Source organism: Lissotriton helveticus, chromosome 9, assembly GCF_964261635.1.
Source record: "Lissotriton helveticus chromosome 9, aLisHel1.1, whole genome shotgun sequence".
Classification (NCBI taxonomy): domain Eukaryota; kingdom Metazoa; phylum Chordata; class Amphibia; order Caudata; family Salamandridae; genus Lissotriton; species Lissotriton helveticus.
In genome coordinates, this window is record NC_136070.1 from 976,450,300 (window position 1) to 976,738,657 (window position 288,358).

Sequence of the window (288,358 nt, forward strand, 5' to 3'; positions counted from 1 at the left end):
ATTGGAAAGGGGAAGCCGTAGACAATGCAAATTAGCTATATTAGCCATGTCATTAATCACACTTCAGTCTAAGGCATTGGTGGGATTGTTGGTCCAAATGTTCACACAACCTGAAGAGAAGATGCACCATTCACAACAGATAGCACATGGAGAGCTGGGATAAGGAGGTTATTAACAAATCTGGCAAATAAGTGCGCAATGACTGTTTGGTCGGCCATCTCGGGTCGCTCAAAATAGTCATGCGCGCTTTCCCTGTTCTCCATGCAGGCTGCATTACAGCCTGCATGGAGAACATGCCCACTTCTATAAGCCCATGGCTGAGCGTCGTGTCACAGTGCTCAGATCAATCACAACACTGCATTGCAGCCTTGTGATTGGTCAGGGGAGCCTGGCTGTTTCCTGGAGTCCGAGATGGAGGTGAGCGGAGACACGGAAACCGGCGACAGGGTAAGAGTATTTTCTTTACATTTAACAATGTGGCCCGTGGCCCGTGCCCCGCCTGCTGCCCCCTTCTTCCGCCCGCCACCCTCGAGCTGTGCCAGCTGCCGCTGGGTAAAGGGGGAAGGAAAGTTTGGAAAGGGAGCGAGTAACCCTTCCAAATGATCTGCAAGACCCATTTGCCTGATGTTATGGACCACCATTGGAGGAGAAGTTGTTTAATTCTCCCTCCAACTGGACAACCATGGTCTTGCAGATCCAAACTAGGAGGATTTAGGGCCAGATGTAGGTGAGGGACATTTACCGACTCATAAATACCGAATTTTACCGATTCGGTATTTATGAATCGGTAAATATTAAGGAGGGAGATGTACCTAATTTTTACATTAGAAATACCGAATCGGTAACATTCGGTATAAACCGAATCGGTATTTACTATTGATTCCTATGGGCTGTGAAGCCCATAGGAATCAATGGGAAATACCGATTCGGTATTTACCGAATCGGTAAATACCGAATGTTGCAAGGGGGTGTCACTTTGACACCCTCTAGCACCCGAAGTAAAGGCATGTGTGACATGTGGCACACAGACATGCCCTAAGGGCATGTCTGTGTGTCACATTGCACAGTGTGCATGCACAGATGTGCATGCACACCTGGATTCGGTATTTTACCACCCAATAGGATTGGGTGGTAAAATACCGACTCTTAAGGGCCTGTGACACTCTCAGGAGTGTCACCTACATTTGGATTTACCGAATCTGTAAAATTACCGATTCGGTATTTTATAGAATCGGTAAATTTACTGAATCGGTAATTTTACCGATTCTGTAAAATAATGGCCCCTACATGTGAAAACCCAAATACCGGTCGGTAACGGCCGAATTCGGCCATTACCGACCGGTATTTACTTTCCTACATCTGGCCCTTAGAGCCTGCAGCTCCCGGGGGATTGGTGGGGGATGACTTCTGGCTACCATTGCCACGAGGTTGGAATGCACTGCATCCACATACCTGCACAACTTGGGAAGACTGTGCAGGACAGTGGCTGGGGTATGGCTGACGTGGTTGAAAGCCCCTTCTATTGCCACAAAAATGGCAAAAGGTAGACTGGAGGAGAGGTGTCACTGAGAGGCCCAAGGACCTGCTGTAGCCGGCAAGTCCTTGAAGTGCTCCTGCGCCGAGTCTGCCTTCTCTCCACAGAGACAAGTCCCATCAAAGGGTATGTCCATGAGTTTGACCTGGACATCCCCCAAACACAAGATGTTCTCAGCCAGGTGTGGTGCTGCAAGGCCACCATCGACGAAACTGCTTTGCCCTGCAAGTCAGTCATATCAAGAAGACCACACCTAATAGTGAACTTTGCTGCATCCCCCCGTCTCTCACTGCTTGGTAAAGTACAGCCTGAGCCTTCTCTAGGACTTGTGGCAGCACTTGCCCAACCATTGTCCATAGGGTATGCAAAAAAAAGCCCAAATTTGTGCAGTGTTAACCGACTGCAATGCTAGACTGGCAGAAGAAGACATTTTTCCAAGTGAATTATTTTTCAGAATTTTATTTAATTTGCATAGTTACTAAAAACCATTGCAGTACAGAAGGTTCAATTAAAACCATAAGAACATGATATCAATTGAAGTTGCACATTTGTAGATTCCATAAGCATTAAAAAAAACTTTAAATAAGTTGGATTACTAACAGTTAAATGACACTTTGGTGCTAGCGTAGTTCGTTGCCGGTGTACGCAATGCAGTCAGTGCAGAGTTTATTGCCGAATCAGCCAATGCAATCAGTACAGAAAGATGCTGTACAGAGTTTCTAAGCTGCTAACCACAATGAAAGCTTCCCAGCTCTACCTTAGTTGGAACGGCCTCTGTTCTTTAGTAAGATGTATTTTGCTAGGATCACCAGCATATGAAGCTGACGGCAATTCTTAGTGACTAAACCTGCGTTCTTGATCTTATGATGGCATTTTTTTGCTCGACTAATGCAAGAAATCTTACTAGTCTGCAATTTAGTTGCGGTTCTCCTGGATCAAAGCATGCCAGAACTGCTTTCCTCCTTCAGCGAATTCCCCTATGAGTAAAGGAGATTTTTAGCAGCTGTCTCCTTTCCTGCCACATCTCCTTACAGGTGCAGAGTAGATGGGTGATATCTCCCTGGTCATTTTTGCACAGGCTGCAAGAAGTTGATGCACAGGAGCATCCTGAGGCGAAGCTTTGAGAATTTTATTTTCCGTGATTTTGGATATCCCAAGTTGAATTTGTTTGTGGGGCTAAGATTTTATAGTTATTCAAAGTCATCCATGCATGAGATCTGTCCAAAAAGGCGGCTTTATCCTCCACCAAAGACAGTTGTTTTAGGGATTTCCAGACTAGCTTCTTAAAGGCTAAGTGATGAATCTGTATATTCCAGAGGGCAGAAAGCCAAGTACTCCCCAGAGCCTCCTGAAGGTAGCTTCTTACATGAGAATTCTCCCTCTGTTGGAGGTCTTGCCATGAGAGCTGGTTTAAAGTGTTTGGGGCTGATAATCTGATCTTATTCCAGCAGATGATGTATGCGCCGTACCTGGCACATGATTGCTTCAATAGGCCAAACTCCAACCTTAGTTGCTCCGGGGAGGTGTAGTTTGGGAGGCTGAACATCGTTCTGTATGCTTTGCCTAGAGTTCTATCCAGTAGTTTGGCATCTCTGCCTCGCATTATTTCGCAGCCATAGGTTATTGTGGGCAGAATTTTAGCCTGTGCTACTTTCTGGAGGGGGCTTAGTGTTGGACCAGTTAGTTTTGATGTTAGATTTTTCAAAGTTAATGCTAGCACCAGCCATTTTCTTTTAATCTTTACTTGTTGTCTTGCGAAGGATCCTCTTTATCTATGTAAATGCCTAGGTTACTTGTAATCCGCTACTGGTTCTATTTGTATGCCACCCAGGTGCCAAGATCTCGCTCATTTCCTCTTGTCATTAATGGTCATTGTCCTTATTTTCTTGAGATTAATTGTCAAGTCGTTTTCTCTGGTATAGTCCTGCATTTCGTTGAGAAGGTGTTGCATGCCAACTGCTGTATGGCTAAGCAGAATTACGTCGTTAGCGTACAGGAGATTGGACAAAGTTGTGCCCCCAGCCTGGGCGTGTGGGAGTTGCGGAAGTTGAGTGTCTGTGGTAGATCTGCCATAAATAGATTGAATAAGGTAGGAGCCGGCACACAGCCGTTTCAGTCCTTTGGTTGTTGTTACTCTTCTCGAGAGGTGGGTCTCTGCTCCCAGGTTTCACCTGTACCCAGGTGTCTGTACGGAGGAATGTTAACATTTTTAAGAGGACTAGTGAAATCCTCCAATGGGCTAGCTTCCCCCACAATCTTGTCCCATCAACATTATCGAAGGCAGAGCTGAAGTCAATAAAACAGAGTTGCAGCGGCATTTTCTTGGACATTACTGCATCAGTAAGCAGAGAGATTGTCAGGATGTTGGTTGTTGTACCTGTTTTTTGCGGAAACTGGTTTAGTGGTATTATGTCGTTGGCATCAGCCCTGGCTGTGAGTTCCTCCAACACAGTTGCCGAAAAGTATTTGGCCTCATTGTCAATCAGTGCCACTAGTTGGTAATTACCAGGCAAGGCCTTATCACCACTTTTATGGATCGGAACAATCGTGGAGCCTCACCATGAGTCAAGGATTCTGCCTAGTGATCTCAAATCCAAGAATAGTGGTTGAAATATGCTTGCCCACTCTGCCGCCCTCTGTTTGAACAGGATGCTTGTTTCCGGTCCATGGAAGACATGGCTTGGCAGTTCGGGCTGGACTGTTCCCATGAGGCACAGGGTCAGGCACAGGGTCAGACTGATTTGCATATGGCCAAAAAATGTCTGAAATGAGGTGGCTGAGTGGGCTAAAGAATGGTGATGGATTAAACCCAGATCAGTTGACTGGAGGTGAGTGTTTGATTTGCTCAAACGCTCCGTCCATCATCCCCTTTTGTATCGCTCTGTTTGAACAGGGCCGGCGGGATTCCGTTTGGGCCTGGGGCCTCTTCTTTTTTTCCCTTTGTGATCTGCTGCCTAATTAGAAGCTGCTCTGCAGCATTTGTCTCCTCCTCCAGCACTTGATCTATGTCGGAATATGTTTGTAGGACTCCTTCTTTTGTTAGAGTGCCTTCCGAGCGGTCTCCCAATAAGGGCCCTGTTTTGGGAAATTGATAAGGAACCTGCAATTTGGTGATTGAAGTGATCATTTAAGAAATGGCCCAGGTTTCCTCTAGTATGTGGGAAGAAGTGCATCCATGCTGTGGGTGCATAATTGTATTTACCATTTTCCAAAAGCAGGTGCTATTGTGGTTTATGTTGTGGAGGAGCTTTGCCCAGATCTCCTCTTCATAATTTTTTATTAATGCCCATTTCAGTTTCTTTAGCTTTGTTCTCTGTTGTCACAAAAAATAAAGGAGACTTGTGTTCCATGGGCCATGTTGCAGGGATCTCCTTGAGCCATGTATGGATCTTTTGAGGCCCTTTATTTGGGCCCCTTGTGCTTTATTAGTGTTTTTCCCTGCTTGGGCACCAGAGGACGGTTTGTTTTAATTTGTGAGGCATGAAGGTATGTAAATGTGGCTGTAAAGCGTTCCCAATTTCATATATGACTGTTTGCTATCAGCTGTGAGAGTACGAGATTGATTGCTATTCCTGACAGGGACTCAATATTTCTGCCGTAAATTAAATTCTCTTGCAGTTTGACGTGTAACTGGAGCCCCAGAGTGGTGCTGGCTGAATGCAAGGAGGTACGATTGCAGCTATGGAGATTTCCTGTGGACGATGATCACATCTTTCCAAGTGTGTCCAGCCTCTTGGATTCCCTGTCCGGGGAGAGGAAGGGAATGTTGGGATGTTGAGGCTTGGACTGCCAAGCTCTCAGGGGTAGGATGTTGGCTGAGGAAACTTGGATCACCTGGGGCATGGCCATGGCGGTATGCAATTGATCACTGTCCTGTTCACAGGAGCCCCTGTGCTAGGCTTGGAACAAGTAACAAGAAGGACATCCGTCAGTGCATCATTGAAGGGCAAAAGGGGTTCAATTGAGGAAGCCCCAGACTGAAGCACTTCAGTCAAGATGTTAGTCTTGACCTGCACAGAGGGCAGCTCCGCTGTCTTCTTCACTGCCATAGCATAAGATGCTCCCTCTTCCATAGCCACAGTAGGTGATAAGAGCATACCAGTATCTGGAGCGGTGTCTAGTCCACTGGCTCCTACAAGCTCCTCATACCAGTCCAATTCCTCACCAGGAGTGCCTAACTGGTGTTCTATGAGGTCCAGTGATTCTCTCAATATTCTCCCATGCATGTAACCTCCTCAAAATGTTCAGGCAATGACCTGGAGACCCTGGTCTGCATCGATCTATGCCTTACCGACGCAGAGTTGTTGGGAATCAAAATGGGGCTGGCGCCAGGAGCATCAACTTCGGGACCGGCGCTGGGAAAGGTCGCATTGGCACGACCGGTGCCAATCGGGACCTGGGGTTGGATCCATGAGATGCCACCAGAACCAAGGCCGGAGCCATAGGCGCAGAACCTGATGGGGCTACTTCGTACCCCAGTGGGCCCGGAGGAACACCGGAGGGTTCTGCTTGCTCAAATACTCAGCACATGGCCTCGTAAAACTCTTATTTGAGCTAGGGTCGCTCCAGCTACTCGAAACGGGGAGAGGCGTGGGGTCGGTCCTGGCAACAGCTTTGCAGAACCGTGCCTGGAACGTCAATGCTCCTCACTCGTGAAGTCGAAGTCCAACTAGACCTTTTTTATGCTTCTTCCCTGAGTGTCCCGAGGACCTTGAGTACGATGAATAAAACTTGCGCTCCTGGAGCAGTGCGCGATCAAAGGAGGGGGACAGAGGGCTTCAAAAGTTCCAGCATACGTGTCCTAGTCAAGATACGAAACAAAAAAGTATACAGTTCTTGAGGATAAAGGAGATAAGTGATGGCAAGGTCCTAAGCGAAAAGCGAGGAAGTCTCTAAAGATATGAGGGAAGGGGGATCCTTCCTTTCAGAATGAGGGCCCAAATACACCCAGCCCCCTGGGTGTCATGCTTCATCATCGGGCATGCTCCTCATCGGGTCGGCCCTGCAATACCAGACGGGCCTCCTTTGCAGGGGCTCTTTGGCGGATATCTTTTATTCCTTGCCGTATGGTGAGGTGGGTGTAAGGGGCCCAAGAAGTGTAGAAGTGCAAGTATGTGAGTTAAGGTAGACTTGGTTAGTTAAAACAGGAAGTGGAAGAGTCAGGCAGAACATTTTTTAATGACCCTGCCTTCCACCCTGATTAAAAAAGTGGAGTGGCGACTCATTGCAGTGATGTTGCAATGTGTTGTGCTCAATCTCAAGTGGCTAGTAGTCAGGACTCCACCCAGGGTCTAGACCTTGGGTGGAGTCCAGACTACTAGCCACCTCGGGTACCATACTTTTCACAGCAGACTCTGTGACTTCTACTCTTAACCTCGAGGCCACCGGCCTCTCCCTGATTTTACCTAAACTGTCCACACTGCTTTGGCCCCCTCCCCAGGACACTCGTTACCTCAGCGTGCCCATCACGTGCCGAGATTTGATTGGGCCAGTCGCAAATATTTCATAGGTGAGTTCTTGCATCTCACCACTCTGCTTTAAATTTTAAACATTAGTCCACTTGGCATTATCGCTGCACTAACTGCGTTTGACCATAGTGGCACGAACATGGCTGATTGAGGCCATTTCTGAGCACCCTCCACAAACGTAGGGTTACAGTTAACACTTGTACACATATTGTGGTGTATTGTAAGGGAATATGATGGCATAATCCACTAACAATAATGTCACTCTGTTAGTGAAAATGTTTTCTTAAAAGTAAGCTTCTCATTTGTCTCTGTAGATTGGCCGCTGCATCGACAGACACCACACTTTGTTGGTGCAACGAATGGTAAAATTAGGTTAACATACCACACTGCCATAGTTTTTAGAGTAGATACATCACCGGTTCACTAGGTCCTGAAGAATTGCCGCCAGATCCACCAGACTATTAGGCAAGAAACATGTTGACCGCATGAGATTGAGCACAACACGTTGCAACATCACTGCAGTGAGTCGCCACTCCACTTTTTTAATAAGGGTGGAAGGCAGGGTCATTAAAAAATGTTCTGCCTGACTCTTCCACTTCCTGTTTAACTCACCAAGTCTATCTTGACTCACATACTTGCACATCTACACTTCTTAGGTCACTTACACCCACCTCACCATATGGCAAGGAATAAAAGATCTCCCCCAAAGAGCCCCTGCAAAGGGTGCCCGTAGAGTATTGCAGCGTCGACCCGACGAGGGGCATGCCCGATGATAAAGCATGACACCCAGCGGGTCCCATGACCTCCTCTTCCTCAATCAGGACCGAGACCTCCTTGGAGTAGCGCTAGATGGCGTTGACTGCTGGACCACAAGCAGCTTTAGGGACCGCTCCATCAAAGCCTTCGGCAGTCCAAGCACGACTTCAAGTCGTGGTTGCGCTCAAGTCACCATAAACACACAAAGTACGGGTCGTAACCAGCATGGTGTGGTGACAGCCATAGGGCCACATGTATGTACCTCATTTCAGATCGGGAAAAAAGGCTTTCCAAAAGTACCAAACCCTATTTGCGATTCGCTATTAGGGAATGTGTAGGAATCGCTAATATTTTAGCGAAACCTACATGCGTAAGGAATTGCGATTCCTTAATAGCGATTCCTTAAAAATCGCTATTAAGGAATTGCAATTCCTTAGCTCTGTGGTTCCCAAACTGTGCGCCGCGACTCCCCAGTGCGCCGTAATGAGGTGCCAGGGGCGCCGCGCACAGCTAGGGTGACCAAACGTCCGTAAATTTCAGGGCCATCACAGGGAGCAGCGCTGCTCCCCTGTGAGAGGCCTCACCCCCGCTGCTGGAGCCGCCTCGCACTCCTCCAGGAGCACAGGAGCAGCCCCTCCCGCCCATTTAAATTCTGTATGGGGCTGATTGCCACTTACTGAATGACAATGGGGCAGTCAGGGGTGTTAAAGCATGTGGTGGGCTCCTCCTGCCTCAGTGTACAGAAGGGCATTCTGTTAGATAAAAAAAAAGTAAAACGCCCACGCTGCAATGTTAGAGAACACTTCATTTAAAGAAGCCTGTGAAATAAGCTTAAAAGAAGAGGTTAACGTTCTTTCACTCTCTCATCATTTTTTAACTGAAGTATTTTCAATATTATATTCAACAATGCCATGGTTGCTGCTTTTTTATTTTAAGGAACTAGCAACCATTGACAAAGCCAATAGTCCTGGCTTGTTGTTGGTGCAATGATACTTGCTGTATTATATATCTGGATGCAATGACAGAAACAACATAATACCAGTCGGGCGCAACACTATGCTAAGCGCAGATTTTTAGCCTAGGTGTTTTAAACTGCGCTCTTAATTACATCCAACACCCCCTTTGAAGAGATTCCCCATTTTTTTTACACCGCTTAAAGCCCTGGAAACAACACCATGTTACAGTAACCTCACATCCTGGCACTGTGCATCATGTGTGACTCATGACTTCTAGGTTTTCAGTCTGCCTATGTGCAGGGGCATAGTGAACTCTCCCCCACCTCACCCCACCCCTTGCTGTAGTTCGTTCTTGATAGGCCTCTTCTGCCTGCAACTCTGCAGACAAAGGCTCAGCTCATAATGTGGAAAGGTGGGTGAGTAAATAAGTGAAGGAATGTCTGAATGGCTGGATGGATTACTGAAAGGATGAATGCATGAATGAAAGGGGGAATGGATAGATAATGAAAGAAAGGATGGATGGATGAGTGAATGAATGGAAGTATGGATGAGAGAAAAGGTAAATAGATGGATGTATTGGTGGAAAGGTAGATGGATGGGTAAAAGTGTGGATGGGTGTGTGAAAGGATCGATGGATGAGTGAAAGGGCAGCTGATGGGTGAGTGAATAGGTGGATGGGTGTGTGAAAGGATGGATGGATGGATGAATAAAAAGGGTAGATGATGGGCATGTGAATGGGTGGATGGATGAATTGATAAGTGAAATGGTGAATGGATGGATGAGTGAAAGGGTAAATGTAAGGATTTATGAGTTAGTGAAAGGGATAGATGGACAAAAGGATGGATAGATCAGTGAAGTGAAAGGGTGGATGGATGGGAGATCGGATGGCTGGATGAGTGAACGGATGGTTGGATGAGTGAAAGAATGCATCCCAATTACTTTAAGGAAGATAACAGGAGGTACATACCACCCACCCACCAGTAAAAAAATGGTGGGGAGCCACGGCCAACTGCCGATTAGGTCAAGGGAGCCACAGGTCAAAAAAGTTTGGGAACCACTGCCTTACCTTGATGCATGTGCCCCTTAATTTTTTTTCTAGACACAACCCTTTTTTCTTTAAGGAAAACGGGCTCCGTTTAAAAACAAAAAAAGATTGTTTTATTTAAAAGCAATCACAAACGTGGTGGCCTGCTGACCCCAGGAGGCCACCATCCCCGTGATTTCAGCGATTCATAGGGGGTCACAAATTGCAACCTACCCCATTAATATTAATGAGGTAGGTCGATTTGCGACCCCTACGAATCTCTATATAAAACTCTTGGAGTTTCATACATTTGTATTAGCGATTACCTAATTGTGATTCGCCGAAAAATCGCAATTAGGTAACCGCTGTTATAAATGTTGATACATCTGGCCCATAGTCTCTCCTCATGATGCAATATGCCTACAGGTTCAAGAGTGGCGACAGCCCCACACTGGAAGTGATACATTAGGCAGTGAGCCACTGAGGGTGGCCACAGCCAACGGAGGTTGGGCTTTCATGGATTGGATCCCCAAACCCTGGCAAATCCAGGCGACAACCACCTACATCAGTCTGCATGAGCATTAATGCCCAGCAGCAGCATTTATTCCTGCATTCATGATCGCTGTTCAGTGACTGCAGTATTTTTAACAAACTTGTAATTTCGGGGTTGCAGCAAAAAATGAAATGAAAATAGATACATACTCCAAAACAGTTGTGCTTTATTAAATTATATTGATTCATACATATATTCTTCTGTTGATGTCAAAACAACTTTTAAGTGTTTTGAGAGGCACTTCTTTTCAAGTTGAAATTCAGCAAGGAGTACAATAAAACTTTCCAACAACTCAGCGCAATGAGGGTTACGCGGCCCAATAAATACTGAAACTGTAAAGAAGCATGGCTTTAATTCGGGAGTGACCACTACTCACCAAGTTAAACATATTACACATCTTGGTGATATATTTGTAAGACGTCTCTGTCCCCAGCCCTCCCTCACTCTGGTTTTGCATTACTTAGGAGTAATCTGGGCTGCAACTAGCGCCTGGTGATTTCCCTTCTTCTGAACTCCCCCCACTGCAAACATTGTACCAGAAAAAGAAACCACGCTAAGAAGGTACATGACACCACCAGAACCAGAAGTACTTCAGATAGACAAAACCATCAGAGGACAACTTGGCATGCCTCACTTAAACCTAGAGGAAGGGAATACAAGCCTGAGAATTAGAAAATGCAACAGACGAATACAGTGTCAGAAGCAGTAACTAAAAGGAGAAAAGAGGCCACAATGAAGAGAACATGAAGAAGAGAAGTGGTCGGACATAGGTTGCAGAAGACAACTGGAATATTAGGTAAAAGTGAAAGGAGGGACATGGAGAAAATATCAAAGAAAGAGATCAGAGAGGCCGTCAGAAGAAAAGAGAAAAGTATTCATTTCCAGAATGGCAGTGAGTAGGAAGTGGGATAAAGGGATGAATGAAGAAGATGAAAGAGTGAGAAACAAAAATGCTGCTGTTGTCAATGAGTAAAGCTAAATGAGGTATACGATGGGTGAATTTGATGTGTGAGAAGGGGCGGTTCAATTTCTGCTGGAACGCACTCTGCTGATGAGGGACATAGAACTGTCTATGTCGTGTTCGCAGGAAGACAAGGGTGTTAGACAGAGCATTGGCCCTCCTTCATGTCTGCAAATGGACCTCCTTCAGTGTTTTTATCGCGTCAGCCATCAGATCGCAAGCCTTCTTGTGCTTCTGCCAGTGCTTCACCTGGCACTCTCTGCAGGGAAAAAGTACAAGAGTGGTGTCAACAAAGCATCGAAGAGGGACAGTGGAGTCATCTTTGAGACAAGGAGATCAGTTATCTTAACACCTTCGGTGCTCATGGCGGCTCCCAGCCCTCATGAGTCAGGGTAGGCGTGTGCTCATGACGGCCGGGAGCCGTCAGAACATTGCCGCTCCTCCCACGCGCCTCTAATTCCCCGCCTGTGCGGGCGAATTAATCAGTGGGCGGAGTTCTGACGACTCCCAGCCGTCATGAGCACACGCCTACCGTGATTTATGACGGCCGGGAGCCGTCATGAGCACCGCGGCGCCACGCAAACCCCCTCACACCGCGGTGCAATTCGCGCCGCAGAGTGGGGGTTAAGGCCACTGATAGCTGACTGTTTGCAGCGAAGATGGATAAAGATCTCAGAGCCACACTTAGCAACACAGGCACAAACGCCTTGTTACAAGCACAAGGATGAAACTGAAAAACCATGAAATGCCATCTCAATGCACTAGAACTAGCATACAATTAGTGAATGATTTAAAAAAAAAATGTTTGCATAATATTAATATTATTATTATTTTTTTTTTTATTGAAATAACAACAAGAAACACAACAAACATCACAGGGCAGTATTGACAATTGAGCAGTTGGGCATGGGTCCGTACAGAAGGCGCTCCGGCATACAGTATACAGTCAGTAACCACAAGAAAATGGGGGGGGAGGGAGGGGGGGGCAGCGAGGAGAAAAGCAACAATACCTACAAAGTCAATAAGTGGAACAATGCGACATCAGGGAGTAAAGCATGTGGGGGGGTGCAAACATCTCCACGAAAGGAGTTCCACTGCGACCAAATTCTACTCCATTTCTTGGGTCGACCCCGAGACAAGTAAACAGTTTTCTCCCTAAACATGCACCAGTCCATGTTTCCCTTCCAGGACAATACAGTAGGCGGCCTGTTGGAACCCCACAGTTGTGCAATGTCTCTTTTCGCAATCATATTGCCCAGGGTCGCCCAGGCGGTCTGAGCCGTATTATAGTCAGTGGGCTCCCAGACATTAAGGAGACAACGCCTGGCTTCGGGAGGTAATGCAACACCAGTCACCCTTTCCATTACAGCATGTACGCGGGACCAAAATTCACACACCACCGGACATTCCCACAGAATATGGAGAAAGGTGCCAACCTTGCCGCATCCACGCTTACACAGATCATCTACAGAATAACCCATGCGAACCAGACTCGGACCAGTGACATATACACGTAGGAGGATCTTGAGTTGAACGAATCGAAGGCGGGCTGGTATGGTGACCTCCTTGGGCGAGGACAAGGCGGACTGCCAGTCCTCATCATCCAATTCTAGACCATCTGCGGTCCACGAGGCCCTGAGGCGCACAAGCAGATCAGCCCTATTGTTTATGAGCTTCTTATAGATCAGTGAAATCGTGCTATCGGGTACATGTCCATCAAGGATACGATCCTCGAGGGGAGAGGACTCAGGAAGATCCATACCCATGGTGAAAACTGACAATAGGGCGTGCCGGACCTGGGCATATCGGAAATATTCCCGTTCCCTCAGGTCGTATTCAGCCTGTAGCACCGCAAAGGACTTAACGTCCCCTTTGGACCAGAGATCCCCCACCTTGCTGATACCAATCATGTCCCATTTATCAAAACCTTTCGTTCGCCATAAATTGCCCAAACATTCAGAGTCATACAGGGGGGTCGCACGGGTAAATCTGTCATTCCATCCAAGAGCCGCAGTCGCATCACGCCACACTCGCACCGCAATTTCAGTGGGTCCTGTAAGCGATTTACAGAGCCTCCGGGAATATAACTCCCTGTTGAAGTTTCCCCCCGGCAAAAGGTGCTTATCCATTGCAAAGGCCGGGGCCGGACCGGGGGCATAGGTCGCGTGGTTAACCGCACTCAGCTGGGAAGCCCAATAAAAGCGCCTAATGTCAGGGAGAGCGATACCTCTGTCGTACCACGGCAATGTGAGTTTAGACAGAGCAATGCGTACACGCCCATCCCAGACAAGACGCCTTTGTAGGCCCTCCACCTCACGAAAGTACCGAGAGGGAACAAGATCAAACGAGTTCTGGAGAGCGTACAGAAATCTGGGCAGCGACATCATTTTAAAAAGGGTCGCACGGCCCAGCGGGGACAACGGCAATTGACGCCAACGAGCGACATTTAACTTCAGCCGTTGTAGAGGAGGTAGCAAGTTATGTTCATAACGGACGGCGGCATCCAAGGAGATGTAGATCCCCAGGTATTTAAAGCCGGTCTCAGTCACTTGAATTGGACATCTACGAGGCAATGGGGGGATTCCCCCAGCCAAAACGTAGACACAAGATTTAGTCCAATTAATAACGAGACCCGAGTTCTTCCCGAAGGAGGTCAGAACATCGAAAAGCACATTGAGAGATTTCCGAGGGGAGGTAAGGTACAAGAGGATGTCATCCGCGTAAAGCGAGATACGATCCTCAAAGTCGGGAGTCCACCGAATGCCCCTCATGGAAGGCTCCCAACGGAGCCACTCAGCCAGCGGTTCCAAAGCGAGGGCGAAGAGTAACGGAGACAGCGGGCAGCCCTGCCGGGTACCCCGCCCGAGCGCAAAGGCCCCAGAGACCTTACCATTAACCACCACCTGTGCCAGGGGCTCCTCATAAAGAAGCTTAACCCAAGCGAAAAACCCCGGGCCGAACCCGAACTTCGAGAGGGCAGCCCAAAGGTAGGGCCACTCAATGGTATCGAAAGCCATCGTAGCGTCAAGGGAAACTAAAATGGCCGACTCAGTGAGAGTCGCAGCCCTCGCGAGAACTCCGTGGAGTCTCCACAAATTAAGGGCGGTGTTACGATGAGGAATAAAACCCGACTGCTCCATATGGACCAAGTCCCCGATAACCGTAACCAAGCGGGTAGCCAACAGTTTGGCAAGAATTTTGGGTTCGGCGTTAAGCAATGAAATGGGTCTATACGAGGCACAGCGATTACGAGGTTTACCTTCCTTGTGGAGAACCACAATGTTAGCAAGCCGCTGATCCGCAGGCAAGGAGCCAGAGTCCAAAGCCTCCAGGAACATTCCCCTTAAATAGGGTGCCACAGTGTCGGGTCGCAGCTTATACAATTCGACGTTTAAGCCATTGGGGCCCATTGCTTTACCTGAGCGGAGGGAGCGGATAGCATCCGCGATCTCGTCTACCGTGATGGGCGCGTCCATGAAGTCTCTGTCGTCCTCTGAAACACAGGGCAACGCAATGTCCCGAAGAAGTAACCGGGAATCCTCCTCGTCTCTAACAGAGACCGAGGCATACACAGTTTGAAAGTGGTCAACAAAACAATCACCGATCCCAACAGGATCAGTAACACGCTCACCATCCAGCCTCTCGATCACAGGGACAACACGATTCTCTCTCTCTTTCTTATCCAGCCACGCAATCAATTTACCAGCCTTGTCCCCCACATCATACAACCGGCCCTGTTGCTCACTGTACATCACCTTAGCCGCATCAGTAACGAGGGCTTTGTAATCAGCCTGCTTCAAACGGAGGGAATGCGACACCAAACGTGACACCCCAGAACCGAGGTCATTCTCAGGTGTAGTGATATCTGTTTCAATCCGCACAATTTCCTCATGTCTAGCCTTCTTTGCAGCAGCAATAAGTGACAGTGACTGCCCACGGATAACCGTCTTGAAAGCCTCCCACAGCGAAACAGAAGAAGAAACAGACCCCACATTGTCATTGAAGTAATGGTCAATAGCTTTAACAATTTCAGAACGGGTCTTAGGATTACGAAAATACCAAGGATTGATGGGGGCCATCCTACCCACACTGCCAACCCCAACCCGAAACCGAAGCCACAAAGGAGAATGGTCCGATATGCCCCTGGGAAGATGACGAACCTCATCAATGAGGGAAGATTGGGCTGAGGGCATCAGAAAATAATCTAGCCTGGAGAGACTACCATGCGCCCCAGAGTGAAAGGTGTACTGAAGCTGTGTGGGATGCAGCAGTCTCCAGCTATCAATGAACCCAAAAGTATCCAGCAGATCACTTAGCCACATCTGAGATCTGGCCAACTCCCGGGGCGGAAAACGGTCAGCAGTACCAGAGACAACGGAGTTAAAGTCCCCACCAAGGATAAGAAACCCCTCGGGCGACCCCAGCACAACCGTACCCACATCAGCATAAGTAGGGGCCTGTAGGCCCGGAGGGACATAGATCGAGAGAATGGAGAGAGTCTTCCCCTCCCATCTACCCGTGAGGGCAGCATAGCGCCCCCTATCATCAAGTATCACCTCATCGATCTCGAAAGGGAGAGACGACCGGATGAGAATGCCCACCCCCCGGGAGCCAGAAGTGAAACCAGAGTGAGCGACCAAGCGATAACCACGCCTATTCAAGGCCTGACAGACGTTACCAATCAGGTGTGTCTCCTGTAGGAGAACAACATCGGGAGAATGGCGTCTGAGGAACTGCAAGACCACCCCCTGCTTTATTCTGTCTCCCAACCCATTAACATTCCAGGACAACAGTTTCAACTCACCACCCCCCACCCCCGAGAACAAAGCAGGGCACCCCACACACGAACCCAAATGACACGAGCAGAAAGGTGAATCAATATGAAGCCCTGGGACAAAAAGGAAACACACACAGTCCCCCCCCACCACCCCCAACTGAAACCCGTTACAACGCCCCCCACCCTGCACCCCTGCGTAGGACTCAGAAGCCACCCCAACTTGCAGTGTGCCTGTCGCCCCATAGTGAAACTAATCTACACAAAGAACCCAGGAGGAGAAAGAGTCCCCAGTGACCCCCGCCACCCTCAGGCCCAAGCAATAAAATAAAAGCAAAAGAACCAAAGTCCAGACTCAGCCGAGAAAGTAGAGAAGTTCAGACGCCAGGGCCCACGGCATCATTCTTGCTCCGACAAGCCACCTTCAGCACCACCAGGGTGCTCAGTTCGATCATCACTTTTGGGCAAAGAGTCAAGCCAGTCACGGACACTGTCCGGGCGATCAAAGAAAAACGTTCGTTCACCACGCACCACACGAAGTCTGGCCGGAAACAGCATGGCGTATTTGAGTCCCAGGTCCCGCAACCGTCTCTTAACTCCCTGAAACCCCATCCTCTGCCGCTGTACAAATGGAGTAAAGTCGGGATAGAAGTTCACAGTAGAATTCTCGAACTTCACCGGGCCTTTGTCCCGGGAGGCTTGCAGGATAGCGTCTCTGTCCCTGAAGTGGAACAATCTGGCAACAATGGGTCGCGGGGGAGCCCCGGGCTGCGCCTTCCCTCCCGGAACTCTGTGAGCTCGCTCAACCGCAAAGAATTTGGTGAGCCCGGGGGGGAGCAAGATAATTCGCAACCAGATCCTCCACTAGGAGGTAAGTAGGTCGGGTGTCTCTGGAACGCCAATAATGCGCACGTTATTGCGACGGGACCGATTTTCGTAATCCTCCAGACGACCTGCCATCATGTCACGAGCGGAACGCAGGTTACCGATCTCCGTTTGGATCTCCGTAACATCAGTAGTCAGGCTGGAAGTCTTCAAATTTAACTCCTTAACCCTCTCATTGGTCTTCGCCAAGTCCGCTCTGATTAGCGTGACATCCACGGCCACCGTGTCTATCTTGGAGGCAAGCGCCTCATATTGCTGTCCCATAGAGGTATGAAGGCCGGTGATGGCGCCCATGACATCCTGCAATGATAGTTCCGGTACAGCCTTAGGATCGTCAGGCGAACGGCTAGCACCGCTGGGGGACCCCATTAGTTGAGAATAATGGTCCATAATATTAGTCTGGGATGGGCCTCCACGAAGCGATGCCTTGGTCTTACGTTTCTCCGGCTCTTGTCTAGTGGCCATACTGGAATAGGGACCCCGGAGGGGTCTGCCCGACCTGGTGAAAATGGCAGAATGCGATGAGGCCAAAAAGCCACGAAACTGGACCAAATGGGCAAATGTCAACAACGTTGAGGACACGGTGGTCAAATGGAATGACTGGAAATAGTGCCGCTAGACCAGGCTGGAGCAGGAGGCAATCTGAGCCGTAGTACAGTCAATCCGCGCCGGGAGTAGGAAGTGAAACCGAAAGTTAGACAGAGGCCTTCCAGGGGGGAGAAACCCCTCCGGCCGATGTTGTTCAACTACTCCCCGGCCAGCAAGGCAACTGAGCCCCCGGTGTCGCCTCGGGGCGGGCCGAAAAAGGTCCAGACGATGTAAAAATGGACCCAAGCGTCTGATTTCGATTTTTCGAAGAATGTTGAAGTTAGCCAGAGTCCGCCTTCAAAAGCCCATCGGTAAAATCAGGATTCGGAAAGGATAGATGCGAAGGGCGGCGCGGGTCTCGGGAGCTCCTCACTCACGCGACCATCTTGGATGCCCGCGAAGCTCCTCCTCCATAATATTATTTTTAATTCATTTTCCAAAACATCCAGAATGGATATCCAAAGAAAAGGTCAGGTAATTTAGCGGATTAGATATATAGGACTGCTCTATGGATTTGTTTTGCTTAAAAGACCCAACAGGTATGAAATTGAATTGAATTGAAAACACATTTGTATAACGCATGGCTACTCGGGAGCATCCCAGCGCTGGGCATTACTAGAGGAAACAAAACCTTAAGGGAAGTGCAAGGTCTTTATCTGTTTTCGAAAGGCGAGATGGTTATATTCCCTGCGAAGGTACAGCGGTAGAGTGTTCCACAGCTTGGCGGCGTTATACGAAAAAAGCCGACCTCCACTTCTGGCTTTCTTGATCCTAGGGACCCCTACTGAATGGAGCTCATCCGAGCGCAGCTTCCTATTAGCCCTATAGGGGCGAATCATGGCTGAATTTATCGGTGGCCCGTTCCCATGCAAGGATTTATGGACAACGCAGAGGGCCTTAAAGCTGATTCTTTCCTGCCCCGGAAGCCAATAAAGAGAGTGTAGTGCAGGTTTTGCTGAACAGCGATTGGAAACTCACATCAACAGTCTGGCTGCATAGTTTTGTACAGTCTGAAGTTTTGCGACTACTGAATTTGGGGTGCCTAGATATAAAGCGTTGCTATGGTCTATCCTGGAGAGTATAAGCAATTGGACTAGCACTTTTTTTGCTAGGAAGGGAAGAAGGGGAAGCACTTTGCGGGCCATTCTGAGCAGGCCATAGCATGTAGCCGCAGTCTTCCTGGCTTGCGCCTTGAAGGTCAGGTTCTGATCTAGTCAGATGCCCAGGCACTTTATCTCAGCTTTTGACTTAAAGCTTAAAGGATTGCCGAGGATCATGTGCTCAGTTTTCTCACCGTTGAGTTTTAGATGTGACAAACCCATCCACTTAGAAACTGATCTGCATGGGTCAGCGCTACGACCAGTTGAGTATCGTCGGCGTAAGTTACCATGTGGATCCCGAAGGGGGCTACAATATGCGCTAACAGGGCCATGTAAACATTAAAAAGAGTCGGGCTCAACAATGAGCCCTGAGGGACTCCACACTGGAAGGGAATTGGTTTTGAGGTGATGTCATCCTCAAATACCTGAAAGAATCTTCCCTCCCAAAATGACCGCAGCCATTGAAGCACAGTGCCAGTTACTCCTGCGCTCCTGAGACGGTGAACCAAGATACAATGGTTCACCGTGTCGAAGGCCGCGCTAAGGAGGAGTATTATGGCTGAAGATCCTCCCGAATCTAGAACCTTTCTAGCTTCTTCCACAAAAGGTCAACAGGGCAGTTTCAGTGCTTTCCAGCAGGCGGAATCCCGTTTGGGAGGGATGGAGCAGATCATGGGATTCAAGAAAACTGGAGAGAGTGTGATTTACATATTTCTCCACGATCTTGGTGCTGCCAATTTCAGGATATTGGGTGGTGCCGGATCCCTAGGCGACCTACTTTTGACCGAGGACGAAAGGGTTAAAAGTGATTCCTGGGGTAAAGGTGCAAAGGTCTCCAGCGAATATTCAGTTACATGCGGACCCAGATCTGTGAGCTCGCTTGTAATGTCGCACTCCCAGTCACTCTGGGGTAGGCATTTGAGGATGTTCTGTAATTTGGTGGAGAAGTACTCTGCCTGTTCATTGCAACGCTGACTCAAGGTGTCTGGTGCGGCAGGAGGGGCGGGGGCTTTGAGTTGCTTTTTTATAATAAGAAAGGTTTCTCTGGGGGAATTGACGGCTGAGGAGATCTTATCTTCGTAATAGGAGGCCTGGGCTTTTTTTATTTCTGCCTTATAAATGCCAAAACCCGCCCTATATTCCATCTTCTTGTTGAGTGAGAAATCTTTCTCCCAACTTCTTTCCATGGATAACCATGGGGACTTATTAGGTCCACCTGTCTTTGTAATCAATATTTTTGGAAGTACCACATTCAATGAATCCTCTATCCAGTTACAAAAGTTATCATTGGCTTTGACTGGGCTAGGATCAGGCTTCAGTCTGGTCCTCTCCAGTTCTTGGGCCCACTTGTCCAAGGGAAGCTTGGACAAGGGACGAATTAAGGTGCGCATAGACTGGGTTTGAGGTGTGGTAATAAGAGGGAACCAAAGAAGGGGAATAAGGAAATGATCAGACCACAGGAGGGGGATGGGCTCTTTCCCTTTTAAATCATCTAGATTAGAAAAAACGGGATCAAGGAGGTGCCCTTTGACATGAGTCACTCGCATGATCTTCTGTGGTAATTGGAAGGCAGTAAGGTCCCGCGCTAATTTGAGTGCCGTAAGTGCTAAGGGATCGTCGAAGTGCAGATTCAAATCTCCAAGGAGAGAAAAATTACCGGCAGTGCTGGCCTGATTAACAACTGCTTCTAGCAGAGATTTACACAATGTGCCTGTTACCCCAGGGGGGCGGTAGATTAGAATGCCCGCGAAAGAAAGGGAAGGTGTAAATTCTATAGAGAAGTGGGTATTCTCGCAGTCTGATAGTGGGCTACCAAGCAGGCGACAGGTTAGATGGTCTTTGTAGATAATGGCGATACCGCCACCCTTGCCTGTCGTTCTGTCCACCCTCTGCATCAAGTACCCGTGGGGGAGTGCTTGGACGATGTCTGGCTCCAAACTGGGGTTAAGCCACGTTTCAGTAAGAAACAGGACTTCTGGGTAAGAATCTTTTAGAAGCATCGAGATCTTTGCCGTGTGTTTTGGTAGAGATCTGCAATTCAGCAGGAATAGTTTGTAAAATTTTCTGGACAAGGAAGGGGCAGTGGTGTGAGGGGAAAATTCGATCCTGCAATGAGGGCACCTTTCAAGAAAACCTTCGGGCGAAATAGAGTGTGTACATGCATTACGTTACCTCACTAGATCCTTAGATCAAGGACAAGAAAGCTAAGGGAGAAATAATAAACAATAACCTCCCCAGGAGAACAAAAACACTCCCTCATGAATATTTTAAAATATTGATTGAGTAATGAAAATACCAAAATATTTTTCCAATGAGGTAAGAGAATCAAATTAGCAGATTTTTACAAAAACAAAAGACATATTATGTAATGTAGACATGTAGAGCAGACAATCACCCTGGAGGGTATCCTGGGGCTGAGAACGTTTGAGTTTAGGCAGACCTAGGGCCTAGTGGTACTACTCGAAAAGCCAGGTGCTCAGCTTCTTGTGGAATTCAAGAAATGAGGACGAGGCTCTTATTTGTAGCGGCAGGTGCATTCTACACTTTATGAGCAATGTAGGAAAAGGCTCGACTGCCGGATCTGGTTTTAAGTATGCGTGAGGCATCTCTTGCTCAAGTCTGCAGGGGCGGCCTTAGGCATGTACAAGATGTGCACCTGCACAGGGCCACCAAACCCCAGGGGCCACCACACCAATATATATCCTTAATATAATAATCCTCTGAGGATGGATACATATTTGCATGGCGGCCCCTGGCAGGGATTTGGCGGCCTCCGTCTCTGTTCCACTTCCAAACACCCTGACCCCCCCCTCTTTACTGCCCTCCGTGCTCCGCTCCGCCCCGCCCGGGCCCCCTACCTACGCTCCCTGCCCAGGGCCGCCATGAGCCTAGAGCCGCCCCTGAAGTCTGCACTAGAAAAAGTTACTTATTTGTAATATGAGTTTTTCGTCTAGGGTAACTACACTGAATAACTCTAGTGCACTTAAACTAAACTGAGTTGACAAGGGAATCTCTTTTCTACATGTACCCTACCTAAAGGCATATCTTCTTTTGACATTTTGTTCAATATAGCCAACTAAAAATGTTAAATGATTATTTAGAGGCAAGAACTCCAAACTTTCCTAAAGCATCTTCTTAAATTTAGAAAAAGGAAACTAAGTGGACATGAAGGTAGTACAACTTGAGTGGAAAAATGGTGGTACTTCACAGTGTCACACTGTCTCTGCAATCTCAGAGGTACAGACAGTATAACAGGGCTAACGTTTGAAGCTCTATTACTGCGTTAGGATTATAATAGGAGGCTTGTCCATCTGAGACGACGCGATCAGGTTTCTGAAGAGGCAGGTGGGTTTTCTATCAATAACAGAAAACATCATACTTTGAGAATGAAAGGAGGTGGACAGCCAACAAATACCTGCTATCTAACCACCAGAAGTGTTGCTGAGAAGCTTAGGTCTGATATGAGGTATCATGGTTTAAAAAAATGATGAGCTGGGATGCGGCCCAAGTAATTACCAATGGCTGATATTAATTCAAGCATTCCATCCATCACTTTTTAGGTCGAGGGACCGTCGCACTGCGTAGCAGTGGGCGGAGCCCGAGATTTAATGATTCTTAGAGGTGGCTTGGAACCCGCCCCTCTTCTCCATTGGCTGGCCTAGTAAATGCTGGCCAGCCATTGGAGGAGAGGGGCGTCACTCGGTTCAAGCCCCGTCTTTTTCGGATTCGGGGGCGTGTTTTTTGCGTTCTTTCTACCTGTGACGTCATCCGTCACTTACCAAAAAACATGCCCCCGATTCCGAAAGTTTCGGAGCTTTGCGGCAGCCATTTCTGCCCGACCGCGTCCGGCCCTTGCATCCATCCGCTTGCATCCGGCCCCGCGCAACGGGGACACCTGAGCCGACGCTGTGGACTCTGAGAAGGAGAGGTAAGTTTGTTTAGGTTTTCCTCGAATATCGCTGATTTTGGAGACGCATGTGTGTATTTCGGGAGTTGTGTGGGAGATTAAGGCCGGGCGTCTCTGAACAGGGCCGTTGTTGTCCGCGTGGTGTGGCTGGCTCCCGGGGAGAATCACATGGGGACTAACGCTGATTTTGGAAACGCTGACGTTTTAACCTCAACACCCGTCACGCTTAGAGATTTCGCGAGCTAAAGATTTATTTTTATTGAATGTGAATTTGTTTAAATATAATTTGAGTTTTAAATTTGTTTGTTACATTAATGCTCCTAAGTGAACTGCAGCCATCATGTAGAACCTCATCTGGGACAAGGGCTGTAGCTTTTTTTAGCATCACATGAAATGTTTGTGAGGCAACAGGCATGTTCAGACTGTGATGGAAAAAATCACTGGTTTAAAATAGCTCACAATTTTTAAATCAAATGAACAGGAAACATTGAATACGATGTTTAAATCTCTCCATCTGTGTACTTTTCTTACTGGCTATGGTATTGTGCTCCCTCATGCAGATTTGGGCCTGTAAACTTTCCCCTTTCTCCATATATATAGTAGTCCAAGTGAGTGTAACATTCCCTGGCTGGTAAATAAACTACAGGCAGAGTGACTAGCCCTCTAGCCTTCTGGAATTTCCAGCCAGACAGAACAATCGTGATGCACTTCGCTCCCTTTGCTCGCTATGACATTTCACCGCCATCACACTTCTGGTCATCAGTGTAATGTTTTTTAATTTAAATTAACCATGCCAATGGGAGTGTGGAGCCTAGAGAGGACTCCTCACATTCACCCGTCTTTGATGCTGGATCCACACGCAGCCGACAAAAGCAGGTATTTAATGTGTGCTGGTGCATAGAGAATGAGTAAGTACCCGAAGTCATTGAGAGGATGAGAAACGGGCAAAGGCCCAGTGTTTTTGCTGAAGCTTAAAATTGCCTATATCAGTGCATGCCTTCATTTTGCATGCTTAGGGAAAACTGGACTACAGCTCCCGGCATGCCTTGGGCCACCCAGACCTGGAAATATCTGTCCCTGGCTGGCGTCGCACATTTATGACGTCACGGAGCTCGACGAACTCTGCAGTGAGGTGGCGCTGGCAGAGATCCGGTGTAGTGTGGAGGGAGGTGGGTACACCCTGTCGGTTATTGCAGGTGCGTCTCAGCACAGCTCGATCCGTTTATTCAGGGGGAGGGTGGGACATATGTTTCTGCTTAAGAGAACCCATAAGAGACCTCTCCTGTTTATGTCGGGGGGCTCTTTATGAACCATGAGATGAGGCTCACCTGAAGGCAGTATGTGAAAGACCTTTTAAACTCCGCGGGTGAGCTTGTTGTATGGCAGCATAAGTCCATGTTATGTTAAGGTACTTTATGCCACATATATAGGTCCATGTATCTGTAAGCGTGTGGCCGCATAAAGCCGTAAAACAATCAGCTAGAATGGCAGACTGGCATGTGAAGACTGTGTTGGGTAATGCTTAACACGTAAAGAAAGCTGCAGAATTTCTGACAGTGTTTTACTGTGCATAGCAGTCAAATTCGCATAATCACTGACAGCATATGATAGTACACAGCAGGTAAAGCTGCAGAGGCCCAGGCAGCATGCATGTGGCATTATACGGCAGGTGAAGCAGCAGAATTCCAGACAGCATGTGGTAGCACCCTGTAGGTACATTTGCAGAACCCCTGATAGCATGTGACAGTACACAGCAGGTAAAGCTGCAGAATCCCTGACAGCATGCAGTAGACAGTGTGTGTGTGTGTGTGTGTGTGTGTGTGTGTGTGTGTGTGGCTCTGTGTGTGTGTGTGTGTGTGTGTGTGTGTGTGTGTGGCTCTGTGTGGATAGCTTTTTTTGTAGGTGGCTCTATGTGTGGATAGCTTTTTTTGTAGGTGGCTCTTTGTGTGGATAGCTTTTTTTGTAGGTGGCTCTATGTGTGGGTGGCTCTGTCTGTGTGTAGGTGGCTCTATGTGAATGACTGTGTGGGTGGTTTTGTGTGGGTGGCTCTGTATGTGTGTGTGGGTGGCTTTGTGTGTGTGGCTCTGTGTGGGTGTAAATGCAATAGGTCATGCATTTGCGAGCGATTAAGCTATTGGCATTGTAAATGACAATGCCATTTATTTATGATTTAAAAAAAATGTCATGAGCAATGCCAATAGCTTTACCTTTAATAATGCCGAGACCATTGCATTGTAAATGCTTGTTTGTATGTATCATGATGGACTTAGACATCTACTCTGTAGTTTCATGGCCAGGTGCATAAAGCTCTTTTCTAATTGCAGTCCCTAGCCAGAAGCTAGAAACACATTAACCAAGCTATGAAAGAGGTGGAGAGTCACACAGCTGCTGTTGCCTCATTCTGGTCTTTGCATGTGCTCAAGCTCAGACCTATCCTTCCTTCTCCTTTTCTTGCTGGAATGTGAATTTACCTTGAAAAAACAAAAGGCAAGAGGGGTTTTGCAAAACAGTAACAGTTGGTTTAATTAATTGCGGCTGGGAAACAGTTACAAAAGCAGGTCTGAGGACTGTCTCAACATACATGCATTCTAAGTGCCATTACTATACAGTCTTTGGAGCACCATCAAAAAATGTAAATCTTATTTTAGAAAAAGGAATGTGGGCCTCACCATTGAGCTGTAAATCAGGCCACCTGATAGAGAATGTAGGTGGGTCTCGACCTTGCATGGACTCAATGAGGGAGAGTCTGTGAAGTGTCCAGATGTCCAGCATGAGGAGTGTGTAATGACTGAGTGTACTGTGTGTGCTCTGTTCTGCTTGGTTGAGTGTTCTTAATTTCATGTAACTTTACAGTGTTTTAGGGACGTGCGCGCCCCTCTGACCATATGTGCTTTATTGGAGCCAATCTCCTGGGACCATTGTGATGTTTCTGCCTATCTGTGGGACTAATCTGGGTATTTCCTGTTTGCACGTTTGTCCAGCTGGATCCGTGCCACCCCCTGTGATCTGTCAATCAGTAGCCTCAGGCCTAGATGGCAGGGCCTGCCTGACCATATATTTCTTACTCCGGGTTGATGGAGAGGTCATCTCAGGAGATTTCGAAAACAGTGATTCGATCTCGTTTTTGGAGATACATGTATTGTTTCATATATCGACATCAATATTAACACTATGCTTAAAGAGAAAAGAACTTCTACATCTGCACTAATTGGCTTAATCTTAGACTATTGCAACAGTCTACATCTGGGCATGTCGACTACAATCCCTACAAAATTAGACAGCAAATTAGCAATTTTATCGCCACAGCTTGCAAGACCTAAACCTTTACTGGTACATCTTTACTGGCTACCCATCCGTGCCAGTGTAAGTTTAATATACTTTGTACATGCCTTTATGGATCAGCACCATAGTTTCTTGCCTCCAGGATTTGCAGATAAGTGCTCACTTTTTCACTCTACCCATTTCCATCTTCTTAAGGGTTCCTTATTTGAGCTTAAAATAATTTCTTCTCATTATGATATAAGTTTGTTGTTAAAGACCTTTCCATTTTCTAAATAAATCCATTCTGTAACTGTCTTAGTGCCAAGAGACCTTTGGGTGAAAGAGAGCTCTACAAAACTGAACAACATAATGTGAATGAGATGTGGGAGTCCATCCATCCACTTTGACTCCTAGATTTTTCACTGTGTTATTTGGTACGAGGAAAGGCCCTATTGTACGATAATAAAGACTATTTTAAACAAACCATGGAAGTATATGCCATTGAATGATATTCATGAGAACCTGCTTCAGAGAGTTTTTCACGAGCTGTAATTCTTGATACTTTTATTTGTTGTAATTGGAAACAATACATCTATATCTAGTACTGACTTATCCTTCAAAAATTGCTCTGGGCTCATAACAGGAGCTCCTCTGGATGAATGCATGAGTTACAATCTCACAGAGTTAAGAATTTCAGAAGTCTGAACTTACCTTGTGCAGTACCATTCACCCTGGCACCGGGAGCATCGTTTTGCAGCCTCTGAGCCACATGATCCACATTTGGGTTTCTCTGGTATGAGTGTCTCCATTACATCAAGATTATAGGTCTCTGCCCACCTGTGGAGAAAAGAAAATAGTGTCTTGTAAAGCAATGGCACATGCATTAGAGAAAGGCTTTGTGGCTGCCAAAGATGGGAGAGCCAAGTATACACACATGCGTAGGGCGGTAATAGATGCTAAGTCAGGGAACAGAGACAAAGATACTTTTAAGATACTGTACCCTGGGGTGTGGACTGGATGAGGACCCAATATGGCATGCAGTGCTTGAGCTTTTGAGCCGGGGCTACAGTCAATGCCTCCTACGGCCTCAAAGCTGACTCCGTGAAGGCCCGTGACCGTCCGATTGCTTGGCAGACACTTTTAGGCACCAGAGCGGCTGAGTGGGCAACTGGCGTGACTGCGATCATGCTGGTGAGTTTGTTGGTGCTCCGCAACAAAGATGGTCACCCACATCAGAGGGAGGACCCCCGCCACACGTGGCTAATGCTGAGAGCTCAAACTTGGCCTCTATGTAAAATTACAGCCATGGCTGTGGGGCCTCCCTGCTCTTATCTTGCCATGTGAGGCCCACTGGTAATTTTAGCTCTTAGTGTCCTCTCGCTGCAGTGGCATGAACTGACGGGGGAAAGATGAGCATCACATCTCTATGGGAAGCCTGCATGTAATTTAGGGACCATTTTTGGAGCATTTAGTGTACTTCCTTTGCCTGTCTTGATCTGCCGGTATCAATTGTCAGCAGCGGAGCCCGAGAGAGGGGGGCCTCTGCAACAAAAACAGCTAAGAGCACACGTGGCCCATAGGCCAGAGAGGAGACTCCATGGTGAGACGGTGCATCCCCCTCAGACTTACTCCTACCTGCGACAAAGGGAGACATTCCTGCTGGAAATGAAGAAGGATATTGCAGCAGTGAATGCAAACTTTACCAAAGAGCTCACCAAACTAGATCAATCTGTGAAGGGTGTCGAGTCCTATATAGATCTGGTAGAGGTACAACAAGACCATGCACAGGATGACCTGGCCGAGAGGGTGTCAGCGCAAGAGACCCAAGAATGCCTTCCACGTGAACCGCTACCACCGCAACAACATACAGATAAGAGGCGTGAGAACCACCATTTCAAATGCCGAGCTGGAAAACTTACATACAGGTGCTGTTCAACCACATCCTGAGGGGAGGGATTTCATCCTCAAACGCACCATTTCACTGTCTCTTGATATCAGCAATAGAACCAACTTGCAAACGACATACTCACCAAAGTCAACTTGTATCAGGTCACGGAAGGTATCCTGAGAGCAGCTCGGAAATTGGACTCCACCATCTTCAGATGGGACATCCCATCCTTTTTCAAGACATATCATTCCAGACATTGGCCAACCGCAGTGACATTAGGGAAGTGCTATCCTATCTATGTGAAAAGAAAATCCTATATTGTTGGGGATTCCCACTGTTCATGATCTTCACAGTTGATATCAAGCAGGTTGCCATGGGCACACCAGATGAAGCCTACATTTTTTGCATATGGTTCCTCCTCCTGAAAGAGTTGGTGACAAGTCGGCAGCCCCCAGCTATCCGCAGATAGATGGATGGCGACGATCACTTACGAAGTCAACTTGTAAGGCCTACAAGAACACTGCACGCTGGCAAGACCAGTGGCTGGGCTTGCCTGTACCGTATAATGACTACCGATAAGACATTTTCCATCTTTGAACATTAAGCCTAGCAGGCTGGTCCATGGATTGCCTAACTGTGTAGCTCCCCTGATGAACTGGACAGGCTGCCTTGTTGGCACCTTTGTTTGCAGCCGATCCTGGACTCCCATGGCCTTATTGTTGTACCTCATACTCTTTTGATTTGGTTGGTGGGTGGGAGCCTGGAGCACCCTTGCAAGCTTCCCTTTCCAGTGCGGCTGATGCACACCATTCGGTCGCCATGCTATGATTATTTCATTGAACATGGCTTTATTTTCTTAAATGCTGTTAATTTGTTATTTTTGCCCTTATACACCATTCCAGGGCGGGCACTACTTCTTGGATTATATTTAGCTTGGACACTGGGTGCCCTCAAGGAAAAGGGGGGTTGCACTATAATCTTCAGGGCCGGTCTTACATTTCTGGCCCTTACTAGTAATGCAAAAATGCCCATTGTGTTTAAATGACAGATCCCCTAAGTATAGATTCCCTGAATGTTCAAGGGCTTAACTCTCCCATGAACAGGAAGGCATTCCTGAAGTGGCTCCACACCAATGAGATGGGCATGGCCATGCTTCAGGAGACACATCTCCTTGCACCTGACACTAAGAGGCTCTATTCATACTAGTTTCCACTCTAGTTTCACATGCCTGGCCCCACTAAGACCAAGGGGGGGGCTCTCTTATTTAAACAAGGCTTGTCCATAACTATTGATTCATCACATGCTGATAGGGGGGACAGAGTGGTGGGTTTGGGAGCTGGGCTGGGTGCCATGGCGGTTATGCTCTTCGCCATCTATGGGCCCAATGACAATAAGGACAAATTAGCTCCCTACTCCTATTTGTTGCAACCTTTACCAAGGGTGGTTTAAATATTGTGGCTCCTCTTCAACCATATATCTTAAAAGCCAGTATAGGTACCCTGACCCTGTCGGACCACAAACCAGTGTTTTTTTTGTGTTTGGCTCTGCCATCGTACATTAACAAAATCGCATTTTATGATTCAGTTGTGTGGTTTTCAGTGCAGAAGTCTTCAGAGAATTATTTTAAGGAAAACAACACAGGAGAGTGTCTTATGCTATTGTGTGGGACGCAATCAAGGCAGTACTGCTAGGCAAACTCATAAATCAGACATCCGCTTTTGTCAAATTAGCTAGAGCCAAAAAAGAGGATTTTGAGTCCCACCTTTCCCGGCTTCAAAACCAACACAAAGCTGCAGGCTCAAATCGGTTATACAGGGAGTTGCAACACATTTGGGGCGATCTGGAGCAGCTCTAAATGACTGATGCCATGTGGAAACTCCTATATATCACACAGAAATATTATGAGACGGGGGATAAGGACCAAACACTCCTAGCATACACATTACAGCAGAAATGAAAACTACATCTGGTCCATCAGGGACTATACAGGCACGTGCCATAAAGACACATTCCGACATCCTCAACCTGCACCAAGACTGGGCTACATCTGCTGCTCCTTGGACTAGCAAAGAGAGGAATGTGCCTGTAGTGCCACTCTTGTGGAAAAGTCATACCCGAGCCTCAGACCAAAGAGGTGGCTCCACGAATCAGTTGGCTGACTTCTTTTAAAACTACTGGGCCACAAACACTGAAGAAGCCTGCCTTGACGAGTTGGTTGCCAAGAATGCCTGACTGCTGCTAAAGGCCAATGTGCAGTCTGGAAGACTGAGTCCCAACCCTCAAAAGTTGCACCTGAATCTGCTGGACCCTGGAGAGTTATCGGAGTGCAGTTTGGCTGTCCAGCCAGAAATGTATCACCAATTAAAGGGAACTGCTGGTTTTACTCTAAGCAGAGACCAGTAGACAAATGGTAACTGGGTTTTGGCTGGACTTAACAAGACTTCGAGAGACATCGACCCCTGTGAGCAAAGTTGCCCCACCATGTTTATGGACCAAGGAGTAGCCCCAGGAAGACCCATGTGGCTGGATCAGCATCCTCAGCATTGGTCAGCATCTTGTCACCCTTGAATCAGAACCACTCCATTAAAGTCTATGTTGGTTCATTCATACAGCATGGAATTGGACTGGATATTGCTTTGACTGTGAGGTTAATGTTCAATCAGGCCTCTTTGGCCCTCTGCCAGAGCTGGTCACCCAAAAGTGGGTAAGAGTAACCGTTCACAACTTTATAAAACTTTTCCAAAGTTTGCAAAGTTGACAGTAGGGGCAGTCCAGTACAATTGTTTATTGCACTGAATAAAAATGCAGGGGTTTATTGTTCCTTTAAAAATTATATCTCTGGAACCCTTCAGTTGATTTTTGTTGTTGAGGTGTCTATTTGAAGGTAAAAACACTTTCTTTTTTTATAAATTAGTGTTGGATTTCTATTGAGTCTTGTTTCTTTCTTATTCAGCTGTTTCATTACTTCATGATATGCTTTACACTTGTTGCATTGATAAAGCCTGACTGCTCAGGGCCACAGCTACCCAGGGTTGAGTTAAGGTTTTCAGACAAATCTGACTGGACCCAGTACATGTAGTGAGTTACCATACAGTGAGATTGCACAACCACACCATATAATAAACCACTTTCCTCACAGAAGGCATTTAAATGTCACATATTTTCAAATGTGAATCTGCCCAGATATTACTCGTCCTAAGGTTCACAGCAACATGTAACCATAGAGTTCCTTCTAAATGTTGACATATTGAATTCCATAGGTTGGGTCAATGGATAGCTATAAACAACATTAAAGTATTTCTTAATCTTTGGTATAACTTAGCCTTACTGGATAACTACATGCATAGTTTCACGCAAGAACAAGTTACTTGAGAGTAAACAAACGCAACCGTAGGCCATAACTTTCCATGAAAACTAACAAGTACTAGGCTGAAAATGGTTGCTAAAGCAAGAGGTTCTATAGAAATTGAGGGACCTGTTTAGTGAAATGGTGGTGGTGGTGGTTAGGGTAGGGAGGTTAGGGTGGTGGTGGGGAGGGAGATGATGATGAGGGTAGAGAGGGTGGTGAGACTGGTGAGGGTGGTGGTGAGGTAGTGGAGGTCAGACTGGGGTGGTCGGTTGTGGTGAGGGTGGCGGTGGTGAGGGTGGTGGAGCTAGGGGTGTGGTAAACTGGTTAAGTTGTTGATGGCTAGGTTAGTGGTGCTGATGGTTAGGTTGCTATGATGGTCATGGTAGGGTGATGGTGAGGATGGTGGTAGTGGTTAGGGTGATGGTTTGGATGGTGAAGGTGCTAAGGCTGGTGTATGTGGTAAGGGTAGAGTGGTAGTGGTGAAGGTGGTTGTGGTAAGGATAGAATGGTGGCTAGGGTGGTTGTGGTGATGGTTTGGTGGTGGTTACATATGGTGGCGGTGGTTAGGGGGGTAGAAGGGTGGGTCTGAGTGTAGGATGTTGATGGTGTGTAGGGCCAGGTGGTGGTGGGTAGCGTAGTGGTGATCAGGGTGGTGGTGGTGGTTGTGGTTAGGGTGGTGGTGGTGGGTAGGGTAGTGGTGGTTAGAGTGTTTGTGTTAGGGGTAGGGTGGAGCTGGTGATGGCTAGGGTTGGATGCTGGTGGTAGTTTGTGTAGAGTGGTCATGATAAGGTATTATTGTTACCATTATTATTATTATTGGGTCTTATTAACATCTAGCTACCCAACAAGCGCCTTTCAGTGATTAGACAAAGGTAGGAACTAGCCAGAGATAGAAAACAGATCAGAAGAACCAGGTTTTAAGATTTTTACAGAAAATGGTCAGTAATTGGCGGCTTCTTAGTGAGTTAGGCAATTAATTCCAAAGTGTGGGCCCAAGTATGAGAAGGAACGATCACCAATACGTGCCTTTTTGACTCTGGGGACCTTACAGAGGTAGCGGTTACTCAACTGAAGGGATCGATTTGGGTGGCATGGTTCCACTAGCTGTTGCAAGTAGAGTGGACCAGCATTAGACCTTGATTCATACATGTAGCATAGGGCTATGGTAGGGTGGTGGTGTTGAGGGTAGAGTGGTGTTGGTTATGGTGGTGAGGGTGGTGGTGGTTAGGGTGGTGGTTGTGAGGGTTGTAAGGGTGGTGCTAATTAGTGGTGGTGGTAAAATTGTGGCTAGGGTAGTGGTAGGAGGGTGGTGATAGTGGTAGGGTGAGGGTGTGAAGGGGTGGTGGTCAGGGAGGTGGTGGTTAGGCTGGAGTGTTGGTTAGGGTGGGATAGTGGTGGGGGTAAGGGTGGTGTTTGTGATGGTGGTTAGGAAGAGGGTGGTGATGGCGAAGATGGTGGTAGTTACAGTGCTGGGTGGTGGTTTGGGTTGTGGTAGGAGGGTAGGGTTGGTGGTAGGGTAAGGGTGGTGAAGTGGTGGTTAGAGTGATGGTAGTTAGGATGGTGGAGGTTAAAGGGGTGGTGTTGTCACGTGGCTGGTTTAGGTCCAGGGAGAAACACTGCCATTTTACATGCACACATTTCCACAAATTTGCTTGCATGCATGACTGTGCAGGATATAGTTCTTAGAAACCACGTTTGCTTACATTTCAACTTCATTGGCACATTATCACAATACCTTGAACATCTAGTTCAGGGGATAAAGATCATTGTGCAAATATTGTTTGTTGATCATCTGGTTGGCGACATAGCGATCATAAGAGGATAGACAATGACAGCCTGGCTGCGGTTTCGGCACAGCAGCACGGATCTGTTTATTATACCTATATGAGCACAGATCAGAGGAGCACTCTGCTGTCACTATAAAGTTGTTGCTTGCCGTAATTCCAGCCCAGCTGCTCCTGTTTCCCTTTGCGAGGAGGGATTTCCAACTTGTGAATAAGACGAGCTCCCTGAAGAGACATAGCGTCAGGTAATGGGAAGTCAGATCATCCAGTAGGGGATTTTGGTAGATCACCCGCCCTAGGCAACTAGTTTAGGAAGCTTTAGTAGGAGTACACTATACATAGTATTTATATGCCAGCATGTATACACTACCTTAGCACAGTGGTGGAATTGTTTATCCTTTTCACTGTTATTGTGAGGTTAATAACTTTAATTTGTGTCTATTAGTCATTGCAGCACAAATATTTTATACAAGAATCATAATGCTTCAATAAATATTGAAATGCCTGGTCGTGTATTTCTTGTATATCTCCTTAGTGTATGCACGAGTGACTAGGTGAAAGGGTTCTAGATTTGTTACTACGATTCCTTAATAGTGAGGGTTGTTATTTTCTGAGGTTGCTAAATCCATTTGTTACCTTCCTAGGTTCAGGGGTACTTATGGTTGCACTGTGAGCTAGCAGAACTATAGAACAACATATCTCGAGGGGGTGCATCGAATCAGTCTGGCACCATCCCAATGTTTATGTTGTCCGACAAACGCACAGGTCCTACTAGCGATGAGGGGTAGTAGGTGATGGTGAAAGGAGGGTGGTGGTGTTAGGGTAGTGACAGAGTGGTGATGGTTATGGTGGTGATGGCTAGGGTGGTTGTAGGGTGTGAGGAAAGCAGTTTATCATATGGTGTGGTTGTGAGACCTCACTGTGGTATAAATTACTACTGGAAGAGGTTCAGTCAGATTAATCTGAAAAACCTAAGCCCAACCCTGTGTAGGTGTGACCCTGAGGAATTAGGCTTTATCAAAGGAACAAGTGTAAAGCATCAAAAGGTGCCAAAATAGCAGAATAAGAAAGAAACAAGATTCAATAAAAATCTGATACCAATTTATAAAAATCTCTAGTATTTGTATTTTTAAGATGACACCTCAATGCCAAAAATCCACACAAGGGTTCTGGAGATATGAATTTCTAAAGGAACAATAAATCACTGCTTTTTCATTCAACGTGATAAATCATTGCAATGGACCACGTTCGCGACCAAACTTTGGAAAACCTTTATATAGTTTAATCTGCTACTCTGACCCACTTTGGTTGACCAACTCCAGCAGGGAGCAAGTCACAGGAGTCAAGGAGGCATGGCTGAACAGTTACCTCACAGGCAAAGCAGTCTCCAGTCTAGTTTCAGGCTCTAAGGGCAAAGTGCCATAGACTTTAACAAAGTGGTCCAGATGAAAGGAATGCAGGATAGAGAAGATGGTGAAGGATGCTGAGGGTAATGATCCAGTGATCAGGTCTTCCTGGAGCTACTACTTTGTTCACATTCACTGTGAGGTGAATTTGGCCACAGGTGTCTATTTTCTTCTAAGTCGGGTGAAGTTCAGCCAGAAACCAGTGGCTAATGGTTTACTGGCCTCCAGTTAAAGTGAAACCAGTGGTTCCCTTTAACTGGAAGTAACTTCTGTCTTGGACGACCAAACTGCACTCCGATAACTCTCCCCGTTCCAGCAGTTACTGGTGTAACTTGAAGGTTGGACCTTGATCTCTCAGACTGCACATTGGCAGTGAGGTGTTCTTGGCTACCAACTCGCGGGGGAGGCTTCTTCAGCTTTTGTGGTCCTGTAGCTGTAACAGGAAGTCAGCCAACTGACTCTTAGAGTCACATATTCTGTCTAAAGCTTAGGGGTAACTTTTCCTCAAGCAGGGCACCATAGGCACAGTTTTCTCTTTGCAAGCTCACGGAGCAGCAGGTGCAGTCCAGTCTTGGTGCTGCCTCCCTTTGCTGAGTTGAAAGAACAGCACGGCAGCCCTTTAGTCCACTCTTCAGTACAGACGTGATCTGAGGTCTGGATACCAGGTGTGCCACTTGTATGCCCTTAGAGACTCGGGGAAAGCGTAGACTATGAACCAATGGGCTACCAGTTCCCCTATAAAAGCCTTGTGACGACTTTCTGTGAAGTGTAGCATCTAGAGCCGCCACTCTTGTGTGCGTGTGTCCACTATTCGCCCTTCAAAGCCGGATTCCCCTTTGAAGGTCGCCTTTTGGCTCACACTCTGTTTGGCATTCCTGCCATGGAGAGTTCACACACCTCTTCCATCAGCAAGATGTTTGTGCTCCTTCTGAGAGTCGTTCACACCTCCCCCCAAGAGGGCAGAATGCAGCCAGCAACCTTAAAAGATCACTGGAAAACTTTGGGCAATAAAGTGGTACTTACTAAAATTGAGCATCAAGTTGTGTTTAATGCAATGATTCTTTGATATCTTAAAGTATCATATTTCGTGGTCTCATTCAGAAGTAGGCACTCGTGAGTTGTCAGGATGTAACCCTTTACTTGCCAATGGGACTGCTAGCCTTTCCACAGTAATAAAAACGACAATGCAGGGGTTTTACTGGCAGGCCCTGTAATGTTAAAAGCTACATGTCCAACTTTTTAATATAATGCACTCTGCCTTTCGGGCTTGTTAGGCTTGCCTTAGAGGTAACGTATAAATATTAAAAAGGAAAGTTTGGGCTTTGTCATTACTTCAAATGGCAAGTTTAGTTAGCAGTATGAAACTGCTCTGACAGACAGCAAGCCTGAGAGTCATACTTTGATTTGTCACACTCATGGTGGAACAGTAAGTGCTGCAGTCCATAAGAGACACTTTAACTTACATGTCCTGGGTCCCCACGGTTGTCATATAGTAGGGTCTCATAAGTAAGTTAACTTATGCTAATTGAGGATGAACCAATCAGACATATACCTTTTACGGGTCAGCGCACTGGCACTGAGGTCTGTTTAGCAGACATCAGTGCACCTTCAGAGTCGAAAAAACAGCAGTATCAATCTAAAAAAACTAGGGGTTATCAAGCAAATAGAGGCATTCTCTTACATAGGGTGGTAGTAGTAATTGTGGCAGGGTGGTAGGAGGGGGTTGGTGATTAGGGTGGTGGTCATATGGGTAGAGTGATAGTAGGCTGGTTAAAGTGTCAGTACTTGGGGTAATGGTAGTTAGGGGGGTGGTGGTGGTAATGGTTATGGTTGGAGTTGTGTTTAGGGTAATGGTGGTGAGAGTGGTGGGTAGGGTATGGTGTTGGTTAGGAAAGAGTAGCAGTGGTGGTTGGAATAGGATGGTGGTGCTTAGAGTAGGGTGGTAGTAGTGGCTAAGATACATGGTGGTATCTGTGGTTAGGGTGGTGGTGGTAGTTTTGTGTGGTGGTTAACGCGGAGGTGGCTACAGTCGTGGTGATGGTTAGGGAGGTGTTGAAGGTGCTGGTTGTTAGGGTTTGATGATGGTGGTTGATTATATGGTGTGGTTGTGAAACCTCACCGTGTAATAAACTCACAAACCTGTCCTGGCTGCAGTTCGGCTTGTTTGTAAAAACCTTAGCTAAACCCTGGGTAGCTGTGGCTGCAAGCGGTCAGGCTTTAACACAGGAACAAGTGCAAAGCATTTAGAAGCACCAAAGAAAGTGAACAAAATAAAACACGACACAAAGGAAATCCGACACCAGTTTATAAAAATGGATCTTATGAATAATTAGACACCAAAACAAACAAAATGCATAAATCTCAAACAAGCATTGGTAACTACAACAGTTAGTGGTTACTTTGAAACATTTGATAAACTTTTGTAAAGTTGTGTTCAGTTACTCCGGCATGCTCTGGGCGAGCAATTCTGGCAGGGAGCAAGTCACAGGGACCTTTAAGGCTTAGCAAGAGAGCTACCATGTAGTCACAGTTGTCTCCAGTGCAGTGACACTGGTGGGATCTTGCATATGAAGATGCAAAGATCTTTCAATGTGATGTTAGCAATGAGATAAAATCAAGTAGCCTGTGTGTCAGTGTATCCCACGAAATAAACATAAGTGCTCATAATAATGTTGCTAACTAATACATATACAAGTACAAAAAAGAATATGATGAGACAACATACTCACTTATGATTACCCAATATATTGTTGTAGTCTCTTCATATTGATTTTTGCAGTAGTTAGTATTTTAGTATCTCATTGATAACATCACTTCAAAGATTACCCAGATTTGCTTGGCTATATTGACACACCCTCTATTATTTGGTAATTCTGCTCCGGGTTTTATGGTATTATTTTTTTTTACATTTCCGTCTGTATTTATCCATATATATTTTTGCTAATTGTATCTGTATTTATCCATATTTATTTTGGGTTTTGTGAAAAAATTAAGTTGAAAGTAGTGTATTTCCTCATTTAACCGATAAATGAGCGCTCATTTTAATTCCCAACATGTTTCAATTATTTGAACACACACAGATGATAAATCAATGCGTTAACATCAAAACATGCACATTTTAGTAGCAACATTGTGCACATTACCTGCTGCTTAAGCCTTATTACTAACATTTCTATCTGTTTTAACCCCATTACCTGTTAATCCGCTCCGCTACTGGCCTGGCAATCGTGACTGACAGCATAAAACAATCCAATTTCCGTTTTTATCCATATTTAAAAATAAATGCAGACATAAAATAATGTTTTTCTGTCAGTAAAAATGGAAAACAGGGAGCCTTACTTATGAGATGTGCTTTTGTACTCACGACTAGTGGTGTATCATGGATTACTGGCCCAGTTTAAGATGACCGCCATGTTAGTTTAACGCTCTGCTGGATCAGCATCATTGCTATAATGTTTTAAGAGTATTCCAGCCAGATTGGACGTGTTTTCAAATTGTTCACTCCAGCTGGGGCACACATGTGGGTGGTTAGTGGTGGGGATTATAGTAGAGTGTTTGGGGTTTTGCTAGGATGGTGGTAGTAGGGTGATAGAAGTTGTGGTTAGGTTGGTGGTAGTTAAGGAGCTGGTGATAGGGTGCAAGCAGCAATGGTAGCAGGGTGGTGATAGGTTGGTTAGGGTGGTGGTGGTGGTTAGAATTGTGGTAGTTAGGGTAGTGTGGTTGTGGATAGGATAGGGTGGTGATGGTGGTTAGGATGATGGTAGTGATATGCTGATTGTGTTGAAGGCGGTGGTGGTTCAGGTGGTGTTGGTTAGGGTATGGTATGGTGGTGATAGTGGTTAGGGTGGTGGTTAGGGTGGTGGTTAGGGTAGGGTGGCGGTGTTTATTTTAGGGTAGTGGTGCTAATGGTAGAGTGATTGGGGTTTGAGTAATGGTGGTGCTAGGGTGGTGATGGTTAGCGGGTGGTGATGACAGGTTAGTTACGGTGGCAAAGTGGTGGTGGTGGTGGTGGTGGTGGTGGTGGTGGTAGTAGTAGTTAAGCTGGTGATACTTAGGGTGGTGACAGATGTTCAGATTGGGTTATTTACGGTGGTGGTGTTGGTGGTTAGAGTGGGGGTGATAGTGTGGTGGTTAGGGTGGTGGTGGCAGTGGTGAAGCTGGTGGTAGTGGCTAGGGTCATGGTGACGATGGTGGGTAGGGTGGTGGTGGTTAGGTTGGTGTTAATTAGGGTTGGTTGCTGGTGGCGGTGATTAATGTAGAGTGGTGTTGGTGGTTGTTAGGGAGGTAGTAGTCGGTGGTGGTGGTGGTTAAGGTGCTGGTGAGGTGGTGGTGGCGGTGCTGTGGTATAGGGATGGCGATCGGGTGATGTGGATAGGGTGGTGGTGGTAGGGTGGTGGTTGTAGAGTGGAGGGGTAGATGGTGGTTGGGTGGGGCAGGGTGATGATAGTAGGGTGATGATACACATACTGACACAGGAGGAGACTGTAAAACAAGCAATACAGATGACAGGGAAAGAAGAAGAGAACAAAAAGTACATCAATCCTAAAGGGAGCAGCAGAAAGACACTAATCAAAAAGACAACCAGTACTTGATTCTTGCTCCACGGAAAGGAGAAATGAACAAAGAAAAAGTGAATTCAGACAAGTTGACCATAAAGAAATAGTAGTCAATGGACATGTTTTCTAGCCCTTTTTAGTATGTCTTGAAAGCCCACTATTTCAGGCGAGACCTTAAAAGGGATATTTCTTTTTTGAAAAAGTGAAATATTAAATGTTTCTTAATTCAATAAAAATTCATTAAATAAAGAATTTGCTATGACTACAAATGGCCATATATACAGCATGACTAACTTCTAAAGTTCTCTACCCTATGCTTTACTCAGGCCACTGAAAGGAACAAAGACTCCAGAAACTGATACACGGTAGAGTCTGGATTCCAGACAAAAGATACTTGCATTGTTAGGCTAGTGAATTTGTTTTATCTAATTAGAATTTAGGAATCTTGTACACTATCGACTGAACTTTATACATTATATCACCAAATGCATGAACTTACTTGCGTGCCTGATGCCGCAGGTCCTGTTCTGAAGGATTGAAGGCATGCTTCACCTGGTGTTTAGCAATGGCCTTCCACTTTCCCTTGTTATCTTGAATTATGCGATCCCAAATCTCAGGAATCTTAAGAAGCAGAATGATAAGGGTTTAGAAACTCTTGGTATTCCATTGAATGAACATAGAAAACAGCATAAAAATCAGCTCTAACTTTGACAAAGCAAAGCAAGTGATGCAGCACCATTCTCACTGTTGGAAAACAGCAGCTTTGATATAATACATCTGTCCTTTTAGCATGAGTCAAACAAAACAACTCTGCATATGGATAAATCTCCTTTACATAAAACAACACAAATATACATGCAGATATGTAACAACATTCTGCTTGTAAATAAACTGCAAGACCCTCCAAGCAAATGGCTTACCCACTCGTGAGAGCGTTTGGCAACCAAGTATGCCAACAACTGAAAAAGACATTTATTTTATTTTATACAATTTGTAAAGCGCGAAAAATACCCGTCGTTGTCTCGTCGCTGAGGACAGCGAGCAGGAAACAGAGACTTTAGACTATTGGCTGAATAGCCATGTTTTTGTCATTTTTCTGAAGCGAAGTAGGGTCAGGCTAGCTATGATGTGGATAGGAAGAGAATTCCATAGATTGGCTGTGGCGAAAGTAAATCGCTTGTCACCCCACTAGGCTGTCTTTGTGCGGGGACCCTTAGCAGGATTAGCTGTGGATGACCGTAATGCCCTATTAGGGATGTAGGCACCCAGGGCCTCCTTCAGGAACAAAGGTCCGGAGTTATGCAAGGCTTTGTAAGCAATGCAAAGGGCCTTGAACTTGATGCAGTTTTTTATCGGGAACCAGTGATAATGTCGAAGTATATGAGAGATGGATTTGTATTTAGGGGTTCCTGATAAGATTCTGCCCGCTGAATTCTGGACCAGCTGTAATTTATTGAGTATTTTACTCTGTGCATTTATGAAGAGACCATTACAGTAGTCAATAGTTGACATGACTAAGGTGCTTACTAGGGGTTTTCCAGCATTGAGTGGTAAAAAGGTAAGAACTTCTTTATCATTCTAGGTTTATAGAATGAGGATGAGACCACAGCATTGACATGAGGTGTGAAGATAACTTGTCGTCAAATATGACGCCTACGTTTCTGACCTTAGAAGTGGAGGGGGTCCTAATGAGGACGGCCACCAAGAAGGGGATCAGCATGGCGACAGTTTGCCAAAAATCATTACCTCCGTTTTCTCAGGGTTAAGTTTTTGGCAGTTATTGGCCATCCATGTGCTGATGGCCAACATGCCTTCCTGGAAATTGGCTGCTACTGCCCCTCCATCATTATGTACCGCAAGCACCAATTGTGTGTCATCAGCTTAAGACATAAGAACCATCCAGTGTGCTTTGATGACTCTGGCTAAGTCCGACACGTAGATATTAAATAGTGTCGGACTCAGTGAGGATCCTTGTGGGACGCCACACGCGAGGGCGAATTGTGAAGAGTTGAAAGTGCCGAGACTTACTGATTGGGTACGATTGGTAAGGAAGGAGGACAGGGAGGCTCTGGCTGTATGTCTTATACCAATGTTTGTGACACAGTCGATCAGGATAGCATGGTCGACCGTGTCAAATGCTGGTGAGAGGTCCAACAGAATAAGAACAGCGGCGCCCCCCTGATCCAGTATCATCCTAATCTCCTCTGATGCCTTAATAAGCACTGTCTCGGTTCCATGGCCCTTGCAGAAACCGAATTGCGTGTCATCCAGGAGATTGTGATCTTTGATGTATTTAGATAGCTTGAAATTCATGACCTTCTCGAAGATTTTAGCTGGGAATGGTAGGCTGGCTATCGGTCTATAATTCTTAGTGTCAGCTGGGTCGAGATTGTGTTTTTTTAGCATAGGTTTGACGATGGCTATTTTCCAAATCTGGGGATTGATGCCAGTCTTAAACATCGCATTACAGATGTTAGAGAGGCTGGGAGCTATAAGAACAGCGATGGGTTTTAAAATGGCAGGTGGGCAGGGGTCAGTGGCAGAGCCTGATTTGACGATAGAGACTAGATTTATAATGTGGTCCGGTGAAATGCTATAAAATTCTAGGAGGGAAGGGGAGGGTTCAAGAATGCCATGATTCGAGAGCTGATCATCAATCTTGGATTGAGAGGCGAAGTTAGTATAGATGTCATTGATCTTTTCAAAGAAGTAGCTGGCAAGGGTTTGTGAAGAGGCTGTGGCGAGGTTCGATGAATGCCCTGATAGTTTGTCTACTACCTGATATAATGGTTTGTAGAGTCTTGCGCAGATTCTTTCTGTTCAGTGTAGTATTTATTTTTCTCCTGCACAACTTGTCTGTAGGGTAGATAACCATTGGGGGTGGCAGAGCTAAAGTCAGACCCAGATGAGGGGTCGGTCCAGGTTTCCGTAATGAAGAGTATATCAAGATTGTGGTTTTTTAGGAGATCTGATATCTCATATTTATGCTTAGCTAGAGATTGTGCGTTTATGAGCGCTGCATGAACATTTTCCAGATTGAAGTGCATGGGAAGAGTCTGGAGAGGGGCAGAATTGGAATGGGCATCCAATTTAAATGTAAATGTACAATTGGGACAGATGGGGGGAACACTTTGTTAGTAAATCTATCTCAATGCGAGGGCAAGTGTGTGCATTGCATACCGGGCGGTAGTTTTCAATTGAGTACTTGAGTAGAATATTCTCTGGCTGGTCAGGGCGCGGAAGGATGTAGACGGGCTAGCTTTAGGGGCACCTTCGGCGCGCTGCCAGCTCGCCCACTGCGCGTGCACTTGGGCATCAGTTTAAATAGCGGTATAGCAGGAAAAGCTAGTCCGCTAACTGGTGCCGTAAGTGTCCCTCCCTTGATGTCACCTCCCAGGAATGCCCTCCGCTCAACGGCACTTGCCGAGTCGGACCGGGGCGTGGGTGCGGTGTCACGGTATGGTGAATTATAAACTGTGCAAAGTGCTATTTAAGCATAAAAATGAGCATAAGAATATTTGATTAGTGCAAATTCTGAATAAGAGTTAAAAGCAGGTTTTTAAAATACGCAAAGTAGATTGCGACATACACAGCCAGCAGCGCCACCTACAATCAAGGTTCAGCCGCGTCCGCTGCGCGTGCGCTTGGGCATCAGTTTAAATGGCGGTATAGCAGGAAAAGCTAGTCCGCTAACCGCTGCCGGAAGTGTCCCACCCTTGATGTTACCTCTCAGGAACGCCCTCGGCTCAACGGCACTTGCCGAATCAGACCGGGCGTGAGTGCGGTTTCAAGGTACGGTGAATTATAAACTGTGCAAAGTGCAATTGAAGCATAAAAATTAGCATAAGAATATCTGATCAGTGCAAATTCTGAATAAATGTTAAAAGCAGAAGGTTTTTAAAATGCTCAAAGTAGATTAAGACATGCACATCTAGCAGCGCCACCTACAATCTGGGTTCTGCCGCGTCGACACAGATTGGGTAAAATTCTTGGATACATCAGATCCCTTTTATAACAAAATGATAGCAGTTGCCACATTTCTCTTCTATGGCATACTGTTTAAATTCTAGCTCACAGTTCTCTCATTTGAAATAAATTTGCCTGGAGAAGGTTATTCACTGTAGGATTAAAGATGATGTGATGATCTAAGGCCCAAATCTGTAGGAGCATGCCAGTCTACATGTTAAGAGGGCTAGACCTTGTTGAAATAAAATGTTGCGTTTGCTTTTTTGTATATAACAGAAAAAGCTTGATGTGAATGACAAAGACATGCAAACTGTCCTTAGTTCCAGATCAGTGATATGAAACCTGGAATTCTTTGGTGGCCAGGGTTAGTACGAAGGGTCCCCAAGATTGCCACCACTGCTAGATGGAAAAGTTTGTAAAGTCATGGAAAAAGAATTATACTTTATGTGGACACATCAAATAAACATAGCTAGGCTGTCCTATTTTAGGTTTAAATATAAAATAATTGACAAAACTGCACTGACAGGGAAACAGCCTTTATCAATTTACACATATAAATACTTTTAAACATCTGCACAACCAGAAACTAAAATGCCATTTATAGAGAGGAAAGTGTGAGAGAATTAGTAATTTTTATTTATTCCTGAAGGGGCAAACACAAGGTTACTTTGTTTTACAAGGAGCAGCAAGAAAGACTGGTCTAAGATTATTCTGCTTGAGTTTTGCTGTCTAGGCATATCACTAAAATATTGTTTTATTCTTCCTTTTGTTTCCTCCAGTTTGGTGTGCTTCAACTAAATGTGTGGGGCTTAGAAGCATATATAGGTTTGATCTAATTATTTCATTCATTGTAAATACCGGGGATATTATGATCCTATGATCCGAGTGGCCACTGCGCCTCCTGGCCTGGTCACCCCCACGCTCCTGTGCCTGCCTGCTCAGCCCCAGCCACCGAGGGCCGCCGAGCACTCCAGCCTCCCGCCACCCCAGCCACCCGAGGGCCGCCGAGCCCACCAGCCTCCCGCCACCCGAGGCCCGCCGAGGCCGCGCCAGATTTTCCCGCCACCCCAGCCACCCGAGGCCCGCCGAGGCCGCGCCAGATTTTCCCGCCGCCCTAGCCCGCGGCCCCGCCCCCCCGCCAGCCTATTGGCTCCCGCTCCCGCCCTCCCGCAGATCCTCCCGACCGGCTCCCTTTTTATGACGCCCCCAGAGCGACCGCGCAGCGGACGCGCGCAGCAGGAGCACCGACTGAGCGCCGAAGGTGCGCCAAAGGTAAGCCCGTCTGCGCCCGTCCGCGCCTGGACCGCGCCCAGGGCCAAGACCCCTGGCCCCCGCCAGACGTATGACGCCGCCACCCTCAACGCACTCAACACCGGCCGAATCCCGGGATGCTACCGAGCCACCCCGAGACGAACCCACGGACCCTTCAGCTGCCACGCCTGCAAGTTCACCTGCATCCGGACCTGCCCCGCACCAGCGCCCGCCAAGCCGAACACCAGCAGCAACCACCTCAAGTGCATCCTACTCAACACCCGCTCCGTCCACAGACACGCCATTGAACTCTGGAACCTCCTCGACACCACAGCTCCTGACGTCGCCTTCCTCACGGAAACCTGGATGAACGACTCCTCAGCGCCCGACATCGCCATCGCCATCCCAGAGGGCTACAAGATCACCCGAAGAGACCGCGGCAACCAGACTGGAGGAGGCATCGCCATCATCTACAGAGACACCATCCGCATCGCGACCGACACCCTGACAACCGCCGAACACCTGCACTTCCAGATCCACACGGACCCCAAAACCACCCTCAGAGGCACCCTCATCTACCGACCCCCGGGACCACGCACACAATTCAGCGAAGACATCGCCGACTTCATCAGCCCGCACGCCCTCCCCTCCGCTGACTTCATCCTCCTCAGAGGCACCCTCATCTACCGACCCCCGGGACCACGCACACAATTCAGCGAAGACATCGCCGACTTCATCAGCCCGCACGCCCTCCCCTCCGCTGACTTCATCCTCCTGGATGAACTCTATCCACTCCGGATCTCCGACAGACCCCTGCCCTCACCACGTCTTCAACAAGGCCGACGCTGTCATCGCACCCCACCTGCGGGACATCATCAACACCTCCTTCGACACCGCCACCTTCCCTGAGAGCTGGAAGCACGCCGAAATCAGAGCTCTACTAAAGAAACCAACAGCGGACCCAACCGAACTCAAGAATTACCGCCCCATCTCGCTCCTCCCGTTTCCAGCCAAAGTCATCGAGAAGACCGTCAACAAGCAGCTGGCCGCCTTCCTCGAGACGAATGGATCCCTCGACCCCTCACAGTCTGGCTTCCGAGCCAACCACAGCACCGAGACCGCCCTCATCGCTGCCACCGATGACATCCGAGCCCTGCTGGACAACGGCGAAACAGCAGCCCTCATCCTCCTAGACCTCTCCGCGGCGTTCGACACTGTTTGCCACCGCACCCTAGTGCAGCGCCTCAGCAACATCGGAATCCAGGAAAAGGCTCTGGAGTGGATCATCTCCTTCCTCGCTGGAAGGACACAGAGAGTACGCCTGCCACCGTTCAGATCTGCAGCACCGGAAGTCATCTGCGGCGTTCCTCAGGGCTCCTCGCTCAGCCCCACCCTCTTCAACGTCTACATGAGCCCCCTTGCGGCCATCGCACGCCAACACAACCTCAACATCATCTCCTACGCCGACGACACCCAGCTGATCCTCTCCCTGACCAACGACCCCGCCGCCGCCAGAACCAACCTCCACGAAGGGATGAAAGACGTAGCCGAGTGGATGACGACCAGCCGCCTGAAACTGAACTCAGACAAGACGGAAGTCCTCATCCTAGGCTCCTCGCCCTCCGCCTGGGACGACTCCTGGTGGCCCCCCGCCCTGGGCACCGCACCCAAACCGACAGACCACGCACGCAGCCTGGGCTTTATCCTGGACTCCTCCCTCTCCATGACCAGACAAGTCAACGCCGTCTCCGCGTCCTGTTTCAACATCCTGCGCATGCTACGGAAGATCTTCCGGTGGATCCCCACCGAGACAGGAAGACGGTCACCCAGGCCCTCGTCACCAGTCGACTGGACTACGGCAACGCCCTCTACGCCGGAACCACCGCCAAGCTCCAGAAGAGACTCCAGCGGATCCAGAACGCCTCAGCCAGACTCATCCTCGACATCCCCCGACGCAGCCACATCTCCGGACATCTGAGAGACCTGCACTGGCTCCCCGTCAACAAGAGAATCACCTTCCGTCTCCTCACCCACGCACACAAAGCCCTACACGACCATGGCCCGAGCTACCTCAACAACCGCCTCAACTTCTACGCTCCCAAACGCCCCCTCCGATCGACCAACCACGCCCTCGCCGCCGTCCCCCGCATCCGAAGAGCGACAACAGGAGGAAGGTCCTTCTCCTACCTGGCCGCCAAGACCTGGAACACCCTCCCTCCCGACCTCCGCCTGACCCAAGACCACCTCTCCTTCAGGAAGAAGCTCAAGACCTGGCTGTTCGAGCAGTAGCGGCACCCCCCCCCCCCCCCAAGCGCCTTGAGACCCTCCGGGTGAGTAGTGCGCTCTATAAATGCCTTGATTGATTGATTGATTGATTTTTTTGGCAGTGTTTTATTCTTTTACTGATTGGTGTAACGGTTGGTTCATAAAAATCTTGGGCAATATCTACTATTACATTAACCAGGAGACACAGATTGGGTAAAAATCTTGGATACATCAGCTCCCTTTTATAACAAATCACTAATGATAGCAGTTTGACTGCCTAATGTCCCAGGCTTTAAACATTCAAAACAAGTTATAGTGATGGGTACCACCTTGCACAAGGAATAATGGTGAAAACACAACACAAGGCCTTTCCACATATCAATAAAATTCCCATTGTCATGTGTGATACCTTCAGCTAATCCTGGCTTTTTACGCAACTGAACTTTATTACTTTGGTGTTTTTTAACCCATGGGTACAATGTTAAGAGCAACATTTCAAGTCCCAGAATTCAATATGTTATCAGATAAAAGGTCTGGACTGACTTAAAGAGAGACATTTGCCATGGGCACAATTAGCAGCTATGAAAGGCCACGTAAACAGCAGCACCACCTTAATGTAGTCTGGTAAAAAGTAAAGAAAAGTAGTGGCAAATAGTTTAGGGTGCCTCAGAATGCAGAGCTACAAATGAATGTGTTGTAATTGAAAGTTTCAAAGGTTTCACAAGGTACTTTGCTGTTGGAAGGGTTGACCACTCCTACAATGTCATAACATTCATAATTTGTTGTAATTGAAAATTGTAAAGTTTTCACGAGGTACTTTGCTGTTTGAAGGGATGACCACTTCTACAATGTCATAACATTCAACAAGGAGTGGTTGAATGTCCCCAACTGATTCCAGGATTTTTTAATAAAAAAATGAATACAGCACTTTTCATTTTTCGATCTATTAAAATTTCTGTACACCAGGCAGAGTAGTAAAAGAGTAAGTGTGAGATATAATAAGATATGAGAGAAGGTAATGAAATGTGTGCATGAGTGTGAGTGAGAGCGCAATACACAGACTTCCTATGCTTAAAATAGTCTAACATAAGTTCATTGGACACACTGCCAACGGAAAGACACTAAATACCGTGCATTACTTTTTTTATATTAAATATGCTTTATATCAATTGCTGCAACAAACATGTTTTGGGATGGCTGGAAAAAAACATATTTTTATCTATTTTGGGGCTTAGGCAGCTGAATAACCACTGGTAAGGACTCATTTCAAAGGGAAACACTGTGAAAATACAACTGAAATCCACAAAAAAACAAACACTGAAAAGAGGACAGCCTAAACTTAGCTCAACTTCCTGCATAGAACTTTCAGTAACTTGCACCTATACGTTCCAATTTCATCTAAGTTGTTTTACGCACTTGTGGTGTGGCCATGTTGCTTCAAACTGGAAACTGCTGGTACACGTACAACTGTTTATAGAGGCATATGGGAGGAACAGGACAGGGTTCATGCAGGATTTCTCTGCATAACTGTTTAAAGAATATTCACATGATGAGTAAACCATCCACTATCGGCTAGAGGGTGATGCATCCTGAGGCACTAGAGTAAGGCCACAGTATATGTACATGATGAGGATAAGTGGAGTCATAACTAATAGTGCAATACAAAGCCACTTCATGATAAGGATATAAGCGAAGCAGCTACGGTTAAAAGCACATCCACTATGTGATGAGGGTATTGGCAGAACCTCTACTTGGTAAGGCTGAATAGACAGCCAACACTATATGATAATAATAAAAATAATAATAATGAGGAGAACAACAACAAGTTGTTGCCACATTTATGTCATTGTTGGGGCACTGCAAATAAAAGGTTTTACTATTATCCAATATAGTGGTAATTAATGTATTATCTCTAAAGGGTAAATGAATGGGTGATAGTTGTTGGTTTCAAACTTGTGACATGCAGATCATATCAGAAACCAGCACTTAAGTGAGTCTGTCAACTTACTGGCTATGAAGATGGGACGAACAGGTTGTAAGCAGAAAATAACCTGTGATGATGGCAAATAATAGTTCTTTAAAAAATGGCACAGTTACACTGTGTGCTCAGAAAGAAAATGCAAACTTAACTTGGCTCAAACTCTGGAAGTAAAAGTGGGTGGTGATGATGGTGTTGGCAGGCGCAAAACAAACATATTCAATACCTTTAGTGTCTTTCAAATCACTTACGCCTCAATTGGGTTATTATGCTGCCCATCAGCTTGAATAAATACCAATTTTCTTTTCGTAGGTATCCGTGCAAAACAAAGTCACCCTTAAAAAATATCCTAGAGAAGCTGTAGAAGATCAGCAAACTCAAATTGAGAACAAGGTGTAATTTGAGCTTGAGTACCTGTTCAAGCACCAGATCCTTTTTGGAAGGTGCTGGCTCACTCACAGAGATATGTCCCAGGAATCGCTGAAGCTCCACCAGATTTGGCAACTGGTCAATGAGCACTTCTGTTAGGAAGCCACGTAGCTAAGTAAAGAGAAGAGCAAAATCAGTAAGTGATTTATGGAAACAAAACAGCAGTAGAGAGAACAGTAAGAGGAAGCTAATAAAATGAAGGATGTCCAAAAAGAGTGAGAGCAAATAGTGTAAAAGAAAAGGAAGGGGAGAATAAATGAGACAAAGTAAAAAGATGAGAAAGGGAACCAAGATGAAGAAGAAAGGCAGGGTGAATGAAGAGAAAAGAAAGAAGACAGAAATACAATGAGAAATGAAGATTGATATAAAAAAAATACATGTAGAGAAGGTAAAGTAAGTAGTAAAGAGGTTTAAAAAGAAAATGGCAGGAAAAGAAAGAAAGTGATCTACATGGTGAAGGGAGGAAGACAATGGATGTTTACAAAAAAATAAATGTTAACAGAAAAAGATAGAAGGACAGTAATGTAGTGTTTGGCAGGCAGATGTGGATACAAAAAAGAAAAAGGAAATGGGAGTGAAAAAGTTCATGCGAGTTGGGGGAAAAATAGCGGTGAATCAAATGAAAATAACTGAAGGGGGGGCTAAGAAAAAGGGTAATAGACCCCTTCAGTCATACTTATAGGACCATTCCCAAACATGACGTACCGTGAGAGAGAAAGCACAATACAACCTAGCATATGATAAAAATGCATCTCGCTTTGTCCGATGGTACTGGAGATATGGTGGAAATAGAGAGTCTGAAGACTGAAGTATCTCGGTCAATTAAAATAGATTTGCTAAATTGAAAGACAGAAAAATAAAAAAAATATATGCAGAAAATGGTGCTCAAATCGTACAATGACAAGTGACCCATTTTCCATGTCAAATGCTTGACAATATTCAAACATATTTTGATGCAAAGAAATTTGCCATTTATGATTACAGCCACTCAGTGCAGAATGCAAGCAAGCTACTGCCAAAATGAATGTGAAAATGTTATCAGACCAGAAGGTTTATGCTAGCTTAGTTTAATATAAAGGCTGCCAGAACTACGATTGTGTATTATCATCCAACCACAGGTGAGCTTTCTAAATTTCACAAGATGGTTTTACATCGTTCCCTTATTAAAGAAAGGTAGGTATGGTTGGGGAACGTCTGGCACCAGTGTTAAACAGCCTTGCAACCAGTTTCTAAAGGGTTACTCACAGCAATAGCTGACATCCAGTGGGGATGAACAACCAACTGGGAGAAAACATAATAATTACCAAGTGCAGTGTCTGAGGCTCTGTACTGGCCTGTGACTCTCCTTTCCAGTGATGAATTCCAGTGTCCCTTTAGTGATCAGTGCACCCTTATTCTGCATGCTTCTGTATGGACAGCAACAGAGATAACCTTCAGCTAACCTATTTCGCTGAGCTTAAAGAGGGGTGGAAGGAAAAACAGCAGAAAATAACAAAAGCATCCAAGAGTATTCAAGCCAGGCCACTCCTTCAAAAATAAAATTACAATCCACATCATTCAGCAGAAAATAAGGTAACTGGTGAGAATGCTCTTAAGCGCATGAATAGGATGTGTTGCTTTATTCACCACGGAGGGGAGGATAATTCTTGCAATTTTATTGCAAGTGACCACTATACCTTTAACAGTTGCCCTTTGTTGAAGTTGTTGAAGTTGTATTTCTGCTGGCACTCCGGCCTCAGGAGGAGATTGTAGAGTGCAATCCAAACTTGCCCATCCAGTTTGGTCATTTTAAGGTGGTCCTCTGCAGGAACTGGGTACCACCTGCCACCCTCATACTTCTGGAGTTGACCTGAGAGGACAGGAAAGAAAATAATGATCAATAGAAAAGTCTGAAGAAAACAAAAAGGAATGAGTATAAATCAACAATAGCAAACAAACCATGACTTACAGGTATTCAGAGCCTCGCATATTTAATATATGAGTTTTAAAATATGTCTTTAAATATGCCATCCTTGCCATAAAGAGAAATACTTTTTTCAGTTTTTATTAAAAATATGTTTGCCTCTTGGGCTTCAGAAGGTTCAAGGCATGCCCCTCCTGAGTGCCCTTTTGTTCTGAGAGTTATACAACCATTGATGAAGACAGGGCAACAGCCTTCTTGTGATCCATGCTCTATGTTCTCTGGATGAGCCTTATACACCCAGGATAGGAAGCTCTTTTGAAATCTGGAATGAGTCAAGGTTTATGGCAGATGCAGAAGATTTTGTTTAGATTTTGATATCACGTACACTTTTTTTCTGGAAGATTGCTTATTACTGCTTGGCTTAAAAATCTTTACAACTGTGTTGGAGGGGAGCAGCTGCTTGTAGTAGCCCTATCCTCGTGTTGCTCAAATTGTCAGGCTCAGAGATTTAGCAGTGACAGAAGTAGTCTAGAAAAGAAAGTCTGTCCATCAAAGGTTAAGACATAAAGCTTGTCTTACTGTCAGAAGAAGGGGAAAATATATGCCTCCTGTCATTTCACCACATCAAAACTGGCACATTCCTTGAGCTGTAAGTAATATTAATTAGTTCCTTTTTTTCTTTTGCAACCTCATTCCCTGGTTATGTTATGTTATGTAGATATGTAGAACGCACCCGTGTGGCTATCCAAGCACTTGAGCAGTTGTGTGGGCATGTGGTCCCAGCAGAACCATTCTTAGACCCGAGTATTCAGTCTCTTGTTCAAAATGAGAGGAGGAGGTCGGGATGTGTTAAGGGAGGTTGTTCCATGTTTTGGGTGCGATGTAGGAGAACGTGCTGCCTCATGCTCTACTTTTGTGAATGTGAGGGGTGTGTGAGAGTGAGGCAGAGCATAGGAGTCTGGCAGGCTGGTGAAAGTGTATGTAGCTGTTCAGGTATGCTGGTCCCCTGTTGTGTAAGGCTTTATATGTGTGTGTGAGGAGTTTAAATTGGCTGTGCTTGTGAATGGGGAGTAAGTGGAGCTCCCTGAGGTGCAGTGCGATGTGGGTGCAGAATGGGAGGTCCACTATGCGTCTTGCAGCAGTATTCTGGATAGTCTGAAGTCGTTGTAGGAGTTGCTTGGAGATTCCGGCATAAACTGTGTTGCCGTAGCAAGCCTGCTTGTGATGAGTACTTGCATGGGAGTCTGTCTGGTGTTCTTGTAGTGTAGTTCCTATATTCCCAATCGGCTCTGCGCATTGGAATAATATAAACAGCAGTGTAGACGTAGGACTGAGGTCGACTAGGTCTCTACTGACTATATTAGACTTAATTAGTTTTGCCAGCTAGCTCAGAGGTCACTAGAAACGTTCTCGAATGTTCAGGAAAGAGTTAACTCTCCTGATTTAGACAAGAAGGGATTAGCTTCTGACAACCGCATAAACATGACAACTTTGCTCCCTCAGAATAAAGAGTGTATCTCTAGAGTCGTGTGAAAACAATAGACAACTATTTCACTCAGTCAATCGTGCGTACTTAGTTTCACCAGAGTGCAGAGAAATAGAGAGACGGGCGTTTTCAATAAAAGGTGTTATTTATTGAGCAGTCTTCTTTCTCATGCAAGAGAAATGAATTGCCACAATTGCAATACTTATCATGAAGTAAAGTGCGAACAGTAAAAGGAGTATTATGAAATAATACTGTAAAAGCATTGATATGGTTTCTTAGCCATATGATACTTTAAAATGGATAAAATATATACATACATAAAAACATTGACTAACGTACTCAACTGGTGCTTCTAAGATACGCCTACCCCGGTGTTCCTGACCTAAGCCTAATACGTGGGAAGGAGTAAGTAAGTTGCAGTTTAAGTTAAGTTGGTTTTTGCCAAGAATCTGAATCAAGAAATCTCTTAAGGGTTTAGTCAGCTCCGTACCTTGGTTCTAGAATGTAGGAGGTCTTGTATCTCTCTCTCAGGACTCGATCTCCCAGCAACCCGCAAGGGTGACTGGAAACACTGGAGCTGGATTTCTCAGCAGGAGAAAAGACAGCGTCTCTCTCAGTGCGTCAAGGGAGGGTCGGCTTCCTTCGGCTCTCGCATCAGCTGGGCGTTGGGCAAGTAGATAGCCGCTCTGCTCCAAACCACCGTGTGTTTGCTTAAGACAACGTTGGTATATTTATACCTGAAAGGTGCCGTGTTTGACGTAAGGTTGGACATAAGACGTCACTAAGAACTAACAGTTCTTTCTGGACTCCAGGAGTTCTTGTGCAAATCAAAACAAAAGCAGGGGGAATTCCCGGGCTGCTGGAGGCTTGGTTTGTTTAAAGAACGCGTTGTACTTTCTAGGAGTCTAGGGGAGTAGCCTTGCCGTATTTGGACTGCATGGGCTATTACTAAATATGGATATGATTCTTATGCCTTTATAAGGAAACCATTTATTATAACCACATAAGGGCATAAATCGGGAATATCGAATTAGGGTCCTAGATAGAAACACAACATTCTGTAGCAGCCACTTGAAGATCTTTCATAGCATGCATACAATGTGGATGCAGGAGGTGTTTACTGCATTGAATTGTGCTGTCATGGTGAGCTTGTCATCTGGTATGATCCCCAGATTTCTTGCGTGTTCTGTGGGTGTTGATGTTGGTCCTAGCTCTGATGGTAACCAGTTGGAGTCCCGTGGAGAGGTCTTGTTTCTGAAAACCAGTAGTTCTCTCTTGTCTGAATTTAGCTTCAAGCAGTTTGTTCTCATCCAGTCTGCTATCATGGTCATGAAGTTAGTATAGCTGGTTCTGGTGGTGGTTGTTTGTCCCTCAAGGAGAGGATAAGTTGGGTGCTATTGGCATATGAGATGATGGTGATACCTTGGATTGTTGGATAGTGGAGCCAAACAGGCGTTGAACAGGGTGGAGCTGAGGGATGATCTATGGGAGCCTACGCAGATCAGGTTCTTGGTCTCCAATGTGAACAGTGGTACTCTGACCCTTTGAGTTCTTCGTGTGAGGAAAGAGCAGATCCAGTTGAGTGCAGATCCTTGGATGCCTATGTCTTGGAGCCTTCAGATGAGAGTGTTGTGGAACAGTGTTGAAGGCATCTGACAGGCAAAGAAGGATGAGGGCCGCTGTTTCTCCTTGGTCCAGGATGGTCTTGATGTTGGTGGTGGCTGAAATGAGTGCTGTTGTTTCGGTGCTGTGGTTCTTTCTGAATCCAGATTGGGTGTTGTCCAGCAGGTGGTAGAGCTCAATGTGGGTTGAGAGTGGCTTGTTGATGGCATTCTCAATCACTTTGGCTGGGTAAGGGATCAGGGATCAGGGAGATGGGATGCAAGTTGCACAGTTGGTTTGGGTCGGCTGATGTTGTTTGAGAAGGGTGTTGATGTTGACTTCTGCATGTTTCCAGTCCTCCAGGCATGTGGCAGACGTGAATGGGGATTTGATGATGTGGATGAGGGCAGTGTGAATTGGTGACGTTCCCAGGTTATAGATGTGGTGGGGGCATTGATCCGTAGGTGCCCCTGAGTGGATGGATTGCATGATTATCGCTGTTTTGTCTTTGGTGAGGGGTGTCTATTTGGTCAGGTGGCTGGCTTGGTTGGTGGTAGGTAGGATGCTATGAGATCATTAGGGTCAGGTTGGTGTTCGAAGTTGTTGTTGATGTTTGTGATTTTGCTGTGCAAGAAGTTTGATAGGTAGTCGCAGCGTTCTTGGGACGGGGTGGTGTTGTTGATGGAGGCTGAAGGTGTGGTGAAGTCATTGACGAAAGAAAAGATCTTTCATCTGTTGGAGCTTCCTTTAGTGCGTTCAGCTAGTTCTCTTTTCTTGACGTCTCTTAGTTGCTGGTGGTAGCATCTGAATGCAACCTTGTAGGTGGTTCAATCAGTGGTTTTGTGGCTGTAACTCTATTTTCTTTCTAGCAATTTACAGTGCTGTTTGGCTTCCCCAAGATCCTCTGTGTACCAGCTGGCCTACTTGTTGGATCTTCTTTGCTTTTTGGGTGTGGTGGGTGCAAGGGAGTCCGTGCATATCTTAATCCAGTTGTTAAAATTGGTCATATAATTGTTAAGGTCGTCTGTGGGGTTAGGTTGATCAATGCTGAGAACACGGAGCCAGTTTGCTTCTGAGATTATCTCCCAGTTGCGGCTTGGTAGGCTGATACTAGTGGGTGCATTGAATGTAGTGTGTTGATTTAGAAGTGGATGATGGAGTGGTTGATCCAAGTGAGCGCCACAGTGGACTTATATTTGATGCTGTCACTGGTGGTGAAGATGGGATCCAATGTGTGTCCTGAGGTATGTGTAAGTCCTGGGATGAGCTCGGTGAGATGGATGTTGCCCAGGCTTTTGAGCAGTGTTGTGGAGCAGGGGTTGGGTCTGTCTTCAAACTGGAAGTTGAGGTCACAGAGGAGTATGTAAGCATTGGAGTCAAAGGTGAGCAGGGAGATAAAATTGGTGGTCGGTGGGCAGGTTTTTCTTGGATATTGAATATTTTCAGCTTGAAGTGCAGATGTTCCATGAAATTGGCCAAGTTCTCTGTAAATGTCGAGCATTTGACAGATCCCTTGTAGATGATTGAGAGTCCTACTCCTGGCTGCAATCCTGTTGTTCAATTTTGTAGCCTGCTGGCATTGCTGCGGCAGTGTTGGGTGCTGTTGTGGGTTTGAGCTAGGGTTCCATGACAGAGAGGAGATCCAGTGCCTCGCTGTAGGTCCCATATTTCGTTTGTGTGTTTACTGAGTGATCGTGTGTTGTGTAGCATGCATTGAAGTGAGTGAGTAAGTGTTGCCATATGAGTTTGCTGTGGCATGTGGTGGTGGGGGTGTTGGTGACATTACTGGTGTTTGCATTGGGTGTGTGGATGGGCGGCTGCAGGAGAACCGGTAGTGGGTGCAGGTGAAGGCTCCTACTGTGATGACTGTTGCAGTAGCAGATGAGGGGATCGGCAACCTTGGTCGAGTGACCAAAGGAGGGCTGGGGAGTTTCACTGAATAGCGATTGGACCAGGGTTTCTGGCGATGGGTGAGGTCCTTGGAGCACTACAGCCCCCATTAAATAGATCATTGAGGGAAGTGGGAGCGTGGTGGGCAGGGCTGCTAGGTGCAGGAAGAAGATACAAGGAGGCAATGCAGCAGGAGGAGCAGGTACGGTGCGGGGGAGGCAGGAAAATGTGCTGGATGCGGAGAGCAGCTGCGGGGAGTACGACATAGAACGCCTGAATGGGGGAAAAAGCAGTAAAAGCTAAAAATGGCACAACAACTGGTGAAAGAGTAGATTTTCAGAGTGGTGAAAATAAATGGAAACGAGGGAGCATGACAGGCAAGAGTGAAAACCGGCTCAGAGGGGCTAGAGGCAAGTACTGAAGAATGTAAGAGGCTAGAAATTAAAACAGTCACAGATACGATAGAAGGAGCAGAAGGTTAGAGCATGAGAGCTTGGCAGAAAAAGAGCAAGTGAGAGAGAAAGGAGAAAGGGAGCTGAAGAGAGAAAGGCGATGGAGGAGAGAGCAGAAGGAACAAGGCAGAAGCCTGAAGGCAAAGGAGCGGGATCTGAAAGGACCTAGACATGTCGCAGGACCAAACAGGTAAGTGGGTGGGGGCTGAGCTTAGGCACCTGCTCAATAGGGCTGCACAGCGGCCACTATTATGTAGGTCCGGAGAGGGAGAAGAAGAGTGGGGGCGATGGGTGGAGATGCTATACGCTGGAAGAAGAGGCAGGAAGTTGACAGGAAAGAGGCAGATGTAGCAGGTAAGGAGTGGGAGGTGGCAGGTGGCAGGAAAATACACAGTGGCTGCTGGGAGCTCAACAGAGAAAGACTGAATGGAGAAAGAGGCACAAATGTAAAAAATGCACAAAAGAGGCACACAAACTGGTGAAAGAGCAGAGGCTTAGAAATGTCAAGTGAATGGGAAACAAACGCGGATGAGAGGCAAGAGTGGAAAAAAGAGGCTCAGAGGGATGAAAAAAACAGGAATAAGGGTGGATGAGAGGCAAGAGTGAACAGTGGCTCAGAGGGGCCAGAGGCAACAACTGAAGAGTGAAAGAGGCTAGAAATGAAAACAGTCACAGATACAAAGAAGGAGCAGAAGGCACGAACGAAAGAACCTGGAAGAAAAAGAGCAGGTGAGATAGAAAGGGGAAAAGAAACTGAAGAGAGAAGGATGATGAAGGAGAAAGAACAGATGGAGGGAGGTGGGAGCCTCAAAGCAAAGGAACCGGGTATGAAAGAACCAAGACTTGTCCGGGGGCCAGACACAATAAGTGGGTGGGGGCTGGGCCTAGGCACCTGCTCAATGGGATTACACAGCAGCCACCCTTCAGTAGGCCCTGAGAGGGGGTAGAAGAGCAGGGTATTGATGGGTGGGGATGATATTCGCTGGAAGAAGAGGCATAAGGCAACACAGCAAGAGGCACGAGGGGCAGGTAGCGGGAGCTCGACAGAGAAAGTCTAAATGGGAGAAAAGGCACAAAAAATGAAAAAAGGCATACAAACTGGAGAAAGAGCAGAGAATCAGAAGGGTGAATTGAATAGGAAACAAAAGTGGGTGAGAGGCAAGAATGAAAAGAGGCTCAGAGGGGTGAAAACAAAACAGGAACAAGAGCGGATGAGCGGCAAGAGTGGATAAAGAGGCTCAGAGGGATTAAAAGGAATGGAAATGAGGGTATAATGAGAGGCAACAGTGAAAAGTGCCTCATAGGTGCCTGAAGCAAGAATTGAAGAGTGCAAGAGGTAAGAAATGAAAACAGTCACAGATACAATAGAAGGAGCAGAAGGCACGAGCAAAAGAGCTGGGCAGGAAAAGAGCGAGTGAGAAAGGAAGAAGAAAAGGAGCTGAAGAAAGAAGGCCAATGGAGGAGATAGTGCAGAGGAAGTGAGGCAGAAGCTTCAAGGCAAATGACCCAGGCCTGAAAGGGCCAAGAGTGGTCGGAGGACCAATCACAGTCACGTGGGTGGGGGGTTGGGTCTAGACACCTTGTCACAGACAGAAGAATTGTGCAGGGTGAAACTAAAGCCAGGAATCATACTTTGAGAGGCCCACACATTCACCTTCTTCTCCATGATCACCGAGATATTAGACCTTTCCATTTTCCACAATACCTATCGCTAATCGAGCAGGTAGGTTGTCCAGGCCTACAAAGATTTAATTTTTGAGCGTTTTGCCTTTAGCATCCCAGGGTTCAGATTTACAAACCACTGAATGGCCCCTAATTCATTTAATGATGCACTGCTACATCACAGATAGCTCCATCCAAAGAAAAGTACCTACCAGAGAAGATATGGCAACCTTTTTAAAGAGACCAAAAGAAGCAGACTTGGGCTGAAGAACATTCCCCTGCCTCCATAGCTATAGACATGATTGTATGGAAATGCGAATCAGATTTGAACATTTTCTTGCTCGGTGTCTGACGTATTAGAATCTGAGTCAGTTTTCTGATTGTTTTGGTGGCAAAGGATAAACTCGCTCAAAAGAGGTCTCTGGCATTGGAATTGTGTAGGTGATCTAGCAAGCCAGATAATCAACAAATTGGTACTAATAGAAACTATAGACTGGGTGACTGCTTCTATGATGTCCTTTGCAAAAATAGGCACATAAAGAGGTTGTACTTATTCCAGTTCATTTTTGAAAACCCATACTGCAATTCTATTGTCCCCCTCCCCAGTTCTCTCATCCAGGATGAGAACGTAGCTGTAATAACATCGTGAGCATTGTTGTGCAACCTTAATGAAATATTTCTGGAACTTGTTTTTTTCCAGAGAATCCAGTCCCAAGCCCTGAAGAGAACCCTTAAATGATATAGGGTTTTGAAATGCGTCGGCGCCTACTTTCTACTGGGTTTCTAAAAATGATAATTGTCTATGCTGAGCATTATGTGATAAATGTTGTATGTCCGCTAGACTCCTAAATGAATCCTCAGTAAGTCAACAACCATTGCACTATGGGTTTTCAAAAATGAAGTATTTATGTTATCGCAATTGTTTTTTTTAGGTATGAATAAATACGACTGGAACACAAATTTGATTTAGTACATTATTGTTATTGTTATCATTTGTTTGTTTTGGATTCACAATGTATAACTTATGTTAAACATGGATCACAGTTCTCTTAATGAAGTGTATATTTTGAAATAGACATGGTTTCACAATGTTGTATTGAACAAAAAGTTTGTTTTGCACCTAAACAGTTAAATTACGCAAGACCATTCGAACTAGATAAAGGTTTGAGACTGTTTAATTAAAGAACAGCATCACTAAATAGCGGGTCAGGCTCTTTCTATTAAAGCATGAAATCTGCTGATATCCTCTGGTGGAGACTCTACCATTTGCGGAGAAGGAAACGCCGGTGTTGATATGACGTAGTCATCCCATTCATCTCCTGTTTGTCCTTCTTTTTGAGGTTGATTGTCCTCAATTTCTCCTTCATCGGAAGTATCCTGATGATGTTCCAGCCCACCAGTATCTCCCGCAGGGGGGGACGCAGACAAAGGTACAGAGGTACGAGCTGGAGAAGCAGCAGGTGGTGGTGGCTGCGGAAGCGGAGGAACAGGTGCTGAAGGAAAGTGTGTACGATATTCCTGTAACAAATCCTGAAGGTCTTGTACCAAAGCAACAGGAAGGTAGACCATAGGTTCAGTAATTGGTTCCATATACTGAATTTTTGTATGAGGAGTGTGATATTCTTGTTGCTAGTATCCCTCATATTCGTCGTCATCTTTCTCCTGATATTTGACATGCAATTGAGAAGAACTATTAGCAGGCCCACACATCCCATCATTGTCAGATTCCTCCAAGAATGTTGAAGGCGGTAAAGGTGATACTATTGCTGGATTCTGCAAAAACTGTGTCGTTGACGAGAACGTCGTTGATGGATACACAGGCGTAAGCTGCAATGTAGATGGACGCTTATGACCAGGCGTGGGATATAGCGTCATCAGCTTTGTCGATGGTAGGGTCGTCTGCTTCGTCGCCGAGGACATGATAGGATAGGATTAAGCCGTCGTCGGCATCATCGACGAGGTTGTTGTTGACGCGGTCGTAGACAAGGTCGTCGACTGAACCACCGTCATCGACGAGGAGGCCGACAAAAAAGTTGTAATCGTCAGAGTTGCCGTCGACGATGAAGTTGTCGGCGGTGTAGCAATCGTCGTCAATGGAAGTGTCATCGACGGGACCATCGTCGAGTCCATTGTCGACGATGTAGATTTCTTCGACGATGAGAAAGGAGAAACTTGCTTAGAAGATGGTTTTTGCTTCAACGGCGATCCATAAGTTAACGCCGTCGGTGATACAAGCTTTTTTGAGACAGAGATTTTCATGCATTGGATAGAAGAATATTTTTCTTGCTTATGGCTTTTTTCCTCAGTAGGAAATGGAAGCTTTCCTTTTTGTGAGGTGCCTTCCTCTTCATGAGGAGACCTTTTTGAAGTATTCTTCCTGGAAACTTTAGGAGATTCAAGAGATTGCTCTCTCCTTTTGGGTGTTTCCTTAGAAGTCAGTGAGGTGGAGCTCTCCTCATCCTCAGAGACAACGTCAGATTTTGATTTAAGTTTCTGTAACCAAATCAATAATCTACCCTCTCTATCTTTTTTTTTTTTTTTTTTTTAATTTGTTTTTATTGCAGAATTAGAAACCAGATCTCAGAGCAGGTCAACCAGTACACCGAATGCATCATGCAACATATAACTGACGTGAAAGTTGTACACAGCCATTCAGCCCACATCCCGGAGGCTGGGCGGCGCGCCAGATCCTGTTGTCTTGTCCTCTGCATGAAGATGCTACAGTGTTCACCCCATCCAGGCGGTCGGTTAATATCACCATTCAGTATCTGCTTTTATCCCCCAAACTCCCACCCCCCTTGCACCGTCAAACTGACACATACGTCTTGCGGGGACAACTTCACCAGTAAACACTCGCCCTAATGTAGTCTTTACAATATTGTCCCAGCGACCCTCTCCAGGGTCCTACGATTATCATTATCCGGATATTCTCTGTCATTCCTCGGGGACCTCCCGATCTACCCTCTCTATCCTTAAGGGTTTTTGTCGAAAAGGTTCTACTAATTTTGCAATCTTTTACCTTGTGCTGAGGGTAAAGGCAGTAGATGCAGCTCTTATGTGGATCCTCAGCATGCAGCCTTTTCTTTCCACATGATCCACACAACCTGAAGAGACCTTTCTTTGAAGATTCCGACATATTTGCTAGAAAACTGGATAACAAGAGAAAACTGAGCCAAGCTCAGGAAGACTCCCTTTCACACGTGTGCGGTAGAAAATCTGAGGAACCTAGCCTCTCATGGGATTGTTCTAGAGGGTGCCGTTGCCTGATTGGCTGTTGATTAAGTTTGGTTCTTTTTACAAAAGAAAGTGACTAGGCTATTGCAGTGACTCTTCATTGCATGGTAGCCTATGGTAGTTCTATCTACTGCTTTTAGATGTATACCGTGGGACTCCCACTACGATGACGGGGATGATTCAAGCATGTGAATCTATTAAAGATCCAATACTGGAGAAGAGGTGATCAGAGGAATGGAGCAAGAGAAGGAGGCAGGTGAGTGGCAGAGGAGGAGGAGGCAGGAAAACCTTTGAAAATGAGAGCCAAGACTCTAACACACGGCCTCTACAACTTTCCAGACCCAGTGGCCATCGAGAGTTGGATGTCTTGGCAAATATGTCTAATTGTGGGCCATGTCAAAAAAAAAAAAACAACTATGGTACTTTACAGCGCACCCTGCCAGCCTTCAGATACCAGCAGAAATTTGTTTGGGGTTCAGATGGCTTTCAGGGTGGTGACCCCGACTATAGCGGAGGTCCTCAATGTACAAATACAGGACTTGTGCTTGTAAAGAACATCTCACAATTTTCATCCACCTATGTTTTGTTTGGGCTAATACACTAAAACCATTATCTGATTTCATTTATTTGATTCACTTATGTTGTTTGGATATTATGTGTAAAGCACCTACTATTTTGATGGAGTATTCTGCAATAAAGCACCCTACCTTTCTCCAGGCGACTCCATGGACAATACTCCACCAGCTGCACCAGCAAGCATGGCACATTGTGAGTGTTCAACAGCCGGGTGAGCCCACTGAGAGATAAGCTGAGGATAAAAGGAATAACATAACAATAAGAAGTACAGAGGCAAAACAGAAAATGTCATATTCTTTCAATAGTGGCCCTCTTGTGTGGGTATCTTGAAAAGGTACATACCATTGGGACAGCCAGTGGAGTCTCTGCTTAATTTCTGATTTTTAAGGCAATTATGCCAATGTGTGGTTTCAAGCAAGACCCTGTGCCATCATCCAGAATATAAACATTTAGCTGCAACCTAAGCTTTCTTTCAGTAGAAAGAATACATAGGGATGACTACTCAGAGAGCTGAAGAGGAACACCATACTGGAGAACTACTGATACAGGTAAGCAGTTTTTCTGTTCACCTGCATGCATTCCTCCAAATAGCACAATCAGTTAGAACCAACCACTAGCGAAATATGATAGGAGGGTTGGAAAGAAGATATTTATTTTTATAATTTATTCGAAAAGACTTAGTTTTTTCTCTTGAAATTTTGTAAGATTTTCAAAAATAACTAAGACATTAGATAATCATGGAATACACACACATAAACAGCAATTTGAGTTAGACCATATGGCCCCTCACAGTTACGTTACACATGGGTCATACATTTTATGAAAATTGTCCAAGGTTTGTGCTTAGAGTAGGGATAACTTAGCATGTAAAAGGTAAATGCATAAAGGATAATGAAGGAAAAGAGAGGAAGGAGAAGAGCACACCATTAAGTCAAAAATGTATGGGATTCAGCAATATCATGGATAAAGTCAGTATTTTCTATACGTAGACTGGAAAAGCAGCTTGCAGTGAATGGACCAGGCATAATGAGAACCACATGATTCCTGAGCTCTCTTTTAAGTTTTTGCAGTATCCCCTTCTCTTTCTTCCACCAAGTCCAATAGGTTGCCTCTTCACTGGAGTCTTTGGGAGCCAGCTATTAATGAGTCTTAGACTATAACATAGACAGGGAGGGGGACAAAGTATGAGTGGTGTTGTACAAGTAAGGAAAAGCCACTCTCAGGCCTCCTAGGTAACACTTCCCATATCTCTGTCCTGGATAGAAATCGTAGGTTAACCGTGTAAGTTTCCCTGCAATCTCTCTAATTTTTGAAACTTTAATTCATCACAGTTTTAAAATGTATATTTTCATTGATAGTTGTTTCACTGGTATATAGTACTGCCACCAATACTTACAGTGGCTATTTCTCAGCATCGTTGAGTTTGACTTACATTTGTGATCCAAAAAGGAGTGGGAACAGTGGGGTTACTTAGCATGTTGATCTTGTCGTGGAATTTTTTTCATGTTGGAATATGACCAAAGTATGTGTCAATGAGTGCCTTTGCTATCACATCCATTCTGGAACACCCCCTACCCTCTCAGCCGCTGGGAAAGACTTCAGCCACATTCCACAGTCTATTATCTTTTTGACAACTATTTAACTCCAGGCAGATACCAGCCATATGCAAATGAAACTTGGTCCTGCCCCATTACGAACACTCTAGCCCCAACTAAAAGTCAAGGGCAGCTCTAAATTAGATCACAAGCAGCACAATATGCCTTTCAACCCAAGTTGTCATTGAGAGTTGGGTTTCCTTGGAAGCGTATGGTGAAAGTTACTTAATTGTAACAGCAGGTATTCATGTTGGGCACTTTCCTCACATTCATAATCTGTCAATGCTTCAAAATAGCTGAGGAGGAGCATATATCTTAATAGAAACATGTACAATAATGTTTTTTTGTTTTTTTTAAACAGCTATTCGCTTGAAAAGTGGGAAGCTCCTTGCCTTTGGAAACCCAGAATTCCCTGTCCAAATGGAGCAGGCTCAGTAAACATTTACAGAAAATAAGTGACTCTGCCATGACATGCATTCTTAGGAAACTACTGCTTTCTGGTACTATAACATGGATGGAAACAAGGACTTGAAAGTTTTAAATGATATAGCTCACACAAGAACAGGAGCGTTTTACTGCAACCTCTTTGGCTTAATGGGAAGATGTAATGCCAGGTCCACTGGTATCCATCAGCACCCACTGAAGGTGAGCTGAACTCTGACATTTGAACAGCGTGATGATGGGGCACGTCCAAGATGACCTGTAGCCACAGGGTGTTCAGGATGAAAACCAGTCACTGCGCTAGCCAGAGACAGAGCCAAAGACACTTCTCATTAGATTTCTGCAAAATCTTAGTTGTACATCTACTAGCCTAAGATGTTCTTGAAGGGCATTCCAGACAGTGTAGCTTTGGGAATTAAGTCAAAGACCACATGTCTGACGTGATGTAGTTGATGTTAAGTTAGTACCTCTTCATCCAGATCTTAGGATTCTTCTCCAAATAAGCCATAGAGTTATAACCACAAATCGCTCATTAACTTGGCGAAGAACTAGGTGCCGTCTACTTTAAAAAGGTGATCAATGTTATGGGGAAAAAGGATATTTCCCAGAGGGGTTATGTAGCTATTGAAGAGTTTAAACAACCAAAGGGCAGAAGTTAGAAAGGTCACCAGTCTATGATGGTGATTTTGACAGCGGATAAGCACAGCCCTTCACCACCAAGAAACACTTGGCATAGATGGTGACAAATGCTGTGCAGGCCTGAACCATGGCTTTGTCACCCAGATCTTGTGACTGTTATCTGATATGAAGGAATGCAGTCCATTGTCATATTGTGACAGCAAACGCCTGCCTATAAAAGAAGTTTCTATATTAATTATTCTAAAATATCTGTTTAAAGTGGCCAATTGCTTCATTGCCTCTACTTCACTCATAGGACACTGGGAGTTAACATTAATCACAGAAAAACCTAACCCAGTGGATTTCCTTAGGCGGTTTTATCACCTGTTTCCAAGATCCAGAGGTGAGAACGAGGGATAACACATGCTTTTGGCTTTAAAATAACAGTTGAGCTTATCTTAAGCTATAAAGACTTGGATCGGGCCCTTTCCCTCCACCAATTAAGAATTTTTCTAGTGATTGTGTGCCAGAATTTGTGCAGGGAAAAATCTTGAGCCCAAGTGCTACTTCTGTGGGAGATGTAGAATGTGAAAGCAGGTACAAACGTCAATTTCTGCTCAATTTGACTACTACCAACCACCTCAAACTGAGGTGCTAATTAATCAATGTTGCTTTTATTAGCACACATCAATTGAGTTTCAGTATTGCTAGTACCACTGATCTTGGGAAGTAAAAACACGTATCTGAAAGGAGTTAAGCACTCCCCTCGCCCCTTTGGAAGGAATGCACCTTGATTGCAATAAGCATTCTCTGAATAATAAATGGCTACCTTTTTTTGGGGTGTCTAAAAAGTGGGGATTAGTTAGCAGACGTGCTTTGGACAAATTCTGTGCATAAAGATATACCCACAGGAAATGCCAAAACAGGTAGAGCCCAGCCCTGAGTATTTACTAGTGGCTGAAAATAATTCATTCGCTAGAAGAGGGCAACCCAATAATCCCCAAGGAACTGGGTAACATAAGTTTAATAGAAAAATGCGCCTTGAGGAATTATTTCATATCATTACTCATTTTATATCAAGTCATATATATGTACATTGATTGAAAGGAACATAAGAAACGTGGTATCTTTTGTTAGGCTTTATATCATACCTGGAACAAATATATTTCATCAATTGTTACAAAAATTAATAGAGAGACTAGGCAACAAAAAAACACTACCATATTCAATACATTTTCAAGTAGTGCATTACACCGTTGGTACAATATGTATTAAACATATATATACATAAAGTGCTTCTGAGACATCAGTCAGCTAATCCATAAGTTCCTTTAACAAATCCTGTTGCTGGTGATTGTAAACCAAACGGTATACAGGCGTCTGTATACCGTTTGGTTTACAATCACCAGCAACAGGATTTGTTAAAGGAACTTATGGATTAGCTGACTGATGTCTCAGAAGCACTTTATGTATATATATGTTTAATACATATTGTACCAACGGTGTAATGCACTACTTGAAAATGTATTAAATATGGTAGTGTTTTTTTGTTGCCTAGTCTCTCTATTAATTTTTGTAACAATTGATGAAATATATTTGTTCCAGGTATGATATAAAGCCTAACAAAAGATACCAAATTTCTTATGTTCCTTTCAATCAATGTACATATATATGACTTGATATAAAATGAGTAATGATATGAAATAATTCCTCAAGGCGCATTTTTCTATTAAACTGAAAATAATTCAAGCATTCCATGCCAGTGTTGAGTCCCAGTGAGACTAGTGGATGCTGAACAGGCAGAGGGGCTTGAAAATATCCTTTCATAAACTGTTTTATTTGATTCTTTGAGAGAACAGAGTGGCTGAGCTGTCTCCTGTTCCTCTAAATCTAGATAAGGCCACTAATTAAACTCATATGTGGAAAGGTTATGTCCAGACGTGGGTCCCGTGCCACTGGAGTCAAGCTATTCTGGCTGAAGACAGCTGATAGCCAGAAACCGGTCCTAGGATGCTTGATTCCGGTCCAGGGAAGACATGGTTCGGCAGTTCGGGCTGGACTGTTCCCATGAGGCACAGGGTCAAGACTGATTTGCATATGGCCATGTCTGAACTGGGGTGGCTTGGTGAGCAAAATAACAATGGATTAAACCCAGATCTGTGACTGGGGGTGAATGTTTGCCATTGTGCAACATTCCATCCTTCATCTTGTGTGTTTTAAGGAATTTAAGACCAGAAATATAACCCCAGTGCTTAAGTTGGAGCGATAAGGCGATCACTTTAATTACCTTGCAAGGAAGGTAAAGGTTAGAGTTTTACCCCCGCCACTCCACTTCAGAGGTAATCACCCTAAAACTCTGTTGATTTCTGAGTGAAGTCAAACCAGGGTGCTGACTCCTTGGAAGTACGTAAAATTTCCAAGAATTTGACAAGATCAACTCTGGTGCTGGAACTGTGACTATAGAACTGATACATTCTTCACATAGAGACAGAAACCACAGCTGTTGCAGCACAGAGGGATTTATCATTCAGAAGACACAAATACCTTCTTTCCTGACCAGAGTTGGCAGGGGAATACAGATGAATTTTAGAGTATAAAGTAGGAAATGTTTCCAAGTAAAAGGCAGAGGTGCGAGCTAAGCTTGGAGCCATCTGACAGATAAAGCATAACTTTGACAAAGTTTGAACTGAGTACTGTGTGAAGATTCATCCTGTATTTAGCGGAGGAATATGGGTGTATTCTATTTGTGTTTTTCTCCTATAACCTATCTTCAGTGTCCATGCTCTCTTTGCCCATTCTTTCTTGCTTTCTTAGAGGCGGGTGCGAATATTTGATTTTTGGGAGATGATTTCAAAGTGTACTTGTACAGCAAGTTATACATTTTATGCTCTTATTTTGTGGTATACTGTGATCTTGCGTAATAAAGAGATTTTAAAAACTGGAAACTGAAAAGGGATTTGGCCTCAACAACTGTTGAAAGATAGTTTCAACACAGAAGCATTCTTAACAGGTGGAAAGAACCTTGTGGATGACTTTAAAGAGGCTGGCGTTGAATACGAATGAGAAGAAAATATTAACATACAAAATATATTGAAAATAGCAATAGTAAATATGTCACTGTGGCCAAAGAAGAAGAAAGGAACATATAAGACAACAAGTTTAATTTTATAAAGTACAACTGGTTGAGATCAATAAATTGACGTTCAATAAATTGTAATTCTAAATTTGAAATGGATAATGAACTTAAAAATAAAGAACTGATTTTAAGAGCTAAATTGGTCAACGTATGTTTCACAACTGAGCTAACTGTTTACCATTTGTTGCTTCATCAGGGTCTACTCATAGTTAACATAGTCACTTGACCCTGAGAAAGACCTGAAGACAAGATTTACATGCATTATAGTACGTTCATGGATTCAGAGCTGCAATGGATCATGATAATTCCCACTGGTCCAATGCAATGTTCTTTAAAATATAAACAGCACAATGTCAAAGGTTAAGACACTTTATGGTTGAAGGTCTATCCACAAACAACTTTAGCCCTTTTCCCTCCTTTTTTCTCTGAAGTATGTAAGGGAATGCCTTTCTAGAGAAGTGGGATTAAAGAAACTAAGATTTCGACTACATTGAGTTACAAGGGCCTTCTCAAGGTATATTGTCCAATTACAAATTATTAAACTGTCAGATGGATGGACTAAAACACATTTGTAAAGTGGTGCAAGGTTCCTCCACTGAACGTAAGTATAGTCTAAGGACAGTAATTAAAGTAGGTGTCATGCTTGAGCGGTGGACCCACGTAGGTAGGATAAAGAGCTGCACAGAAATCTAAGTAGAGCAATAATAAATGATTGTTTTTGAAAGCTCATTGCAAATAAATAAGCCCCCTGTATTCATGATACAGCGAATTGGTGTTATCAACCAATAGCAAAAAGCCTCCTACCTTACATCCTGATATCAGACAGGGAGTGCCAAACTAAAGACATACATGGGATTCTGCATCACTCCACTGCAGTATGTGCTGTAGACTAGGATCAGCGGTAGCCATTTCTGACACTGGGGACAATGTGACTACAGTCTCTCTAAGTTGAATACGTTACAATAGTGGGTGAAGAGCATCACATTCCCTTAACACATGAAGGTATAAAGTGCCTCAAATGCCTAAGTCTATATGGTAATTCCAGTTAGAGAGACACCGTTCTTGAATCAGGATGCTGACATTGCCTTGGAGATGCAAATATATTCAGCATTGTATCTTTCTGTGCTATTAATACAAAGCAAGTAGTTTCTGACCCATATAGAAAATATAAACCCAACACCAGACTATGGGTAAGAGAATCAGAAATTTCAAAGATCACCCAAAGTACTGTAGCTCACCTGTCTATGTGATCAGTGATGTATCGGAGAACAGAAAGAGCCTTCAATGAGATATCAAATTCTAGCGCATAGGCCTGCTGCTCCAGCTCCTAAAGGAAAAGTCAAAATATAGAAACTTTGTCAGAAAAACATTCGATTGTTTCCTGCCTACCTATTATGATTTCTTATTTGCTCCTAACCTAGATCAACCTTCGTAAAAAAGATATAAGTATTTTACTCCTATCACAAATAATAAATCCCGAAATATCCTCAAGAATGGGACATTATATCCCTTTTCTGGTAAATCTTTTTAGAGGCACTGTCAATACCTGGAGATGGCCTGAAACTTAGGCGGGTAACTGAGGTGGTTGGAGAATTATAATAGAAAGGTTTGATATTTTAAAGGTTATTGTGGTCAGGCTGGATACTAGAAAAGAAGTTGTAATTCTTCTAATGGAGCTGCCTTTCACATTGTCTGTTGGCAGGAGGCCATCTCGTATGCTACTGCATCTACAACCGGTTCATTGACATATCGCTACATCAAGGCCTTAAATCAAAAATCACCACTTTGTTCTAGTACATTTTTTTGGTTATCCGCTATACCAATCCCACCACATCGACCATAGTACTACCTTAATTTTTTTATTAATGTTTGTAATATTGTTTAAGACATTTTTTAAACTGTAATTGTATCTTTTATTTTATGTTCATTAATGGGTATTTCATTTAATTATCCTTGATTTAGCATATATACCTTCCCTAATATTAAATTTTTTTAATCACATTTATAGAATTACTAGGTCTTCATTCTTGCTGTGATACTAAATTTAAACTAAACATTATTTATGTGTATTACATCAGAGCTTATTATCAGTTTATCAATTACATTAATACTAATTCTAACTTTTAATATTTTCAATTAGTTTAACATTTTTTAAGCCTTAACCTTACCTGTATTCCAACTCCACCCTTAACTCTCCGCATACAGAGCATGATGAGTGACATGTTAATGATGTAGAATGGAGTTTACATGGGTCTACATAGAACGTAGACTTGTGCTAATTATGTCCTTACACAAAACCTATACGGTAGTTCATGAAATATTGAAACATGTTATATTTTATTCCATGCTTAGGCCATTAGCCCCATATTCTTGATTTTGTAACTTTGAAATGATTATTTGACATACCTATCGGCAACCTATCGTCACCATCCCGGGTCACGGTTGGAGTCCCTCAAGGATCAACCCTGTCCCCCACCCTTTTCAACCTTTACCTAGAACCGCTTGCTGAAGTATTACGCGCAGCTAATATCTCTATCATATGTACGCTTATGACACCCAGATCTAAATCAAAACCTCTTCTCTCGAAGAGATTCTCTCCCTGAACGAAGCTCTGAAACTCACCGTCCAATGGCTCGCATCCAATCAACTTAAACTCAATGCAAAGAAAACAGAATTTCTCCTGATCTCCCCTCCCAATACCAACCTCGAGATTCAATCATGGATTAAGGCTATCACAAGCTTAAATTGCCCACCGACCATTGTGAATTCGGCTAAACCCTGGGAATTACCCTTGACAGCAACCTGAACATGCGGGACCACATCAATTTGATGGCCGAAACAGCCAGATTCCACCTGAGTTACCTTAGGAAATTAAAACCCTTCCTCAATGCTCCCGACCTAAAAATGTCAGTCCAAGCACTCGTCATCTCTAGACTGGAATACGGCTGCTCAACCATCTCGGGTTTACCCAAGATCTCCCTGGCATCTCTTAAAGCCTGCTTCAATGCGACCGCCAGACTACTTACCGGCACAAGGAAATATGATCATATTTCCCCACACCTGAAAGCTCTCAACTGACTTCCCCCGGAGGCAAGAATAAAGCTCAAACTAGCATGCATCACGCACAAAGCTTTATACTCTAACTCCCCAGCTTATCTGACATAGAAACTTGTGATCTCCGGAGGAACCAGAAACTCCCGATCTTCCAGAGACCTCTTGCTCCAACCTGCACGCTTTCGAAAAATAAAAACAGACAAATAGAATCAGACCTTCTCAGGGGCTCCTCCAAGAATATGGAACTCTCTCCCACCCGACATCAGAAGAATCCCCTCTCTGACTCGCTTCAAAATGGATGCCAAGACCTTTCTTATGGGCCAATTTCTTGGCTAAATATTACCTCAACCACCACTATGGCCGTCCACTACCTCTTTGGACTACCTTGTCACCCCATCAGAAACTTGGGGCCTGGCTTGAATAATTGTAAACGTAATCTGTAAATATGGTATCTCATCTTGAGTAACTGGTTATGTAGACTGTAAATACGTGCTTTTCTTTCCCTTATGTATCCAACACACCTCCCCCTTACTACTCGAGGTGTTTCTGGTTGATTCTAAGTCTGTCTGTATATTGCTTTGCTCTCGTGCAAAGCGCTCTGATACCCTAACGGGTCAAGTTTGCGCTCTATAAAACACATAAATAAATATATAAAAACCCTAATCAAAAAAGAATTGTTCATAAATCTTTAACATTTGGAGCAGTACCATTTACCCCACATTAGGAAAGGCAACCTCTATCCTACGGTACCTGAAGCAACATTTGCCCAGCTCCCATATGAATGGCGTTCCAAACTTTGACTCACTGAACAAGAGATTTTTCAACTGTGCCTCTGCATGGATGCCACAGTTAAAAAAAAGATTTGTCTTTTCCTCTAAGTATTAGCTGTACATCCATAGTTAGTACAATACTTTTGGCTTCCTGGAAGCAGTATTTGGAGGAAGTAACGCAAATTTAAATTCACACCTCAGGTTTCTCAATTTATCAATACAGCTTTTGCTAATTGTTCCCTTTCCCTTCCCTTTTCTTCTCCCACCCAATTCTCATTCAGTTCCACTCTGTATGTTCACATACCTGCAAGCTTGATTTATTGCTAAGATCTTCTGGTATGAGTCTGCCGTGTTTTGGAGTGTCCCCATTGATGCTACGAGCTGCCAGCATGGCCACTTTCCGATGACTATAATCAATGAGATCTAAAATTGTATCCTCTGCAGCTTCACATACCTCCTGATGGGAAAATAGAAAATCGGAGTCTTACTTTCAAGGAAAGTGCTAAGATATCAGGCCCTTGACTGAAGCAAACAAGTTATCTAAGTGGGTAGGGTAGTTTAACTGAGGCGACAAGGACTGCAATTGAAGAAGTACGACTCAGAAGATGAATACTGCTAAATTTATTAAAGAGTTTAATAAAGCAGAAAGTGCCAGGGAAAGACAAAGGAAGAAAAGTGCAGCATGTAGGAACTTCTAGAAAACAGGAAAAGAGAGAGACAGACCAAGAGAGAGAGAGAGAGAGTAAGTGAGACAGCTGGAAAAGCTGATAGCGAGAATGGCTGAGGAAAGAAGCAAAATCAGAAAAAAGGATTGCTGGACTCTTCTCATTTAACCGAGTTATCCCGACACTTTTTGCCTTCTTCCTCTTATTTACTCCGGTTTTTGTTGTCTTTAGGACTCTGGGCTCTTTACCACTGCTAATCAGTGCTAAAAAGCATATTCTCTGTGTGTAATTTGTGATTATGATTAGTTATCCATGATTGATATATTTGATTTACTGGTAAGTCCCTAGTAAAGTGCACTGTGTGTGCCCGGGGCCTGTAAATCAAAATGCTACTCGTGGGCCTCCAGCACTGATTGTGCCACCCACATGAGTAGCCTTGTAACCATGTCTCAAGCCTGCTACTGCAATGCCTGTCGGTGCAGTTTTAAACTGCCAAGCCGACCTGGCAAGTGCACCCACTTTCCAGGCCCAACAGTTCCCTTTTTCTACGTCTAAGGCTCCCTCAAGGTAGGCCAAAGTTGGCCCCATGGGTAGAGTGCAGTGTATGAGAAAGGTAAGTGCAGTGTATGAGAAAGGTAGGACACATACTGGTGTGATTTACATGTCCTGATAGTGAAATACTGCCAATTTCGTTTTTCAATATTGCATGGATTATCTCTCCCATAGGTTATCATTGGAGATGCCCAGTAACAACTCACAAGTATAACTTTCAATTAGGAAGAGATAGAGATTTTGCTAGTTGTAGGCCAATAGCCACCAGAGGTCTGATGGGTTTTTCAATCCCCAAGTCGTAACCTAATAGTGCCATTTTTGGGTCCAGTTCTATGGTTGTTCCTGTGCTAATACTTAGTTCCTGAAATATTTTAACCCAGTACTCTATTATCCCAGGGCATAAACAGGCTAGATGTAAGAATCCTGCTTTGTCCTCCAGGTACCGCCCGCATCTTGAGTCCTCACGGAGCCCGAATCTGTGCTACTTCTCTGGAGTGTAATAGACTTGGTGCAAATATTTAAAATGTATAAGCCTGTGTCGCCCGTTCAGGGAAATCGGTTTAGTGTTGGCAAAACAGTATTGCCAATCTTTATAATGTATAGGATCCCCTAGATGATGCTGCCAATCTATTCTCACCTTCAGCATTAGTGGCCTGCGTGCCTCCTACGAGCTTGTATAAAATGTTGTGATTAATTCACCTGTGTTTCTGGCTGTGTCATCGTAGAAAGGGTTCCCATTTCTTGCGGCTCCTTTAGCTCTTCCCCCAGTAGTCCCTGTGTCATGTGTGCTTAGCCCTGTGATGGTGGTATTTAGCGAACAGAGTCATGTTGGGGTGCATTTCCTGTACTCCCTCCAGATTGTCTAGCTCCCCTTCTATGAAAAAGTCTCCCATCGTGTTGATCCCAACGGTGCGCAATGCCTTTCTTGCCCCTCCTTACTGTCCCAGGTGGAACCACTTGCATCAATATAGTGGGATGCGTGGAGAGTACAGCAGCACTCCATTCTGTAGTTGTTAGAGAGTCAAAGACTCCCCACTGTCAGGATGGGTTGTGAAACAGTGTCTGCTGAAGCGTCCTTGGGCTTGCTGCCTCTCTCTCCAGGTGTAGGTTGGGTGTATCCTGTGGTCCATGAATCAAGTAATGGGCAAACGGACTCTGGGCTGCCCTATAATACATCTCTAGGTCAGGAGCGTTGAGGCCTCCCAGATCATACGGTTAGGTCATATGGTTAAATCAGTGATTCCCACTTGACTCTTGCTTGCTTTCCAACCCACCCTCACCAGAAGAGCACGTGTTTGTTTGAACACAGTCTGTTTGAGAGATATTGGTATGTTTTGGAAAATAAATAAAAGTCCCTCTAAATTGAACTGCCTCATTGAGTATTGGGGTAAGATGTGTGTTTGGGTTATTTACATATAAAAGGGTATCGTCAGCATAGGCTGATATAATTAGTCTGTAAAGTGGGAAACAAAGTACTCTGTGACTGTGATACTCCCGTAAAGCGCATGCAACAGGTTCCAGTACCACTGTGTACAATAGCAGGGACAGGGGGCAGCCCTGTCTAGTGCCTCTGGAATCTCAAAAGTCACCTGAAACGGTCTGTCCGATACATACTCTAGCAGTCGGCGCTGTGTATAGTGTTGCGATTAGCCTCATAAATATTTCCCCTACTTGTTTTTTGCGGAGTACTGCAAACATACATCTCCACTCCACTGAGTCAAATGCCTTCTCGGCATCTAAGAATACCGCTGCGGCCTTAATCTCTGGGTTCAGCCGCTGCATGAATCAAAATAATGGGCACAAATTAGAGGATAGACTCCGGCTCAGAACAAAGCCAGCCTGCTCTGGGCCTACTATACCTGGCAGCACAGGCGCCAATCCGTTTGCCAGAATTTTTTCATACATTTTGGCATCTACATTAAGTAGGGTTAGTGGTCTGTAGGACGAGTACTGTGTCATCGGTGTCCCTAGTTTTAGCACTGTTATTAACGGGGCATTACCCCATTCTCAGCCATCTTTTCAATAACATTTTAAGGTGCGGAGCTAGCAATTCTTGGTATGACTCATAAAATGTGACTGTTAACCTATCAGAGCCAGGCGCTTTTTCGGCTGGCATACCCTTCAATGCTGTGTAAATTTCGGTCAGTGTTAGGGGCGCCATTTGGTGCTCACTGTGTTCAGGGGTTAGCCATGGCATCTTAAGGTGTGTAAGGTAGTCTGCCACAGTGTCCTCGTCATGTTGTATTTGGGAACTATATAACTTTTTATAGTACTAACAGAACTGTTGTACAATCTGATCAGGGGTATTCAGGGCTTCCCCTTCGTCGTTTATGATCTCTGTTATGAGATCTGCCGTCCTTGAGGGCCTTAGAATGATAGCCAGTGTCGCTCCCGCTCTGTCTCTCTCCCCATAAGCTCTCGCAGTTGCATACATCCCCATATGCTTAATCTCATCGTTGGCCAACTCCTGAAATTCTTCAAGCTTATGTTTAATTTCAGCCCTCTTTTGCGTGCCTCCTACTGCTTGCAGTTCTCCCTCCAACACTGCTATCTCCTTCTCCAATGCTTGTAGCCTTTTCTAATATCACGCAATACTCCTGCATGCTTGGAGATTACTATTCCTGTTACACAGACTTTAAATGTCTCCCACACTCTAATACATTTGTCAACTGAATCTATGTTTTTTTATAAAACCTTCTTACATAGCCTGTTGCAATTCTTCTTTAAAAACTGTGTCTAATAGAGTATGTTGGGAACCTCCATGTAAAAGCTGGTATTCTGGGTGCCGCATATGTAAGTGTAAGTCGTACTGGGGAGTGATCTGAATATGTTCTAGGGACTTTCAGTTCATTTGATATCATCCAATAGTCTTTACAGGTATGCGTGTCATGCACTGCTGAATAATGTGTATACCCTGTCCTACCTGCAGACCTTTGTCGGTCGTCCTTTAGATCGATCCACTGTGGGGTCGAGTTTACGATTAAAATCGCCTCCCCATATCAGTGGCATACTCGCCCATTGATGTACTCTAGTTTCCACATTATGATAGAACTGAGGATCGTCGTAATTCGGGCCATATACTTGATAAGCAGGAACCTCAGATCTTCTTTTCTGCATTGTGCTATTACATATCTACCCCCTGAGTCTTTGCGTAGTCTTGTCAGTGTCACCCCGGATTTGCGTCCCACCCATATCAAAACTCCTCTAGCATGCGAGGTATAGCTGGCAGAAAAGCACTGCCCCTGTATTGTATTGAGTATACAAGCTTTACTCTCTGGGTGCGGGTTCGTTTACTGCAGTATCGCTATATGCACGTTGTGACTCTTAAGGTATGCTATCACCTTCTTCACCTTTCTATCGTTGTTTAACCCTCTAATATTCCATGTGAATAGTCGAAGTTGCCGGTCTACTCTATCGCTCACTGTATTTGTGCATGCGTCAGTGATCTTTCCACCTTTTTAAACTGTGATACAATGCCAACTAGTTCCTGGACTCGTTGCCCTGTTTTCTTTCTTTTTTAACATAACAACAATATCTGCCCCAAAATTCCCACCCACGCTAAGCGAAACCCCAACTGGCATAGCTTTCAGTGTCCCCATACCCCCAGAACCGCAACTTCGCCGGGTATTGCACACTGTACACGATTTTGAGTTCCTGCAGTCTCTTTTTTGCCAGTAGAAACTGGCCCTGCGCCTCTTGGACTTGCTGCGTGAAGTCAGGAAACAGCGAGATCTCCATTCCTTCCATCCAAAGTGTTCCCAGCTCTCTCGATTTCCACAAGGCCGCGTCCCGGTCTCTATAATTTAGGAGCTCGCTATGATTGGTCTCGGGGCTGCTCTGGTGCTGGGCGCAGCGCTAGCGAGTGATGTGCTCGCTCTACCACGATCATGTTAGAGAAAGTGTTCCTATCCAGGAGATCAACCAGTCTACGCTCCACATAAAGCTCCATGTACTAATGCTTATCGACTCTGTTATTCCGAGAATTCTGATATTATTCATGCGTGACCTGGCTTCTAAATCATCTGCCTTGGCTTGGAGTGACTTAAGGAGCTTGTCAGTTGCTTTATGACCCTCCACTTCTGCTTGCATTGTGTCTTCAACATTCAATACTCTTTGTTCTACCGCATCCAATCTAGTGCAATGTTTATCTATACGGTCAGCCATTCTGTTCATCCTGAAGGTAATGGCGTCTATTTTATTATCTGTGCTCGTAAGGCTCTATTGCATTGCACTCAATATTTGCTTGCCATCCAGCTCCACTAGCACGACTGTTTCCTCCGCTTCTGGCGGTCCCGTCGACTCTGGGATGGAAGAGTTCCTCAATCGAGATAGCTTGCGCAGTTTGAATTGCAGCTTGAACGGCAGTTTGTCCGTCTTTTCCATCGTAATGTACTATCAAGCCTCTGTGTGTTGACTTTAGGTCTCTCAGTTACCAGCGCCCTGGTTCCTCCTGCACCGTGTTCCCTAAAAGTCACATAGGTGAAGGCGGTGGAGTTCAGCCGTTATTTCTTGTCTGGTGTGAGGCCGGGCCTTAGAGTAACTCCCCGCTGAGTGTCTTCAGTTCTCTGTAGGCCTGATTGCTAGTCGTTCGCTGCCTGCACCCTTTCAATTGTCCCTCACTCACTCACTCCAGTTGCCTAGCTTGATGTGCCGGTGGGGTGAACGCTGCTCATCTTCTCCTTGTTGTGGGCTGCTGCTGTGTTGCGTCTCGCTGTGGCATACCTGGTGTGTTTCTATAATGTCCGGGCAGCTGCGCACCCCAATATCCGATATCTGTGGAGTGGAGCACCTCTCATGATTCTCTCTCACGCAGAAGCTTGCCTTTGTCTCCACATGCAATATATTGCCCAGCGTGCTTTCGGGAGATCCCCGCCTACCTCGCTCTGGGTGCCAGCGGGCTCCTACGTACTCAGAGCCGTGGCTTCACACATGCATCAGCTAACAGGCCGCTATTCGTTTTCGGCTCCAGCGGCTAGCCTTAAGTCGTTTTTCCGCAGGATTTCTCGCTGCCACTATCAACCTGGGCTCGCGACCTATGCACACTCGGTGCTGGAAGGGTATATGTCACCAGGATAATGTAGGATTTTCTCGTGGGTTACAGGAGCCCTCCTAGCTAGCCGCCATCTTTGAGCTCGGCAAGCTCCGCCCCCGTGTGGTCTCATTCTGTGGTGTTTTCACTGTGTAACTGTATGTGTGCACACATGCTTTACACATTGTCTCTCTAGTTTAGCTGGACAGCTCTGTGCCTAGCTACCAGAGGGTGAGCACAGGTAAACCTAGGTGTGCGCCTTACTCATCGTGACTAGAGTGAGGGTTCTTGCTTGTACAGGGTGCATACTGACTGACAACCAGGAACCACATTTCTAACAAGCATATTGATGAACATGGTGAAAAGGTGAAGGGCAAGCGGAAAAGAATGGTAGCTGAAAATAAAGCATAGATAAAAGAGAAGGGAAATACAAGTGCAGTTGATGGAAGATTGTGGCAAACCTTTAAGAAGCACAGACAGAAAATACTAATAACAAGCATTGGCAAAGCCAATATGTCTTGCCTTTGCAAACCTTTTTTTTCCTTTGCTTTACAGTAGCGTGGGTGAATAGTAAGTGCGGATTCTATGTATTATGGAAATCAAAACGTCATTAATTTAGCATAGAAATTTGATTATTTGATTATCAGTGTCATTAAAAAGTATTTGTGACAAAAAAGTCAGCTCATGGGTCTGTAAAATATCCCTTTCAAAACAAGAAATACACATGCTGTGCACAAAAGAACAAGTTACTTACCTTCGGTAACGCTTTTTCTGGTAGATACAATACCTGCCTGTGGATTCCTCACCTTGTGAATATCCCCTTGCGTCAGCAACATTCGGAAATTCTTTTTGTAGCTTCGCGCCGACGTGGACTTGGACGTCATAGAGGCACGGCATCGCTCGCGACTCCGCTGACGTCACCGACGCCTACAATAGGCCCACGCCGGCGTGATGACATCAGTTCCGCCCTTTTTTCCGTGCCTTCGAGGCACACGGACGGACCAATGACAGTAGACATATACACAGTACAAATATCAAGGTAGCACACACAGTGTGAAGCAAATGCAATAAAACATTTGAAATAAACAACTCCTTGACAATAAAATAAACACATTACAGAAACTCTGGTATAGAAGAGTGGACAACGGGGAGGCGGGTGGGTCAGTGAGGAATCCACAGGCAGATATTGTATCTACCAGAAAAAGCGTTACCGAAGGTAAGTAACTTGTTCTTCTGATAGATACATCTGCCGTGTGGATTCCTCACCTTGTGAATAGAGTCCCACAGCAGTCCCCACTCCCGGAGGAGGGTGTCCACTCTTCTAAACCAGGAAATCCTGGAGGACAGAGCGTGCAAAATGACCGTCCCTCCTCACCTCGGAATCCAAGCAGTAATGCTTCCCGAAAGTGTGGAGGGAAGACCAAGTTGCCGCTCTACGAATATCCTCTACAGGAACACCTCTAGCCAATGCAGAGGTTGACGACTTAGCTCTCGTAGAATGAGCCCTTATACCCTCTGGTGGTTCCTTACCGGCCAAAGAGTAGCAGATCTTTATACAAAGGACGATCCATCTCGACAAGGTTCTTTTATGGACCGCTCTTCCTTTCTTGCAGCCAGCAAACCCAATGAAGAGCTGGTCATCCAAACGAAAGTCTTTAGATCTGTCCAAGTAAAAGGACACCGCCCTTTTGGGGTCCAGACGGTGCAACCTCTCCTCATCCTTAGAAGGGTGTGGGGGAGGATAAAAGGTAGGGAGGGTAATGGATTGACCAAGGTGGAAAGGAGTAACCACCTTTGGAAGAAAAGCAGCCCTGGTCCTAAGAACCATTCGATCAGCATGAATGGTCAAGAAAGGGGGCTTGGAACTAAGAGCTTGAAGCTCACTTACCCTCCTTGCCGAGGTTATTGCAACGAGGAAGACTGTCTTAAGAGTCAAAAGCCTCAAAAGACATCTGTGAAGAGGCTCAAAAGGAGCACCCATCAAAAAAGTCAAGACAAGATTTAAGTCCCACTGAGGCACAATAAAAGGAGTAGGAGGGAACTTATTTGTGAGGCCCTTCAAAAACCTTAAAACTACAGGAGACTTAAAAAGAGATGGCTGATCAGGCAAGCAGAGAAATGCCGACAGCGCTGAAAGATAGCCCTTAACTGTGGCAACAGCAAGTCCTTACTGCGCCAGAGAGAGGGCAAACTGGAGAACTTCAGACAAATGGGCTCTCAAAGGGTCAATAGATTTATCCCCACACCACGTGACAAATTTCGACCATCTATAAGAATAGATGGACTTAGTGGAGTCACGCCTGGCTGACAAGATGACATCCACAACGTCAGGCGGGAGGGAAAAGGAATTCAGGTTGCCCCGTTCAATCTCCAGGCATGAAGGTGTAATGTCTGGAGGTGGGGGTGTAGAACCTGCCCCTCCATCTGAGAGAGGAGGTCTGCCCTGAGAGGGAGACGGAGCGGCGGGTGAGAGGAGAGGTGGAGAAGATCTGTATACCACACCCTTCTTGGCCAGTCCGGGGCGACCAATATGACTAGAGCCTGGTCTTGGCAAATCTTCCTCAGAACCCGAGGAATCAAAGGTATGGGAGGAAACGCGTAAAGGAGTTGATTTCCCCAACTCAACTGAAACGCGTCCCCCAAGGCTCCTTGCATCGGATACTGGAGACTGCAGAAAGACAGGCAGTGAGCATTCTCGCGAGTGGCGAACAGGTCCACCCGAGGAGTCCCCCACATCTGAAAGATGTCGTGAACCACCTCCGGGTGAAGCCTCCACTCGTGGTCGGCAGAGAACTGCCGACTGAGACTGTCTGCACAAACGTTCAGAACTCCGGCCAGATGATTTGCCATCAGACAAATCTGATGGCCCTGAACCCAGGACCAGAGACGCAGAGCCTCTCTGCAGAGACACTGCGACCCCACTCCTCCCTGTTTGTTGATGTACCACATTGCGGTCGTGTTGTCCGTCAGGACCTGGACTGAACGACCGTGAAGGGAAGGGAGGAAGGCCTTGAGTGCCAAACGTATCGCCCGCAATTCTAGAAGGTTGATATGAAGCAACCATTCCTCTGGAGACCAAAGACCCTTGATCTCCAGATCCCCCAGATGAGCACCCCACCCTAGAGTGGGTGCATCCGTTATCACTGTGGCCACCGGAGGAGGCAACTGAAAAGGCTTCCCCTGAGACAGGTTGCCTTCCACGCTCCACCAAGACAGATCCGCCGCAGCTTCTCTGGAGATCCTCACTGACTCCCCGAGATCTCCGTTGTGCTGATACCACTGCCTGCGGAGGCACCACTGGAGCGCCCTCATGTGCCAGCGTGCATGGTTGACCAACAGAATGCATGAAGCCATCAGACCGAGCAGGCGAAGGACCTTCAGGACTGGAACGACCGCTCCATTGTAAAATAACGGAATCATTTCCTGTATGTCGCGAATCCTTTGAGGAGGAGGGAATGCACGACATACAGTTGTGTCCAGTACAGCACCTATGAACAGGTTGCGCTGGGAGGGCACCAGGTGAGATTTGGGCACATTTATCGAAAAACCCAACCTGTACAACAACTGGGTTGTCTCTTGCAGATGACGGAGCACTATCTCTGACGACTCTGCTTTGATCAGCCAGTCGTCCAAATAAGGGAATACAGGAATCCCTGACCTTCTGAGATGTGCAGCCACCACTGCCCTCACCTTGGTGAAGACTCGAGGCGCAGTAGTAAGCCCAAACGGAAGGACCGCAAACTGATAGTGCTGCGATCCCACCGTAAAACGGAGATACTTCCTGTGTGACTTCAGGATGGGGATGTGAAAGTACGCATCCTGCAAGTCGAGTGACACCATCCAGTCTTCTTCCAGCAGTGCCTGAAGAACCTGAGCAAGGGTGAGCATCTTGAATTTCTCTTGTTTAAGATAAAAATTCAAGATCCTGAGATCCAGGATTGGACGTAGTCTGCCATCCTTTTTGGGAATCAGGAAATACCGGGAGTAGCATCCCTGACCCCTTTCCTGCTCTGGGACCACCTCTATCGCACCCTTTCTTAACAGAGTTTGGACTTCCTCCTGTAGGAGTAACAGATGTTCCTCTGAGCAATATCCCTGGCAAGGAGGGTAATTGGGAGGGAATTCCCGAAAGGGAAGGGCATACCCATTTTCTACGAGATTGAGAACCCAAAGATCTGATGTAACCGATTCCCAATCTCGTAGAAAGTAGGTAAGCCGACCCCCCACCGGACCCACATGATCCTGAATGGCGGATCTAGGGCTGCTTTTCTGTGGCTGGGGGGTTGGAGGAGGTGGAGGAGGAAGAGGCTTGACGTCCTCGAGGACGTGACCTTTGCTTTCCCCTGTATGACCTATACAAGGTATTTTGCTGCTGCTGTTGTTGTTGCTGCTGCTGACCTTGTCTATAAGTATGAAAAGAAGAGCGTCCAAAACCTCTAAATTTCCTGGTCGTTGAACCTCTAACTTGAAGACCAAGAGATCTAGCAGTAGCCCTGCTATCCTTAAATCTCTCTAAGGCTGTATCTGCCTTCTTGCCAAAGAGTCCTTCACCATCAAAAGGCAGATCTAATAATGCAGACTGCACATCAGCAGAAAAATCTGAGGATTTTAGCCAAGCTGAACGTCTTGTGGCAACCGCAGTGCCCATGATCCTTGCAACAGAATCTGCAGTATCTAGACCGCTCTGGATAACTTGACGAGCTGCCGCCTGAGTATCCGACAAAACTTCCTCAAAGTCACCTCTGCAGTCTTCTGGAACCTTTGGAATCAATGAACGCATAGAGTCCATAAGTGCGTGCACATATCTTCCCATAAGGCAAGTGGCATTCGTTGATTTTAACGCCATACTTGCGGAGGAGAAAGTTTTCTTGGCCACTTTATCCTGTTTTTTAGCTTCCTTGTCACCAGGCACTTGTGGAAAAGCACCAACTGACTTATTTGAACATGCAGCTTGAATCACCAGACTTTCAGGAGAAGGGTGAGATGACAAAAAGGCAGGGTCTTCAGGAGCTACTCTATATCTCCTAGCCACATCTTTTGAGACAGCAGGAGCAGAAAGAGGCTTTTTCCACACCTCCATAATGGGTTCAGTCAAAGCCTCATTAAATGGGAGTAATGGTTCCACAGCTGAGCTCGGTGAATGAAGAACCTTAGTAAGCAGATTTGATTTAAATTCAACAGTAGGCAATGTTAAACCTAAAAGCCCGCTGCTTTTTTCATTACCACATGATATGGCTGAACATCCTTAGACGGTGCATCAGGACCGGATGGTAATACCCACTCTGGGGAAAATTCAAGACCACTAGCATCCGCTAGCTCCTCGAAATAATTTTCATCCAGCTCACCTTCTTCCAAGTCAGAATAAGACTCATAATACCTCCGTTCTTCCCGGAGACGTTGAGCTTCTCTCCTAGATCTCTGCTTAACACGGATTGCAGCCGGATCCACTGTCGACTCCGACGGCGCCGGAGCCGACGTCGGTACCGAATCCGCAGGTTTAGAAGGATGGTCCAGAGATGAACACCCTCAGGTCGATCTCGAGGCAGATTCGAGTCTGTTTCAACAACAGGAGTCGATTCCTCTTCTTCATTAGGAACTTCACCGACCTCTTCTTGAGCCGGAGACGGTGCCGGAGTCGGATCGGAAACCGGAGTCGGAGAATGAACTGACGTCGAGATTCATGTCTCCTTTTCTTATGCTTCTTATGTGACCTCGAAGCATGGTCCGATGAGGACTTCGAAGCCGACGCCTCCCGAGATCTTGATCTTGACTTCGATCTCGACTTCTTCGAGCGGGACTTCGAAGATTTCTTTCCTTTATCAGCCCTCAGTTTTGCCACAAGAAGCTTGGTCTCCCTTTCTCGCAGGGCCTTAGGATTCATTTTCTGGCACGACAAACATCCATCCACGTCGTGGTCGGAGCTCAAACACCAAATACAGTCCTGGTGTGGGTCCGTAACGGACATCATCTTTCCGCATTCCCTGCAGGGTTTAAATCCTGTCTTCTTTGTCGACATAATAACGAGACAAAGAGGTAAGAGCAACAGAGAAACGAAGAAAAACAGTAACAGAGTTACCAAAAGCTACTGAGTATCCCGAAACCGTTAGCGTCGACGACGCGGAAAAAAGGGAACTGATGTCATCACGCCGGCATGGGCCTATTGTAGGCGTCGGTGACGTCAGCGGAGTCGCGAGCGATGCCGTGCCTCTATGACGTCCAAGTCCACGTCGGCGCGAAGCTACAAAAAGAATTTCCGAATGTTGCTGACGCAAGGGGATATTCACAAGGTGAGGAATCCACACGGCAGATGTATCTATCAGAAAGAATAAAACTATTACTGAATATAAATGCCCTGTGTTTAGAGTGCATCTCACAATTCTGGGATTTTTTTAAAGTGTGTTTTGGGGGGCGGGGATTGCAAAGCAGTTGCATATGAGCTCTGTGCTGAAGTTGATGGCAAAATCTTATAGCAGTCGCTGCAACATTACCTGGCGAGCTTTGCTACCAAATAGGAACAAGCAATGCCCTGCTCAGGCATGTGCCCGAGAAACCTGAGAGCTCTGAGGTAATGGTGGGAGAGTTTGGCCCTTGGGAGGCTAGCACTTTATGTCTGGTAGCCTTCTAGCTGTGTTATGCCCTCAGTATACTAGGAAGATACAGGTTCCTTTAAGAGCAGTGGAGTGCTCGAAGGAAGCGAGGTGGCTCATAAGGCTTTGATTAAAGGTGAGTGCTGCAGGGTTGAGGGAGCACGATTGTGGCTTGATGATAAAGAAACTTGTCTGACAGCGACTGGTAAACGATCTACTCGGTGGCTCATACGGTTTGATTCAAAGTGAATTCTGCGGGAATCAGGGGGGCACGGTAGCGGCTTAATAAGAAAGCATTTGTCCGACGACGACTAACGGCCTACGGAATCAGTGGCTCCATACGACTTTGATTCAAAGTCAGTGCTGTGGGGATGGGGGAGCACGATAGCAGCATAATGGTAACAAGAAAGCAAAAAAATGCAACACTTTACGAAGAAACGTGAACCGTCCAAAAACACGCGATGAGCTTGGGCTGGGCTGAAAGCAACGCAAAAAGAAGTGTGCCTACACAAACAGAAATAGACAAAAACAAAAATGCAAGAATACAAGTAATGGATCACGGCTCTGTGGGAGGGAGCAAAACACCAAAAGGAGGGACAAACAAAACACACATTCCCTATATTCAAGCAAGCTTTTGGAAAGGACAAGCGAACAAACTAATCAAAAGCTATGGGCTGGCTGTAAGCCCAGAGTAGATACAGCATGTCTCGAAGTGACAGCTCATGCGCTATGTAGACAAGACCTAAAAAGGAGAGAAAGAGCATAACTGACAAGAACTGGAAAGCAGGAGCTGCTGGTCTAAGATAGCGCACTTAGAACAATGCATAAAGAAGAGTTCAATGTGGAGAGTAGTAACTGCAGTGTTACAAGTCTGGAAATCACAAGAGAAAAAGGGTAAGAATAAGCTAGGAAAAAAACACTATTCATCTGTAACTTTAGAAGTGCCCCTACACAAACAGAAATAGACAAAAATGCAAGGATACAAGTAATAGGTCACTGCTCCGTGGGAGGGAACAAACCACCAAAATGAGAGACATAAAACACACATCACCCATATGCAAGTAAGCTTGTGGAAAGGACAAGGGAACAAACTAATCAAAAGCGAAGGGTAGGCTGTAAGCCCACAGAGTAGATAGGTGTGGCGCCGCGGCCAGGGCGACTGACGCTGGAATCTGGGGACCACGGTTCGATCCCCGGCTCCGGCGGCAGGTCAGCCCAGCACCATGTGACTCTGGGCAATAGCTCGCTTAATCTTCCCGACGGCCCCCCAGCGCCTAGAGACCCTTACGGGTGATTGTGCGCTTTACAAATGTGGACTTTACTTTACTTTACTAGATACAGCATGTCTCGAAGAGACAGTGCACGTGCTGTCTAGGTGAGACCTAAAAAGGAGAAAAAGGGCAGAACTAGCAAGAACTGGAAAGCAGAAGCTGCTGATCTAAGAGAGTGCACTTGGAACGATACATAAAGACGAGATCAATATGGAGAGTAGTGAATGCTGTGTTACAAGTATGAAAAATACAATAGAAAGAGGGAAAGAATCAGCTAAAAAAGATAAGCTATTTATCTGTAACTTTAGACGTGAACTCTTGGAGTATACATGTTAGCACTTTTTGAGGGATACATGTTAAGCATAAAGCATTATCAACATTTTTGTTACAATCCTTCTATCATACTGCCACTACCACTACATTTCTTATTTTTTTCCAAAACAGTCTTTAGATAGAGACAGGTAAGATAATATTGCACATGCCTCACAAAATGTCAAATATGTATTCACCACAAAAAAATGTAATCTCCCATTCGCCATAAGTAATTTTGATCTAGCACGTATTCCAAAACAGAGAATGAATAGTGAAGCATTCATACAAAGCCAGGTGCATGTGTGTATATATTAGACACATTATTCTGTGACCTTTAATGTCATAATGCACTTTTCTTGTTATGCTGGTGGTCCTTGCACCATTTCAGGGATATTAATTTTGGGGCTGAATATCAAGTTCCCCTCTGCTGCTGACGGTTTTCAAATACCAAAATCTCCAATGGATCTTCAAAAATTACTCCGTAACTTTGAAAACTACACTAGAAAAAGAAAATAACCGGTAAGTTAATAAAAGCTAAGGTAATGACTTACAAAAGATACACAGGATATTAAAATGGAGCTCACAGTTAATAGTGTCACTCTCCATACATTTGATTATTTGAGTATTAGATATTAGCCAAGCAAGCAAGGACAGGCTCAATTAACAAAAGGAGTCATAGGCCTCACACAGAAGGGCTGGAGTATAACGCAGTACTCAGCTTTATGCATGATGTCCAGCTATAACAAAACGGTAAACAGCGTTTACAACGCAACTTTTACCACGCACTACCGTTACCACGCAATTGCGCTGGGGGGCGCTGTAGGATAGGGAATAGTTTACTTTACTATCCAAAACCTTCCCTACTATCCACGGGGACTGGAGTTGGAATAGTAAATTCAACTATTCACTATCCAGCGCCCCCCAACGCAAGTCGTTGTAACGACTTGCGTTGTAAAAGTTGCGTGGTAAAGGCATGCATTGTAAAATCATGCGTAGTAACGACATACATCCAACAAAACTGGAGGTTTGTTGCGTGCAAATACCAAAAGCCATCAAATGTGGAGTAAGAATAAAGGTCTATAAAAACGTCATTTTTCCACCAAATTAGAAAATCTGTTTTCTTTTAAAATTGAAAGTATTTGCAAGGTATATCTAGTATTCCATTAAGCCAATAATTGGAATGGGGTGCTGCCAGCAACCTAGGATGGTGGATGGGATCAATAGTGGCTCCTCACTGTGGCCCAGATTATCGGATGGCATCCGTGAGAGAGACAAACAATGAAGTGTCTCTCCCACCACCAAGTCTGTAGGGACACCAGGAGGCACCCACCAGTGTTCAGGATCTTTGGCACCCAGCGGGAGAGAAGTGGGAGGTGAGCTGCAATGGCGCTGACTTGTCCAAACATGGCGGCTGTGTGCTGACCACGTCCCAAGTCCACGTCCCAAGTTGCGGTCACTGCGCTGTAGCCCCAGGTGGGTCCATACACCATGAGGAAGTGATCAGATGCCTCCTCCACCAAATCCTCACACTGAGCCTTTTGTACCGACTGCCCTGACTAGCTGGCCCACAGTGAGTGTCCTGCCCTAACTTCCCCCTACACTATGGGAGGCGTTGCCATGGGGGCCATGCGGCATGGGTCCCGCGTGCCTTGCGGGCAACTGGGCGCCGCCTGTGGCTGCGCGAACTGGCTCGGAGGTGATGCCAGAATCTCACCCCCTAAACGCCCAGTGGGCTACTACTGCTAGGGACAGCCTGCTCGGTGCCTGAGTCAACCACAAGGGAGAAAGAAGGAGAGAGTCTCCCCAGATTCCCTGAGGGTTGACCTCTATTTAGGGCCGTGACCGCAGTAGAATTAGCCTGGTCAAGCTGCACCTACTGCGTGATAGAGGAGGATTCTATGTCTCAGCACAGCTGCAATGGGCAGTGAACTGGATGGTGGGACAACATCTGTCAGGGACGGCAATCTTTGAGGAATTATTCCATAGTGGCACCCTGCATGGCCTAATCTTTCCAGGAACAAAATTCCACAAAACACTGGCAATCTTGGTGTAGACAGTGGTCATGACGCTGTGCAGAAGCCTCCAGTATAGGTGAGTGACCCCTAAACCCCTGCGCTTCCTCTGAAGAGTTTATCAATCCTCGCTGGCCCTTTCACTGCCAGGTAATTAACCCCAATGGGAGGAGGTGGGCATACAAACAGTGGGTGATTTATACTCAGATGGTATTATCATGACTTTCCCAACACTGGTCGTGGACCCGGACTGGGTGAGGGCCAATGGGCCAATTTTTTTTTTTTCAACTTTATTTAGGTTTTTGTGATAAAGAAATATGACACACATTTCAGAGTCCTCCTACGTATCCGTGAAGACAAGTATTTATAGGAATTTGGCGCACATCCATACCCCTGACAAAAGTGTTGATCAAACAAAGTCCAACATTGTTCCCTGACCCACGATAGCTGCCATGTCCCCCACCCATCCAGATTTAAATATTACATATCATGCAAAAATGTACGACAATAGAAAGCAGGAATGCGTCTTGTTGGTGATAGGCTTTATAATTGTTTGGGTCAAGGTGGATCACCCTCTGTGTCTAATGGGGACATCACCCTCAGTCTTTTGGACATTGTTAGGTATAATCCCCGTTCTATGTTGTTGTTGTATGTAATTGATAAACGGATGCAATGGTGTATCAAATTTGGCCACTCTGTCCCTAATGATGGCTGTGAGTTTTTCCATGGTGTAGAGATTCCACACCTTTTCCCACCATATGTTTAGTGAGGGTGCTTGAGGCTGCTTCCACATCTGTGCTATGCCTTATTATGCAGCTGAGTATTGGGTAAAAAAGTTGTCCATGTGGAGTCAACGTGGGAAAAAGAAAGCCCATTTTCTCCTGGGTCACCCAGGAGGACCAACAGTGGGTCACGGGGGCAGTGAAATGCTAGTGATGGAGTGTACCGTAAATAGGACTTCATCCCAAAATGTTTGCACACTCTGGTATGCCCACCATGTGTTTAAGAAAATGCCCCATGCTCCGTTCCGCGCATTCCTTCCAACATGACTCCTAGCTCCGAAACATTTTATGCAAGCACACTGGTGTCAAATACCAACAGGTGAGGATTTTTTAAGAGTTCTCTTTGTAGCAGAGACAGATAGAGGTCTTAGAATTCCTCTGTCATATTGCTCCCTAAGTTTCATCAGTGATATCTGTGGTCAATTCCCTTTCCCACTGTTGCATTTAGGCATGTTTCTTTGGCGGAGTAAGATTGAGTATGTAACAATATAAAGCAAACACAAGGGGATGATGGACAGAGCACTGAAACTTTTCAGACACTCCCCCTCAGTCACAGATCTGAGTTCAATTCATCATCGTTCTTTAGCTCACTTCGCCACCTCAGTTCAGACCCAGCTATATGCAAATCAGTCTTGACCCTGTGCCTCATGGTAATAGTCCTGCCGGAACTGCCAAGCCAGGTCTTCCCTTAACCGCAAACAAGCATCCTGGAACTGGTTTTGGGGTAACACTCCTCATCAGTCAGGCTAGCTTGAATCCAGTGGCAAAGTGAGCAAGGGGCCATGCCTGGGCATACCTTGCCAACTTAGGGCGAACAAAGCAAATAAGCAAACACAGGGAGAGGATGGACGTAGCTCTAAACCTTTTCAGACACTCACCCCCAGTCACAGATCTGGGTTGAATCCATCGATCTTTAGCTCACTTAATCACCTCAGTTCAGACCCAGCTGTATGCAAATCAGTCTTGACCCTGTGCCTCATGGGAACAGTGCAGATCGAACTGCCAAGCCAGGTCTTCCCTGAACCGGAAACAAGCATCCTGGAACCGGTTTCGGGTTAACACCCCTCCTCAGCCAGGTTAGCTTGAATCCAGTGGCAAAGTGCGTAAGGGTCCCACGTCTGGGCATACCCTGCCAACTTAAGCCGAACAAAGAAAATGCAAGGAGATGATGGACTGAGCCCTGAAACCTTTCAAACACTCCCTCCCAGTCAAAGATCTGGGTTGAATCTATCATCGTTCTTTACCTCACTTCACCACCTTAGTTCAGACCTAGCTGTATGCAAATCAGTCCTGACCCCGTGCCTCATGGGAACAGTCCACCCGAACTGCCCATCCAGGTCTTCCCTTAACTGGAAACAAGCATGCTGGACTGATTTCGGGGTAACACCCCTCATCAGCCTGGCAAGCTTGAATCCAGTGGCAAAGTGAGCATGGGGCCCATGTCTGGACATACCCTGCTAACCTAGGGTGAACAAAGCAAGCTAGCCTGGTTGATGAGGAAACTTCTAGTAAGCTAGATTGAATGGCTACCTACCTGAACTATATTTGTACTCTGGTCTGCCCCAAATGTTTCTTGAAAGGATCTAATGCAGAGCAATATTTATTTTAGTGGTAAACTTGGACTGAGTACTGGTATAAATGCTAGTTAAGGTTCTCAATAATGTTTGTGGTGACTGCACTATGGTGCTCTGATAGTTCCTTTATTTCTTTAAGTTATTTCCAAGAACAGGGTGAAGGTCCAATGATTTAAAGAAGACTTATATGCCTTTTGTTAGAAAAAGCTCTTAAAACATATCATGTATGTATAATTTCTAATGCAGCAGTCTTCTCTGCTTTCGATTCTCTTTACTTCCAATCAAAGCATTAAGGCAATCCTGAAAAAATTCACCCAACTACTGTCAGTGATGCAGGCTTTTAACAAGTCACAATTTGTAATGTACAACGGGTCTTCTCTTTAAAATAGAAATTCCATGATGTTTGCATTCACTATTTACTGAATTACAATTATAGAATCGGTACAAGCTACACATTGCAACTGAAACAGCACTGAGCAGTGATGGTGTCATATAAATCAGGAAGTACACACCATGTAGGATCCTGAATTTCATAAGTGCAGAGGAGACCAGAACAGACTATTTAGAAAGTAGATTTTGATGATGACAAGTCAAGATCCACGTGGATGATAGGATTTCAACAGAAAAAGGGGGCACAGAGCTAGGAATTCTAATTGAAGAATGTGTAAAAGAACATTATAAGCTTTTTGGTAACGCTTCTTTCTCTATGTGTTTCGGAATCACAAACCATAGTACTGAACAAAATAAGAAAAAGATGGTACGATCTGAGATCACAGACCAAGGAGCAACTGGCAACTAGAAAGCCGATGGCAACGGCAACAGGAGGTGAACCAAGCAGAATAACCTCACCTACTTCACTGGAGCAGTGATAGAATCTACTTTTAAGCCCAAATCAGTTTCTGGTGCTCATAATATAGACAGATCAGCACCAGCTATGCAAGGTAAGTTTGCATTTCAAATAGGTTATTATTTTATTCAAAATTAATTAGCATAGTATTTCTTACAGGTAATAATACAAAATAATAACATTCTAAATTAAAACAGAATTAATTCCTCTGTTCAAATATTAAAACATAATGCATTATCATACTTGCAGTATGCAATGTATGCACTTTACTTTTTGAAACATACATTATTGAAAAATATTACACCATAATGACAATGTGAGAATACGTTTGAATGTTATTACATATCAAAATATGAAACTATTTAATTTCATATTCATAGCTGCATATGTGTACTGGATCACATTATACACTATTCAATTTTGGGGGGATTATAGGTAAAATTGATTTTAATTAAAAAAACGAAGTGTATGAATTAACATTTTTTAAATTAATAAAATAGATCCATACATGTTTGTTATTGTAAATGTTATTGTATATTAATTTAATTGTATTCATATTCTAAACATTTTGTTGGACTTGCAACCGAGGACTCTTCTGAAACTGGACATTCAGGAGGAGGAAAAGAATATATGTTCCTAGGTGAAGTCGTAGAGTGTACCTTCAACACAAATGACAACTTCTCCTACAACCACAACTGAATGTCAGACATCAACAACAATAACTCTTTCATCAATAAGCAATGAAACTTCAACCTCTGTGACTCAGTCCTACCAACTTCCTGTTATGTCACATCACCACTAAGTACACTTCCATTAGGAGACACACAGCTCCATTAATGGATCAAGTTTCTCTCACTTTGGATTCAGACGGTCCTGTTCCAAGTGACAGCGAATTTCGTCAAATGGAGAGAATTATCTTTAGAGTCCAACAGAGACATAAGGGGGGGCTACTCAATGTCTAGAAGAATGTTACCACTGGAAAGTACCATCAGTTATGGGTTTGAAACACCACAAGTTCAGTGAATGACATACATAACTAACTCACAAGTACATTGAGTCAAATGTCAGAATCTGTTATACTCTATATGCTGCTGTTAATAAAAATTCCTCAGCACACAGGTGTCATCAATGTCAAGTTGAAGCATGTCTCCAAAGGTTTGGTAGATCAGTTAATAAGCTCGCTAATGCAACTGCAAATTTATGCAGATACACAGTCAACGGTCAATCTGAAATAGCACACTGCATAGGAGATATTTAAAGGACCGTACAACTATTGACATATGCTATAGAAGAACTGCAGACATCTAATGCTACTATTAGGGCGTCTCTTTCTGTTGGGGATACTGAGAAGGGATCCAGCCTAAGAAGCACTTTTGTTGTAGAATGAAGTACATTACATCACACCAGAAGGCAATCAAGAGAAATTAGTACCACTTCCCACATATTAAAGTCTTAATATGTTGTAATAAATTATCAAAAATAAAGAGAAAAAAGGACTTTGAAAATCAGTATAGTTGTTGTAGTGTCCTTATTTACATGGGAGGCACTAATTATATTTTGGAGGACTTCAATGACACTGTTAATTTAAAGAGATATTATACTTCATTGTATGTCATTAAAATATATATTGAATTGTATGCAGATTTCTTAATTTTGCACATAGATGCAACCGCCTTCCATATGACATTCACAGACTAAACGCGACACTCATGAAGGTCCAACAGTGGCTCACAGCCAACCACCTCAAACTGAATGAAGAAAAAACGGAAGTTCTCCTAATTTCGAACAAAGATGAAAACCCACAAATAGTGGAATGGCTCAAAGCCTTAAATGCTCTCAATGTCTCTCTGACACCAACAAACTCCGCTAAATCCCTAGGAATCACCCTCGACTCCAAACTGGAAATGAACAAACACATCTCTAAAACCGCCAAAAGCGCGTTCCTGAACCTGAAACTTCTATACAAAATTAAACCCTTCCTCCCCCCCAAAGACCTGAAACAGGCCACCCAGGCACTTGTGCTTTCCAGAATAGACCATGGCATCGCAGTGCTGACGGGAACTGCCAAAGCGCACCTGGGACCTCTCACCTCCACCCTCAACGCAGCAGCAAGAATGGTCACAGGAACAAAGAAATTTGATCACATCTCCCCAGCACTCAAAGAACTCAAATGGCTCCCGATTGACCAACGAGCCAACTTCCGCACAGCTTGCCTCACTCATAAAGCCCTGCATACAGGCAAACCGGAATACCTGGCTTCCAAACTCAAAAGGGCGGGTCAGTCCAGTAACCTCAGAAACTCCAACACACTTTTACTCATCCCTCTGAAATCACAGAAACGAAAAACCGCAAATAAATCTTTTGCGGGGAATGCCCCCAGGATCTGGAACTCCATCCCCCCCATATCAGAATGACTGCCTCCTTCCCGCAATTCAAATCGCTACTCAAAGCCTTCTTCCTTGAATACTCTGGTGCCTAAGGAGAACCTCATGCGTGACGGTGGAAGTCCGCTTTCTATCTGAACCCAGAGCCGGCTGATTCACTCCAGATCTCCGTCCCTTATTCCGTTCAAGTTACTGTCGCACAGACTCTATTTCCTGCTTGTTGTTTTTTTTTTGCCTCTGCTGCATATCTGTATTTGCTGTGAAGCGCTCTGATACCTCCGGGTCCAGCTAGCGCTATACAAAACTTCAATAAATAAAAATAAATAAATATGATATTATACTGCAAGTGCAAAAGGTCCTTTTATAACTAATAACTATTTGTGAATCTTTAATACATCTTGTTAATGATTCCCTAAATCTCTAATTTAATGTGCGATTCAGTAGAGATCCTAGTATTTCCCACGTCATACATCAGTAAACCCTATTTTAGAGCTCACAAATCAGTTTGAGACTGATTACCAACTCACTAACTGTATGCACATGAAGCCCACAGATCTTTTGCTCTTACTCTTAATGTGCTATGGTGTTAAAGCACAGCATTACCTACTGTTGCATGGAATGGAAACTAAAGCAATGACATAGTGTAATGCAGGTTACTTCTCTGGTTAACTTCGAATTGTATGACAAGATACACAAAATGTTACAATGTTGTTCTGAACTGAGGGGATAAATGTTACTCTTTCTGTGACTACTGTAAACCACCTGATTTACCCATAGCCTTGCTGTTCAAGATCACATAGCTTGGCATGATTATTAGGTTTGCAAGCCAAATTTGTCAGATGAAGTTATACATTATTTTAGGTGGTGTTTAATTGAAATGGTTTTATATAACCAAACAATACAGGAATTTTACATTGTTGTTACTATTTTAAAGGTTTACCCACTGCAACACCCCCTGCAAAATATTTAAAGGCGCCTTTTGTGCAGCTAAAGTTATTGATGTGGCTGTTTGTTGTGGGGAAGCTGCAACCTCTGTAGAATCTGTAGAATTCTTCTGTACCTGCCTGTACAGTCCAGCATACAATCTACTCCATCAGGAGCAACCCTCATATCTTGTTTCTGTGCAGGTGCCCTGCCTCTCCTGCACCATGTCACTGAACTCAATATGCTTAACACAAGCTTCTCCATTCACTTTGTATGCTACTCTATACTACCAAAACATACTCTTCCTGCAAAACAAAATCCCAAAAAGGTACAAAAAAAATCTAAGGCACTAAAACAAACAAGAGTAATCAAGTAAAATAAGCCTAATTTAATATACGAAAAAACAATCACTCCAGTGAAAAGGGAGAAAGGGAGAAAGAGAAAGTCAAGAGAATAATAGTAAGAGGTAGCACACACAAGGAGTGATCTGTGACACATCAAAAACCAAGGGGTAGAAACTATTAAATAATAGAGAAAACACTGTGTCAGTTTAAGGAACTCATTCAAAATGTTTAGTTATGTTTTGTAGGTCTCTCGGGGTTAGAGTTAACACATTTAGGAATAGTTTTAAACCAAGTCAACTCAAGTCACAGTTTATTCAGGTTTCTAAAATAACACTCTTCACTAAATGTCAGTGGATTGTTTACAAACCTTATGGTAGAAGATTGTCTCCAAGAGATTGGTGATAGTAGCCTCATGGTGTATCTGAAACAGAAGGAAATAATACAATATTAGTCAAATTTGCAGTCCTCCAAAATGGTCTTCCAGAAGGGGAGAACAGGAACTCCACCACCCGATTGCTAAATTGCATTCACACTCTATGCCACAATGAAATTGATCTTCTTCTAATATGCCAGTCACATTCCATAAAGGAGAAAGAAAGGCTAGGATACTCTACTCTCAAAGTCACTTCAACAAAAAAACCTTGCAATTCCAAGAGACATTATTAACGGACTCTCGTAAACTGCTCCAATCACACAGCTCCCTGCTAACTGGTTCTCTGAGGAGATTGATCTGCTAAACGTAAGCTAGTTCAGCTGACCACATATAGTTTCAAAATATTCTTTTCTCTAAGGAGCTTCACGGGAACATCCGCCGCCAAAACCCACTCCGTCAGACTTAGGCAAGATCCCATCAGACTCTAAACTGTGTCAGGTAATACTTCTTACATTTAGTGGACAACAACCCATAAATCTGTTTACTGAGCACCCATATTTAAATCCAACCTGACATATTGTGTCTCAATATTACTGGATACTAAATGTAATATCTCCCATCACAGCAGGTGCTCTCTATCAGCCAACAACTATCTGTCCCTAGTAACTCAGCCCATAGGTCAGCAACAAGTTAAGTATGAAGCCAGGAGTCTATTTCAGACCTAGCAGCATCAATCTAATAGACAGAAAAGCCCTGACAGACGAGAAAGTAGCATGGAGTGAAACCAATGATAATTCATTGTACCGTTCCCTGGGAATGCTTTAAACTCTCTTGGCCAAGGCCCTTTAAAAAGGCATTAAAGACAAAACATTTCAAAGAACCTCTGAGCTTTATGCACCACTTCCTGGACCAAACCTACCACCCTCCAAATGTTAGGCCTCACTGTCACAGCACAACAGCAAATAAAAAAAACTATAGTTGAGGAAGAGAAAAAAGGAAATTCAGCACGTTGTTAGACATAGAGCACAACCCATAGCTGAAAAAGTGTATCTTTACACCTGGATATCAAGGAGTCCCTGTGTAGCAATGCCTGCACTGACTCTACATGTCACATGGAGGTGCACTGGAGGAGGGGAAGTGAATAGCTGATGACTCCCCACTCCTCTCTAGTTTTGCTCACACCACCCCAAGAAAGTCACTAAGGCTTGTTGCCCTCTCCCTGTCTGCACTAGTGTTTGAAAGATACCCCTCCCAACTCATATGGGACCACCGTGCCACAAAGGCACTCACAACCACTCTCCCATAATGCCCTCAGGGGCCAGCTGAATGCTCATAGACTACATCAGGCTAAAAGATAGCTACTTGCTCTTTTAACCCATCCCACATTCCCTTTGGTGCAGCACTGCTCATCATCCTCCCAGCCTCACTGGCCCTCCCCCACACCAGGTATGTTGCCCTCTCGTACAGGTTGTCCAAGCAGCAGCAACAGTTGGTAATTCCAGGTAACATGCTGGCCCTAGCACAATGGCGACAATCCCTTGCAACATGTTGGCTGTGGCACAATGGTGGTAATCCCCTGAAACATGCTCACAGTGGCACAATGGTGGTAACATCTAGTAGAATACTTGAACTGGCACAATGGGAGTAAGCCCCTGTAAAACAATGGCCCTTCCACAATGGCGGTAATCCATTGTAAAATGTGGGCCCAGCCATATTTACTAACCCAAAGGCCAATAATCCATCATCACCCCCCACTCAGTAACTGTGTGACGATCTAGCCACATATTTCACTCATAAGATCGATTTAATTTATCGATCTTTTGATTTGGCGGAAGGAGACCGGGTGGAAGGCCATCTGCCCTTAGAAACGCCATATGAAACGGAATCTTACTTTGGGCTTGACTCCTTTTCTCACGTCACAAACGAGCAAGTGGGCTCTTTACTTAGCCTTGTAAAATCAGGCTCTTCATTAGATCACGCACCACCGATGGTTATGTCAACACTCAGTCCGGTCTTAGCTGACGTGCTTGCTGACGTATATAACATCTCGCTAGATACTGCCATATTCCCGAGCAAGTGGAAGAACGCATGGGTCAAACCACTGCTTAAAAGAGCGCTAGCGGACCCAACTGACTTACAAAACTAGGAAGGACAAAAATGCAATATTCACTTTGTTCGCGCTATAAAAAACTTTCTAAATAAATAAACACAGACCGATCTCGCTCCTCCCTTGCTGCTCGAAGGTAATGGAATCACTGGTCAATCAACAGCTATCCCACTATCTGGAGCAAAACAACCTTCTGGACCCTTCCCAGTCCGGTTTCCGTGTTTCACATAGCACGGAGGCTGCACTACTGGAGGTTATGGACACCATAAGGCTGACACTGGATAGAGGGACCCCAGTGATCCTAGTCCTTCTAGATTTGTCGGCAGCCTTTGACACCATCTCTCACAAGATACTGCTTGACATGCTGGGAGAGATTGGTGTCAAGGGCCTGGCTCTCAAATGTATTCAAAGTTATCTATCCGGGCGCAACCAGAGCATCCAATTGGATTCTTTTGAATCACAGATATAGGGGTGGACAGGGGAGTTCCTCAGGGATCGGTCCTGAGTCCAACCCTATTTAATGTGTACGTGACCCCCCTGGCTGATATCATCAGAGGCCATGGGTTTGAAACCATCTTGTATGCTGATGACACGCAGCTAATTGTTCCCATTGAGGAGGACATTATGTGAGCTCAATTAAAATATAAAAACTGCATGTCTAGCATCGCGAGCAGGATGAGGAGGAACTTTTTACAGCTTAACTCCACTAAAACTGAGATATTGCTGTTCGGGAAGGTCGAAGCAATCTGATCTCCCGAATGGTGGCCTGCTGAGCTGGGAGAGGCCCCCTCCCCTAAAAACTGGGCTAAGAACCTCAGCATTAGGATAGATAACAAACTATCAATGGAGGAGCAGGTGAAAACACTGTCAGGCACCTGCTTTGGCACAATGAAGATGCTTAGGAAGATTTTCCTCTGGATTCCTCTCTCAGCCGGAAAAACCCTTATCCAGTCACTCCTGGTGAGTTGACTTGATTACGGCAATTCATTGCTTGTGGGAATAAGGGAAGATCTACTATCCAGACTACAGGTGGTGCAGAACACAGCAGCCTGCCTTGCCCGCAACAAGCCGGTGCGGACCCCTTCTGCCCCCTTTCTGATCCAGCTTCACTGGCTCCCGGTTAGGAAACGAGCATACTTTAAGATGCTCTGTATGGTCTTCAGATCACTACAGGGAAAAGGATCGCCTATCTTAAAAATAAACTCATTTTGTACCAATCAGTTCGACAGCTAAGATCAAGTAACTGCAATCTCCTGTGTATCCAAAGAATACACAGGGCTAAGATAGGGGGAAGAACCTTCTCCCATCTGGCTGCCAGTCACTGGAATAGTCTGCCACAGAACATCAGGGCGTGTGTTGGGCTAACCAGTTTTAAGAAACTACTAAAGACCTGGCTGTTTTAGATGAGCATGGCCCAGGAGTACACATTTCTCGAAGCGCTGAGAGATCCCCCCGGGGACGATTCGCTTGCGCTCTATAAATGAGTAAATAAATAAATAAATCAAATAATGATGATAATCCCCAGCAACATGTTCACCCTGGTAGTCCCTCATAAAATGCTGGATCTAACACAATGGTGGTAATCTCTGACAACATACTGACCCTGGTACAATGGTGTTAATCCCTGGCACCATTCTAGCCCAATGGTGGTACTCCCTAAAAATATGGTGGCCCTGGTGCACTTGTGGTATAGTTCCTGATAACTTGATGGTCCCAGCACAAAGGTGGTAATTCCACTCTTGTTGTGGACAGCAATTGTATGTTGGTTGGTGTCAAGGCAAAAATGTAAGTAAGTGTGAATACACTGAAGTTCAGACAGGCTTAGAGAAGTGAAGAAACAGCATAAGTGAGCACATGTAACGGGTATTTTACAGTATATGCTTAGCAAACCTGTCTGAAAAAGAAGACAAATGTCTTTGCCTTTCCCAGGTTTTGGGTAGAGGGTTGCCAAACCTATCACATTTGTAAATTTGTTATATTTTTGCAGACAGACTCTTTCATTTTATTATATCCCAACAAATACTGGCTTGTTGTTAGTTCCTTAATGTAAATGACTCAACTACGCTTTAAACCAGGGGTCTCCAACCTTTTCTGTAGTGAGAGCTAATTCTGTACAGTAAATATTATCCTGAGCTACTGAAGGCTAAGCAACTCGTGCATTATTACCAGATGCCCCCAGACCCACCTTAATTGGCTTTAAGCCTAATGTCCATAGAGACAGATGCTATGGTTTGAACAAAATAATTTGACTAGAGCACTATGACAGGGCTGCCATGTGTATAAGTGAGAGTATGGTCTTTGGGGATGTATGAACATGTGTGCGTATGAATGGGATATATGTGTACCAGTGACTGAGAGATTGTGTTGTATGTACTTGTGGCACAGGACATACATTTCGCCATATGTGGCACTTTTACATCAATAACACAAACGGGAGAAATTTAAAGTGCAAAAAAATGTTCTGAAAATATGTTCAGAATATGGAACATTTTTCTGCACTTTAAATTTCTCCAATTCAAAATAATGGCTGTATTTTTCACTTTTAACTATGGCACTGTATCAAGAAAATTAATAGTTAACTTTGTTTATATGGTACCATAAAAATTGTCATTTAAATGTTCTCTCATTTCCAAGTGTCACATTTACAAACACCAAGCATCTTGCTCACAGTGACTTGTAGACATGGTGTCATACTTATAACAGAAAAATACATTTGTTTAAATGTGAAGAATTTTAAGTGAATAAACATTCTTCATAACCTATTAAGATGTATTTGGCTTAATTGAAAGTGGAGAAAAACATTAATAGTTTATGTTTTATAGAAACGTTTTCTTCACTTTGGATGTCTCCCATTTGAAAAAAATGACTATTTTTCAGTTATAAACATGGCAGTGTCTACTGCCCACTGGGATCAAAAGGCCTACGGCTTGTCTCAGTGCGGCACTTTGAAATGGGAGAAAATCAAAACGTTAATCATTAAGGTAACTTTTCATTTACATTTTTTCCCATTTAAAAGCATTATGAGAAACATAATTGTGTTCTCACACTCCAATATGAAGTGGACAAGGACTTTTATCTAAGAGTTAAATACTTCAGTGCCTCAGTTCTTCACCTCTGTGACTCAGCTTGGCCTATACATCTGACTGAACACTGCTCATTAGCAGGATCTGCTATCTGCAGCCTGATGATGATAATGTAAAGTAAACACCGCCTTCCTTTAACATTAAAAGAAAATGTGACGCTGTGCTTATTTAAAAAGTAACTCATGGGGGGAGGAGCTATGACACCGACCAAGATGGCCGCATAGTTTCCCGGCTCCGCTGACCTCCGTCCTACGCTCGCTTATCCTGTCGAATATCCTGATCTCCTGCCCCGGATTCGTGTGGGTGAACTAGTCGGCACCCCGATGGTGTGACCACGGAATTTTTCTGATGTTCTGGGGTGAAGTAACATCGAAAATGTTTTGAGGCCTAACCCAGACTGGAAGCCGGGGACTCGATTGCTGGTCTACCCGGGTCCAAAGTGAACAACAACGGACTGAGGAGAGTGGTTGGGTCCGGTCCTTGGAACTTTTGAAAATTTCTCTGGACTACTTTGCAACCATCTGCTGCCTGGTGCTGTACCTGAGGTGAGGTGACGGGTGGCGCGCGGTGCTGCGTCGCGGGGGGCCCCGGCCCGGGGGCCCGGCACTAGCACCGCTGGTGCCCCGGGGTGGGGGTCCCGCCGCGCATTGCTGCGTGCTGCTGGCCCGTCCCTCGCGGCTTGTTTCTGCTCCGGCGTATCCTGCCCCGGAGAAGGCGCCTCTCCGTGGGGATCGTTATGCCTGCAGACGTATGGAACTTGGCGGAATGGACCCAATGTGGCCCTTCCTTGCGGATGGTAATGGCGGAACTTGCGGAGCTTCACGCGACGGTGAGGGCCCAGGTCAATCATTTACTGTCGGCAGCAGATGGGATCATAGGACCGGGAGCAAGCCCTGACTTGATTTTTGAGACCCGGCAGCCGACTTGCCTCCTGTTGGGCGCCCTAGTGGCGCGTTTGGACCCGGTGCTGGAAGCTGTGCCTGCCCCCGAAGAAATGGATCTCATCGTGTGTGCTGAGATTGGTGACTCTCTTACATTCTCGGAAACATCGGCCCTACAGTTATCGGAACATTTCACTGCTTCCCCCATCCTGGACACTGTTGGCCCACACTATAATCTGTATCGGAACGAGTCGCACCCCCTCCCCAATCGGTCTCCCAACATGGCGGATGTAACGATGCTTGGCTTCGGAGACGGGGAGGGACATCGTTTGTGCAAGCCGTGTGCGTTGGGATCTGCTCTTCCTCTCCCATTTACTGGCCCAAGCTCCGGCTGCTTCTGTGTGACTTTTGACTTCCCGGGGATGGGGCTTTACTTATCCGAGGGACTCGGCAACTTTGATAGACGGGGCCAAGGCTGAGATTATGGATTGAATTGTTTACGATGGATCTATTGGTAACGGGACTGCTTCATTAACAGACGGATTCCGGGGCGGGGGGTTTGTGGTTCCCCCCGGGGCATTTTTGTATGGTGGACAACTTTATTCGTGCTGGCTTAGGGGGCCCCCCTTTGTTAGGACGGGGGGGGGAGACCGGGAGCGCATAGACTATTGCCCTCCTCCACTTCCCCGTTGGGTGGGGTTTCCTTTCTTTCTCCTTTTTCTCTGTTTCTTCTATATTTCGGGTTTGGTTCTCGGGCGACAGGCACACTGCTGGGGGGGGGCGTAGTCATCTGCAGGGGTGCAGGGTGGGGGGTTGGGGGAGGGGATTTTTCGTTTTTATTTTGTTTCTATGGCCTTTTTTCTCTTCTCTATCTTTTTCCTTTTTCTGGATCAGTGCAGTGGGTTTCCTTTGGTATCAATCACTGCTTTTTCATCTGTGCCTCAATTTTCGTGGTGTTCTCTGGGTCTTAGGGCGGGTGACTAGCAGGCGCGAATTGACCGTAATATTCCCTCACATCCTGAACCGTCTGTTCCAGCGCCATTGATTTGACCGATTACTGTTTACTGTTGACACGTTTACTATTCTGCCTGCCATTTTTCGTTGCTGGGAAATTGTTCGGCACCTGATCCTTCCATCCTATACTATAAAATGAAAACCTTTTACATCCTGTTTTTTTAATCGTGCTGTTCAGTGACCAAGAGTACGCTAGCATGGTGATTCTGCTCCCCGAGGTGCTGCAAGTGATTAAAAATTGCTCTCTGTTAATCTAACTGCTTAGCGGCCAGCCCCGGGGGTTGTAGGCCCATACCTGTATTTGGTTGAAATGTCAATAAAGGTTTAAAAAAAAAAAAAAAAAAGTAACTCATGGCTGTCAGCTACTTTGAAGGTGCCTGGGAGATACTGGTAGCTCGCAATCAACTGGTTGGAGTCACCTTCTTTAAACAGGCTGTTATTTTCAGATGTACTATGTTGTTATTCATTTCCTTCTTGAAGTGCCATTGGCAACATGTTGGCATTTTATTAACTAAATAAATATGGGATGCTAACCCTTTGCTCACCCCAAATAAGCAGTTTTACAACTTCTACTCTAGACTCCTTGCAAACTCTTTCACATCTTCACACACCTAGTTTTTCGGCATGTTAGATGTTTCCATAGCTCTCATCATGCCTTGGTTAATGTATGCAAAACGCTATATATTTGTGGTTCTGTTCTTACTGCACTGAAGACTGCAAAGAAGGTGAAAAAGTGGTGGTAAGATAACTGCAACACCTCCCTCTACATGTCCACATCTAACAAGTCTTCCAAGCACACAACTGCTATACAGGATGGAATTATCTGCTTTGATAATAGTGTACTCTCATAAAGAGCCCAATCTTCATCCAATTAAAACTGCAAAGATATTTATAGATCAGAACCCTCCACTCAATATTGGCACCGCTGGTGACCGTCCATAACTTAAAGTAGAAATGTATTGGTTGAACCCTGGTCTCTGCACAAGCAAACCGGGCGGTCGCCATCAATCTAAAGTGGAGGGGCGGCCAGGGGAGACAGAGGTGGGTTAGGGGAATACAAATAAATAATTAAAAAAAGACTTAGCTGCTCTAACGCTGCCTCGTTGCTCCTCTCCAACTCTCCTCCGACCTCCCGGCAGTCAATGGCCCTTAGCAGAGGCTCCCCACCCAATCCAGATGCTGCTCTCCTGCTAGCATAAGAGAAATGCCTGGATTGGCCTCAGGGCTATGCTGACGTTCGCTGAGGGACAGGGAGCCTGTTGCTTTTCTCCAACCCGGCTGTGCAACACAGCTGGGTTGGAGAAATAAAAGTGTGCATGTTTATTTGGCCGACCTAAAATGGCCGGCCAAACTGACATGCGCATTTTGGAGCTCCAGTCTTCTGCTACCAATCAGGAGCAGAGGATATACCCCCTTTTTTCATAGCTCAGGCAGGCCGGCAGCTATGGCGCTCCATAGTGAAAGATAAAATGGCAAGGAAATAATTTCATTTCCATTTTATTTTTCATGATTATCGCAGCACAGTGGGTGGGGGCCAACACCCCCCACACAAATTAAGAAACCACTGCTGCAAGCAACAAAATATAACTTTGTCCTGGCAAAAAGGCAAAAAACATTCATGATCACCAGGAAGTCAAGAAGGCTGTAAAGATCTCAGGGGCACATAAATCTTGCATTTTTGTCTTCGCAAACAGCCGTTTGCGACTGCAAAAAATCCTTTTCAGATGCAGCAAACCCTATTTTGCGATTCGGTAACCTGTGACCGAATCGCAAAATAGGTTGCGATTCGCTGTTTGGAAGGGGCGTGTTTAGGGCGTCCCTTCCTAATACCGAATCGCATCGGTCTGCAGAAATGTTTTGTGACCGAAATGCGGACGCAAAAAATTTGCATTTTACCACCTACTACAAGTAGGTGGTAAACCATTCGCAAATGGGAAGGGTTCCACAAGGGACCCCTACCCCTTTTTAAATGTTTGTTACAGCGTTTTTTTAAGAGCAGGCAGTGGTCCCACGGACCACTGCCTACTCTTAAAAAATGAAAAGAAAACTTTTCATTTTTGTTTTAGAAACACATCCCGTTTTCCTTTAAAGGGAACGGGCTGCATTTCCCAAAAAATATTGCTTTATTTAAAAGCAATTACAGACATGGTGGTCTGTTGACCCCAGCAGGCCACTATCGCTGTGATTTTTGCGAATCCTAGGGGGACAAAAATTGCGACCTACCTTATAAATATGAATCGCAAAAAGTGTTCAACACACTTTCATGCATGCGTTTTGCGATTTCCTAATTGAGAATCGCAAGGATTTGCAATTCGGAAATCGCAAAACGGTTTCTTTATGCATCTGGCCCTTAGTCTTTGGCCACATAATGAAAAGTGACACACCCATGGTCAAGACAATGCTGAGACGCTGCAGAACTCAGGAATATGACCACTGAAGGACTGTAAACAAATTTGCCTCCAGAATGGTCAGCACAAACACCTGCAAAATTTCCACACACTTTCCTTCTCTACATAGAGCTATATTTGCAGCGAAATAACAAAAGTAGACTCTCACAAGCATGCACAATACAAAGACACCATTTACAATACATTGTTCCTTACAAAGACCATAAGGCTTTTTTGTACTCACCACCATGTAGATGGGGAAGGTGCTTTGTGGATGAAAGTCCTCCAATTTGCAGAGCACAGGGAACACCTTCTGTTTCCAGACTTCCACACTTATCAGTTCATGGATTAAAATGGGAATCTAAATACAAAATATTTATTGTGCTGCATTATTAACATTTATTAACAATAATAAAAAATGTGGATTGAAATACTTTTATTCATCAAAACACCACAACTATGTAGGTTATAGATCAGGACCGGAAAGGATTGTGCACAGACCAATTCAATCCACCAATTTCTGAACCTATGACATTAATTTTATTATGTCTACATAACAAATACCAATACGGAATTAAACCCTCCATCCACAAATCCAGAAAGAAAACAAAGGAGAGGCTGTGGCTTAACGGCTAGAGCGAGAAAGCAAAAGACACACAATTGATGGACGGAATGCAGAACAAATCAAAACATTAACCCCCAGTCAAGAGATCTGGGTTAAATCCATCATTCTTTTGCTCACCATGCTACCCGAGTTTAGACCTGGCCATATGCAAATCAGTCTTGACCCTGTGCCTCATGGGAACAGCCCAGCCAGTACTGCCAAGTCAGGTTCTCCCTGGACTGGAAACAAGCATCCTAGGACCGGTTTGGAGGCACTCCTATGACTTACATGAAGATGTGAGAAAGATACAGCATTCATCATATTAGGGACATGAACACATCTTTGGTAAAGTGTGGACGCTGTTAGGCAAATCACACATCTTTGGTGTGTATTGCCATTGCATTGCATAGATAGTAGTGTATGCCTGGTTAATTGCGACTTTGGCACTGATAATTGGAGTGATCAGTGTGGCAGAGGGAAAGGGAGGTTGTTAAGGGCACTCTTATAGTTAACACAAGTTATGCACTGTTTTTCATGACAAATTAAGTTTACAACAATTTAGCGCGATGAAGTAGTGATGTCACATTTATATTTCGAGACACATTACCTTATCAGAAGCATGATAACTCTAATATCGTGGAACATCAGAGGCCTGAATAATCCTCGAAGGCCAGGAAAGTCTTAACTTATTTAGACAGACAAAAGCTATACCTAGCCATATTCCAGGTAACACACTTAGACCTCTGTAACCAGGATAACTTTGCTAGATGCTGGGGACAACACAGATTCTTCCTTTGATAAAGTACATTTGCCAGAGAAATATGCATATATTGATACAAAGCTCCCTTGATATTACACTGCTGCAAAAAACAGAGGACTTGGATGATTGATACTTAATGTTAATGAGCCTTCTTAACAACAGGAAAATAGTGCTATTTAGTACATAACCCCCTAAATGTAGACAAGCCTGAGAACTTCATTACAATCTTCAACATACTCTGATGAACTGAAATTGATTTAATAGTTTGGGGCAGGTGACCTAAACCTAGTTTTGAATCGTGAACTTGACAGCTCCTGTGGCCGGGGTGCGTGCAATCCACGAGTGGGGGAAATTCTCCATGAAGCAACAGATATGCTAGATCTGGTAAATGTATGGAGACATCACCGTGGAGAGGAAAGGAAGTACTCCTTTTACTCTACACCACAACACAATGTTGTGCATATATTATTGGCTAGTTACACACGCCGAGACTCCCTGGGTATCAGATATTGTTATTTACCCCAAACATTATCACACCACTCACCCTGTGATGTCCTGCTCTGAGATGAGGCAATTCAGCTGGAGATTTCCTACAGACTCCCTCTTAGACCCTGTTTTTCATGATAAACTGCACTCCTCAATACTAGAATTCTTAAAGCGTAACCTGGGGTCTGTAGCTATATATGCCACATTATGGAAAGCATTTAAGGGTCTACATGAGAGGAGTGGTAAACTACACACATAATTTGGGACACATTTAAAGCGACGGGCAGTGGTATAATGAGGATCAACAAGATTGATAAAGGCAGGAAGGTGTTCGAGAATAAGCTCTTGTCAGAGATTGGATGCCTTGAAGGATTACACAAGCAAAACTTAACTCAGTCAAGAAAACCCAAAGACAGTTAGGTATTCTTAGGGGCAGATTGAAACAGATCATAGACTAAATCGGGCTAAAAGATCACTACTAAAACTGGGTCAACCCTTCTACCATAAAGGATATTAGGTGGAAACTCTATCAGCAAGAAAAATCTGCCTAATGATCGGATAAATGTTCTGGCAAGTGTGTGATTTTAAGCGTATCCCTGCTGGTAGTGCGCTCCACTAGGAAGAAGTCAATCCTTGAACGGTGGCCATATTTCTTGTTATAATAGGTAAACTTACCCCCTGCAGACCCTGAAGTTTGCCTTTTCCCCCCCCATATATCCAGGAGACCACCCTCTGCATTAGTCGTTTCAGAATTTTTCGAGTTTTCTTTGTGGCCCTGGTAGCTCTATTTGACGTAGAGTCAAGAATGGGGTTTAGCACTACATTAAAATCACCTCCCATTATGATTCGATCATTTACATCTCCCATATTGAGGAACAAAGACTGGAGATGGGTCGGGTCATCGGTATTAGGACCATAGTAGCTAACAAACGTGGCCAAGGTTACGTTGATTTTTGCCCTGACAATTACTCATCTACTATGAGTGTCTGCCACTACATTCCCGATAACTATTTGGCTATTTTTCTTGAAAATGATAGCTACGCCTTTTATCGGAGCCGTCTGTGTTGAAAAGAAGCAGTGCTCTATCCATTTATGGTTTTTGAGTAGTACTGCCCACTCTTCTTTTGTAAGGTGTGACTCCTGAATAAGCATAATATCATAGTTTGTAAGGTGCAAATATTCCAGAATTTTCTCTCTTCTGGCAGGGAACCTGAGGCCATTCACATTCCAGGATAAGATCTTTAATGTTTGTGGTCCATCCATAATTGTCAAAACAGCAAAAACTAATAAGGGTGCCTTTCTGCCGCAGCATCTTATCTTCTAGAGCTATTTTTTGTAAGTGAGGACAATTTTTTTGTTTTTTTCCCCAAATGCTCCCCCACCCTGTGATTAAAACAAATTTTTTTTGGTGCTTTCCCTTAATCCCCCCCCCCTCCATCCCTGAGGAACCCTCCCTCATCTCTAGAGGCATTGTAAGTGCCTCTTTTCTTTGACCTCTCACCCTCTCAAGATGGATAGGGTAGTAATTGAGCTTTAATCCTTAATTGGATGAGCTTTTGATCTGCTAAATCCAGGCACTAACCTCCTCAGCATCTCTAAAATTAAACATTTTGTCTTCCACGTTACCTTCAGGGAGGCAGGGAATTGGAGTTTTGCGGTGGCCCCTAAGCTCTTCAGCTCCTGTATCTGTTTTCCCAATTCCCACTGCCTGTCCTGTGTGGTGCGTGAAATGTCTGATCTGATACGGAATGACCAGTCTCCCTTGTTATACACTCCCCTTTTTAGCCCCTCTGATAGGACAGCTTCTTTTATGGAATATGAATTAAAATTTACTAATATTTTCCTTGGGTTTTTCCTTCCAGGCCGTTTAGTAAAGGGGTCTCGATGTACTCTCTGGATATCATTTTCAAGGGTCGACTTCTCAATCTCAGGGTGGGAGTCATTTAAAAGATCAATTATAAAAGGTATTAATATCCCCCCCCCCTTAATGATCTTCTGGGCGAGAGAGCACTCCAGTCCAGGTTTTGCGGTCTTGCGGAGAGAGCGGAGCAGCAGTTGCAGCCGCGGACCCAGCAGAAGCGGCGGCAGCAGCGTTGAGGAAACCGAGAGCAGCGCCACGCCACGCCGGGAGCCGTCATAACTAAAGTCAAGGCGGTGGCGGTGGTGGTGAGGAGCGGAAATCACGAGCCGCACCGCACTGCGAGCAACAGCGCCTCCGCGCCATAGCGCCTCAGCACCACTACGATAATCAAGGCGGGGGCAGGCAGCAGCGGTGAAGAGCGGTCAAGAGCGGGATCGCGAGCCGGGCTGCACTGGGAGCCTCATCTGCGCATTGGAGAAGAAAGCAACGGAATGTCGAGGCGGCAGTGTCGGTGGTGGTGCAGCAGAAGCGGTAGCTGTAGTGGCAGTGGGAATCCAGGTGGGAATCCAGGTGAGCCACAACCCGCGAACCGCGAGCCACAGTGGAAACCTTATAGGAGGCGCACACCCACACCCTGAAAACCCAGTCCAGGGTAGCAGCAGCAGTAGAGGGAGAAGGAGAGCTGCGGAGCCGAGTAAACCACGAGACCCACCAGGTCCCGTTACACTATAGCGCCACAGTAAGGAACTGTAGCAGGAGTGGCGGGGGTGCTGGCCTGCAGTAGTGCTTCGGTAAGCGGCCAGAGTCTATATTCATTTTGTCTTTGACACCTAAAGGAGGAGGAGGAGTCACGACACGAGATGCGGAGGTGTGGAGTAACGGTCGCAGGAGCAGCGGCAGCGTGTTTGAAGGACGCCGCTGGAGAAAAGCCTGGAGACCTAGCCCGGACCCTCAGCCTCCCCCCAGGTCCAGGTCCAAAAGGGGGTCGAGTGGCCACGGTTTCGGCTGAACTGCTGAATTGCCGTCGGAGGCCCGGGGCAGACGAGGTTGAGTCGGGCGCGGGGGTGGAGGCCCGAGGCAGCCGAGGCAGTCGGCGGTCCGGATTGGATTTGGGCGGGGAGTCGGAGCCCAATGCCCTGAACCTTGAGCCTGTGCATTCCTGAGCATTCCCCCTGCTCTGGGGGAGAAGTGAAGTTATCGGGCAGCTGTGAGGCAAGCTCTGAACCTTGAGCCTGTGCATTCCTGTGTATTCCCCCTGTTCTGGGGGAGAAGTGAAGTTATTGGGCAGCTGTGAGGCAAGTTGTGGCCAGAGTAAAGCCAGGGGGCTGCTGGACTTGCCGGAGGTGTTGTAGTGGCCGTGGCCGTGGCTGTGGTTCAGAACAAGTGCCCGTTGTAGTTTCAGAGTGTCTCAACCGTGGTAGCGTAGTACGAACCAATAAGATCAAAAACACAGCAGGAATGGTAGGATTTTGAAGGATTTTGAAGGCGGTAGGAGTTGCTGAAGGCCAGTTGTTATACTACTACCCGACTATCTTCAATCCTCCATTTCCCAGACCTTAATATGCGAAAAGCATTAAAGTATAAGTGATCCTGACGTATCCTATGCAATGGTAATGCCAGACAGGGTTCTACGCTCACAATTAAAAGGGAATTCAGCGGTGAACCAGGAAGGCAGTAAGTTGAGAGATAAAAACTTGAAGCCGCAGAAAACTATGCGCGTCGGAGAAACGGTGAGCATCTCACACTTATTAAATCCTATCCATCGGTGTTGACTATGTTCTCAAAAGGGATAAGAAGTTCTAAGCGCGGTAAAGGCTCAATGGATGAGGAGAATAGGGAGAAGATAGGTGAAGAATTAATGGACACAAATGTAGTACCCGGGTCTAGTGTTGAATGCCAATCTATAAAATCAGAGGCGCTTTACCCTGCCGTAATGATATGTCAGAACAATGGAGGTGAATCTGGAGCAGTATTTCCTCCAGGAGAAGTAGATTTATGTCAAGCAGAAAGAGAGGGTAATACCACGGAAATGGAAACTGAAGGAGCTTTATTGTGGGTGGAAGGAGGCGGTCACTTCCGGGAGACGATCACTGAAAAAAAGGAAGTTCCATTATTATCTCCACTAGCTGATTTGGTAACCCTTATGGACAATACAAAAACGACTCAGAGATCGGCATTGTTTTGTCAACCCAGGTTACAGGTTACGTTCCTTTGCCTAGGACAGAGTGTCGGTTCGAATCTAGCCTTAACCCCGGTCAGTTGAAATTGGAGGATCTTACATTACCGGATATTGCTGTTCAAATAGAAAAGAACGTAGAACGATTAAAGCAGTTGAAAAAGCCGGGAATTTCAGAGACGGATTTAGTATTGTCCCCGGATACTCAAGTGAGCCCGCCTCCCACAGGAGCGCAAACACATATGCCAGCCATGTACAGTAGTACACCGACTAACTTATCTTTGGCTGGGGATTTGTTAGATCTTTCAGTGAAAAAGATATTGGGAGTTTCAGCGGCTGAGGACAAATGTGTAGTGAACTCCTTGAACTCTCTGAATATGAGTGAAAATGTTTGGTCTGGGGGGATCTTGGAGTTCTTTTTGAGATTGGAGAAGATCATGTCCGCAATTATGTCCCTGTTGGAGAAAAGTACTTTAAATTCTGATCATATTCTGGAAGTTCTTTCACCTATATTGATAGGGGTTCAAGATCTTACGCAGTATAAACAAGCCCCACTAATCCCGGAAAAGGCCCCTCCAGTATCCAGTCAAGTTGATCAATTATATAGTGGGATACATAACATGGGTACAAACTCAGTGGTGGGGGGTCTAAAAGAGCCTATCGATTGTTCTGAAAGAGGTTCCCTTGAAAGGAACCTAAGTTCCGATTTACCTAATTCTAATCTTAAGGAATGTGACAAGGTTCCTAGTTCGGTGGAAAAGATAAAGATAGAGGTTTCCTCAGCTTTAAAACCAGTACGTCTTTTCCCAATCTTTAATAAAATAATTTCAAAAGATCTAAGTCCACAGCCATCTGACGATTTATGCAATTCCCTAGCGGGTCCACCTGTGGGGGAGGCCTCTCTCCCAATGAAAGGAAATACTAAAAATGGCCGTAGGGGAAAGAAAAGGAAGATGAAGAACCGTCGGTTACCGAAACGGAAACAGAAAAAACTGCAGTTCCATCCCGAAAATGAAATTGGAACTAGTGACATATCCCTCTCCCTTGGAACAAAAATAAAAAGGTCCGTGGCGCAACCTATATTGGAAGAGAGTCAAAGATATGGGCAGGAAAATGAACCTCAATGTAATAGTTCAACCATAGAACCAAACGCCCATTTGTCTCAAGAGGATAAGGAAGTTAGTCCTCAAACTATTGGCTTATTGAGTGACCTTGGTTCAGGGAGAAAGTTGGGTAATTCAAACAGCCCCGTAATAGACCCTATTGGAGCCTCAGGAGGGGTATTCCAACACCCCAGTGAGCACGTTTTACCCTTATCGAGTGCAGTATCTGGTCAGGATTTGGATGTGGGCCTAAGAATAATGTTGGTTGATAACAATAGGGGGGGTAAGCCAAAATGTAATTCACTTACGGACCAATTAGGCATGAACATAACCAGGAACATTGATATAAGTGCCAGGCAAGCGAACAAGGTTTTAATTTTTAGTTCTCTTTTTGATGACGAACCAATGTTACTGAACAGAAGTGCCCTCCTTAGACTTCTCTCTGAGATAGAGGATCTGGGGTTAATCACCACTAAAGATATCGAACTGGTATACTTAGATTGGAGGACACCCCCCCCCAGCACTATAGCCACTTTTTCCTCAGGTATAGTGTCAGCTCTTGTTCTAACAAATATTGATAGTTTTAGGAAAAGAGGAATAGACATCTTACCAAGTGTTGTCCCGGATAGAACTCTGATCAAAAATTCTGGAGTATGTCAGCGGGAGCAAGGGAGGAGTTGTACTGAGTATAAGGATGAAAATGCACACGTAAAGTTTGATGCCATGGAAATAACGGTAGGAAGTAAAACAGGAGTAAGAGAAATTAAGCTTCCAACATTCAAGGTACAGGAGGAAGCCAAAGCTGAGGGGGATGATGAGGTGACAAAATGGAGTTGGGTTGCTGGTACCTTGAATGGGGTAAAAACATCGAGTATAAATTCCATAGAACGAGGGTAGCCATGTGGGGAAATTTATTTCATGGAACGTGGCGGGGCTAGGAAAATCTTGTCATAAACTCAAATCATTGGTGGAGATAAACCCCATGATCATCTGTCTCCAAGAGACATGGGCCATGGAAGAGTTCCAGCTAAAGAATTATTATGTGTTTTGCAGTTTAGCAAAAAAATGCACAAAAGGGCATGCAAGCGGAGGCCTAGCTATTTTACTCAGTAGCGATATAGCTTGGGACCCCGTGATATACAAACACCCCTCAAATTGTTGCATTTGTGCAAAACTGAAATTAGGAATTGATAATTTAGGGTATGTAAAGTTTCTGATTCTGGTAAATGTGTACATCCCCCCGGGGAGGGCATCCAATTCATTGGTTGACTCTATTTGCAGTTTCGCGCATAATTTGTGTAATATGGAAGAAAATGCGCGTATATTGATGGTAGGGGATTTTAATGCTAAAATAAATAATAGTGCTGCTATAGTCTACTCTAATACGGATTTGGAGGAGGTGTGAGATATTCCAGAGCCTGTATTTCCGGCTCAGTTAAAATCTGATAAACAAGGCCTTTCCCTTTTACAACACTTTAGGAATCTTGATTTAATATTTTTAAATGGTAGATTTCCAGAGGACTCACCTGCATCTTATACTTTCAATGGTACCTATAGTCAGACCCTTATTGATTACATGGCAGTTTCCATTCAACTGTTTAGTGCGTGTACACAGTTTAAGGTGCTCCCCTCTATGATGAGTGACCATAACATTTTATTAGTACAGATGGTTATAAATACCGAGAAGCCCGAACTCTGGAATCAGAGGAAGGAAAATGTCACCTATTCCCGAAACAATGGCCGTACCTATTGGTCATATAAGGCACTGCCGAACTTCCAGAGGGTTTTTAAGAATATTGCATTTAGGCCTAGTCTGGAGACTCCGATTGTGAGGTATGAGAGAGTTTTGGCAGCAATCAGAAAATTGGGAAGAAACAAAAAAGAGATGAGAACCTCCCCTACAGTATTAGTCTCATGGGAAATTAAAAAACTGAATAAGGAGATTAACAAGTTGATCAGACTCCAATTCAAAGCCCCTAGCTTAAAAAATCAGAGAGAGATTCATAGACTTAAACAGGTACGGAATAGAAAAAAAGTATCAGATCAGAGGAAAGTAGAAGATGAAAAATGGGTAACTCTTCGTGAAGTGTCCTTATCCGGGGACACCAGAAAGTACTGGGCATTGATAGCGAAGTTTTGTGATGGTAGAGAAAAATCCCAACCCATTTTAATCTCTGAATCTGAATGGTCTATGTATATTTCCCAACTGTATGCCCCTAATCAATTAGCAGACCTGTGTGAAGGAGTTCTTAAGAACTCAGAATTGGGGGTTGACGTAGGGGAACCAACAGAATTGGAAATTGTAGAGTATATTAAGGGAACAAGATACTCTGGGGCAATGGGACCAGATGATGTTCCAGTAGCCATAATAAAACAGGATTGTGAAGATTGGGCAAAATTTTTATATCCGTTGTTTGCTTATTGATATGACGCTGGAAACATCCCGTATTCCTGGAAAGGATGTATATTGGTTCCTTTGTATAAGAAGGGTCCAAGAAATTCCCCGTCTAGTTTCAGACAAATTTCCCTCTTAGACACAACGGGGAAACAGTTTGCGAAGAGTATTCTTGGCCACTTGCAAGAGTGGGCTTTTGGAAACAACCATATACCTCTGGAACAAACAGGATTTCGCAAGAATAGTGGCACTCTGGACAACATTTCTGTTTTACAAACTTTAATTGAAAAATATCCTATGGGCCGAGGGGTCCCGTTGTACACCGCTTTTATAGACTTCTCCACAGCGTTCGATAGGGTTGATAGGGGGACGCTGTGGAGGAAATTGGTGACAATGGGGATCCCAGGGAACCTTTTAAGATTAATAATTGCACTTCATTTCTCGACGTGGACACAAGTATTATTGGGGGGATCCCAAAGCCTGAGTTGGTTTTTTGAAAGGGAAAAACTTGAAGTTGTGAAATTTTATCCATATTTAGGAAAAATATTCTCAAACAGGTCCTCTGCTAGCAGACATATGGACCATTGTAAAGGGACAGCTATTTCACAAGCATCTGCAATTAATCGCCTGTACTTGCAATGTGGGAAAAGATATTTTTCCCACATCATTGCGGTGTACAAAATAAAAATACCGCCGACATTGAATTATGCAAGTGAAACAGTAGATGACTGTGAATGGGCCAAATTTGAGAAAGTGGAAGGAAAGATTTGGCGCCAAATATGTAATCTGAATTATGCTGCGCCAATAGCGGCACTTAGGCTCGAATTTGGTCTACTGTCAACATATGTGTTATCAATGGCTGCCTGTTTAAGATGGTGCAATGCTTTGAATAATAGCCCCGATAATCTATTGAGGGCAGCATTGCACAGAGAAATATTCATAAATATGAAGTGGAAAAGCGTAATTTTTAGAAACTACATAAAGGCTTTAAGTATGTTCGGTATAGATAAGGAAGGGGCAGCAGTTTTGTGTAAAACCGTGTTAAAGCAGATAATTAAGAAGTCAATTTATGTGGTCTCTCGTGAAAGAGATCTGATACTATGTTCATTGAATGGGAGGATGGACTGTATTGCGGGGAGTTCTATTGTCAAAAATCCCCAGCCATATGTTCTGTGGAACCTGGATCATGGTGTTCGTAGAGTTATTCTGTTGCTAAGATTGAATGTATTACCCCTGAGAGTTGTAACAGGTGCCTGGGAGGGTATTCCTAAAAATGAAAGATTTTGTCATCTGTGTAATTGTGGAATACAATATTTGAATCATGTTTTGATTGTGTGTCCCGCACTCCACGCAATACGACGAAGATACTTAAGGATTGCTTTTTTTAAGTATAATATTTATACAGCTGAACAGGCCCGTAATTGTCTTATGTCCCCTCCGCCTAAACTGATGTGTTTTAAAAAAATTCGGTTTTTTAAAGAATTTATAAATGTCTATTAGGATTGTAGGATTGTAATACTTTTAAGCGAATTGAAAGTTTGAAATACCTCCTAGGTAATTTATCTTCATTTGCTGCTATATCTGTTAAATGAAATTGCACTAAGCATTTGCACTTTTTTTGTATGACATGTAAAAAGTCGTTTAATATTTTGGGGTTGAAATGTTTGTATAGCTGCTAGGGGAGCGTTGGTAATATCTCTGCCAAATTTCGCACAGAGCATTTGCACTTTTCTATGTCAATGGATTGTTTTTCCCCTTTCACTAAACTTGGATTACATCTGGTATTGTTTTGTGTATGCATTTTTAAATGTAGGTACTCCTTATTAACTCCTCTGTGTACTTCTTTTTTAGGTGCTCCGTATTTCCCATATTGTGTTTCTAAGTGAAAAAAAAAAAAGATCTTTTTTATTGATATAACGTAGCCCAGTGTATAGTTTAGTCCACTGTAGGAAAGGTCTTCTCCTTTAAGTATTGGGATTGTAGTATAAAATTGTACTTTTACTTCGCATTTTTGTATGTAATGAATGATGTTTTATATATGTACTTTATGTGGAATTCTTCGGAATTCTAAATCATAATAAATACTTGCATAGATCTTCTGGAATGTTTAGGATCCAGATGTTATGTCTTCTGGCATTGTTTTCTAAACTCTCCAGTTTCTTTGCTAGTACTTTGTCCTTCAGTTTTAGACTCTTGATCTCTATTGTGTTCTCCTTGACCTGTTTTGAGAGGACTTCTACTGTGGCTTCTACTGCTTCAACTCTGCCCATTATGTCGTTTATTTTTAGCTCCAGCGTCTCGCAAGCCCCCTGAATCCTTTGTTGGTAACTTTCTGATATAGTGAATTTTTCTCTCATCTCAGAGATCAGATTTAAAAGTAAATTAACTGTGGTGGAGTTGGGCCCCGTCGTATGCTCTCCACCACCCCCTTCCTGGTCAGCTAGTTGATTGGCTGGTTTAGAGGAATTATCTAAGGTGAAATTAGTACTCGGGGAGGGGTTTGAGCAAAGCATAGGGGCGTTAGTGCTGGCAGCGCAACTGGCATTAGTGGTATTGGAAATTTGCTGCACTAAAATTTGTTGGGTGGAGTCAGTTTGTAGTGCAGCTTCGGTGTCCGCTGTTCCTGCCATTCCTGCTAGACAAGAAAAGCTATTCTCCAGAAGAATCGTATAATTTCTCTGCTCCATAACCCTTGAGCTTCCTCTGTCACTAATATTTTCAAGAACCCATGAATCTAATTTCTCAAGTTTCTCAAGGTTTTGGTTACTCGGAGTACTTAAAGCTCTAGTCTGAGCTTTTACTTTAAAATATGTACGAAGGGCTGGAGTGACGCGGGAACTTACTGGGTTAGTTTGCTTGGCTTGTTTATTTTTCGGTTTTATTACTTTTTCCCCCTCTTTATGGGGTTGAATAGTCACCTTCTCCACTTGTGTAATATTTGATGGGGTACACCCTAAGAGATTCTCAGTAGGCGACAGGTCAGACCCCCATATACCTTTGCTTCGCAGAGTATATCTGGTAAAGCAATAACTAGCTTGAGGAATGTTGTTACTCTCCCCCGTGCCCTGAGCAGGCTTTTGGCTCCGCACTACTTGTTGTGATCCAACAGTTCCCAACTTAACACTGCCAGATTTAGGCTTAGTACTGCCTCCTTCTAGAGAGAGCCCACGCACCGCCTTCTTTTTCCTCCTACAGGGGTCATCAGCGGGGTGTTCTCATCTCCCGCTCTGTCTTCCCAACTGCTTTCCTGCTGGCAGCCGTCGTCGTTGCCACCGAGACCGTGAGGGGGCTTCTGCCTTTGGAAAACCCGATTCTTGCCGCTACGCACCGACCTCTGGCGACCGGTAGCACTGCCTCCGCCCAGACCCAACCTCGCGGCAGCCAGGGCCGGACTGGCCGTTGCGGGCACCGGGCAATCCCCCGGTGCGCCGCAAGGGTGGGGGCCGGTTTTGGGCCCCTGGGGGCTGTTTTGTTACAGGGCTGTTTATGCAGCATAGCTGCAAAATCGACCCTGTAACAGAATCGGCCGAAAACCGGCCCCGGCAAAGAGCTCGGTCGCACCCCTAACCTCCCCCCTGGGGGGCCGGCCTAGCACTTTGCCAGGGCCGGTTTTGGTTCCCAGTCCGGCCCTGGCGGCAGCAGACTAGCGTATCCAGCAGCCGCAGTCACAGTGACGGTGAAAATCCTCGCTGGGAGACCGGGCCGGGACACAAGAACGGGCATGGGTTGAAAAACCACTAAAACACCGAAGAAAGTAGAAGAGAAGTTACTCCTAGGTTAGTTTTCTGAATTTCATGCTATGCTTATCCCTTATTTAAACGAGCTACATCCTCTATGCGGCATTCTTCCCCTTCCGTCGGGAGGTTAGAGGACGCGACCGCTCAGCTCTGACTGACGGCCGCCATGTTCCCCCCCAATCCAGAACATTTATCCGATCATTCGGCTGTTCTCTTGGAAATTGCCTTAATACAGCGCCCCTCTCCACGAAGATGGACTTTAAGTCATGTAATACTCTTGGAGCCTCCAATTATTGAGAGGTTAAAGGAAGCCACAAAAAAATTCCTTCTATGCAACATAAACTCAGCTGCCCATCATATAGTTTGGGACTCATATAAAGCCTTCCTAAGAGGCCTATTAACTTTTCTCTCTATTGCACATAATAAAAAAGCAAAGGAAGACATTAAAATATTGGAAGCAAAAATTGCTCAAAAATCTTTAGAACTTGAACAAACACCAACTGATCCAACCAGCATACAACAGCTGGCTTTAGCCAAAAATGAGTTAATAGACCACCTAGAGGCTAGAAACAAAAAGAAATGGGTACGGAGAGGGGTGCGGAAAATTCCTGGCGTGGAAAACTAAATCGGACAATACTAGAAATATTGTCAAGAGCCTTAAATGTTCAACCACTGGGAGGATAATTGAAGAGGACTCAGAGATCGAGGAAGCTTTCGCTCATTTTTTTCTAAATCTATATTCTGAAGATTAAATTTGTCTGAAGAACAGCTGGAAGTTTTAGATCTCCAACTTCCTACCCTCTCAGTTGCTAATAGAGACAACTTCAGTGATCAAATCACCCTAGAAGTGCTGCAAGTCATTAGAACGTTAAAAAAAGGGAAAGCACCAGGTCCCGATGCCATCCCAAATGAAGTATACATCACCCTGAAAGATGAACTAGCACCATTCTTAATTCAACTTTTTAACTCTGCATATACTGAGGCTCAGGAGCTACAGGCTTCTTGGAACAAGGCCACAATCACAATAATCCCGAAACCTAATAAAAATCTACAATTTTGCGAATCATATAGACCTATTTCGCTTTTAAACAGTGATCATAAACTCTATACTCAAATCCTCACTAAAAGGTTAGATAAAGTCGCAGGCTCCATAATACATTCCGATCAGAGGGGCTTTATGAAGGGGAGGCAAATAAATGAACTAACTCAAGATCTTATTGGAGCATTAGATTTGACAAATCTATACGAGATGCCATTGGCAGTTTTAACATTCGACGCTGCCAAAGCCTTTGATAGGGTCAGTTGTCTCTTCTTAATAGAGGTAATTCAACGCTTCAACTTGGGAGAATTTTTTTTAGCAGCAGTAAAGGCTGTCTATAAAACCCCCTTTGCTAGAGTTCTCGTTAATGGAAACTTAACAAATCAATTCCAAATCTCCCGAGGGACTCGACAGGGTTGCCCCCTCTCGCCCCTTCTTTTTAATTTGTACATCGAGCCCCTGGCATGTAAACTAATATCGTGCCATATTATCTCCCCTTTTAGTTGTATGGGTTGGGAAAAGAAAATAGGTTTATATGCTGATGACCTTATGATCCTGACAGGGGACCTAGAACAGGCACTTCTCAAGATTTAGTCCCAGCTGGAGAATTTTGGGAAAACATCCGGATACTCCATAAACCAGGAGAAAACAGAGCTGATGATTTGGAACTCCCCTTATAAAAGTGATCTTGAAAAACAGCAAATAAGGTACCTTGGGGTGCAAATTACAAAGAACATAGACAAGATAGCCCAATTAAATTTTGATAAAACTTTGGCCAGTGTGCGACAGCAGCTGCAGGCATGGGAGCTTCTTCCACTTTCTATTGTAGGCAGATCTAATCTGCTGAAAATGTCAAGCTGCTACTAGAGTATGGGTTCAAGTGAGGGCACTACTAGGCATACCCTACTATAATGAAGAAATGCCGATTTGGGACTCCGCAGGCACCCCGGCATGCTTACAAGATGCTTTGGCCCTCCCCCTACGCAGGGCCGGGATAGTAAGATGGGGAGAGCTAATAGTAGAAAAGGAGTTAATTCCATGGCAGTGTTTCTCCGCTTTAACCAATGACCCTGTATCACAATTTAAGTATCTGCAAATTCTCAGTTGGACTAAATCAATAAGTAACGAAATAGCTGTGAATGGGGACTTGGTAAAATCGATACGTACAAGACCGATTCGAAAGGAAGTAGCAGCACGGTACTGGCAAATGATGGAGACTGGAGATAAAAATTTGCCCCAATTTACAGAGAGCTGGAAGAAGGACATGCCGGGCGAGGACCTCGAAACACTCGGGCAAGTATCTATGTCTACCCTTTGGTCGTATGTGAAACCTTTTGTGCTTATTTAATGTGTATTAATCTATTTATTTTATTCTGGGACCAACACACTTGGAGTTATTTCTTATTGTTATGTGTTTTTTCCTTTTTGACTTGTATCTCAGGTTTTCTCACTTTTTCTTTTTATGGATACACATAGGGGTCGATTAGGATCGCGGACGGACTTGAGTCCGTCCGCGACCCCTAAGGAGGAGGGAACGTCCGCATGGGCTGCGGCGTTCCCTCCGATCAAATTAGGATGTGACCGCCAGTGTGGCGGTCACATCCTCCATCTCTAACATTGCGGCGGGTGCAGCTTCAAGCTGCATCCGCCGCAATGTAAAAAATCCATGCACAGCATTTGCGTGCACAAAGCGGCAGGCACCGCGCGGTGCCTGCTGCATTGTGCACGCAAATGCAGGGGGGTACCATAGGTACCCCCCATGTGCACCCCCCACCCCACCTTCACCCAGGGGGCCCGCAACGGGCCCCCGAAGTGAAGGTCCGTATGCTTTTCCACGGCGGTAAAGTCGCCGCGGAAAAGCATATATTTTCAGACATCCTAATATGCCTGGCGGTGTCTGATAGACACCGCCAGACATGTTAGTGCTTTTCCGCCGAGGTCGCCTTCCGACCGCGGCGGAAAAGCGGCGGACAGATTATCAGACCCACCAGCCATCCTAATTTGGCGGTGGGTCTTTGGAGTCTCCGCCGCGGTTTTTCCGCATCCTCCAGGCCGGCGGACACTTCCGCCGGCCCGGAGGATGCGGAAAAAACGCCATCCTAATCGACCCCTTAGTTTCAAGAAATACAACCACTATATTTATTGGTCCAATGATTACGAATTTGCTTGCTTGGCCGAAACGATGGGAAACTAGCTAAGGCTAGGTGTGAAAGGCCTATAAAATAGGGGGAGCCCTGGTTATCCCCGATAAGCCTTGCAGAAAGTAGTGTCCGGGGGTCTAATCCACCCATCCTTCAGTGAGAAGAGACCGGGTTTCTTTTTTTCTTTTCTCATTGGGCTGCAGCAATCGGTTAGACCAGCGTTACATTCTTGAACTAAGAGCATGTTTTTGTAAAATGAGGACCCAAAAAAAAAAAAAAAAAAATCTGCCTACAAGTCAGAGCATGTGTGTTCTGGCTTGTAGGTAGACTTTTCCTGATGATAGAGTTTCCACCTATATCCTTGAACAATCCTAGGTGTTGGCTCATTGAACTTTATTTAAAACCTCTCCAAAATATCTAAGCAATAGGTTCAGTCATTTTCATCCAGCGAGAGCACTAAGATCTTCAGATGCCTTGCTGGTGAAGATACCAAAGTTCAGGCTTACGATTGGCTGAGGCCATTCTTTTACCTTTCTGGTCTCTAAAGCCTGGAATGACTTTCCACTCTCTCTGTGCTGACTTACTGAGGAAAGATGGTTTAAACATCAACTTAAAACATGGATCTTTTAACTTAGCCTTCACACAATTTATGAGCCTTCAGCCTACTTCGAACACCAGGACGCCTAGTTGAGCAGCTGTGCACTTTATACATTTGATTTGAAGGAAGTAATAACACACACGATAGCCAACTCTGAAAAGAAACACACGGGCAAGTGGAAGCCACTGATTGACTACCTTTATCGACTAGAATGTGCATACTTCATTTCCCCCAGGTTGCAGGCGCTGCAGTATTTCGGCTAACTGCTCTACAGTAAATTTTTTGGTCTTTGCAAAACTCCCCAACATGAGACCCAGCGACTTACCACAACGGCCCAAAGTTCTGCAATCTGGGCCTAGTGAAATTGAGAAATCAGGCTAAATGGGAGTTCAACATATAGAACACTGAAGTGGTAGAGCCAAGAATAAATCATGGCTCTAAACACTAAGGGCCAGATGTAGGTAAATAGTATTTATAGATTCGAAAATACCGAATTTTACAGATTCTGTATTTTCGAATTGGTAAATGCTATGTAGCAAATTAATCGGTAAAAATTACCGAACCGTTAATTCGGTATTTAGGCACGAACAATGGGAGTGGGGGGGAATGAGAAGGCACCGACTGTGGGAGAGGGAGCGGTAAGAAAATAGGGCTCAAAATATAAATAAAACATATTGTGCAACACTCGAAGTAAAGGGGCCAGTAGCCATGGAAGGATACAAATGACGTCATGGCCGTCATAAGGAGGGACTAACAAGCCTAAAACCAATCGGAAGTCAGCATTTAAGAACTAAGCCAATGAAAAAGATGGGGAGAGAGTGGGCAGGGCTTCCACTTCATGCTGAATACTGCATGCCTCGCAAAGCGAGCAGCGCATATGCGCTGCCGCTATAGGCTCGACCTAAAAATGAGGTGTGGGAAATTGTCTAGGCAGAGTGGTGCAGCTGGGGCAACTGGGTAGGGCGTTCATGAAGGTGTTGGTCCAACCAGGTGTCTCTGGGAAATTCCCAAATATAATCAGAATCCCTCAAAATCACGGAGACCAAAAACATCCACTATTTGAGGTTGACTTGGCCATTGATTTGTTTATTTTTATTTCTTATACTTATAAGTGATGTGTCAAGTGTTTCTTCGTTGTGCTGTTTACACAGCTAAACTAAGCCATTTCCCCACTGTGTGGGTATAGCCAAATCACATTTTCTCTCTGTGCCCACAAGCTCCCCATGATAGAAAACAGTACAAAAATGTAGGTTACTTTACTGTCCCTGTCTTTTTTTCGCTCACTCTGATATACAACCGGTATTCCTTAAATGTGAGCACCTTCGTAGTTCAAGAAATAAAAAGGTAAATCCAGTCAACAGGAGAATCTGTACATTGTATGCAAAAATAAATACTCAGACATGTGTCTCATTTCTGAATTTAAAAAAAGGGAATTATTTACTCAAAAATAAAAAGTTACAGATACCTAATCCTAGATCGTCATCAAATCAGTAACCTCTGGGAGACCGGGGCTATGCCTTGGATGGATGGCTGCTGCCAGGCGGGACTTACAACAGGGCCCTCTGTGCTAATCCCAGGAAGCGTCTGTAGACTGGGCCCACCTCCCATTCGGTCCAAGTATGGCATGCAGTCAACAAAAGCTTGGGATGGGATCGGAGGCTCACTCTTGCGATGTCCCTGTGGGATTCGGAGCAACTTGGTAGTCTACACGGCTCCAAGGGGTTAGATAAATGGGACCTTATTGGTATTTCTTGGGTGGGCGACCTCTGGGTGAAAGGTAGCATGCTCAACTTTAGTCAGCTGAAACAACAATACGAACTCGCAGACTCTGAATTTTTTCTCTACCTACAAATTCGGCATGCACTGACAACCGCCATTGATAGGGACTCCCCCCTCCCTGATTCCTCCCCTTTGGAGGATAGACTATTGGACGTGCTGCTTCCACAGAAAGTTTTTATCACCGTACAATCCAAAATAGAGTGCACTTCACCTTTAATCCTCAAATATGTCTCCATGTTTCCTCCCAACTTAACCCCTGGATCCCCCCCATGCTCCACAGAAAGCTATCTCATTAACCTACAGAAAACATGTTAATAATGCACCAGATCCCTTGGTCAAGCTGCGGGAGTCGTGGGAGGCGGATGGTCTCTTGTTAGATGACGAGGAGTGGGGAGGGGAAGTGGCCTCCCCCAGGGAGGTGGGAATCTCTGCACGTCTCCGTTTGATACAATTGAAAATTCTCCACAGGGTCTACATCACTAGACCACAGATGATCCGCATGGGGCAGGGTGACAACCCGGAATGCAGGCGTGGATTTGGATAGGTTGCCACCTTTATGCACATTCTTTGGGAGTGTGAACAAGTTCAAAGATATTGGAGGGGGATACATATGATCATGAGTGAGGTCCTGCACAACATGTGATTTGCCGATTGTTTGTTTGTTTGTTTACTGTTTATTATGATTAATAAAAAGATATTTTTTTTAAAATCAGTAACCTCTGAACATGTCCACGTAGGTGTCCTGGGAACGCTTGCTAGACAGAGAAAACTATATTTTCCGAAATCACCATTATAAAGTTACTGATGAAAATACTGAAAATGTTAAATAAGGAACGTTTACTGAACTGTAATCCTAGCTCTCCAACAGGGTCACCAAATTAAAAGGAATAGCATGAAAAGGAGGATGTAAAATTACATTGAAACAGATTTCTTCGCTATCTTGCCTGTCAAAATTAACTGTCAGTACACTGCCTTGTGGAATGGAAATTCAGAGCTTTGCCTTAAAGTGAATTCCTATTTAATGAGGCCACTGTTAATCAGATTTTATTATCTGTAATTTTCCTTTTTAAAAGAAGAAATAAAAGAAATGTTTAACTAAGGTAAAGGCCTATTGCAGTCTTTAATTATGTTTGCTGATATACGAAAAAAACACAAACTAACTTAGGCATTTTCATCTTGTTTATTTTTCAACAACAGTTTTCTCTTTGAAGTAACCAACAAGGATCTACAAATAAATAAAGTTACTCATGATTTATAAATATTAATGAAGGCCCCAAGATGAATAAGGTTGATTACTGGTAAGCTTCATAGTTTAGGTTTGCTTATTTTTTCAGGAAATTGTGGTTTTGTGTTTGCCATGTATGCAATGGGGAAAAGAGAAAGAAAGCCACACAGGTCAGCCGGCAGGAATATGGTAAACAGCTGTCATTTCATTCTTCATGACAAAACATGAAATTGATGAGCAGCCTTGATTAGCAATTGACAGTACTATATTTATTATTTTTACTTGGGAGTACAGCAATCATGATTTTGGAGGTATTTACATGGCTCCACCACAGGGGAGAGTAAGCTTTATTTGATCGCCAGGATCTTAAGAGCAGCATAGAACACATAACAAAACAAAAATAAATAGTTATACTTAAAATTATACATGGCTGCATGGTTAAAACATTATTTAAAATTTGAATTACTAGTCGTGTTAGCCATAATTGTCTGAGAGCAATCAACCTAAAAGGATGATCCTTGTACAAATACTCTTACTCAATACAGGGGCTCTCTCTTATATGGGTTATCTAGACTAACCTTAGAAGTATAAAATATGAAGAAAACAAGAACTGCGACCGGCATCTTACAACATTTTAAAAGGATAACTATCACCGTGCAAGTGCATATTGAAATTAAAAAGTAATAAGAACCATGTGAAAATAAGCAGAACATGATCTTCAACACCTAGAATATGGTAGAAGTTTAAAAAAGACATACTATTCAGAGGGCTGTTGTAATTAAGATGGAGCTCAGTGAAGGTAACCACTGATGGCCTTTTGTTTGATATGTAAGGTCATTATAGTAATCAAGAAACAGCAGTTGAACAATTTACGCTTTGTTGTTCCTATCCGAGGCAAAAGGAATAACATTTATATTTTAAAATATACACTTGGAGAAAAGTTCCTTCTAAAGTGAGGTAGCCATATTATGAGAACTGGAGCAAAGTTATTCTAAAGAACGTAAATGTTCACAGTCCGTCAAGACCAGAAAGTTGGATAACTGCGAAGTGGTAAGAAAACCTCTAAGCAAATAAAAAATGTCCAGCATGTTGCCACCGCAGATGGCACTCTGCAGAACGAATCATTGACGCATGTAGAATGGTGCTAATTAATAGCAGAGATCAGTCTAGGATTAACTATTGGGTCTTTTTGGCCTGGTTCCTTGTAATGAACTTTAATTGGAGGGTGCTAGCTTTACGAATTGATGCAGCGGCTACTTTTTTATTGAGAACCGATTGTTGTGACCACCTGTGGCGGTTACCTTATTTTCCAGTGATTTTATTGATACTAATGGATTGCTTAAACTTGCGATATGCCTGATGGATAAAGATTGTAAACCTGATGTTTAGAGTTGTGTTCTCTGGATTCAAGGCCGCAAAGATACACATCCGTTCCGAGACATATGAATCTCCAATGGGCCTCATTGGAGATTCATATGTCTAGAAACGTATGTGTATTGATGTCAACATTTTATATACTGTTTTGTAAAGCACTGTATATATTACCTTTACCTATAACACCTTGCCACCTTTATATCACTTATTCACAACAATTCACTTGTCTTTTTTATCAACAATGATCATTGCTCTTGACAGCCTTTCAATTTTGTAAATTGAAGAAGAAATATAGATCACTCAGGAGCTTACAATGTATCTTTGTTGATTGACTTCACATATGTGTGTTTCCATGTCTTTCTGCATAATTAATGTTGTAATTATAAAAGAAATTGAGTTCACCCAACAGAACCCTTTGTATTATAAGCGTTTGACGCCCAGGTTCTGAGTGATACTGGGTTACCCCATTATATTTTATGGGTGGAATTTAAGGGGGAAAAGTTGTTAAGCACCTTAAATATCAAGACGGTTACTTGAGCACTTGGAAGAGTTGTGTTCAAAGCCCCTAAGGGAATTAACATGGGAAATTGACTTTTTTTTTTTAACCCTCACCCCTTTTCCTCAACTATGACACTTTTTTCTAGAAAGTTTTGAGAAGAATCGTCAAGCGGCGCCAAAGATACAGGCAAGTCAAATAAAGCTTTTCCTATGGAAACATGGTCCTAACTAAAAAGACAACAACAACAACAACAATAACAAAAAAAAAAATATATATATATATATATATATATATATATATATATATATATACACATACATACACAAATACATATACAACTGCACCATATATTTATATATATGTTTGATGAAACGTGTCTGCTTATAAAAAGGTGTTTCTAGCAACCCCCGTGAGTGCCTACGTGTGCTGATTTATTGCATGCGCTGGAGCTGGAATTTACACGTGAGTCCCATCCTCACAATAAGAATGGCACCCACCTTAAGAGTTCAGCATATCTGTTTCTGGTGAGTCTAGAGCTATGATTTATAACAGAAAGCCAGAACCGTCTCTGCAAGCTGTCTCCATCGACCTGTGGCCGTGAATTATTCAAATTCAAGGTTCGCTGTAATTTTACTGCTGCCCACGGATTCACCTTGATTGTAACAGATGCTTGGCGAGGGGATTGTGCTGCACAGCGTGTGGTGGCGCCAATCAGGAGAGACAATTTCTTGTTCAAAATGGCACACCGTGCAATTGATAGACACTTTTTAGCACTGAAGAAATCTGTTTGCTGAAACGCGTCTGCTTATAAAAAGGTGTTTCTAGCAACCCCTGTGAGTCCCTATGTGTGCTGATTTATTGTATGCGCTGGAATGTGTGTGTGTGTATATATATATATATATATATATATATGTATATATATATATATATATATATATATCCACAGAGAAAAACAGCGCTTCTTCCGGAGTGCTGGGACCCAAGAAAGTTGGCGCAAATACCGGCGAAGCAATCCGGTAAACTAATCCATCACAAAGAAAGCAAAGTTCATCATGCGCTCTCGGGCATTAAGACAAGGGAACCCAAATGTAGAAGATGCAGTTTATTACACAACGCGTTTCAGCTCAACAGCCTTGTTCACGTGTAACCCAACACAAACTAATCCGGCATTAAGTAAGGTAAAAGTAAAGTGCATGGTCACAGTATATTCATCGACATAGACATGGGACAAAGAAAGGTAAAGTATAAGTGGCAGACATGTTGGAATGGTAAATATCGTCAGCATGGTTATGCGTGTTTGTATCTTGATTAAACCTTGAATTCACAACGAGATACATGCAAAATAATACATACTTAAAAAATAATGACTGGATGAACTAAGAAAAAATCTAAGAAAAAATCTAGGTCCCAATCGCAAGAGTCACGTCTGGTATACAATAACTCAACTGCACGTAATGTGGCCCCTTATCAATCATGCCAACGGGGTCGTTGTGTACCGTTAACAACAGCTGTTGTTAACAAATGCAAGGCCGACCACAACAAGTGAATTTACGATCACCAACCATTAATCATTGGATAATGTCAGAGAATCAAAGACAAGTGTCATTTATCAAATGAAATGATACCAAAATTATAATGATTTCAGTCATCGCCAAATCACAAGAATAAAGTTCACGGTCATCAACCGCTAAATAAAGAGAATCATTGACAAGTGTCAAATGTCCCAGAAATGTAGTGATTTCAGTCATCAAACCTTACACGCCGGTATATCAAATGTGACTTGATGGAGAACAGTGATTCCCAGAGTGCAAAGGGTAGGTGCGCCCGTGAAAGTGAATCCAGGTGATGGGCCCCTTCCTTTCCTCCTATGGAATAAAAAGACACAACAAATACATATTAAAATAAGTTGATACAAAAGTTTCAATATGCTACAGAAGAAGAGTGCAAGAATACCTATAGGTATATATGAGTACCTGAAATACAGAAATACAGAAATGCATATTGGAAAACTGATAAGCGGTACATACATAGTAAAGACTACTCTCTCAAATGACTGGCAAGCTCCTCATCCATGTTGAGACCCCCAGGGAATCTCGTTTGGAACTCAATTATGAGCCTCGATTCACGTTGCCTCAGACTAAGCACCCTGTCACCGCCTCTGGGATGCCTTGGAACATGTTCCAATATGAAATAGTTTAAATCAGCAGTGTTAGAAAAATGATGTTGTTCAAAGTGGCGTGCGACCGGGTACTTCGGGTCATGATTGGTAATGGCCCTCATGTGTTCCAAAATTCTTTTTTTGGCAGCACAACTAGTGCTGCCAATGTACCACAGTTTGCAAGTACACTCAATGGCATAGATCACAAAAGTTGTACTACAAGTGAGAAATTGTGTCAATTTCTTGGTGATGCCACTGTACTCAACAGACCCCCTGTATTTGCTATCTTTACAAGCCTTACAGTGGCCACAGGGGTAAAAACCCACTAGGCCATGCTGGGAGTTCTTAGAATGTTGGGTAATGTCATTCCTGATCACCAAGTCTCGAATGTTCCTATTTCTCCTATAAGTGATAGTGGGTCTATCTGGTATGATACTGCCCAGAATAGAGTCTGTTTTCAGAATCTCCCAATTCTTGGTAAGGATTTTTCTGACTTTATCTGTCTCAGAAATAAAGGTCAATATCAGTCTTGTGGGCTCATCATTTTCATTGATATCAGTGACAGGATGTTCTACTAATGTCTGAGATCTCTCGATCCCATTCACTCTCTTCACGGCCTTCTTAAGAACCCAACTGGGATATCCCCTGCTCTCAAATCTAGTCACAATGATATTCTGCTCCTTGAAATAGGAGTCAGTGGTATTGCAGTTTCTTTTGGCCCTCAGCAGCTCACCATAAGGGATACTCCATTTGAGTGCCTCAGGATGGCTGCTGAGGGCATGTAGGACGCTGTTACCTGCCGTAGCCTTGCGAAATAGAGAAGTACAGATCTTGAGATCCTTTATCGCCAGTTTCACATCCAAAAATTCTGTATGAGTATCACTGATATTGCCAGACAGGAGAATGTTATACTTATTACAGTTCAACTTAGTGATGAAGTTCTCAGCATCGATTTTGGTGCCTCTCCATACAATGAAAAGGTCATCAATGTAGCGAAGCCACACGATGACGTTCTCAAAATCCCCTGCTAGGGTGGTGCTGGTGAAAATTTCTTGCTCCCAGTACCCCATAAAAAGATTCGCAAAGCTACGGGCAAAACAAGACCCCATAGCAGTACCGTTGATCTGCCTGTAGAGGGCGCCATTGAAAGAGAAAATGTTATTGGTTAAACCAAATTGCATCATTTCCATTAACATTTTGGAATGTTCACGGTAACACATTGGTCTGTTACTCAAAAAATTATCACAAGCTTGTAAACCATGTTGGTGATCGATTATAGCGTACAATGAATGTACATCCAAAACAATGAACAAGAATTCAGGATCCCATGTGATTTTATCAATCTGACAAAGAAAATCTTTGGTGTCTCTGATGTAACCTGGTAGTATCATAACAAAGTCTCGAAGGAAGTGGTCCACATATTTGGAAATGTTTTCACTGACACTACCAATTGAAGAGACAATGGGGCGTCCAGGGGGATTCGTAGCATGGTTGTGGAGTTTGGGTAATAAATGTAAGATGGGAAGTTTGGGAAAATCTTTTTTGAGATACCGATATTCCTCCCAAGCAAGGAGCCCCTTGTCTTTCCATATCTGCAATTTATCCCAAATTTCCGTGACGCTCTGATTGTACACATCAATGTTGACGGGTATATAGAATTGAGTCTTATTGAGTTGTTGTTGTGCCTCATTGATGTAGTCATCTCGGTCAAGTATAACAATGTTACCGCCCTTATCGGCAGTACGTATCACTATATTAGTGTCTTCATATAGTGTCTTCAATGCTTTCCTTTGAGTAAATGAGAGATTGTGTTTAAACCCTCTGTACCCTCGCTTGTTTTTCTTTTTTCTCAGATCGACCAGCCCCTTAATCATACAATCATGAAATGTGTCTATACAATCATGTGGAAGTGTTGGCATGAAAGTGGATTTACCCCTGAAATTGGTTTTAGCAGGTGCATCCCGTGTCAAGTTCATATCATCAAGACATTGGGTGGCAGAGATGGACTGTTCGTCCATTATGTTATTACTGATGTCACTGTTGAGTTCCGACATAGCTAAAAGTGTATCTACATCCCCAATTATCAAGTTGGAGGAGCTGGATCCGAAGTTGTTTGAGTTACTGGTATTTTGGCCCAGTCTTTTCAATTTGTGCCACTTCTTTAGTTTTAATTTGCGCACAAATTTAAAAACATCTATTCTAGTATCAGTGAAGTTAAAGCCAGTGGTGGGGCAAAAGGAAAGACCTAGAGATAATGTTCTTTTATCAAAATCAGAAATCGTTCTCTTGGATAAATTAACAACCGTTTTATTTACCGTTTGTGTATCCATTAGTAGTTCTTGTTTGAGCGTGTCTTTCGGGTTCCCACTGTGCCCTTTGGTTTGTCGGTATTCCCAACGTTGTCTGAGTCTTTTTTTGCAGTTTCTCCCCTTCCTCGTCCTCTCGGTTTCGGTGAGGCATAATCCCTTTGGTTCTGTCTGTCTTTTTGTCGATCTTTCTGCATCACACGAAATTCTTCTAAAAAATTCTTTCTGCGAACGACTTCATCACTGGACACACTCCCTCCTGTGATATCTGATTCAGTATCACTAATGGTTTGGTTATCATTCAAGGTCCCACTGCTGTTGACAGGACCAGTTGGAGCACTGTCATTTTTATATAGGTGGTCATATTTGCGGCTAAAAGTTAGTATTCTTCGCTACATTGATGACCTTTTCATTATATGGAGAGGCACCAAAATCGATGCTGAGAACTTCATCACTAAGTTGAACTGTAATAAGTATAACATTCTCCTGTCTGGCAATATCAGTGATACTCATACAGAATTTTGGGATGTGAAACTGGAGATAAAGGATCTCAAGATCTGTACTTCTCTATTTCGCAAGGCTACGGCAGGTAACAGCGTCCTACATGCCCTCAGCAGCCATCCTGAGGCACTCAAATGGAGTATCCCTTATGGTGAGCTGCTGAGGGCCAAAAGAAACTGCAATACCACTGACTCCTATTTCAAGGAGCAGAATATCATTGTGACTAGATTTGAGAGCAGGGGATATCCCAGTTGGGTTCTTAAGAAGGCCGTGAAGAGAGTGAATGGGATCGAGAGATCTCAGACATTAGTAGAACATCCGGTCACTGATATCAATGAAAATGATGAGCCCACAAGACTGATATTGACCTTTAATTCTGAGACAGATAAAGTCAGAAAAATCCTTACCAAGAATTGGGAGATTCTGAAAACAGACTCTATTCTGGGCAGTATCATACCAGATAGACCCACTATCACTTATAGGAGAAATAGGAACATTCGAGACTTGGTGATCAGGAATGACATTACCCAACATTTTAAGAACTCCCAGCATGGCCTAGTGGGTTTTTACCCCTGTGGCCACTGTAAGGCTTGTAAAGATAGCAAATACAGGGGGTCTGTTGAGTACAGTGGCATCACCAAGAAATTGACACAATTTCTCACTTGTAGTACAACTTTTGTGATCTATGCCATTGAGTGTACTTGCAAACTGTGGTACATTGGCAGCACTAGCTGTGCTGCCAAAAAAAGAATTTTGGAACACATGAGGGCCATTACCAATCATGACCCGAAGTACCCGGTCTCACGCCACTTTGAACAACATAATTTTTCTAACACTGCTAATTTAAACTATTTCATATTGGAACATGTTCCAAGGCATCCCAGAGGCGGTGACAGGGTGCTTAGTCTGAGGCAACGTGAATCGAGGCTCATAATTGAGTTCCAAACGAGATTCCCTGGGGGTCTCAACATGGATGAGGAGCATGCCAGTCATTTGAGAGAGTAGTCTTTATTATGTATGTACCGCTTATCAGTTTTCCAATATGCATTTCTGTATTTCTGTATTTCAGGTACTCATATATACCTATAGGTATTCTTGCACTCTTCTTCTGTAGCATATTGAAACTTTTGTAATAACTTATTTTAATATGTATTTGTTGTGTCTTTTTATTCCATAGGAGGAAAGGAAGGGGCCCATCACCTGGATTCACTTTCACGGGCGCTCCTACCCTTTGCACTCTGGGAATCACTGTTCTCCATCAAGTCACATTTGATATACCGGCGTGTAAGGTTTGATGACTGAAATCACTACATTTCTGGGACATTTGACACTTGTCAATGATTCTCTTTATTTAGCGGTTGATGACCGTGAACTTTATTCTTGTGATTTGGCGATGACTGAAATCATTATAATTTTGGTATCATTTCATTTGATAAATGACACTTGTCTTTGATTCTCTGACATTATCCAGTGATTAATGGTTGGTGATCGTAAATTCACTTGTTGTGGTCGGCCTTGCATTTGTTAACAACAGCTGTTGTTAACGGTACACAACGACCCCGTTGGCATGATTGATAAGGGGCCACATTACGTGCAGTTGAGTTATTGTATACCAGACGTGACTCTTGCGATTGGGACCTAGATTTTTTCTTAGATTTTTTCTTAGTTCATCCAGTCATTATTTTTTAAGTATGTATTATTTTGCATGTATCTCGTTGTGAATTCAAGGTTTAATCAAGATACAAACACGCATTACCATGATGACGATATTTACCATTCCAACATGTCTGCCACTTATACTTTACCTTTCTTTGTCCCATGTCTATGTCGATGAATATACTGTGACCATGCACTTTACTTTTACCTTACTTAATGCCGGATTAGTTTGTGTTGGGTTACACGTGAACAAGGCTGTTGAGCTGAAACGCGTTGTGTAATAAACTGCATCTTCTACATTTAAGTTCCTTTGTCTTAATGCCCGAGAGCGCATGATGAACTTTGCTTTCTTTGTGATGGATTAGTTTACCGGATTGCTTAGCCGGTATTTGCGCCAACTTTCTTGGGTCCCAGCACTCCGGAAGAAGCGCTGTTTTTCTCTGTGTATATATATATATATATATATATATATATATATATATATATATATATATATACACACACACACACATTCCAGCGCATACAATAAATCAGCACACATAGGGACTCACAGGGGTTGCTAGAAACACCTTTTTATAAGCAGACGCGTTTCAGCAAACAGATTTCTTCAGTGCTAAAAAGTTGCTGTGTCCTGCTTGTTTTCAGTGGAGAGAAGCAGTGGTATGGATCTATAATGCCGGTTTGCTGATACCGGCTTAAGGACACACCCTCTCGTTCTGGTGCTCCGCATTCACTCAGCAAATCTTTCGGTGTGAGTACTAACAGTGCTACAATGCGGCGCCCCCCCAAACAACTAGTCATTGCCAATTGGCGGTTATTTGAGTGCGGGGAGAGAGTAGGCAGTATGCATGCTGCCTGATAAGGATACCAGCAGAGGTAGAGCGGGACGATTCTATCAGGACATTGTCTGCGAGTGCTGTGCCCAGCGCCCTGAACTTGGGGCATCACTTGGTGTTTTGGGTCTGCTTCACTGTATGCTGGACCCAGTTGGACCACAGCACCCAGCATGCACTTTGCCCTGATCCACAACCACACCGGCGCAAAGGAGGAGGAGCCGGGAGACTGCCTTAAGGGAGGGGTCTCTGAGTCCAGGGATGTGACCACCAGCCTGTGAGACCGGCACTGATGACGGCCGAATCCGGCTAGAAACGCGTCTGCCACAAAGCGTTTCACGGACTGCGAGGACTGGTTTGTGCTGTGCTCAACAAATCCCCTGTTGCCACAAAGCGTTTCACGAACTGCGAGGACTGGTTTGTGCTGTGCTCAATAAATCCCCTGTTGGTATCCGGAGCTGTGTCCTGCTTGTTTTCAGTGGAGAGAAGCAGTGGTATGGATATATATATATATATATATATATACATATATATATATATATATATATATATATATATATACACACACACACATTCCAGCGCATACAATAAATCAGCACACATGGGGACTCACGGGGGTTGCTAGAAACACCTTTTTATAAGCAGACGCGTTTCAGCAAACAGATTTCTTCAGTGCTAAAAAGTGTCTATCAATTGCACGGCGTGCCATTTTGAACAAGAAATAGTCTCTCCTGATTGGCGCCACCACAGGCTGTGCAGCACAATCCCCTCGCCAAGCATCTGTTACAATCAAGGTGAATCCGTGGGCAGCAGTAAAATTACAGCAAACCTTGAATTTGAATAATTCACGGCCACAGGTCGATGGAGACAGCTTGCAGAGACGGTTCTGGCTTTCTGTTATAAATCATAGCTCTAGACTCACCAGAAACAGATATCCTGAACCCATTCAGGTACTCATGCACCCACTTACAGATTCACTCGGAGAGTGATGAACCCATGTACAGATCCACTCAGAGACTCATGCACCTACTTAGAGACCCACTCATAGACGCATGCGTACAGTGTCATATCCACTTAGAGACTCTGACACCAACTCACAAAAACACCTGGGCACTCATGCACCCCCTCACAGACCCACCTGGACACCCATGCACCCACTCACAGACCCACTCAGATACTCATGCACCCACTTACAGATTCACTCTGAGAGTCACGCACCCATGTACAGACCCGCTCAGAGACTCACACACCTACTTACAGACCCACTCATACACAAATGTATGTCCTCACAGACCCACTGAAACACTCATGCTCCCATTCACAGATACACTCAGACACATACACCCATTCACATACTCATACAGACACTCGCACACTCAGTCTCAGACACCCTCAGAAACCTATGGACTCAGTCACTCACTCACTCATACAGTCAGAAGCTCACACACTAACTCACAAACTGACTCAGATATATACACCCACTCGCTCACCCAGTCATAGCGTATGCATTCCCTCATGGAGCCACCCAGACACACACCCTCTCACTCACAGACCCATTGAGACACTCATACACCCACTCACAGATCCACTCATGGACCCACTCAGACACTCACACACCCATACAGTTACTCACACAACCACTCATAGACTTACTCAGAGACGTATGCACCCAGTCAGTTATACACTCAGAGATTCATAAACACACTCACAGTTGCACTTTGAGACCCATGCCCCACTGACAGAACCACTCAGACACTCTGGCTGCCAGTCATAGACCCACTGAGAGACTCATGCACTCACTCACAGACCCACTTAGACACTCACAGATCCAGTCAGACATTCAAATACTTACTTACAAATGCACAAAGGTACTCATGCATTTACTCACAGATTGAGTAAGAGACTTACATAACCAGTCACAGACCCATTGTGACACTGATGCACCCACTCATAGATTTACTGAGGCAGTCACGCATTTCGTTACTGACGTATTGAAAGACTGATGCACTGTCTCACAGATCCCCTCAAATACTTATACAGTGAATGAGACACTTAGTGATACAGCGAAGCATGCAATCATAGAATGTGTTTATATATATATGTTTTAAACTTTGTACAAACCACATGCTCTTCTCAACTATCGACGGTACCGGATGACTTCGGTAGTCACGAATATAATATTTTTTTGTAAAGGTGATTATCTCCTAAATTGATCACAGAAAGAAAAGTTAAAACAATATCTTACTAACTATTTAGACTTAAACTTTATTTAAAAAATATCTTTAAGTGTATTTTTCAGTATGCAAAATACATTTACTGATCACAGATTCTCCACAGTAAATGGGACAATGTTCGCCGTACCCAAAAAATTCTTGAAAATAAAACCAGTTTTAATGTACTTTCTGATAAACACATACCAAATCAAAAAATGAGTAGTATATAATAATAATATAACATACAATATCCAATTATAGAAAGAAAATACAAAAATCTTATTGGGATCCCTTAAAAAAAAATGGATGTTACAATTAAGAAATAGAATTATAAAACACCTTAAAAATTCACTGAAAAAACCCAAAAGTTACAGGGATGTTATAGTTAGGAATTAGCATTTAAAAAACCTTAGAAATGTACTGAGAAAAACAAAAGGTTACAGGGGTGTTATAGTTAGGATGACATTTCACTCGTACAAAACCAGAGAAATTTAGCAGTTATAACTCGCACCCATGCAATGCTTATCATCACACATAATACATCATGCATGACCTTGCTGTTCAGGAGGCTAACCCCGAAACTGCACAGTGTCCAGTACAGCTCAGATGAAAGGGAGAGTCTGAGGAGTCAGGTGTGACTTTTGCACGTTTATAGAAAACCCCAGTGAATACAGGATGTGTGTCGTAGTCTGGAGGTGGGAGACAACAGCCTGGGGTGAGGACGCCTTCAACAACCCGTCGTCGAGGTAGGGTACCGATAACCTTAACCTGCGCAGATAAGCTACAACCACCACCATCACCTTGGTGAACACCCAATGGGTGCTGGTGAGGCCGAAGGGTATCACCGTCAACTGAAAGTGATTGTGGCCTACTTTGAACCGCAGTTAACGCCTGTGGGCCAGCAGGATGGGGATGTGAAAATCTGCATCCTGCAAGTCCAGCGCTACCAAGCGAGTCTCCTTGGTCTAGGGCAGACAAGACCTGAGCCAACGTGAGCATCTTGAATTTCTCCTTTTTGAGGAAGAGATTGACAGTCCAGAGGTCCAGAATAGAATGTAGACATTTGTTCTTCTTTGGTATCAGAAAGTAGTGGGGGTAACAACCACGGTCTACTTCTGAAACCAGAACCTTCTCTACAGCTCCCTTGGCCAGGAGAGCTGTAACATCCTCTCGGAGTAGTAATAGCTGATCCTCTGCCAGCTGTTCTTGAGTTGGTGGTAAAGGGAGAGGAAAAGACAGAAAAGGAAGAGAATAGCCACCCCAAATGCAAGACCCATTTGTCCGAAATTATGGAGCGCCGGCTGAGGACATGATGTTGAATGCTCCCTTTAACTGGGCTGACATGCTCTTGCAGAACCAAACTAAGAATGCTTGGTGCCTGCAGCTGCCGGGGCTGGGTGTCAGATGACTTCTGACTACCATTCCCACAAGTTTGGAATATACTGCATCCATGTCCTCACACAACTTGGGGAATCTGTGCAGAACGGTGGCTTGGGTATGGCTGACATGACTGAAAATCCCTCCATTGCCACAAAAAGGGCGAAAGGAAGACTGTGCGTGCAGTGTTACCCAGAAGACCAAGGATCTGGCTGAGATGCCTTGAAGTGCTCCAATGTCGAGTATGCCTTCTCTCCCAAGAGACAAGTCCTTCAAAGGGCATATCCAAGAGGCAGCCTGGACATCACCCGAGAAGCCAGATGTTCTCAGCTAGGCGTGGCACCATAATGCCACCGTCACCAAAACCGCTCTACCCATCAGGTCAGTTGTATCTAAGCCACACCAGATGATGAACTTTGCTGCATCCCTCCCATCCCTCACTGTCTGGTAGAGCATGGCCCAGGCCTCCTCCGGGACCTGTGACAGCCGTTGCAAATCCGTTTCCCAAAGGGCATGTGAGAAAAGCCCCAATAAGCAGGCAGTGTTCACTGACCGCAACGTCAGGCTGCTGGAAGAAAACATCTTCTTCCCAAGAGCATCCTGCCTCTTGGATTCCTTGTCCGGCGAGTGGAAGGGAAAGCGCTATATGACGTGGGAGCATGTACTACCAAGCTCTCTGGAGTGGGGTGTTGGCTGAGGAAACTTGGAACACCCGGAGCCGAGCGATGGCGATGTGCTATTGTCCTGTTCACAGGAGCCCCTGTGCTAGGCTTGGACCACGTGCCTAGAAGGACATCTGCCAGTGCTTCATTAAAGAGCAAAAGGGTTCCAGATGAGGAAGCCCCAGGTGAAGCACTTAGGTCAAGATATTTGACTTGACCTGTACCGAGGGAAACTCCAGGTCTAGGACCTCCGCTGCCCCCCTCACCACCATAGCATAAAATGCTCCCTCCTCTGTAGCCACATTAGGCGGAGAGAGCATACCAGTATCTGGAGATGTCCACAGGCATCTCCAAGCTCCTCATACAAGTCTAATTGCTCACAAGGAGCATCAACTGGTGTTCCACGGAATCCAGAAACCCCTCTCATTCTTCTCCCATGCCTGAAACCTCTTCATATTGAACTGGCAACAACGTTGATCCGACTCCGAGTCGTTGGGTATCAGAATGGGACTGGCACCGCCGATGGGCTCCTGTCGGTGCTGGGGGCATAAACTTTGGGGCTGGCACAGGGGAAGGTTGTGTTGTCCCAGCTGGCACCGACCCGTATCCTTGAGACCCCACCGGAGCCAAGGCCAGAGCCGTCGGCATGGAGCCTGGTGGTGCCTCCTCCGACCCCGCAAGGCCTGAAGGTGGACCAGAGGGGTCAGCCCGCTAAATTATATGACAAATGGCCTTGCAAAACTCTTTAATCTGAGCAGGGGTCGCTCCAGCTCCCGGAAATGGGGGGAGGTGTGTAGTGGGACTCTGCAACGATTCTGCGGAACCATGCCTGAAACGTCGATGCTTTCCACCGGTCTCGTCGACGGATGACAGACGAGGTGAAGCTGAAGTCCTTTTGGACTTCATTTTCTTATGCCTCTTCTTTAAATGGCCCGAGTACCTTGAATGCAAAGAAGAGGACTTGGGGCCCCTGGAGCAGTCCCACAACCTTCTGTTCCTTAATCAGGACCAGGATCTCCGAGAGTCGCGCTCAACGGCGTCGACTGCTGGGCTGCAAAGAACCTCATTGACCGCTCCTGCAAGGCCTTCGGCGCAATGGCTTGGCAGTCATAGCACGACTTTGAGTCATGGTAGCGCTCGAGACACCACAAGCAAACAGGATGGGGGCTGGTTACCATCATGGTGTGGTCACAGGTGCCACATGGCTTGAAACCTACCCGTCTAAAGGTCATCCCTCAACAGACAAGAAAAATCCCTTGACAAAATGTCAAAAAAAGTCTGTCAAAAAGAGACAGAGGGGTAGCTCTCCTCCACATCCGTGCTAACTGGTGCCGAAAGAAAAGACACTGTGCGCCTAGGTGGTGCCTATATAGGTGTATGCGACATTACAACCAATGCCAACGATATTGGCGATGTCACGCGGAGCTGGACGTAGACACCCAACGGCGCGCAGGGATACTACTCACGCAAAAGTTTCTCAATCCAGTCTGACGCCTGGGAAATTCAAAGGTAAGGAATCTGCAGCTAGAAGGCTCCATCAGATATATCTGCAATGGGCAGCTTGTTTGAAAATACTTGTCTGCCATCATACGTGAAGGACTTTACAGATTTTCTAAGGCATAGTTTTGAAATTGAGTGGGATGACAATATGCTCTTGGTAACTTTAGATGTTGTCTCATTATAAACCAGCATAATACACACAGATGATTTGAGAGTCTAAAGCACTTCTTGAGAGTGAGCTCTATCAGGCTTTGCAGCCACAATGAGATGTTATTGAAAACGACTGTATTTTGTTTGACAAAAAAAGGGTTTCTTATAATTGAAGAGATCTTTGTGCAACAACAAAGGACAGCTTAGGGCACCTGCTTCTCACCCAGCTATTCAAATTTGCATTTGGGATGGTGGGAGGAGCAGGTAGTGAATGAGAAACTTGTGAAATGGCACCACAATTATTACTATGGGTCAGATTTATAGATGACATATTCGTAATCTGAAAAGGGGATCTAGCAAGTATACATGAGTTTGTGGAAGAGATCAACAAGAATGAACGTAATCTGTCGTCCATGAGCAAAATCAGTGACACAGAGAGTGAATTTCTGGAAATAAGACATGTTGTGGACAATGGTAAATTAACATCCACCATATATACAAAACCAACCGCAGGCAATAGTTAGTTGCATGCGTAGAGCTGTCATCCCAAAAATGTTAAACAAAGCATACCATATGGCGTATATCTCAGAGCCAGGAGGATATGCAATACTGAAAAAGCAAATGTAGAAACAATAGAAAGTTTATCAATAAGATTTAGAAAGAGGGGGTATAATAAAGAGTTGCTAGCAACAACAAAAAATAGAGTCCAGAAAAATTACACATGTAGAGGTTCTATTTAGAAAACAGACAAGAGAGCAATCAAGGGAAGAGGGGCACAGGGTAAGATTCATAACCACGTGTCATACAGAGCACCCAGTGGTTAGACAAATCATGAACAGACACTGGTATTTACCTAGGAGTGAACTCCTAATAAGCAAGGAAATATCCAGAAAACCACTAGTCACATACACAAGAGCAAATCATTTAGGGACAGATTAGTGAAAAGTAACATCAGAAGTGCCCCTGATTCTTGGCTCAAACCGAGAAATGGTTTCACGAAATGTGTTTCCTCTTGAGGGTCTTCTCTTGCTTCAGTGTGCTCCCCTGCTTTCTCTGGGCCTGCCCCTACTCTCCTGCATATGGTGAGTTCCTTGCTGGTCCCAAAGTTTGCTCCTTTTTGTCTTCCATTGCCAGTTTCGGCTACCAAGGCTTGTTGGTGCTCCTGCCAGACATCGATCACCTAAATACCAACATCTGACATGGGACAACTAGTGAATGGCTCCTGGTCTTCCTCTGTGTCGCCGGGTCCTCGCATCTACAGCAACATGGTCATTGTTGTCTCTTCAGAACCTCTCGACATTGGTGGGCATTGTGTTTCCGTACCTCCTGGTCACCCCTGAGTGGCATAAAGTCTGTCCCCTCTGCTTGCAGCTTCTTCATTTCCAGAATACACTCTTGAATTTGTACCTGACACCTTCACAATCTTCTCCAGAGGCATCTTCTTCTAAGTCTTCCACTGCTGTCTACGGCAGACCTTCAAATCTAAGTTCCGTTCTCCTTAGCAGTTCGCATTCCACTTTATTAGTATATGGTTTGGTCTCCCCCTAGAGACCACTGTATTTTCTGCTACTTACCTGATTGCTTTCTAAGTATTCTTGTGTATGGTGTTGATATCCCCGCGTAGGAGATATACCAATGTGTTAGTGATAGTGTGCATAATAAATTAGACCTATTTTTATAACCTCTGTGTGGTTTCTTTCCATCTAACCTACACTACAGATTGAAGCTGGTAAGACAAACTGCTTTTCACTCCTTCAAGATAAGCCTGAAGGCTGCTCTCCACAGCTACTACTTTGTGAGTTTTCAAAGCTTATCAAAGAACACTAAAATCACCATAAGGGTTGTCTGTGCCTCAAGCGTACACCATATCCTAAGCCAGCCTCCTACACATGTTTAGGTCTAACTGTCATCCCATGAGTTGGTTCGAAGGGTTTGTCAAAATTGAAATGTGTTATTATAAATAACAGTGCTATTTAGCCATTTGTTACCTTATTTTTGTTTTATTTTATTTGTATTTTCAGGGCACCATCAAGATTGATGCACAACTGGCAGTTGAGGAAAGTAAGAATGTTTGCTCACTTGGGTTAAAGCATGCAGTGTGGCATATTAACACAGCAGAATTATTGTATATGATATTGCAATAATAAGTTAGATTGTTTACAAAAACAGGCTACTACACACACTTCTTGTATAGGATGTATTGTTAGAAAAATGTTTTTTTTACTTCAATTCAATGTTCAATATTTATTGAGTTTGCCCACTTTGGTAGAATTGTTGAACTGGGTATACTGCATTAATTAACAGGATGTGCCGAAATGAATAGAGATGTATATTGTTAAAACATGTTTGCACATAAATATGTGCATGTGCTGTATTGTATACACAGGAGTATTGTTTTGTATGTAACAAAATGGCTGCTGTATATACTACAGAAAGGGATTTACTTTTGTAGCCCTTTGTTAATTTTGGTTACTTTATTGTGGATAAAGTGCAACTAAACATGACACTCAAGCACTCAGCATCGTGATCAAGGCCATTGATGGCCAAAACGCGTTGATGTGTTGAGCCAATCTGAAGAATCAAATGCTTATGGTGCATAAGACCCTGCCTGGAGTGCCGTTCCTTTTGGGATTTTGAAAGAATTGAACTTAAACTACACAAACATTGGACATTCTCAAGTTACAGCTATAACTTAAAGGCAAACATGCCCTTAGGGTAACTAGCACATCAAAAACAATGACACTATTGCAGGGTTGGTTGTTCTGTAAGAAGGCATTGGAATACAATATTACATGTACTACAATTGATTTCACCCTAGGAAATAGCAACAAATTAATTTGAGGGCCCTTTTTAAAATATTTATTAGAAGGCCAATTCCCTTGTGAAGTCATATTGTATAAATATTTTGGAAAGATAACTTTTAAAAAGCCATGTTTGCATTGCCTGAAGTCCCTGGAAGATAAATCTTCATTTTGCCCTCTCCCTTCTGTCAGTCAGTAATTAGCATTTCAATGGGTGTGAATGAGGTGTAACCTTGCTCCAGGACACAGGAAAAATGCCTTGGGTGTGAGAAGGTACTGTTGTGCCTCGGAAAGCTGGCCTGTGTGCTGGGCCCAAGGATTTGATTAACTTCAAAGAGGCCTACTCTGTCACTAGCAGATGTAGTTAACCCCCAAGTCTGCACCATTCCATTGTCCCCCAACCAGACCGGCCTCCATTACAGTGTTGACCTAATAGTGTCAGATCCTGCTGGGGTATCAAGACCTGCTTGAAATGTCTTTGGAGTTTTTCATATGACATTTGGGGCACATTTCAATAGAGGGAAACAGAATGGCAAAACAATTTGTGTGTATCCAGTCTGGTTGCTGAAAGCTCAGCTTGTCATAGCAGACTTCTATCTCTGAGTTTTTTGGGGTACAGGGACTGAATAAAAGAGGATTGTAATGTTAGGCATGGGATGGCACTAGGAATACCATATTTAACTCAACGCATATTCCCCTAGCTCACACAGCCAAAGCTTACTGTGGCAGAAGACTTTGACCATCTTGAAAACAACCAAATTGGGTAGGGTTGTCTCCAGGAACTCTTACACCATTGATTAGGGTGTTACTAGAGGTCATTCCCATCTACTAACTTGTGCCAAGCATAAATGTGGCATCTCCAGGCATCCACCTCAGAAGACTCCTGGGCTTGTGGAAGACCTGAAGAGAATTAAACCTGCTGTCTGAGACCTGAGAAGAGCTTAGAAGACGAGACCTGCTCTATTTTTTGGACACAGGGAAAAGAAAGAATCCAAGGGTCACAGGTCTGACCTCCTCTTACAGTCGCAATGATACAACAAGCTACAAGAAGCCTTTACCTGCAACTGCCCAGCTGACAGGAGGCAACTTGAGCTGGACTGGACCCTGCTGTGTCCTCTGCTGGACACCCTCGGAGTCTCTAAGTGCCTCACCTAAGGCCCTGATAGGCTTTAGAAGTGTACTCCGGTGGTGGATTTGGACATAAAGGACTGAAGTCAAAAGGTCAGTGTATCTGACCAGCGCTCCATCGCGGTCAGCATAAAATTGTGCCTAGGTCCGGTTTTACAGCGACCTTTGACTATCATTGGCACGTTGTGCTTCATGGTGCAATTTTTACCTAAAACTTTGAAAACCCATATCTATAGACCCTCTTAATGGATATTTGTCATTTTGATGTTATTTTGTTTATTAAATGTTACTCTATTTTTCTAATTCAATATGGGATTTGTATTGTTTTGCATTCCGACTTTATTACTGTTTTAGTACTCCATAAACACTTAACAAATTTCCTCTAAGTTTAGCTTCTTGGCTCTGTGCTATAGCTACCATAGGGTTGAGCTCAGATTTATTTAGGGACTTTAGTGGTTCACCATGACAAGGATTGTGATTATTACTTGAGGTCAACTAATAACCCAATTTCTTACTGTTAGATTTGGGGGTCTCTAGTTGGCAGAGGTAGGTACCTTTGACAAATAGGGACCCTTGCGTCTAGTCAGGGCAAGGGGGTACACTCCTAAAATAACCCCTGCTCACCCCTTTGGTAGCTTGGCACGAGCAGACAGGCTTATCTCAGAGGCAGTGTGTAAAGCAGTTGTGAACACATACAGTAACCCAGTGAGAACACTACAGATGGACACCACACAAGTTATAGTATAAAAATAAGTATTTTTATATAGACTTAACACAAGACCACAAACAACAAAAATCCACAATACTGTACTTTAAAAATGGTAGAATTAGCTTAGTTCTCTTAAGATGCAAAATGCGACACTGGGAGTTCAATGTACCTTAGGATGAGTAACGCTAGACAACGAAAGTGTTGCAGGAAAGGTGATGCGTTGGTTCCTTACACACAAGAATGGTGATGCCTCGGGTCCCTACTGATGCGTAGGGGATGCGTCGGTTCTTCTCTGCGAGGGGAGGTGATGCGTTGGTTTCTTACTGCGCTTCTGTGGGGATGCGACCAGCAGCGCCGTGATGCGATGAAGATCCGGTGCAATGAACAAAGATGGCGTCTTCTTCTAGATGCGACACAATGCGTGCATGCCCGACGGCCGTGCGGCGACTCAACGATTCTTCTGAGCCGCGACAGGCCCTGCGACATGCTTCTCAGTGATGCGGCACCATCTAATGCAACGTCGATCCTCTTCTCCGGCGATGCAAGGCACTTCGGCGACGTGATGCGACAGCTGCAGCGGCGGCGACACACTTCTCCATTGATGCAGTGGTATCTGATGCAACATCGATCCTCTTCTCCGGTGATGCGGCGACAGCAGCTGCGGCGGCGACCCACTTCTTCTTCGTGAGTCGCGCTTCCAGCTTCTTGCGACACGCAGTCCCTCACAAATCCCAACACAACAGCAGGCAATTTCAAAGAACTCTTGGGGAGCTGATTGGTGAAGTCTGTTGTCCCTGAGACTTCAGCAGGAGGCAAGCTCTATCTCAAGCCCTTAGAGATCCTTCACAAGTTGAATGAAAGTAGCACAAAAGTCCTCTCTCCTTTCTTTGGCAGTCAGGCAACCACTGCAGACCAATCCCAAGCAGCACTTCAGCTAAGGGATAGTCTCTCCTCAGTCTCTCTGGTTCCTCTCCTCAGCAAAGGTTTCTTCTTGTTTCCCAAAAGTGATCTAAAGTTCTGGGGTCTGGGTCTGCCTTTTTATACACAGTTTCTCTTTGTTCTCTGGAGGCAGAGAGGCCTTTGCCTAGTCCAAACCAGTTCTTGTCAGTCCTGGGGCACTCTGTTTACATGACTCGTTCTTTCCTTTCACAGTGCAGGGCAGGGACATCAGACGCACCACAGGAGGTGGAGCCAGCATTGTGGAGGGAAGGGTCAGCCCTTTTAAAGTCCCAGGTGCAACTCCTTCCTCCCATCTGCATGCAGAACGATCTATTCAGCCCTGTGCTGACTCACCCTGTCTCCTGGTATCCCCCAGCCCCTGTCACTCAAGCTCCAGACAAGCAATACACAACCTAGCAGAGGCAGGCTTGGACAAGAAAATACCTACTTTCTAAAAGTGGTATTTTCAACCACAGAATGTTAAAACCAACTTCACTAAAATATGTATTTTATCATTCTGAGTGCGGATGTAATCGGGACCTTATCTGAAGAATTAAATAAGACTAAAAAGAAGGTCCCTGTTCGGAGGTGAACAGACACTATTAAGTCAGCCCAAGTGGGGGAAATTGCTTCGACAGTGACACTTTCGAACTATACTTCAATGGTCAAATCTGTACAAGTTTTATCTAATCTTGTTAATACTACTTTTTGTTCTATTGCGGATAGACTTAAGGCCATCGAGTCTGCCGTGCAAACTGTGTAGAACGTTCAGTTAATTTGGGTGATTCATTTAAACACACTATTAATGGTCAAATCTCTAGTGGTTTGGTAACAAACAATAGTACTTCACGACATCCTCCTTCAGAGGTTTTGAATGCAACTGCTTGTATAGTATCAAATCCAGAGGCCCTGCCCCAAAAAGTAACAGTAATAGAAAATAGGCTGTTCAAGAATAGGGGTGTTCATATGACCTCGCTTAATAATCATAGTACAAGAGCTGGCTCTGCTCCTATTAGGACTAATGATAACAGACTTGATCTCCCGCTGCAACTCCCTATGTGGTAATTTTAGCAAATGTCCCGACCATAGGTCCATTGACTAAAGAATCTTGGGACTCGTTAAGAAACAAACTACTTAACTGGCTAAATACTAAAGTTGGGATAGGCGGGGCACTTTTTGCAGATCTCAAAATGGCCAGAAGAATTGGGTGGGTTGGTAAAGGCCTTAAAATACTGAAGGGTGATTATGTGGTACTCTCCTATAACACCCAATCACTGGTAAAAGATTTAGGGCCCGATGTAGGTAATAGGGAAATACTGATTCCTAAATACCGAATTTTACCGATTCGGTATTTAGAAATCGGTATTTCAGATGTAGGTAAAAATTCGGTAAAAAATACTGAATTCTTAATATTGGTTATTACCGAATCGTTAATTGAGATTCGGTAATAACGAATACCTACCCATTCATTCCTATGGGCTTGGAGGCCTATAGGAAGGAATGTGAAGACATTCAGTATTACCGATTCGGTATTACCGAATTGGTAATACTGGGAGGTATGTCAAGGGTGCCAGGACACCCTGTTGCAGCCCTGAAATGTGCATGTGTGCACATGTGGCACACATGCATGCCCTAAGGGCATGGATGTGTGCCACCTGGCACATTTCAAAAAGCAAAAAAGTGCTTTTTGAAAGAAAATCGCTACTTACTACCAACTTGAAGTTGGTGGTAAATAGCGATTCCTTAAGGCTGAGGTGCACTGTTTTAAGTGCTACCTACATTGCATTTAAGGAATCGGTATTACCGATTCCTTAAATGCAAGGCCAATAAGGAATCAGTATTGAGGAATCGGTATTTACCGATTCCTTATCACCGATTCATTCCCTACATCCCACATGGCTAAATACCAGTCGGTAACTGTGAAATTTAACGAATTTCACCGTTACCAACCAGTATTTTGCCCACCTACATCTGGCCCCTTATTAGTAAGCTTAGTCCAGCGTGTTTGAACCCAAATCAAATTTCAGTATTACCATTGGAATTCTTTTACCAACAACCTTTAGGATCTCAGAACCACCCAACTGAATCCATACAACCCTTTTCTCTTTTATAATCTTTACCTCAACCGCCAACTTGTAATGCAGAATATGCTTGCCCTTTTGTGCATCCTATCGCCCTGTCTAATAGATTTGACTGTCTTTCTGATCTCACTGTGATAGATTGCCTGGCGGCAGATGTGTTAAATTGGGTTAATTACAATAAATCTGACACCGTAATTACATCTTCGACACCTGGCAATTGTCAAGAAGAAGTAGCAGAATTTGTGAACTCTTCTCAAGATGCGAGGCACATTCCACTAGGACCCAGGGCAAGGAAGGATATTACAATATCAATTGTATGTGACAGAGATCATCAGATGGATAAGGACCCATGAAATCAGAAATTATCTGTGGTGCAGACTCCCTTGAGAATTGAGAGTAGTATGGACTCTATTATGACCCCTGGGAACTATATTACAGTTCTATGCTAGAACGTAGCGGGACTCAGGAGTAAGCAAAAGTCTAACCAGAACGGTTAGACTTTACGACAGGCTTTAGCATTATGTTGTTACAAGAAACATGGGCCAATGAGCCCATCCATTTTAACGGCTTTAAGAGTTTTCACTTTCCAGCCATTCCATCTAGACACGGAAGATCGAAGGGTGGCTTTGTATATATATGTCTAACAAATTAGCCTCCATTAACATAACCGTTAATTTGTTTAATCCTTTTAATCAAATTGTTCAGGTTGATTTCTCAGCTTCCCTTTCCATAGTCTTAGTCAATTTTTATAATAATGCATGCAAATCAGATATATTGGGTATCTTATGTCACTTAGACGAGGAGCTGGAAGCAATAATAGGATAAGGGAGTAAATTATAAAATGTTGACATGGGGGTGACTTTAACATTCAACCCTGTCAACTGTTAGCTAATAAAGTCTGTGACATGATTTCCCCTACTGGGGATGGTGTCACTCACTTCTTCCACTCAGGGTACGGATAGAAACTTAATGACTTATTGTTTAAAAATAATTTAGGTTTTGGTAACAAATTTGGAGAAAATCCAGGGGAAGTTTCCTGTACATTTGACGGTAGTATTGGTGAGAGTGTTATCGACTTCCTACTCCTTCCTAAACGTTATTCAGCCTTAGTCAATACGTTTTCACTACATAATTCTGCAATGAGCGACCATTTCCCCCTGAGTCTAATGCTGGATACTAGTTCCCTAATTAAGCAACGGGTAGGGAATTTTACCTTGGCTGCAGAGAATATAGAACTCTCCTGTTTGAATGGCTTTACCCTGCGATGGTCCAGGGTTGATCTGTCTAGTTTTGAATAACAATTAGTTAGTCAGCAGAGAAGGGCTTTCGAGGTTTGTCTGGATGGGTCAGCAGAAGCTGATATGGTCATTGAGGCTTTTAAACAAATTAGCAAGGAAATTAAGGTAGGGCTGACCACTAACCAGAAGAGAGGGGTTAGGAAAACCCAAGGTTGGTTGGATCACACCTGTACTCAGCCCCATAAAAAAACTAAAGGGGGCATTGAAAGAGATACCTAGGAACACCATAGAAATACAGAACTCCAGGCGGGCCTATAGTCAAGCATTAAAAAAAAAGAAAATCGCAAAAAAGCCCTAAAGAGGAGGCGTGGGATAACCTGTATGAGGCAAGCCTTAACAAAGACACTACAGCATTCTGGCGTGTCATAAACTCTCCGTTTTTTAGAGATGATGATAAGTCCAGACTTGAAATCCCAATAACCATAGATGACTGGGTAGCTCATTTTACTAAATTGTATACAGGCTCAACCGAAAACTGCCAAAATAGTTCAGGGTCTGGGTCGGGTGGGTCCACATTCCTGTCGAAATATTTTGAGTTTAATTTTACATTGGAGGAGGTGAACCGGGCTCTGGGTTCAAGTAAGGGAGGTAAAGCACCAGGTCCAGACGGGATTCTGATCGATCTGATCTGATGGACAAGGGTGCGTACTCGCTCCATTTTATTACATTTATATATTAATAGTCTGGGTAGCACCCTTGCAGATAAATGTATCGATCTGCCCCAAATCGGTCAACGTCCAATACAAGTTCTGCTATATGCGGACAATGCAGTGCTTATAGCCCGCACTCCCATGGCCCTGCAGCACCTTTTAGATAATATTGTTCATTTTATGGAGAATTTGGGGTGATTAATCAATATAAGCAAAACTTACGTCATGAAAGCAGGTCGAAAATTGTATAAGGGGCGTAATATGTTATTAGGAGATGCGATTTTTCTCAAACAGACACCTCGTACTTGGGAATTTTATTTGACTGGATAGGTGTGACGGGGCACGGGGGTCGGAACCTCAGACTACTACTGCCGAATGGTGGACAGCCACACCTCTTTTACCGGGCACCTTGTCCCCACAGCCTACACCGGCAACATGGAACGAAGAGGACGACTCAGTCTGGATCCCGAGTAATACTTCAACAGGTCCCTTTAAGACGGCCGAGCCAGGTAACGAGACTCCTCCCCCTGAAGGCGTAGTGACGTCAAAAGCCGGAAAAACAGAGACTGGGGCGGACGGCGTTTCCGAAGGAGCGGAGGCACACGAGGAAGACGACGGGAGTTTCCAGGACGCTGAGAAGACGGAGAACGACAAGCCAGGAGGCCAACGGTTTCACGCTGCGCCCCGCCACGTTCCCACGGGAGGAGCGTGGCTCCAAGAGGTACGGGGACGGGTAGCGGGTTGGGTCGGGCGAAAGAAACCACAGTGAACGTTTCTTTAGACAAGCCTCACCCCAACCCATCCCTGCACGAGCACTTCCTTTTCCCCACTGGTTAGTGGTAGCTTAAGTTGTGCACGGACGGTTAATCCCTCACTCCCGGTCCCTTGAGAGTGTCACCGCCTTATTTTGTCCTGACCCTCGTTTCCTTTCCTTTGCCGATACCGGAGCGGAACCAGAAGACGACTCTCGGAGCAGACCCCGGCCACCTGAAGTCTCAAAACCCAGAAGACAAACCAAGAGGACTACTTTCTTTATCCCGTTTTGGAAAACCGTTTTTCATGAAAAAAACTTACATCCCAATAAAGCCTTCGTTAAAACCGTTACTGAAGGCGCCTGTATTCCTGTTTTCAACAACCTCCCCTGTAGAGCCCACAGTACCCGGTGCAAACCCCCACGTCCCAACCACCTCGGGACAATAGGTAATTGGAGAAGCGCTGTAAAATCGAGAAGGATGCAGTTTCATAGACCAATTACGGGTCTGTGTAACTACTCATGGAAACTTGGCCGTAAACATCCTAAAGAAATGTTGAACATTTATAACGCTAAATGTAAGTCAAATGCGATGTATGCTTCTGAGCTGTGGGGGCATGTAAATGTGGACTCATTACAGTTGTTAGAAAATGGGTTTCTTAAAAATCTTCTTGGGCTCCCAAGCAGCAGTTCTAATTTAGTGTGTCATGCAGATTTGGGAGTAACCTATTTAGCAGATCTGATAAGGGTACAGCCAGTTCTCCTCTGGCACAAGTTATGGACATCGGACTGTATGGATTTTAATTGCGCAATTGCACAGGACTGTTGTGGCTCTGAGCACGCTCTGAAAATATTGTGGCAAAAATATATTAACAATTTTATGATTAACATTAACCACCCTGAATATTATGACAATCCTGAAACCCTGAAGTATATTACGAGGAATGTTTTAAAAAGAGAATGTCTAAACAAAGTAGAGAAAGCAAGATTGTCGGTGGAAATTGTCAAGCAAACTGTACAGCACAATCAAATGGTTTTGACCAGTTTTTCAATGCAACCATATTTATTTAATGTTTTAAATGCCCAACACAAGTTTGTTTTGACGCGTTTCAGGCTAGATATCTTTCATCGTTTGACGAGCTTTCCTACCATTAATAATTGGTCATGACAATTACTAAGTTGTCCCTGTGATAAGACGTCTAGCCAATAGACCATTAACGTATTGTTTTTCTGTAAATTTTACACTGATCAGAAGATCACCTATGGACTTGGGCGAAGATACTGTTAATGGACTGTACATGCTGGGGTATTAATTTCTCATCAATGTTTTGCACTCACAAATGTACGAAGAGCTGGTATTGTTTTTTTTTGCTGTCTTATAAAATCAATAAAATTGATTATCAAAAAAGATTTTTACCCTGATTTAAGAACCACTTTTATTAAGCCCGTTTTGAAATCCTTAAATTTTAGACAGTGCAGACCGGCGTACTTATTTCTACAACTTCTCCCAAATCTGTTTAAATGTGTGGTATCAGCAAGATATCCGAGGGCTGTGATTACTAGAAGAAAGACATTAACTGAAATATGTTGAACTCGGTTTGTTTTTATGGTATCTGTTTTTAAATTGTGATTCAATTTTTTAAATTACTGCAATGTATGCTTTAATGATTCTTTATCCTGAATCGAACAAAGATGATTTGACTTGACTATTTTCTGTCACAATTTTTTTTAAAGTCTACGGTTGTAGAACACTCAAATGTGACGTGGTGTACATAGAGATCAGCACACAGACACACACACACACACGTATATATATATATATATATATATATATATATATATATATATTAAAAGGAAGAGTATTTGCCTAATGCTATGTTTAGTAATGCTTAAAGCAATTAAATGCTTAAAGTTTTAATAATTGCTTAAAGTTTTAATAATTGCTTAAAGACAATGTAAAGAACATTTTGATATAATGAATTTTAAAAGGGAAAAGACGTTGGGGGGTGTCTGGAGTTGGGGGGGTGGAGTTGTGGGTTAGGGTGGGTCACTGGGGAGCTTCTATACTGAGCCTATTTTTTTGAGTCTGCTCCATCATTTACTGCCTATGTAATTGCTGTTTTGATATTGTCGTGGTGTTCTTCGGTTGTGGAGATGCCACATTCTCAATGCTCATTTGCTCAATAAAATTGGTTGTGAAAAAAAAAAGGGAAAAGAGAACAAACCTTAACCAAGGGATAAATAAATATTTTTAAATAAGGAACTAATATTGAACTGTCCCAACAATGTCATTAAATAAAAAAGTATATTGGTTATAACACTGGCAGACGTGTAGGCAGCCACCAAAGAGGAGACCTTGATCAATTAACATGTTGTTGCCATTCCCAATCCAAGTTTCGAAATTGGGTGGTTAAATATAGCAACTTGATACAGAACTGAAAGAAGATCTGCCAAACAAATTAGGCAGCAATGGCTGTTTTTTTGTTTCCAAAAGGCAGTTATTTTTAACCCAAGTGAGATAAATTATTCTGAAAATCTGTGGCAACCTTAACTATGTTTCAGTCTCTCGAATAGCTGAAAAAAATAACATTGATTGATATAACATCTTAATGCCTGTCTACAACAAAACTGCTTGTCGCAAATGCAGAATCCTCAACAACTCATCTATGGCAGTGAAGCACAATACAACGCTCTGTGAATGTCCATAATACAAGTAATATCAAGAAACTATACCATTACAGCAAAGCTAACAATAAAGCAGAACAACACATGGTGTATTTGTGCACAATCGGAAACTAAGCAATTCTAAATCAACTTTCACAATCAAAACCATTGGCTGTTTCAGGAGAGAGGCCATGATCAATGTCAATGTGTCTCTGGGCTCTGCCACAAGCGTGGATATGGTCAGCGTTACCTTTTCATAAGTCACCAACAGCTCCTTAACATACTCATCCTGGGTTGCTGATGCATTCAAGATCGCCTGCATGTTCAGCTTCTCAATATATTCATGTTGCTTGAACCACCTGAAAAATTAGACGAAAAAAGTAACATTTTTGTTCATATGCAGTGGAAATGACTAACCTGGAGTTCAAGAGACACCCAGATAATGACCAAGGGAAGCATTGCCCTTGTTTCTTCTACCACACTTAAGCAACCAGTGGATAAGGATTATGAAATGCTGCTATAAGCAATAATTACTGACCAACAAAAAAAGTTTGAAAAAAGATCAAGAAAGTGGATTAATTGGAAACAGAGGTCACACCATAGATTGTTACACAGATCACTTACATAATTTTTGTAGGGGGCAGTTCCGACTTTGAGTAAAAATGCCCCATAGCACATACAATGGTTGCGAAGTCCTTTTTAAGGGTCTTAACATGATTGAAAAGATGCTTTCCTACAGGGAGACAGGACAATTGTGCTAACAGATTCACATATGCTAACATCAGTCACACTATCAAACCCATTTCCCCGAAGATAAAGCAGTCACTATCTGTTCCGCGAAGCCACAACGAGTCAATACGGTGAGGGCAATCAGGCAGGTAAGACACTGGCTAATATGCTTTGTATACCCAGGACCCATGATTACGTAGTGGAGCTTGTAGATGAACGTTTGGAAAGTCACACATCTCAATCTTCTATACTCACCATGATGACTTCCTTTTATTCTCAACTATACTAGACTAACTACCCACTGCTTAACATAGGAACTAGATACATACCTTGATACTGTACAACTTTTGTGGCTTGACCACGCTCATCGGTTATCTTAGACTCACCTTTCACTGAAGAGGAGGTGCTACAAGTAATACGCAGCCTTCCAAATAATAAAGCGCCTGTTTTAGAAGGGCTCACGACCCCCTTTTACAAAGAATAAGCCACTCTACTGATCCCCCACCTTTTATCTATGTTCCAAGCTTCCCTGGAAGCTCAGGATGTGCCCGCATTGCTTCGTGAAGTGGTAATCATCACAATGCTTAAACCTGGTAAACCCACAAACCAATGTGACTCTTACAAGCCACTTTCCATGATAAACGTGGACAACAAAATGTTGGCCAAACTCATCGCCAACCAACTCCTCCCTCTCTTGCCAGACATAGTCCGTCCAGACCAGTCGGGCTTCGTGCCCAATCGTTCCAGGGCACACAATCTCCGTACACTGTTTGCAGTCATGCATAGCGTGCAGCCTGGGGGCAATCGCCGCCCTACTAGACGCCACTAAGGCATTCTGTTCTTAAGAATGCCCCTTTTTATTCACCCTCCTTTGGCGCCTGGGATTGAGCCCTTGATTTGTGAGCCTTATCCATCTGTACCATCGTAACTGCTAGGCTGCGCTTAAATGGGATGATATTAGATCTGTTGCCTCCACACTCAGTTATCTGTCTATTGTGAACTGGTTGAGTGTGTCGCCCCATACTGCATTGATACACTAAATGCCAATAAAATGTAAAAAAAAAAAAAAACAGTCAAATACACAGGATTTCACTGTCCAATTACTGCTTAATCCAAAAACAAGTACAGCAGGAGACTGAATATTTTTTGTGAAATATAATAATTTCAAGAAACATTATACAACTTTGTATTAAACAAGTCCATGGAGACAATGTAACGCTTTGAGCATCAAACTGGCTGCCTTTTAAGGGAAACCTTGTGGTGACTAACAGTGTAATATAATATTAGCTAAATACATATTTTCTAGAAGTTATTGCAGCTATCTATATACCCTTTTGTTATTTGAAGACATTCTCCTTTAGCATCAGACCAGTGCTTTAAATGGGCCGGTACTGTCCGGTACAGAGTACCGGCACTTTTTTGTTTTGAGCAGGAGAGTAAAAGTAAGAGAAATGCAATACCTTTAATTGGAGTGTACTGGCACTTCTCAGAAACAAGCGGGTACTCTGCTACAGAGTACCTGCACTTTTATTTTTCCATTTCAACCACTGCATCAGACAGGTGATCCAAGAAGAATGTTGAAGGAAGCAGCAAAATAGTTCTCTTTTTTCTGCATGATACGCTATTTCTGCATGATACGCTATTGAAAGCGAAAGTATGATCTGTTGTTAGATGACAAAATGAAATGTATTAACTATGATGGCGACACTCAACTGGTGTCTGTTATCAAGAGATGTTGCAGCTCACAGAAAAAGATGTCAATTAATTACTTATTAGGGCACAGATCCCTTAAGCATTTACGGTCAAAACTGTGGAACAGCCTCCACCTTAAGCCAAGACGGGTCCTCACTATGCTGCTTTTAGGAAAACGCTGAAGTCGTTTTTAGTCTGTTACCCTGCTGGAGCCAAGGAGTCCGCTAGGTAAAATGCTGCATTCAATAAACAAAATCTTAAAATCAAATCAGGCTGGATGTACATTAACCATCTGAGGCTGAAGGTAAACAAATCTAAATTTCTCATGGTGAGTGTCACTATGCTTTAAGAACATTTTTTACTAAATAGTCACAGCTTTAATGTAGATGTTTGGAAAATTCTCATTAAGGATGAAGTTGAGACACACCGATCATCTTTCACAAGACAATCTCACTTACTGGAAATAAAGATTTGTCTGTGACATCCACCAGTTACCATATTGGCCTTTTATGTAAGATTTGACCATTGGTAGAAGAAAAGCCTAGAGAAGAAAGGCTCATAGGGGATCTAAGTTAGATTATTGTAATGCGCTACATGCAAGTGTGTCTACATGTGACATGAATATATTAAAGGTGTGCAAAACATCACAGCCGAGGATAATCACAGACCTTTGCAAGAGAGATTACATCTCCCCCTCTACTTCATGAAATTCACTGGCTATTTGTCCAAGACAAATTCATTTTAAGGCCTAGACCTGGCTACATAAAGTACAGAATCTACATGTGGAATCCCACTAGTAATTTGCACATAATGGGTAAAATGATACTGAGCCCATAAAAATATTGAGATCATACACATTCCAAAAGGTCAGAGGTAGGAGATTTCGTGCCAGAGGAAGAAATTAAAACCCTTATTGATGAATGTTCACTTGCTGTTAAACATTGCTATTTTCATCCTATCCTCCCTCCCCTCACCCCGTTTTGTTGCATGCCTTCATGGTCTGTGTGCCCATTACAAATTATGATAATATGTTTACAACAAAAAGAAAATAGAGCAAAAAACTTTCTGGTGCAATGATATTAAGTGTGTGTTCTGGAACAGAGCTTTTTAAAGAGTGCAAGAAAAGAAAAAAGAAAATTAAGGGAAAAGTTGAAATGCTGAATGAAATGTAAGTGGCAGACAAAAAAGGTGTCAACAAGCTTCCACACTCCTCTGCACAGATAACGATTTGCAGTATAATAGCACATAAAGCACGTAAAGACATGTTTGCAAAGTTATCACTGGTGGACTGAGCTATAACAGTTAGTTAGAAAGGTCTGCAGATGCTGCTTGTTCCCTTGTTACAACTAACCATAAGTGAAAAGTAGATCTATTAATAATAATAATAATAATATTAAAAATAATAATTAAAAATAATGTGATTTCTAATCTAATTTGAGGTGCCCCAGCGATAGGTACAGGCGACCACCAGCCTCAAGACTTATCAAACCCCCCTGCGTCCATTGCTAAAGAACCAGGTTTTACGTTTTTTCCTGAAAAGGTCTTCCATCTGGGCATGGCAAACTGCTAAATAGAAAGCATTGTACAATATAGGAGCCCGGTAGGCAAAAAAAGCACCTGCCCATGCGTACTTTCTTAAATATAGGGACCATTGCCCGCATCTCCCCTGCTGATCTAAGGTTCCTCAGTACATAAGGTCTGGTATAATCTACTGTTAGGAACAACTGTATCCACAGTGACACGAGAGGGAATAGTGTCTCGGTTTATAAAAGACTAGGAGGGCTTAGAGTGACTATTCAAGCCTTGTTGTAACTGCTTTGCCTACTTTCATCACAGGCCTATGCTAGAAGCACCATAGAAGTGCTATAAACAAAATAACCCTGCACAAAGCATTAGGATTAGACATAATTCCAGGGGATCTTTTCCTGTTGGAACCAACAATCTCGGGGCCATACCTGTGGGCAATATTTAACGCAGTATTGGGGGGGGATGTCGGTCCCTTAAACCCGGGCTAGAGCAGAAATTGTTCCAGTCTACAAGAAGGGTTGCCCACTTTTACCAGTTAACTACAGACCCATCAGTTTAATTGATGTGACGCAGAAAGTCTTTGCCCGGCGCCTTCAGGACTGGATGGAGAATCACAACATCCGGAGTCCTTTCCAAGCAGGATTTAGGAAAAATTCCTCCACTGTAGATCAAGTCTCCAGGCTCCAGCTTTTATTCTGGAAAACAGTGATCTTAGAGGGTGGTAGCCTTTATTTAATAGTTGTCGATTTAAAAACTGCATTCGGCCTAGTACCCAGAGACAAGTTGTGGTCTGTATTAAATGATATCGGGGTCCCCCCCATATCTTCGCCATATGATCAGAAGATTACATAAAGAAACATTTGTTCCAAATTAGACATAGGAAACAAGGGGAGCTCTGTACGCGACTCGTTGCCAACATCATATGTGTTAGGCAGGGATATGTGTTGGCCCCCAATCTATTCTGATTATACATTAATGCCCGGGTAGACATGTTGAACAAGGAGAAGGATAATAATGCCCCGAAGATTGCTCAGAGTAAAGTACCGATATTGATGTTTGCTGACGACACCCTCCTGCTCTCTAAGTCACCAATGGGCACCCAAAATATTCTTGATAGCTTTGGCACTTTCTGCAGCAACAGACGGCTAGAATGTAAGATTCAGAAGACCAAATACATGGTATCAATGCCCTAAACTCTACAAGCACCAATCCCTGCCTGAACGCAACCCACTTGCGAGGGTACCCGTCTTCGAATATTTAGAAGTTAGCATAACTGAAAACATGGATTGGTCAGCACACATCTTAAAAATGAGCCTTAAGTTAGTACAGACATCCGTGGGGTTGCTACAGTGCATAGAAACGTCTTCTGCAAACCCATCAACCCTACTTTTGATATTTATAAAGTGCAAGCTAGGGGTGCCACCATGTATGGTGCGGACCTTTGGGGGCACTGATCAATGAAAAACATAACCAAAATTGAAAATAATGTTATTAGGCAGTTACTTGGACTCCCCCCTAGTATCCCACTTGTTCCACTCTGACTGGACTTGGGCATCAGGCCAGTTGCAGAATAAATAGGACTTAGACTACTAAGCTTTTGTCGACACATTTGGGCTACTCCACAATTGATTGCATACAGGTCTGAGTTAAAAGAGGTATTGGGTCTCCCCAGGGCAGGGAAATTACCCTGGCTTACATACATTATGGAAACACTCCAGAGCATTGGAAATACGAGCATGTGAGTGACCCCACAGTGTCACGCCCTGTAACATCTAGGAATCATGTTGTCAGGACCCATAGGGGAGAAAAACTTGGTCTCCTCCAAGGGAGCTCAGCACTAGGCTCTCTAACAGTAATCTTTATAGGAATCAAAGACTATTATAATTCTGAGCCTTTCCTAGATGAAGTCCAGCCAGCTCTAGCCAGGAAACTGTATGTCAAATTTAGGTATGGGCCGCTCCCCCTGCGATCTTTTTCCAAAAAATGGGTAGGCACAGTTTCTTTAGGGTGCCCAGCGTGTGGGTATGCTGAGGAAACAGAGCTTCATGCATTCCTTTCTGTCCTGGTTACACAAATGTTTTATCTAGTTGGTTGATACAGTTGTGCAGAAATCTGGGGACCGCCCATTGTGCAGAAGCATTTAGGCTTCTGAAATACGATACCCAACAACCGATTGCATTTGCTGTTTCAAGATTCCTGTTCTCTATGTGGTGCACGTGCAAGTTATTCTTGGGCTTTAGTACTCACATTTAAGCAAAACTACTGTACTTTCTGGGGAAGGCCCAGGTTAGTCGTGGTGGGCGCTTGCTTGTTCTAGCAGCAAAGACTAAGTGAACCTTCTATAATCAATTGTACTGTAGGGAATTCTCCTACAAATGACGAAAAGATCCAGTCTGCCTGGTTTAATAGGGGAAAGGAACTCAAATGGGCAGGAATTCTATGTAGAGGAGGGAGTAGAACAATTGGACCTTTTACTATAAAAATATAATTGCACCTTAGTATAATTGCTGCAAAGGTTCCAAAGATACCGTCCCTTTTTTTTTGCTGAGCATTTTAATAAACAGGATTTTATTTATTTAATTAAGGGAATATTGAATACCTGGTTTTATATTTTTTTATCTGAATGTATATTATGTTTTTATGGGCAGTGCCGAGACGAAGAAGCATCTACTGAGGTGTACATTCATGTCTCAGAAAATCAGGCTTTAGAAATACTGCTGCTTGACTATGGGCTGTGAAGAGCACTGCCCAATAATGGGATTCAACCATAGACTACTTCCTTTCCTTTCTAATTTCGAAGCACATAATGAGTCCCACATCCTCAGACATTCTCCATCTGTGCAAAAAACTGCTTTGAACCATCGGATAGTAGACTGTGTATACATTAAACAAGTACCAGTCTTAGGATTTAGTTATTCCCAGATAACCATGGAGTAGGCACCCAACATGGCGGACCCCCTTTAGCCCAGTTTTTAGGATTTTGGAGGATATGTTGTTTTAAGTTCATTTCTCCCCTAGAGGATATCATAAAATGCACGAATGGACATTCATTGGTCATGTGAACGTGCATTTATAATGATGGCTATTTCTATCTACTCTGTGTGTTTATTGCATTCGCATTTTTACAGTCATTTTAATGGAATAACGTATTTCGATGATGATGACAATTTTTCTGAGTGTTTTCAATATGTGTTAATGACAGAAAATACATTTTTTCTATGTCTTTTAACATGCGTTTATGAGGCCCTGAATATTAAGTGTGATGTAAAAATTGGGTTACAACAAGATCTTTTAATGAAATAATAAGTGATGTGGATTGTGTATTGAATGTGAATTTGTGTTACTATATACAATAATAATCTTTACATAAAAAAGGATATGTTTTATTTGATCATAAATAAGCATTTGCAATGCAATAAGTCTCGCATTTGCGAGAGTTTGAGCTATTGGCATTGTAAATGACAATGCCTTTTATTTATGTGATTTGAAAACCTGCAAGCGGTGAATAAACACGCACTTTGTACTTATAGTTGTTGCTTAAGAGAACAAGGCTGGCAGTAACTGCGCCTCTTTTACTGCCAGCATTGCTTCTCGTAAGCCAATAGCTCACCCTCTCGCAAGTGCGAGACCTATTGCATTGCAAATGCTTGTTGAGCTCTAAGACGGAGGCAGCAGCAGCCATTGGAAGACAGAGACAGTGATGCTAGGCCATACGTTTCAAAAGCAGGAAGGAGGAGGAGGCAGCTGCAGCCAAACAGACGTCGGTCTTTGAATGCACAGCACATGAGGCAATCAAAGAGCTAGATTTACAGCCCTGTTTACAACAGACTAATAGAGTCAATGGGGTTACCCTGTGTTCCTCAGAACAATAGAGCTCTGTAAACCACGAGAACTGGTCTCAACTGCTCCAGCTTAAATAAAGAATTAGTGCTCACAAGCTCGGAGTAACAACACATGTAACCAGGGCAGTCCTTGAAAATGGATGGAGCTTTTAAAGCCCATATTCTGAATACCATATATAACAAAAGGAGGAGTGGAGAGGAAACGTGTCCGCAAAGACACAAGGGGCGGATTCAATCTCTCCGACTATAGTTAATAAACAAATGGAATCCACCCTAACAGGATAGAAGGAAAAAAGGGGAACAAGGTCTAAGATTGGATGTGTTTCCTACAATGGTGGGAAGCACATAGTGTTCTTTAAATACCCCTCACACACCAAAAGGGCTCTTGGTGTCATGCTTCATCATAGGGTTCTTCGCGTCCCTCTACGGAACAAGGCGTGCTGCTAACCAACGTTTACGCAGGAGCACTGATGTAATCACTATGTGTGGTGTGCGAGGGTAGTGAGTGGTAGGGTCAGATGTGAATGAATATGTGAGTATTAAAAAATACCTGGCATGTGAGGGCTACAAATAGTTTTAATACACCTCCGTGCTGGTATTGTTAAAAATGGTGTGGTGGAGGTTTTTGTATTCAATGTACATAACCTCCTGTGTGCGTCGACATGTTTCGAAGCATAAATGTGGATCGGAAAAAGAACACAGAAATATATACATGGGATATTAAATGGTGACACTCTTCATGTGAGGGTCGTGACCTGTAAAAGTGAATTTACACAGTGTCTAGACTTAATAGTCAGCCTAACATTTCCAGTGCAGTGCCCTGAAAAAAAGTGTGGGGGACAAATACTAGACAAACCAACATTTAACATAAAACACACACTCTATAATGTATCCAGTGGTCGCTGTAATAATGTATACAGGTAAGTGGAAAAAAGACGTAGATGAAATGCATACTTGCTAGAATGAAGCCAGTGGCATCATGAGCCTATGAAAATGGAGGGTGCCCAGTGCTTGATAGCACTCTGAGAGAGTAAATGTAAACATATAATTAGCGCCATGAGAGGTACTCACTCAGTGGAGGGAATGATAATCCTGTTGGCAGAAAACGGCTGTGCCGTACTTACATCGGTAGTGGTACTACCTGCTATATCCGTCCCTTCCGCAGCTCCATGGTGAATCAGGAGCCAGGAGGGATCGGTATATATACCTTCGCTAATTGCTAAATTGTTTTCCCGCCACTTCCTGGGCCTACGTGTCTAACAGAACGTGCCCGTAAAAGTGCCCAAGTCCCGGTGCGGGATCCGGAGCAGTGAGCGTCAGCTGCTAAACGACACACACTGCGGCTGTGCTAAGCGTAGACAGCTGCCGGTGGGCGCATGTGCGCTCGGGTTTAGCTTCAGGCGGTCTTTCAAAAAACTGAACCGCTACCTCCCTGTAAGTACTGCGGCTGCGTAATGGACTGTATTACTGCATCGGTGCCGCGGAGGCATTCATGCGGCACTGGTGGTGGCAAAAAAGTCAAACTGGACCCCTTCCATAGGTGAATGGCACTGTGTCCATTGCTCGGAGGTATAAATGCACGCTTAATGTACATGTGTAAACATTATGGTATTGTTAGTTAAACGGCACTAGGTGGTGACAGAAAGTTCGAACTCGACCCCTTTCAGTAGTGAAAATCTCAGTGGCCATTGTTCTTAGGTACAAGTACAGGTTCAATATATGTAAGTGTGATTCTTACAGCTGCTATGTGGCAATCTCAGTTAAGGGCGATGGGCCTGCTCGGTGAGAGCTGCATGACCTGTTGCCAGGCAGAGAATAGTGTGACACTTAATGAAACTCAATAAAATTGTCACTGGGTATTACTCATAGAGGTCATACCCCATTCGTAATGGATCCTCATTGTAGGGGGCCCACAGTTGTGGGTGTTGCCGTGTCATGTCATGGTGCCTCTAAACGTCTAGGTGAATTGGTTCAACAGGATACTGTCATTTAATACACTGACACTGGTACCCAGGCGAAACACCCAACATTGTTCCTTCTCAAATAAACCGTTCTCTGATGGTAACTGTTCAATGTTCGTCCACTGCAGGTCATTCACTGTGTGGCTCTCGGACAGGTAGTGGGACGCCATGTTTGTCGTGCTCTTCTTGCAACGAACATTGCTTTTAGGTTTGCTGATTCGAATCTTGGCTGGTCTTGATGTCATGCCAATGTACTCCAGGCCACAGGGGCACGTGATCATGTACACTACATTGTTGCAGTTGGTAAATTTCCTTTGCTCCCATTCACTGCCATTCCTGAATTTCACCCATACTTTTTTTGGTCAGATGGCAAGTGCTGCAGTTACCGCAGGGATGGTGACCCTGGACCCATTGTAGAGTCGGGTTGTTGGAGGGTGCGGTTGCGCCTGTGCGGGGTCGTGTATGGACCAGCATGTCCTTAAGGTTCATGCCCCTTTTGTGAGCGAACAGAGGTTTTTCTAAATGTAGGTCGCCACAGACAAGTGTTCTCCAATGTTTATTCACAATTTTTGAAATCAGATTCGAATGAGTGTTGTAGGTAGTTACGCAGATGGGTCTTGCGTTTGGGTCTTTGGGAACCATGTCTTCCAATAGTGCCTCCCTATTGTTATTGCGTGTCCTTTTCATAGCTCTGTCTATGATGGGTGTCGGGTACTTTCGATGAGAGAGTTTAGTTTTCAGATCCGTGGCTTGTTCCTTATAATTGCTAAGGTTGGTGCAGTTACGCTTGAGGCGAAGGAACTGACCTATATGGAAGATTGTCGCGTAGGTGGCGCGGATGGAAGCTGTCATACATTAACCCGTTTGCTGCTTCGAACGTTCAGCGCCAGTGCTGAACGTTCGAAGAAACGGGTGAGGCCGCTTCGGCCGTTGGACGTACGCAGCCTGAGGGAGGTAGCTTGCGCGACGTCCAACGGCCGACGGCAGTAGCGAACGGGTTAACAAACAATTCTTTGATGTCGGTTTGAAATGTGTGGTTGTCTTTAGTCTTCCCCCTTCCGTGTAGATATTGAGGTCTAGAAAAACCAATTGATCACGGGGTGAAGTGCTGGTGAATTGGGTTAATGAAACCGGTGGTTCACCCCGATTTATATGTATAGATTGTCATTAATATTGTTTATCTTGGTTTGAAAAACTAAATACAGTGTATGGGATATTTTTTTTTCTATGCTTCAAATATTATTAGTATATTTGATATACTTAATGAATTGAAAAACAAAGGTCTATGGGATCTGTTATGTGAATGAAAAAACATAACGCCACAGAATGAAAAAAAGAGCTGTGTTGAGGTTCTTAAGAGACTGATTGCACATTCAAATTATTGATCAGACATAGTGTTCTTATTTTGTACCAGGCAGGCACTGACTTTCTTTTTTGTGGATCATCTTCTCTACTTCCCTGCTGGTCATTGGTATTACAAGGCCCCTCTTTCCTTTTGCTACTCATTCTTTGATTATTAGCAGTCTTATGCTCCGGTAAAGTCACAGCACAAAAGGAAGAACATGTTGTTTCTAGTAGTATACTTACCCTGTCCCTTTTGGCACAGAAGGGTATCTCTCCTCGTTTTTTTTTTGTGGAGCTCTTACCGAAGCCGTCGATGTTTGTGACAAATTCTGGAGCTGGACAGAGCAGGATTTTGTACCTACAGAGGTCGCTTTGGCACTAAAATAGATTTACTACTTTGACCGGGTACAAGCTTTTATCTTTGAGCTTAGGACCTGATTTAGAGTTTGTTGGGTGGGTTATTCTATCACAAGAGTGACAGATATCCCGTACGTCCTGTGAACAATAAGGCAGATGGTATATTCGTCACATTTTGTGAAGGAGTACCTGTCCGCCAAATTTTAATTCAGGCTATTAGCCCCTTTTTTAGTTGCAAAATACATGAGCAGGACAAAGCTGGAAGCTGTAGCCAGGCAGGGCTCTGTGTGGCTGGATGCCTTTACCTGAAGGTCCCACGAAACCAATTTTCAGCATAGAAGAAAGCTTAGAGGGTGACAACTCTGGTTTCCTTGATCTCTACAGACAACTACTTAACCACTTAACAATGGGAGAACAGCTGCTGTCCCGGAGTGTCAGAAGGACTCAGTTGTCTTTTACTCTTCTTCCTCCAGAAATCAGGCAGAGGCTTCTTCTTTAACTGCTCTGAGGAGGTGGTAGTGAGCTGCCAGTCTTGTTTTATAGTGCTCTCTCTTTTGGTTTATTGCATTCCCATGAGCCTTAAGACAAAAAGGCTCCGGCCAGCCTCCATATTGCCCTTCCCTTAGCCATTCTCTTATGAGAGGTGTCCTCTCCTCTGACTGAATAAGAAATTGTACCCAGCAGGCATTTTAAGAAGTTATTCTCAACCACCTGCAATGCGTCTGTGGTGGAGTATCCCCAAATCTTTCTGCCATAGCAGGCAGTTGCTACTCCTTTGGCCTGATACATTTTCAGCATAGCTGCAATTGGGCGCCTGCCCATCTTGGCAGCCAAGTTGAAAATAGCGGCGGTTATTCGTGTAAACTCCCCTTTTTTCTTCTGTATGAGGGGTCCCCACTTTAATTGGTCGTCCAATAGAACACCCAGGTTTTGAAACACTGTCGTCAGGGGCACCCTCTCGGGCCCACCACGAAAGAACACTTTTGCGGGCCGAGCCCCTACCTGCATTATAAAAGATTTGGCGTCGTTGATAGCCAGGTCTCGGGTCCCCATAAAGGTCACAAAAGAATCCAATAAGGATTGCAGTCCCCTGGCTGTTCTGGCTATGAAGACCGCGTCATCTGCATATAGTAGGACCGGGAGACCCCGTCACTCTACATGCAGATAATCAGCCCCCGTTGCAACCAAGGCTCCTTCTAGGTCATTTATATAAAGATTGAACAGGAAGGGGGTCAGAATGCAGCCCTGGCGCACCCCCTTCTGATTTTAAAATCCCTGGAAACCCGTAGATCCTGGGCAAATCTAACATTTGCCTTTAGTTCTCTATGCAGATCCATTAGGAAGTACACAAAGTTGGCCTCCACCCCCATGGCCCTCATGGACTGCCACAGTTTGGCCCGGTTAACACAGTCAAACAAGGACGTAAGGTCCATAAGACCATGTAGATAGTGCCTGGGTGGGCCAGCGTGTACTTGCCAAGTATCGGTAGAGGTTTAAACATTGGGCCACCGTCGACTGCCCCAGGCAAAACCCAAATTGGATGTCGGAGATGATGTTATGCTCCTCAGCCCAAGAGGATAATCTTTGCAAAAGCACACCTCCCACCACCTTTACTATTGAGTCGATGAGGGAGATTGGTCGATAACAAAACATGCTGTTGTGATCCTCCTTTTTAAATACTGGCACGATGGTGGAAACAGCACAAGATTCAGGGCAGCCTTCCTTGGCTGGCGCATTAAGCACGACCACAAGGATTGGTGCCCAAAATAGAGGGTCTGAATTATAGAGGTCCGGCGGGATTCCATCCAGGCCCGGAGTCTTGTTACACGAGAGACCAGCGATCCCCGCCTCCACCTCTGTCTGCTCAAAGACCAAACTATCGGTTTTGGTTTCCCAATGTGGCTGCCCAGAGGGGGCCATACACCCCATAAACATTAACTGGAAATGGGCCACCCATTCTTCCTCCGTAATAAGGGAGGGCATGACACTGCCTGTATCTGTAGCAAACAAAGGTCTGCTAACAATGCCCCAGAATTTTTAACTGTTCCTTAAGGTACTAGACTCTAGCAGCTCCTTCCATGCCTCCTCCTCCTTAAGAACTCCCTTGCGAATAGCTAAAACCTGTTTGTATGCTAGGCGACAGGAGCGTATATGTTATGTTATGTTATCCGGGGTTTTATAAAGCGCACAGCTACTCTACTGAGTGTCCCGGCGCTGGGTGCGTATGACTGAACTAGACAGGAAGAAAAACCAAGTGTACCGTGGGCAAAGTATTGCGTTATTGCCGAAACAGACATGTTTTCAGGGCTTTTCTGAAAGGAAGCAGATCGTGGAGGAGTCTCACAGCAAGCGGCAGATCATTCCATAGCTTAGCTGCTTTCAGCCGAAAAGAGCGACCTCCAATACGAGAGTATTTCACCACCGCAGTGCATGCTAAAGCCAATGCGGAAGAGCGAAGAGAGCGCTGAGGATGATAAAATTGCACCCTCTTCCTCAAGTAAGGGGCACTGTACCCATGTAAAGCCTTGAAAGCCAGCACCAAGGCCTTGAACTGAATCCGCTTCCGAACCGGAAGCCAGTGGCTGACATTTGGGTCATGGGGCCAAGAGAAAGGATAGCTCTGGCCGCCGCATTTTGCACTACTTGGAGGCGGGTGAGTAAATACTCTGGAACCCCCAGATAAAGAATGTTAACGTAGTCCAGCCTGGATCCAATCAAGGCCTGGAACACAATTTTCCTGCAGGGGATCGAGAGCAAAGGAAGAAACTGTTTCATCATTTTCAAAAACCCAAAGCACTGGCCAGCCACTGTCTGGACCTGTAGCTTCATACTCAGAGAGTCATCGGTTTTTATGCCAAGGTTTTTTACAGACGATACTGGATTAGCTGGAGGGTGCATGTCCTGCGACCACCAGTTTCGCCATAAGTTGGCAGAAGGGCAACCAAAGAACATGATCTCTGACTTGTCGGAATTATATTTCAGTTCATTCAACTGGAGCCAGGAGAACACCGCCAAGAGGCAGGCCATAAAAGCTTCCCCCTTAAACTCCGAAACTTTGTCGCATGTAAATAGAAGTTGGGTGTCGTCAGCATACAACACTATTTTCGCTCCATGCGACTCAACAAGACTGGCCAATGGGGCCAGGTACAAATGGAAAAGAGTTGGGCTAAGCACCGAGCCCTGGGGTACGCCAACCTCCAGAGGAGGAATTAGGGCAGAGAAAGGAGGAGCCCACACAGTTTGTTGGCGCCCAGACAAAAAAGAAGCAAACCATTTGAGAACAGTCCCTCTAAAGCCGGCCTCCTAGAGTATCTTCAGGAGTCGACTATGAGGGACGGTGTCAAAGGCTGCTGAAAGATCTAACAATATCAGCATAGCCTTGCCACCTTTATCCAGGACGTCCTTAATGGATTCTGAAATTTCCAGAAGCGCTGTTTCTGTGCTGAAATTAGGGCGGAAACCAGATTGGCTCTGATGCAGGATGTTATTCGTCTCCAAAAAGGCAGAAGTAACTGAGTGAACATATTTTTCCAGTAAAGGCAGAAGAGAAATTGGCCTATAATTTTTTAGAAGGGGAAGGATAAGAGCTTCCTTCCACTTGTCAGGAACCAGCCCTGCTGCAGGGATGTATTCAAAATAGAGTTCACATAAGAATTAATAGAAGGAGCTATTAATGCCAAAGTAGACTCAGGGCAAGGGTCAGAAGGGGCCCCTGGTTTTAGGCTCTTCAAAATGCCCAATGAAGTAGCCAATGTCAAAGGAGGAAACTCGAAGATACAAGATCCACTCTCCGGAGGGTCAGAGTGAGAGGGCACGCTTCGGGTGCAATGCGGTGGTAAGGTCTAAAACTGCCCATACGAGGCTTACTTTGAGTATGAGAGGGTGCGGTCTCACAATGCACTCTGAACTCTAAAAGAAAGTGGTCAGACCACACCAGAGGCTGGTGAGGAGAGACATCTAAATCCCATGTGGAAAAGACCTGGTCAAGAGTATGGCCCTTTTCGTGAGTTGGAGTCAAGAAGCAAGGATTCAAGTTAAAGATATTCAGCGCCTCCGTTAAACTAGTAGCCTCAGGGTCATTGATAATATCCATATGGACATTAAAGTCCCCTAATATAATACAATGCTTATACTTAAGCACAGTGGGGGCAACAATATTTCTGGTAGCCTCACTGAACACCTTAGCGGGACTCGGTGGTCTATAAACAAGTAAACCGGCCATAGATTGGTGAGGAGATATTACCAGGTGGAAACCTAGGGTTTCAGCCCCTACAACATTTCTGAGTGAAGAAGCACGCAGGAGTAGGTGTACTTAAAAATAATGGCTATACCTCCACCTCTGCCGTTAGGGGAGTCTTTCCGGACCATTGGTAACCCTTGGGAATAGCTGAGGCAATTGCAGGATTGGATGCGTCACATAGCCAGGTCTCCGTTAAAAATAGAAAATCCGGGCTAACCTCTTCCAATAATTCAAATACATTGAGAGCGTGCTTATGCATAGATCTGGTGTTGAGGAGCAGGCAAAGCAGTTTGCCTTCCGTCCTGGCTTTGTTCAAGCTAGAGGACACAGGGGAAGCTTGGGTCAAGGGCATTCTGGTAGGTTCAAAGGATAGGATGGGCGCCCAACCACAGTGGGAGCACAATGTGCTCTTAGATATACTGCCAGGGGACAGTGGGGTGCAGCAGCTTACACCTTTACACATTTCCCTTAGGCTATCTATAGAAAAAGTCTGACGGGCAATAGTACTTGCGGAGCCTCCAGCAGCGTTTCCAGCACCGGGCGCTTCTGGGACGCGGACGGACGCGGACGGGCGCAGACGGGCTTGCCTTTGGCGCGGCACGCCATTGGCTGCGCGTTCCCCCCAGAGTGCTTTTTAAAGCCCACACTCAATTAGCGCTAGAACGCTAACCCCGGAAACACGGTGGGCCCGCTCGCACGAACAGGCTCAACCGGAAGAGAGCAGAGGGAGTCGGGCTGATCAACAGCCAAACTGCGGCAGAGAACAAACAAAAACAACAAGAAACAGCAACTTAAAAGAGTTGACAGAAAGAGAGATTAAAATATGTCCTGTGTACAGGTAGGCTGAGCAGCGAGTGTAATGTGTGCAAATAGGCAAGCCAGAATTCTCAGGATAGCCTTCAGGGCCTCTTTAAGTCTACGTGCCGCCTGGGTACAGGAAGAATCTAACCATCTTGGGTTTGTATGGGGTACTGTACGTACCGGTGCACTTAAGAGATCCTCTGCCTTAAGCGTGATGACGTTAAAGGCACTAAGAACATCTCTTGGCAAGGTATCCGGCAGGACACAGAGAGCAATTTCAGCGGCACAATCTCTCACTTCTCTATAAAAAACATTTGGGTCAATCTGAGACCATTTACGGCGGCACCCGCCGTCCATAGGTCTTAATATTCCTGGTGCCCTCCCCTTATCTTTTTGAGATAAAAATGAACCACTCAGGTGGACACATAAGGGGTTGTGGTCGCTACAGGTGCTTTCCCTAATAGTAAACCCTTGAAATGCGGACTGAATGGTGGAAGAAATTCAAATATAATCAATAAAAGACCCACTGCCACTCCCTTTATAAGTGGGAGCCAGTGGTTTGCTATTAGGAGCCGCGAGGGACATTAATGTCAATAATTCATATTCATCAGTTAGTTTATTCAATTCATCCCCCTGTATAGAATGCTCGAAGTGGAACCCCCCCCCATTCTAAGGCATCCCAGGTCAGACATTATTGTGAGCTTTGGGTCACCACATGGATGGATATTAAAATCTCCTAACACCATTATTGAATGCAATGTGTGACCACAGATCTTACTTAATGACCCAGCTGGGGGATATTACCTTCCCCCTGCTTACTATTCGGTGAATTATAAAAAAATTAAACGAGCCCAATAGATCATTCCCCTTCTTGAGGGTAATAGCTTGAAATGCCTGACTGAAAGAGAAGTTGGTCCGTGCCTGGAAATCAACCGACAGGGAAATGTAGGTAACCAAACTACCCTTTGCTCTGCCACTAGGTGATGGAGAAGCAGGGACAAAAAAAGCTTTAAATCCCTCCAAAAACAGGATTACATTCCACCAACCATGTTTCCTGTAGGCAGATGACAGAAAATTGCCTAACAAACTGCTGCCGTAAGAGGTCCTGAAACTCGTCGGCCAAGCCTGATATGTTCCATGATATGACATTGCTATCCGGTATATAGGGTAACACCTCTTTCTGTATAGGTTGGAGTTGGGCCATCTGCAGTATCTCTGTTTCAGCTACTATTGGGGAGTAAGCCCTCTACTGACACTTGGACTCTACTACAGGGGCAGTAGGGGTATGCAGTCAATCGCATTCCTCCATCCCAGATAGCATAGAAAATCTATTTGTTAGGGCTAAGGGGGGCAAGGTAGGGGCATTGTAAGGCGCTCTTGAATGTGTGCTATAGGGTGCTTGTAAATACCACTGATCGCTGGTCACAAAGGTTTTGGGATACAGCCTATCTCGGGGCATTTCCATAGCACTATACCCTGTATTGTCCCTTCGGAAAGCTACTTTGTAGAAAAAACCCAAAAGTAGTACTTGTATTGTGGAACCAGGAGTAAATGAACCAACATGAGAGGTCCTAGACAGAATTATTTCTGCTGGGAAGCTTCTGTTAAAATTAACAATTACACAATCACCTCCTTCTGGTTTCTGCATGCTACCTATCCATTCCACCCGGCGTACCATGATAATGTTGCGTTCCACACGAGGTCCCACAGGGGTATTGTTTGATAGCCAGTGGAGTACCTTATTTTTAAGCTGGCTAAAATCATCTTTTATGCCAGGGAGAAGAGGTGGCACATTCCCCAGAATCACTGCATAAGGAGTTGATTCTGGAGGAAGATGGATAGTGGGCAAACGCTGGCTTGTGTCCCCTTGATACATCACAGGGTCATCCAACCGGCCTGATGGGAGTTGTGTATCTCGCCTAGAGGGTGGAGCAGCCGCTGGCCTGCTAGAAGGCTGCCCTTCCAGTGGAACGCCTCCCCCCTTGGGCTAAGTGCGACATATGGCTTTGTGTGCATCGATGGTCCCTAAATGTGTTACTAGAAATGGTGGCTATCCTGGGTCAATTGCAAAATTTGCATTTACAGGATCGCTCGTGACCCTGTTGGTTACAGGTGCGTTTGACTGTGCCCTCCCCTGCTAAACCCATCTCGATCGCTGACAGTCTATCAAAGATCAGGCTCAATTTAGCTTCCAAAAGAGTGGATATTATATCCTTAAAGTCCTCAATGATCGATGGGTCTATATTTGTAACTACCGGTCTGGATACCAATATCTTGGTGGCTGGTTTAGGGGCCAGGGTGGGTTTAGATTTTTTTGCTTTGCCCCCTATAGTATGAAGTTTACGTTTAGAGCTTCCCCCAGGGTTAAGACCCCCACATCAGGGTGTTGGATCGGCTCCCTATGAAAGAGAGGATGCATGCCTGAATGGCTTTGTGGACTGGTGCTATCCTTTCCTTGCAGCCGAACAATGCTTTGTCTTCTTTCAATTATAACTGTTAGAGAAAGGGATCTGAGCAGGGCCAGGGAAGGAGCCGGAGAAGGGGCTTTGTGCCCAGATGGTGACCCTTCAATAATAAGAGATCCCACTGGTGACCCCTGACGAGAGCCTAAACGGACAGGAGGAGTAGAGGATAGGGACTCAGCTAAAGCTTCAGCCAGCGGCACACTTAGGCCAACTGGGGGTGGGTGCAAGCTGTTGGTGGGTGATCTGGAGAGACGTCTGTTCACTAGGTCGATCTCCATATCAATAACGGCGGCTGCCCTCTGTAAAAAGGAGTCCATTGTCACAACTGTGGTAGTGGAACTTGGCGCTGCCTTAACCCCAGCTAACCCTGTCTGAATCTTGCACCTCCCCATGACTTAAAAAAGGTCTTTGGGAAAATATAGAGCGGAATACAGCTGGTATAATAGGTAAGCATAAACAATGGCAGTGAACACAGACACAATAAAAAAATCGAAAAGAAACACCTTGTGGGCAAATGTCCGTAATATTTGTTCAGTACTGGACCAAAAAGATCACCCTTGAGTGTTTTTAGGCGCCTCCGGGCGCCTCCCCTTCCTGCTTGCTGCTGGCGCCTCCTGGCGCAGAGCTATGTGGGGAATGTAGTCCCCTGGAACAAAGTGCAGCGTGCCTGGTTGGGGGTCCGAGCCCCAGGCCAGAGTGCAGCGTACCTGGTTGGGGTCAGAGACCCAGGGACAAAGTGCGATGTACGGTGGCGTCAAGTCAGAGCTGCTTGCACTATGCTCACCACGACTCCCCGCAACGTCCGCCTGGTTCCAATGCCTTTCAGCACTCCAGCACTCCTGCGGGGGCTCGATCAGCAGAATCCCAGCAGCACTCCAGATGCTCTGGTTCCCGTTCCACCGCAGGGGGCGCCACACAGAGGCTACGGGGCACTGGGAGAACTAGGAGCACAGGGGCTGCTAGAGCCTGCTGGAGCCTATTGGCTCCTCTGCGCTATATCCTGCGCTATACCTTGGGAGTCCACCAACCGTCCTCTACCTCTACCTCTACCTCTGTGCCTCTGCGACCTTTTGTAGCAGAAAGTTCAGGCAGGCAGTGCCGTCCTTAGCGGCGTCAGGGCAGCCCGTGCCTAGGCTGTGCCCGTGCACAGGTCCAGTGCTCATGGGGAGCAGGGAAGCGGTGTTGGGAGCCCCGGGGAAATTGACGGGCTATGGGCTGTGGGGCATGCTGTAGGACCTGCAGGGAACTGCGGAAGGGATACTGGATACACCATGTCCGGCTGTCGGTCCTCGGTTCATCTAGTTCATCAAGCGCCGCGGGTTCCCCAAGTACCGCGGTCACAGATTGCCGGATTATCGGCCTTGGGGGCCGCGGCTGCAGCAGCCTCTCCTCTCTCCTCTCTTCCAAAACTCGCGCCTTGGCATGTATCAAGTATTTGCTGGATAGCCATATCACGTCTTCCTGTAGCATGTTTGTGTGCAACAACTCAATGTCTAATTTGACCAGGAGTTTATTGTTGTGGTCAAATAGGAGTTCCTCAATTAAGTTAAGGAGATGTGTGGTATCCCTTCCAAGAAGTGTTGGTCTGGGTAACCAATTATTTAATGAAAAAAATTTAATTTGCTTGAAATAAGGTCTCCCAAATTGAGTCACAACAGGAGACATTTGCCACTCGGGTGGGTGGGCGTTCCACTAAACTCTTGTGAATCTTTGGCTGTGTGTAAAACATTGATGTCCTGGGATTTTTCGTATTAAGAAATTGAAACTCATTTTTGGCTGATAAACCCTTCTTCTTAGCTGTGTGTGTGGCTTCATAATTGGCCGTCTGGGGCTCTAAAACAAGAGTGATGCATGGTTAATCAGGATACTATTGCCTATAAAAAAGAAATATACAACTTTCAAAAGACAATCATTATAAGAGATTGGACATGAACCCACTCCTAGAACACCAAAAAGCTATTTGTTTTATATCTATTTTGGATCCATTACAAATACAAAGAACCCCACCATTCGTGTTGAAAGCATTCGACAATAAACAAAGCATGCAATCCCTCTTCTAGCTCTAGTGCTGCACTGTCAAGCCCCTTCAATCAACATAGCGTCGCGTCTGAGCTCAGGGCTCTAAGTCCTTAATCACTGCCCTATGTGTGGCCCCCCTCAATATCTATTCACTCCCAATCCCCCCACCCACCCCTGCCGCTGGCACTGTTATCTAGATAAGAAATGGTATCAAAGTACTACTCTCGTGTGTGACATGCTTACAGGCCATCTCATCCATTATACTCAGGGTCATCGCTACCTCCCGTGATTCGGGGACCACCCACTGCGCTAATCTCCCCCAGTCCAGAGGAAGCCGCCTGTGCCTGCTCCTCCCCCACCGATGATCCAGCGTCCGAGTCAACATCCACATCCAGCATCCGGAGCTCCGCCACCAAGGCATCCCGGGCCCTCGCCGCCTCCAGCGCCTTATCACTATGGGATCTATAGGCTTGTCGCAGTCTAACGGAGCTCTCGCTGCTCGCCCACATAAGTAGCGCTGCTTTCCACCTAACATAGCTAGGGCCAGCTGCTGCCTTCCAATGGGATGTAATTTCTCGTTTAGCCAGAAGGAGACCTAAGTCAATAAACTTGCTAGTTATCTTGTTTTTACTAGTGTGCGGGAACCAGTGTAAGTGTAAGACGCACACCCCTTTATCCATAGCAACCTGCCGCTCCGTCACCCCACAGAGCGACCCGGTGACCTCCTCCCAGTACGTTCCCAGCTGAGGACACTCCCATAATATATGGCTCAGGTCCGCACCCTGAACCCGGCATAGGGGGCATATCGCAGTTTCGATTAGAAAATACTGATTAATTTTAGCTGGCGTGAGATACGTCCTATGCAGCACAAAGAATTGAATCAACTGGAACCTGGTGTTCCTGGTACTCCTCCATGCCCTTTCAAGTATCTGTGTCCAGGCCGCGTCCGGGATGGCCTTGTTTAAGTCCGTTGCCCATTGCTCCCGCAATTTTTGTAACGGGTTAAGCCCTTCCCCTAACATTCTTTTAAACAGACAGGTAACCGCCTTATACGTTCCCGCTGCCATCACCACGTATTGACACGCGCCACTTGTCGGTGGTTCCGAGAGGCCAGCACCCCAATATTTTTGCAGGGCTGCAATCAATGCCGCATGCATCAGGAAATGACCACGCGGAAGACCAAAGGTTTCCTGTAACACATTATAGGGCACCAGTACACCGTCAGCATATAGGTCGCCCACCATCTGCAGGCCCAACTCCTCCCATTCCGCCAGGCCAGACCAATCGCCACCATGTGGTAGCGCCGTGCACATGCCCAACGGTATCTCGGGTGCGTAAGGGGGTTGCACCCCAATTTTGCTGTGGAACCGTTTCCAACACTGTCTTAGGGTGTCCTCCACCATCGATAATTCGGCAGTCCTTAGTCGCTGCTGCAGGATCACAAAGGATAGAACATGCCTCGGAACTTCCGGCACAGTCCCCCCTCTGGCCCTCTGAACTCCAGTGCTACCGCCTGAGTGAGAACCTGGAATTGCGCTGCCAGATAGTATAATTCTAAATCTGGAGCAGCAAGGCCTCCCTCAGCACGCGGCCGTATCAGTGTGTCCAGCGCTACTCTGCGCCATCCCACACCCCAAATAAAGCTACCTACTGCTGAGCGGAGTTGTCGAAAGAAAGCAGCCGGTATCCGTATCGGTAAGGTCCGGAAGAAATATAAAAGACGAGGAAGCGCCACCATCTTCAGGAGCGCAACAATGGCAAGGTCCACCAAAACCGCCTACTACTCCTCAAGCCCCTCATCGCTCTCCCAATGTTGCCCTCGAGAAGATCCTCCTGTGTGTGATACACCTGTGTTCCTAAATAAGGAAGGCATCTCGGCTCCCACGCCAGGTCAGGCGGTAACACCGGCGGGTCGGATGTGCTAGACACCGGGAAAACACAAGTCTTTGTCCAATTAACCCGCAGGCCCGAGATATCCCCGAAACGGTCAAGGAGAGTGCGCGCCCCCTCCAGGGCGTCCCCCGCATCTGCCAGAAACATTAGGAGGTCGTCCGCATAGAGCGAGATATAGTGCTCACAACCTTTGAGCCGAAGGTCCCGGTACGTCCCTCCCATTCTAGCGCGTGCTGCCAAGGGCTCTATCGCAAGAGCAAATAGCAGCGGGGAAAGTGGGCAGCCCTGCCTAGTGCCCCACCCCACTGGGTAGGAAGAGGAAACAGCCCTCCCCACGCGGACTCTAGCCATTGCCAACGAATACAAGATTTCAGTCCAACGGACATATCCGGCGCCGAGCCCAAATGCCGCCATAACTGAGAACAGATAAGGCCATTCCAGGCTGTCAAATGCCTTAGCAATGTCAACCGAAAGCACCATTGCTTGCCTTCCCCCTCCACAACCTCAATCTAAGATTCCTATCGGTCTACGCATGCTACTGGCAGTATTGCGCGTCAGGATAAAGCCAGCCTGGTCTGAATGCACAAGCCGCGTCATTAAGGGGAGGAGCCAGTGGCAAGCACACGGCTCAGTATTTTATAATCAGTAGTGAGCATGGAGAGAGGCCTGTACGCAGCTAGGTCAGTCGGCGGCTTGCCTGGCTTGAGGAGCGGTACAATGATGGCCTCCCTTGTAGAGGCCGGTAGTATCCCCGTCTCCTTAGCCTCCTGGTACATCACCAATAATCTGGGGGTCAGGAGGTCAATATATGTCAGATAGAATTCGATAGGCAAACCATCGCTGCCAGGCGTTTTGTTACGCCCTAATTGCTTAATGGTGCAACGAATCTCAGCCAATGTAATATCTTGTCCAAGAGCCTCTGCCTCTTCCTCCTCGAGTACTGGTAACTCCAATCCCTCCAGAAACGCCTGAGTTTCCGCCTCGCCAGTCTGCAGCTGGCTGGTATATAGAGTCGCATAAAAGGAGCGAAAGTGGTCATTGATACGATGTTGACCATATTCCAGCCGTCCCGAGGGGCACCAACGCCAGAATGGGCACGCACCTAGGGGTAGGGTCCACAAGCCAGGCCAATAACGTGCCCACCTTGTTCCGCTCCGCATGCGCGCGAGCCGTGAAAGCCTTGTAGTCAAAGCACCGTAGCCGCTCCACCCCCACCGCTACCGCCTCCTTCCGGGACAAAACCTCGTCATGCGTCCCAGAGCCATCCGAATGAGCCCTCTCAGCGTCGCATAGGGCCAGCTCAGCTGTCTCAATTTCCTGCAGAAGCAGCTTCCTAACCCCTACCCACTTGGCGATACAGATCCCGCGGACCACCACTTTGAAGGCGTCCCACTCCAGGGCCACCGTCGTGGCAGTGCCCGCATTCTCCACAAAGTAGAGTTCCACACCATCGCTCAGCTCCACACGGAAGACCTGATCCTCCAGCATCTCAGGGCGCAACCGCCAGTGAGGGATCCTGGGGCGCTCCGCCATCCAACAGAAGTTCACCAATAGCGGATTGTGGTCCAATATGGTGTGTGTTAAATACTCACTGTTGGCCACCAGCGATGCCAGACCGGAGCTACACAAAATGACGTCCAATCGAACATGGAGGTCGTGCAAGGCCGAATAGTAGGAATAATCCCTATCAGTCGGATGCTGCGCTCACCAAAGGTCAAGAAGTCCCCAATATTCCTACCAAAGGGCTTGAACTCCAGCCAGCTTATTAATCGGGCCGTGGGGAGTGGAGGGTGGGATCTGTACATGGCTACATCAACAACTGAGTTAAAGTCTCCCCCCATCAATACCGGTATCATGAAGTAATCGGCGAGGGCAGAAGACAAAGTCTCCAAGAAGGATGCCTGTTCTACATTAGGAGCATAGATACTGCAGAGGGTCACCTCACGTCCATGAAGACGGCCCCTGACCGCGACATAGCGGCCGTCAGTATCTATCAGTTGGACTAATATTTGAAAAGAGACCCCCGCCCTAATCCAGATCAGTGCCCCTCGTGCAAAGGCCGAGTAAGTGGTGTAGTAAAGCTGTCCGCACCACCTACGCTGCAGCGCGAGCCCCTCAGATTTAGTCAGATGTGTCTCTTGCAAGAAAGCCACCTGCGCACCCCTACGGACAAGATAGGAATGTACCTTATATCTTCGCTGCATGGAGTGCAATCCCCGAACATTCCAGGATATACATTTCACATCAGGAGACGGGCCCGTAACAGTAAATCGCAAAAAAACGCTCAAGGCAGCCCCCCCCCTCCAGCCGCCAGGCAGTGTCACTATTATGCATATACACAACACTCAATAGTACCGGTTCCTCAGTTAAGCTCATCAGCAGGCAATTTCCCCTTAACAAACCAGAACCAACCCCAAACTTTCCCACCCCTCCCAATACGTCTCCCACCCCCCCAAGAACAGGCATCAACATAGGGAATCCCATCCAAACTACCTCAACTGCACACCCCATGCAAAATTAAGGCAAACTAAATAGTACCATCCGGTGGGGGTTGGATAGAGCCTAGAGTATGACCTGCAGTAGTTCCAATAACACAAGTGATGGCCGCCCCCCAGTTCCCTCAAGATGCAATGTTCCCCTGGTCCCCCAGATCCCCCCGCAAACCCCGCCGCCACCCCAACCCCAGTCACTCTCAATGCAGGCTCCTGGCACCCCTCGTGTCCAATTCACCACTACAGCCCCCAATCAAAACAAAGCCATCGCTTCAGCACAGCACTCCAAGGCAGAACCCCCATCCCCACAGACAGCCCAATATCTACTCATCCAGTAGTTCATCTGCCGTTCCAGGGGTGACCCTTGGCAGTCTCTGATCATCCGACACCGAGGATTCCCCCCCCCGACTGGCCCTTATCACTGTCAAGTTCAGATGCTTCTAGTGTGGCCTTCAGCAGCTCCCCGGAGATCGCCGACACCGCTTCCAGGGCTCCCTTACGCTCCATGGCCGTCTGCGAGGTCGATGGCTTCTTCAGGCCCCGCCTGCGGCATCGCAAACGTTGCGATCTGTGAGGCTGAGTCACCAGCCTCCCGTGCCTCCTCTTCCTGGCCATCCTTTCCCGCTCTGTAAGATTCCAGCCAATCCCAGGCCTCCTCCGGCGTGTCATGAAAATGGGTCTTTCCGTCCAGTACTATGCGCAACTTGGCTGGGAAGAATAGGGAATATTGGATCCCTTCAGCGCGCAATTTCTTCTTCACATTTTGGAAGGACAGGTGACGCCGCTGTGTATCGAACGAGTAGTCCGGAAAGAGAGTGACAGTACTGTTATCCACCTGGAAAGGGCCATCGACCCGGGCCTTCCGTAGAAGCAAGTCGCGGTCTCGAAAGTGTAGTAACCGCGCCACCACCGGTCACGGAGGGCGCCCCTGCAACGGTGGCCGAGCCGGGACTCGATGCGCCCGCTCCAGGGTATAGAAGTTTGACAGCCCTTCAGGGGCCACAACAGTTCGAAGCCAAGTCTCTAAGTAGGCCACCATGTCCGATCCCTCAATTTTCTCTGGCAGACCCACCACGCGGATGTTATTGCGTCTGTTCCTGCCTTCCGCATCCTCAGCCCTCCGCTCTAGAACTGTGAGACAATCCAGGACGCCCACCATTGACGCAGTCAGTGCGGTCTGCACAGGGCCAACCTCTTGAAGTGTAGTTTCAGTCTGCTTCACTCTGTCAGCAAGCTTCGAGTGATCTGCGCGCAGCAGACCCAGCCCCGTTGCGACCTGTGAAATGTCCTGCTGGAGGGCCGTTTGAGTGTCTGCTATGGCCGTCAGTATTCTCTCTAGTTGTAGTTGAATTCCTGAGGCCTGTGGCAGTTCCTGCACAACCTGATTCTCCTGCGGTGGGGATTCGGCATCCGATGGCAGCGGGTCTCCTTCCTTCCGTCCCCGAGGCTTGCCCATGTCCGCGGCCGGTGATGCACTCCAATCCTGCTTTGCGGTGCTCCCACGCCTTCCGATCAGTTCCGTCGGGCCACTCCTCCTGCACCCCTCACAGTCCCCGAGGGCTACCCCTCTCCGGAATCACGCCGCTCAGGAAGCAGCCCAGCCCCAGCGATCCGTGCGGTTCGGGCTATACGTGGTCCCGTAGAGTTCGCCATCTGGAGTGCTAGTCCTCCCAGCTCGCCAGCTCCCTCGCAAGGCACCTCTCTCAGTACCCCAGGTCAGGGTGGTACCAAGTCGCTACAATCCTACAGCAAGTAAGGGGGCCCTCCCAGAGGTCCAGAGTTCCTTCAGAGGCCCCGCAGTAGTCACCCCGCGGCCCCTCCTCCGGGCGTTACGCTTCCCACCACGTGCTGCCATGCCTCCACCAGCGTCTTCGCCCCCTTCACTCCTTATGGGGGGGCTCCTTTAGCCCAATCGGTACAGCTCAGTCAGCCCGGGCCCGGGGTTCCCCCACAGCCAACCCACGCAGCTCCTCCGCCAGCTTCCAGGGCCCTCCGGGGTGATCACTCTCCCCCCCCCTCGCCCGCGGCAACCTCTCACAGCCCCCTGTGCCGCGCGGTATGAGGGCGGATCTCCAACCCCGCGGGGGCTCTTTACCGGCCGTGCCGCCCAGCTCTCCTGTCCGGCAGATGCGGGGTGGGCTCCCGCTGGGGCCACTTGCAGACGGGCACTCAACGCTTCCCAGCGAGGATCACCCTCCCCGCCGCCACAGCAGCCGCAGGCACACGCTGCACGGCGGAGGCAGGGGTCGCCGGGCGTAGTCCGCGGGTGGGCTCCGCTGGCCCTAGGTCACGCCGGGGGTGCAATAGCCGGCTCCAGTAGTGGAAATGCGCCGTTGGGGCAAAGTGTTCAATGGACAGCGGGTGGGCTCCGCTTTGCTTACGTTCACTTCGCTGCCCGGCGAGGAGGCTCACTGTCGGCCAACGGGCCATTGGTGCCCCTCGGACGGGCCCCACAAATGCTGCACCCCGATGGGGGCCCAGCCACGGCCGCTGTGGGTGGGCTCCACCCGGCCTGCCAGTTCACCCCCAAGCCTCTTCACGCAAGGGCAGACCAGTGCGGGTGCGGGGAGCACGGGGCAGGCTCCCGGTCGCCCAGCTCCGGCATCCCCCAGGTCCCTCCGCGATCCGAAGAAGCCGGGCCTCCAATTCCAATCGTCCCACGGTCTCAGGGCTCGAAGCGCCCCCTCTCCTCCATCCAGGGCGCCGCACTGCCCCGCAGCCCCACCACAGCCGCAGCAATCGTCCTCGGGGCCCCAGCGCTTCACCGCTCAGCTCGTTCCCGGCCGCCGATCTTCACCCCCAATCAAGGTGCCCAGTGCCAGCTCCGGTCAGAGGGGACACCAGGGATCGGCCCCATCTTGGATTGTCTGGCGGTCGGCACCCCTTCTCAATCTGGCAACCAGCACGACCCTCTCTCGTTCGTTTTCGGGCAAATCACAGTATCCACCTCCCCCCACCCATCCCGCTCCAGGCCGCCTCTCGCTCCAGTGGCTCCGTTTGGGGGACCCAGAGGCGTCGATATCAGGAGAAATTCGGGGGATCGTGCGCGGAACTCAATGCTCACGCAGCCTGTCCCATCAGCTCCTAAGCCACGCCCCCCTTGTCTGTCCTGATGATGACCTGCCTTTAACTATAAGCTCAAAACACCAACGACTGTCATATTTAAACTAGGGATATAGTCCTTTTTTTACAAAAACTTATAACCATTGAGTTTTCCAATTATTATTACGAACTATTCCAATCCAAGTGGTATTCTATCATTGCATATATGCATCATAAACAAATGGAGGAACGGGGGCTTTTAAGAGATAGGTCCAGAATACATGCCAAATAACATATTGATCAAAAAGAGTTATGCAGTTCCTATGGGCGGGGGGATGAGAGAGATGGGATGGAAAGAGGGGGAGGAGAAGGGATGGGGATCCAGGCGGGAGAAGGATCAGCGGGGGAGAGCTCCAATAAGGAGCAAGGACCCTCACAGACCCCGAGAGGTGTCATGCTTCATCATAGGGCAGTTCCTCGTTGGGTTGGCGCTGCAATGCTCAACGTGCCCCACAGGGGAGCTCTTTGCCGGAAATCTTTAGAATTGAAAGCCAGGAGGCCCTATGTATAGAGGTGGAGGGGCGATAGGTGTCGAGTAGAGTGGGTGCAGTAAGTGTATTAAAAATAGCTCACAGTGTTCCAGGGAACCTTTATTGACTGGACACTTTGCTATGGTTAACAGACTAGACTACAAGAGTCTTGGCTGGCAGGGGAAATTCGACCTGCTGCAGTTCAGTGTGTGTAGTGACAAGTGTGAGTGATTAAAAGGTCAACATGTTTCTCGCCTACAAACTCCTTGTGGCTGTGTGGCGCTTCTTCAGGACCGGTTGAGAAATCCTTATCTACTCTTTGATGTAGGTGATGGTCAAAGGGGTTTCCTAAATTTCACCGTCCCTATTGAAAGGATTCAAGGTAATCGGGGGGGGGGCAAGCATAGAATGCAGGATGGTCCATCCTTCTAGCAACCCTTTGGGGAGTGGACTGAGACTTCAGCCAGGGTATCCACGGTCATCCAGAACACTAGCGGATGCGAGTAACCACCTGATGGGTGCGCGCCTACGTGGGACCTACCCACGACCAATTTCCTGGGAAGATGTCTGGCTCTTCTCTGAGCCGCAATTATAAGCGCTGTTGATCTCGTGTGTATCTCCTTTAAAGATACACACGAGACTGAAAACGCTTATAGTTGCGGCTCACCCCCCCCCCACCCTTAGGACCTACATACTTCTTTTTGTTCAATATAGTATATATGCACACCTTTCTACTTTATGTCAAGTATTGTGTGATCCATTATGATGCACCAAGCTCCCTCTAACTATTTGTACTAACTGCGATAACAAACTAGGAATAAATTAATTGGTCCCAACACTGTTCACCATAGCAAGTTGCATTGGTTCCAATAATATAAGAAAGTTAATTATTTATGTTATTGTTAGACCAACTTCTAATCATATTGCTCATATAAGAAATTAATAAGGTAACATGTATATAAATATACGCACTCAAATTACATAAGGGAACTGCTGTTTTTATTACAGTTCTTACCCAGATTTCTCTTGGTATATCATATTGCCCTCGTTATTTTTACACATATTATCATAACAGGTCTCCTCTAGAAGCATAGGAGAGGCATCTCTTATATTGCCACAGAAAATGTTCTATTATGCCACAATGGAAATCACGGGTCACTGGAAAAATTAAAATACCCCCTACCATATGGCTCTACTTGAAAGAAGCAGTGGAGAGGTGTGTAGCAGCGGCCAGGGCGGCTAACTCAGGAGCGCCTCAGGGCTCATGGTTCGATCACTGGCGGCAGCTCAGCTCAGCACCATGTGACTCTGGGCACTAGCTCACTTAATCCAACCCGATGGCCCAAGCACCTTGAGACCCTTAGGGCCTAAGGGTCTCAAGGTGCAGAGGTGAGTAGTTTGCGTTTTACAAATACTGAATTTGGATTTAGAATTTAAGCGTGCAATCCCAACCTGTTCTAAGAAGATACAATAGAATGTTTCGTCCGAGCAATGTTTTTTTTATTCCTTTCTTGTTTTTCCTCCTTTCCTCCTTTCCAACTGTGTTCACTTCTTTTCTGTCTTCTATTGTTTCTTCCATCCTTCTTTAACTATGATTTCTTTTTCTTCGTATTTTCTTTCACCTTCTTTATCACTCTCATTCCGTTAGCCTTCCAATTATTTTCGTTGCAATTGTGTACCATTTCTCTATTGCTGACTATGTTTCGTCCCGTTGCCACATCTTGCCCCCTACCTACTGCTGTGCTAGGTATCTTTTTTTCTTGCAGTGTTGTTTATTAGCTATTGCTTTTGTCTTGTGATCACAGATAATAGTTAAGAATGGCCACGAAGAACCATTGCTTGTAACTAGGAGCACCCCTGCTAAAGCTTGTATAGCGGGTGCTTCACTACACCCTTGACTTGAGTCTAAAGTGACCCCTTAAGGGTGATCTTAATTTTGCAAACATTAAGGCGTAGGACCTCTACTGAAATACTTTTGGAATACTAAGGTGCAGGGCCTTTTCCGAAATAACGTTTTACATTAAACTTAGAACTAGCCAGAAACATTCTGATCGCTTAACAATCATTTTTGCAGATGGTTGTTTTTGGGTTTCTACCGCATTTTTTCTAATTGAATTAAATGTGCTTATCCATTTTACTCTAGAAAGATTTTGTATACATGGGTTCAGGAAAGTTTATCAAGTGATATGCGGTGCACTAATCTAGCGCTAAAAGGCAACTCCTGACAGACTGCTGCGTGTTCCTGCAAAACTGTGGGCAGGAAAAGAAATCAACTGTAGTCGAATTGCGGGCTCAAATGCTAGCTTCTCAGATGGGCCAAAATATGCGAGCAGGTGCAAGCTATTTTATCGCAGCCTGTCAATGTGTTCCTTAACATTAAGATGTTTAAACACCCAGAAGTAAATCAGACCATGAAGCCAAAAAAGTAATTTACATATGATTTCATAAAGTATAATGCTGCGCAATACATATATAATAATAAACGTTGTGTGGCCATACTGTCCTAAAATATTTGTGACTGTATATAGAAAATTGCATTTTCAGGAAGGGTTGGCTGCTTTATGCCCCTTCCTTTATATGTCGTCGCCGTCAACCTCGCCTCCCCATCTCCTTACCCGGGGCTTCCGACGTCCCGCAGCGTGCTGTTTTCCAGACTCTGCACCATCCCTTCTGCTTCTCCTAGGAGCAGCACGGTTCCTTGGGTCTCATGCTCCATCGGCGAAAGTTGAAGCAGGTTTCTTCAACAACTGTCCCAGGGAGACGCTGTCACCATGGAAACAAAAAAAATTACGACGTTAACGTGTTTACGTAACACACTTTGTGAACCTGCGCGCTGTTTTTTCTAAGGATGACAAGACGGCCATTTTAGGGCCAGGCAGCCGATGCTTTTCTACCAATTACCTCTCTTCTCACTCTCCGTACAACTTCTTTGTCGGAAACAAAAAAGATGTCAATTCTGTGCCTGATCTCATAATGGCGCCACTACACAATCTTTTTCAATTCCATGCATATCTAAAATTTAACTGCTCACTTTTCCGTTCGCACAACGGTGAAGGAGCAAGCAGGCATGCATCAGTGAACGCTACTGTTTTTTAAACAAAAGCTGCATGAGTTCCAACGGCGCCTATATTGCAAGAGTGTACCCAGGGCTTTAAGAGGGCCGGGTCTGAGCACCGGCAGTTTTAGGTCTCGGCCTACAGCATTGCTTTAGCAATGCTTGTTTGTCGAGATTATAGTAAGGCTTCAAAAGTCTACCCAAACTGCGGATTTGGTACAGTTCATGTGAGCCGGGCGCGTGCACATCACACATTCCTATATCGGCATCAGACTTCAAAGGAATCCGCTCCCCTGCCCCAGCATCAGACTTCAAAGGAATGCGCGCCCCGCCACATCAATTCAGAGAGCTTGTTTTATAAAGCACCTTAATTACATATGAAAACACTCAGTGCCGTTAATTATTTCACTGGGCACTGCTTGGCTGTCACGGCCCTTTGTTTTTGGGCGCTTTTCCTTTAAATGCGCACACACATGTTGCCAGTGCCCCGTCACCATGCACCTTAATTCCACATCAAAACACTCGGTGCCGCTATATTATTTCACCATGTTAGCTTTCACAGCGCTTTGTTTTTGGGCGATTATTTTTAAATACGTAAAGTAAAAGTAAAGTCCACATTTGTAAAGCGCACAATCACCCGTAAGGGTCTCTAGGCGCTGGGGGGCCGTCGGGAAGATTAAGCGAGCTATTGCCCAGAGTCACATGGTGCTGGGCTGACCTGCCGCCGGAGCCGGGGATCGAACCGTGGTCCCCAGATTCCAGCGTCAGTCGCCCTGGCCGCGGCGCCACACCTCTTCCTTTCCTATCACCAGGCACCTTAATTCCACATCAAAACACTCGGTGCCGCGATATTATTTCATTGTGTTAGCCTTCACTGCTCTATGTTTGTGGGCGCTTTTCCTTTAAATATGCACACACATGTTGCCAGTGCCCCGTCACCAGGCACCTTAATTCCACATCAAAACACGCGGTGCCGCTATATTATTTCACCATGTTGAATTTAATTGAATTGAAAGAATATTTCTATAGCGCCTAAACTACCCGGAGGCCTCGTAGCGCTTCAGAACCAAGAGTGTCAATTCAGTGAAGACACTAGTTGAAGAGATGTGTCTTCAGATGTTTGCGGAAGAGAGTCAGGCTACGTGTCTCTCTTAAAGACTGGGGAAGGGCGTTCCACAATTTAGCCGCTGAATGTGAAAAGGCTGGAAGAGGTGTGGCGCCGCGGCCAGGGCGACTGACGCTGGAATCTGGGGACCACGGTTCGATCCCCGGCTCCGGCGGCAGGTTAGCCCAGCACCATGTGACTCTGGGCAATAGCTCGCTTAATCTTCCCGACGGCCCCCAGCGCCTAGAGACCCTTACGGGTGATTGTGCGCTTTACAAATGTGGACTTTACTTTACTTTTTCAGGTTTTAAAGTCTTTATTTCGATTCAGAAAAAAAAATCATAAAAGACAAATAATAACAAACATTACTTAAAAAAAATATATAATCTTTAGGTTCATAAAACTAGTATTAAATGACATAGAAGACAAACCTGAAGAAGAAAGATTACTAAGATTAAAATACAACAATAAAAACAGAAAAGTTTACAGATAAATTCGAAACAATGTTTAGTTGCATAAACAAAGATGGACAGTCTGATTTTGTGGTGCTAAATGGGTCGTGAGGGAGCATTTACATGATCAATAAGCTGTACAAGAGTCTAATCAGGAGGGAAAAAAAAAAGTAAATCACAGCAATCACAATGGTTATGGTAGGATTTCGACCTTATTATCCAGGCCCACCCCAGGTATTTAGCCAAACACACTGAAATGACTTCTGAGGTGTTAGTTGTTAATACACAGAAGGCCTCGTCAGATCTTCTTATGGGCAGACGCTGGAACAGTGGCTTTAACCATTTGGCTCTTGGTGCCAAATACTTTATCTTGCTTTCTTTATCTTTCTGGTGGAGGCTAAAAATTGGTTGCTGGATCGAAGCGACCTAGATGGTAGATAGAGTGGCATTAATGGGTGGAGAATTTTAGGGCCTGTTTTCCAAATGGCCTTATAGGCTATGCACAATGTTTTAAATTGAATTCTGGCATTCATTGGCAACCAATGTAGCTGACGAAGGGCTTGTTTGGCCGATTGTCTCCTAGGGACCTGGAGGAGTAGTCTGGCTGCACTGTTTTGTACCACCTGTAATTTGTGATGGTGGACAGTGGAGCTCCAAGGTATAGGGAGTTCCCATAATCCAGCCGGGAAAGAATTAAGGCCTGAATCATAATTCTTCGTGCTACAAAAGGGAGGAGAGGGAGAATTTTTCGTATCATCCTTAGCAGGCTGTAGCATGTTGACGATAATATTGTGGCTTGGTGATTGAAGGTCAATTTGTCATCGAGCCACACTCCCAGACTCTTTATGTGCGGTTTGGGTAGCGGAGCTGGACCCAAACATGTGGGCCAAGAGGGTATGGTGGAAGCAGGGGCGGCATTGCCCAACAACATGATTTCAGTTTTTTCTCCGTTAAGACGGAGGCAGGAGTCCTTCATCCATCCGGCTACTGCTTCAAGGCAAGGTGTCAGCTTATCAGACGAACCTACGTCTTGGCCCAGCGATACCACCAGTTGGGTATCGTCTGCGTAGCTCACGATCTTAATGCCGAATGGATGTACCACAGCTGCCAACGGCTTCATATAAACATTAAATAGTGTTGGGCTCAATGCCGAACCCTGTGGAACCCCACATTCCAGCAACTGAATAGATGAGACTATATCTCCCTCAAAGACTTGGAAATGGCGATTACTGAGAAAGGAGGCAATCCAATTCAGTGCAGCGCCCGACACCCCGCTCATTCTGAGGCGGTTGGTCAAGATGGAATGTTTGACAGTGTCAAACGCTGCACTGAGGCCCAGCAAGATGATAGCTGCCCTTCCTCCTTTGTCTACCAATTTCCTTGCCTCTTCTGTTACTAACAACAGTGCAGTCTCCGTACCATGGTTAGGTCGAAACCCAGTCTGGGTGTCATCCAGCAGACTGTTCGATTCGAGATGATTGGTGAGAATGTTATTTACGTGTTTCTCCACCAATTTACTGAGCCATGGCAGGAGGGAAATTGGCCGATAATTAGATAGAATGGAAGGGTCCAGACTGGGCTTTTTGATTAATGCTTTCACCATTGCACACTTCCATGATGGAGGGACTATACCGGTTGACATGGAAAGATTTAATATGTCCATTATGGTAGTCTGGACGGATTTAATTATTGCTTTTAGCTGTTTGGGCGGTGCAGCATCTGTCGGAGAACCTGAGACTACTTTGCCAATGATAGTATCAAGTGTCTCTGACGTCAAAGGGTCCATTTGATCTAAAATGGGCACTCCGGTTAAGTCAGTGAGATACTGACTATCTGTATCGGTTTGATTAGAGGGAAAGGTGTTATATATCATCTCTATTTTTTCTTTGAAGAACACTGCAAGTTTGTTACAGCGTTCCAGGGCTCCTTCCTTGGCAGGGGGTGTTTGTGTCGGATTGATCAGAGTTTTCGCTATTCGAAAGATCTCTTTGGGAGAGTTAGCAGCAGTGGCTATTTTTTCCTCATAAAATTTAGCCTGTGTTTCTTTTATCTCCTTTTTGTAGCTCCTGATAGCTTGTCTATATGTATCTTTTGTGTCTTTCGAGGGAGAAGTTCTCCAGGCTCTTTCAAATCTACGGCATGTTTGTTTTAACAATCTTAGTTGAGGACTATACCATGGTGCAGTGTTTTTCCTGTCACATTTCTGGGTGATAACTTTCGGGAGAATGGAGTCCAACGTACTTTGGATCCAAATATTAAATTTGGAATTTGCCTCTTCAATGTTGGTTCCTATTACAGGTTGAGTGTTTTTAAGAGAGGTTTGCCATTTATCCAAAGGTAGCTTACCCCACTTTCGGTCGTATGTTACATTGGGGGGAGGTGCCTCTCGCGTATATTTGGTGACCCAGAACAGGGGAATTAAAAAATGGTCAGTCCAGGGTAGAGGGATAGGATCTCCTGAAGTAAGATTTTGCAAGTTACTGAATACGGGATCAAGTAAGTGGCCTTTACTGTGGGTAGGAAGTGGGCACTTTAGGTCAAGACCTAAGGCATGAAGGCCAGATAGAAGATTATTGGTGGTGTACAGAGAGAAATCCTCTAGATGAATATTAAAGTCTCCTAAGGTGGTGTAATTAGTCATGGCTATCACTTGTTCTGAGGCTAGATCAATCAATTTTGGGATGAAATCCTTTAACGCCTCTGGGGGGCGATATATCAGAGTGCCCGATAGACAGTCTGTAGGAGATAGCTCTAGAGAAAAAAGAAGGTTTTCTCCTTCTGTAAAGGTTGAAGGCAGGAGGCGACAGCTATACTTGTCCTTAAAAATAATAGCTAGCCCTCCACCTCTTCCTGTACTACGGTCTGTTCTACAGATATTGTACCCTGGAGGAAGAGCGCGAACGATGTCTGGTTCATTTCCTGGTTGGAGCCAGGTTTCGGTCAGGAATATAGCGTCCAATTCAAGTTCTTCTATTAGAAGTCCTATTTCAGTGCAATGTTTTGGCAGGGATCTACAATTTAGAAGTGCTAAATTGTATAGTGTAGTGGACGTATGGTCTCTGTCCCGGTGGTCGTGCTTTTTGAAAAGCCTATGACAGTGTTGGCATAATAAAAGAGGCTTAGCAGGGTCCAGAGTATGTTGACATTTCGCCATCTCAGTAGGTCTTAACAGGTGTAATGTAGTGTTATCATACCTCATAGAGTCTTTGTTTGAAGGATTAGGGGTAGTGGCCCCTTGCCCCGTCCGGCCGCAGACGGGCGCAGACGGGCAGGACTCTGGCACGACTCCGGCGCAGGTCCGGCGCGTCCGCTGACCGCGTCCGCTGCGCGGAGGCATGACCGTGGCCTTTTATCTGCAGCTGGAGCGCGTCACCGCGCTCGCCCACACCCAATATGGCCGCTAATTTGGGATCGGTTGCCCGAGACCGGCTCTCAGCGTCGGTGCTCGGCTGAGAGTGGCCTGGTGTCGAGTGGAGGGGAAAAGAGATCTCTAGGAGGTCTCCACAGAGTGTCCTGAGTTAAAATGCTTTTTAGTCAAGCAGAAACACGCAGGTTCAATGAACTCAGTATGTCTTTTAAAATAGGCAAGTATCACAAAAAATCACGAAATATCACAAATTAAAAGGGAAAGAGAGACCTTCCGGCTGTTGCCTCAAGAGGGTGAAAAGCGCACTTCTTAGTCAAGCGCTCGCGCACAATGGAATCCTTTTATCTGCAGCTGGAGCGCGTCACCGCGCTCGCCCACACCCAATATGGCCGCTAATTTGGGATCGGCTGCCCGAGACCGGCTCTCAGCGTCGGTGCTCGGCTGAGAGTGGCCCGGTGGCGAGGGGAGGGGAAAAGAGATCTCTAGGAGGTCTCCACAGAGTGTCCTGAGTTAAAATGCTTTTTAGTCAAGCAGAAACACGCAGGTTCAATGAACTCAGTATGTCTTTTAAAATAGTTAGCTTTCACGGCGCTCTGTTGTGCGCATTTAAAGGAAAACCGCCGGAAAACAAAGCGCCGTGAAAGCTAACACAGCGAAAAAATATTGCGGCACCAAGTGTTTTGATGTGGAATTAAGGTGCCTGGTGACGGGGCGCATTTAAAGGAAAAGCACCCCGTCACCAGGCACCTTAATTCCACATCAAAACACTCAGTTCCCGCGATATTATTTCACTGTGTAGCATTCACTGCGCTTTGTTTTCCGGCGGTTTTCCTTTAAATGCGCACACACATGTTGCCAGTGCCCCGTCACCAGGCACCTTAATTCCACATCAAAACACTCAGTGCCGCGATATTACACAAGTGTATCTTTATTACATTGTTTAGAGTTGCTGTTTACTTGTGCTTGGCACTTATATAGCCGCAGCCATAACAGGCAACATATACTAGCCATTTCGCTTGCTGCAAGCTTTACTTCACGCATAAAAACCTGGGGCTCACAAAATTAACAGCTACTTTTCTGTATTAAGTACCTTAATTCCACAAAGAAACACGCTTAAAAACACAGGGCAAAATGCAAAAAACTGTGATAGGAGGGGAGGGCAGCGCGCATAAGCTCATATGCGTTCAAGCCCGCTCCGTTCATCAGCCTCCTAATGTTTCAAAATCCACAGTAGTTCACAAATCCCCAACTTAATCCACCATTGTCTCACCTGTCCTCCTTTCCACCTCTTTTTTGTTTACACAGATATGTGCACCTGCCACCCTTTTCACTTTTTCACCAACCACTCACTTTTTTTGTGTTTTTTAAATTGTCTGCGTAGGCACTTTAATAAGTAGTAACTTATTGTGTGCGACGTCCACATATCGGCCAACTGTTAAGCCTTTTTGTACCAGGAGTTTGTGCCACTTTTAAACTTGTTACGGTGCTTCGTTTTGTAGTATGTTTTGTTGTGCCGCAGAAATATTGGGCCTCGCTCAATAACAGATACCTTTTCCTAATTCACCGCTTAGTTTATAAATGCGCCGGCCATGCACCTAAACCAACATATAAACACACTTATGAGCACAGCTCAAACTACAAAGCTGGGACAAGGAAAAGGGAGCGCGCACACGCACAGATGCATGCAAGGTCGCTCAGCTCATCAGTTTCCTAATGCCGGGAAATCCACCACAATTTATCAAACCTGCTTCCATAACAGGCACCATACACTAGCCTTGTCGCTTGTTCTTCTTGTGTTGGTCCCTCGAAGAAGAACAGCTTTTGTCACATTCTTTAGATTGGGTTACCTTATCCTACCTGTGCTTACACTTAGAAAATTATATTTTAGGTCTCTCCTGAGACGGCGCTTTTGCGGTTGCTTGTGAGACATTTTGTTAGCATATATGGGTCTTACAGCCCGCCCATTGCTCACTAATGGTTGACTGCATCATCACACTCATTTCCACAATCACCACATCCACTACCACTACATCCACCATCAATATGTCCACCACCATCACCACATTCACCTCCACCTCGACCTCCACCACGTCCACCACCACTAAAACCACCACCACATCCACCACCACATCCACCACATCCACCACCACTACGTCCACGACCACCACCACATCCACCACCACCACCACATTCACCACGTCCCCCACCACCACATCCACCACCACCACATCCACCACCACCACGTCCACCACCACCACCACATCCACCACCACCATGTCCACCACCACCACCACCACGTCCACCACCAGATCCACCACCACCACATCACCACCACCACATCCACCACAACCGTGTCCACCACCACCGCGTCCACCACCACCACTTCCACCACCACCTCCACCACCATGTCCACAACCACATCCACCACCACGCCTACCACCACCACCATGTCCACCACCACTACCACCACCACATCGTCCACAACCACCACCACCACATCCACCACCACTACGTCCACCACCACCACGTCCACCACCACCACCACGTCCACCACAACTAGGTCCACCACCGACATGTCCTCCACCACCACATCCACCACCACCACATCCACCACCACCACACCCACCTCCACCACCACCACGTCCACCACCACCACACCAACCACCACCACGTCCACCACCACCACCATGTCCACCTCCACCACCACCACGTCCACCACTACGTCCACCACCACTACCACCACCACCATGTCCACCACGTCCATGTCCACCACGTCCACCACCACCTCCACCACCTCTACCACCATGTCCACCACCACCTCCACCACCTCCACCACCATGTCCACCACCATGTCCTCCACCACCACCACCACGCCCACCACCACCACCATGTCCACCATCACTACCACCACCACATCGTCCACAACCACCACCACTACATCCACCACCACTACATCCACCACCACCACGTCCACGTCCACCACCACCACCACGTCGACCACCACTGGGTCCACCACCGACATGTCCTCCACCACCACATCCACCACCACCACATCCACCACCACCACACCCACCTCCACCACCACCACGTCCACCACCACCACACCAACCACCACCACCACCATGTCCACCTCCACGACCACCACCACCACGTCCACCACCACTACCACCACCACCATGTCCACCACGTCCATGTCCACCACATCCACCACCACCACCACCACCACGTCTACCTCCACCACCACATCCACTACCACCACCACGTCCACCACCACATCCACCACCACGTCCACCACCAGATCCACCACCACCACATCCACTACCACTGCGTTCACCACCACCTCGTCCACCACCACCGTGTCCACCATGTCCACCACCAACACCACCACCACCTCCACTACCACCACCATGTCCACCACCACGTCCACCACCACCACGCCCACCACCATGTCCACCACATCGTCCACGACCACCACATCCACCACCACTACGCCCACCACCACCACGTCCACCACCACCACCATGTCCACCACCGGCATGTCCTCCACCACCACATCCACCACCACCACACCCACCTCCACCACCACCACCACGTCCACCACCATGTCCACCACCATTACCACCACCACCATGTCCACCACGTCCACGTCCACCACGTCCACCACCACGTCCACCACCATGTCCACCACCACCATGTCCACCACCACCACCACAGCCACCACCACGGCCACCACGAGGCCACTACCACATCCACCACCACCACCACGTCTACCTCCACCACCACATCCACTAGCACCACCACGTCCACCAGCAAGTCCACCACCACCACCACCATGTCCACCACCACCATGTCCAGCACCCCCACCTCCACCACCACCCCGCCCACCACCACGTCCACCACCACCACCACTACCATCACCACGTCCACCACCATGTTCACCACCAAGTCCACCACCAAGTCCCCCACCACATCCACCACTACATCCACCACCACCACCACGTCCACCACCACATCCACCACTACATCCACCACCACAATGTCCACCATCACCACCACCACCACGTCCACCACCACCACCAACACGTCCAACACCACCACCACGTCCACCACCACCACCACCACATCCACCACCACCACCACCACCACATCCACCACCACGTCCACTACCACCACCATGTCCACCACCACGTCCACCACCACATCCACCACCACGTCCACCACCAAGTCAACTACCAAGTGCACCACCACCACATCCACCACGTCCACCACCACATCCACCACTACATCCACCACCACCACGTCCAATACTACCACCACTACGACCACCACGTCCACCACCACCACCACTACGTCCAACACCACCACCACGTCCACCACCACCACCACCTCCACCTCCACCATGTCCACCACATCCACCACCATGTCCACCACACCCACCACATCCACCACGTCCACCACCTCCACCACCACCACGTCCAACACCTCCACCACCACCACCACGTCCACCACCACATCCACCACTACCACGTCCACGTCCACCACGTCCACCACCACCACGTCCAGCACCCCCACCTCCACCACCACCCCGCCCACCACCACGTCCGCTACCACCACCACTACCATCACCACGTCCACCACCATGTTGACCACCAAGTCCACCACCAAGTCCCCCACCACATCCACCACTACATCCACCACCACCACCACGTCCACCACCACATCCACCACTACATCCACCACCACAATGTCCACCACCACCACCACGTCCACCACCACCACCAACACGTCCAACACCACCACCACGTCCACCACCACCACCACCACATCCACCACCACCACCACCACATCGACCACCACCACCACGTCCACCACCACGTCCACTACCACCACCACGTCCACCACCACGTCCACCACCACATCCACCACCACATCCACCACCACATCCACCACCAAGTCCACCACCACATCCACCACCACATCCACCACCAAGTCCACCACCAAGTGCACCACCACATCCACCACCACATCCACCACGTCCACCACCACATCCACCACTACATCCACCACCACCACGTCCAACACTACCACCACTACGTCCACCACCACCACGTCCACCACCACCACCACGTCCACCACCACCACGTCCACCACATCCACCACCACCACGTCTACGTCCAGCACATCCATGTCCACCACGTCCACCACCACCACATCCACCACCACCACATCCACCACCACCACGTCCACCACCACCACGTCCACCACCACCACCACCACGTCCACCACCACCACCACGTCCACCACTACCACCACCATGTCCACCTCTACCACCACCACGTCCACCTATACCACCACGACGTCTACCACCACACACCTACCACCACGTCCACCACCACCACATCCACCACCACCACCACCTCCACCTCCACCATGTCCACTACATCCACCACCATGTCCACCACACCCACCACATCCACCACGTCCACCACCTCCACCACCACCATGTCCAACACCTCCACCACGTCCACACCTCCACCACCACCACCACGTCCACCACCACCACCTTCTCCTCCACCACCACCAGTTTATAAATGCACCGGCCACGCACCTAAACCAACATATAAACACACTTATGAGCACAGCTCAAACTACAAAGATGGGACAAGGAAAAGGGAGGGCGCACACGCACAGATGCATGCAAGGTCGCTCAGCTCATCAGTTTCCTAATGCCGGGAAATCCACCACAATTTATCAAACCCGCTTCCAGAACAGGCACCATACACTAGCCGTGTCGCTTGTTCTTCTTGTGTTGGTCCCTCAAAGAAGAACACCACGTCCACCACCACCGATCGAAATTGATTTCTAATCAATTTATTTAGTTCTCGAGAATTAAAATCTGCTTTTTTTCCTTTTTGATGTGTTCTACCATTTACTCGTCTTGATAAATGGCGTGAAGAGATGCAACAATAGACTGTATTGTAGCTTCAAATCTGTTTATTGGGTTGTCTTCTCTATTTGCGGTTGTTAACAATACTTGAGAGATTATGTGGTTTATTTTACTAATTGCTTTCGAATTCCAGTGGAGCTTTCCTGTTTTATGATTTACATTTTCCTGACTCTCCAAAGAGTGTAGGGACCACGAAGATGTATGCTGTGTAAATACGTCTATTTCTATAAAAAGTAACACGTGGTCACTTTCATGTGTAGATTGAGTGGAAAATGATTGGACCTTCGAAAACAGATCAAGACTACAGATAAAAAAATCTATGATTGAAGGCTTGTTGGGACCCAGTATAGTGTATGCCACCAGTATATCTCCGTCGATTCTCCCGTTTAAGATAATGCCGTTAATTTCTTCGATAGCTGACTGGAGCATTTTCCCCCTTCTATCTGCTTTTATCTTATCGGGAAATACTGGAGTTGGAACAGAGCAAACTTCTTCTTGAGGATGTTTTCATATGTTGTTAACAAAAGCATTAGAAATTTTTCCATTAAAATCCCCAGCCATTATCATCATTGGATATCCCTTTGCTTCTATTATAAATTAAATTTTCTTAAACACTTTTGTCAAGAGATGATTTTTTGAGGGTCCTGGCGGGAAGTAAACATTAAAAAGTAAGAGATTTGAAAGTGGTTCCAATCTTTCCTTCCGGCATCTAATATTTATACATTGCACATTTGGCAAAGAAAGCTAAATTTCCTCTAGGTCCCAATCTATCTCTTCTGTTAGAAGGATTGCTAGGCCGCCTTTTGCGTGGCCTCTTCTAGAGTCCTCTGCTGCCTTGACGAACACGAAATAATGTTTTTGAGAGAAAGGTGCCAAAGATAATGTTTCTTGTACAATAGAAGGTACATTTTCCAATATAACGGACATCTTATCTATAGTTTTTCCTGCAATGTTCCATTTTTTTTTTTTTGTAAATATATTTTTATTGCAGGAATCAGTCATAATTATACATTGGTCAATAATAAGGCAATCGGTGATGGTAATGCCGACGTTGCAGTAGTGTTGTTACACGGCCATTTAGCCCACAACCCAGGGGTCGGGCGGCAAGTTACGCTCCAGTGTTACACGTGGGTCCTGCGGACATCCAATTATGACCAGTCATAAATTAAAGTGTCACTTCTGCTTTTCTAAAGAAAAGAAAAAGACCCCCCCCCCCCTCCAACACAACAAAACTCTCAAAGGTCTAGTGTCCAAGCAGCAAGTTCAATAGCCATCAGTGTATTAGGAAGCTTATAGCGCCCCCCTCCTCCCTCTATCCCCCTCCCTCCTCCCTCCCCCGCCATCAGTGTTAAGGTAGTTATCCAAAGAGCGTGTGGGAGGAGACTGTACGCATTCTGACAGGGATGCCGTGCGCATATTACATTACGGGGACGCAGGCTGCCCGTCGGCATCACTATCTGAGTCGCCAAGTGTGTTGTGGTCGCGCAGGGCCTGCACCAATGTCTCCCACGCTTGTGCTGACTCTAACGCCTTCTCATTTTGCTGCCGCCTCGAAAGCTGGAATCTCAGGGTGCTCTCTCCCTCAGCCCACTTAAGAAATTCGTTGCGCCATTTAATGCTCGTTGGACCAACTCGTGCCTTCCAGTTTCGGGTTATTTCTCGCTTCGCCAGGAGTAGCCCCATGTCATCCTGCAATGTTCCATGATACTATTAATTGACTATCGCTAAAAAGGCAGCTTCAGTTCCATGTCAGACTTATTCCTGTTCAGAGATCCCGCGTTCCATGCCCAGGAATTTTCATCCGATAATGAAGTTTTCCTTGCGTCTGAGCCATTACAAATTCGCCGAGTTCCATCTTTTATCGAAATCAATAGAGGACTATCTTCCTCAGATTTCCTTGTTTCATCTCCCGCGCCCTGCTGGTTAAGGTTAGCTAAATTGGCCATGTCTTCTTCATCATCTTTTGGTTGATTACGAGTTGGGCTGGCCTGTTTAACTATTCCGATGTCGAATCCATTTTTATGGAGAATGTCTTGTTCTTTAATTATTATAGCTGGAACTATGTTTGACCAGAACTCCAAGTGAGCCACCGAGCAGAGCAATTTATTAGGAAAAGAAACTAGTTTTATTTCTTCTGTGGTTAATGATTGTAGAGGTCTAATTTTGCGTAATAAATCGACTATTCTTCCGCGGTTTAATGGATAATTACCTATGGGAAAAATGTCTATAAATTCTAGGGTGCTTGAGTCTGTACATTCCAGGCCACTCCGATGTTCCTGGTTAGCATGTTGAGCTTGAAAATTACGTTCCTTAATTTTTAAAGGTTTTATTGAGAAATGTTGTGCTAAAGGATTCAAATCTTTTGTGGTTTTTACTACGACTTGAGGTGCTATTGAAAGCTGCTGCTGAATAGTATTTGAGTGCTCATTTCTGCTTTTCTTGCCTGGATTAGTTCCTTCCGTTTCTTGCTCTGAAAAGCTTGTCTGGAGAAATTTTACTTTTCGCGAGGCTCTTTTTGTTATTCTACGTTTAGTTCTTTTCTTTGACGTTTTCTTCTTGTTAATTTGCCCATTCTTGTGAATCTCCTTTTTATGTGACATTGTCTCAGAATCAAGTTGTGGCGTGTTATTCGGAGTGAGGACTTCCTCTGACACTCTTCCGATTATCGCATGTGAAATAGATAGATTAATCTTTCTGTCTTTTGCTTGAAAAATTGGAAATAGAGGTATGGGGTTTTGAGTGGCATTTCCCTTTATATTCACAGGGCAAAGGTCTTTAAAGAGTGATTAAAGGGAATACATTTCATCACTAGTGGCACAATTAGATTTTTGACTCTGTTTAGATTGGGTTCTCCCCGTCTGAGACTGGGGATTTTAAATTGCACTTGTCATCTCTGTCTATGTCAAGCTGTAAATGTAATGGCTGCAATTGGGCTATTTTAACAAGCTGAATGAGTTGAGTCAGTTGTTTTTTCCTTTTTTTATCAACCAAATATTGTAGGACTCCTGTTTGGGTTCCTAATATCTGGTCTGTATTTTCCAGGTTCTTTTCTAGAAGTGTTAACATAGAGTCCATAATTCTCTGCAATGATAGTATAGTACCTGAGACAGGGTCTTGCCTATTTAGAGTGGGGGGCGCAATATAAGACGGAAACTTAGAGGAATATGAGAAATCATGTTTCATCTCGACCAGATTACTCGGAGTACTAGATAGAATATGTACTGACTGTTTTTTTAAACCTTTTGTATCGGAGCAGCGAGGCGACATCACATTGATGTCTGGAAGAGTGAAATCAATTACTGCTATTTGTCTAGGACCCTCCTGTGTCTCTATGTTGGCCTTATGCCTCAAGAGATCTTTCCTAGGCCGAAGTTCCGCCATCTCTTTGAACTTATTCTCTTGGAATGTTGCTGAATATTGGGCTTTCCAGGGTTCCGTTGATGAAATACTTTCATGCGCAACATCCTTATGTAGTGAGAAATTAGGCTCTGAGCTCTCTTGTCTTTCCTCTACTTTGTCTTTATCTATGGTAACAGATTTCTCCTGCTGATCCTGTAGAGGGATTCCTTCAGAGGTTGTTGTGATAGGTGAAAAAAAGTTTGTTATTATAATATTCTCTGTAGGCGCTCCAATCTGGAACATTTTACAAATGCTCTTATAATTAACTGATGCTCGTGCAGTTCCCACTTTTTTCATATGAACTGTATGGGATCACAACCTTTTATAGGCCATGTTGTTTTTAGCTGAAGCTGAACAGAACTTTATATAAAATTGTCTGTATTCATTTATGTAATGCCTTTTCGGTCTGAAACAGGTTTTATTTGGTTTTAATACCACAGAGGTGGTAACATTAAACAATTGACACACAAGCATCATGGTCCAATAATATGAACAATGATTATATATGTCAGCGACTCTCAAGTAAATACACCAGAATTATAAACAAGCATTTGCAATGCAGTTGGTTTCGCATTTGTGAGAGAGCTAGTGGCATTGTAAATGACAACGTTTTTTTACCTACGTGTTTTGGTTTGTAGTGAAGCGGATGTGTATGGAATCGAATGGGTTGGATTAGAATTGTTAATTGGTGAATTGTGTGGAGTGGAATTATGTGGCATGGTGGGCAGTGGAATTATGTGGATCGTAATTATGTGGTATTGTGTATATTTGAATGATGTGGAGTAAGATTATGCGTTATGGAGTGTAATTATGTGGAATAGTATTTTGTTTTGTAGAGTGGTTTATATTAGCTAAGCTGCAGGCATGGGGAGTCTTAAGGGGCAGGCATTAGGTTTTGCTTCTGTTGGTAAAACCTGAGGCATTTCACTTTGTATACGGCGTGAATAAATAGGCGGGAGAATATTAGGTTACGTTAAGTGCAGGGATATGATTTCACAGAATGAGATGGGATTTATGAAAAGACGTTGTCATATAGATATGCTTTGCCTCCACACCGTGTTAAGTTAGCATGAGCTTATTAGGAGTTTAAACATCATTTTACCTTTCTGCTGCTTCTGCACACAACACATATTGTTATTAGAGCTTTGAGCCTAGTAGCATATTTTGCTTCACACGAGAATAATATGTTTTGCTATTGTATCAGCTTTGCTTTGCTTGGTAAGCTATATGTGTACAGTGAGTGCCGAGGCCTTCAAGGTTATTTCAACACAGTGGTTGTTGTGAGGTCTGATCTTCGCACGTCCTAGACATAACATATATGCAGCTGCGGCCAACTCTGGCTTTAGGCGCGTTTAATTTTGCACTGCGCAGAGCATGCACACACACTTGATGATTCTTCGCATGAAGAGAGCTGGTGGAAGATGATGTGATCCCTTTCCACTAGGATCAGAGGTATGGGGCCGCCCTTCTAAAACCTAAAGAGACCTTCTTTACATATAATATAATATACTAGCAAGGGATGGTAAGACTTAGGTGCCATTTAGCCTTCTTCCCTTTAGCATTTTAACATGCTTTCTCCCTTTGTATTTTATGAACTAGTAACTATGCTGATTACTGTGTTTCTTATAATATGTTTGCTTGTATTAGCTAAGATACTGCGCTTGAGAACACTGCATTAGAAATAAACATTTCAAACTTGCACGTGTCTTCAATTACTCCTCGTTCTGGATAGATATGTTGGTATAACGAAAGAGTGTTCATGTGTTCCACGTTACCTGAGGTATTCTAAGTCCATGTTCTGGGTTGTCTAAACATTGGGAGTTTTGTAAGAACCAATGAGACACTGATTTCTAGTCTGGTAGGGGATTTTGGGTACTAAGGTGAGTTTTGGCACACCCTAATTCACTGAGGTTCCAAGTCTCTATGCACAGTTCAGTGTGAGAGCAGGATCCCTGCGACATGGCGCCCAACCGTTGGTGGTCTTATTTCATGACACTTGAGTAGTGCTTCTATCAGTCCTTAACCCCCCTCACTATTGTTTCCGGAAGACAGTGGTGTCGGACAAACCTACCTATAGTTACATAGGTCTTTTCCAGCTTGATTCTTTTCAAACGTTTTCTTTTTAATTTACTGCCCAGTTGTGCTACGTAGTTTTTATTGTACCTCTTTCTTACTGTGTCGCTATGGCTAATGCCATTGATATTCCGCAGCATAGTCAGATTGCGGGTCGCAATCATTTGCAGACTTATAATGTTCCTGTGATGGCATGCCTGTGATCATGGTGGTGAGGGCGGAAGTAGCTTACCCATACGAAATTCTTTACTCGTGGGTGACCTGTGAATGCAAATACTAATGTGTTCGACACGTACACTGCGACTGCCATGCCACCGGAATATGTTCCCTATAGGACACAGGAAGTTCCGATTAATGCTTGGTAGCACCGAGTTTGGTTTAATGGCGCCCTACTCCACTCTTTGTTAGCTCCGAGGTTAGGTCCTTTGTCCATTCCAGGTGCAACTTGGCCTGTTTTGGCTGGATTTACACCACATCCTCAACAAGGGGCGTGTCCCCTTGCTGATTTAAGATGACTACATGTAGTCGCAATTAGTGTAATTCGGTCGTTAGTCCAGTACATAACCCGGAATCTCCCGGGCAGGGCCCCGGGTGCTGCGGCGCTTCCTGACGGACAGGAGGTATGAAGCTCAGTCCTGTGATGGTGAACGCAGTAATGGGCAAGCGCCCCCAGAATAAGGATGATTTTCCTTTCTGGCTTGCCGAGAAGTTTGACCAACTGGAAGCAGTATTTCCTAACACTACTCCTGGTGAAAAACACAGGATTCTGACAATCAGCATGCCAAAAGACTTGTTCCCGGAACCTGGTGACTGTGGCAGTGTATACGAGGTGCTTCGGCACTCCGTCAATGACTGTCCTTCTTACGGTCCTTAAGCGTGTTCAGGATGAGCACGGACCCGAGGCGGCAGTTGAATTGGGTATGCGCCTATGCGGCACTTTTGACGTCGTTTCCGATCTCGTACTTGCGAATGTCAAGGGAGATGCTGTGAACTTTCAGGTGTCTAATGCTTTGCAGGCTGTACCCGATGTCGACAAACCCCGACAGTTAGCTAGAATTATTGTGGCGGCTTATAAGATCGTAGGCCGTAATAGTTTGGGACTCAAGCCTTTCTCAACAAAAGAGAAAAAACAACCCCAAAGGCAGAAGTCAGAAACTGACGACCAGCCCAAGGCTAAGAAGCAAAATTGGCCGAAAAAACAACAAAAGCAGGGAAAACAACAACAGCATAAACAGGAGTCTCGTCCTGCATCTCCAGTGCCTGCACCTAAAGAACGTATTTATGACTTGCGTGATCACGCAACGATAAAATCACCTGATCGTTTTCAGGTTTCTGAACAACGCTCTCCTCGTTCTTTTCAGGAATCATCGGCCTCATCGACCGGTGGTGGAGGAGGCGGCAGAGGTCGGGGCAGTCAGCAGGGACGCGACCAACCCCGCCCGAAAGACGGTAAAGGCAAGCAGGACGATTCAACATGGAAAAGACCCCAGTTTCAGTAAAAGAAAGTTGCCGCTTTAACAGCGAGATATGCCACAGATAGTGAGAACGCAGCTTCGGAATCAGACATGGGCTCTGACCTTGCTGGACAGCGCGGCAGAGATTACCATAGTGCGAGAGGCCCTGAGTCCACTACTGAAGGTGACAGCGACTGACCGATATGTTGTGGAGACAGCTGACACTAGAGTAGCTCCCCCTGATAAACTTTATGAAATAGTCCTTTTAATTGAAGGTGACATACAACGTACCATAAAAGGGGTATTTTGGGAAAATCTTATGACTACTTATGACATTTTGTTAGCGGAGGCTGACTGGCCCCCACCTTTTGTGCTTGCAGCTCCGAGAGGGGAGGAAATAATCCTCCCTAGTTTCGCGCACACTGTCTCGAAGGAGCATGCGCTGAATTTTGCAGAAGAGTGGGCTAAAGCCCTTGCGCTGGCATTGTACCGTACACACTGTGGGTGGGATACATTTTCTCCACATCACAAGATTCGTTTACGGTCTATGCCACAGCCTCAACCTCGATATCCCATCAGACGTGAAGCTAAGGCTTCCATTGCGGAAATCCTTGAACAATTGGAATATCAAGGTGTAATTCAAACTTGTGTGTCACCGATGAATAACCCTCTTTTTACTGTGACCAAGCCTGACGGATCATATAGTTTGGTATTGGATTACCGGCATTTGAACTCGCATTGCCGTACCTGTGCAGTACAGAATTCTCACGGCTCTGCCTTAGTGGATAGTCTTGTGCGTGAGCGGTTTAAAACCACGCTTGACATATCCAACATTTTTTTTGCCCACTATTTGGGTGGTCTAAGTTCCCAAAGGACCAGTTTTACGAGCGGCGGCAAACAAAAACAGTTCAAACGTTTACCAATGGGCTATGAGAATAGTCCAGGCGTGTTTGCTGCCCGCATCTAGACCCAGATGCGTGTTTGTATGTGGATGACATTTATCTCACAGACGACGAACTTTGGGCCCATCTGTGTCGAGTAGACCGCATTATTTGTAGCTTTGTGGACTTCAGTTACAAATTTAACTTTGCAAAGTCTCACATTGCAGAGTACACAGTGTTGTTCCTGGGCTACGAGCTCAACAATGAAGGTCGAGGATTGGCTCCTCACTTCTTGGAGTAATGCGCACAACTGCGCACTCCGTCAACTCCTAAAAAATTACTGTCCTTGCTGGAATTTTTGAATTTCGGGCGCACATACATTCCTGAATATGCCCAGCGTATCAAGCCTTTGTATGCTTTGATAGAACCTACTTTTACCAAATCGTGCTGTCTGCCAGAACACTCAGCTATTTTGCAATCTTTGCAGGCTGATCTTCTAGAATCTAAATTCGTACTCACTCGTGATAACCACACCAACCTGGTGATAAGAATAATCCCTGGGGCGGTGGGTTTCACTTACCTTACTTTTAACGAAGGAGACACAGTACCTATTGCTTACAAGTCACACTTGTACACATCGGCTGGAATGCGGTTTTCCTCTGTGGAAAAAGTTTTAACAGCAGTGCAGATGGCGATTCTTAAGGGACGTGCGCTGTCACAGGGAAAACGCATGTTGGTTGTTACCCCGTATCCTGCATTGGAGGCAGTTACGAGAGCCAGTGTACCAAATTCTAAAGCTTTGCATCCACGGTGGATACAATGGGCAGCATCATTGACATCTCCGGATTTCACGTTTATTTTTGATGCCTCCTTACAGTCACAGGAGTTTTTGCAATATGAATTCGTTCATCCTGCACCTTTGGCTATGCGGTCTTTGGAGGATTTCCATTGCATCATATACACTGATGGTTCAGCGCAAGTTGCGCATGGGTCTAAACACGCATACGCTTCCGCTTGCGCCATTGTGGTAGGTGCCATGGTGAATGATGAGTTCAAGTCCAGAGTCGTGCACACGCAGACTCTAAGGGACTGCACCGCATAATTGGCAGAGCTTCGTGCTCTGATGCTTGCATTGGAGTACGCTGATCCTAGTGTGACAACTCTTATTGTAAGTGATTCTTACTACTGTGTCCAGTCGTACAATGAGAACATCTTCTTTTGGATTCAGAATGATTTTCGTGATTCCAAGGGTAGCACAATAAAACATAAAATGATCTGGGTCCGAATGGCTGAGCATAAAGAGCAGTGTTTGTAATTCACACTTTAGGTCATCAGCGCGTAGGAGTCCACGCTGTTGGCAATTCATTGGCAGATGAGGCCGCAAAATCAGCTGTATCATCATATTAAGTTGCAGCAGTTACACGGTCCAAAAGTAAGATTGATGATGACATCTTGGCAGCTGTTGCTGCGACTGAGAAGGGAAGTAAATATCCTAAGGGGTTCCCTTCAAAGTATACATACCACTTAAGTCCTGATAAAGTTCCTTATGTGAAAATACCTGACGTTGGGGAGAGGTTGATTCCCAACGCAGATCGCAGGCACACATTGCTCACAGCGGCCCATGAAGGAGTTGCATCTGCGCATGCAGGCGTTTTGGCTACTGTGGCTCAGTTACAACAACGTTTCTCGTGGCGGGGGCTGTACAGACAGACGCGTGATTATGTCCTTCAATGTGACATTTGCCAGCAGATTAAGCCCTAAACTGCTGCGCGTCCGCCCCAGACACAGTTGTACATATCCAATAAACCACTAGGTTGTGTTTACTTAGATCACTGCAGTTCTTTTTCTTCTGATACTGCGTATAAGTACATCTTACTAGCAGTTGATTCATGCACACCCTTTGTGTGGGTGTGGCCTCATAGCAGCGCTGATTCACAAACTGTCATATGAGACTTGCGTGTCTTTGTAGGGATTTTTGCCTGTGGTACCTTCCATTCGGATCAGGGTCCGGCTTTCGCCTCTAAGGCGTATAAGGATGCCATGACTTCGTTGGGTGTCCAAGTCAAGTTTTCGTCTCCATACAGACCTGAGGGTAATAGTGTTGTGGAACGGATGAACTGTGACTTAAAGCAGTCTTTGACAGCTTGAGTTAGAGGCACTGGCAGGAACTGGCTGGCCCACCTCAATGGCGTGCAGCGTGCTCTTAATAATCTCCCTAGAAGGTCTCTGGGTAAGCGGACCCCCATACGAGATGCTCTTTGGTATCAAGATGTTTGTACCGGACCTTGACGGTCTAGACTCGGCGGCTGTTGCTGCCTCCTTTGACGTAGATGAACATTGCAATGTTTTACAGAATCTACAAGAGATGAGAGACAGTCTTGCAAAGGAACATTTGCCCTCCACCTCGGATGATGCGTTGCAGATCCCGGTAGTTGGCTGGCTACCCCAAGTTGGAGAACTGGTTCGGGAGAAGATCGAAAACAAGAAAGAATTTGGTCCCTCTTATCTAGCTCCAGTTCCAGTGCTTGGTGTGAAGGGCACAAGAACAGTCATTTTACCACCACTTCCAGGTCTTAAGGAAAACAGGTATATCTCCATTGACAATGTCAAGATACACAGAGTGGCCGATTCTTCTTAGTATGACACCGGCAGTCTCATGTCCTTTGATTGTGAGAAATTCTGTTTTGGCCCCGGCTTCGAATCCAGTGCCTGAGGTTGCCTTCGAGATGCCTGCAATTTCTAGTCCTTTATTGAGTACACTGCCTGGTACTCAACTTGATGAAACTGACTACACTTACCCAACTGACTTATCGATGCCTGATTTACAAACTCACGTGGCCACGGAATCCAGATTTTCATTTGACTCTGTTTCACACACATCAAGAAAGCCTTCGAGAAGTACAGTTTATGCAAGATTGTTTAAAAAACATTTTTTAATTCTCCCTTGGACATACATTTGGATGGTGCTTTTTTCGATTTACCTTTTTATGTCAATTGGTTTTGTAATGTATTTTTTCCGTCTCGTCAATGGACACTATGTCGAGGACAGAACATGCATTCAACATATCAATGGAACATTGGCACCCCATTCCCCATCACACAGATTGAAGAGAGACTTGGCTTTTGTTAACATCACAGCCAGGCCTGTCCTGGATGGGATTGTATGGGATGCTGTTAAAATTCAAATCCATGGCCCACTGAGGTTATAAATGTCCCTAATGTGCTTAGAGTTAACATGGGGGATGTAGTTAAACAAAATATACGTTCTGATGATTGGGATGATCAGGCCGTAGAAGCGTTGTTTACTGATTTCAAATATTATGCTGCTTTTGATGCTGAAGATTTGTATTTAGAATCTGCTAATTACGGTGATTTCTATTGTTACCAGCATTTTGACAATCACTACCTGCATAAAACTAATACCAGGAGATACACTGTAAATTATACACAATGGGAGCATTGTCCAGCTCCTATACAAGGCAGTTCTGCTTCCTTTTTGAAAAAGTTCACTTATTTTACTGATTTTGATCAGTCAAATCCCAATGCATTTTATTTTAAAATGACTGAAAAGTCCACTTCCAAAGTTGGAGGCTACGAGTTGTGGAAGGAGACAGTTGACCTTAAATCTGTTTGGGGTTCTAAAAGTTGGCAGGTGCAAGGCACAGAGGCTTTGCACCGTGCATGTCTCATCCCGAACCATATGTTGTTTTTGAATTCTACAATTTCACAGACCACATGCTTTGGATTGGCAACCTCTAAAAAATTAAATGCTCCTTCTTTCCCTGGTTTAGAAAAATATTCAGGTTGGGGTAATACTACAAAATTTTCGATCAGAGAGTTGCAAACTCTGTTGCTAAATTCTTCTTTTAACATATCCAGTTTGGATCCCAATGGCTGGTTGCTCTGGCACAGAAGTGCTGACTCGTGCCAGCATAGTTTTTTGGGTTTGGCTCAAGGCTTTACACAGGTCAGGGTGGTCCCCGTTTTGAAAGTGACCATTCTGTGACTACCTATTCTGTAGGCAAATTATGTCAGAATTGGCTCAAACATGGGGAACATCCATTACGACGCGGTGTTTACACTGCACTACCATTACAACGCTGGTTTTACAACGCAAGTCGTTACCACGACTTGCGCTACAGGGCGCTCTAGGCTAAGGAATAGTAGATTTACTATTCCAACACCTTCCTTACTGAACGTAGGCTGGTGTTGGAATAGTAAATCGTACTATTCCTAAGTCCAGCACCCTACAGCGCAAGTCGTGGTAACGACTTGCGTTGTAAAACCAGCGCTGTAATGGTAGTGCGCTGTAAACACAGCGTGTATTGACATACAACCCTCAAACATTCTACCTTGGCGTCAGTTAAACAGCATTTATCTAAACTGACTGACGATGTTGATCTGAATGATTTCATAAAAGGCCCGGCTAAAGATAGATCTAAAAGATGGATATCTGCTGTTTATAACGAATTCTGGAAAACCTCCCAGATTGAGGTGGCTACCCACCTTAGGGCTATAGATCAAGCTAATTTAGAAAAACTGCTATCAGTTGTTGATAATAGCATTAACACGCTTTCTTCCCGCATTTACACATTGGATAATAATGTGTCATCTGTTGTTGATATTGTGCAAGATGAAGTGTCTGTATTGTACCATGGTCAAAATCAATTGCGTTCTATTATGCAGTTTGCATGGACCCTGCAGACGCTTAAGGCAGGAAAAGTGCCATGGCATTACATGAATACCTCTTCCCTATTTGCCCCATTTAATTCCACTGACAAGCAGCATTTACTTTTGATGAAAGATGCCTCTTTTTCCATGTTACACATTGAGCGGTTAGAGTCTTTACCGTTTTCTGTGGCGGAGGCCACTACTGCAACATGGCTTATCCACGGATTGATAACTCTCCTGTTTCCTCTGTTTGAGTTTAAAAACGATATGAAATACTTTGCCATAGGTAGATACAAGCCTCTTGGAAGTTTTTATCTCCATGAAGCCTGGTTGCTTCCTTTTACATATAGATGCCTTAGGGAGGGCAAGGAAGTTTATTTGAATGGTGAAGAATGCACTGAAACACCGGATCACTCATTAATGTGTAGACATATCCAATTACACGACTCCTGTAATCAGAACGAGACAAACTTAGCCTGTGTTTTGAAAGGTACCCCCGTGCCTGCTATTGTTCCCACATTGAAAAACCAAAGGTGGTGATGGACGGAGCGTTGACAATACAAACACTCACCCCCAGTCAACTGATCTGGGTTTAATCCATCACCGTTCTTTAGCTCACTCCGCCACCCCAGTTCAGACATGGCCATATGCAAATCAGTTTGACCCTGTGCCTCATGGGAACAGTCCAGCCCGAACTGCCAAGCCATGTCTTCCCTGGACCGGAATCAAGCTTCCCAGGACCGGTTTCTGGCATTACAGCCGTCTTCAGCCGGGCTTTCTTGACTCCAGTGGCAAAGTGAGCAAGGGACTCACGTCTGAGCATACCCTGCCAACCTAGGGCGAACAAAGAAAAACCAAAGGTGGTGATGGACGGAGCGTTGACAATACAAACACTCACCCCCAGTCAACTGATCTGGGTTTAATCCATCACCGTTCTTTAGCTCACTCTGCCACCCCAGTTCAGACATGGCCACATTCCCACATTCACATTACTGGCAAATGGAGGTTATTTACTATTAAACAATGAGGATTGCTGTGGGTTAATAGAAGGAATTGCTTATGTCGTTACCGTCAGTGAGCGTGAAGTTTGTTGTAAGAATGTAATGTATCCACCCACGCATGGAAAACTGGATGTTTCCATCTGGCCCAAGATTCCGACCTTGAGAGCAAGCAGAGTTCAATAAGATGAGTCGCATAAGAGCTCTATTGTCCCAAAAAGAAGTTGCCCTCACATCCGCTCATGAAACATTTGTACTTCACGTAGCTAACACCCGCACAGAGGTGCATGTTTTATTAAATACTGACTTGCCCTTGCATTTCGTTGAATTAATTCACACAATCTTTAATGCATCCTCCACAACTGGGCCGGCACACTTTTTTAAAGTGGTTAGCAGCGGCCTTGTGACTTCATTTCAAAGTATATTTGGGGTCTTTCCTGCTTTCTTTCATTCGATCTTTTCCAGCCTATTTGGTGGATTTCCCATTCTACTGGCACTGGCTGCAGGCGTTCTTTTGCTGTTTTGTTTCATTCAAAATGGATGCACGTCCTGTGTTTCGAGACAACCTGTCGCGACTGGCACTGTTTCGCAACAGAATGCTTGAGTACTATGGAGCACTGCCGCTTGCCACCTTAAGTGCAGTTTATGGATTATCGTTTCGATTTTCCTATTTTACATGTGTCCAGCCTGTCTTTCATTGCCTGAGTTGCGATTTCGACTGGACCCTGGATTTGTGTCTCTGCAATACGGTGTCTCCTGATGTGGATTATAACCAGTTCATGAGCCCCTTAGGTGCTCATGAATTGCTTTGTTCTGACAGAGGGATTATGGCCTTTGCAGCGATGCATGGAATACTGGGTCGTTGGAATGTATTCGCAGCGGTGCAAGATTTCTTGGCACACAGCTTCTTTGAGAACCCACCGAGTTGCCCTCTGATGGTGCTAGAGGCTACGGTAATTGAAGAGCATGTATGTTCTTTCCCGCTATTAAATTGGATGGCTGAACTATTTTCGTATGAGAACAGTGACTTCATATTGGAAGCTGTTGCTGCATATTTAGCTTATTCAATGTTAGGATGAAGTATGTCATCACCATTTATTGGACATTGAACATTTTTTATTATTTTTTTCTAGCATATGAAAATTTTCTCTGCTCCAGGCCTATTGACTTTGCTAAAGCCGATGACTAAATTTTCTTGATTATGAGATTTTGTTTTTGGGTGAAATTTTTTAAATTTTTTTTCACTTGCCCAAATTTGAACTGACTGTCGTTCTTGAACTCTGCATTCCAAAATTTGCCCCTTATCTTATCTTATCTTATCTTATCCGTGCTCGGATCAAGGGAGGGTGTCATATAGATATGCTTTGCCTCCACACCGTGTTAAGTTAGCATGAGCTTATTAGGAGTTTAAACTCCATTTTACCTTTCTGCTGCTTCTGCACACGGCACATATTGTTATTAGAGCTTTGAGCCTAGTAGCATATTTTGCTTCACACGAGAATAATATGTTTTGCTATTGTATCAGCTTTGCTTGGTAAGCTATGTCTGTACAGTGAGTGCCGAGGCCTTCAAGGTTATTTAAACACAGTGGTTGTTGTGAGGTCTGATCTTTGCACGTCCTAGACATAACATATATGTAGCTGCGGCCAACTCTGGCTTTAGGCGCGTTTAATATTGCACTGCACAGAGCATGCAAACACACTTGATGATTCTTCGCATGAAGAGAGCTGGTGGAAGATGATGTGATCCCTTTCCACTAGGATCAGAGGTATGGGGCCGCCCTTCTAAAACCCAAAGAGACCTTCTTTAGATATAATATAATATACTAGCAAGAGAGGGTAAGACTTAGGTGCCATTTAGCCTTCTTCCCTTTAGCATTTTAACTTGCTTTCTCCCTTTGTAATTTATGGACTGGTACCTATGCTGATTACTTTGTTTCTTATAATATGTTTGCTTGTATTAGCTAAGATACTGCACTTGAGAACACTGCATTCTTCATTTACTCCTCGTTCTGGATTGATCTGTTGGTATAACGAAAGAGTGTTCATGTGTTCCACGTTACCTGAGGTGTTCTAAGTCCATGTTCTGGGTTGTCTAAACATTGGGAGTTTTGTAAGAACCAATGAGACACTGATTGCTAGTCTGGTAGGGGATTTTGGGTGCTAAGGTGCGTTTTGGCACACCCTAATTCACTGAGGTTCCAAGTCTCTATGCACAGTTCTGTGTGAGAGCAGGATCCTTGCGACAACGTGTGGGCAAGTTGAAGGAATGCAATAATAGAGATTAAAACAAACAGGCAGGCAACCTAGAGTGTGTATTATTCTGAGAGAGGAGGCTTGCAGAGGATAGAGGGGAAGGACATGGTTAGTTGAAGGAAAGAAAGGAGAGGGGACAATTGAAAGTTTATTAATGTACTCATTATGTCCAGTCTCTGCCTTCATGCTGGTACCAATTCTGCCACGCTATTTAATCATATGGCATTTCTCCTATGCTGATGCTTGTAGTTGCTATCAAAGAGGCCAATGCATTGAAGAGCAAGCTATGGGCTGCTTCAGCAAGATGGAGTATTATGCAAAATGAACTCAGCAGATGTTCTGAATGTGAATGTAATAGTATGAATGAATAGGGCCCTTTCATCAGAGAGGGGAACTTCACCTTGAAAAAACCTCACATCGGCTTTCGTGATTTTTGTTTGGAGATAGGGAAAATGTTGTAGTAATTTTGAATTCAGTTTGATGTTCTTGTAAGCGTTCTCACATGTTGTCAACAATGCTGTCAGAGCCCACTAGGGGCACGAAGAAGGTATGGTGCCTCCTACCAGTGCGCACTGCCATATGAGAATTCAGATCAGTCAAGAGAATTATACATATTGGATATTTATAATGCCTCTTCACTAGCTTTTTAAATCTCTGACTTGTGTCAGTGATTAATGCTCTGTTGACATTTAAGATAAAGGTCAAAAACTTCAGCTTTGGAATGGTAGAACTTTTTGCTTTTAATTTTTATGGCAATTGTCAGCTTTTCAGATCATATGCAGGAAATACTTAGCATTAACTTCAAAAGTACAATCTATACAATTAAATTGCATATGCTGCCGTATGACTGCATTATTCGAGGTACACTGATCAACAAATCATTCGGAGGAAGTGTCTTTGTTATTATGACATAAAGAACTTCATGCAAATATGCGCATATTATAATCAAAATAGGTAGAAAGAAATGCATGCTACAGCCATTTCCTAAGCCAGCATGGATTTTATTACATTTGTAAATACATGTATGGGTAATCATCAAACAGTGCAGGTTTATAGAGTTCATTTAACAAATGTAAACATTTATTACTAGGGGCATTAGTTGCTAGGGGCTTCATACATGTTGAATTGGTCTTCTACGACAGAGACATTAAAAAGCAGCACCATTTCTAATGCACTATTAAACCTCATGTCTACTTATAAGTGTATAGCCGGAGCTACTGGCTTTGCCAATGTCTTTAAGCTATGTTGTAGAGCAGTGTGGCTGCTGTACAGCATGTTGAAAAGTTATAATAAAAAAGTGTTGTAAGCATCTTTGTTGCCTTATATATAACCAAGAAGACATTATGTACAACTGACTGGCCCTATTAAAAAAGAATTAGCATAACAAATGTCTTCTAGTTTTTTTGTCCTTGCAATGCTGGCAACTTCTTTCTGCCTGTTCTAATGCTTATTTGTTATTTTTTTTTTTGTTGTTATAGGGGACATAAACAACAGGAGGGTGGAGATTGGGCAATAGTACCTGAATTACAACACGAGCAGTGGACGTACACTAGGGGAAACTCAACAGATGCCAAATTCTGAGGTCAGACTGAGGTGATGCTGAGTGATGCTGAGGTGGTGATGTGCTTGGGTGGAGGTGAGGCTCAGGTGATGCTGAGTGATACTGAGGTGCCGCTGATTCATGCTGAGTCATGCTTTGGTGCTGAGTCATGCGGAGGTGGTGGTGCTGCACTGGTGCTCAGATGGTGCTCTTGTGGTGTTCAGTTGGCGCTGTGCTGAGGTGATGCTATGCTGATGCTGAGGTGGTGCTGCACTGATGCTGAAGTGGTGCTGCGTTGGTGCTGAATTGCTGCTGAGGTGGGGCTGCGCCGGTGCTGAGGTGGGGTTGCAGTCGTAGTGTGTGGATGCGTAGGTGGTACAAGGCTGATGTTGAGGTGGTGCTGCGCTGGTGCCGGCGAAGTGCTGCTTTGATACTGATTTGGTGCTGCATTGGTGGTGGTGCATGGATGAGTAGGTGGTGCTGTGCTCAAAATGTAAATCCCTCGAAAGAAAGTGGCGCAAGAACTATGCCCTCGAAAATAGAGTGACCTACCACAAAGCCAGAAATGCATACCACTCTGCCTGCACTAAAGCTTGTGCCCTTTACGTGGCTAATACCATTGATGCAGCGCCAAACAAGGCAAAAACACTTTTCAACACAGTTAAAGACCTGGCAGGCGCAAACACGACTGCTACGGCTCGTCCTTTGGACAGAAAACAATGCCAAGACCTTTCTTCCTTTTTTAATGACAAAATTGAGAAAATCATCTCAGATATCTCCAGTAACACCCCTGCACATGACCCTGGAGAGGTAGTGCCCCCATGGTCAACCGATATTAACATCCTTGAACATTGGCCTCCCATCACCCTGGACTCACTTAAATCCACCATCAAGACAATCAAATCTGGCTCCCCCTGCGACCCATTACCAGCTACCGTCTTCAGACAGATTGACGCCCCCTCCCTGATCACCATTGCTGAAACTCTAAACTCTTCACTTTTGCTTTCCACAGTCCCATCACTCTGGAAACACGCCATGGTCTGTCCGCTCCTGAAAAAACCTTCAGCCAACCCCGAACTCCCTGCAAACTACCGACCCCTATCTCTCCTTCCGTTCTTTTCAAAAGTACTTGAAAGACACATCCACTCCACCCTCACTCTTTTCACAGAAGTAAATTCCCTCCTTCACCCGTCACAGTCTGGTTTCAGAGCGGGTTTCTCCACCGAAACCGCTCTTCTGGGAGTAACCGAAACCATCAGGAAACTCCTAGATGATGGTCAGACAGTCGCACTCATTCTGTTAGATTTGAGTGCGGCTTTTGACACCATCTCTCACACCAAACTACTGGCCACACTTGGGAGAAATGGTATACGGGGGAAAGCACTTAAATGGATCGAGTCTTTTCTGTCACAGAGAACTTTTCAGATCAAATCCTCCATTGCTTGTCCTGATACAATTAGAACCCCGCACGGCGTACCACAGGGCTCCATTCTGAGCCCTTTGTTTTTTAATCTCTACCTCAGACCTTTGGCCGATTTAGCGGACAGGTCGGGACTCAATCTCATGACATATGCAGATGATTCCCAAATCATCTTCTCATTGTCAGAGTCTAATCCCATGGCCCCGTCCATTCTCAAACAAGGGCTCCAAAATATCTTCAGCTGGATGTCTACTAACCAGCTGAAGTTAAATGGTGACAAAACCGAAATCCCCGAAATCCTCCTTCTGGGAAAAAATAAAGATCTATGGACCACCGCTCATTGGCCCTCTGAGCTAGGCAGTATCCCTACCCCTGCTACCCATGTAAGACATTTGGGGGTTATCATCGACAATGCCCTCTCGATGAAACTACAAGCAAAGAGAGTAGTTGGCCTTTGTTTCACCATTCTGAAATGGCTGAAAAAAATCCTATGGATGCTGCCCCTGGCCACGCAAAAGACCGTAGTCAATGCACTCATTACATCCCGGCTTGACTACGGCAACATTCTTTATCTGGGCTCAAATCAAGCAGTTATCAAATGTCTACAACTGGTCCAAAATTCGGCGGCAAGATTACTTTGCCAAATTCCAAAAACTACCAGTGTAACGAAACATCTGAATGACCTACATTGGCTCAGGGTAGAAAATCGCATCAGGTTCAAAGCCCTGAGCTACATGTTTAGGATTAAACTCGGCACCGCACCAAGGTATCTTCAATCCCTAGCGACCCCTTATATCCCGGGTAGAGAACTGCGTTCTCAGACTGCAGCTAACTTTTCGACCCCTAGATTCAAATTAGCAAGAATTGGAGGTAGATCCTTCTCTGTTCTAGGACCCTCCCTGTGGAACAAACTTCCCCCCCATATTCGCAAGGAAGAAAATTACACCAGATTCAGAAAGAACATAAAAACCTGTCTCTTCAAGAAATAAGTAGAATGCTTTTCACCTCTTGCTACTGTGCATCGACGAGTCATCGGCGCCGGGAAACCCTTTTTGGGTAGCTATGCGCCATACAAATGTAAAAAATAAATAAATAAATAAATGCTGAGATTGTGCTGTGATGATGCTGAGGTGGTACTGTGATGGTGCACAGGTGATGCTGAGGTGGTGCTGAGGTGGTTCTGACTGATGCTGAGATGGTGCTGCCGCACTGGTGCTGAGGTAGTGCTGAGTGATGCTGAGTTGGTGTTGTGCTGAGATGATGCTACAGTGATGCTGAGGCGGTACTGGGCTGATGCTGGAGTGGTGCTGCATTGGTGTTGAATTGCTGCTGTGGTGGGGTTACGCTGGTGCTGAGGTGGGACTGCACCGGTGGAGTTGAACTGATGGGGAGGTGGTGCTTCCCTGATGTTGAGATGGTGCAGTGCTGATGTTGAGGTTTGTGCTGCCCTGGTGCTGAGGTGGTTTCTGTGCTGGTGCTTAGGTGGTGCTGCACTGATGCTGAGTTGGTACTGCACTGGCGGTGTCGGTGCACTGATGAGGAAGTGGTACTGTGCTGATCCTGACGTGGTGTTGTGGTGATGTTCAGGTGGTGTTGTGCTGATACTAAGGTGATGCTGCACTGATGCTGAGGAGGTGCTGCTCTGATTCTGAGGTGGTGCTGCACTGATGCTGAGGTGGTGCTGCGCTGATGATGAGGTGGTGCTACGCCATTACTGTGCTGGTTCTGAGGTGGTAGTGTGCTTGTGCAGAGGTGATGCTCAAGTGGCGCTGAGTGATTCTGAAGTGGTGCTCGGGTTGTGCTGAGTTGGTGCTGAGTTGATGCTCAAGTGATACTGAGTGATGCTGAGGTGGTGCTCAGGTGGTGCTAAGTGATGCTGAGTTGGTGCTGTGTTGATGCTGAGGTGATGCTGCACTGGTGCTGAAGTGGTGCTGCTCTGATTCTGAGGTTGTGCCATGCTGATGCTGAGGTGGGGATACGCTGATGCTGTGCTGGGGCTGAGGTGGTAGTGTGCTTGTGCAAAGGTGATGCTCAAGTAGTGCTGAGTGATGCTGAGGTGGTGCTCAGGTGGTGCTGAGTGATGCTGAGTTGGTGCTGCTCTGGTGCTGAGGTAATTCTGTACTGGTGCTGAGGTGGTGCTGCGCTAATGCAGCGAGACCCTGGTGCTTGTGGGGTCTGCTAGAGGAAGGAGGATGAAGGAGGCGATCTGCTTTCCTCAGGTGTTGACGGACATCAGGCAGACCCTCCAGGATTTCGTGATATGCAATAAAATCGCAAAATCAGCACTTTTATAAAAAGGCTGCTCTTTTCACAAAAGTTCCCACGAAATTCAAGGAATGCGGACCCTCCCTTTTATTGGCCCAGTGGCTCTCACCACTGGGCCAATAGAAGCAGGGTCCTCACAGCAGGCAAGTGAGGTGGTGTTTATTTACACTTCTCACCTACCCTGCTGTTCATTCCTTTGTCAGGAGGAGCTCGACTGCAACTGCACCTCACCTGATCTTGGAGCGTTGTGTGCCTGGAGGAGCCCGAACTGCACCTGACCTCCAATTATTGCATGGTGCAGCTGGAGTGGAAATTGGGGTGGACACCAGACACCAGTTTGGTTCACCCTGTCCCAGCTTCCTGACATGTGCACCCGAAGGCATTTTCTTTAAATTTGGGCCGCTACATGCCAATGGTTTTCTTTGTCTTTGGGCCCGAGGCACGCGTGGAATGCCCTGGGTGCCATTATATATTTTTTACATTGTTTTGGGCCTTCCACATGCCCAGTGTGCAGAAGGCTCAGTGGCATTGTTTTCTTTGTCTGTGGGCCAGCCACATACGGGGCATTCGGTGGGCCCTTGGTGCAATATAAAAAAAATGTTTTGGGCCCGCCACGTGCCAGTGTGTGGCCAGCCGAAGGGCATTGTTTTTCTTTGTCTTTGGGCTAGCCGCACATGGGACACGCTTTGGACCCTGGGTGCCATTGTTTTTTATTGCATTGTTTTGGGCCCACCGCATACCCAGCGTGCGGCGGGCCCTTAAGCACTTTTTTTTATTTGGGCCCGCCACACCCGGGGTTCGTGGCACGCCCTGGATGCCATTATTATCTTTTATATTTGGGGCCGGCTGAATGCCCAGTGTGAGGTGGGGCCCGGGGGCATTGTTTTCTTTGTGTTTGGGCCCGCCGCACACACTGCACGCAGCAGGCCCTGGGTGCCTTTATTTTTAAAAAACAATTTTGGGCCCACCGCATGCTCAGTGTGTGGCCTCCCCATGGTATTATTTTCTGTATATTTGGCCCTGCCGCAAACGGGGCAAGCGGCGGGACCTGGGTGCAATTTTGTTTTTTTACATTGATGTTTTGGGCCCGCCTTGTGCCCAGTGTGTGGCGGGCCAGGGGCATTTAATGTAATGCATTTTAATGTGGGTGATGTGTGAGAGTCTATTTACAGACTTTTCTGTGAAATGTGTTTGTGTTTCATGCAACATCTATTAAATGTATTTTTTCAGCTGACAATAGGACCACACAAATGAGAATTGGGAGGGTGTTACAGAGATTATTTGCAGTAACAAGTGACCTGTTGCTGTGCTACAATATTGAAAACACGTCACTATTTCTGAATATTACATAGTTGCCAACTGTCCTCTTTTTGGAGGGACAGTCCCAGAAAGCTGGAGACTGTTCCCTGTAATTTTGTTGCAGAAACTGTTCTCTTTATTACACACGGGTACGCAAACAAGAAATTTCTGTCTGCAGCAGCCCTGTGCTGCAAAGTGTCCCGGGAAATATTTTCCAAATGTTGGCAACGATCATATTAGATGTAAATACATTTAGTATTTGAACTAGAGCATCTGTACACTGTCAGTGACCTGGCCAAAGAGGGCAGGAAAGAGCTGGATTTGAGTCATAAATTCAAAGTTTTTTCGAATAGGGGCCCCCAAAATATATTTGGCACAGGGCCCCCAAAATCTTTAAGACGTCTCTGCCTGGGTGCCATTATTTTTTAATGTTTTGTACCCGCCTCATGCCCAGTGTGTAGCTGGCCCAGGGGCATTACTTTTTTGTATTTAGAACCCCGGTGAGTCCTGGATGACATCATTTTATTATTGTTTTGGGGCCACCGCACATGGGGCACGCGGCGGGTCCAGGGGGCTGTGGTTTTTAGGGTGGCGTAGAGGGGTAAATGGCAGTGTTGTTGGTGAAGGGTGACATGGAAAAGGGCTAGCCTAGTCTGCTCTAACTCTTTTTTGTTCTTTTGTTGAGTCTCAGAGGAAATAATCTGGTGGTTCCAGAGCCATTAGGCAGTCTGACAACTACAATATATGCTTGCTGCTGTACAGCGCAGGTACGTTTTGGGTTCCGTAAACTTCTAGGGGGGGGGGGGTAAATAATGCATATGCTAAAGAGCAGAACCTTGAGGTCTCCATCCTTATTTGTGAAGTCCTGCTTGCAATGAGTGGTGAGGACAGTGGGTGGCCCTATACAGTTTATCTTGTGTCTTTACACAGGAGTAGCCCAACGTCAACTCCTGGTTTTGCAGTAGAATTCTGTGTAATCTTGTGGTTTTTTTTAAAATGTGTATTTATGTATTTATCTATGCTTTACAAATTAATACTGTCTTAGGGGGCTTTTGGGTACACATGATTTATAGCCTTTGGCCAAAAGGCATTCCATATACAATTGGTTTTGCATTTGCTTTGTTTTGGGGGGTTGTGATGTTGAGCCCATGCATTCATATTCCTTCCTTTTTGCATCTTGAGTTGGGATACAACTGCTGCATTCCTGTTTAAATGGCGTCTCTTGTTTTCATGGTTTTTATTCCTTGGAGCCAGTGTTGTTGCATTGCACCTGGGTTTCATTGTTTATTTTGGGGGGGTTTTCAGGGTGGTTTGGAGCAACTTTTGGATTTTTCATACACTTCATACACTTCCTTTAAGCCTTATTCTTTTGCCCCCTAAGTGCAAAAGCCTGGTTTATGTGCTGCATACATGTCTGTACAAATTTGTTTTGCAAGGTTTTAGGGTTCCCTTTCTTTGCAGGTGGCTCATCCAGCCCTTTTTTAGGTCTCGGTACTATCTGGTTTGGCAGAACCGGAAGTAGAGAGATCTTATGTTTCTTAGAGGGGCTCTTTATCCCGCCTCTAATTTTGGCTCTCTCCCATTGGCTGGCTTCCTAAACAGAGGCCAGCCATTGGAGGAGAGAGCCCTCCCTCCAAAGAAGCTCCGTCTTTTTCGGATTCTGGGGCGTGATTTTTTGCGTTCTTTAGACAGTGACGTTGTCTGTCACTCAGAACCACAAAACCACGCCCCCGATTCCGAAAAATCCGAAAGCTTCCGGCCGCCATTTTACGGCTCCTTAAGATGAGGTAGGCTTGCTGTCCTGATTTCCCCGCCGTCTTTTTCCCGCCCCCCTCCCGCTGTCCGTCTCTGTTTCCGCCCTCCTCCCGCTGATTAGGTCGGCCGTTGTATTCTTTCCCTGCCGTGGTCTTTTTCCCGCCCCCCTCCCGCTGTCCGTGTTTGTTCCCGCCCTCCTCCCGCTGATTAGGTCCGCCGCTGTGCTGTTGTATTCTTTTTCCCACCCCCCTCCCGCTGTCCGTCTTTCTTCCCGCCCCCTCCCGCTAAATAAATCATTCAGTGGTGGCCGTCTTTTTTGCCGCCCCCTCCCGCTGTCCGGTTCCCGCCCTCTTTTTTCCCGCCCCCTCCCGCTGTCCGTGTTCCGCCCGCACAGGATCTCAGCATCGCAGCTGGTATCTTGAACGCCGAGTGCTGCTGCAACTCGGAAATGTGTCGTAACAAGGTACACTTGGAGCTGAAAGTGCACAGGGCTGACTGGCGTGGAAATTGCACTGGGTCTGAGGTGACCGCGAACAAGCTGATTATATTTCAGTGGGCTGCAAATGGACGTTGCGCTGTAGAAACGGGACGTGCCCGGATGAAGCTGGTAAGTGTTGGTTGAAGGTGTTTAAATTCTCGTGCCAGTGCAAGATAAGATAAAATGTGAATTATATGAGGCATATTTTATATATCTTCATAATCACTATAGTTATAAGCACCCCTATATTTTCTTAAAACACGATTAATTCATAATACACATCGCTGGGCCATCTTATTTGTTAATGGCTCTATCCTCCTCGCACAAAGTATTATGTTTTCAACAGAACTCTAAAATGTGTGAAATAATAAATTCTGTTTTCCTAAACCGTGCCTTCGCATCTCACTGGATCGTTTGCAGAAAAGTTTCCACTCTGTCTTGGGCCAGGAAGCAACTGCGGGTAAAATGAGAGACACTTCCGAGACCCTATTCAGCAGGGGGACTTAATGCCCCTGACTTTGAAGCATACTATTGGGCTGTGCAGCAGATGCATGCATATTATTGGCTGCATGGCGCCCCGACGCTCCACAGTTATTTATTGAAACAGTAGCCTCTGAATCTCATTCAGTAACACAATACCTTTCTGAGACACTAACTAAGCGCTAATCTTTTTTAAAACAAACCTTGCGTGTAATGTAATTTTATTTGTGATTATTTGCACATTCTTGTGAGGGCTTCTCACCTGCTTGCTGATCGCTCCAGGCCCCGTTCCGCCCCGGCAGAGTGCCGTTTGTGCGGAGGGCCGACTTTTCGAGTGTCACTTCCGCATTGTCAGTACCACTTCCGCCCTGCCTCTACACAGCGCAGGTTAGCGGTCCAGTGGCTCACCTAGGTTCCCTATAACATGACAATATGGCGGAAGCGCAGCGGACGAGCGCAGCGGGAGCGCCGACTTTGCGCCGAAGTCGCGCCTAAGTCCAGCCCGTCTGCGCCCGTCCGCGGCCGATCGCGCCCAGCGGCCATCCACCCTGCCCTATCTTATATATACTCGTCTGCCGATCTACTTGCTCTTCGGCAAGCATTTCCTATATCTCATCGCGCCGCCAGAGCGGCTCATGACTGTGGTATTCTGCTTCCCTCTCTTTCAACGGGTTTGGGTTTTTCCCCTATCTCTCCTGAAAAGGCACCATTGACCAACTCTCCACCTTTAGCCAGGACACTTTCCTTGACCATCTTGTATCTTAACACTCGGTCCTTGGTGAAACACCAGTTGGAAATATTCCGTCTGTTAGATGACAGTGCTGTGGACATCTTACTTCTGTCTGAAACATGGCTCTCCGACGACTCCGCTCCTGACATTCTTGCGGCCATCCCCACTGGCTATTACATCTTACAATCCAATCGTCCTGGGGGGCAAGCTGGTGGCGGAGTCGCAGCCATTATCCGTACAGAACATATCTTTTCCACCGTCGCCTGCACTGCAATCCCCAACACACAACTTCTTGCAATTAAACTTTGCTCTTCTAGGTCCCTCCTCACCTGTGTCCTTGTGTATAGACCCCCTGGCCATATGCCCTCCTTCCCGCAACAGATTGGGGTTCTCACTTCCGAACTTATTATTAACAACGCTAAAGTCATTATCATTGGCGATTTTAATTACTGGCCCTATGACCCACGGGAAAGCCGCCTATCGGAAGAGTTCTCAGATCTTCTAAAAAGCATGAATTGCCGGCAACTCATTTCGACACCTACTCACTGCAAGGGGCACATTCTGGACCAGGTTTGGACGACCAATCTAGATATTTCGCCCCCCCGGGTAACTCCATGCTCTTGGTCAGATCATTACTTTATATCTTTTACTGTTGACTTATCGATTTCTCGCCGTGCCCCCCCTATAATGAACGTCTTGGCTCGCAACTGGAAGAAAGTGAATCTACCTGAATTTCACTCCTTGCTGGCATCCACAGCCCCTATGCTTTCGGGTTCAGCCACTCATCAAGCTTCTTCCCTTGAACACTGGCTGCTATCGGCTTGCAACTCTCTAGCCCCTTTAAAATCCATAAAAGCAATGCGCCCTCATGACGCCCAGCGATGGTTCACGGATCAGCTTAAATGCGATAAACTGGCTCTTCGCCAGGCGGAGCGCCGATGGCGCCAAAATTACGATCCCCTTCTCAAACTGCAATTCACGAACCTCCTAAAAACTTATAAAGCCTCTATTCTCAAGGCCAAAACGGCTTATTTTTCCCGTAAAATAATGGAGTCCGCCGCCAAGACAAAAGAAATTTTCTCTATTGTCAATGAGCTTTCCCTCCCCGACCGGGTGACTCTCCCTCCCACGCCTACCCAGGACCTTTGTGATGAAATAAACACATACTTTCAGGACAAAATTGCCACCATCAAAGGAAATATCCCTCAGCCCCCATCCTCCCTCTCTTTTCCGCTACCCCCCAAAAACCCGCAGCTTCTGGATTCTTTCCCCCCAATTTCTATTATCGAGTTCCAGAGACTCTTGTACAAAGTCAGTTCTGGGTCCCCTAAGGATTGTTGCCCTCCCCAGATACTCCGAGATATTTTCTTGGCCTGTCCTGGCCCTGCCTTGACCCTCCTTAACACCTCATTGGCCACTGGAGTAGTCCCTGACTCCTTCAAACAGGCAGTGGTGCTACCTATTCTAAAAAAAGCCAATGCTGACCCCTCGGTCATGAGTAACTACAGGCCTATATCCCTTCTCCCTTATCTGGGAAAAATCTTGGAAACTTATGTTACTCGCTGTTTGGGTGCATTCATTGAGAGTTCTTCCTTTCTGGACCCCCATCAGGCTGGCTTTCGACCGCTCCATTCGACCGATGCAGTTATTACCGCCGTCTTGGACACTCTGAGAACTGGCGCTGACAACAATATCCATCAAGCTCTTGTCCTACTGGATTTGTCGGCGGCTTTTGACACGGTCGATCACTCTATACTGATCGGCCGTGTCGGAAACGCCGGCATCCAGGGCGTTGCCCTGGACTGGATCCGCTCTTTCTTGGACAAGCGTTCTCAAGCTGTTCAACTCGCTACTTTCTGTGCTTCCTCTTTCTTCCTTTCCTGTGGGGTTCCCCAGGGCTCAGCATTATCCCCCCTCCTGTTTAACTTGTACATGCAGCCCCTCTTGGTTTCCCTTCGCACATCCCCTGCAACAATTTATAATTATGCAGACGATCTGCAGTTGATTTTCCCTATTGATTCCTCCCCCACCTCCCGCACAGACTTCCAAACTACCATGCTAGGCATCTCTGATTGGATGGCCCACAGCCAGCTCAAGCTTAATCCCACAAAAACCGAACTCGTGCTGGTGGGCGGGCTGGCCAATCCTTGGAACGACAGTTTCTGGCCCCAATCACTTGGAGCCCCCCCTCGCCCTGTCAATACGGTGAAAAGCCTCGGCGTTGTCATCTCTGGAGATTTATCTATGAAGGCTCAGATCTCGGCGGTAACATCATCCTGCTTCTTCCATCTGCGCAGGATTCGTAAGATCTGTAGATTCCTCACCAGAGATGCCCTCATCTTAGTCATCCTTGCTCTTGTCATCTCTAGGATCGACTTCGCTAACATCCTATATGTAGGGATTCCCTCTTATCAACTCCAGAGGCTACAACTGATTCAAAATCAGGCCGCTCGCCTAGTATTCCATCAGCCAAAGCACCAGCACGTTTCACCTTTACTTCGGAGCCTGCATTGGCTCCCGGTGGCTAAACGTTGCACTTTCAAACTTGGATGCACTATCTTTAAAGCCCTTTACAATCTTGCACCTGCGTTCATCTCTTCCAACCTCAAGCGGTATATACCAACTCGCAATCTTCGTTCCTCTGCTGATAACCTCTTGAGCATTCCTCAAATTCAACGCAAGAAACACGGTGGCCTCCGTTTTTCTTTCCTAGCCCCCACTTTCTGGAATTCTCTTCCTTCCTCTTTTCGTCACTGTCTTTCCTATGAAAGTTTTCGTAGGACATTGAAGACGTTCCTTTTTGTAGCAGCATATGAATGATACCCTTGCCCGTGACCGCCTTATCTGTTATGAGCGCCAAGAAACCATTCGGTGAACGTGCGCGGTATAAGAAATTTTAACATAACATAACATATCATGTCATTGACCCGGTGGGGTGCATGAGGAGCTCCCTCTGGAGAGCGGCTACTCTGCAAGGTCTCACTTTACTCTATTCCCCCAAATTGCCTCAGGAAATGTGTTGGTGGGTAATAATGAGGAAGGAAAAGGAATTAATCAGAGTAAAGCATGCATTGGGCATAAACACTATTGTGACTTTTTTTTGGATGGGAAGGTGAGGCAATGGGACACACTCCAGACAGACCCCGTGACGATTCCCCGGCTAGTGCATGTTCATTTTTTTCGTGCACGCCACACGCTCAGAGCGACACTAGGAGGGGGCATGCCAGAGCCACCTGAATTCACTCTAACACATTTGCTGCGTGCGCAAACCCCACAACACATGATTTTGACACTATATACGCTCACTAAATTAAATACAGACTCCATTGACTCCAAAGCACTCCGGGACTGGCACGTTGAATTACAGATAGATATTACTGACGAACAGTGGGCATATTGCTGTATGTGTACTACAGACATTTTTTACGTTTTTGCAGAGAGCATACTGCACAACAGCTTGCATGTTCAAGTGTGGGCTTCGAGACGATGATGGATATGAGATGCGGGCGACTGATGAACATTTTACACACCTTGCATGGGATTGCCCGGGCGTCCAGGGGTTTTGGGAAGCGGTACATGTTGCACTACCAGACATAGCGGGAGTGAGTCTGCCCCTGACTCCCATTGAGGCGCTGTTAGGCTTCACTAAGGAATTTACCAAAAGTGCACGTAAACTATTAGGACTAGGTATTCTGATTCCGTGATCAAATAATGGTGTGCCGATCTGTCCCATTGTAATATTCACTCAGAAAACTTTAACGCTCTCATGCCAACACGGTGCCAGCCTAAGAACATTTGGGAACCGCTTCGGGCATATTCGGCCAGTCACCCCTCTAACAAAGAAGCAGGCAAAGATGAGGACAGGACGGGGGTTGGTTGATTCCGAGGTAGAGCTGAGTGTTGTTAAAGACGTCCTGACTAGCTTCCCACCATGGGTCTTTGTTGGCCAGTTTGCAACAGTACTAGTCGGAATATTTCTCCTGAGTGTAAGAGCTTTCTACTGTTTTAATATTTCTTTGTGGTTGCATGTTCCGGTCTAGGACGTATGGTCCTATTGATAGGGCCTGATGCCCCATAATTTCAAATGCCTGGTTAAAACCAGTATAAAATGTGTACATGCATTCAGTTTTAACTGTCAGAATTAGCTATTTTTGTTGTGCCTGCTGCCGTCTGTACCGCAATGTCTTGTTGATATATACCTTGTATGAAAATAAAAATAAAGTAAAAAAAAAATATATAAAGTGCTCTCTTTGACACTGGCAGTGCTATAAGAGGCCTGATTGATGGCCAGGCAACCGTGTAAGTGAGCAGTCTGTTCAACAAATAGCTTACAAGGCTATTATTAAGGATGACAACCATCCAAAACATTGTCTATCTTCTGGCTGAGAATGAATTTCTTCTTATTTAATTCTTGAGTGGTCCCAGTGTGTACAAGCAGTACTCTGGAATCTGTTTTCAAAACGGTGTATTTTTTCATCTGTAAATTTCCCCAACCGTAACTGAAAGTTTGTAATCTATGGACGATCAAAGGCAGGATATGGAAAAAAGAAGTTGCTTCAACTGCAGTGCCAGTATTTTTCATTGATTTAGTTGAGCCCCTCTCTCTTGTGTGATGATCTATTTACTTTTCTTTTTACTTGTAGGGGGAAAATTTGCAGTACGATTCTTGTGTGGCCGACAGAGGTTCCCCACCTAATTGCTTGCAATACTAGCCTAAACAGTGAGGTTGATAGGTTGCAAACACTAACCTGTTGAGATAAATATTCTTCTGATTTCATACTACTTTGTATAAAAAGTTTACCATGACCATAAACTCTCAAAAGCAAACCCTGGCAGTAAAATTTGTATAAATTGGTAGTTCCTTTTTTCCACACTTCCACAGACATGGGATCTGGGGTTTTCAAGGTTTCCTCACGAGCGGTGTAAGGCTTAAGCACAGTGGCCAATTGCCTTCCTGCCAAGGGTTAAAGTGATAAGGGCACTCTCGCTACCTGTGTCTGTCCCTACCTCTACACTCTGACTTTTTTTCTCTGTTGCCCAACTCTCTCGCCACCTCAGTACTCTGCTCCCACTTGCCTCGCTACATCTCTCCCACTTTTATTTCACCTCTCTTAATCTCATCTCTCTCAACTGCAACCTATATCACCTTGTCTATCTGTACCATACATCCACTCCCTCCACCCTCTTCTTGCGTTAGCTCTATTTCATTTCTCTCTGCCTCCTAGCTCTGTACCTTACCATAACCTAATCTATATTCCACCTACATATCTCTTACAACCCAACCTCTAAATGTACCTGCCATTTATTTACTACCTCACCCTCCCTCCTTCCAACTCTATTGCCTCTCCCACTGCCTTACTCTTTTCTCCCACCTCTTTTCTGTACTAGTTCCCTTTTCTCGGTCATTACCTGTGTGCTCTCTCATTTCTCTGTACCGTCTAGTCTATAGTTCAAATAATCCTCTTTAACTCTGCTCTCTTTCAACCTCATTCTGCATTTTTAGGTCTCTGTACTATCCGGTTTGGCAGAATCGGAAGTAGAGAGATCTTATGTTTCTTAGAGGTGCTCTTTATCCCGCCTCTAATTTTGGCTCTCTCCCATTGGCTGGCTTCCTAAACAGAGGCCAGCCATTGGAGGAGAGAGCCGTCCCTCCAAAGAAGCTCCGTCTTTTTCGGATTCTGGGGCGTGATTTTTTGCGTTCTTTAGACAGTGACGTTGTCTGTCACTCAGAACCACAAAACCACGCACCCGATTCCGAAAAATCCGAAAGCTTCCGGCCGCCATTTTACAGCTCCTTAAGATGAGGTAGACTTGCTGTCCTGGTTTCCCCGCCGCCTTTTTCCCGCCCCCCTCCCGCTGTCCGTCTCTGTTTCCGCCCTCCTCCCGCTGATTAGGTCGGCCGTTGTATTCTTTCCCTGCCGTGGTCTTTTTCCCGCCCCCCTCCCACTGTCCGTGTTTGTTCTCGCCCTCCTCCCGCTGATTAGGTCCGCCGCTGTGCTGTTGTATTCTTTTTCCCACCCCCCTCCCGCTGTCCGTCTTTCTTCCCGCCCCCCTCCCGCTAAATAAATCATTCAGTGGTGGCCGTCTTTTTTGCCGCCTCCTCCCGCTGTCCGGTTCCCGCCGTCTTTTTTCCCACCCCCTCCCACTGTCCGTGTCCCGCCCGCACAGGATCTCAGCATCGCAGCTGGTATCTTGAACGCCGAGTGCTGCTGCAACTCGTAAATGTGTCGTAACAAGGTACACTTGGAGCTGAAAGTGCACAGGGCTGACTGGCGTGGAAATTGCACTGGGTCTGAGGTGACCGAGAACAAGCTGATTATATTTCAGTGGGCTGCCAATGGACATGGCGCTGGAGAAACGGGACGTGCCCGGATGAAGCTGGTAAGTGTTGGTTGAAGGTGTTTAAATTCTCGTGCCAGTGCAAGATAAGATAAAATGTGAATTATATGAGGCATATTTTATATATCTTGATAATCACTATAATTATAAGCACCCCTATATTTTCTTAAAACACGATTAATTCATAATACACATCGCAGGGCCATCTTATTTGTTAATGGCTCTATCCTCCTCGCACAAAGTATTATGTTTTCAATAGAACTCTAAAATGTGTGAAATAATAAATTCTGTTTTCCTAAACCGTGCCTTCGCATCTCACTGGATAGTTTGCAGAAAAGTTTCCACTCTGTCTTGGGCTCCCCCGTGGAAGCTTCCACTCTGTACTGAGGAGATAGGATATTAATATCTCTGTAAACAACAACTGCCGCTCTCGCTCCCTCGCCCTGATCAGTCAGCAGTCTGGCCGCTTCTCGCCTCTTCCTCCTCCTCAGCACCTCGGGGGCAGCACGCTGTGTTCGCAGGGGGAGCGCGTTGCGTCACGGGGTTTGTGGTGTCTGAGGACAGCTGTTCCCACGCCTTCTCGAAGAGAATTATCTTGGTTGCAGCGTGCAGATGTTTCTTTCAGCCTTTGGATCTTTTCGATAGCACTGTACCACTAACAACATGTTTAACACCGCATATCCAAACAGTATGCATGACAAACGCGGCTGAGCTGTGCGTACAGTCTTCGCACCTTATCTTACCTGCTGCGCAACCAAGACATGACCCAACCCATCGCCTGGCGCGTGGGGAGCCACGAGGCGCCAAAGCACAGACGCACGCACAGCCACACGCACGAGTGCAGGAACAACAGGGTTACATCGCTGTGTTTTGAAACGTCAGCATGAACGGTATTAGTAATGGCATCACCATTTATTTAGGTATCAGGTTTTATATAGCGCGAACATGATCCTAGCGGGTATCAGAGCGCTTTAATATTGGCCAGGAAGGAGAAGCAGGCTGAGAAAACAACAGCATACTCGAGAGCAGTATAAGACGTAATAATAGATCAGATCAGGGAGGAGACAAACACAGAGGCCAGAACAATAGATCAACAAGCAAGAGAATAACAAGCGATCAATAGACCTAGGTGTAGATACTGCATCATATCGAGGCCAGGTGAGTAGAGCTGTGAAAGAAAATATCACTTGCCCTGTCACTTCCTCTCACGACTCAAAGATATTCATTTTCAGAGACTTCTGTCCTGAGCGGACATCGACCAACTTTCCTGGAGCTAGAAAATGATTTATTTTTTTGATTGGCCGGTCCTGGCCTATGCCATGTCTGTCCCTAGTATAGGGTATGAAAAAGGATAACAGCCAGCCGCTCTTATTTTGCTAGAGACACCTTTATTCCGTTCGTGCTTTTATAATTGACATTTTGCATGCTGGGGTTGTAGTTTTGTCTTTTCCTTTTTAGGTCGAGGGACCGTTAAAGCCCCATTAACTAGCTTGGGCCTTGCCTGTTTGCTGTGGTGCCCTGGTCCTTCCTCACCTCCTGTTTGGGGATTTGGGAATGTGTTTGGAGGAGATCACTTTACAAAAGTCGCTGCAGCCTCTGAGGGATCCCTCTAACACAAGGCCTGCTCCCAAGTGACAGCAGGCTCTCTCGATAGAGACAGGCCAAAGTGGGCCCACCAACTCCCAGGGGTGCTCCCCTCCCGCTGTCAGTGTCTTTTTCCCGCCCCCTCCCGTTGATGAGGTCGCCGCTCTCGTTTCTCTTGTGCCTGGAGAGTTTTGCAGTGTATCAGGAAACTGTTGCCTTTTATGCCAGGTCCATCATGGGCAGTTGAACGAGCGCTAATGAGCCTGGGATAGATTGTTCTTGTTTCTCCTGACAGCTTATGCGTGCTGATCAGCGGCATGAGAGGTAAGTGCCGGTCTTGGGGTGAGAGGTATTTGTAGCATGTTTGTTTGTTGCTTATTGTTAGCATGCATTCCACATCACTCTCGAACACACTACCTCACAACTTTACTCTCTCTCTATCTCAATAGCTCACTCTCTCTCTATCTCACTACCTCACTCTCTCTCTTTCTATCTCACTAAGTCACTTTCACTCTCTCTTTCACTACCTCACTCTCTCTCTATCTCACTACCTCACAAACTCACTCACTGTTTCTATCTCACTACCTCAGAACATCCCTCTCCCTCACTACCTCACTCTTTCACTACCTCACTCTGTCTCTCACTTCCTCACTCTCTATCTACCTCTCTCTCACTACATAACTCTCTCTACCTCACTACTCCACTCTATCTATCTCACTACCTCACTATTTCACAACTTCTCTCTCTCTCAAAACATCACTACCTCACTCTCTCACTACCTCACTCTCTAGCCCACAACTTCACTCTCTCTCTCTAACTCACTACCTCAATCACTCTCTATCTCACTACCTCACTCTTTCTATCTCACTAACTCACTTTCACTCTCTTTCACTACCTCTCTCTATCTCACTACATCACATCACTCTATGCTTATATCTCACTACCTCACAACATCCCTCTCCCTCACTACCTCACTCTTTCACTACCTCACTCTCTATCTCACTACCTCACTCTCTATCTACCTCACTCTCTCTCACTACCTCACTCTCTCTCTATTTCAATACCTCACTCTCTCTCTCTCACTACCTCACTCTCTCTCTGCTAATGCAATAGTTATCACATATGCAAAAAAAAAGCTAATACCAATTGAAATGACAATGCCATTTATTTAGGGATACAAAAAAGATAAAAAAATAATGAGGAATACCAATAGCTCTACCTATAATATTGCCGAGACCATTGCATTGTAAATGCTTGTTTGTCTTTTTTGTGCCACACATACACCCTCATTTGCAAAAATGTAAAGTTTATTCATTGTGGTTCCGTTGCCTTTGCCATGTTATTTCTTATTTGCTGGGGCTTTGGAGCAGGGTCGTTTGCTTTTTAAAATAATATTTGCCTAATGTTTTTTATGTTGGCCCAACCCATCTCTCTCCCCACCGCCCTCCACAGATGACTCAAGCTTGCCTAGTGGGACCAGACAAGTGTGTCATTGCACTACAAAGGACTTCTGTGTTCCTGTATGTGTTTATACTCAATGTATGCAACTTTGCTTCAAAAGGTTTCAAGTTCTCTTACTTTGCAACTAGCCATGCTGTTTTAACACTGTTTGTTCAACTCCGTTTGGGGAGTGCCAGTTTCCATTGTGGTTTTGTTTCAACAAGTTTTCAATTTTTTGCCATTTGCAAGTGCTTCAGAGTTACATGCATTTTTAATCACTGCTTCCCTACATTATCTTAACTTTCTGTTCAACAATTGCAATGCCTTTTTTTCCCTTTCAAACACATCCAGTAACACCAAATATATTTGTAGAGGAGTTAAGTGACTGGGCAACAACCCCAAAGATCTTTTGGATTCAATGGAGCAACAAGCCACCACAATAAAAGCAGGATGGAGATGTTTCTGCAGCCTGTGAAGGCTGTGAAGTACCAATCACATCTACCTACCCAGATAACAGCAGCAGATCGGGCCAGAGAGTACAGTGATGTGATGCATGCTGAGGTAGAGTACTGTTTTGCAGTGTGTGCAATGTGGTAGTGGACCACATCCGGAAACACACAATGGATAGTGTTTTTAGGAGCTCACATGCACAGCCATTCCAACGTTAGCATTTACCGCGAGGTTATAATGTACTTAAGAGTATATGGTCTGGCTGCATCACAGAACAGCTTCAGAGAATAGATTCTGAAAGCTGCAGAGGGGTCCTGCTCATGTATGGGCACCCTCTCACACAAAACCAAGCACTCTGCCTTCAGGATTGATAAGGCCTGCCATAGGAGTGACTTATAGGTTTATATGTGTCAGTGATATAAGGTAGATATAGGTAACCAATATCTTAGTAATGGGTGCCTGCACCAACTTAACCAGGCTGCAGTAGCAGACCTGTGGTGCCATTTTGGAAGGTTTCCCAGGGGTGGCATAATACATGCTTCAGCCCCTGGTAGGCCTCTGGGGTACCTATGCCCTTGGTACCTAAGGTACCATATGCTCGGGACTCACAAGGGTAACCCAGTAACCAATCTGGAGTGTACCTAAAGTACATGCAATCAATTTAGAGAGGAAGCAGCTAGGCTGAGGTCCTGGTTAGCAGGGCCCCAGCCAGACTAAAGTCGAAAAACAGTGAAACACCAGCATAAAGTGGGGGTAACCATAGTAAGCAGATCCTACTCTCCTACACATATTCCATGTGATCAAGGCCCTCTGGCGTCGAAACGCGTCATGCTGGTAGTAATTTTTGGTTAAGTAAACTAAAAATCTGCACTTACTCTGTGGTCCCTGTTCCTTTCCTGGTCCTGAACCCTGTGAGGTACAAAATCCATCATTCCAATGAAGTAACAATGATGCATGACTCAACGTGTTTCGGAAACCAAGTTCCCTTGGTTTCCGAAACATGTTGAGTCGTGCATTTGCCGCAATAAAATACTGCTTAAAGCATTTGGGTGCCGGGGATCGCTGTTACTTCATTGGAATGATGGATTTTGGATGTTAAGGGTTTATATTACCTACTGGCGGTCGCCAGTAGGTAGTTATAGTTAGGACCTAGTTTCCATAGGAAATCCGCAACATTCTATTGGGAATAACTCTGGCGCCGGTTGAGGAATTTGTGTGTAATTTTCCAAAATTTTGGCCAGCTCCGCTCCGCTCCTTCCCTGAAAGTCTCGGGTAGATTCGTCAAGCGGGGGCCGAGAAAAATTTCCATAGGACCTTTAGACACGGCTACAGCCCGAACCGCTGAACCGCTGAACGGAATTACACCAAACTTGGCAAAATGGTAGAGTCTGGTACGCAGATCACGCTTTTGGTTAAATAGTGTAAATCCCTCCGGTAGTGCCTGAGAAAATTAAAGTTGAAATCAATTATATATCTATAAGCGCGCACCGTGCGCGCACCGTACGCGCACCGTACGCGCACCGTGCGCGCACCTTGCCGTGCACGAGCTTCATGCTGATTGGCTGCCATTGTCTGTCAACACTCCAAAACAGAAATGGATGGCAGCCATCTTGTGCCTCATTAGACATGCTGGGAATTGGAGTTCGCTGACTTTGCACGCGGACTCTGATTGGTGCGCAGACCGCGTTAGAAGGAGGGAAACAAGTGCCGGCAATTATTTAAAACAGAATGAGAACATTAGAGTGGATCTTAACAGCTGACGGCGCTGAAGAAGGCACAACCACCGAAATGCATTCGCCAGAGCTGGGACTATTTGAAATAAAGCTGTGTCTAACCTGATTTCCCCTTGCGGCCTCTGTTCTTTTTCGATGAAAAGGATTTTCACCATATTTTCTGAGCTAGCCAGCAGCTCAGTTCAGATGGCCCTGCAGCACAAAGTGAACCCGAAGACAAACTGGCACATCGCTGCTTGCAGCACATCCACAAACCAGGGAACTGGTATCTTCGGTTTCTGCCATGATCGACCGGGGAAAGTGAGAAGAACCAGGTATTTTACCTCAAGAGGGCGATCTGTCTCGCATTTGACAGCCCCTTCTCATGTATCAACCGAGCGCATCTGGCTGCTGCAGTATTCAAGGGGACGCAGCAAGGACCCTACTTGTTTCAGCGGATCCATGACCCACTCGACTCACCTGAAGCCTGCACTGCAAACATTGATTGTTCACTCCTTCACGCCACCAGCTCGGGATACCATGATGGGGCATGCTGGGAATTGGAGTTCGCTGACTTTGCACGCGGACTCTGATTGGTGCGCAGACCGCGTTAGAAGGAGGGACACAAGTGCCGGCAATTATTTAAAACAGAATGAGAACATTAGAGTGGATCTTAACAGCTGACGGTGCTGAAGAAGGCACAACCGCCGATATGCATTCGCCAGAGCTGGGACTATTTGAAATAAAGCTGTGTCTAACCTGATTTCCCCTTGCGGCCTCTGTTCTTTTTCGATGAAAAGGATTTTCACCATATATATATATATAGTAACAGCGATCCCCGGCACCCAAATGCTTTAAGCAGTATTTTATTGCGGCAAATGCACGACTCAACATGTTTCGGAAACCAAGGGAGTCATGCATCATTGTTACTTCATTGGAATGATGGATTTGTATATATATATATATATATATACAAATCCATCATTCCAATGAAGTAACAATGAAGTAACAATGATGCATGACTCAACGTGTTTCGGAAACCAAGTTCCCTTGGTTTCCGAAACATGTTGAGTCGTGCATTTGCCGCAATAAAATACTGCTTAAAGCATTTGGGTGCCGGGGATCGCTGTTACTTCATTGGAATGATGGATTTTGGATGTTAAGGGTTTATATTACCTACTGGCGGTCGCCAGTAGGTAGTTATAGTTAGGACCTAGTTTCCATAGGAAATCCGCAACATTCTATTGGGAATAACTCTGGCGCCGGTTGAGGAATTTGTGTGTAATTTTCCAAAATTTTGGCCAGCTCCGCTCCGCTCCTTCCCTGAAAGTCTCGGGTAGATTCGTCAAGCGGGGGCCGAGAAAAAAGGGGGGTCCCAAAACGTGTTTTCCCCATGTTAATTTCCATAGGACCTTTAGACACGGCTACAGCCCGAACCGCTGAACGGAATTACACCAAACTTGGCAAAATGGTAGAGTCTGGTACGCAGATCACGCTTTTGGTTAAATAGTTAAATCCCCCTGGTAGTGCCTGAGAAAATTAAAGTTGAAATCAATTATATATCTATAAGCGTGGACCGTGCGCGCACCGTGCGTGCACCGTACGCGCACCTTGCCGTGCACAAGCTTCATGCTGATTGGCTGCCATTGTCTGTCAACACTCCAAAACAGAAATGGATGGCAGCCATCTTGTGCCTCATTAGACTGAGGCACAAGAAAGCAGGAAAAAAAAGTGGAGAACTTAAAAAGGGGGCAGGGTAGAAGCACCCTGACCCCCTAGGCCTGCTCAGGGGGTCGCACAGGGACCCCCAAGGCGGAAAAAAAAAATCGAAAAATCGCACGGTGCGCGCACCCCATGATTTCCCCCCCCCCCCCAATTTTTTTTTTTTGCCTTGGGGGTCCTTGTGGGAACCCCTGAGCAGGCCTAGGGGGTCAGGGTGCTTCTACCCTGCCCCCTTTTTGAGTTCTAAAACTTCTCGAGCACAAGCTGCATGCTGATTGGCTTCAAACCAGGAAGTGTTGGCAGCCATCTTGTGCTTGGTAGACCGAGGCACAAGAAAGCAGAAAAACAAACGTGTAGAACACAAAAAGGGGGCAGGGTAGAAGCACCCTGACCCCCTAGGCGTGCTCATGGGGTCCCACAAGGACCCCCAAGGCCAAAAATGTTTTTTTTTTAAAAACCCGGTATGTTTATTTAAAAATTACCCCCCAGGGGGCATAGTGATAAAGAAGTGTGGGGGTGCCCAATCCCCCCCCCACACTGCCCAGGGGATCGCCGCCCTCCAGGGCAAAGAAACGCAGCCCCCTGGCGCATACTGGAGGCGCCTGGTGGGCTAGTTGCCTCCCAGGGACCCCCAGTATGCAGGGGGAATTAGTTCCCCCTCTGCAAACGCGCCCGTGGGCTGCACTGCAGAGAGGTGTAAAAAAGGGTGTGGACTCATTACACCTCTCTGCAATGCAGCCCCCTGGAGAATACTGGAGGTTTCTGGTGGGCTAATTGGCCCCCAGGGACCCCTAGTATGCAAGGGGAATTAGTTCCCCCTCTGCAAACGCGTCAGGGGGCTGCGTTGCAGAGAGGTGTACAAACATTTTTTATCAATTTATATTAAAAATATGTAATGTAATTTAAAAAATAATATATCTAAAAATAAAAAATGTATAATAATATAGTAAATCAGTACAAAAAAGATAACAATTATTACATGAAAAAATTTTCATTTACAAAACCATTGAAATTCACTGAAAAAACCATGGGTTACAGCCACGTTATAGTTAGGAATTATCATTTAAAAAACCTTTGAAATTCACTGAAAAAAACGTAGGTTTTACACACGTTATAGTTAGGAATTAGCATTTAAAAAACCTTTGAAATTCACTGAAAAAAACGTAGGTTGGACACATGTTATAGTTAGCTGGACATTTCACTCATATAAAACCATTGAAATTCCCCCGTTATAGTTAGTTCAGCTAACTATAACTCGCGCGCCCGCAATGCACTGCTGATGACGTCACATATTACATCACTCATGACATGGTCAGTGACATCACTCATGACATCACTGATGACATCTCAAATGACATCACTGAATATATATATATATATATATATATTCTGAATTTACCTTAATAATACTTACCTTAAATAGACTTTCAGTGTGTGTGTAGGCATATGCATGGTAAGAAATTGTGTGGTAAAGGCATGCATGGTTTTTTCACTCATTATTATTTCGTCCAGACATACAGATAATATAAACCTTCTTGCTCACACATTTGAGAGTTAGCACAATATGATTTCTTCTTCAGTTTTCTTTTAACTCTATAAAGAACATTTAAACCTCCCTATGGTTCAAGGAAAGCTTTATTCTGCTGTTTTTTTAAAACAGGCATAAAAGTACATAAATATAAAAGACATTCATAAAATATTCACAACAATATAACAATAAAAGAAAGCTCAATAGATATAATACAAGCTACTCCAACTACAGCTCAGTAATTGTACATTTCCTGTATTAAAGCACCTTCTTTAAAAACATAGCTATTCTCCACGCTACATGCTCATTTTCGAGTAGCTGGAGTAAATACATTGCGGGGTGACACTGCCTAAGTCCCTGGTTTTGAAAAAACAGGAATAATCCTAACTTTACTTGGCTCAGTTTAATATTTACAAAACAGGACTAAGTGGATGGTAGATTGTTCTGAGGTATTATCGCAAGGACAGGGTAATAGATCATGGGACCAATCGTTCATTTTCGGTAAATACACTAATCTGTGTACAATTCCCAGTCTAAACCTAGTTAAAAGAAACCTGTTGAACATCCCGGGTACAAAAGATAGGTAGGGCTCCATCCCCAGAGTTGTTCGCAACGATGGATGTTGCCTAACACTAACTTTAGAGATTTCTTCTGCTAATCCAATAGATGGAGGGCCTCTTTTTAAAACATCTTTCTAGGGATCTCCAACATGGAGATCGGATTTGAAATATATTCTGGGAGACCCAGGTCGTTCATGAAATCATGAACAAAAAGAATCCAGGGGATCTTTAGAGCCCCCTCCAATCTCAAAGTATCTTTCAGGATCTCTCTGATTAACTTGGTCTGATCTTTATACCAGACTCTATGCCACAAGAGTATTGGCTCCAATTTTATAAGATCCACAACATAATGGAGGCCCAACTCCTCATGGCAAACATACGAGGAGGTACTCGGGGGAACAGAAAGAATGTACCTAAGAAATTAGTTTTCAACCGTTTGTAGTGGGATAGCATTTGTGAACCCCCAGACCCCTGCCCAGTACGTTGCCATTGTGACACATTTAGCTTTATATATTTGCAGGAGTTTTCCTACCTAGCTTTTTCGCAAAGTTAGTCAAAGCTGCTATTGATCTATTGAGTGCCATTTTCTTTTAGGAAATAGTTTGTGCCCATAGATCACGCTGATTAAATAATACTCCCAAGTAGGAAAAAATTCAAGTAGTTTCTAACTTTTCACCATCTACAAACATTTCCTGCGTCCGCTGGGTCCCATGTCTACATCTCATGACAAGCGTCTTTGAGATGTTAGTATTTAAACCTAAGTCCTTCATAAAATCTCCGAACCTATCCAGAGCTCTCTGGAGGTCCTTTTGGGTACGTGCCATTAACACGGCTTCATCCATATAAAGAAGTGCAGGTATAAACCGCCCTCCAGCTTGGGGAAAGACTTTACCTTTCAGGAGTAGAGCATCACCCAGTCTGTTAACGTAAAGGTTAAAAAGAAATGGGGCCAGCACACTCCTCTCCTAATGGGAAACTGCTGAGTACATTCACCCCTCAAGCCGTACCGCACACCTGCAGTGGCTCCGTTATACAGCCGTTTTAGAAAAACTATAATCTGGGGGTCAACCCCTACTTTTTCAAGCACCTCCCACAGCTTAATATGCCTGACTGAATCAAGGCTGTGATGAGGTCAACAAAGGCCAGGAAAATTCTCCCCTTTTTTGCTTGTGTGTACTTGCCTATCAAAATAGACAAGTTCAGACTCTGTTCGATTGTACCAAGCCCGGAACAAAAACCATACTGAAAGTCTGACAAAATCTGGGTGTCTTCTGTCCAATCTTGAAGGTGTTCTAGAATGACTCGACCTACCACTTTGATCGTAGGATCCAAGAGTAAAATCGGTCTATAACACCCCGGATCCTGACGATCCCCTTTTTAGGTTTTGACTGGCCATGCGCTTTGCGCATGTGCCAAAAAAACCTCTTGAGTTGTGTGTGTGGGTCGGGATACGCCCCCTCCTCCGATTGGCTAGCTCCATAAATGGAGGCTAGCCATTGGACGAGGGGCCTGTCCGTCAATGCCGGACCAGATTCGGGGGCGTTCCCGAGATTCTTTGGCTTTTGCCGACGTCACGCGACGTCAGCCAAAAGCCGGGAACGCCCCCGAATCTGTCCCGGCATTGAGCCGGCACCCGCCTTCCGATGCAGCATTTTTATTGTTACTATAAGCTTGTTTATTTTATACGTTTTAGCGTTGTGGACATTAAAAAGGACTGAAATGATGTACATATATGTGAATATCCGTTTTAGAGTTAGGTCCTTTGCTGGATGTGTTTTATTTCATGGGAGTAAAGTATACCGAATTCACGCTGGTTTCTCTTTATTTTAATGAGGCGAAAACAGACTAATTTGTGAGGTGATAAATGTCCCAGCGGCGAGCATGCTACTTTTTTTTATTTAATGACAGCCTCGTTAGATGAAGTTATTTATTTAGAGCTTCCCATGTGTTACCTATTATAGGGCACCGACCCCCACTGTGAAACCACTAACTTTCCACTTTCCGACCAGAAAAGTGCACCCGGGATCACAGCATCGCCTAATTGTGCACTTCCCGCGGCAGCGAAAGGCCACGAGGCAGCAATATTGTGCTACTGAACACTGCCTGACCCGCTGGGCATTGACAAACATTGCATGCGTATTAACACGAGGAATAAAAAGGTCTGCTTACTACAGAACAAAGGGAATATTTCAAGTAGATAAACTTCCAAATAAGGTAGGAATCGTAAGCTGATAGTTAAAAAAAATGTTTATGCTGTCGCACTTTAAAACTTCCTGCTCACCTTTTAATAAAATTTCGTAACGAACATCAGGCAAACAAAGGAACCGAGAGTGGATTTTAAGGCGTGCAGATTCAGAGTCAGAGTGCAGATTCAGAGTCAGAGTGCGAGTGCAGAGTGCGAGTGCAGAGTGCGAGTGCAGAGTGCAGACTGATAGTGCAGACTGATAGTGCAGACTGATAGTGCAGACTGATAGTGCAGACTGATAGTGCATACTGATAGTGCAGACTGATAGTGCAGACTGAGAGTGCAGACTGAGAGTGCAGACTGAGAGTGCAGATTCAGAGTGCAGATTCAGAGTGCAGATTCAGAGTGTAGAGTGCAGATTCAGAGTGTAGAGTGCAGATTCAGAGTGCAGATTCAGAGTGCAGATTCAGAGTGTAGAGTGCAGATTCGGAGTGCAGATTCAGAGTGCAGATTCAGAGTGCAGAGTGCAGATTGAGAGTGCAGATTGAGAGTGCAGATTGAGAGTGCAGATTGAGAGTGCAGATTCAGAGTGCAGATTCAGAGTGCAGATTCAGAGTGCAGATTCAGAGTGCAGATTCAGAGTGTAGAGTGCAGATTCAGAGTGCAGATTCAGAGTGCAGAGTGCAGATGCAGAGTGCAGATGCAGAGTGCAGATGCAGAGTGCAGAGTGCAGATGCAGAGTGCAGATGCAGAGTGCAGATGCAGAGTGCAGATGCAGAGTGCAGATTCAGAGTGCAGAGTGCAGATTCAGAGTGCAGATTCAGAGTGCAGATTCAGAGTGCAGATGCAGAGTGCAGATGCAGAGTGCAGATGCAGAGTGCAGATTCAGAGTGCAGATTCAGAGTGCAGATGCAGAGTGCAGATTCAGAGTGCAGATGCAGAGTGCAGATGCAGAGTGCAGATGCAGAGTGCAGATTCAGAGTGCAGATGCAGAGTGCAGATTCAGAGTGCAGATTCAGAGTGCAGATTCAGAGTGCAGATTCAGAGTGTAGAGTGCAGATTCAGAGTGTAGAGTGCAGATTCAGAGTGCAGATTCAGAGTGCAGATTGAGAGTGCAGAGTGCAGATTGAGAGTGCAGAGTGCAGATTGAGAGTGCAGAGTGCAGATTGAGAGTGCAGATTGAGAGTGCAGATGCAGAGTGCAGATTGAGAGTGCAGATGCAGAGTGCAGATGCAGAGTGCAGATGCAGAGTGCAGATGCAGAGTGCAGATGCAGAGTGCAGATGCAGAGTGCAGATTCAGAGTGCAGATTCAGAGTGCAGAGTGCAGATTCAGAGTGCAGATTGAGAGTGCAGAGTGCAGATTGAGAGTGCAGAGTGCAGATTGAGAGTGCAGAGTGCAGATTGAGAGTGCAGATTGAGAGTGCAGATTGAGAGTGCAGATTGAGAGTGCAGATTCAGAGTGCAGATTCAGAGTGCAGATTCAGAGTGTAGAGTGCAGATTCAGAGTGCAGATTCAGAGTGCAGATTCAAGATTCAGAGTGCAGATTCAGAGTGCAGATTCAGAGTGGAGATTCAGAGTGCAGAGTGGAGATTCAGAGTGCAGATTCAGAGTGCAGAGTGGAGATTCAGAGTGCAGATTCAGAGTGCAGAGTGGAGATTCAGAGTGCAGATTCAGAGTGCAGAGTGGAGATTCAGAGTGCAGATTCAGAGTGCAGAGTGGAGATTCAGAGTGCAGATTCAGAGTGGAGATTCAGAGTTCAGAGTGCAGAGTGCAGATTCAGAGTGCAGAGTGCAGATTCAGAGTGCAAAGTGCAGATTCAGAGTGCAGAGTGCAGATTCAGAGTGCAGATTCAAGATTCAGAGTGCAGATTCAAGATTCAGAGTGCAGATTCAGAGTGCAGAGTGCAGATTCAGAGTGCAGAGTGCAGATTCAGAGTGCAGATTCAGCCCTGTGTGTGGTGAGGAGGGCCCCTCAGTGTTTCACATGCTTCTACGGAGGTTTAGGGACCTTGTTGCTTCACTGCTGATTGGGCTCTGAGACGACCATCCTGCCTAGTTACCTGTTGTGAATGGGTATAAACAATAAACGTCCGATTATGGTGCCGGTTGGACCTATCCCCCCCTCAAGAACACAAAGAACCTACTGACATTTTCTACCTGAAATAGACCATCTAATTTGGAAAGACCACCCTGTGTGCTTCCTGATTTTATTTTCACCCAGTCACTAATCTCAAACTTATACTCCTTTCTCTCCATGCTCACATTTGTCCCCTTGCCTCCTACACCATTTCAACCTTTCAGCCATGCATGGACCAATTTAGTACCAGGTAAGCATCACACATCTATTGAAATGGGGGTCGCAGTGTGTAGGGCTTGCAGTGTGTGGGGGGGGTCGCAGTGTGTGGGGGGGCTCTGTGTGGGTGTGTGTGGAGGGCTCCGTGTGGGTGTGTGTGGGGGGGGGCTTTGTGTGGCTGTGTGTGTGGGGGGCTCTGTGTGGGTGTGTGTGTGGGGGGCTCTGTGTGTGTGTGTGGGGGGGCTCTGTGTGTGTGTGGGGGGCTCTCTGTGGGTGTTTGTGTGTGTCATTTGCGAGAGATAAAGCTAGTTGCATTGTAAATGACAATGCCATTTATTTATGTTTTAAAAAAACACATAAATAAAAATAATGTCAAGAGCAATGCCAATAGCTCTAACTTTAACAAAGGCAAAACCATTGCATTGTAAATGCTTGTTTAAAGATAGGGATGATCACTGATTGCACCCAGGTCTTAGGGAATGTTGTCTTAAGACTGGCATTAATAACTTATTAAAATTGGTCCCCAAAGTAAAACATTTAGTTTCAACATGTCAACTGAGACCCCGTCGGGTTCAGGAGCTTTGCCGCCTAAACTAATTGCCAAGGCCCTATTCACCTCCAGAGATATGACTGTTCCCTTGAAGCATATATTGGGTCTGGCTAGAATCTAGCTATAGCACATTCATTAATGGAATCACGGAAACATACAGTGTAATTCAAAAGGTACACAAATATTTATTAAAATGACAAAGATAAAAACCAATTCACAATTATAAATCACCTTTTGAATTACACTGTATGTTTCCGTGATTCCATTAATGAATGTGCTATAGCTAGATTCTAGCCAGACCCAATATATGCTTCAAGGGAACAGTCATATCTCTACAGGTTCAATACCCTATTTCCCTTGTTTATTCCAAGGGGTTCCTCTCTCTTTTTTTATATAACCTATTCACCTCCTCCAGTGTAATCTGTAAATCAAGTTGATCAATGCTATTTAATGTGGTATCAATCACTTCTCCCCCCTGATTTCCTAGGTCACAATATACTTTAAAAAAGTGACTTATCCAAGTTTCTTCTGAAATATTTCAACAGAAGGGCCATTTTTGGGGGATAAGAAAGGGGTCCTCAGAACCTTCCAAAACGCAGTGCAGTCTTTTAACTGGGCAGTGCAATGAAGAGCCTCCCAAGCCTCATTTCGTAATGTTAGTTTCCTCTCTTTTATCGCCCCTCTATATTCTGCTCTAGCCTGTCTACATTTTGTTGGGGATCTAGGCTGCCTATGCAATTCTTTTTTCAAGGTGGAATGGGCACTGGTGCATTTCTAATCGATCTACCCGGAGTTTATTGGCTTCTTATGATACAGGCCGTGAGCAGGTTCTTAACCTCCTTAGAGATGTCATTAAAGGAAAGCACAATATCCGTATCAGGCACTATGTCTCTCAAACATATCTCAATAGCGGATTTGCAGTTTAATATCACTTTCTTAGTTAATGCTTCAGGGTCGATATTTGCCCATTTTAAAGAATAGCCATTTGTTTTATTTAATTCGATGTCCTCCAACATTTGGGTAGTCAAATTAGATTTCTTCCATTCGTGAATAGCTAGCCTAAGCTGTAAACAGAGAGGAAAGGAAAGCTTATACTAGTGGCCCCTACCTCAAAGGAAAGGACCATATGTGCGTGAGTGCGTGAGGCTAATATAAAATCAATTGTAGTTGCAAAACTCCTCCTATTAAAGGTTTGTGGCATGCAAAATGGGGTGGCCAATGATTCATTTACATAGCCAAGATCTGTTGTAGAGATCAACTTATTAAATAGGTCCTCCGTCCTAGTATGACAGATGTGGGCACAGTACTCTTCTTCATTATACAAACCACACATTCTATTATCAGCGAGATTAGACAGAGCACAGTTAAAATCTCCCACCATGATAATAATTGTATCTTTAAAATTCCCAATACATAAAGCATTAAAAGCCATATTTAAATGCTTATCACTAATCCAAGGCCATTGTGTGGAACATTGTTATTAAAATTTATCAACACTATACAGTGGGTCGCATTCACTACTAATTCAATTAGATGATAATAACATTCCCCCATATGAAAATGCATTTTATTTAGGGTCATACTATTGGAAACATAGGTAAAAATACCACCCTTTGGCCTTCCCCCACACCCTTCACAGCCTGTGTGTGGTAGGTCTTGAAGCCATTTATGTGTAGTGGCTCTATTGCCCATTTTTCTTGTAGATATAAAATTTGAACATTCCCAATAAGGTCAACCCAGACTGGATTCTGTAGCTTGGTGCGCAGCCCCGATATGTTCCATGAAATAATTGAACAAGTGGAAGTGACTGGCAAAGAGAAAGAACTAACCGCATTCAGCAGGACAACTGTTGGGAAGACCGTACTCAGTGGCACTGACAATCCATTAGAGTACTCCACTTGTTCCGACGAGGGAATCGGGCTCATATGGCCACCTCCAGTCCCTACAGATTCAGTGACATACTCCAGGGGTAAAGCCCCCTGTAACTGTTCCATATTGTGTGCACCAAAATTCAAAGTTAAATCTGTGGGACTAGTATCTCTGTCCTCTTCTATCCCTACTTCCACTACAGCATGTGGTAGGAGTTAATCAACCCCTTCCAAAGTGCAAAGAGGATCAAAAAATGTATGTACAGGAACCTCATATCTACACTGTAATGGACCCAACATATTTCTCTCCTTTGGGTGGCGTTATACAACCATGGAGGGTTGATAGAAAAAGCCCAGGGGGACTGCAATTATCCCCCTGCTACTAGCCGGGCAAAACTCAAAAATATCCAATATATTTTTAACCAGTCTCAGGGATTTAAAAGTAAGAACCACACAATCCCCAGGCAGCACTTTGGTAGAGTTTCCAACCCATGGGATTCAGCGCACCATTTTATACTCAGAGAACAGTATGTTGGTAAGACCTGTTTTCGTACTTAAAAAGTGTAACAATTTGTTTCAATATGGACCAGTGCTCAGATTCTCCACAAGTTAATGGGGGGAGATTTGTTAAAACCACTATATAGGGTGTTGCTTCCGGAGGGAGGTGCAACTGCCTGGGCTCCAACAAGTTACCACTCCCCGTGCTTAGATGAATTAAGCTAGTGGAGGGCTGCCTCCCTGAGTTTAGGTTGCAACTTTCCCCAACTGTTGCCACCTGGTTCAATGTATAAGCGAGCGATTCTTCCCTCTACTTCCACCTTGCCTGTTAGCGGAGGACAGCAGCTGACTCTGCATTTGTATCAAGTTTGTGCCAACTGCCAACACGGGTGTTGTGTCAACTGATTTTTTAAAGTCGAAGAGTGTTGAACGTTCGTGTTATGGGATACTCCCGATGGGGGTATTTTCTGTTTCTTATTTGGAACAGGGCCTCCACTATTGACCGTGGGTCCAACCTTGCATCTTTCCTGATCTGTATCCTGCTGACCAGCTATCTGCTGATTTATACTCACTTCCAAGGTGGCTAACCTATCTTCAATATAGGATAGTGTGGTTATTAACAGTCTTAGAAGGACCAATATAGTGTTGTTTAATTTATCCCAAAAAGTCTACATTATCCATTCGCAAGGTTCCCCCTAACTGAGTATTAGCGTCTGAGACAAAAGGATGCTCCGGAATTGGTACACTTACTTCGTTCTCAGTCACAGACCCTAAATGTTTATTTCGGGGAGGTGCCATTTTATTGTTATTATTTCCCTGGCCCCTCCTCTTTTTAGGTGGAGGGGCGGGTCCTTTAACTTGACTGATCTTCACCTTTTGGCCCGGCGTGACTACATTTGATGTATTTATTGCGGTTCGTGATTCTGATAAAAGCGCTACTGGTACATCCACCGGTGGGACAGGCAAGGCATCCACCACTAAAGCCAGAAGAGGTGAGTGACCTGTGACAGGCTGAGGAGTTTTATCTAAGTCTGTAGGGCTAATTATCATGGGTGAGGTGGCACTCTGTAACCACGAGAGAGCTGCTGGGGGCTCAAGGGACAATCTTTGCTCAGTTAGAGGAATTTCATGTATTAAAGCTGATTCCACCCTCGAAAGAAAAGCGTCCAGAATCCCAACTACCCCCTGCCCTACTAGCGATTTACGTTTGCTCATCCTTTCTGCGTCCGGGATATGTTACAATGCTTATAAATTCTTATTAAATACCTGTTACTTGTAGTTCAAAATCAGATATAACAGATATAACAGGCCCAGTAACGAAATAAGATAATGTTCCGCAAGGCGTAATAGCAAAAGTCAGTATGGCCCAGCCCTTCCTGGATCTGACGGGATCAGACGGACCCGCCCTTGGCTCGGGCTTCGCCCGGCGCTCCAGGCTCGCGGTTGGTTAGGCTCACTTTATGCACCTCCTGGCGCGAGTTCTATGACGCGTTCAGCTCCTGCCGCAGTTCAGTGCTTGGGAGCAGGATTAAAGTGCGATGTGCTAGAGCCAGCCAGTGACAAGAGGTATTGGGCAGAGTTCCCCTATTTAAAAGCAGCGTGCCAGTCATTGCTGTCAATAAAAGTGCAGCATGCCTTTAAAATGTGCAGACCGGAATGATTCACGGCAGTTCCCCTCCCTATGATCCCTCAGTATCGTACAGTAAATCCCATCTTGGAGTATTTAATCACACACGTTTACGTTTTCACATTACAGTGTTGTCCTACGTCACTTGACCACTGCATGTGATACATCTACAATACATGGAAGGCCAGGTGTGGTATGAATTACTACCATCATTTGATTTATATAAATCATGCATTACCATCACTTGATTTCAATATATCTGAGACAATTTAGTACATATATGCAGAGCAGACAGTACCTTGGGTAAATAGATTTCACAGGAAACAGATACACCATCCTCCCCAAGTCGGCTTATTTGGCTCCCCTTGCAGTATCCAACGTGCTGTTCAGGCAAGAAAACACATTATTGTTCTTAGTTGTTACTGCAGCCAATCAATGTCATTTTGAATGATTCATGTTTTTTCTACAGTGACTTTTATCTAGGTGGATCACATGATCAGCCATTTATGCCAATAGAACTCACGTCTCGGCTATTGTTTTCAATCCCAACCATTGTAAACTGTTCACACCCTAAGGGGGGTCGTCATGCATTGGAATCTGCCTCTGGAGTGGAATTCCTTTTTGCAAAATCTTAAATAATTCTATAAGTTCCCCTTGGAATTGAAGACAGTCACAGTGTCCCAGGAAGTAATTATAAGCATAAATGTACATGGTGTATATAACATATATTTACAATTTGTAAAAGTACATGGGTGCATGCTATTTCTTTGGACGTTCACTCTTGGTTCATTGAGTGCCACAGTGCAAACGTTTCTCAATAGCCATACATAAATAAATAAATAAATGGAGAGGTTTGTGGGTGTTCTCACGTTGGAGCATCAGCTCCCTGCACTTGAGCACATTCTCCATATAACTGTATACCATTGTAGTTTAACAATCTGCATCAACAAATGAATTTTTGAGTGTAAATTCACTTTGTATGAATTTTAAGCATGAATTTAAAGCATGCCATTTTTGCACATAAGTTGAACTTAGGTTGAAGAACTGGTCTTGTCAGTCTCAAAATGTGAGTAAAAACGTATTACATTTCCTGTCTGTTAGACCTGTCCGCCCTTTGGGTGGTCCCTCCTTTATTTATTTATTGTTGTCCCCTTTTTGCCCCTCAATCCTCTCATTTTTTATGTCCACTGAAATTTTTAGGTGTTGACCTGGGGGTTAGGTACTCCTTGACCCCATGGTTCCTCATAGATCTAGAAATCCCTCCTTTTCTGAGGGCAAGCTTAGTTACCCAAAATGGTGGTCAGTAACTGCCATAACGGTTACTTCAGGAAAGAGACCCATAGGTTAACATAGGGAATCTAGAACCTTCTGGCCTATTCTGGACACCTGAGGCTAGGGGTATAAAAGGCCAACTGTAGGGCGACCATTTGTTCATTCAGCGAGTGAGTCAGCTGGAGTACAGGCTGTGGCGCTAGGTGGGGGGTAGGATATTCAGAGGGTTGACTTCCTTCCAAGGGATTGCCTCCTTACTGCTTTCACCACCCTTCCTCCTTACTGCAGACCTGACCCTGCCAAGTTGTGTTCCTGTTGACCCTGGGCAAAAGATCCACCCAGTTCCAGAAAATCGATCTTAGGAGACCGATCTGTGAAGTAGTTCTGCTCCTGTTGTCCAGAGGGTGAACTTTTACTAGTAGCTGTGAGGGAACTGCTACGGAAGGAGAGTGGACAGAAAAGCAGATTTGATATCACCCCCCTTCTCTTTTCGTTTTACTCCCCGTCTCCCTCGTTGTCTCCCTCTCACCTGGGGTCAGTAGCGCCAATGCGGGAGTGCTTCCTCACAATTCAGGCTTGGTGGAGGACAGCGAGATTGGGGGAGGAAATTAGTGGCAGTGATCCCAGGAAGCGTGACAGCACTGAGGAGAAAGCGGAGCGTGAAATCCCCAGAACTGGCTAGTCGCGGTACTGCGCAAGCCCCGTGAGGCAGTCGATAATCCCTGAGAGAGAGGGTAGTGTGGCTGAGAGAGAATCAGGCTGCCGCGGTATTGCGCAGGCCCGGAAGGCGGAAGCTGATCCTTGTGAGGGGGCGGAGTGGCAACCCGAGACCTGCCGCGTTCGAGCAGGGTCGGAAGGAGAGCCACTAATCCCCGGCGCTTGCGTGCTGGAGCCGTCCCCACCGACGCTGACGGAGTGGAGCGCCGAAGGAGCCGCCGCACCAATCTGGCCCAGTCAGCTACCTCAAGGTTGCCGCGCTGGGGCCGGAATCATCCCAACTGCAGCTGAACCAAGATCGGAGGTGGTGACGCAGTTGGGCGAGCAGGCCGGGACTGAATTGTTGCACCATCTGGTAAGGTGGTGGTGGGAAGTGCGGGGCCCCAGGGGCTAAGAGGGCCTCGTGACCGGCATAAGGTTGTCCCTGAGGGGAGAGAGTTGTTCCTACCCGGAATAACAGCCAGGGAGTTATTAACTGCTGTTTCCTGTGAGGGGTCTGGGAAGTTATCCTCAGACCTTGGGAAATCTCCCCTCTGATAAACTTCGCCTGGAACAGCGCGACATCAGTGCGTGGCTCTAGGGTTGAGGCACTTTCCTCTGGTCAATAGAAGCACTCTAATGAAAGTTAACTTTACCATTCATGAAAGCCGAGATAACAGAGTGCCCTTAAAGAAGGTGAGGGCCACCCCTGATGTGCAGAACAGCTAGAGACAGAGCAGTCTTGTGGAAATCTGACATAATTCTATGAATTTAGAGCATTCTATGTAGCGTAGACAGAATAACAGAAATAACCTGCCTGTCTTTATTTAGATAAACAGCTGCTTGAACAATGGAACTAATGTGATAATAATGAAACTGTTGATGGAACCTGTAACTACATGCCAATAGTAACATTGAGACCCTAAGGGTAATGTATAGTCTTGCCTTATTATAGAGGGGGTTTGGATATTGCTGTGTTCTCCAATTTTAGTTGAATACTCTGCACTGCCTAAATACAGGAAACATTGCTGAACTCCTTCCATTGGTGTGAGAACTGTGTAAGAAAATGTTAAATGTAAATTTGTAGATGGTAACAATCAAATGTAGAGTAATTTTATGAACTGAAACTAAATACTGCTAAGTAACAGAAAGAAAAACAGCAAAGTGATTTTATAAAACAGCCCGTATTTTTCTAAGACTGGTGTAGTGTCTTTCTTTTCTAGTGGATGGACGCTGTGATACTGAAGGGTGCGATGCAAACTTAACACATGTGCTTTTGGGATAGGCCTTCCTACTCGGTGCCAAGCTACCCTATGTGGGCTGGTAACCCCAGGTCCAACATAATTGGTGTCTAGCGGTGGGATCTTAACTGTGTTTGCGTCCACTCTATAGTAACGTAGTGTACTCCATAGACCTACACCTGGAGTTTTCTCCTGGCGGACTCCCTAATTATATTTTTGTTTTTTTCAAATTTACTCCTGGTGGTGGGTGGAGGTAGCTTCTAATTACCCTCTTAATTAATTCCTTCCAAGTGGCCGTCCCTGACTCTCATTGGCAAAATGGAATTTGCTCTGGAAGAATTGGAGACCTATACTGTGGCCCAGCTTAGAGACTTTTGCCAAAATATGGGAGTGTTCTTTAAGCGTGGTGCTAAAAAGGGGGAACTCCAGACCAGCTTGAGGGCATGGGTGGCAGCGCACCCAGAGGGGAAGGAGGAGGAAGAGGAGGCAGAGCGGGACACGGTCATCGGGATAGATGTGTTGTACCAGCCTGAGAGGGATAACCTACTGACAGATCCCAGAACACTCTCAAGGGAGGGCAGCAGTGTTTCCGTGAGAAGTTTGACTGAAGCCGAACTAGCGGACAAGAGGGAGAAAAGACAGCTGAAGTGGGAGTTAGCCCGGTTGGAAAAGGAGAGGGAGGAGCAGAGGATGGCTCGTGAGTTGAAACTTAGAGAGTTAGATCTCAAGGCCCTACAGGCAGGGACTCCCAGTTCTCCAAATGGTGGCAGCGAATTTAAGGACTTGACCAGGGAACCCAGACCCTATTTACCAAAGGACGTAGTCGCCAGTTACAGCGCAGGGGATGACATCGCCAAGTGGCTGGCCACCTATGAGGTCTCCTTAAGAGCCCATGGGATACTGGAGAAACACTGGGGGGGGTGGCTTGTATAAATACATGCCTCCTGCAGGAAGGGATACACTATTGGCCCTAGAGCAGGGAGAGCAGACCCACTACCCCACCATGAAAGTGGCACTAATAAGAAAGTTTGGACTGACTCCAGAAAAATACCGACAGAAGTTCAGGGGTAGTCACAAATTAGGCACACAGAATTGGGTGGATTTCTTGGACTACGCAAAGAAGGCATTAGAGGGTTGGGTACAAGGCAGCGAGGTGAGGGACTATGAGGGGTTGTATGACCTTATACTCAAGGAGCACCTACTCGAGAAATGTTTTCCCGAGCTGCGTCAACACCTGGTGGACAGCAAGCTGACCAACCCTCGGAAGCTTGCTGAGGAGGCGGACATCTGGGCTAGTACCCGGGTGTCCTCAAAGGGGACTGGAGGGGATTCCCAAAGGACCGGACAGGGCGCCCCCCAGAAGAAAGAGGGGGGAGATAAAAAGAGGGAGTTCTCAAAAGGCCCCCAAAACAGTTTCCAGGGAAAGGGAACAGGATTCACCCCTAAAGCTAACCCGCCCAGAAACCCTCATCCTGGCCAAAGTCAGCAGCCAAGGGTTGTCCACTGCTTTGCGTGTGGTGGTGTTGGACACTATAAGGGAGATGTTAAGTGCCCGAAGAGACCACCCCCTCCCACTGGAGGAAAAGCCCCGGGAGTAGCTAGTGTAGTGCTCGGGGAGGAGTTGCCCTTAGATAAGGGGGGAGTGGGCAGGTGTCACCTTAGTGTCCCTGGGAGATCGGGAGATGGTTCCTAAGATCCAGGTGCCCTCACATACTATCAAGTATGGGCAATGGGTCACCATCAGTGGCCAAAGAGGGGAGGCTCTGAGAGACACAGGAGCCAGTATGACTATGGTAAGGAGTCAACTGGTGTCTCCAGAGCAGGTAATTCCACATGTACTCCACCCCGCCGTGATGGCTGACGGCAGATTGGGCCACTACCCTGTGGCCGAGGTTCCATTTGAGTGGGAAGGGGTTGCAGGTTCACTTCGAGTTGCCGTAAGCCCTGCCGTGCCAGTTGATTGTCTGATGGGGAATGACATGGAGCACAATGCTTGGAAGGAGGTGGAATACCGGACTCATTCTGAGATGCTGGGTACACCTGACTGGGCCTGTGCTAGTACAAGGTCCGCAACTACCCGGAGGGGGAGTTCGCTTGGACTGGAGCCAGGAACAAAGGCCCAGCCAGCTGCCAAAAAGGGAAAGAACCAAGGACAGGAGAAGCCTGCCTCGGCTTCCACGCCCCATGAGACAGATAGGCCACCTGCGGTGGTGGACCAGGAGTCCGTGGAGGGGGAAGTTGTCTCCCTGGAGAACTTACCTAACCCTGCTGAGTGGCATGTGGAAGGAGGGCCTACCAGGGAGGAGCTTTGTAGGGGCCAGAAGGAGTGCCCTACCCTTGAGGGACTGAGGCGACAGGCCGAAGCCCAGGCAGCAGGGAACGTTGTTGGGAACTACCATATTTACTGGGAGGATGGACTTCTCTACAGTGAACCTAAGGCACCTGTGCACGGTTCATCACGGGCCTTGGGTGTCCCGCAACGTTACCGAGCCTTTATTTTAGAGTTGACTCATGAGATACCCTTGGCAGGACACTTAGGACAGGACAAGACCTTTGCCCGGCTTGTCCCCCACTTTTACTGGCCTCAGATGAAGGTGGCATCCGACACATACTGTCGGACATGTGTATCTTGCCAAGCCAGTGGGAAAACAGGGGTGAAGCTGAAAGCTCCCCTGGAACCACTTCCTGTCGTTAGCACCCCCTTTGAAAGGGTGGGCATCGACATTGTGGGGCCATTGGATCCACCAACTACAGCTGGTCACAGGTTTATCCTGGTTCTGGTGGATCACGCCACACGGTACCCAGAGGCCATACCTCTGAGGACCATTACTGCACCTGCAGTGGCTAGGGCCCTGATGGGGATCTTTACCCGAGTGGGTTTCCCCAAGGAGGTTGTGTCCGACAGGGGGACCAACTTCATGTCAGCGTACATGCGGGCTATGTGGAAGGAGTGTGGAGTTACCTACCGGTTTACCACTCCTTATCAGCCCCAGACCAATGGTCTGGTGGAAAGGTTCAACAAGACCTTGAAAGGCATGATAAGAAGTCTGCCTGAGAGCCTACGGAGGAAATGGGATGTCCTCCTACCCTGTTTGTTGTTTTCCTACAGGGAAGTGCCACAGAAGGGAGTGGGCTTCAGCCCCTTTGAGCTTCTGTATGGGCACCCTGTGCATGGACCTCTCAGCCTGGTGAAAGACGGATGGGAAAAGTCTCCCAAGAAGCTTCCCCAGGATGTGATGAGCTACATGCTGGCCTTCCGGAGCCAAATTGCTAAGTTGTGGAAGCAAGCTTCAGACAACTTGGAAGCCAGCCAAGCAGTGATGAAGGAGTGGTATGACCCCAACGCTCACCCCGTGGAGTTGGAGCCTGGCCAGAAAGTGTGGGTGATGGAACCTGGAGAGCTAAGTGCCCTCCAAGATCACTGGACAGGCCCCTTTGAGGTGATGGAGAAGAAGGGTAAGGCCACCTACCTGGTGGATCTTAAGACCCCTCGACAGCCCCTACGGGTGCTGCATGCCAGTCGCCTCAAACCCCACCATGAGAGGCCCGAGGTCATCTTGATGATGGTGACTGATGGAGCAGAGGAAGCTGAAAGCGAGCCTCTCCCTGATCTCTTTTCGTCTCAGGAAAAGGATGGGTCGGTAGAGGGAGTGATTCTCTCCCCATCCCTGACTCCTGAGCAGCGAGAAGACTGTCGCCAGGTCTTGGAGCAGTATTCCTCGTTGTTCTACCTTGTCCCGGGAAGGACCCACCTGTGTACCCATGATGTGGACACAGGAGACAGCCCACCAGTGAAGTCTAAGACCTACCGGCTGTCAGACAAGGTGAAGGCCAGCATCCACAGCGAAGTTACAAAGATGCTGGAGCTAGGAGTCATTGAACCTTCTAGTAGCCCCTGGTCCAGTCCGGTGGTTCTGGTACCAAAAGCTGCCCCACCGGGCACCACTCCAGAACTGAGGTTCTGTGTGGATTACCGGGGACTGAACTCAGTGACCAAGACTGATGCACATCCGATCCCTAGGGCGGATGAACTTATTGACCGGCTGGGAGCTGCCCAATACCTGAGTACCTTTGACCTTACTTCAGGGTACTGGCAGATCTCCCTTACAGATGGAGCAAAGGAAAGGTCAGCCTTCTCCACGCCTGAGGGCCACTACCAGTTCTGTGTGATGCCCTTTGGGCTCAAGAACGCCCCTGCCACTTTTCAGCAGCTGGTGAACCAGGTCCTCTCTGGAATGGAGGCTTTCTCCGCTGCTTATCTGGATGACATTGCCGTCTTCAGCAGCAGTTGGGAGGACCATTTGTGTCACTTACAAGCTGTTCTCCAGGCCCTGAAACAGGCTGGCTTGACAATCAAGGCCAGTAAATGTCAGATCGGGCAGGGGTTGGTTGTGTACCTAGGCCACTTGGTGGGCAGGGGAGCGGTGCAGCCCCTCCAGGCAAAGATTGAGGCAATCATGGCCTGGGAGCCCCCCAAGACCCAAACTGAGGTCCGAGCTTTCCTGGGTCTCACAGGTTACTACCGTCGCTTTGTGAAGGGGTATGGTACTATTGTAGCACACCTCACTGAGCTCACATCTAAGAAACAACCTCGACGGGTAGTCTGGACGGAGGCTTGTCAGCAAGCCTTTGAGAAGCTGGAACAAGCAATGTGTGCAGCACCGGTCCTAAGGGCCCCGGATTTCTCCAAGGAATTCATTGTCCAGACAGACGCATCAGAGCATGGCATTGGGGCAGTGTTATCGCAACTCAATGAAGAGGGTCTGGATCAGCCTGTTGTCTTCCTGTCTAGGAGACTACTTCCCCAGGAACAGAAGTGGAGTGCAATAGAGCGGGAAGCCTTTGCGGTGGTATGGGCTCTGAAGAAGTTGCGGCCATACCTGTTTGGCTCGCACTTCCTGGTTCAGACTGACCACCGACCCCTTCGTTGGCTGATGCAAATGAAAGGGGAGAATTCCAAGCTGTTGAGATGGTCCATCTCCCTAAAGGGAATGGACTTCCGGGTGGAACATCGGCCTGGAGTGGACCACACCAATGCAGACGGTCTCTCAAGGTATTTCCGCCTTAGTGATGAGAACTCCCAAGGGATTGGGTAGCTCTCCCCACTTTCAGCTGGGGGGGACGCGTGTTAGACCTGTCCGCCCTTTGGGTGGTCCCTCCTTTTATTTATTTATTTTCGTCCCCTTTTTGCCCCTCAAGCCTCTCATTTTTTATGTCCACTGAAATTTTTAGGTGTTGACCTGGGGGTTAGGTACTCCTTGACCCCATGGTTCCTCATAGATCTAGAAATCCCTCCTTTTCTGAGGGCAAGCTTAGTTACCCAAAATGGTGGTCAGTAACTGCCATAACTGTTACTTCAGGAAAGAGACCCATAGGTTAACATAGGGAATCTAGAACCTTCTGGCCTATTCTGGACACTTGAGGCTAGGGGTATAAAAGGCCAACTGTAGGGCGACCATTTGGTCATTCAGCGAGTGAGTCAGCTGGAGTACAGGCTGTGGCGCTAGGTGGGGGGTAAGATATTCAGAGGGTTGACTTCCTTCCAAGGGATTGCCTCCTTACTGCTTTCACCACCCTTCCCCCTTACTGCAGACCTGACCCTGCCAAGTTGTGTTCCTGTTGACCCTGGGCAAAAGATCCATCCAGTTCCAGAAAATCGATCTTAGGAGACCGATCTGTGAAGTAGTTCTGCTCCTGTTGTCCAGAGGGTGAACTTTTACTAGTAGCTGTGAGGGAACTGCTACGGAAGGAGAGTGGACAGAAAAGCAGATTTGATACCACCCCCTTCTCTTTTCGTTTTACTCCCCGTCTCCCTCGTTGTCTCCCTCTCACCTGGGGTCAGTAGCGCCAACGCAGGAGTGCTTCCTCACAATTCAGGCTTGGTGGAGGACAGCGAGATTGGGGGAGGAAATTGGCGGCAGTGATCCCAGGAAGCATGACAGCACTGAGGAGAAAGCGGAGCGTGAAATCCCCAGAACTGGCTAGTCGCGGTACTGCGCAAGCCCCGTGAGGCAGTCGATAATCCCTGAGAGAGAGGGTAGTGTGGCTGAGAGAGAATCGGGCTGCCGCGGTATTGCGCAGGCCCGGAAGGCGGAAGCTGATCCTTGTGAGGGGGCGGAGTGGCAACCCGAGACCTGCCGCGTTCGAGCAGGGTCAGAAGGAGAGCCACTAATCCCCTGCGCTTGCGTGCTGGAGCCGTCCCCACCGACGCTGACGGAGTGGAGCGCCGAAGGAGCCGCCGCACCAATCCGGCCCAGTCAGCTACCTCAAGGTTGCCGCGCTGGGGCCGGAATCATCCCAACTGCAGCTGAGCCAAGATCGGAGGTGGTGACGCAGTTGGGCGAGCAGGCCGGGACTGAATTGTTGCACCATCCGTTAATGTGGTGGTGGGAAGTGCGGGGCCCCAGGGGCTAAGAGGGCCTTGTGACCGTCCATAAGGTTGTCCCTGAGGGGAGAGAGTTGTGCCTACCCGGAATAACAGCCAGGGAGTTATTAACTGCTGCTTCCTGTGAGGGGTCTGGGAAGTTATCCTCAGACCTTGGGAAATTTCCCCTCTGATAAACTTCGCCTGGAACAGCGCGACATCAGTGCGTGGCTCTAGGGTTGAGGCACTTTCCTCTGGTCAATAGAAGCACTCTAATGAAAGTTAACTTTACCATTCATGAAAGCCGAGATAACAGAGTGCCCTTAAAGAAGGTGAGGGCCACCCCTGATGTGCAGAACAGCTAGAGACAGAGCAGTATTGTTGTAATCTGACATAATTCTATGAATTTAGAGCATTCTATGTAGCGTAGACAGAATAACAGAAATAACCTGCCTGTCTTTATTTAGATAAACAGCTGCTTGAACAATGGAACTAATGTGATAATAATGAAACTGTTGATGGAACCTGTAACTACATGCCAATAGTAACATTGAGACCCTAAGGGTAATGTATAGTCTTGCCTTATTATAGAGGGGGTTTGGATATTGCTGTGTTCTCCAATTTTAGTTGAATACTCTGCACTGCCTAAATACGGGAAACATTGCTGAACTCCTTCCATTGGTGTGAGAACTGTATAAGAAAATGTTAAATGTAAATGTGTAGATGGTAACAATCAAATGTAGAGTAATTTTATGAACTGAAACTAAATACTGCTAAGTAACAGAAAGAAAAACAGCAAAGTGATTTTATAAAACAGCCCGTATTTTTCTAAGACTGGTGTAGTGTCTTTCTTTTCTAGTGGATGGACGCTGTGATACTGAAGGGTGCGACGCAAACTTAACACATGTGCTTTTGGGATAGGCCTTCCTACTTGGTGCCAAGCTACCCTATGTGGGCTGGTAACCCCAGGTCCAACACTGTCCTATAATGAATTGCTGTGAGGTAAGAACAAGGGGCCTGGTGTATCAAAGAGCTTTAACACTTCTGTGCCCATAGTCCTTAATGGTCTACATTTCTTGTATTGTTTGTAATCTCTTTTGAAAAGTAGTCATTTTACAGCTGAAAAAGCTATGACTTGGCATCTTTAATTTAGTAACTTATACCCATATTTCTATGTGTAATAGTTTTGATTGAACTAACTCAGAAAACCTTTAGACTAATTCAGGATTGTAGGTATCTAACCACGATCTCCAAGGAACAAAGATCATTTTCCTCTAACTCTTTGCATCATAAACATCGTTATCTGTGTGACCTTAAACAACACTGACTTCTTCTGTCAACCAGTACCTAGCCCCCAGGGGTGTCCAACCACTTTTGTACTGAAGCTAGTACTGGTCACAGAAGAGCATACTGACTTACTGCCTAATTTATGGAAGTTAGACAGGGGCAACTTGAAAACCATCCCTAAAGTATCCCAGCCCTGCTCCAGTGAACAACATGAATGCCACATGAGCTCTATAGAAAATATTGGCTTGAAAGGACCCAAAGGATCAGGTTTGCCCTTTGTTTATGAATCACACTAAAAGGTGAAAGTCTACTTTAAAATTGTGTTTTCATTACCATGCAATACATAGGAGGCAGCTGCTCTCACTTTCTGAGTTAGGGCATGAAGTGCCACCAGCAATAATGCATTTTTGTGAGGCCTATACAGACTTCATACCTATCTACAAGCAAACATATTTCGGAATTGACTGGCACATTATACAACAGCCAGACAATAATGGCACATAAATTAGTATATGAAGAGATTGCTTTAGGAAGCCTGCCACAAAGAAAAGGGGGAAGAGAGTTATAAAACATCTGAAATCGAAGTGAAAGGGAGAGAGGAATAAATGATAATGAAGTAGAGGGAGAAATAAGTGTAAATGTGAAGAAAAAGAAGGTGAGGAAAAGAAGCAAGAGAAAGTGAGTGAAATTAAAGTAAGGAGAGGAACAAATGGAGGAAAGCGGAAAAAAGGAGGAGGCAGGTGAAGCCAGGGAAAGACAGAAAGAAAGAGAAAAATACAAAAGAGAATAGCAGTGGAAAAGGTAGGTGAATGAGAGAGAAATGAAGGAATAGAGGAGAAAGGTGGGCAGAGCATGAAAGAGGAAAGAAGAAAGAAGCGATCTGAAGAATAAATTAAAGGAAGAAAAAAGAGGACTAGAGACACAAGCCAAATTGAGAGAATGAGAGAAAAAAGACACATGAGAAGGCAGAATAACAAACAAAGAATGAGATTAAAAAAGAAAAAAAACAATCTAAATAAAGGAGAAAAAAATAAAGACGAAAAGGGAGTAAAAGAACGAAACAGAGGAAGAAATTAAAAGAAAGGAAGGAAGAAAAAAGAGGTAGAAAAAGAAGACTGAAACAAGGAAACAGCAAGTCCGAAAGAAAAAAGAGCGAAGGAAATAGAAAATTAGAGCAAGTAGAGTACAAGTAGAGAAGCAAAGAGTGGTAGAAAAAAATGGAGCAAAAAAAGACAAAGTGAAAGAAAGAAAAACAGGAAATGAGGGTAAGGGGAGAAAGAAGAAGGGAATGGGAGGAGAAGAAAAAGGAAAGTCAGAAAGAAAAGAAGGAGAGAAAACGGAGAGGAATAAAAGAAAGGGAAAAAGGAAAGCAAAAACGAATTGTAAGACAGGAAGAAAAACGAAAGAAGATAAAGAAGAGAAGTTGAGTATTAAATAAAGAAGAGAAGTTGAGTATTAAAGAATTGGGGAGAAACAAGAACAAAGAAATGAAAATGGGAGATTGAAAGGAAGAAAAAGAAACAAGAAACAACTAACAAAACATAGAAAGCTGTACAGAAGTAAACGTGAAAAAACAAAGTAGTAACAGAAAGAAACAAGTTTGTGAAGAAAGTGAAAGAAAAGAAACAGAAACAATGCAAAGAAAGAAGCTACATGGTCCTACAGTTTCAGCCTCCCAGGCGCCACCGAAAGTGATGCACTGTGTTTTAACGTGCTGCCTTAGCATTTGGAGAGCTGCATATTGTCAATCCAGCTGACATTTCATTATCATGCACAAGCTATTGAGAAGTAGCCAGAGAGCTACTGGTAGTTTGCGATTAACCTATTGGAGACCCCGACCGAGTCTAACTTTAATATTCCTGTTTACTGAAGCCTTGAAAGCCCCAGGCCTTCACGTTGCAAAGAGGCGAAAGAAGTGTTGGCCTATTCCCTCCATAATGTCTCCTAAAAGCACATACTGGGGCTGAATCAAAAAAATAAACTTGCACTTTTGTGTAAGTTTACGATGTTTTGTTGTGCACAAATATATTTGACAAGTAGTATCTTTATGATTGCGAAGTCTCCACACTCGTAGTGGAGACTCCGTACTTAAAAATATAGGACAATCCTTTCTTTTTATGTGAGGAGTCTACACCACAAGTGCAGAGACTCCGAGAGTCATAAAGACAGTACTCGTAAAATTCCTCTGTGAATAACAAAACAATTTCAACTTAAAAAAGGTGTCAATTTACTTTTTTGTATCAGGTCCACCATTATCAATTGACTGGAGAATGAGGAAATATGGTGATAATGCAGTAAATGTTACTATACATTATGAATGGATCTTACTTGCATAACTGCGCTGATGCAATCCATCTCTGTGCATACTAACAAAAGTATTATGCTTTATTTTTCTGGTGACATTCATGCCAATCTACTGACTCATTTACTGTGGGATAGTACACCATTTGTACAATAGTAAACAATAGTATATGAACTGTAATGACACACAAGATACATAATACAAGCAGCAACAGAGAACTATAATGAATAATAAACCTGATTGCAAATGATCAACACATTACACAGGTTCTTAGAGAAAGTTAAGAATTAATATAAAGAAAAGACACATTTTGAGTTTAGGAGAAAACAGAAACAGTGAGAAAATAAAACAATAGAAGAAAAATGAACATGTGATACCAAATAGTGGCAAAAGATATTGCATCATAATATAAATAATATGTTACAATTGATATTAAAAAAGATATATTTGAATTGGAAAAGTAAAGCTATTTAATGTTGATATAGTCTTCTACAATAAACAACTAAAGGAAACAGAAAAACCCTGTGTCGTGTATATGCATATATATATATAAATATTATATATATATTCACTGAGAAAAACAAAGGTTACAGGGACGTTTTAGTTAGGGTGATATTTCACTCGTACAAAACCAGAGAAATTCAGCAGTTAAAGTTAGCTGAGCCAACAATAATTTGTGCCCCCGCAATGCACTGCTTATTACCTCACATACTGCATCTCAAATTACTTCAATGATTACATCACTGATTACATCATCCAGTGACTGTGAGTGTTTTAAAATGTTTATGAGTGTTAAATATATATACCAAGGTGTACTGATGAATCAGTGGGTGTATGAGTGCCTGTATCGATGATTCAGTAGGTATGTGACTGACTGTATAAGTGAGTGATTAGGTGTCTCAGTGAATGTATGGGTCACTGAATATGTTGTCTGAATGTCTGTATCAGTCTGTCAGTTGGGTTCGAAGTGGATGTATAGGTTGGTGAGTGGGTACATGGTTGGGTGTATGGGTGATTGATCAGTTGTCTGAGTACCTGTTTGGGTGTATGAGTGTCTGTGTGGGTGGGTGAGAGGGTTTGTGACTGCCTGTATGGATGAGTGATTGCATGAGCCAGTGGGTGTATGGGTTAGTGAGTGTAGGAGAAGGGTTGCATAAGTGACTGAGTATGTCTATGGATGTGTCCGTGAGTGAATGGATGTGTCAGTGGTATATGGGTGAGTAAGTGGATATGTGAAAGGCAGTATAGGTGAGTGATGGAGTATATCAGTGACTGTATGTGCGAGTGAGGAATTGTGATAGTGGCTGTATGGGTTAGTGAGTACGTGTGTGAAGGTCTGTATGGGTGAGGGATTATATGTTAGTATCTGTCTGAATAAGTGAGTGGGTGTGTGTATAACTATATAGGTCAGTAAATAGCTATCTGACTGACTCTATAGGTGAGTGGTAGGTGTGTAAGTAGCTCTAAGAGTGACTGACAGTCTGTGAGTGGCTGTATGGATGTATGAGTGGATATATCAGTGGCTGTATTAGTGAGTGAGTTGGTGTACAAGTGGCTGTGTGGGTGACTGAGTTGATGTGTGTATAGACCTATGAATCAGTGAGAGGGAATGCAAGTACTAATATGGGTGTGTCAATGGTTTCGAGAATGGTAGTGTAGAAGTTGCAGTGGGTGTATGAAAGGTTACATGGGGGTGTGAGCGGCTGCATCAGAGATTCTGTGGATGATGTCATCAGTGCTGTCATCAGTGATGTAATTTGTGTAATTTGAGATGTCATCAGTGATGTCACTGTCCTTTTCATGAGTGATGTAATATGTGAGGTCATAAGCAGTGCATTGCAGGGGCACAAATTTCTCTTGTTTTGTCTGAGTGAAATATCACCCTAACTATAACGTCCCTGTAACCTTTGTTTTTTACACTGAATTTCCAAGTTTTAAAAACATTCTATTTCCTAACTATAATGGCCCTATCACCCTTCTTTTTTTTACAGTGAATTACTAAGGTTATATAAATTCTTATTCCTAACTATTACTTACCTGTAACCTTTGTTTTTTTTCAGTGAATTTCTATGGTTTTTTAACTAGTAATCGAGTTTGCAGAGTGGTAAAGACAGGAGACTGGGCCTCGAATCAGCTCTTAAGAATCCCACTGTGTACGACTTACAAGAGGAAACAGAAGGGCTTCTTGGTCCCTAATGTCCCTCAGGAGTAAAGTGGACTTCCTCCCCAAAGAGAAGTGCACCACAAGCCGTGTTTGCAGAGTAGTAGAGAAAGGGGGCGGCCCTCTGAACACTACTTACCAATCTCACTGTGTGGGACTTACTGGAGGTAACGGGAGGGGTAGGGCCCCCAAGGACGTCCTTGGGGTTCAACTACCCCTCCTGTTACCTCCATTAAGTACCACACAGAGGGATTGCTGAGACATCGTAGGAGGCCATGCCTCCTTTCTCCACCATACTGCAAGCATGCCTTGTAGCACCTACTAGTAGGTAGATGAAGTCCCCTTTGCTATTTAGTGTCCATAGGTCCAACTAACCCTCCTGTTGCCTCCAGCAAGTCCCACAGAGTGGGGTTGCTGAGAGGTTTTTGGTGGCCACACCCCCTTTCTCCACCACTCTGCAAACGTGCCTCCTGGCACATGACTGGTTGGGGGATGAAGTCCCCTTGGCTCTTCAGGGTCCTTGGGGGACATGTACTCTGCCAGTTACCTCCAGCATGCCCCACACAGTGGGTTTGCTGAGGGTTTTTTAGTGCCCATGCCCTCTTTCTCCTCCACTGTGCAAACGCGCCTCCTGGTGAACTACAATTTGGCGGATGAAGCCCCCTTGGCTCTTGGGGTCCTTTAGGGCCAACTACCCCTCCTGTTACCTCCAGTAAGGCCAAAACAGCTGGATTACTGAGAGGTGGTCAGAGGATACACCCCCTTTCTCCACCACTCTGCAAACGCCCCTCCGGGCGCACTGCTGCTTGGGGGAAGAAGTCCACTTTAGTCCTGAGGCCCTCAGGTGACAAGGGGATCTCATTCCCCACTAGCAGTGCACCAAGAGGCGCGTTTGCAGGGTGATGGAAAAAGGGGTGTGACCTCCGACCACCTCTCAGCAAAACCGCTGTGTGGGGTTTACTGGAGGTAACAGGAGGTCTTTTTGGCCCTCAAGGGCCCTCAACAATCAAGGGGACTTCATCCCTCAACCAGGAGCATGTCCAAAGGCGCATTTGAAGAGCAGTGGAGAAAGGGGACTGGCATTTTTTTATTTTTTAGATGGGGGCCGCATGGTCCTGTGGACCCAATCCCCCAGGGCCTGATCCTTTAAAAAAACATAATAATTTAAGCACAAGGGGGGCCGCATGGCCCACCTGGGCAAGTTTTGGCCCTAAGAACCCCATTACACTGGGCCATGCCTCCATCATTATTTTTGTAATGAGGAGAGGGCAGCACGGCCCCCCTACCTGGGTCAATATTGCCCTGGGGACACCATCCTCCAGGGCATGGCCAGGTCATTGAGGACCGCGGGGGCCTCAAGGCCCCATGGTCCCTGCCGGCTGCCCACCTACTGCAGGAGCCGGGGGTGGGCACCCTGGGACATTGCTGGAGTCGTGCCTGGGGGTGGGGTTGGCAGTCCCCAGGGACATGCAAGGCTCCTGGAGGGGGGCTGCATGGCCCCCCTCCCATCCCGCAGATAGCTCCAGGGAGGTGGTAGTCCCAGGGGCAGTAGGGGGTGCAGAGTGAGTCCCCGTGTTTGTAATTAAAAGTGCCCCGGGAGATAGTGGTCCCTGGGGCAGCAGGGGGGGGCATAGGGCCTCCCCTGCTTAAAAAAATAAAATACAGTGTGCCACGGGGAGGTAGTGGTACCCGGGGCAGCGGGGGTGAAGCAGGCCCTGCATTTGTAATTAGAAGTGCCCCGGAGGGTGGCAGTCCCCGGGGCTATGGGGGGGGCCAAACAGTCCCCCCACATTTTCATTGTTACAGGCCGGGGGAGGTGGCAGGGCCCCCCTCCTTAATGCCCCCTGGATTTGGCCCACACACCCGGGGGCTTTAAAAAAAGATGGACGGGACTTTTTTCAAAACAAATTTGCTGCGGATTCGAAACTACACATCAACTCCGTGGCAAAATAAAAAAAATGTTTTTTTAGGTGGCAGGTTCCTGTGGGACCTCCCCACCATATCTAGGTGGTCAGAGTATTCTACCCTGACCCCTTTTCTTTATTTTATAGTTGTTTCCTGTGACTCAGCTTCAAGCTGAGTCCCAAGATGGCTGCCCTCCCTTCCTGGTTGAAGTTTTGGCAGCCAATCATAGCTGCACATTTTACACCAAATAGGCAAAAGGCACTTCCTTGAACCAAAATCTACCTCCCTGCCAAATTTGGTGTAAAAGTTCATTCAGCGCTTTGTTGGTGCGGCTATGGGTTCCAATTGGGATTAACATTACAAACACAACCTTATTTTGCCCCCCAGATTCTCAGTTCCCAGTGCACAGATCCCCCCCAAACTTTCCCAATCAATATTACCCACCGTGACACTTTTTTGGCAAAATGTCATGCAGATTGGTCAAACGACACCAAAGTTATAGCCAAGTCAAAAAAGGCTTTTCCTATGGAAACTACGTTCTAACTTTAACTACCTACTGGCGACTGCCAGTAGGTTATATCTATACTACTATTATAAAGGAAGAACTTTGCACCTTTGAGGCGGGTTAAACTCGGGAACCACAGCGCCAATCCACACACCCGATACATCGTTGCAATCGTCAGGGTGTGCAGATGGACATAGGCTATATAAAGTTAAAAAATATACGTTATTTAAAAAAAATTGCGGAAAAAAAACAGTAGTCCCGTGGAAGAAGCGCCGGCCGCGACCTGCGTGCTGACGTCAGGAGCGCGGGGAGGAGCGGCGTCCAGGAGCGGCGGACATGGCGCGGGGAGGAGCGGCGGACAAGCGGGGAAGGAGCGGTGAGGAGCGGCGGACAGGCGTTGAGGAGCGGCGGACAGGCGGGGAGGAGCGGTGACCACCGGCGAGGAGTGGCGGAGCGGTGAACTGAGGAGCGCGGGGGAGGAGCGGCGGCTGAGGCGGGCGGGCGGGGGTCGGGGAAGCCCGATTGCTCCCAGACAAGGTCGGGGCGGGCTGCTATACTAATATAATAAAGAGAGAGCCCAAACCTTTGAGGCGGGTAATCTCAGGAACCACAGCACCAATCACAACACCCAATAGAGCGTTGGAAAGGGCAGTTGCAGCAGAAGGGCATAGGCTATGCAGACGCCCACCATATACATTTAAAAGGTAAAAGAACCGTGCCAGGAAAGTAGTCCCTTGTGGGCGTGTCTGCGTTGTGCTGTGGGCGTGTGCTGGGGGCGTGACAAACGCTGGGGGCGTGTGGTATGTTCCGCCCTTCATGCCATGTCTCATATCGTGTGCTGTGGGCGTGTGCCCAATAGTTCTATGTTTTTTCTTCCCAGGTTCTGTACATTCCAGCTCCGGGTGTCACCCTGCTCCCTTTAAATACCCCTGCACCCCATAATCATAACCCACCCTTACTTCTTAAAATACCCCAACACCCTTAAACACTAACCCATCTTAACCCTATAAATATACCCTGTACCCCAAAACCCAAACCTATCCCTAAACCCTAAAAATACCCCTGTACCCCAAAACCCAAACCTAGCCCTGAACCCCAAAAATACCGCTGTACCCCAAAACCTAAACCTACCCCAGAACCCTAAAATACCCCTGTACCCCAAAACCCAAACCTAGCCCTGAACCCTTAAAATACCCCTGTACCCCAAAACCCAAACCTACCCCTGAACCCTAAAAAATAACCCTGTACCCCAAAACCCAAACCTACTCCTGAACCCTAAATTACCCCTGTACCCCAAAACCCAAACCTAGCCCTGAACCCTAAAAATACCCCTGTACCCCAAAACCCAAACCTAGCCCATAACCCTTAAAATACCCCTGTACCCCAAAACCCAAACCTACCCCTGAACCCTAAAAATACCCCTATACCCCAAAATCCAAACCTAGCCCTGAACCCTAAAACACCCCTGTACCCCAAAACCCATACCTATCCCTAAACCCTAAAACTACCCCTGTACCCCATAACCCAAAACTATATCTGAAATACCCAAACACCCCAAAACATATACCTCAGTACCTCAAAACATATACCCCTATACCCATACTTACCTTATACAAACATTAAAAAAAAACATGCTTTTACCATTCATGCATTTACAACGAATTTCGTTGTAAATGTATGCGTGGTAAAAGCATATAAAATGTAATGCAATGCGTTATAATGGCATTGCGGAGTCATGGTACTTTCGTAATGAAAGTATGCGGAGTGATGGTATGCGGAAAGAAAGTTGCGGAATAATGGGTGTTTAACCTCCCCCGGTAAGTACATTGGTGGCACGGCAGCCCACATCTCCAGCAACATACTCATATTTTTTCACCACCGATTTGAAAAATGCACAGGTCTCTCTCATTGATGGCCAGCACCGACATACACTTTTAGACACACCTCCCGCCACAAGTTCTAGAATTGCGAACTTTAGAGCTGGGGAGCTACGTTCGAATCTCGGCATCAGCTCAACATCCTGTGATTCCAGGCAAATCGCTTTGTCTCCCCGTGCCTACCACAAATGAAGGTGTTCTTCTGTAATGTAAATTGTGCTCATGCCATGTTGTCGAGTTTGCGCTATATAATATTGCAAGAAACTCGAGTTCACACACTACTGAACGCGCACTCTTAAGTGCATCAGCAGTGCACTGTGAATTGGAGCGTTTCACAGGCCTGTCACAGATAAGAAATGCTATCAAAACGAAATCCTACAAAACAATATACTACTGGCCGGCAGCAATTCATACCCGGACAACGTCGGGACGGGCTGCTAGTATATATATACAAGCATTTACAATGCAATGGTTTTGCCTTTGTTAAAGTTTGAGCTGTTGGCAATGCTCTTGACCATTTTTTTTTTTTAACATAAATAAATGTCATTGTTATTTGCAATGCCACTAGCTTTATCTTTTGCAAATGACACCCACAAACACCTACAGAGAGCCCCCAACACACACCCACACAGAGCCCCCCCCACACACTGCGAGCACCACCACACACTGCGAGCCCCCCCACACACACTGCGAGCCACCTCCTACAAAGCCCCCCCACACACAGAGCCCCCCGCCCACACACAGAGAGCCCTCCCCTTGTTTGGCAATGTACACTAAGCCCTTAGAGTTTTATAAAGCTTTGGAGAGAGTTATTTGCAACTGTTCATTATAAAGAATATATTCCTTTCTAACTATACAATGGTGGACAATATATCTTATTGAAGCCACTCTCAGATGGACGCAGGCAGCTGCTTAGAAACTTTTTTAAACAACATACATAATGAGGTCAAGGTCTTAGAATGTGAGTGCGTGTACTGTTGTAAAACACTAATAAGGCACATGTGGATGACACACAGAACCATGCATAGGCACAATATTGCACAGTGACTTTACTAGTTTAATTAACCCTATAACTTCTGAAGAATATGAAGATTGATGTATAAAATGTTGCATGGATGAATGGATGTGTGAAAATGTGGGTGGATGATTGATGGGTGGATGGATAGAAATGTGGATGTTTAAAGGATGGATGTATGGATGGAAGGATGAAAGGGTGGAGGGATGCAGGATGGATTGTTGAAAGTGTGGATGAATGGATGAAAGGATGCGTGGAAGGATGAAAGTGTGGATGGAAGAAGGACGGATGGAAGAAAAGGTGGATGTATGGATGGATAAAATGTTGCATGGATGAATGATGTATGGATGTGTGAAAATGTGGTAGGATGAATGATGTATCTCATTCACATTTTTTTATCTTTTTGTGAGTATTATCACTGGAGTAGCAGTTCTAATGAACGTGGGATATTTTGTTACCATTCTTTCTGAAGGTATAAGACAGATGAATTTGCTACAGAACATAGAATGAGTGCATGTGGTCTAGCTTCTTTAAAAAAAAAAATTGCACAGTAACATATTTTAGGCATTTTGCTCAATTTGCTTGTATGCGTTACAACACAAATGCCTTTACCATGTATATCCTTTAACACGCTTGCTTTTACAATGTAATTTGTTGTAAAGCATGTATGGTAAAAGCCTATGAGCGTTAAAAGATTTCCCTAACCCCTGCCCTCAGTCCTTAAGCTGGTTCCCTAAGCCCTAAATCTACACCCCAGATCGAACCTCGCCCTGTTAACAATTACCCGACCCTTCCCTAAGCCCTAAATCTAGACCCCAGCGTGACCCCCTCCCTCTTAAGAAATACCTGACCCTTCCCAAACCCTAAATCTAGAACCCTGCGCAACCCCCTCCTAGCCTCCAGCCCTTTTTAAAAAATACACAGCTTCTGCCCTGAATCCTAAATCTGTCCCCTTGCCCTCAGGTCCTTTAAAATAAAATCAACAATCCCCCTACCTTTTCACGACGAGGCAACTCTTGTGAGGCACTTCACACACGTCATCAAGAGGAGGCGGAGGGACCTCTTCACTCCTCTAACGACCCAGATAGCCTTTACCACGCAGTTGCCGTTACCAGTAATGCCCTCACCAAGTACATTGAAATAAAATGCATGGTAAAGGCTATGAATGGTAACAGTTTTTGCGTGGCACTGCCTGCGTGGTAACAGTTTTTGCGTGGCACTGCCTGCGTGATAAAGGCACTGCGTGGAAACTGTCGGGTTGTAACGGCTCTTTCCCTGCAGGGACAGATTTAACTAGATTGGCCCTGACTTACCAAAGCGATGTGCTCAGAAAGAAACAGACTCTTCAGCACCTCCGGATAAAGAAAGTCAACCAGTTCTGAAAAAGTATAAGCCCTCTGCATTCTGCGTAGGTGTCCACTAAATATGTGAAATTGATCCCAGCATGGAAGCAGTCATACATGAGGGAGTACCCATGAAAGGCAGCAAAATCACCAAGTGTTCAGATTTTTGTGTACCACAATCATGCACCATGGAAAGAAAGCCTGCGATGCGATACAATCCGGGATTTGAAAACAGCACAAGCTAAAAGCTAAAAAAGGGTTCAGCCAACAATGCTTAAACCACGGCGATCTAACGTGAAAGCTATGATTAGGATGGCAAACATGGTATGCCAATTTACAAACCTTACTGTGATACACCGAGCAAATCCTTCAAGCCAAAAACTGTGAAAAGACATGCAAATCAGGACTGAAAAGAACGTCTAAATGAAAGTAACAGAAAGGTAGCCATAGCATAGGAGGAGTTCAAAGAGAAACATGCATCAAGGGAAAGATCTGAATTACGAGACTCAAACACTGCAGTCGTGATAGCCTGAGCTCCATGCCACTGAAGGTGGAAGATGTAGCCAGCGTTACCCAGACATTTTCAAAGCACAGGATTATTCCCAAGAAGTTGGAGAGAAGTTTATTTCTAAGAAGGAGGAAGTTTCTAGTGAATTATATAGAGCATGAGTAGCTACAACCTGCAGCTCTGCAGTTTGGACATCGCTACTCACCGGAGCTCCTCCCCTCCGACTAGGGGACTCCCCGAAGCCATTTCCGCATCGCGATGCCTCCCATGCAATCCAGGGCAAAGGCGGCAGTCCGGCATCGGTGGGTTCAATCACTGGGATCGTCGGACAGCACTAAAGGCGGGGCGTAACACCGGCACTCACGATCCCACCGGTAGCAGGATCCACTCGTGCCAGCGTTGACCACCAATGGCACCGTCGGGCAGCAAGGCTGTGTGCGGTCATTGGCTCCACCGTCTCTTTCGGCCGTGGCCGCTTCATGGTGTAAACAGGAGGCGGCCGCTTCTCACTGTCCCTGCCAGAGCAGAGCGATCTCAGGCTGCGCCCCTGAGCTCTGCGGCAAGGGAAAGGACGCCTCCATCTTCGGCCGGTGCCGCCATCAGGAAACAAGCGGGAGGGGGCGGGAAAGGGGGAGGAGAGACGCAGCGCCATTGCGAGGCCAGCATCAGGAAAACAAGCGGGAGGGGGCGGGAAAGGGGGAGGAGAGACGCAGAAGACGGCCGGAGCAGGAAGGCGGGTGCCGGCTCAATGCCGGACCAGATTCGGGGGCGTTCCCGGCTTTTGGCTGACGTAGCGTGACGTAGCCAAAGTGGAAAAATTCTCGGGAACGCCCCCGAATCTGGTCCGGGATTGACGGACAGAGCCGTCTCCCAATGGCTAGCCTCCATTTATGGAGCTAGCCAATGGGAGGAGGGGGCGGATACCCGACCCCACATAGAGATATCATTAGATTTTGCTAGCGCATGCGTACTTCGTACGCATTGCCAAGCAAAACCTAATAAACGGGGATTCTGTTACCTAACGGCGCAGCATTAACCAAACGGCAGCAACAACATCGTGTGGGGAACACCTACTGAGGCAAACAGTGAACTACTAAGACCAGCATGCCCTGAGAGACTGTGAGCCTTCCGAGGCGACCACCAGAGGGCCAGCACTCTTCAAAAGATCACAGGTGCTGGGGAACTGTTTGACCCTGTCTGCCGAGGCATCCTTTTCCTTTGGAAAAGGTCAATGAGAGACCGAAATGCATCAGGACACGCCGATAAATGCCTGCGCTGTCACTTGCAAATAAATGCTGCTGAAATTACAGAATGGTTGCGACTCATCCTTCTCCCCGGAGAAACTTGCATTTATATATATATTTGAAATTCACTGAAAAAACCATAGGTTTCAAGCCTTATATAGTTAGGAATTAGCATTTAAAAAACCTTTAAAATTCACTCCAAAAACTATAAGTTTTAGGGGTGTTATAGTTAGCTGGACATTTCACTCATACAAAACCATTGAAATTGCTCCTATATAGTTAGTTGTACTAACTATATTTCGCGCACCCGCAATCCACTGCTGATGATGTCACATATTACATCATTCATGACATGGTCAGTGACATCACTGATGACATCTCAAATGACATCACTGATGACATCACTGATGACATCATCCAGTGAATGTGGTTTGCTTCGTTATTTAAATATGCATTATATATATAGCAATTTGCATTGAAGAATAAGTGGATATATAAAAATAAATATTTGGATGGAGGATTTAGTAGCAGTGTAATTGACTGTTTACTTGACCAATTTATGGTGTCTCACTAAATATAGTGGATTGTGACTAATCTGTTTGAATATCTGTATCACTTTGTCAGTTGTTGTGTAAACTGGTTCTCCAGTTGGTTACTAGCTATGTGAAAGTCTGTATTAGTTATTGATTAGTTAACTGAGTATTTGTATGGGAGAGTGAATGTGTGTGTGGTTCGGTGGGGGTGTGTGACTGCCCAAAGATGTGTGAATAGTTGATTCACTAGATATATGAAGTTAAAACTACATGTTCTAACAGTTGTTTGGGTGAGTGAATATCTTTATGGGTGTGGTGATGAGCAAATATATTTCTCAATGGTACATGTCCAACAAACTAGAAAAATAAAAGGCAGTGTATGTGTCAGTTGTTGTATATTAATAAGTATACATAAGACTCAATGATTGTGTGAGTGACTGTATGGATAACTTTATACTTGTAATAATGATTTTATAATTCACTAAGTATGACTTACTATCTAAATGAATAGATAAAGTTGTGTTTGTATAAGTGTGTAGCTAAGTAAATATGTAAGTATGATCCATTGTTTGCATAAGTGAGTAGGATGACTTCATATGTGAATAGGATGTGTGCTGGTGTGTAATGTCGATTTAGGTGTATAAGTATATTTGATAGTGTTCTATTGTTCATTGACAGCATGTATGAGTGAATCTACAGGTAAGTGATTAGATGTGTGTATACATCTATGAATCACTGAGTGGGTTTTTAGATAGTTGTATTGCTGTAACAATGGATTCAAATACGATACTCTGTATTTTACAAAGAGTGATGAAAGATTTTACTAGTGTATGAAAAGGTGTATGTGATTGTCACGTGGATGATGTCATCAGTGATGTCATCAGTGATGTCATTTGAGATGTCATCAGTGATGTCACTGACCATGTCATGAATGATGTAATATGTGACATCATCAGCAGTGGATTGCGGGTGCGCGAAATATAGTTAGTACAACTAACTATATAGGAGCAATTTCAATGGTTTTGTATGAGTGAAATGTCCAGCTAACTATAACACCCCTAAAACTTATAGTTTTTTGAATGAATATATATATATATATATATATATATATATATATATATATATATATATATATATATATATATATATAGATAGATATATATAACGCTCCAATTCCTCCAAGTATACACGAGAGGACAAAACAGCACTCGGAGAGGTAATGATGTCAATCACGCTGGTTTTATTAAGCGGAAGGGGCTCACACAGACGCGTTTCGGCGTGCTGCCTTCGTCAGTGTGTGTCTTATATATATATGATATTTTTATAACACATTTTTTAAATGCATTGTGGTGCTGTACACTGTCAAAGTCAAGGATACAGTCAACAAGTGATTTGAGAGGTAGCTGGTTTGTGGACTGTTTCTGCATCATGGTGTAGTGTTTGCTAAAGAGTGGTATCCTGACCTTCTAGTTCTCTTTATCTAATAATAAGTGTAGGACTGCAAGTACCAGAATGCAAATAGAAAATATGATCTGGATAAGCCACTCATGCATGGTTCAAAGATACTAGAGAGTTCTATTCTTTCTTTCTGGAACCTAATTGATTCAGACTATGGGATTGAAAGAACGTTCAAGTTTCCAAACTTCACAGGAGTGCTAACTAAATAAGGTAATATTGTCAGAGGGAATGATGTCACAAAACCATTGACATTGATAACAGTACAAGATGCAAAGTCAAGGAAATGATAAACCACTCAATATAATTGTAAAAATATCAAAAGAACAAACCACATTTTTAATTAGACACAATATGCTAAGGTTCTGAATAAATAAAATAGGCAGCAACCAAAGTTAATGATGGAAATGATATCAATACCAAGAAGCAAATAAGCCCTCTGCTACACAGAGAGATTATCATCTAAATGGGCTACAAGAGCCCTTTACTGGCAGTGGGCAGGAGGAGTTCAATATCCTCTATTTTCTGCGCAAAGCGGCTCAATATGCAGATGAGTCATATAGAAATCTATATTCTGTTTGAGTAGTGGTAACAGTAGTGACTGATGCATCAAGATCAAGATGTGAAGGTACCCAAACCCAACAGCCCTGAGAGGCCAAAGAAATGTTGTACAATACTATACAAACCTCTGTTAACTTAATATTTGGATGACATGATCTAGTCCGTACAACAGGTGTGGGAAACAGCCCAGTATGTGTGAGAGTCCACACTCACCTCCAAATGAATTGGGCCTAAAGTTTCCGGCTCTTCTTGGAGTATTGATGTATGCAGTGTGATTGAGTGTGGTCTATTTATGTGACCACCAAATCTTTTTTTTTTATATATATATATTTTTATTTTTCGATAAAACAGTGTAAATGCAGCAAAAATCAGATATTAATACAATCCAACCAATTAATTAAAAAAAAGAACCACAATTTCATTTGAGATAAGGGTCAGTGAGTTAATACATTACTCAAATAAAGCAGTGAATCATAGGCTAGAAAATAACTTAATGGCTATATTTTCAGAATAGATCAAATCTGTTTATACCCTGCTTCACATTTTGCCAATATCCTTAAAAGTATTCCAATTATGTAAGTGATGTAATCCAGGAAGTAAAATGGCCCCACATCCTATTCCCTTCAATCCTACCCTTTCTGCCTCTTCTTTCATGAAATGCCTTTTCTAAATTATATATATATACCAAAATCGTTCCTTCCACTGCTGAGAGGTTGGAGGTTGTAGATCAACCCAGGCTGAGGCGACACAAAGCCTAAGAACTGCCATTGCTATATAGATAAGTTATACCCCATTGTTCCCCTCTAGATCATTTACACCTAATAATATCAGCTGAGGTGTCAGAGGAACATCTTCATTTAACACCTGCTGTAAAAAACCTGATATTTCAAGACCTCTAAGTTCTATGTGAGGGCAAGTCGCAAACATATGAACTATATCCGCACCGAATGTCGCACATCTAAAACAGTCCCCTCCGTGCCCCTCATCTAACAATTTTCGCAGGCGTTATGTAAAGATCAAATAAAGTCTTAAAGTGTTCGGACTGCAAATTGGCGGAGCTCAATACAGTGTCCCCTAGTTCTAGTGATCTAAAAAAACAGGATTCCGTAACCTCTAACTTATCCTGCCATCTCAACCTATGCTTATCTAAATCATCTGGTATTCCTTCCAGCAGGCATCTATATGTTTGTGCAATTGAAGAACTAGAGATACTGGTTAGCAATTCCATTAGGGGTACCTGCCCAAAGCCTACTGCACCACCAGTATTTTTAGACAGAAAATCTATCAGCTGCAAAAACATTTTTTACATCCCGGGGACCAATACCAACCCTTTCTCTAACTACTTCAAAAGAGGCTATTTGGTCCCCAGCTAGAAGGTCCCCTATCCTGTAAAAAGCACCTTTTCCCCACCTTACCAGGCAAGTATCTTGTAATGTCATTGGCAGCTGATCATTCCCAATCATAGGAGAATACCTGCTAAACCTCCCTACCCCAAGTTTCTTCCTTACGCCTGCCCTGTTACGAAAAGCCATGATTAATGTGACCACCACATCTAATTATAAGAATTGGAACAGCTAAAAGTTCTTGGACAAATACATGCTGTTGCCAATTAAATATTTTAGATCCAATGCATCGTTAAGTTCAGTAACAACAATTGTTGATCTCAACATGTGTCAGAAATCTAAAGTGTCCTATATCTGGTGTGCGTACCTAGTGACTCATCTATATCGGTTTTTCTTGGTATTTTTTTTCCCGGGGTTTTATATCGCGCAAAATTGACTCACAGCTATCGGGTATCAGAGCGCTTTACATGAGCACCTGTTGCTTACACAAGGACACATTCATTCGGGGAGATTAAGTGATTTGTCCAGAATCACAGGATGTTGAGCGTCATTGCCGAGACTCGAACCCAGTTCCCCAGATTTGAGATTGATCGCACTAGCCATTAAGCTTTGCATTGTTGTATTGATCATTGCCGCATCCATCCAGCCCGGGAGCATGCAAATAAATATGCCACTCACGAAGCTCTGGATTGTATGTCTTTATTCCTCAACATACAATCAGAAACTGTTTCTGATTACGGCATAACCATTAATAACCACACCTTAACACCTCCCATCCAGTTACGTACTTCCTCAGTTGAGACGCCCCGAACCACAAGAGTCCTAGCACACATAATCTCACAACACTATATTGCAACCTCCTTGTTAAATAAAAAGTACAAGCAACAGCTACATTATATCTCCACGATAAGTCATCGAGGTGCTCGCTCTAGTCGGTTAGATCGAGTGGCATGCAGTGGTTGAGATGCACTCTATTCATGCACCAGTAGTACAGGTTCTGCTTCATCTGGACTGTCAGGCAGGGTGGCCTCATTTGTAAGTGCAGGAGCTGACAATTGCAGAGTTAGGTGCTTAAATTCTGACTAGTCCTGTGTGATCATAGGAGAATACCTGCTAAACCTCCCTACCCCAAGTTTCTTCCTTACACCTGCCCTGTTACGAAAAGCCATGATTAATGTGACCACCACATCTAATGTTAAGAATTGGAACAGCTAAAAGTTCTTGGACAAATACATGCTGTTGCCAATTAAATATTTTAGATCCAATGCATCGTTAAGTTCAGTAACAACAATTGTTGATCTCAACATGTGTCAGAAATGTAAAGTGTCCTATATCTGGTGTGCGTACCTAGTGACTCATCTAGGTGGCAAGGTGCATCTTAGATTCAGGAGGATCAGCGGCTCTGATCCTCCTGGATCTGAGCGCTGCATTTGATACGGTGGACCATGAAATATTAGTCCACTGTCTTGCTAGGCTGGGCATTGCAGGGTCCGCCCTTAGATGGCTGGAATCCTTTATGAACAAACGATCTTTCAGGATCTGGGAAAATGGCGTCATGTCTAAATCTACTCCCCTCCAGTGTGGAGTCCCCCAGGGCTCGTCCTTGAGTCCTACCCTATTTAATGCTTACATGGCCCCGCTGGAGGAGGTAGTAGCCCCTTTTGGGATTAAATCCATCACCTACGCAGATGACACACAACTAGTCATCTCGCTGACGCAGCAAGCGGGATGTGCAGATAACCTCTCGGCCTGCCTAACTGCAATATACTCCTGGATGACCGGATCAAAGCTCAAATTGAACGGAGCTAAAACCGAGATCATGATCCTGGGCCATCAATTTACATCTTTGCCCAAAGCTTTCTGGCTGCCATGTATGGGCGAGTTGCCCCAGCCAAAGGAGAAAATTAAAAGCTTAGAGGTCTGGTTTGAACCTGAACTAACTTTTAGGACACATGCCCAGAAAGTCGCAGGGGGGTGCTTCGGCTTGCTTCGGGCAGTTCGGAAAGTTCTCCCCCTCCTGCCTTTTCAGTCCAGGAAGCTATTAATCCAGGGATTAATCCTATCCAGGCTGGATTATAGCAATGCTCTTTTCCTGGCAGCACCGAAAGCCACGATCAATATCTTGCAGCGGGTGCAGAACGCTGCAGCTGGGTTGCTTTTGGGGGCTCCAAGAAGAGCGTCAGCCAAACCATTGCTGAGAGCTCTCCACTGGCTTCCAGTCCATGAACGAATCGCCTTTAAATCATCTTGTATCGTTCATAAAACACTTCAAGGCAAAGGTCATCCGGTTATGAGGAGCCTGATTCGTCCCTACAGACCCGCCCGGGTCCTCCGATCGGATGGGGATAATCTTGCCATAGTCTCGAGAGTGAGGAAGGCCCGTACAGGAGGCCGCCGCTTCTCTATAAATGCGGCAAAAAACTGGAACGCTCTCCCCAGGGGTATCCGGAATGAATCTTCCTATCTTAAATTCCGAAAATCACTTAAAACTTTTCTCTTTCCTAAAACCTCTTAAAAATTCCAGATCCTTTAGAGTTTTCTGTTATCAGTTAGGTAGCGCTGGGACGCTCGAGGGCAGCCATGCGCTTTACAAATCAAATTTCATTTAATTTCATTCATTTCATATCGGTTTTTCATGGCATTTTTTTTCTCCGGGGTTTAATATAGCGCAAAATTGACTCACAGCTATTGGTATCAGAGCGCTTTACATGAGCACCTGTTGCTTACACAAGGACACATTAATTCTGGTTATGAACAGGGAGATTAAGTGATTTGTCCAGAATCACAGGATGTTGAGCGTCATTGCCGAGACTCGAACCCAGTTCCCCAGATTTGAGATTGACCGCCCTAGCCGTTAAGCTATGCATTGTTGTATTGATCATTGCCGCATCCATCCAGCCCGGGAGCATGCAAATAAATATGCCACTCACGAAGCTCTGGATTGTATGTCTTTATTCCTCAACATACATTCAGAAACTGTTTCTGATTACGGCATAACCATTAATAACCACACCTTAACACCTCCCATCCAGTTACGTACTTCCTCAGTTGAGACGCCCCCAAACCACAAGAGTCCTAGCACACATAATCTCACAACACTATATTGCAACCTCCTTGTTAAATAAAAAGTACAAGCAACAGCTACATTATATCTCCACGATAAGTCATCGAGGTGCTCGCTCTAGTCGGTTAGATCGAGTGGCATGCAGTGGTTGAGATGCACTCTATTCATGCACCAATAGTATAGGTTTTAATGCTTCATCTGGACTGTCAGGCAGGATGGCCTCATTTGTAAGTGCAGGAGCTGACAATTGCAGAGTTAGGTGCTTAAAGTCTGACTAGTCCTGTGTGATGTACTGTTTGGTACAGTGTGCAGTCACCATGGGTTCTTTGCAGGTCACAACCCTCAGAGGATTGACAGCAACTTAGTGTTTGTTTCCCGCTTTTGCTTGCCCCGAACAAAGTCACCATCATAGAAGACTGTTTCTTCAGCCCCCCAATTCCGATTGGCATACGTCTTCATTTTGCACTTTCGAGAAGTGTCGGTGACACAAACCTTATAAGCAGTCAAGGAGAGGTTTACTGCCCATTGTGCAGGTTGGTTCCAATGGCTATCCAAATAGCAAGGTAGCAGGACTTTCATTCTTTGTAGTGAGGAGCTGAACGATAAGCACGAAGGCTTGACGACACAGGGCTTGCTTGGGGCCACAGAGGTGTACTCTTATGATGCTTGATAATAATTTTAACCAGAAACTCTCTAACTTGTATGCTGTTGATTGCCCTACCATTGTCAAATTTAAGAACATGGGGATACCCCATGCTGCAAAGAGGTTGTCCAGCCGCTCAATGACCTATTCATTGGTTGTTGATGATAATTTCTCTACCAGCGGGAAACGTGAATACTCATCAGTGACTACCATGTAGTCACTGATGAGGGCCACAACCCCTGCCCCTCTTATCTCCTATACCCGCAATGTTCTTTTGGAGCTTTGCCCATCTCACGCCCCGCTGTGCTCCAAACTCGATCTATCCCGCATGCAGTTGGTGTCACATACACAATGTTTACATTGTAACATATCCCCTGTGTTTGATAATCCAACCATGGATGCTAAATCTTTAATTATTGAGGTTGATACCCATGTCTCCATGGCACTCATTAACGCGCGCTCCCTGAGCAAACATTGCCAGGAAATAGCTGACCTTGTCAGCGACTTTAACCTAGATGTGCTCTACAATACAGAGACATGGACTGATGAAGCATCTGCCCCTGACTATGTCACGGCAGTCCCCCCAGGCTACAGTGCCTATCGGCAGGACAGGCCCATAGGAAAAGGTGGTGGGATAGCCATCATAGCGAGAGACCAATTTGAAGTCCGTTGTTCGCCGATTCCTACTACCTCATGCGAAGCCATGCATTTCAACATAAAATTGTCCCCGACCTATAACTTCAAGGGAATATTGATTTATAGACCCCCGGGGACTAGATCTGCGTTCCTCGCAAATCTTAGCAATATGACTGAGTCCATAGCTACAGAAGACTCCACTACGATTATGGGAGATTTTAATTTCTATATGGAGCTTTTTAGTGATAGGGACACCTCAGCCCTTCTGTCAGACTTAGACACAATGGGCCTCAGACAACTGGTCACGACTCCTACCCATCAGGCAGGCCATACACTGGATGGAATTTTCACAAATGTGGAAGGACTGAGTATTACCTCAGTTCTCCCTATGACCTGGACAGACCACTCAGTCATCCTCAGCAGACTCACCATCAAAGGTCCGCAGAGAAAAAAAGTGGCCCGTGCGGAAAAGGGTACGTTCAAAGCTTGGAAGGACATCAATTCCAATGACTTAACATTGCTTCTTAATACCACAACCCCAGAATTATCCACCGATCCCAATATTGCTACCAATCAATTCCATAAGTGGTTGGGTGATGCCACGACTCAGCTGGCACCCATTAAATCACTTTCTAAGAATAGAAATGCGCCAAAAGCTCAGTGGTATACAACAGAACTAAAAACTCAAAAACAATTAACCAGGAACAGGGAAAGACACTGGCGAAGAACTTATGATAGTGAAAATAAGGAAAATTATAAAAAAGCCCTTGCTACTTACAAAGCTATGATAATAGCAGCAAAGAAAGATTTTTTCACACGCCAGATAGAAACTGCAAAAAATTCCAGTAAACAGTTATTTAAAATTGCCAAAACCCTCGCTGGAAACTCCCCGGATCTCAATCCTCCCCCTTCTCAAGCACTATGTGATGCCTTATCGGAGTTCTTTTTTGCAAAGGTTAATGATATTTATCAAGCCTTCAGCTCAGATCAGGCTAGCAGCAGAGCTACTACCCCCATGACTACTCCCAAAAGTTCCATGATCTGTTTTAGCCCCCTCACCACTGACCAAATCAAGAGCATAGTCAAATTGATTAAAGCTGGCTCAGCTCTGGACCCATGCCCGACCTCCGTGCTTGCCACTGTACCAGACACAGTTATCCCCATCATTACCGCTGTCTGTAATACTATATTGACAGCTGGAATTTACCCTGACTCATTAAAAAACACGTTAATCAAACCCCTGCTCAAAAAGCCGGGCTCAGATAAAGGCGAATTAAAAAACTACCGCCCTATAGCGAGCCTCCCCTTCCTAGCCAAGGTTCTAGAAAAGGCTATGAATCAGCAGTTATCAGCCTATATAGAAAACCATAATTTGCTGGATGATACACAGTTCGGTTTCTGCAAAAATCATGGCACAGAAACCGCTCTCATCAAAGCAGCTGACGACATAAGAATCATCCGCGATCAAGGAGGAACTGCTCTGTTAGTTCTTTTGGATCTCTCAGCAGCTTTCGACACGGTTGACCATAAGATCTTGGTCGACCGTGTCGAGAGGATGGGCATTCAGCTCACTGCTAGGGACTTACTTGCCTCCTTTCTGGCCAACAGAACCCAGGCGGTTACACTGGGCCCCTTCCAGTCGGCTGACCTGTCGTTACCGTGTGGGGTTCCCCAAGGCTCATCCCTAAGTCTGACACTATTTAATATATACGTGTCGGACCTTGCTAGTGTCATCAAAGCGCATGGGATGAGCCTAACCTCATACGCTGACGACACTCAGCTGGTGCTGGCAATAAAGGGTGATGGACAGAGGGTGGCAGAGAGATTTCAAAATGGGATGATCACTATCGGTGAGTGGATGGCAAGGAATTGCCTGAAGCTCAACTCCGATAAAACGGAGGTGGTTATCTTTGGCAATCTCTCACCAGTTTGGTCTGCCGCTTGGTGGCCATCGGCCTTAGGTACACCTCCCTCCCCCACGGTCAAAGTTAGAAACCTAGGTGTTACTTTTGATGACCAGCTTAACTTTATGGCCCATGCAAACAAGGTGGCAGCCAACGCCCATTTCAAGCTTAGAACGGTAAGAAAAATTATACCGTATCTACCAGATTCAGCAGCCAAAACGTTAGTCACTACTCTAGTTTTGACATCACTAGATTACTGCAACGGTCTGCTGCTCAATGCTCAGAGCAGAGTCACCAAAAAATTACAGACCGTACAGAATGCTGCCGCTCGCGTACTGTCAAAAAAAACCAAATTTGCACCTATCTCAGACACCTTGAAAAACTACCACTGGTTGTCCATCCACAACAGGGTAAAATTCAAAGCTTTGTGCACAGTCTATAAGACACTACAGGATCAAGGACCTCGTTTCCTTAAAAATCAACTGATTCCCTACAACCCATCGAGAACCCTCCGATCCACCTCACTTAACCAACTAGTGGTTCAACGTAGTCGAACAGCTTCCTGGGGTGATCGCCGCTTCTCAATTGCGGCCCCTAGACTTTGGAACACCCTTCCAAATCACATAAAAACATGCCCTTCTCTTCTTCAGTTCAGAAAAAAACTGAAAACGTGGTTATTCAATCAGTAATCTACATCCCTGTACTTCCTGATCATGGTGAGACAACAATGCATTTTAGCACCGAGACGCCCATGGGTAATTGTACGCGCTCTACAAATATCATTAAACCTAAACATAAACATAAACATGTGATGATGCCTGTTTCCTAGGGTCCCAATGAAATCAACTGCAACTCTTTCCCACGCCTGTGTCTGAAGGTCAGACATTGCCAATAGATTTTGAGTCACCTTGGGAAAAAAGACAGTTGCAAAGATGGCACTCCTTTAGTTCCCTCTATAAAAAAAACGAAAAAAACTTGCAGATCTAAGTGAGGGAACCACACTAAGGGCCTAATTACGATGCAGTATGGAAGGCTCTCACTTCTGAACTACATCGTAATGTGCCAGTTGGATTCCTTTTGGACTTTTTTATAGGCAAGAAACATGTTGACCCTTTACACAACTCACTAGAACTGACAGGGGTCTAATTTTCCCCACCCAGTTCGCAACTTTTGTGTCTGTTTTTATTTATGGCCCAGGTACTCCTCAAATAAACTCCTTTTGGAGAATCCAGGAGCCATTTTTAAATCACATCCACACAGTCCCACCTCTACTCACTTCACATAGGTTACCCTCACATTAACCATTCAGCTTCACAATGGAAAAACCAAGAAGACCTCTCCGGCAAAGAGCCCCCCTGTTGGGCCTGCTGGGCATTGCAGCAGCGGCCCAATGAGGAGCTGCCCTATGATGAAGCATGATACCCCTCTGGGTGTGTGAGGGTCCTTGCTCCCTATTGAAGCTATTCCTGGACGAGCACTAACTACTATGTCCTGTTAAGCACCTACCAACAACTCCATACTGATGTGGTCTGACATCCTTTCCTCCTTCCAACCCTCTAGGAACAGCATTTTCTTTGTCTTTTCCTCTTCGACAGCCTACTTTTGTTGAAGGCGGTCATAAAGGAATCCAGCCGGTCATTCCGGCTGGCTTCTGATGGGCTCGGATAGCCCATCAGCCAGTCGGAATGCATCATTTAATCTCAAGGGCGGGCCTTTCCACCCTTGAGATTACAATGACGGTTTCCGTCATGGTTTCTATACCTGTCTGTCTGACATGGAAACCATGTCAGAAAGTGTCTTTGGGGGCCCCCACCGGGCCCCCTTGGGTGCTCAGCCTCTGGTTGGAGGCCGAGGGGCCACCTATGGATGCCCCCCTGTTGATCCCTGCACCTTGTGGAAGGCACCTTGAAGTGCCTGCCACGGGGTGCTGGGATGAACCGCACCTCCCATTTTAAACAATGGGAGCATGCATTATGGCCGATTTACAGCCGGAATGCGTGCTCCCATAGTAAAATGTAGGAATGTGACCGAACAGTGTTCAGTCTCATACCAAGGAGGCGGTCGGGACTGCAGATCGGGTGTCGGTCGATCCCATGACCGATGCGGTGTCGGGCGGAAGTGATTCCGCCCAACATCGTAATGAGGCCCTTAGTCACTCACGGTTCTTTTGGTAGCTACAATGCCACAATGTCCTTCACGGGCTAGTTCAAGGACCTGTTGCCTTAGACTCTCAGGTATGACAATCCTTGAGCCTCTCTATACAACACCGTCCTTGGTCACTGACAGTTTGTCTTGTAAATTTTTTTATTTTTTTTATTTAACATCGTCTGCAAGAGATCGCACACTTCTTTTCCAGGATTGAGCTGAACTGATGTCTTTGAGGATAAGCATGTTCTTGTCAGCATAGGTATCATAAATAATATGTTCAATGGATATGGAGTCTGGCGTACTGGACTTCAAAATAAAGTCCATGTACTCCTCAGCTGCTTTGGATGTTTAACTGTGATGAAGTAGAGGTACTATTGAAAAATAATCAGCAGGGTTCTGGTCTTTACCATGCTTGTGTATGGTTGCATAGTCATACTGTTGCAGTTTCAAACCCAGCCTCTCAATGTAAGGGGTCATCTTGGCATTCGGATTTCCAAAAATGGTGAGCAACACTTGATAGTCTGCTATGATAGTGAAGCATTTTCAGCTTAGTAACATATGAAAATGTTCGCAGACCCAAATTAGAGCAAGGCTCTCCTTCTCCAGCTGAGAGTATGCACATTCTGTTTTAGACAAGTTCAACTTCCATAGGCCACAATGTGGCTCTGGGCATTTGGATAGCCACATAGTTGACAAACGATTGCCCCCAGCCCTTCCGGGCTCACATCAACTGTGATCTTAGTGTGTAATTTGGGATCAAAGTAGACCATCTCGGTTGCACTCTCAATTGCATATTTTATTCTTTTGAAGCTTTGATCACATTTAGCAGACAATTTGACAGGACATTTGGTTTTGTCAGTTCTCTCAATGGAGCAATCACAGTGGTAAAGTCACAAATGTATCTTGAACAGTAACTGGCCATTTCTAAGAAGGATCACAGCATAGTGACATCTTGTGGGGGGCAAGTAACTGACAATGCTTTCAGTTTATCAGAAAATATGTGTCCAAAGAATTTAAGTTTGGTCCTGTGAAACTCACACTTTGCTGCATTGAGAGTGAGGCCTGCATTAGCAAGTAGTTTACTCGCTTGCTTAATAGCCGTGTCATGCTCTTTTTCTGTTGCTCCAAATACCAGTATATCGTCAATGTAGTTTAAAAAGTTTGTGACAGGTTACATTATTTGACGTATAACATCCTGAAATATTACTGTAGCTGACAAAACTCACAAACTCAACCTTTTGTATCGAACAACCAACATGAGTCGAAAAAGTAGTGATGTACCTGCAATTGTCTTCCAACTCTAGTTGATGGTATCCCTTGTTCAGGTCAAGACGGGAGAAAACTTTAGCACCATTCAGCTGTATGATCATGTCCGCTATGTGTGGACCAGGATGTCTATATTTCTTGATCGCTTTGTTGGCCTGGCGCATATCAACACAGATTCGCACTTCACCCTCACTGTCCCTTTTTTGGCACCACCTCTATGGGCAACACCCATGGCGTAGGACCACTGGAGTACTCAATGATTTCATATTTCAATAGCATTTCTAGTTCTTTCTCAACAGCTTCATGCAAGTAAAAAGCATTCTTGAAGAGTGTTTCTCAAAGTTCTTTTTAAAGAACTGGGTTTTAGACAGGCCTGTGTTGCCTTATTGTTTTTACAGCTTTTACCTAATGTTAACACCCTTTTTTATGTGAGTAATTTTTTAAGATCTGGCCTAAGGTTGAGATGCACTAGAGGTGATTAACGGTTGCCTCCCCCTTGCGTATTTGCACATTGTCATGCTGCTACAAATGTAAAGTACCCTTGTTGCTTAATGTGGTCCATTTATAGTCTGTCAATTACTGCTTGTGGCTCTTCACCTTTTGTTTTATTGTTTTAGCTGTTTTGTTGGATACTATGTAAACCTGTATATATGACCATAGTGTAATTAACATGTGGATTTGATGTGCTGATTTTGTTATCTTTTTTAAACTGTCTCTTTTTATGGCTGTATAGACTGCCGAATAAAGATTATTATTATTATTAAGTGAAAAACTACACAGCGGAGGCGCTGCGCAACACGGTCGAATGTCCTTATTGATGTGAAGTTGCACTTTTATCGTCTTGTTTCTGCCTAGACAATGAAATAATGTCACAAACTGACTCACAACTTCAGATTGAGTTTGGAGGTTGTAATTAAGAGATGACAGTCCCATGTCAGCAGCGGTGGCAAAACTGAGAAGGCAAGCACTGGACGAAGCTCCTTAAAGTACATGAATTGTCACTTGTACCCATACTGCTTTATGTTTCAATGTCACAATAAATGACCATTGACTCTGCAATGGTTAAGAAGCAGCCCACATGTGTATTTTCGTGTTTGATGGGTTGAGACCTGGCACAAAATATAGGCTGTTGAACTTTTGGAAAGGCATGATGTTAATCGATACCCCACTGTCTATAATAAAGGTTATGGGGCAACCGTTAACTTTTATTGTGATCTTGCGGTAATGTTCAAATGAATTCTGTTGTTTCATTTGGTGGTCTGCTTTTGTTGTTTGCACTTCTGTGCAAGCAGCCAAACCTACAAATGTCTATTGATCCTTGGTTAGTAACATAAGCGCACATCCTTCTTCTTCACTGGCACTCGACAATTACGTTGATGAGCCTTTGTAGGATAAACTTGACGATAATTGAATTTGTCTGGTTTCTACTTGTCGTAACTGAAATTGCTATTTGGCTGGGGATACTTTCTTCAGCACTTCTTTTACTCCACCACCAGCAAGGTTTTTGAAATACTTAATGATTTTCTTATCATCTACTTCGTCTAGGGCGACTATGAAATCATTGAGCGTCTCCATCCATGCAGTCCACCTGCTGCCAATATTCTACTTCTTCACTGTGTTGAATGGTGATGCGGATTTCAGAAACACAGTGGCATTGTACTTCACACTCTTTCATACTGCCGTTGAGAGTATTTGCTGGTCAGGTGATGGCAGCTGTTCTTTTGGCCACTAATCAAAAAATGACCCAGTCCTCAAGGCAACGTAAAGGTAAGTCCTGCTATAAACAGTTCTAGATCGTCCAGAGCGCTCTCTAGTTATATCCCTATTCGTAGAGATTATACCACCGTTTCAGGCTGTTGCCAACGTTAAAAATTAAGCCCATCTCTGATAAACAGAAAACCTTTCAACACAATACAGACATTCATTCAGTCTCTGTACTCGTGTATCCCCCAGGAAGCGGCCTTACTAGCAACTGCTAAAGCAATCAGCAAACAAGAGTGGTTCTACGATGCTCCACAGAGTTTTATCTTACAATGCGTGGAGTTAGCCTTAACAAAAAAAAATTTTGGCTACAAAAATGAGCTTTTCCTCCAAGTGACGGGAACGTCGATGGGGGCTACAATGGCACCGAGTGTGGCTTGTATTTATGTGGGGCAATTCGAGGAGCACGTCATCGATACCGACCAAAACCCTTTCAGGGAACATCTACGCCTGTGGAGGCGGTATATCGATGACGGGCTCCTTGTCTGGTCGGGAGAGGAAGACTGTCTCCTCCAATTTCTCAATTGGCTGAACACGCAAGACAGGAGTCTACGCTTTACTTGGAACTACCACCGTACGAAGGCAGTGTACCTGGACTTGGACATTGAGGCAGCAGATGGTAAATTTGAGACCAGGGTTCACCAAAAACCAACAGATAGAAATTCTCTCCTCACGTACCAATCTTACCATCCTCGGGCCCTCAGGGATAACCTCCCGGTGGGTCAATTTATGAGGTATAGGAGGAACTGCTCAAAAACGGAGACCTACAGAGAACAAGCTATTGACTTGAGCAACAGGCTACAAGCTCGGGATTACCCACGTAAAATAATCCGTCAAGCCAACAAGAGAGCGCTCAATACTCCGAGGACAGCACTCCTAGAGTCTAACAAAAAAGAAAAATCCGAATGCATACCAGTGGTCATGACCTACGACCCACTAGCCACAAAAATCAGACAGGCCATCAGGAAGCATTGGTCCCTTCTTAACACACAGGACCATAAGATGCCACCCCCTCGTTTCGCGTTTCGAAGGGCCTCTAATTTAAAAGACAAACTCGTCCATACTAGGATGATAGAGAAGAAACAACCAGAAACCTCGACTGTACCTAATGGCCACTACCCGTGTGGCAACTGTTCTGTGTGCCATATCACCAATAAATGCACCACCATCCAACTAAAATCCGGAAAAACCTGGACGCTAAATCAATTTAGCAATTGCAACACTACGAATGTAGTCTACAGGCTGAACTGTGAATGCGGCCTTGAATACATCGGGCTGACGTCGCGCAAAATCAAGCTGCGCATCCAAGAGCATTTAAGCACGATACGACAGGGCAAGCTAACGACAAAACTAGTGCAACATTGTCATCGTAATAAGCACACCTTCACATGGGTTGTACTGGAGAGAGTCATGGGGGATGCACAATCCATGGAGAAACGACTGGCAACTAAAGAAGCGCGCTGGATTTTCCAAGAATCTAGTGAACAACAGGGACTTAATGAGTTATTAGAGTGGAATAAACTACGATGATCTAGTTGTCCCTTGGCTCAATAATTCTAGAACACACTGTAAAAATAGGAATTGTCTGAGTATCGGTTTTACATTGGTCTAATGGGTAACAAGAACAAGAAACATCCAAAATAGCCAAGTCTCACTTATCTATCTAACATGGGTGATCTTACCTATACACATTGTAATATGTCTCTACCTTATAGGCAATGCCATGATAATACCCCAACACCACACCATTAGTAATATGATCTTAATGGGAATTGGAGAAGGTAACAAGCAACTGACAGGAAGATGGTGCCTTCATTGGAAACCAAGTTTTGTATATTCCAAGATGGCCGATATGTTATTATAATATTGGAAAGGGATAAGTCATTGAGAGAGACTGTTCCAAGATGGCGGCCGCCCCTTCGATCGGTGTAAAGTCATATGTGTGAATTCAAATCTTTATACATATTAATTCTACTTGTTTATACCCCACTCGGACGAGTGTAGGTTTATAAGACAGGCTGAATACAACAAAATAGACAGTGTAAACGAGTAAGCGGTCACGTGGTTACATGGCCCAATCATCGACCTGTTGCTCACGTGAGGTGTTGGGCCAATCAGAGTCTAGCTATACAGAAACACGGATAAATACACTACGAGCACAACCCATGACGCTCCGGTGTTGAGGAAACGCCGTTTGCTGGACCTCCGCGAGTAAGCATGCATACGCGGAACCGGACGATGAAGATATGGTGAGAGTAGATATGCTGATGTTAATTTCTGCCCGTATGGCGTTTTCCTGTGTCATTTATCCAGGCACCTCAGGAAGGGAGGCGGGACCCTACTTACCGAGCGGAAGGGGGTCAGAGTCTTTGCACAGAGCCAGAGCGGTAACGGTATGAAAGCAACTGTCTTATCTAGGTAAAAAGCAATTTTTGTCCACAACAGGGTGCAAAGCAGATATCAATTATGCAGTATTGCTACAGGCAGATGCCCACATATATACATATGTGTGTCTTATGTTCTTGATTTCCAGCATCTAAAAGCACAGTACCGCTGGCAGTGACATCGTAAATATACGTTGGCCCTGAAGAAATTGCCTGATATTATACCTAAGGCAATGAAACATGTCGGCTGCGGGTTGAGTATGAGGCGATAGGTAGTATTCATACTTCACCCTTTTATATTACATGTTGAACTGCAATGCAACAAAAAGATATCAATAAAGTATGAGTAATATCTTGCTGCGCAGTTTAGTGTATGTTATATGTTGAATGCGGTTAGTCTTGTGTCACATATATGTTGTTTGTACACTGCACCATTCACTGTTATGTTCCTTACTTTGGGTTTTGGACACGTTTTGCGTTAAGCTATTTGACACCGATGATGAGAACAGGGCTAACCTGGTGAGTACCAACCAGGGGCCCCATTGGTGGTGCGCCCGTGAGGTGTCATCTAGCTATTCACACCTTTTTCTTAATGTTGTCCCTTTGAATGAATGTCTGTATTGTGTTGAAAGGTTTTCTGTTTATCAGAGATGGGCTTAATTTTTAACGTTGGCAACAGCCTGAAACGGTGGTATAATCTCTACGAATAGGGATATAACTAGAGAGCGCTCTGGACGATCTAGAACTGTTTATAGCAGGACTTACCTTTACGTTGCCTTGAGGACTGGGTCATTTTTTGATTAGTGTCTGATTGAGTGGAGGGCGATCCAGTCTTCCTTACCCCTCTTGACTCCTAGTAGTTGAATATAGCTGTTCTTTTGGGCCAGTACCTTCTGCAATCACTGGCCTTGTGCTCGTACTTGGGTTGTCATGCTCGATTGGAGGTTGTAAGGCACCATCTTCTTTCTTGGCGGTAAGTAACGGTTTCATCCCTCATACTTGTTCAACACGGCTTTTAGATTTTTGCATTGTACCTGGTTGTGGCTGCCTTAAGTGTTTCACTCTGTATCGATGATGGCTCTGTGTTATGCTGTGATGCAGTATCTCTTCTTTTGGCCACACCACTGGTTTCAGGCAGGCTTTCGAATATGCTCCTCTGCAGGGCCTTCAACTTTTTGGGGGCCATAAATGGGCTGGAGTGGCCCTTTGATTCCACACATGCAACCTTCGAACTGCTTCTCATCGAGTTGGGGGGGCACGTGGCATGCAACTGTAATGTTACAAACTTCCAAGGAGAGCAGTCTCATTTCTCCTGGGCACATATCCTGCTCTCATTGCCAGTTGTACCGTTCTCCCCAGCCTGGGAGCATGCAAATAAATATGCCACAAGCGGGGCTCTAGATTGTACATCTTTATTCCTCAGCATACAATCACACACTGTTCTCTGATTAAGTCATAACCATTAATAACCACACCTTAACACCGCCCATCCAGTTTCGTACTTCCACTGTTGAGTCTGCGCAGACTGCAAGGCTCCTAGTACACATAGTCTCTCGACATTATAATCATGAGCAAAGTAAATGTACAAGACGTGATAAGCAACTCTTTTTCCGAAAGTGGACAACTGATGTTTAATTTCAAAAAAATTTATTGGAAATTTCAGGGTTTAGTAGCATACAAAACAG

General features: G+C 45.3%; 1 protein-coding gene across 1 annotated transcript; it reads right to left on the bottom strand.

Moving 5' to 3' along the window:
* Positions 1 to 10,433: 10,433 nt before the first annotated feature.
* On the bottom strand, positions 10,434 to 184,037 carry ZMYND10 (zinc finger MYND-type containing 10). The gene is made up of 12 exons (XM_078661272.1): positions 183,890 to 184,037; positions 152,591 to 152,699; positions 104,431 to 104,547; positions 94,709 to 94,762; positions 71,363 to 71,515; positions 68,473 to 68,561; positions 61,576 to 61,676; positions 50,316 to 50,488; positions 48,625 to 48,750; positions 39,250 to 39,371; positions 26,479 to 26,604; positions 10,434 to 11,511 (listed from the first exon to the last, which is right to left on the bottom strand). Exons 1-12 carry the CDS (start codon positions 183,988 to 183,990, stop codon positions 11,415 to 11,417), a joined length of 1,368 nt encoding a protein of 455 aa, XP_078517398.1. The 5' UTR covers positions 183,991 to 184,037; the 3' UTR covers positions 10,434 to 11,414.
* Between the last annotated feature and the right edge of the window lie 104,321 nt (positions 184,038 to 288,358).

Bases quoted from the DNA above. Each gene is read 5' to 3' on its own strand.
- ZMYND10 (XM_078661272.1), bottom strand. From the start codon at position 183,990: ATGGAGCATGAGACCCAAGGAACCGTGCTGCTCCTAGGAGAAGCAGAA. The intron at 94,763-104,430 runs GTGAGTACAAAA...CTTCTGTTTCAG, and splicing joins CCTTCCCCATCTACATGGTG to ATACACCATGAGGCTACTAT. The intron at 48,751-50,315 runs GTATAGTGGTCA...CTCTTTACTTAG, and splicing joins ACAAAGGGCAACTGTTAAAG to CTACGTGGCTTCCTAACAGA.